This window comes from Ricinus communis, chromosome 4, assembly GCF_019578655.1.
Source record: "Ricinus communis isolate WT05 ecotype wild-type chromosome 4, ASM1957865v1, whole genome shotgun sequence".
In the NCBI taxonomy this organism is placed as follows: Eukaryota; Viridiplantae; Streptophyta; class Magnoliopsida; order Malpighiales; family Euphorbiaceae; genus Ricinus; species Ricinus communis.
Genome location: NC_063259.1, coordinates 31550047 through 31794099, shown reverse-complemented (window position 1 = coordinate 31794099; position 244053 = coordinate 31550047). Strand labels below are relative to the sequence as shown.

General features: G+C 34.7%; 38 protein-coding genes, 2 long non-coding RNA genes, 4 other non-coding genes and 1 pseudogene across 78 annotated transcripts; 23 read left to right on the top strand and 22 right to left on the bottom strand.

The window, feature by feature from the left end:
- The first annotated feature begins 890 nt into the window (after positions 1 to 890).
- LOC8272637 (protein PAT1 homolog) lies at positions 891 to 7603 on the top strand. Its single transcript, XM_002513372.4, has 5 exons — positions 891 to 1667; positions 1966 to 2117; positions 3489 to 3545; positions 4045 to 4108; positions 4855 to 7603. Exons 1-5 carry the CDS (start codon positions 1583 to 1585, stop codon positions 6924 to 6926), a joined length of 2430 nt encoding a protein of 809 aa, XP_002513418.2. The 5' UTR covers positions 891 to 1582; the 3' UTR covers positions 6927 to 7603.
- Positions 7604 to 8675: 1072 nt separating this feature from the next.
- Positions 8676 to 10379, bottom strand: LOC8272639 (pumilio homolog 18). The gene has a single exon (XM_002513374.2). It carries the CDS (start codon positions 10277 to 10279, stop codon positions 8828 to 8830), a length of 1452 nt encoding a protein of 483 aa, XP_002513420.2. The 5' UTR covers positions 10280 to 10379; the 3' UTR covers positions 8676 to 8827.
- A 10819-nt stretch (positions 10380 to 21198) lies between these two features.
- On the top strand, positions 21199 to 25424 carry LOC8272640 (protein PAT1 homolog). Of its 4 annotated transcripts, none has more exons than XR_001534848.3 (5): positions 21203 to 21459; positions 21536 to 21684; positions 22010 to 22073; positions 22601 to 24732; positions 24911 to 25424. XR_001534848.3 is itself a non-coding variant. In XM_048373055.1 (4 exons), exons 1-4 carry the CDS (start codon positions 21384 to 21386, stop codon positions 24643 to 24645), a joined length of 2325 nt encoding a protein of 774 aa, XP_048229012.1. In that variant the 5' UTR covers positions 21199 to 21383; the 3' UTR covers positions 24646 to 25424. The 4 variants fall into 4 exon arrangements, 2 of the variants coding, with proteins under 2 accessions (XP_048229012.1, XP_002513421.1); XR_001534847.3 differs by having other exon boundaries at positions 24803 to 25424; XM_048373055.1 differs by having other exon boundaries at positions 21199 to 21459; positions 21545 to 21684; positions 22601 to 25424.
- Positions 25425 to 25646: 222 nt separating this feature from the next.
- LOC8272641 (galactomannan galactosyltransferase 1) lies at positions 25647 to 27702 on the bottom strand. The gene has a single exon (XM_002513376.4). It carries the CDS (start codon positions 27313 to 27315, stop codon positions 26023 to 26025), a length of 1293 nt encoding a protein of 430 aa, XP_002513422.2. The 5' UTR covers positions 27316 to 27702; the 3' UTR covers positions 25647 to 26022.
- Positions 27703 to 27772: 70 nt separating this feature from the next.
- Positions 27773 to 29768, bottom strand: LOC8272642 (xyloglucan O-acetyltransferase 3). The gene is made up of 3 exons (XM_002513377.4): positions 29238 to 29768; positions 28845 to 29125; positions 27773 to 28729 (listed from the first exon to the last, which is right to left on the bottom strand). The coding sequence occupies exons 1-3, from the start codon at positions 29359 to 29361 to the stop codon at positions 27938 to 27940; spliced, it is 1197 nt and encodes a 398-aa protein (XP_002513423.2). The 5' UTR covers positions 29362 to 29768; the 3' UTR covers positions 27773 to 27937.
- A 314-nt stretch (positions 29769 to 30082) lies between these two features.
- On the bottom strand, positions 30083 to 35245 carry LOC8272643 (BTB/POZ domain-containing protein At1g04390). Its single transcript, XM_002513378.4, is given in 9 exon segments — positions 30083 to 30705; positions 30819 to 30971; positions 31618 to 31678; positions 31681 to 32762; positions 32904 to 33346; positions 33434 to 33567; positions 33669 to 34176; positions 34754 to 34880; positions 35011 to 35245. Coding segments are annotated over 9 exon segments (3051 nt in total). The 5' UTR covers positions 35124 to 35245; the 3' UTR covers positions 30083 to 30275.
- Positions 35246 to 38507: 3262 nt separating this feature from the next.
- LOC8272645 (SEED MATURATION PROTEIN 1) lies at positions 38508 to 39118 on the bottom strand. The gene has a single exon (XM_002513380.4). The coding sequence runs from the start codon at positions 39040 to 39042 to the stop codon at positions 38761 to 38763; it is 282 nt and encodes a 93-aa protein (XP_002513426.1). The 5' UTR covers positions 39043 to 39118; the 3' UTR covers positions 38508 to 38760.
- Positions 39119 to 39725: 607 nt separating this feature from the next.
- LOC8272646 (pentatricopeptide repeat-containing protein At1g79080, chloroplastic) lies at positions 39726 to 42276 on the top strand. Its single transcript, XM_002513381.4, has one exon. The coding sequence runs from the start codon at positions 40237 to 40239 to the stop codon at positions 41938 to 41940; it is 1704 nt and encodes a 567-aa protein (XP_002513427.2). The 5' UTR covers positions 39726 to 40236; the 3' UTR covers positions 41941 to 42276.
- Positions 42277 to 42822: 546 nt separating this feature from the next.
- On the bottom strand, positions 42823 to 43801 carry LOC112533878. Its single transcript, XR_003078230.2, has 2 exons — positions 43577 to 43801; positions 42823 to 43120 (listed from the first exon to the last, which is right to left on the bottom strand). It is a non-coding gene; the product is annotated as an uncharacterized LOC112533878 (long non-coding RNA).
- Positions 43802 to 43886: 85 nt separating this feature from the next.
- LOC8272647 lies at positions 43887 to 45713 on the top strand. Its single transcript, XM_015715809.3, has 3 exons — positions 43887 to 44211; positions 44465 to 44629; positions 45095 to 45713. The coding sequence occupies exons 1-3, from the start codon at positions 43959 to 43961 to the stop codon at positions 45142 to 45144; spliced, it is 468 nt and encodes a 155-aa protein (XP_015571295.1). The 5' UTR covers positions 43887 to 43958; the 3' UTR covers positions 45145 to 45713.
- Positions 45714 to 46971: 1258 nt separating this feature from the next.
- Positions 46972 to 47058, bottom strand: LOC112533901. The gene has a single exon (XR_003078243.1). It is a non-coding gene; the product is annotated as a small nucleolar RNA Z196/R39/R59 family (small nucleolar RNA).
- An 80-nt stretch (positions 47059 to 47138) lies between these two features.
- On the bottom strand, positions 47139 to 47219 carry LOC112533900. The gene has a single exon (XR_003078242.1). It is a non-coding gene; the product is annotated as a small nucleolar RNA Z195/SNORD33/SNORD32 family (small nucleolar RNA).
- An 82-nt stretch (positions 47220 to 47301) lies between these two features.
- Positions 47302 to 47378, bottom strand: LOC112533898. The gene has a single exon (XR_003078240.1). It is a non-coding gene; the product is annotated as a small nucleolar RNA U31b (small nucleolar RNA).
- Positions 47379 to 47975: 597 nt separating this feature from the next.
- Positions 47976 to 49867, top strand: LOC8272648 (homeobox protein 9). Its single transcript, XM_002513383.4, has one exon. The coding sequence runs from the start codon at positions 48259 to 48261 to the stop codon at positions 49498 to 49500; it is 1242 nt and encodes a 413-aa protein (XP_002513429.1). The 5' UTR covers positions 47976 to 48258; the 3' UTR covers positions 49501 to 49867.
- Positions 49868 to 50011: 144 nt separating this feature from the next.
- Positions 50012 to 50097, top strand: LOC112533896. Its single transcript, XR_003078238.1, has one exon. It is a non-coding gene; the product is annotated as a small nucleolar RNA Z122 (small nucleolar RNA).
- Positions 50098 to 59737: 9640 nt separating this feature from the next.
- Positions 59738 to 61333, bottom strand: LOC125369903. The gene is made up of 2 exons (XR_007215586.1): positions 61103 to 61333; positions 59738 to 60438 (listed from the first exon to the last, which is right to left on the bottom strand). It is a non-coding gene; the product is annotated as an uncharacterized LOC125369903 (long non-coding RNA).
- LOC8272649 (glutamic acid-rich protein) lies at positions 59851 to 64148 on the top strand. The gene is made up of 3 exons (XM_002513384.4): positions 59851 to 60179; positions 60272 to 60971; positions 62893 to 64148. Exons 1-3 carry the CDS (start codon positions 59851 to 59853, stop codon positions 63886 to 63888), a joined length of 2025 nt encoding a protein of 674 aa, XP_002513430.1. The 3' UTR covers positions 63889 to 64148.
- Positions 64149 to 65154: 1006 nt separating this feature from the next.
- On the top strand, positions 65155 to 67532 carry LOC8272650. Of its 2 annotated transcripts, none has more exons than XM_015715810.3 (2): positions 65155 to 65752; positions 67098 to 67532. In XM_015715810.3, exons 1-2 carry the CDS (start codon positions 65404 to 65406, stop codon positions 67403 to 67405), a joined length of 657 nt encoding a protein of 218 aa, XP_015571296.1. In that variant the 5' UTR covers positions 65155 to 65403; the 3' UTR covers positions 67406 to 67532. The 2 variants fall into 2 exon arrangements, with proteins under 2 accessions (XP_015571296.1, XP_002513431.1); XM_002513385.4 differs by having other exon boundaries at positions 65164 to 65752; positions 67083 to 67532.
- Positions 67533 to 67550: 18 nt separating this feature from the next.
- Positions 67551 to 71735, bottom strand: LOC8272651 (protein EMSY-LIKE 3). The gene is given in 11 exon segments (XM_025156359.2): positions 67551 to 67831; positions 67833 to 67878; positions 68349 to 68412; positions 68503 to 68571; positions 68644 to 68889; positions 69521 to 69589; positions 69677 to 69859; positions 69994 to 70228; positions 70331 to 70440; positions 70535 to 70740; positions 71597 to 71735. Coding segments are annotated over 11 exon segments (1350 nt in total). The 5' UTR covers positions 71625 to 71735; the 3' UTR covers positions 67551 to 67737.
- A 2678-nt stretch (positions 71736 to 74413) lies between these two features.
- LOC8272652 (protein adenylyltransferase SelO) lies at positions 74414 to 78192 on the top strand. The gene is made up of 8 exons (XM_002513387.4): positions 74414 to 74851; positions 75105 to 75214; positions 75362 to 75418; positions 75553 to 75852; positions 76089 to 76336; positions 76733 to 77039; positions 77120 to 77393; positions 77782 to 78192. The coding sequence occupies exons 1-8, from the start codon at positions 74438 to 74440 to the stop codon at positions 78034 to 78036; spliced, it is 1965 nt and encodes a 654-aa protein (XP_002513433.1). The 5' UTR covers positions 74414 to 74437; the 3' UTR covers positions 78037 to 78192.
- A 748-nt stretch (positions 78193 to 78940) lies between these two features.
- Positions 78941 to 82871, top strand: LOC8272653 (G-type lectin S-receptor-like serine/threonine-protein kinase RLK1). The gene has a single exon (XM_002513388.4). The coding sequence runs from the start codon at positions 80356 to 80358 to the stop codon at positions 82756 to 82758; it is 2403 nt and encodes an 800-aa protein (XP_002513434.1). The 5' UTR covers positions 78941 to 80355; the 3' UTR covers positions 82759 to 82871.
- A 752-nt stretch (positions 82872 to 83623) lies between these two features.
- LOC8272654 (G-type lectin S-receptor-like serine/threonine-protein kinase LECRK3) lies at positions 83624 to 86640 on the top strand. The gene has a single exon (XM_002513389.4). It carries the CDS (start codon positions 83943 to 83945, stop codon positions 86520 to 86522), a length of 2580 nt encoding a protein of 859 aa, XP_002513435.3. The 5' UTR covers positions 83624 to 83942; the 3' UTR covers positions 86523 to 86640.
- Positions 86641 to 94538: 7898 nt separating this feature from the next.
- LOC8272657 lies at positions 94539 to 96877 on the top strand. 3 transcript variants are annotated; one of them, XM_015715891.3, is made up of 3 exons: positions 94539 to 94713; positions 94901 to 94955; positions 96178 to 96877. In XM_015715891.3, exon 3 carries the CDS (start codon positions 96226 to 96228, stop codon positions 96637 to 96639), a length of 414 nt encoding a protein of 137 aa, XP_015571377.1. In that variant the 5' UTR covers positions 94539 to 94713; positions 94901 to 94955; positions 96178 to 96225; the 3' UTR covers positions 96640 to 96877. The 3 variants fall into 3 exon arrangements, with proteins under 3 accessions (XP_015571377.1, XP_015571376.1, XP_002513438.1); XM_015715890.3 differs by having other exon boundaries at positions 94540 to 94745; XM_002513392.4 differs by having other exon boundaries at positions 94541 to 94955.
- Positions 96878 to 100609: 3732 nt separating this feature from the next.
- LOC8272658 (beta-glucosidase 12) lies at positions 100610 to 107264 on the top strand. Of its 7 annotated transcripts, none has more exons than XM_048373365.1 (13): positions 100838 to 100979; positions 101073 to 101129; positions 101996 to 102054; positions 102176 to 102247; positions 102384 to 102461; positions 102564 to 102651; positions 102829 to 103084; positions 103195 to 103310; positions 106083 to 106300; positions 106388 to 106419; positions 106563 to 106665; positions 106736 to 106844; positions 106962 to 107264. In XM_048373365.1, exons 4-13 carry the CDS (start codon positions 102187 to 102189, stop codon positions 107128 to 107130), a joined length of 1230 nt encoding a protein of 409 aa, XP_048229322.1. In that variant the 5' UTR covers positions 100838 to 100979; positions 101073 to 101129; positions 101996 to 102054; positions 102176 to 102186; the 3' UTR covers positions 107131 to 107264. The 7 variants fall into 7 exon arrangements, with proteins under 7 accessions (XP_048229317.1, XP_048229322.1, XP_048229319.1 ...); XM_048373362.1 differs by having other exon boundaries at positions 102172 to 102247; XM_048373363.1 differs by having other exon boundaries at positions 101067 to 101129.
- Positions 107265 to 109086: 1822 nt separating this feature from the next.
- On the top strand, positions 109087 to 112549 carry LOC8278007 (beta-glucosidase 12). Of its 2 annotated transcripts, XM_002513394.4 has the most exons (13): positions 109089 to 109399; positions 109524 to 109593; positions 109828 to 109886; positions 110018 to 110093; positions 110203 to 110280; positions 110368 to 110455; positions 110559 to 110814; positions 110925 to 111040; positions 111442 to 111659; positions 111744 to 111775; positions 111859 to 111961; positions 112069 to 112177; positions 112282 to 112549. In XM_002513394.4, the coding sequence occupies exons 1-13, from the start codon at positions 109238 to 109240 to the stop codon at positions 112460 to 112462; spliced, it is 1548 nt and encodes a 515-aa protein (XP_002513440.2). In that variant the 5' UTR covers positions 109089 to 109237; the 3' UTR covers positions 112463 to 112549. The 2 variants fall into 2 exon arrangements, with proteins under 2 accessions (XP_048229196.1, XP_002513440.2); XM_048373239.1 differs by having other exon boundaries at positions 109087 to 109399; positions 110203 to 110455.
- On the bottom strand, positions 112538 to 122117 carry LOC8274392 (linoleate 13S-lipoxygenase 2-1, chloroplastic). 2 transcript variants are annotated; one of them, XM_015715808.2, is made up of 9 exons: positions 121664 to 122117; positions 120138 to 120406; positions 115097 to 115334; positions 114703 to 115020; positions 114510 to 114595; positions 114297 to 114407; positions 113910 to 114211; positions 113514 to 113780; positions 112538 to 113391 (listed from the first exon to the last, which is right to left on the bottom strand). In XM_015715808.2, exons 1-9 carry the CDS (start codon positions 122055 to 122057, stop codon positions 112632 to 112634), a joined length of 2745 nt encoding a protein of 914 aa, XP_015571294.1. In that variant the 5' UTR covers positions 122058 to 122117; the 3' UTR covers positions 112538 to 112631. The 2 variants fall into 2 exon arrangements, with proteins under 2 accessions (XP_015571294.1, XP_048229195.1); XM_048373238.1 differs by having other exon boundaries at positions 121648 to 121786.
- Positions 122118 to 122472: 355 nt separating this feature from the next.
- On the bottom strand, positions 122473 to 126999 carry LOC125369878 (annotated as a pseudogene).
- A 3307-nt stretch (positions 127000 to 130306) lies between these two features.
- Positions 130307 to 134732, bottom strand: LOC8274394 (linoleate 13S-lipoxygenase 2-1, chloroplastic). Its single transcript, XM_002513397.4, has 9 exons — positions 134285 to 134732; positions 133710 to 133978; positions 132904 to 133141; positions 132497 to 132814; positions 132302 to 132387; positions 132085 to 132195; positions 131676 to 131977; positions 131303 to 131569; positions 130307 to 131219 (listed from the first exon to the last, which is right to left on the bottom strand). Exons 1-9 carry the CDS (start codon positions 134634 to 134636, stop codon positions 130460 to 130462), a joined length of 2703 nt encoding a protein of 900 aa, XP_002513443.1. The 5' UTR covers positions 134637 to 134732; the 3' UTR covers positions 130307 to 130459.
- A 4871-nt stretch (positions 134733 to 139603) lies between these two features.
- On the top strand, positions 139604 to 146364 carry LOC8274395 (DNA topoisomerase 6 subunit B). Of its 4 annotated transcripts, none has more exons than XR_007215508.1 (19): positions 139604 to 140597; positions 140693 to 140745; positions 140878 to 140975; positions 141097 to 141202; positions 141479 to 141616; positions 141746 to 141797; positions 141935 to 141999; positions 142383 to 142489; positions 142807 to 142909; positions 143060 to 143145; positions 143295 to 143491; positions 143657 to 143772; positions 143922 to 144007; positions 144223 to 144295; positions 144690 to 144781; positions 144890 to 145028; positions 145110 to 145200; positions 145284 to 145458; positions 145983 to 146072. XR_007215508.1 is itself a non-coding variant. In XM_048372946.1 (19 exons), exons 1-19 carry the CDS (start codon positions 140504 to 140506, stop codon positions 146127 to 146129), a joined length of 2010 nt encoding a protein of 669 aa, XP_048228903.1. In that variant the 5' UTR covers positions 139621 to 140503; the 3' UTR covers positions 146130 to 146364. The 4 variants fall into 4 exon arrangements, 3 of the variants coding, with proteins under 3 accessions (XP_048228903.1, XP_015571083.2, XP_048228904.1); XM_048372946.1 differs by having other exon boundaries at positions 139621 to 140597; positions 144218 to 144295; positions 144707 to 144781; positions 145110 to 145204; positions 145983 to 146364; XM_015715597.3 differs by having other exon boundaries at positions 139628 to 140597; positions 145110 to 145204; positions 145983 to 146364.
- Positions 146365 to 146504: 140 nt separating this feature from the next.
- LOC8274396 (uncharacterized protein YMR315W) lies at positions 146505 to 150614 on the top strand. Of its 2 annotated transcripts, none has more exons than XM_015715682.3 (12): positions 146505 to 146891; positions 146991 to 147131; positions 147222 to 147270; positions 147487 to 147504; positions 147828 to 147943; positions 148017 to 148130; positions 148476 to 148526; positions 149040 to 149128; positions 149203 to 149263; positions 149344 to 149421; positions 149625 to 149735; positions 150058 to 150614. In XM_015715682.3, exons 1-12 carry the CDS (start codon positions 146769 to 146771, stop codon positions 150181 to 150183), a joined length of 1077 nt encoding a protein of 358 aa, XP_015571168.1. In that variant the 5' UTR covers positions 146505 to 146768; the 3' UTR covers positions 150184 to 150614. The 2 variants fall into 2 exon arrangements, with proteins under 2 accessions (XP_015571168.1, XP_002513445.1); XM_002513399.4 differs by having other exon boundaries at positions 150055 to 150614.
- Positions 150615 to 153568: 2954 nt separating this feature from the next.
- Positions 153569 to 157311, top strand: LOC8274397 (FT-interacting protein 3). 3 transcript variants are annotated; one of them, XM_002513400.4, is made up of 2 exons: positions 153569 to 153826; positions 154375 to 157311. In XM_002513400.4, exon 2 carries the CDS (start codon positions 154823 to 154825, stop codon positions 157139 to 157141), a length of 2319 nt encoding a protein of 772 aa, XP_002513446.1. In that variant the 5' UTR covers positions 153569 to 153826; positions 154375 to 154822; the 3' UTR covers positions 157142 to 157311. The 3 variants fall into 3 exon arrangements, with proteins under 3 accessions (XP_002513446.1, XP_025012135.1, XP_025012134.1); XM_025156367.2 differs by lacking the exon at positions 153569 to 153826 and adding an exon at positions 153889 to 154119; XM_025156366.2 differs by lacking the exon at positions 153569 to 153826 and adding an exon at positions 154149 to 154260.
- A 2733-nt stretch (positions 157312 to 160044) lies between these two features.
- On the top strand, positions 160045 to 168035 carry LOC8274398. Its single transcript, XM_025156382.2, has 7 exons — positions 160045 to 160246; positions 160324 to 160526; positions 160619 to 161066; positions 161156 to 161515; positions 161604 to 161782; positions 161894 to 164860; positions 165241 to 168035. Exons 1-7 carry the CDS (start codon positions 160045 to 160047, stop codon positions 167833 to 167835), a joined length of 6954 nt encoding a protein of 2317 aa, XP_025012150.2. The 3' UTR covers positions 167836 to 168035.
- A 3810-nt stretch (positions 168036 to 171845) lies between these two features.
- On the top strand, positions 171846 to 177362 carry LOC8274400 (ETHYLENE INSENSITIVE 3-like 3 protein). 5 transcript variants are annotated; one of them, XR_007215517.1, is made up of 6 exons: positions 171846 to 172243; positions 172716 to 174472; positions 174565 to 174633; positions 176508 to 176572; positions 176662 to 176708; positions 176969 to 177362. XR_007215517.1 is itself a non-coding variant. In XM_015715846.3 (3 exons), exons 1-2 carry the CDS (start codon positions 172209 to 172211, stop codon positions 174436 to 174438), a joined length of 1758 nt encoding a protein of 585 aa, XP_015571332.1. In that variant the 5' UTR covers positions 171848 to 172208; the 3' UTR covers positions 174439 to 174472; positions 174565 to 174862. The 5 variants fall into 5 exon arrangements, 1 of the variants encoding a protein (XP_015571332.1); XR_007215518.1 differs by lacking the exon at positions 176508 to 176572; XR_003078231.2 differs by lacking the exons at positions 176508 to 176572; positions 176662 to 176708; positions 176969 to 177362 and adding an exon at positions 175021 to 175275.
- Positions 177363 to 180055: 2693 nt separating this feature from the next.
- On the top strand, positions 180056 to 183521 carry LOC8274402 (lysine-specific demethylase JMJ30). Of its 3 annotated transcripts, XM_048372941.1 has the most exons (7): positions 180056 to 180436; positions 180518 to 180627; positions 180738 to 180947; positions 181427 to 181561; positions 181666 to 181809; positions 182845 to 182937; positions 183136 to 183521. In XM_048372941.1, the coding sequence occupies exons 1-7, from the start codon at positions 180163 to 180165 to the stop codon at positions 183322 to 183324; spliced, it is 1155 nt and encodes a 384-aa protein (XP_048228898.1). In that variant the 5' UTR covers positions 180056 to 180162; the 3' UTR covers positions 183325 to 183521. The 3 variants fall into 3 exon arrangements, with proteins under 3 accessions (XP_048228898.1, XP_015571245.1, XP_048228899.1); XM_015715759.3 differs by having other exon boundaries at positions 180057 to 180627; XM_048372942.1 differs by lacking the exon at positions 180738 to 180947 and having other exon boundaries at positions 180058 to 180627.
- A 336-nt stretch (positions 183522 to 183857) lies between these two features.
- Positions 183858 to 185986, bottom strand: LOC8274403 (UDP-glycosyltransferase 92A1). Its single transcript, XM_002513406.4, has one exon. It carries the CDS (start codon positions 185783 to 185785, stop codon positions 184307 to 184309), a length of 1479 nt encoding a protein of 492 aa, XP_002513452.1. The 5' UTR covers positions 185786 to 185986; the 3' UTR covers positions 183858 to 184306.
- Positions 185987 to 187596: 1610 nt separating this feature from the next.
- Positions 187597 to 191017, bottom strand: LOC8274404 (IRK-interacting protein). The gene is made up of 2 exons (XM_002513407.4): positions 190084 to 191017; positions 187597 to 189386 (listed from the first exon to the last, which is right to left on the bottom strand). Exons 1-2 carry the CDS (start codon positions 190327 to 190329, stop codon positions 187836 to 187838), a joined length of 1797 nt encoding a protein of 598 aa, XP_002513453.2. The 5' UTR covers positions 190330 to 191017; the 3' UTR covers positions 187597 to 187835.
- Positions 191018 to 194834: 3817 nt separating this feature from the next.
- On the bottom strand, positions 194835 to 201441 carry LOC8274405. 5 transcript variants are annotated; one of them, XR_007215475.1, is made up of 19 exons: positions 201074 to 201441; positions 200883 to 200982; positions 200747 to 200800; positions 200609 to 200661; positions 200466 to 200499; positions 200279 to 200369; positions 199951 to 200045; positions 199746 to 199820; positions 199532 to 199623; positions 199200 to 199329; positions 198898 to 198987; positions 198523 to 198588; positions 198264 to 198355; positions 197497 to 197562; positions 197338 to 197404; positions 196803 to 196891; positions 196514 to 196640; positions 195478 to 196169; positions 194835 to 195020 (listed from the first exon to the last, which is right to left on the bottom strand). XR_007215475.1 is itself a non-coding variant. In XM_015715625.3 (18 exons), the coding sequence occupies exons 1-18, from the start codon at positions 201121 to 201123 to the stop codon at positions 196125 to 196127; spliced, it is 1416 nt and encodes a 471-aa protein (XP_015571111.2). In that variant the 5' UTR covers positions 201124 to 201441; the 3' UTR covers positions 194835 to 196124. The 5 variants fall into 5 exon arrangements, 4 of the variants coding, with proteins under 4 accessions (XP_015571111.2, XP_015571112.2, XP_015571113.2 ...); XM_015715625.3 differs by having other exon boundaries at positions 194835 to 196169; XM_015715626.3 differs by having other exon boundaries at positions 194835 to 196169; positions 199951 to 200042.
- Positions 201442 to 201529: 88 nt separating this feature from the next.
- Positions 201530 to 204981, bottom strand: LOC8274406. The gene is made up of 4 exons (XM_002513409.4): positions 204050 to 204981; positions 202910 to 203193; positions 202479 to 202706; positions 201530 to 202380 (listed from the first exon to the last, which is right to left on the bottom strand). The coding sequence occupies exons 1-4, from the start codon at positions 204489 to 204491 to the stop codon at positions 201817 to 201819; spliced, it is 1518 nt and encodes a 505-aa protein (XP_002513455.2). The 5' UTR covers positions 204492 to 204981; the 3' UTR covers positions 201530 to 201816.
- Positions 204982 to 205351: 370 nt separating this feature from the next.
- On the bottom strand, positions 205352 to 209347 carry LOC8274407. 2 transcript variants are annotated; one of them, XM_002513410.4, is made up of 7 exons: positions 208902 to 209344; positions 208232 to 208444; positions 207965 to 208111; positions 207433 to 207552; positions 207046 to 207132; positions 206404 to 206945; positions 205352 to 206075 (listed from the first exon to the last, which is right to left on the bottom strand). In XM_002513410.4, coding segments are annotated over exons 1-7 (1473 nt in total). In that variant the 5' UTR covers positions 209265 to 209344; the 3' UTR covers positions 205352 to 206074. The 2 variants fall into 2 exon arrangements, with proteins under 2 accessions (XP_002513456.1, XP_015571372.1); XM_015715886.3 differs by having other exon boundaries at positions 205352 to 206945; positions 207965 to 208108; positions 208902 to 209347.
- Positions 209348 to 212521: 3174 nt separating this feature from the next.
- Positions 212522 to 215613, bottom strand: LOC8274408 (transcription factor bHLH122). Of its 2 annotated transcripts, XM_015715876.3 has the most exons (6): positions 214365 to 215607; positions 213557 to 213855; positions 213310 to 213480; positions 213155 to 213220; positions 212999 to 213067; positions 212522 to 212875 (listed from the first exon to the last, which is right to left on the bottom strand). In XM_015715876.3, exons 1-6 carry the CDS (start codon positions 214957 to 214959, stop codon positions 212819 to 212821), a joined length of 1257 nt encoding a protein of 418 aa, XP_015571362.1. In that variant the 5' UTR covers positions 214960 to 215607; the 3' UTR covers positions 212522 to 212818. The 2 variants fall into 2 exon arrangements, with proteins under 2 accessions (XP_015571362.1, XP_015571361.1); XM_015715875.3 differs by lacking the exon at positions 212522 to 212875 and having other exon boundaries at positions 212882 to 213067; positions 214365 to 215613.
- Positions 215614 to 224583: 8970 nt separating this feature from the next.
- On the top strand, positions 224584 to 226018 carry LOC8274409 (DNA damage-repair/toleration protein DRT100). The gene has a single exon (XM_002513412.4). The coding sequence runs from the start codon at positions 224740 to 224742 to the stop codon at positions 225838 to 225840; it is 1101 nt and encodes a 366-aa protein (XP_002513458.2). The 5' UTR covers positions 224584 to 224739; the 3' UTR covers positions 225841 to 226018.
- Positions 226019 to 234015: 7997 nt separating this feature from the next.
- On the bottom strand, positions 234016 to 235321 carry LOC8274410. The gene is made up of 2 exons (XM_002513413.2): positions 235260 to 235321; positions 234016 to 235138 (listed from the first exon to the last, which is right to left on the bottom strand). Exons 1-2 carry the CDS (start codon positions 235319 to 235321, stop codon positions 234016 to 234018), a joined length of 1185 nt encoding a protein of 394 aa, XP_002513459.1.
- A 923-nt stretch (positions 235322 to 236244) lies between these two features.
- LOC112533885 (UPF0481 protein At3g47200) lies at positions 236245 to 238118 on the top strand. The gene has a single exon (XM_025156342.2). The coding sequence runs from the start codon at positions 236638 to 236640 to the stop codon at positions 237916 to 237918; it is 1281 nt and encodes a 426-aa protein (XP_025012110.2). The 5' UTR covers positions 236245 to 236637; the 3' UTR covers positions 237919 to 238118.
- Positions 238119 to 238632: 514 nt separating this feature from the next.
- LOC8274412 (UPF0481 protein At3g47200) lies at positions 238633 to 240239 on the top strand. The gene has a single exon (XM_002513415.2). It carries the CDS (start codon positions 238920 to 238922, stop codon positions 240237 to 240239), a length of 1320 nt encoding a protein of 439 aa, XP_002513461.2. The 5' UTR covers positions 238633 to 238919.
- A 241-nt stretch (positions 240240 to 240480) lies between these two features.
- On the bottom strand, positions 240481 to 243370 carry LOC8274413 (protein ACCELERATED CELL DEATH 6). 3 transcript variants are annotated; one of them, XM_015715772.3, is made up of 5 exons: positions 243121 to 243370; positions 242515 to 243013; positions 241956 to 242105; positions 241346 to 241866; positions 240481 to 241204 (listed from the first exon to the last, which is right to left on the bottom strand). In XM_015715772.3, exons 2-5 carry the CDS (start codon positions 242999 to 243001, stop codon positions 240590 to 240592), a joined length of 1773 nt encoding a protein of 590 aa, XP_015571258.2. In that variant the 5' UTR covers positions 243002 to 243013; positions 243121 to 243370; the 3' UTR covers positions 240481 to 240589. The 3 variants fall into 3 exon arrangements, with proteins under 3 accessions (XP_015571258.2, XP_048228829.1, XP_002513462.3); XM_048372872.1 differs by lacking the exon at positions 243121 to 243370 and having other exon boundaries at positions 242515 to 242778; positions 242880 to 243114; XM_002513416.3 differs by lacking the exon at positions 243121 to 243370 and having other exon boundaries at positions 242515 to 243114.
- Between the last annotated feature and the right edge of the window lie 683 nt (positions 243371 to 244053).

Here is a 244053-nt window from a genome sequence, read left to right as displayed (position 1 = left end):
CTCCTAATAATAAATATTATTACAATTCAAGCTAAATTTCAATTATTATTATTTTACATATAATAAATTTTTAATTACATTTATTTTAACCTCGTAACTAAAATAACTGCTGAGAATTTTAAAGATAATTTATTTTTTAATTTTTTCAAAAAAAGTAATTTACAGAATCAATGATCTAGTATTTTCTAGTTAACACAGAAAGAAGCTAGTTTAATATTTTTACTAGCACACGATATATTTGCGCACTGTCTCATTTTGCTACCCTTTCAATATAAAAGTTCTAATTTTTGGATAAAATTTTTCTTTTGTTTTGTGAAGAAAAACTTTCCCAACTTGACAAGAATTTTGAAAATATGAATGAAAGGTTTTATGTTATATATGATGCTAAATTTATTTATTTATTGACTTTAACCATTATGATTTAAAATTTCTTAATAATCTTAAAGAAATAATTAATAAAATAAATATATATAAATTTATGAATTTTGCTAGAGTACGTGGCACTCTACTATATACGTTTTTTTTTATTAATATAAGTTGTTAATAAATATATATATAATTTTTAATTATTTAAATTATATACTTAAATTTTATAATTATCAAATATTACTAATTAAATTATAAAAATAAATAAATAAATAATTTTAATAAATAAAATAATATATATAATTATTTAATAATTAAATACTATATATAATTAATTAATTAATTTAATATTACCTTATGATACAATTATAGAATTGAAAATGCAGCTTGGGTTTTCTAAAACTGCACATAGGATTGTATTTGGAAGAATGATTTTTCATTTGAACGAAGTACAAAAAATGATTTGGAAACAGAAAATTCGAACACAAAAAAAATTTAAAATCCCAAAATACCAAAAGCATATTCCTAAATCCATACTATTTTAAAATATAATTATAATCATAATAACTAATTATTAATAATATTTTAAAATATAGTTTTTAATTATTATTATGTGTAATATTCTAATATTCATTTTATATAATCACTTGGGTGGATAAATAAGCTGACGATGACACCTGGCGGTCCAAGAAAAATAAAAAAGAAAATCAACTATAAAAGGTGAAACATAAAATAAAAGAAAAATAAGCTGTGGCAAGATCAAAAACCAAATAAATGTTTGAATATTTTAATCGTAAAGATTCCATCTCTGTATCATTTGCTTAAACTCAGTAAAAAAGAAAAGAAAAAAGAAAAAAGAAGAATAAATAGGAAAAGAACCCATTTGACAACACTCACTGACCCCTCCCATCTATCTCTTCTCTCTCCCTCTATACGCTGCAATAATAATAAATCGCAATCGTTATCGCCTTTCTCTATAGGGTTTCTTTTTCGTTATTTTTATTTTTTTAAAATTCTTTTTGTCAATCCGAAAACTTTTAGTAACTATGAATTATATCTGTATCCTTTTTCACTTGTACAGATCTTCTCAATACAAACCCTAGAACTTCCGAGATTATTATGGGTTTTTATAACTCAGCGTCTTTTTTGTTTTTCGAGATTTAGATTTTAGGGAGTTCATGTTTAGTGGGAATAAGAAAAATAAACATTTGTAAATATGGAAAGGTTTGGAAGTGGGGGTGGTGGTATTCAAGAGGCTCTCAAAGCTGATGATCTTAAACAATTTGGTGATAATTCCTCAGGTTTTAATTCTTTTTTAATCTCATTTATTTATTATTTTTTCCAATCTGTGTTATTAGGATCTAGTTTTGGGGAATTTGTATTAATATTCGGAGAATACTTGAAATCTATTAATTGAACTGTATTACTTTTGGTGGTCAACGTTAAATGGTGTATTAAGTTTCATTTCTTGCAAACTTTCTCTGTTTTTAAGATCCATATTACTAATTTATCGTATTTTCCTGTGAGCTCACTTTAGCTCTTTAAGTATGTATGCAATGTCTTGACAGATATGGTGTCTTGAATTGTTGCATTTTGCAGAAGGTGCTGTGTTTGATGCATCTCAATATGCATTCTTTGGTAATGATCTTGTTGAGGACGTTGAGTTAGGAGGTTTGGAAGATGAAGAAGAAGACTTGCCTGCGGTTGGTGGCAGGTTTGATGAGGAGGAGTTTATCTTCGGTAGACAAGAGGTTTACACTTTATTCTCTATTTATGAATTTTACTTCATGTTTTGTTTGATTATGGGATTTCGTGATAAAATAGGATTATCCTGACTTAATTGGTTGTTAAAACTTTGCATTTCTGTTGTAAATCTAAATCTGTATTTTATGATTGAATTTTTTGGTTAATAACTAAGTAGCATGAAAATGGAAATACAAATGGAAAAATGTGGAAATGATCATGGTGAAATAGCATCCTCTAAAAATATAGGAGCCGGGAACATGTAGAAGAAAATATAGTGCCATATACCCCATATATAAATATAAACAAATAGGTATAATTTCAATTATTAAAATTTGCTCTAGAAATAGCGCCACCATAAAACTGTAGCAGGATAACTTGTCTATAAAGTCTAATTTGGGTAAACTTGGTTAAAATTTCAATTCAAATTGATAAAATGCTTCCTTTTTTCTTTTAACCAATAACTTGCAGCTGTCTTTAGGCACTAAGAAAGAAATGCGTACACATACTTACATAAGACCTTTTATCGAAAGATATTGCTTTTTGTTTAGGAGTTTGATGAGTCTTTTATTCCTATTGCACATTCCCTTGTTTTCCTTCTCTTCTTTAATTTTTTTTTTTGAAGTTGAGGAAATGCATTTCCAAATAAAAAATGGTATTATAGGTTTAATAAATTATGTAAACGGGCCCGAAATTTTTGGTAGATGTTTGTTGGAGTTTCCATTTCCCAAACATTTCTAGAACACGGAAATGTCGAGCCAATGGAGTTTCCTTGTATCATGGGTTAATAATTATAATGCTCAGTTTGATATTATTATTATAAATAAGTTAAAAAGTTTTTCAACTTTCAAGACTTAAATCCCTCATTAATTTTTTAGAATATTATATGATCAAAATAACCGCAACGATATGCAGTCTGGTTGCTTGTAAGTTGTATCCTTTGTATCTGTAAGATTGCTACATGAGTTGAAGCATTTCTTTCCACCCCTGTCTATATAATTATAAAGTAGTCCTGTGAGCTTGTGACCTCTAGATTAATGGATCTATTTGCTGAGTTTGCATTTATTATCCAATGACTTTAATCCTGAATTCCTGATTTATATGTAATAATGATTTTTGAATCTGTAAGTTTTTTTGTTAACAATATTCAATTGGTAGGAACTTTAAATGCACTTCTTTCCACCCCTGTTTGTATAATCGTAATATGCAGACCTGTGAGCTTGTGACCTCTATTATTAATGGATCTATTTGTTGAGTTTGCAATTATTGTCCAATGACTCTAAACTCCTGATTGATATATAATAATTATTGTTGAAACTATGATATTCAATTGGTAGGAACTTTAAATGGTGCAACTAACAATTCTTTCTTATTTGTAGGGTGAGCTTGCAAGATCTTTTTCTGATATTGATGATCTTGCTAGTACATTTTCAAAGGTCAGTTTACTATCTTCAAGTATGCTGCTATTTTCTTAGAAGGAACAGGTATCTTTTACAAATTACAATTAATCAATCATTAAAATTCTTATGTTACTAGTCATTGGGTCTTGAACTCTCAATTTCATTGTTCTGTTGTTAGCTTTCATTTGGGAGGGATACATGGTTATTTTTTATATTGTTGTACTCCTTTTAATTGAGATCTTGAAAGGTGATTTTGTGATATTTCATTTGTAGGACGGAAAGGAGAGTAGTTGATTATACTCTTTCCTATCTCATACTAAATTGATGATTGCTCTATATGTTCTGATAATTCTAGGCTAGAAGTGATGTGAACAGTTTTTTGCTTTTCAGAAGAATATTCAAATTTGAAAGTGTAGAATATTCTTGCATTTGCTGTCAATCATAGTTTAGTATCCTTGTGTCAAGCATTTGAAAATGATAGATTATGACAGGTCTGCTTACTTGTGTTCTTTCTTTTCTTCTCTCTTCTTTCCAGTTGAACAAGGTTGTTAGTGGACCAAGAACTGCAGGTGTAATTGGTGACAGAGGATCCAGAGAAAGTGAGTATATAAATCGCATAATGTACTGCAGTAATATGAAACTTGAGTTTGAAAATTAAACTAATCTTTAGAAATGTAATTCTAGTCTTTGATCGCTGTATTATGTCACTGTTTCTGCAATTTTCCTAGAGTAGGCATTTTTGCGGGTTTAAGGTTTCACATTAGTGACGATTTTTTGTTCAACATCCATATAATTGTATGTGTAGCTAATGCTATCCTGGGCAATTTATTGTGCATCTGCTCTATTGCCTGGGATAAATATCTAAACATGAGCAAGGCAGCCTTGCCTTCTCGGTCAGGGTACATGTTGCATTTAGCATCAAAGATACACGCTGTGTTATTGCATTGAACCTTGTAATGAAAAGGGGTTTTGAACCTTTGATCATTTATTGATTGTTTCTGTTTTAAGAAATAAATTGTCAGTGGGATATTTGATGCCATTTAATGCTGTTAAATGTGATGAAGGCAGTTTACTTCAACATATATTGCAGACCTCTTGATTTATACTGCATTATCTTTCTTCTACATCAAATTTCATCCAATGTTTTAGACCATCTAATGCAATGAAGACAGGCATGAAAAATAGGCACTGAAAATTGTACTTGGGAAATCTATGTTTGATTTATCTTGCTCATTTTCCATTTAATATTTTGGCAAACTTATTCTTCTATCCTTCAGAGAAATAACTCTCAATCTTTTTAATTTTAAAAAAACAAGAGAAGTCTAAGTGTCACATTTCCTTCCAGGTTCATCAGCTACTGAATGGGCCCAGGGGGAGGAGTTTCAGAACTGGCTTGATCAGCAGCAGCTATTTGACCCTGACGGCATTCAGGACGGCAAGAGATGGTCCTCGCAGCCATATTCTTCTTCTTCTCGCCTTTCAGAATTAAAGCCATTATACAGAACATCTTCATACCCGGAGCAACAACAACACCATCAACACTTCTCCAGTGAACCTATCCTTGTGCCAAAGTCTTCTTACACTTCATATCCTCCACCTGGTGGACAATCTCCACAGGCTTCACCAAATCACAGTCATATGAATATGCATTATCTTGGTGGTGGACCCCAAATGGCAATATCTTTGCCAAACCTCTCTCCCTTCTCCAGTCCTCAGCTTCAGTTGACCGGCTTACATCATGGATCACAACATTTTGGTAGGAATTTGTCACAGCTTTCTTCTGGTCTATCTGGAAATAATCGGCCACCAAACCAGTGGGCTAACCATGCGGGCTTATATCTTGGAGATCACCCAAATCGTTTGAACAATATGCTGCAGCAGCAACTACCGCATCAGAATGGTTTAATGCCTCCACAGTTGATGGCGCAACTGCAGACGCAGCAACATCGACTGCACCATCTGGTTCAGCCATCACTGGGCCATTTATCAGGCATGCAGTCTCAACTTTTTAATCCACATCATTCTCCATCCCCAGCCTTGATGGGCAAGTTTGACCCAGTGCTTGGTCTGGGTGATATTAGAGATCAAAGACCAAGATCAGCTCAAAAAGCTAGACCAAATATGCGTTATTCTCAACAGGGATTTGATTTGAACAGCCAGAAGATTGATGGTATCTGGCCACAATTCAGATCCAAGCACATGACAGCTGATGAAATTGAGAGTATTCTTAGAATGCAGCTTGCTGCAATGCACAGTAACGACCCATATGTGGATGATTACTATCACCAGGCTTGTCTTGCAAAAAAATCTGTTGGGGCGAAACTCAAACATCATTTCTGCCCAACTCACTTGAGGGATCTACCTCCTCGGGCACGTGCTAATGCAGAACCACATGCTTTTCTCCAGGTTGATGCACTTGGGAGGGCTGCCTTTTCTTCAATTCGCAGACCCCGTCCACTGCTTGAGGTTGACCCTCCAAACTCATCTGTTAGTGGTGGTACTGATCAGAAAGTTTCTGAGAAGCCCCTGGAACAGGAGCCAATGCTTGCAGCAAGAGTGGCAATTGAAGATGGTCTTTGCCTTCTTCTTGATGTAGATGATATTGATCGTTTTTTAGAATTCAATCAGTTTCAAGATGGTGGAGCCCAATTAAGGCGCAGGAGGCAGGTCTTGATGGAAGGGCTGGCAACATCCATGCAGTTGGTTGACCCACTTGGCAAGAATGGGCATACAGTTGGACTTGCTCCGAAAGATGATCTTGTGTTCTTGCGACTAGTATCTCTTCCCAAGGGCCGGAAGTTGCTTGCAAAGTATCTTCAGCTTCTTTCTCCAGGTAGTGACCTCATGCGAATTGTCTGCATGGCTATTTTTCGTCATTTGAGGTTCTTGTTTGGAGGTCTCCCCTCTGATCTTGGAGCAGCAGAGACTACAAATAACCTTGCAAGGGTTGTATCACTATGTGCGTGCCGCATGGATCTTGGTTCTCTTAGTGCTTGTCTTGCAGCAGTGGTTTGTTCCTCAGAGCAGCCTCCACTCCGCCCCCTAGGAAGCTCTGCTGGAAATGGAGCTTCTCTTATTTTAATGTCTGTTCTAGAGAGGGCAGCTGAACTGTTGGGTGAGCTTCAAGATGCTAGCAACTATAACGTGACAAATCGGGCACTTTGGAAGGCCTCGTTTGATGAGTTCTTTGTCCTACTTGTTAAGTATTGTATAAATAAATATGATAGCATTATGCAGTCTCCTATACAAGATCCAGCTGAAGCTATTAAAAGGGAATTACCTATGGAGCTTTTGCGTGTGAGTGTTCCCCACACAAATGACTACCAGAAAAAGATGTTATATGATCTTTCCCAGCGTTCCTTAGTTGGTCAAAACAGTAATGGTGGTCGCATGAATTCTGAGGCTGTGCTAAGTTGATACTAAGCAGCATGGAAATATGATAGCACTTAGAAACCATGAGCCTCCCAGTTGGTGCCGAGTTCTAAGAGAGTTAATTGAAAAGAGACTGTTGGACCAGCAGTGTGGTCGGGGTATTTGTTTTACCTTTTGCTCGCATACACCATTGCCAATTAGGAATGCACACGTAACTGAAGCAGAAGCTTTGGAGGAACCTACTGCAAGTCAGTGCTATAAGATTTTAGATGTATACTTCTAGTCATTCTCACTAAATTCCATGCAACTGCCTTGCTTGCTAAAACATGTAAAAGGCTTGTCTTGTACTGTGATAGAAATCTGTTCTTGTTCTTTCTTTTTTTTTTTTTTTTTTTTTTTTTACTACTATGGGTCAGTTTATTCCCCTTTATCTGAAGGGCATATTTGATGCTCTGTTGTGGAATTCTCAATATGGAGGTGTAGGGTTGGGCTGGGTAGTGTGTACAGGGTTGGGTACATAGGTTTCCTACTTCCCTGCAGTATTTGTTATCAAGGAGGTGGGATAGGTGTTACATTCATGTTTTTCAGGAATGGACTATGTTTCGCAATTGCTTAGTAAATGGCAATAAAGCCATGCTAATGCTGGTGATTTGTGTTTCCAGTGATAAGGGAAACTGTTGAAGCTTGAATTCTCAAGTAATTACCAAGTGAAGCTTGTTCTAGTGATGCCTGGTAGATACTCGTTCATGTTGTATCAGCATTGGTATTGCTTTCCTTCCGACATGAACTCTCTCTCTCTCTCTCTCTCTCTCTCTTTAATGATTCTCTTTTAAAGGCTAATTATGTAATTAGATATTTCATCAAATGCGAGTTTTATGCACCCTTCCGATTGATGAGCGCTAGACATTGTGACTTTGTTCGTTTCTGTTTGTCATCTAACAACCTGATTAAATAAATTGTATGGATGCCATGCAATAATAAGGTTGTCAAGCAATAGCTGTTATTTCTCGAGTTTATTTATATCTCTCAAATGCCACGAAATTAGTTATATATATATATATATATATATATATATATATATATATATATATATATATATATATATATATATATATATTTTAAACAAATCTTATGGAAAAAGAATTTCTCCAAACCAATTAAATAGATAATGTACCGAGTTTGGTGTTGTGATAAATAAGAGTATGTATGGATATTTTATATTTTAGTATTGGATAATTGATATATATTTTATTATTAAAATTAATAAATATATATTAATTATCAATAAAATTAATAAATATGAATTAATTATTATCTATGAGTTGATATATAGAAAATGACGGAATGTTAAAAAGCAAGAAAATTTCTGAAAATTAATAATTAAAAGAAATTATATCTTATACAAAAATGTCTTAAAATAAAGAAATTTTTTATTTCTTTTTAAAAAATAGAGTATTTGAATAATATATGGATATGCGTTCAAAATTAGGTATGATATGACTTATAATATCAAGGTTGTGGTGCCATTTATTACAAAAGGGGCTTGATGATGGTGTGGTATCACTTATGACAAAAGGGGTTTGTCAATGAGCCAATTTACTTTATGAGTTTTGGATTGTGCTGTTGGCCCTCTTTTTCCAAACTAATAACAATCCAACACTTGGACAAGTATTAAACTATTGTTATCTCACATGGAGCAAGAACAATTAGCTGATATACTTGTTCCTTTCAAAAAGTCAATCAGGAAATTCATTAGCACTTTACCTCCTAGCTAGAATAAGCAATTACAACCAGCCCAAAGCAAAAAACCAAACCAAGTTCTAAACTTTAACAACAAAACTGAAGTGTTAACACCCACTTATACATACGACACGTGGAAGCCATTAAACAAAATAGCGCACTAAAACTAGAACATATTGACAGCAAATATACTCTTGCATTGCACATTATCCTTCATTAACTTGTTCATCAACTGGAATCCCATCCATGATCAACCTGTAAACTTTCTTCCCGTATCCATTCTGGAGAGCATTGAGGTTTGGCTTGAGGCTGTTCAAAAGTATAAGATGGAGTGTAATATTCTTCTTCTTAGTAACTTTCAATGCTTTCTGGATCACATAATTACCAAACTGATCTCTGGCAATCTGCGATAGTTGGCTACTGCCGCAAGTTAGAAGATCCTGAACTACGTAAACTATCGGTTGTGATACCAAGCATTTCTCGACCACATGACTGCCCCATTTTTGAAATGATAGCCTGGCGTAGTGACCCTTTAGCTGAGCGCCTATTTTTGCATTAATGATTGGGTTTTCAAGTTCTAGGACTTTCTGCACAACATGGTTTCCTGAAGGGTCCTGTGAGAGGAACACCGCATTATCCGAGATTAATTCAAGGAGGGTTTGCCTGTGCGAACCTTGGATTCTGTCAATGAAGTTGTTTATTGATACACATCCAGTTGCATCTGTTGCCAAGATAAGACAATGTGAAATAGCAGCTTCATACAGTAACGCACTCTGCTTAACATCAAGGCAGTCCATGCAGAAAACCACAACATATGATCCTATTTGATTGATCGCCAGCTGGTAGAATCCCTTGTATAGACTAACTGTCATATAACATATCAAGCATGATCTCTTCACCTTCTTTATCAACTTCTTAATCATCTTTGAACCATTTATGTTGCAGCATATTTGAACAAACTGTTCGTCGTTTCTGGTTATCCTCTCTAAAATCAGGGCCAACTGTTTGTCATTACATGAATCAATCAGCTTTGAACAGACATGACACCCATATTGATCAACCATTAGATAGTTGATTACAGGGATTTCAACCACTGATGCTGTAACCGTTTCTAGAAGTTTACTTGCAAAATCAGAGTTACTATATGCCAATAAATCCTGAAGGTGCTTCGAGCCTTGTTGAGTACTAGCGAACATGATAAAGCTCTCCTGGTTCTGCATACTTGGGATAAAATCTTGACTAACCATACAAGAGTTTTCGTTACTTTCTTGAATTGCAGAGGGGCTTGCACCATCATAATTGTTTGATTGAAAATTCATGTCATGATAACCATGAAAAGAGCTCAGATGGATTCCTGCATTGACTGTTGAATAATTGACTGCCCAGATGCCATCTGGATACAACGGTGTTAGAACTGGTGTTCTTGACATCTCTAACCCAGTTTCTTGAATGTCAGGAGTAGTTTCTTGGGTTCTTGATGCAGAAAATTCACCATTAAAAGCCAAAGAATTGTTGCTTCCAATAGAAGAATAACCGTCGCCATTGATCAACGAAAGATTCTCAACCGAAAAAGAAAGGCTATCAATGGCAGAATCAACAAACAAATTTGATTTGGGTGTTTCGAAATCACCAGCAGCATTAGAATTTTCTTTCTCCATGGCTAGGAAGAGTTGCGGAATAAAGAAACAAGATTTCCAAGAAACTAATGTGAACAAGAAGCAATGGAGAAAGACTCAAATGGAATTAATGTATAAATAGACTGAGAAATCAAATTGTTATTTCTAATTGAATCGCACTTCCTTGTTTATAATGGCAAAGCATTAGGGAGTAATTGAGGTGTGACCATCTTAGGAGTCCTAATTGCCAAAGGAGAAAATATAAAAGAACGCTGGGTGTCTTCCTAGTTCCTATTCAATGCTCTTAACTAAATTCAAATTTTCAGTTATTTATTGCTCAAACACAAAAGTTATTATCGGATATAATCCGGAAGCATTGTAGCAATCCAATTAAAACAATCTAATGCTTTCTAACTCTCTTAGCATTACCCTTTAGCTTAATGATAATTAAATCAAAATTAAGAGAATAACTAACTTCTTCTTTTTTGAAAAAAAAGATGTGTTTTCCATGGATTAAGAAAATAGATTTTTGATGTTTAGTAGCACTTCTAAAAAGAAAAGTTTTATATTTTAATTCTATCTGGAAACAATTGGAAAAATCCATCCATTATAAAGTTGTTGGATTTTTCATTTTTATTCAACTTTTATTTTGTTTTATTAAATTTAACTATTAAAATAAAGAAAATTAATATCAATAAAAAAATTGAAATTTAGAAATTTAATAAAATAAAGTAAAAATTTTAGAAGGTTAAAAACATATTTAATCAAATTAATTTTTATATTTTCTCATAAAATGATCAAAACTAATAATTTAAAGAGATCAATATTTAATTTCAATTGCTATCTGTTTATAAGTTAAAATTGTACTTTAAATATTAATTAGTTTTTGGTACTTGGAAGAAATATAAACATTATTTCCAGAAGACTACCACAATAGTATTAAGGAAAATAATAATTATTTAATTAAAAAATTAATTTATTATAAATATATTATTTTTTAAAATTAGAATTAGTACTTAATTAAAAATATCATTTATTTATTAATAATTAATAAAATAAAATTATAAAATTTGTACATAAATTTACATTCTATTTGTTTAAAAATATATTGAAAAGATTAAATATACGTATCAAATGCATATTAAAAAAATTTTAAGTCTCAAAAATTTTTATATATTAATTTCTGAGACTTAAACATTTTGGAGTTATGTACATTTTTTACCTATAAGATTTTTATTTTGACACATGTATTTACTTTTAACACATATGCTTGAAACTTATGCGTAATTTTATAATCTTTTTATTATAATTTATTGATTTATAAATTAGATTCCTAATTAAATACTAACTCTAATCCTAAAAGATAATATATTAATTATATTTTAATATTATATTAATTAATAAATAATTTTCTAATAAGATAATATATTAATTATATCCTAAAAATAGCATATTAATTATTTTTAATATTACATTAATTAATAAATTAGTTTTGTAATAACATAAAAATTTCATTTTTAGAAAATAACATCTTAAATTATATTTTTAGTATTATATTCAATACTAAATTAATTTTTAATTATAAAATAAAATTTAAATTCTAAAAAATAATAATACCAATTATATTGATAATTTATATAATATTAAAGTTAATTAATAAATATTGTTATATTAATAAACTTTTTAAAATATAAAAAGATTAAAAATATTTAAAAATAGTTAGTTTACTATTATTTATAAAATTATAAATCAATAAATTTATATATATATATATATATATATATATATTAATTTCTAAGACTTAAATTTTTCTTGACATATATGTTTACTTCTTGATATATAGGATTATTATCTTAACATGTGTATTTACATTTTAGTACATAGAATTTAAATTTATGTGTAATTTTACAGTTTTATTTATTGATTAATAAGTTACACTTCTAATTAAATACTCACTAGTATGGTTTATCCATGCGTTCTTGTGACCGTTATTATTATTTTGATTACAAAATTAAATTGATAGATACAATTTGATAATATTCTTAATATTAATATTAATTTATAAAATAATTAAAAAATAACAAATTAACTATTTTAAATGTCTTCAATTTTTTAAAATTTTAAAATTTTATTAGTATAATATATAAAAATTATTTTAAAAATATTTATTAATAATTATAGTGATTATATAACTTAATAGTACAATTGATATTACTATTTTTAAAATTAAAAATTTATTATATAATTATAAAATTAATTTATTATTAAATATAATATTAAAAATATAATTTAAGATGTTATCTTTTAGAATTAGAATTGTTATCTAATTAAAAAATAATTTATTAATTAATATAATATTAAAATATATTTAGTATATATGCTATTTTTTAGAATAGAAGTAGTAACATTACCTAATTAGAATATTACTTATTAGTTAATATAAAATTAAAATATAGCCAATATGCTTTTTTTAATAATTAGAGTCCGTATTTAGTTAGAAATATAACTTATTAATTAATAAATTAATAAAAAATTGTAAAATTACACATAAACTTGAAGCTTATATGTCAAAAATAGTACACATGTTAAAATAAAAGTTATACGTGTAAAAGATTAAATATATGTATAAAGAAATTTTAAATTTTAAAAATTAATATATATATATATATATATATATATTGAAAAATAACATATTAATATAAATTAATTTTTCAATTAAATAATAATTAACTTTTAATTATATAATAATTATTTTAAAAATAATATATTAATTATAAACAATTGTAGCCGAGAGCTGTTCATGGCATAACACTCATGCTGTAAACTCAAAGCATGGACAGATCCTCAAGTTAAGACACAAGCGGCCTCTTGCCATGGGGGTCTTTCTACTCTTTTGGATCTTTAAATTTGCTGAGTTAGCTCTTTTGGATTACACCAGAAACAAATCGTAGCAACTATTAGAACATTGCCATTGGATAAAGAGAAGAGAAAGGAGAAAGTTAGAAAGCCATAAGAGAGTATATAAGAGAGAGAGGTTTTCTTAGAGAAACTTGCTTGAGATTTTATTACCAAGGACCTCTCCTTATATAGAATGGAGAGTCGGTACAAACCCACAAAAGATAGTGGATATCCCACTAATTCTAATAATTCAGCAAAAGTTAGTGGATATCCCACTAATTCTAATAATATAGCAAAAGTTAGTGGATATCCCACTAAGGCTAACAAACAAAAGTACACCACAACTATAGCGGCCTACCACTATCACGCGGCCTATCACTATCACCCATAATACACTCCACTTACTGAGTGGATAATTATTCATAATAAAGACACACACAATAATACAAAAGAGTGGCCGACAGTTGCATGTGAAACACAATTATACAGGAGAGTGACCGACAGTTGCATGTGATCAGAAGACGTCATCATATGAGTCATCATCCATTGGCTGGGAGTCTTGCATGAGAGCTTCTTGCTGTGCCCTGGTTAAGGTAGGGTCATCCAGAGGAGTTGGAAGATCAGAGAAACAGAAATGTTCAATGGATTGTCCAGTTGATTGATGTCCATTAAAAGTGCAGACTAATGGTGCAGAGACATTAGCTGTCCTTAATTCATTCCTGTATTGCAGGGCCCGCTTTAGTTCTTCTGTGATTGCTGGAGGAGCAAGATGTAAAGGGCTATCAAGTGTTCTCCAATATTGACAAATATTTTGAGTTGCATATGTGTCTTCTGATAGTCGGAGATAAGGCCTGTGCAATATGAAAATAGCATGGTATTCCGAAGCTCTGGAATTGTTGTCTGAGAATAACTGTTGCTCATGAATAAGTTTAAGGAGATCTCCTGTCCATTGATATGGAGTTTTGAACCAGGTAAGGAATCTCCATGGATAAGACTCCGAGTTAGCTTCATTGTTGAAGAAGTGTAAGAGATTCATAATAGGCACCTCTATAGCATGATGACAGACTGTAGATAGGCACCATAGAAACCATAACTCACTTTCATGCTTTGGATGTTCAGGGGATAAGTGGTAAATCAAACACCAAGGGTAGTCTGAAAAGAAGAAGTTGGGTTGTATTGGGAGTGAGAAGGTTTGTTGAAAAGTTGCCAGATAATGGAACATCATGTTTCGGGCAAAGTCTGTGACTTGTTTGGTTGTAAGGTTGTTGGAAAGATCTGGTGGTGAAGGAGGTTGCAGGTTGGATCTGGAGGATGAGGAAGCCATAAAGATTATGGGAAGATTTATTGTAGAGGTGAGAAGAACTATAGGCTGATTCTGAGGCTTGGAAAGTCTGGATAAGAAATCCGGGATTAGGTTTCTTATCCCTTTTATATGCTCAACCTTAAAGTCATACCTGCTGAACCATGATTTTAATCGCAATAGTTGGGGCTCAGGTAAGGTCTTCTGGTTGGATTCAAGAATCTTTGGGAAGGAAGAGTTGTCCATTCGAACCAGGAAGTGCTGTCCAATCAGGAAGAATTCAAACTTTTTTATCCCTTACTTGACCGCCAAAATTTCCTTGTAGGTCGTGTGATAATGTTTTTCTGAAGAGGAAAACTGACCCGATGCATATCCACACAATTGTTCCTTGTCGTGGAGCTTTTCTAGGAGGATGGCCCCCCATGCATAGTCAGATGCATCTGTTTGGAGAATAAGTTCTCCTGCTGACGGGATTGTAAGAGGTGGCGGATTGTGGGCCAGCTCTTTTAATTTTTTGACAGCTGTTGTTTGTTCCGCTCCCCATGGAGGAGGGTTCTTCTTGAGCATCTTTGAGAGGTGGCACGTGTAACTAGACAGGTGTGGAATGGCCTCTCGAACATAATTCAGGATTCCAAGGAACTGTTGAATTTGTTTTACTGATAAATTCTCTTCCGGAAAATTATCAAGTTCCTTTGTCAGGTGGGGACCATATGTGTACTGGCCATTCTTGAAATGCATTCCGAGAAATTCAATTTCTCGTTGGCCAATAAAACTCTTCTTTTCAGATAGCATAATGCCATATTTTTGGATGATGGCAAGGAACTGTTGTAACAGTTGGTGATGGTCCTCTGCTGTTTCTGAGAATAGAAGGATGTCGTCGATGTAGATCAAAGAAGAGTAAAGGATGGGCCCAAAAATCTCAATCATTGTCTTCTGGAATTGAGATGGGGCCGTCTTGAGCCCAAAAGGCATCACAGTCCACTAGTATTGGGCATTAGGGATACAAAATGCAGTTTTGTATCTCTCTGTGGGCTGGATACCGAGTTGCCAAAAGCCCGCTTTTAGGTCAAATTTGGAATAGTACTGGGCCTTTTGGATATGGACCTTGAGATTTGAGATTCGAGGGAGAGGGAATTTGTTGTCTTGAAGGAAATGGTTTAAGAGTTTGTAGTCTATGACAAGCCTCTTCTTTCCTCGGATTCTTTCAGACCTTTTTTCCACATAAAAGGCTTGACAAGCCCATTGTGAAGTAGTGGGCTCAATTAGACCTTGCTGTAATAGTGTCAGGCATTCTGATCAGGCAAGGGCTAGGTCTGTGGGAGACATTCCCATGTGTGTGGCTTTAGTAGGGTTAATGTCTTCATTAAGTTTGAATGGGAGGCTGATATAGAACTGTGGATTTTTCCACAGAGGAAGAGGATGTTGGAAATGTGAATGAGATTCCGGACAGAACTGAAGGAATTTTTCTGTGTATGGAAGGAATGGAGGAATAGTATCCGTCACAGAAAAGAGATTTGAAGTTTCAGTGTATGACCGAAACTGTCTCTTCAACTTTATACCATTTAGAAGGATTTGGAGCTTTTGAGCTTGGTGATAAACATCAAATCCTATCAGGATATCCTTGTTTGGAAGATCTGAACCAATGATGTGCGTCCATACAACGCAATCAGGAAAGAACTGAATTCCGATCTTCTGTCTTGTGATCAGAGTGGTTTTGAAGGTTTGACCGTTGGCTGCCCTAAAGAACTGATCATGGGGCTTCCAATACTCTGATGGGAGAACCATTGGGTTCATCATGCTTCTTTGAGCTCCAGTGTCAAAGAAAGCTATTACTGGTACAGGCTTGGAGTATTTTGAGAACAGTATCTGTATGGAAATATATGGGACTGGAGGAGGTTTTGTAGTAGATTGAAAAGTTTCAGGAGGTGGAGAAGAAACAAAGAAGGAAGATAATAGGGTTGGAGAGAGAGGATATTGCATTACATCTTCCAGAATATTCTTCTAACTTTCTTCATGCAGACCAATCATCAAGATTGGTATTTCACTATCATCTGAATCTGAAGAAGATTCTTGTGAAGACTCTGTGGAGTCTGAGAACTCCATTTCTAACCCAAATAAGCTTTATGGGGTAAGATCCTCTTGCTCTGAAAGTAGAGATTCTATTTCCTCTTCAAAAGAGTCTGCAAGAGATAAAGACATGCTGACTTGTTGAATCATCTTTGCTGACTTTTCTGGATTCCTAGGACAATTTTTTGCATAGTGTCCCTTCCTTTTACAGATGAAACATCTGTCAGACTTGTACCCCTGGTTCCATTTTTTACGGAAGTATTTGAATTTCTTTGGGTTCTTTTCCTGAACTTCTTGTTCTTTGCTTGTGTATTTCCCGGAAATGATGTCCAGATTTCTTCTTGTGATTTGTACAGACGCAGTTGGCGGTTTTGCACTTAATCTTGAGGTGGTTTTTGTTGCAAGCCTTTTGGACTATCAAGTCCCTTTGAGACAAACTTTTGAATAACTCTTGTTGATCACACAGTCTCTTAATGGAAGAGAGTGTGAATTGCCAGATTTCTCCAAGTGTAATAGAGGTGACTGGTCTCTTTGTAGCCATGAATCATATTGTTAACCTCAGTTGTATCTCATCCCAGGAGAGGTGATGAAGGTATACTTTAGTGTATCATCACCATCATGTCCTCCAATGACATAGTAGAGCTTAGACATAGCCGAATAGTGCTTTTCCAGATCCTTTATCTTGAACGAACAGCATTTTCGATCAAAGAACTCTTGTTTCTGCTGTCTTATGACAAGGTCATAACTTCCAAGGAACTGGTTATGGAGGATCGTTACTGCTGCTGATGAAGTCGGCAGAGTGATAAATTGAAGCCTAGTGTATTCAGGCTGTGACTGAAACCAATCTCTTAAGCTTCCGGTAAACCTTGTGACAAATTCGGCAAGGACTTTTTTGAGTGTGGCCCCTTCAAGGGTCATCTGAAGATCAATCCATGCCAAGAATTCAGAAGCTTATCCTTCCATTTTGATGGTGGCAAGTCATCAAAAGTGAACCAAGGTCCCGCTGTGGTTTTGACCTTGGGTTTGGAGCTCCGTGAGGGGGCAAAGAATGACTGAGCATCATCGTCTTCAGGTTCCACTACTTCTGGACTGGGATCAGTAGCAGAAGTGTTCATAAGAATCTCAGTGATATCCGCCATCTCGAGTTGTCAAGAGGATTCGAATCATACGGACTGATGAGATTGCTCTGGAAGTTTGTCTTTAGAGGCTAGAGGAGGAGAGGATTTCTTTTGCTGGGTTTCTGAGCTTTTTGGGTAAAGGTGAGAAAATGTGCCAAAGGGCTGATAAAGGGTTTCTTGTGGTTGTTCTGGTTGTGAAAGAAAAGGGAAAGAAGAAAAGTATGAAGGAGTAATAGCCGATGAGGTTGAAGCTGCCGATATGAATGTTGGAATTGCAGTGGTAGGGTCTTCCGGAGATCATTTTCAATTTGATCTATTTGCTTCTTCAGCCGGGAAATCTCCTTTTGCTTTTGCATAAAAGAGGGGGTGATCGGCTGAGGTATCCGGAGTTCTTTGTCCAGAGCTTGATATTTTGTTGTCAGAGATGAGTACAGTTGTAGGACTTCTTGTGAAAAAGTATCCAGCTTGTGATCTATGTTTTGAACCAAGTGCAGTGCTTGATATAGTTTGCCATCTATCTTCTTCAAATAAGTGTTTTGGACAATAGAATTAGATGTTTTCCGGTTGAGTACTTCTTCGGGGGGTGTCGAGCTCTAAGTTTCCAGAGGGAGAAATCCGTGTAGGAAGGATTTCAGATCTTTTGTTCTCTGTTTTTCCCAAGGGAGGGAAATCCTCTGGTTGTAACATGAAACATTCTTGAACCAAGGGTTGTACCGTTGATATAGGTGACAGAGATGAAGTAGGTCCAAAAGTTCGTGGCATTGTTATACCTGGCCCAGCGTTTTGTACCTCCCTGTATAAACCTTTGGATCCGATGATCTCCGCTCATTAAGGGGTTTGCCATATTCAATGTTGAGTTGTGCCATAATTTCCTTGAACTCATCATAAGAAACGCCAATGACTTTTTTCCTTCTTTGGCAAGAAACTCAATTGCCTCATCGAACATTGGCAGTGGTTTTTTATTCTTTCTCTGGGAACCATCTGGATCCCGATCATCTGGCTTAGGATGGATCACTGAACAAGAAGTATCCAGAGACATCTTCTTTGGATTCTTCTGTTGATGCTGAAAACAGGGTTCAGCATAATCCATATCATCATGACATAGGCATTCTGGCTTGCACATTTCTGGGGCTACATCCCAGACAAAGTGTCCCCTGACTTGTGCAGCATAGATCTGGTTGCCAGATGCTTGAAAGGAGTGAATAGGGATCTTCTCCCTAGGCCGTGATACAGGTTGTATCATTGATGCTTGAAAAATTGACGGTGCTGAGGAAGATTCCTCAGTTCTTGTAAAGATCGTCCCATACCCCATCCTTTCTTTGAATAAAGAGGGATCATGTGGCTTGTATCTTGGTTTTGATTAAGATGCCTGAGTTTCTCATAATTTGTTACCCATTCAATAGGAATTAGTTTCCCGTAGATCTTCCCTTGTCAGCCGAGGGGCTTGAACTATTGTAGGGGTTTGACCCGAATCGGCCATGATGTACAAAGCATCTGATGAGGCTTGGAAGCCTGGGATCTGCAAGTTAAGTGCATGATCCTGCAATCGATAAACGATCTGATGGTGAAGAGTCGCTGAGAGAGCATTTTCAACTTGACTAGCTCCCGTGATTTGGACTTGTACTTTTAAGGCAGTGGATAGATAAGGATCACTCAAAGAGAGGTTATAGTTTGGGAAGAAAGTCAAAACAACACTACCAGTGTTGAGTGTTGTGACTATTGTCCCAATCAACGCATGCTCGTACTTGAGATAACGAGTGTCCAAAAGCGACATTCGTGCTGTAACAGGCAATCCCATCCTTCCATGATAGGAAAGGACAAGTCTCACAGCTCCGAGATGGAGATGAGAATAGCCTTGTTTCCGCCATTGTTCTATGAAAGAGGTGAGAATTTCTAAAGTAACATACTGCTCTTGAGAAGTAGCAGTAAGTGAACACTGAGAAAGTGAGGAGGATTGAACATATTCTTTTATGGTGAGGGGTTTTTTGTGGATGATTTGGTTAAAGGTTTTTCTGACAAAATTTTGTTTCTTGAATATGTTGTAAGGGTTGATGATAGGTACTAAAGTATCTTCTATCTGTACGTTATCAGGAATATGGGAGATTTCAACAAGATGATCTATCTTGTTAGATATGGTTTTCTTACAAGAGGGAGATAATTGAAGGGTGGAAGTATGAGAGGTAATTTCAGTTGACATGGTGTTTAGGGTTTTTCTGACATGGGCTCTGATACCAATTGTAGCCGAGAGCTGTTCATGGCATAACCCTCATGCTGTAAACTCAAAGCATGGACAGATCCTCAAGTTAAGACACAAGCGGCCTCTTGCCATGGGGGTCTTTCTACTCTTTTGGATCTTTAAATTTGCTGAGTTAGCTCTTTTGGATTACACCGTGATCGTAGCAACTATTAGAACATTGCCATTGGATAAAGAGAAGAGAAAGGAGAAAGTTAGAAAGCCATAAGAGAGTTATGGGTGATAGTGGTAGGCCGCGTGATAGTGGTAGGCCGCTATAGTTGTGGTGTACTTTTGTTTGTTAGCCTTAGTGGGATATCCACTAACTTTTGCTGTATTATTAGAATTAGTGGGATATCCACTAACTTTTGCTGAATTATTAGGATTAGTGGGATATCCACTATTTTTTGTGGGTTGGTACCGACTCTCCATTCTATATAAGGAGAGGTCCTTGGTAATAAAATCTCAAGCAAGTTTCTCTAAGAAAACCTCTGTCTCTTATATACTCTCTTATGGCTTTCTAACTTTCTCCTTTCTCTTCTCTTTATCCAATGGCAATGTTCTAATAGTTGCTACGATCATTTCGGTGTAATCCAAAGAGCTAACTCAAAGAAATTTAAAGATCCAAAGAGTAGAAAGGCCAGGTCTTAACTGAAGATTTGTCCATGTTTTGAGTTTACGTGAGGGTTATCTGTGAAATTTCTACAATTTTAATTTTATAATTAGATAATAATTTTAATTATAAAAATAATATTACTAAATATTGTATTCACTAATAAATTAATTTTTATTATATAATACTATTTTAAAAAATAGTAATATTAATTATATTAGTATTATTTATTTATATAATATTAAAATTAATAAATAAATATTTTAGAATAAATAAATATTCTAAAATTATTTTTATATCATTGTTTTAATAAAATTTATAAGAGATTAAAAATTTTTAAAAATAATTATTTTAAAAATATTATAAATTAATATTAAAATTTATAAATTTATAAATATTTATAAATGTAATTTTAATAATCAAAATAATAATAACGGTAGTATAATATATGAATAAATTATTAATTTTATTAAATTATATTTATCAATTTAATTTTATAATTAAAATAATAATAATAAATACTAAAATGTAGAAACACTAGTATAAATATACTAGATATAGATTAGTGAAATTGCATAACATATATTTAATTGCATAAGAATGAAATAACAACCTATGATTAGGATGATAAGAAAAAAAGATTTGCATTAATGTTTTTCTTGTCAATAATAATGATTTTACACTGGAAATTTCAGCTAATTAAGAAAAAACCATTTAAGAATCTCCCTTTTAACAATAGTCACCGACACGTTTCTCTCTCCGCCTCAATAAATTTTTTTATTAAAAATAGAAAAACCGTTAAGCAATTTCACTGTATTATTATCCTCAACAGAAACCCTAGAGATTTCAGTATTAAGGGTTTTTAGTGCCTTTGTTAGATATTCTTACTTTTTTAGATTTTGCGATAAATTGTAGATATGGAAAGTGGAGTTGCTATTCAAGAGCCTCAAAAAGTCATCGATCTTAAGCAAATTGAAGATAACTCTACTACTGGTTGGTGTTTTTATTTTGAATTTTCTATGTCTTTTTGGGTTTTTCTTTTTACGACTTTAGTTATTACATGTTGCAGAAAAAGCAGTGTTTGATGCATCTCAATATGCATTTTTTGGTAAAGAACTTGTTGAGGAAGTTGAGTTGGGCGGATTAGATGACGAGGAAGAAGAAGAGGATTTGCCTGCTGAATATGATGAGGAAGTGTTTCTCTTTGATAAACAAGAGGTTTGCACTTTTATTTCCATTTGTGAATCTTTATTTTTTGGTTAATTCTAGAACACTATATTTTTCAAATTTGAAGTTGATTTATTCAAGTAAGAACATTTCAATTTTGCAACTAATGTTTTTTTTTTCTTGTTTTGTTTTTAGGGTGAGGTTGTAAGATCTCTATCTGATATTGATGATTTGCGAGTTTAGTTTAGTTTACTACTTGCTGATAATTATTTAAATCAACAGTTTTCTTTTATCTCCAATATGTTATTGACTGCTAATAATGTTTCAGTATCAGTATATTAGTATAATTGTTTTCTTTCTTCTTTTTTCCTTGCAGTTGAATAAGGTTGACAGTGGAGCAAGGAGCACAAGAGTATTTGATGACAGAGGATCCAGAGAAAGTGAGTTTGTAACTTACATAATGTACTTTAATAGCTTAAGATTTGTTTTCTAAAATTTAGTGATAGAAAAACTCATTATTCCGTTTCATTAGTTTTCAATATGCTTGTTTTATTTTTGGGCAGTTTTATTATGCCATTTTCGTTATAATAATCCATTAGCAGACACTTTTTGGGTTTAAGTTTGCACATGCAATTTTATCAATTATTTCTATTTTTACCATCTAATAGAATGAGGTGGTATAAGTAATTAAGATGGAAAGTTTCCTATCTCTGGATGTAGACATTCTCATGAAAGTGGTGGGAGGGTGGGAATTGGGAAGACAATAGGCAGGTCCGAGTACATTTTTAACATCAATTCTACATTGTGAAATTCTGTTATCATTACCCTTGTATCTTTCTTCTGCTTTCATTTTTAATATGTATTTGACGTTATCTTCTATTCTGTAAAAGTCTCTTAATCCACTTTGTTTTCAACTTATCCTCAAAGAGGGGGAAATAAAAGTTTGAGTGCGGTACTTTACTTCCAGATTCGTCAGCTGCTGAATGGACAAAGGGGGAGGATCTTCCTATTAACTGCTTTGATCAGCGGCAGCTACTTGACCCTGAAAGCAACCAGGGCAGCCAAAGATGGTCCTCACAGTATTCCTCTTATCACCTTTCAGAACTGAACCCTCTGCGCAGAACATCTACATACCCTGAGCAGCAGCAAAACCAGCAAAACTTCTCCAGTGAACCAATTCTCGTGCCAAGGATTTCTAACCCTTCATATTCTTCTCACGGTGGACAATCTCCTCAGGTTTCACCAAATCATAGTCATTTAAATATTCCATACCTTGGTGGTAGTCCCCAAATGGCAATACCTTCACCAAACATGTCTGCCTTTTCTAGTCATCTTCAATTTGCAGGCTTGCAGCATGGATCACCGCATTATGGTGGAAACTTGTCACAATTTTCTACTGGTCTATCTGCAATTAGTAAGCCACCAAACCAATGGGTTACCCCTATGGGCATTTATCCTGGAGGTCATCCCAACAACTTGAATGATATGTTGCAGCCACAGCTACCTCATCAAAATGGTTTAGTGCCTCCAAAGTTGATGTCACAGCAGAATAGGCGGCAGCATATGGTTCAGCCATCATCGAGCAATTTATCAAGCATGCAGTCGCAGCTATTTAATCCTCAACTTTCTGCATCCCCACCTGTGATAAGCAAGTATGAGTATGGCCCAGTGCTTGGTCTGGGTGATATTAGAGATCAGAGAACGAAACCATCCCCAAGAGTAGGACAAAATCTGCATTATTCTCAACAGGGTTATGATACCAATAAAATTGACTTTGTCTGGCCTTGGTTCAAATCCAAGTACATGACAACTGATGAAATTGAGGGTATTATCAGAATGCAGCTAGCTGCAACCCACAGTGACGACCCCTACGTGGATGATTATTATAACCAGGGCTGTCTTGCAAAAAAATCAGCTGGTGCAAAGCTAAAACATCATTTCTGCCCCACTCACTTGAGGGATCTTCCTTCTCGAGCTCGTGCTAACATAGAACCGCATGCTTTTCTCCAGGTTGATGCTCTTGGGAGGGTTCCCTTTTCTTCAATTCGTAGACCTCGTCCGCTTCTTGAGGTTGACCCTCCAAACTCATCCGTTAGTGGTGCCGCTGACCAGAAAGTTCCTGTGAAACCCCTAGACCAGGAGCCAATGCTTGCTGCTAGAGTGACAATTGAAGATGGTCTTTGCCTTCTCCTTGATGTGGATGATATTGACCGTTTTCTAGAATTCAATCAGCTTCAAGATGGTGGAGACCAATTGAGACGCAGGAGGCAGGTCCTGTTGGAAGAACTGGGAGCATCTCTACAGTTGGTTAACCCACTCGGCAAGAATGGACATAAAGTTGGACTTGCTCCAAAGCACGAACTTGTGTTCTTACGATTAGTATCTCTTCCCAAGGGTCAGAAGCTCCTTGCAAGGTACCTTCAGCTTCTTTTTACAGCTGGTGACCTAATGCTGATTGTCTGCATGGCTATTTTTCGTCATTTGCGGTTTTTGTTTGGAAGTGTTCCCTCTGATCTTCGAGCAGCAGAAGCTACAAATGACCTTGCAAGGGCTGTATCATTATGTGTCCATCGCATGGATCTTGGTTCTCTCAGTGCTTGTCTTGCAGCTGTGGTTTGTTCCTTGGAGCAGCCCCCACTCCGTCCCCTGGGAAGCTCTGATGGAAATGAGGCTTCCCTCATCTTAATATCCGTTCTTGATAGAGCAACTGAACTGTTGAAGAGGTTTCAAGATGGTAGCAACCATAATGTGACGAATAAGGCGCCATGGAAGGCCTCCTTTGATGAGTTCTTTGGCCTAGTCTTAAACTATTGCATTAATAAGTATGATGAAATTATGCAATCTTCTCCGCTAGATCCAGCTGAAGCAACCAAGCGGGAATTACCTATAGAGCTCTTGCGTGCTAGTGTCCCCCACACAAATGACTACCAGAAAAAGATGTTATTTGATCTTTCCCAGCGTTCTTTAGTTGGTCATGGTAAAGGTAATGCAGATCGCATGCATATTGAGTAGTAGCTCTCTCTGACTTGTAAGCTCTGGCGCAATAACAACATGTCTCAAAGTTTCCCCGAGCCATTCTTGATTCATATCAAATGTCATGTAAGTACATCCTGCTGCAACCTTATCCTTTCACGGTAAAAGTTAAGGCTTTCTTGCTTCAACATTTCAGATAAAGAATCTGGACGCAATACCATTTCTCTGCTTTCTTGAGGCTTGGAGTTGCTTGTACCACCAGAGTCATTTAACTGATGATTGATATAATAACCGTCTATTCTAGGAAGCAGGTAGAAAACTTGTTCCAAGTTGCAGGTCTGAACCCAGAGCGCTCCATTGAATTCCCAGGTGCTTCATGAATACATCGGGCTGGTTACTACCTTTGAATTTCTTGGTCCATGTTCTTGAATATTGGCCACAACTTTGTGGATGTTGTTGAACCACTGCTGCAAAAAGCAGAAGAATTACTATGTAACTTCACAGAGGGGGAGAACCCTCATGGTAGCTGTCAATTCTCCCGTTGCTTAGGGAAAAAATTCCAGTTAAAAGAGAGTGCTTTTGATGGAAGAATGGCGTGAAATTGATTTGGGAGTTTCGGTACTCTGCTATTGATTTCCTCTCCATGTGTGAAAGTTGCATTGCAAAGACGTAGTTAACTCTTCTTAGTAGTAAAAGAACTTCGAGCCTAGTTTCTTTTCTTAATATGTAAATTTCTAATTCAAGTATTTTCTTTTCTTTTTGGGTTAATTAGTAATTATTGCTAATATACCATTAGATATAAATTCTCTGTGCCTCTAGTTTAATTGTCCTTCCCTTAATATCTGTGTGCTTGATAATTTATCATTTGAGGGAACCAGCGCAAATATTAATGACAGAATGAACTTTGATTCAAGAATTGCACCTTAAGAAACCATTACATTCATCACAGTAGTCAGCAGTATTACTTTCTATTATCAAAGTGGATAGATATTCCACTCCCGAAGAACGAAAAAGCTGATATTGGAATCTTTCATTGATGGCCTCAATAAGCAAAGATGGGGAAGTGGATTCTTATATAAAACCAACAGCCAGCCAAAGGAAAAAAAGTGAAAGAGAAACGATGTTCAAAGAATCAACTAACTAAATATAAAATTCACAACTGGCAATAAAATTTATGTCCCAAGAGCATAGCATGCTTTATTCTTGGTCATGTGAAAAAATAAAGCTGTTTCCTGATGCGTTACACACTAGAGATAGCAGCTGTTTAAACAGAACAATTTACGGCAAGTAAAAAAGTATTGCAGCAACCCATTGTCTAAATTTTGGTCATTACATTATCGAGGGTATGGTGATAAAGTAAAAGAATGGCTTCTCTTCCATTTCCTTCTTTACAGTGATGATTATTAAGCTGGTAAATCAAATGTTAAGAGGAGACACCGAGGAAGAATCCACCAAATTCTGATGCAGAAAACCATAGTTGAGAAGTACCTGATTATCTGCAAAGTTCAATGCTTTTCGCATCCCATTAAAACAAGAATCCCAAGAATACGCAGGATTGTGATTACCACTACATGGTTCACACCCAGTAAAGTGTGTAATAAGAGGCCGCCTCTGGAAGCTGCTCTTGGCCTTGAGATATTGCTCCCAAGAAGCACCATACTTCTCACTCACCTTCTCCGCATGTCTTCTCCTTAAAGAAGGCACCTCCCTCTTTATTTCCAGATACCCTCGAGTAATATTGTCATAAGCATCTACTACATCTAACCAGTACTTTTGCAAGTCATACTCCTCTTCTATGTAAATCTTGTCACCCCATTTTTCCTTTTCTTTTAAAAGGAGGTAAATAAGAGCTGCTTGATCATCTGCCTCTGGTATCATCTTATCTTTGAATTTTGATCTTTGAATTTGGCCCCAGCTTTCGTAGTTAGGTGTTTGAGGACCCATGCTAACCCAAACATCCATGAAATCCATAGACCATTGACAGTTCCTGATCAAGAACACACCCGCATTGATACTAGTCCAGCTTTGTTTCTCATAAACAAGAGATGACCAACCATGAACCACAAGGTTGTAATCTTTATACTTATCAAATGGAATCTGAAACTCCATGTCAGTGAACACTGCATCAGAGTCAATCCACCATATCCACTCGGCCTCCGGATGAGCCAACATGGCTGCTCGAATGATCGGATACTTGGCCCAGAACCCTGTCATTTTGGGATGTAATAAAAGATTATTGTAGAAAATGTCATAGCCATGTATTCTACAGTAATCAACCTTGTTCTTGAAAAATCTTAGCAACAAATTATCCCCAACAGTGTTTTTGCAAGCCAGCGGTTGTGATCCTGAAACAAGGAGAATCTGATTGCTTGCAAATGAAGGATGATGCTTAAGCCACTCCATTCTCTTTGCATCCCAATCCTTGATGGAGCTCTCAATTGAGTAGCTTAGATTTGGATCATCATAGAAAGTAGGATCAGGTGGATCATAGCTAAGGTTAATGCCGTGATCAACAGAGGGGGCTAATGGGGGTTGGAAACTTGGTTCAGAGTTGAGCAGAAACAAGAGAGACCATAATAGAGAAATAGCCACTACAGCCCCTCCGACAAATAGAAATCCATCGGCTACTAGTGAAATGGCTTTGTTTGGGATTATAGAATTTGTTGTGGGATTTAGCTCTGGAAATGCCATTTTCTTCTTAGCAGACATGGCAAACTATCTATAATGGCTGTGGCTATATATAAGGTGGAATCTATTCGCCCATGTAAAGTTTATAATTTTACGATCATTTTACTTCTTCGAATACTTGATAGCTTCTTCAAGTAGTGAAGCCCTGTCTCTCTTCAGCAACTATCAATAAAGCCTTTCTCAGGCCTTCTGCCTGCCGTATCCTCGTGTGGTTCATACTTGGGCTTCATCTACTATCTTGCTTCTGTAAAGTTTGCTGATGGTTGGATGGTGAGGGATATTGATTGCAGACAAGGGTAATTTTAAATTTTGTTTCCTGATTTAGAATATCATTCACAAGTTCTTTTTATTACTTAGTAAAAATGTGCAATTTTAAAAGAATATATTGTTCTATGAATTTTCCTTTCATTATGCAGTTTCTTATTCCGTCAAAGATTAAATGAATCATTAGGAGGGTACTGAAGGACTCTTAAAGATATAGAAGAAACAAATAAGACATGATTAATAAAACAACTCAATTTGTCAACAATTAAAGGCAGTGCTGCATTCTTTTTTTTTTTTTTGAAAAGAAAAATAAACAACACTTCTCCAATATTTCAGACCACAAATGTCAGCAATCTATTCTTTTAAACTGTAAATGTTGTCATTGATTTATCTCCTTAAGTCTGGAGGAATCTATATATCTCTTAAGCAATGCCATCAACAAATCATTCCATACATCAATCGGGCCTGGCATGCACCAGTGTACACAGTCGCTATATCCTTTCATCCATTTGTTACCCCAATAAGCATCAGGATGTCCATCGTGTCTCATTAACATAGCCATGGTGACATCAAAAACCTCAAATCTTTTTCCTCTCTTTTCTGCTTTTCTTGCCTTTTCTACCTCTCCTACTTGAACGCTTCTAAGCTTCCAATCTGAACTTTCCAAGTTGATCTCCTCTTCTCGGAGGGGCGCTGTCTTGTTGCAATTTCCTCCTGTGTTCCACGACCCATTCTCGAAATGTGCTGGTGAGTATGTCCTTATCAATGTCAATAACCCTGCCTTACATTCCTTGCAGTTGCTGACGTAAGTAAGTACAAGTCTCACTATCCTCTCAATCGCAAACTCAAGATTATAGCTCTTCAGGTTTGGCTCGCTGCAATATATGCATCCTATCAAATTCCCATTTTCATATAGAAAGTTTTTCCTAAAGAACCAATGTACGTCTGAGATGATCGCATAGTCCATTTCAGGAAGTTTACTTGTCCAATTCCTGTCAATCTTGTCTAGGTGCAAGTCAAAAGTACCTGAATTTGTCCCATTGATCACTCTCTCCTCTTCTATCACTAAAAACTTAGTCCACAGGACCATCAGAATAAAATTGTTATTAGGAAAATGCCAAGTTAGAGATCGATTTTCAGCATCTCTGAAAGTGCTTACTGGGATTTCCTCCTGCAAAATTTGTCAGCTTTTGTCTAAATATATTGAAATTCTAAAAATGTAGTATCAGAATGTGATTGATATATTAACATCTTCATTCACAAGAGTAAACATGCAAGGAACAAACCAATGACAAGAGACATAGAAGCGATTCCACATGGTTCCGAGCAACTGAATCTCCTATAAAAGCCATTGTCTTTCCTCGAACAATTGCGAAAAAAATCCTGGGATCGAATCTCGGAAGCTCACAGCCATCAGGTTTCCATCTCCAGTTTAAAAAATCTGTGTCTTTCCTTCCATGCTTGAAACAATTCTTCGAGTCAGGAATCGACTTGCAGCTCACATTTGTATACTGAGACCTTCTCAGATCAGGGACCCAATGACCCTTAAACAAGTCACAATTTTCTTCTGAAGATTAAAAAAACCAATTGCAAGAACATATCAACAAAAGAAACTCCTTATTCATATTCTAACAGCAGCAAAAGATTAAAGGAAAAAAGATTGATGTTAATATGGTTACCCTTTTGCATCGGAAACCATTGATGTAGACCCAGATCGTTCGAAAGTTTACATGTGTCAGGAGAAAAGAGAATCAAAAAACTGAAAAGGAATGTTAATCCTGCTAAATAATAAACAGAGTTCATGTTTTGGAGAGAAGACAGAATCCAGGACTGTGTAAAATCTGTGGAAACTCTTGTTCAAGACAATATACATTGTGATTAATTTTGAGGAAAAAGAAATGGAGAAAGAATTGTTTTCTAGAGTGTGTAACATCCCACTAACTAAGCTAAAAAAGACGAGCTTTTACCAGTTCTTCCTATTTTTAAGCTATGCAAGAATTTATTCAGATAATTAGTTAAAATAGTACTTAGATTTACATAAATTTAAACCTAAACTTCATCTGGTAACGTCATCTGTAATAATTTTTATCCATTAATAGTCCAACTTTGTTTCTTACTCGGAAAATTTTGCATCAAATTTTGGTACATCTATTAATTTTCCCTTACAATGGAAAACTCTTAAATAAGAAAAAAAATCGTAATAAACTCTAGCTGTTACCTATTGATGAAGGCATCGGGAGACGAACGGCCTGGCGCCTAGAAAGTCAAAAAATGGATCAGGGCCCTGTAGTTTACTCTCACAAGGAAACGCTGTTTCAGTGATGGATGAACTCTGATGATAACCAAGTTTTGCTAACTATAAGCGGGCCAAACTGCACTCGGGCTAAGGCTTAAAAAATGCAAATCCGATTAACCCGGCCAGACTCTTGAACAGGACTATGCAAGTGTATACGGTGGGCCTTATAAGCTTGGATTAGAAATTGACATAGATATTGTCATTCTTGCAGGTAGGAGCAAGCTACAATTAGCAAAACAACTGTCAGAAACCTGTGTATGAATAAGAGACCCCTTTCTCCTTAGTGCATAGTACACGAAAGAACACAAATAGATGAAAACATTGCCACCTTTACAAACATTTACAATTAATTTTTACTGCTCCTATCATATCAAAACTTACATTAACTTGATAACAATACAGCACTATATTGAATTGTTCACTACCCTTCTTGTGAAAGTCGAACAGACGCTGCACGAATCATATCAATAACTTCTTCATCCAGCCCTTCAAGGTCACCAGAGTTGCAAAGCTGACGATACTGAGGGGCCAGGTAATTTGCAGCCACCTCAACCAATTTCCAAAGAGAGAAATCAATAGCAGTTTTAATCATTTTGATAGACAAATGTCTGGCAGATTCCAGACAAGATACAATTATTCTATAGCTGACATCCTGAACATACTCTAAAAACCAGAATTCAGCAAGCCAGCAAAGCTCTACATATGGTTGCAGCACATTTAGCCTTTCCTCGGTGTCCATATTATCCCATAAACATCCAGATGGAGGACTAGGGAATTCATCAGTATACCACCAGTTAACTAGCTTAACCATTGCCTCCCAGCTAACTGGCACCTTTATGGTCTGAGAATTACTGTGACCATGAATGAAATAAGAAATACAATAGATGACCATAACAAAGGAGAAATGAATAAAGCCAATTACATAAATATCACAGCTCGCATCTAAAGTATAATACTTATGTACCTCTCCGCCATGCCCGACTGAAACATAGCCCGCAGATGATCACAGCTTGACCATAATACAACCTTGTGAGCATGCATATGTGGCACTGGTTGGGAGCATATACTACATACCCAAGAAACTGATCCAATGGCTTTAGCCTCCAGGATAATGTCCCTGAAGCCATAAACAAGTAAAATAAAAGCTATTTTCTGCAAAGTTAACATTCTAGAACTACAATATAAATCGAGCAACGCATTTATAAACAAACTTCAATAGACAACATTGCCTTCTGAATAAAGTACCAGAATTCTCAAACTACACAGTTCAAAAAATACAATAACTTTTTCGATAAGAATATGCGTCTTTGCAGCTAAATATGACAAACAACAGCGAGCATTTCCTGTTGGCTTGTCACCAATTCATAGTTGAATTGTTAAAGTACAAACAGATTTCTCATTATACAAAGTAGGAGCACACAACTTCCAAGGAGAGGGTGGGTTATGCTGGAATTGTCCCCTATTTGTTATTGGCTACATAAAATAATTGAGAGTTCTGAGGGATTAGCTACTGTGATTCACGACGCCTCCCCCCACCATCATCCACGGATAAGAAGAGTAGGGAAAAAAAGTTCATAGGGTTTTTCTGTGGCTGTAAAAAGGCAAGCCAGTTAAAAACAGAAAGAGCAGGTGCAGTTTCAAGAAACCTTAGGGAGGTTGAATTACTTCACCCACAAAAAGATAAAAATATAAAAAGGAACATAAGAAAAGCTTTGATACAATATAAAGATTTTCTCATGTGGAAAATCAAGAGCAAACCGTACGAAAAGCATTGCTTGGCTGGATCAAGAGCAAGAGAGAGATCATATTTTGGGAAAAGGGTGCCCACTTGGGATGTCTTCTACCAAGCATTTTAAGCAGAGGCTGTAAACTACAGCGTTTGGCGAGGAATTTCACTTTCTTTACATGTTCTTCTCCTGCAATTAGATAACCCAAATAAACAAATTCCAACAGTTTGGCCAATGCCTGGCCATCAACATGCGAAGATAGATGAATTTCTTTTTGAAACCTTCCATCCCTCCTCTCTACATCGAATCCTAAGGAAGAATTATCAAATGTTTTCTCATAACAAGGGAACTCATCAGGAGGCAGCAATGATGGACATCGAACAGCAAGGACGACACCATGGACACTCACAGAGACCCTATTTGAGAGAATGAGCTGCATATCTGCATATTCACTAGCATTAAGTGCATTCCCAATACGCCTCCCAAGTTTACATGGAAAACCATATAACCCAAAGTAACTCAGAATAAATGCAGCATACCATTTTATTCCAGGAGAAGTAGTGTCACTACAGATCTCCTGGAGTGTGCTAAAAAATTGAGCTTCAGTGTAATCCACTTGACCAACAAAAATTTCTGCTTTATTTCTTACATATCCAGAGTGTATCAATTCAGCTAGCCCCCATAAACCATAAAATAAAAGAATATCATTGCCTTCCCAGTCATCGTTGCATATCCAGCAACAAGTCCTTTCAGTGAACCTATTATGCAAATGAGGAGCAAGGCTCGGCCTGCCTATATGGATACCATTGCTTAAGCACCACCTTATCAAACCCAGAAGTGTCTTTATTCCTCCATTTTTAACAATATAACATTGATACTGTGGTAAACCAGAATAGCACATCAACCCCACTAAGTTCATGCTAGTTCGAAGTACGTAAGGGATTCCTAGGTTATCCTTGGATGGTCTAATATTTAGAGTACGCAATAGGTAGTTCACATACTCGTTGCTGGTTGGCTTTAGAATTTCATGCAGTATATCTCTTACTTTTGATGCAATATATTTGCAGGGAGAATAAAGCATCATCAACATTGCCCTTGATGCTGATTCCCCTCCGGATGTATCAGTTAAATCATATACACATATTTGCCGCCCTTGGCGAATTGAATCCACAAAAGATATGCTGCCAACAAAATTCATAATAATTGGACAGAAAATCAGTGGATAAAAACAAAACACCCAAAAGGCAGATTGAATGCCAAAGAAAACAATAGAGACAACATAAATGATATAAGTAGTATTGAACACATAATCAATATATTACCATGCACACATAATCAGGATGTCAACTTTAAGTTCACGGCCAAACATGCTTGGGCTGAAATCTTCATTACAATGTGCTGCGAGCCAGCCAAGAAGGTCCCAAATATATGGCCTCAAGCCAAGAAGAAAATTGGCCTTGAGACCTTCCTGTGCTAAAGATATCTGTTCTTGCAGTGACAGGGCAAGTTTAAGTGGCCCATTATGAAAATCAAAAAGAAGATCAAGGAGGACTTGGTCAATCCCTAGCTTCCACAAGTAAGCATGATGCTTCCCTGCCCATCGATTTATCATAAGAGCCAGATGACAAGCTTCCACCAGCAATGACATCTCATCATTGCCAATCTTCCCTGAATTTGAGGTCCATCCACTCATTCCATCAATTATAGCACTAACAATAGGCTCACAACACAAGCTCATTACTTTTAAACATCCCTGTTCATTTATCTAAACAAAAGATGATATATATAAATCCATACAAAGTTTAATGTACCGCAAAAAGATGTCTTAAGAAACAAGAAGTTATAATATTACCATTAAGCATTGGGCAAGCCTAAATCCTTCAATCCGAATGAAAAGGGAGTAGGATCTGTCCATGCAAAGAGCCATCATATGTAGAATAGCTTCTCCATTTTCTAGAAGCTTCTTTGCCCCATTACCACATAGTGCTGCATGCACAAACAAAAGTAATTTAATTTCCAGTTTAGGGTTGAAAGTCAATCGAAAGCATTAAAAAGATGAAAAAGAAAAAGAACTCGATAAATTATACCTAATGCAGAATAAAGCTTCAAAACTGAAACCTTAACAGAAAAATCAGGTTTTACACGCATAATCTCCAAAACTTCTAATAGTTTAGCATCATTCCAAACAGAATACCGAGATGGCGGCCAGCGATGTAGAATTGTGCCCAAAAGAGAAGACATCTCTTGGAAACATTCAATGGACATAGCACAATCAGAGAATTCCTTTATGCAACCAACAATACGAGAAACAGTTTCTGTTTCAATCAAAATATCCCAAACCTGTTTCTCCTTTTTCGCACTCAGATTTAAAAAGATCATATTCAGTGCAGTAGTACATGACCTAGATACTTCTACTTGATGAGACGATAAGAGGGATGGCAACAGACGAATAAAATCCAGATAATACGACTGCAGCAGTGTATTTGGCAAGATGTTGATCAACTTTTCTACCAAATTAGCTGTGATGGTTAATACAGCCTTACTTTTGTTTTGAAGAATCCACACCAATGCCCCAACTATATCCATTATTGAGTCCTGAAGATTGAAGACAAAAAGAAAAAAAAAAGAAAAAAGAATTAACAGAAATTTTTTATCCATGCATGTCAGTTGAGTTGAGTTAAATCTAAAAGCGTCATCTTTTACCTGATCCTCAATTTTCAGGTTGTGAGTCAGTTCAGGACGGATAAAAATATTACCACCTTTACAAACATTATACTATTTGTTCCTACCATTCATATCATAACAAAATTTACATGATCTTATAACAATAAAGCATTATGTAACTGTTCATTACCCTTCTTGTGAAAGTAAAACAGAAGCTGCAAAAATCATATCAATTACTTTTCATCCAGCCCTTCAAGAGCACCAGATTGGCAAAGTTGATAGCAATGGAGGCCAAGTAATTGAAGGCCAAATATAAAAGAACTAAGCATTCCATTAAATTATTAACTACTTTTCAAAAGGTAAAGCAAGAAAGAACTAACGTATTAATGATTATCACCAAAACAAATGCAATGCACAATGACATAGCATGTAGTACCAGAACCTAAATGTATTTCAAAGAAAACAATCAAACTTGTGAATCTTAATTATTCTTAATGTCATTACATACCTTTACTAGAGGATGGTGTACATTGTCTCCTGAAATACAATCAAGAAATGAAGCAATTGACCGAACTACGTGTCTTTGTATCTCAATATCAGTACACTGCCACTTCGATTCCTTTCCATCATAAACTCTGCTTCAAACAAACATAAAGTCCGATGAGTTTGAAAGGAAGAGATTCAGAATTGAGTTAGTATGTAATAAAAGGAAACTTCGACAATAAAAAATCAAATTGAAAGCATTGAAATTTCAAAAATAGTAACCTGGTGCCAAGGCTGAGAGCATGGTGGAGACGCCGGTGGAGGATGGACATGTGCCCGCTTATTCCTCCTGATTGTTTTAACGATCTCATTTTAGTTTCCTTAGTAGCCATCATTTCAAAATCAAATTCATATGGGAATTTTGTATTAGGGTTTTGAAAGAGAGAGGATTTAATCGCGGGAACACCGACTAACCGCTATTATTCGGTCGATCAGGTGCAGGCACGTGATCTCCCCTTTCATTTTTATTGATCTTTATATTAACAAAATAATTTATCTCTATAAAATAAGCTTTATTTTGCATGTAACAATTATTAGTAGCCTGAGAGAAATTGTACCTCCCAGCAAGACTAAAATATGAATAAGATTCAACTATAAAAATGGACCAACAATATATTAGATATTATTAATTCCAAAGTATATTGGATATTTTTAATTTATTTGAGCGGTTTCTAAAATAGTTTACTTATTATAAGTTCAATTAATTTGGTTCCAAAAGATAAATAAAATAACATACTGATCCACTGAACTAATAATCTCATTTTATTTTTTTAAAATAGTTCAATTGCATTCTTTTAAAAAAAAATCTTTAATTACAAATTTGATTTCACCCCCCTGTTTTCCCTCCTATATTCCCACAAATCAAATGAAGAAATAAATTGTTATATGGTACCTATATTTCTTGTACATCTTTAAGACACTTTTTATGTTAATTTTATTCTTAATAAAATAATTTATATGTTGTCTTATTAGATAAATCTTATATTAAAAAAATACACAGTGAAAACAAACTATTAAAGAAAATTTGCACTATCTTCAATTATAGTAGAATGACATAATAAAGTTTCAATTTTACTATCATCTCAATTGAACCAACCAAACAGAAATAAAGAATTTATGACATGCATATACAATAATTATTAATAATACTGATCTGAGAACAACATGTAATTTTTATGCTGCATTTTTCTGACCACAAGCTATAAATTCATCCTTTTTACTTCCTATTTATGAAACAAATCTACTAAATTAAAGGGAAGTTTTATATGTATTTATTATTTTGAGGATCGCATGGACACTAATAAAATATAAATTATGAACTTTTCTTTTCTTTTTTGAACAACTAATCACGTGATGAAAATCTATCAGGCATTTATATAAATTGAGCAGAGTTTCTTGCTAAAGCATCACCAAACCACTCCCAAAACTAAATCACTTATTTACTTTCCTGTTTCTCATGGTGATCATTACTTACGGCCTTTTCAAATTCATTTCTCCCTGTCTTCAATCCTGTTCCGGTAAAACAATTCCCGCAGATTGGTGTGACGAATGCCAACCCTTTTCAGACTGCTAAAAGATGGAGCAATATTCTCGAGAAATGAAACCTTGGTACAGCCATAACATAATAATGAATATTTTTGTTTTTTCTTTTCCTTTCTTTTGGGGTGAGAAGATGAATAAGTTTGTGTTGTTGCAGGATAAAACATGCAATAGACGTCAAAAGAAGTTGAAGGAAGCTAGAACTGTGTTGAGCAAAATGAGAGAGAATGATTTATCAGAAAGTCTTAGCATGATCTATGCCCTTCAATGTTTAGGCATTGACTACCACTTTCAGGACGATATTAAAGCAGTCCTTGAGAACATTATCATACACCTGCTGCTACTTCTACCAATCAATACCATAACCTTTCTCAGGTCGCTCTTAGCTTTCGGTTGCTTAGACAAGAAGGTTACTATGTGCTTCCAGGTGAGAAATCAGTACATACTTATAATCAATATGCAAACATTTTCTTTTTACAGGTCTGGTATAATTAGTGATCCAATCGTTTGAGTATTGTTACTGCTGTAGCCTTGATCCAGGTTGATTATATTGCTGGTATGTAATAAAACCAATGTCAGATGTGTTCAACAACTTTAAGAGAAAGGATGGGAATTCAAAGAAGAATTAACAAAGGACATCAAGGGATTAATGGAATTGTATGAGGCATCCCAGTTAAGTGTTGACGGAGAAAATATACTTGATGAAGCTGCAATTTTCAGTGGCACTCTTCTTAATGCATCGACAACGTATCTTGATAATCAGCAAGCTCAAATTGTTGCAGATGCATTAAACCATCCATACAACAGGACATTACCAAAGATCCAAGGTTAAAAACTATTTGCATAATTGCCAAGCCACCAACGAATTTAAAGAGATCTTCGTGCCACTTGCCAAGTTTGATTTCAATATGCTTCAACTTTTTCATCGAGAAGAACTTGCTCAGTTTTCCAAGTACGTTAATCCTTTTTATTCTTTGCATTGTAGTTTTGCAGCTATCATCAAATCCCTCTAGCTAATTCCACTGATTATTTTGTTACGGAAGATGGTGGAATGACCTTCGCTTAGCAGCAAAACTGAAGTTTCGCGGCAGTAAACCACTTGAATGGCTCATGTGGCCCTTGGCAGGCCTTACAGATCCAAGCTTATCAAGACAGAGTTGAGCTTGCAGAAGTTGTTTCCCTTCTTCACCTTATACATGATGTGTTTGATTTTGGTGGCAGGATCGATCAATTCACGCTTTTCGTTGAAGCAGTCGATAGATACACACACTTATCAAACATATAGCCTCCAGCTTTTCATCAAAGATTTGGTGATAAAGTATTGCTATCCTCAGATGGAAGACTGATGCTGCAAAGGCCTTACCAGACCATACGAAGACATGTTTCACAGTTCTTTATTACATCACAAATGAAACTGCTTACAACATTTATCAAGAGCTTGGATATAACCCCACCTACTCACTCCAGAAAGCAGTATATAAATAGATATCCATCACTGGAAGGAAAGATTCTTATTAGCTGAATTCAAGAACTAACAAATTTTCTGTGATTTGCTGAACAGTGAGCAAGATTCTGCAATTCATTGGCAGCAGAAGCAAAATTGACAACTGTTGGAAAGTTGCCAAAAGCAGAAGAGCTAACACGAGATGGGAAGTGCCAAGATAATTAACACGATTAGTTATTAATAACTTACTATAACTGAGATTTGAAGAAGAATTCGTTTGGTTTAACTTTAAATTAATAATGCAGGATGAGGATACGGATGGCAACTGTGGATCGTACACGAAGTGCTACAGGGAGGAAAATCCAGGGATTTCAGAGGAAGATGCAAGAAAGCATGTGATGAATAGGATTTCAGACACATGGAAGCAACTAACAGGCAGTGTCTATTTCCAAATCCATTCAATTAAGCTTGAAAAGATAATATAAAGCTGAAATTTAGAGTCTGTTGCAGCAATATTTCAAAAGAATTGGTCAAATTCAAGTTTATTTAAATCAATTAATTTCATTTTTAATTCTTCATTTTAGTTTTCTATAGAAACAATACTATCGGATTCTAATTTTTATATGTCCCAAAATTTCTTCCAATTATTATTACTATTTTACTATTCTTTCTATAAAATTATGTAATGCTAATAATGGTGCTTCCTAGTAAAAATTGAAAAAGCTTCGCCACGAAATTATTCTGAAAGACGGTGCTTTTGCAAGCCTCGTTCTATTAGTTTTCTTATCAATATCGGTATCTTATTGAGCAATACAATCTATTCTGGTCGATTTACCCAAAAGAGAACGAACACAGCAACATGCTGCTTACTTTGGAAGGCTACATAAAAACCAACACTTTCATTAATGACTAGGAGTAGTAATCTCTCTGTCAAAGATGTTTGATTACAACATGAACTACATAAGCTCAAAGTGCAAGACTCTTAATACTCAGCCAGTGGTGGTGGTGGTGGTGGTGGAAGCGGGATTAGAAGTATTTCCTCCGAAGTCATTTTGGTTGTTGTTCAACTGAGATTGATGGGTGGAGGTGGAGTCGTCAGAAGGATTACTGGAAATATTATGAGCACTTGAAAAGAGATCAACAGGCTCAGAGTCAGCAATCTTCCCACCTTCAAGTGGGGTGCCATGCTTGTATCTAACCCTTACAGCTTCATCGTCTGATAGCTTTGCCTGTGCAGTTCCGTACTTAATATCATCCTTACTTTTTGCCATTCTCTCCTTGTCTGAAACTTTGTATCCCTGGGATGGGACTTTAATCAAATCAAACGTGAAATGAAATCAATATTATCTACTCTTCCAATTTATATGCTGCATGCGACATTACGTGCCAACTTCTCAGAGCATGAGATCGACAACTGTCCTCTTAATAGAGCCACGTCGCTTCTCCTTTATCATTTCATCTTCCTAAATCTTTTTCCCTCCGATGATGAAGAAATTATCCTGTAAAAATTACAACTTCACGTAAGAATTTCTTACCGGAGTTAAAAGTCAAATTTAAATAGATATTACTGCACATTAAAATATCAAACAATTTGTAAGTAAAATTAGGGTTCATAAGTCATTATAAAAATTAATATTTTTAGAATTTAAATCTGTTTTCTATGCTCAATTTGTTATACTTTTTTTTATTATTATTGTATTTTACATAAAATATCTGATTTAAAGTTACAGTTTGGAATATAATTTCTCTCTTGCTGGAAATTCCCCATGCCAATGTAGGCCTCATGCATGCACGATTAAGATGTCCTACTATACGGCCCATATTGGGTTAGTAATGGGCCAATGACTAGGCTTGCATGTCCTGAACTTTCATCAGAAGTCCGATTAAGAAAAAGCTGGCACGCGTTCAAACGACAAGCGTACTTGGCGTGAAACAAATCCACAACTTATTGGTCTTTGGATAAGTAGAAAAGCAATTACCGATTGGACGCGACTGCACTGGCCTAAAAGGAATCCGACTACATTACATCTCCTGCTCAAAAATTACAGGTATGAATGTGTTAGTGCAGTACAACGCTGTTTGTTAGCTCGGGGTCTCAAATTTTTCTACTCCAACTCTTCCTATTCGAGAAAAGAATCGACTTTTGGTTGATAAAAGCAAGCAGGCCATACTCGCTGTATGTTATCTATTCTGTCTCCTTCTAGATACAATCTATATATTGAACGTGTAATATCAGATGCCACTCTTGTTTTTTCACATTTCTCTATCCTCTTTATCATCAGTAGCACTTGGGTAGCACTCCATTCTCTTATTTATGCTCATCCCGGAAATTTCAAGTGTTAGGGAAACCTAGCTTTTCTGAATTCTTCTCCTTTGTCAATGCTTGGGATTAAAAGGTGAAATCTTTCTTTGTTTTTGGTCTGAAAGAGATTAGGATTCTGTGGGTCTATAATTGTGCTAGGCCAATGGCAAGTTTGGTGCATTCAGTATCTCCTTTAACAAACCCATTTACAGAGGCAGCAAGGATTGCTTGTGGTTTCTTTTCCCATATACCAAATCTTCATTCTTTCTCGCTCAATAAGGATTTCACTAGAGTTTTGGCTTCTACCCAGATCACAATTTCTCCCAAGGATTCTGTTATTACATTACCTAATTGGAGGTCTGGTAAGAATGACCAGAGAAATAGGGATATGAGGATCAGTGATGCATTTTTCCATCTAGAGCATATTGTAAAAAATGGTCACAAGCCTGATGTTGTTCAGGCAACTCAGCTATTGTATGATTTGTGCAAATCGAATAAGATGAAGAAAGCAATAAGAGTGATGGAAATGATGATTAGTTGTGGTATTATTCCTGATGCTGCTTCATATACTTTTTTGGTGAACCATTTGTGCAAGAGAGGGAATGTGGGGTATGCTATGCAGTTAGTGGAAAAAATGGAAGATTCTGGCTATCCAGCCAACACTGTTACCTATAATACCCTGGTCAAAGGCCTCTGCATGCATGGAAACTTGAATAAAAGCTTACAGTTTCTGGACAGGTTGATGCAGAAGGGACTGGTCCCGAATGCATTTACTTATTCATCTTTGCTTGAAGCAGCTTATAAGGAGAGGGGAGTCAATGAAGCAATGAGGCTTCTAGATGAGATAATTGCAAAGGGTGGACAGCCTAACTTGGTTAGTTACAATGTTCTGTTAACTGGACTGTGCAAAGAAGGAAGGATTGAAGAGGCGATTCGACTCTTTAAGAATTTGCCTTCAAAGGGCTTCAGTCCAAATGTGGTAAGCTATAATATTCTGCTAAGGAGCCTATGCTATGAAGGGCGATGGGAGGAAGCAAATGAGCTTCTAGCTGAGATGAATGGTAGGGAGCGCTCCCCATCCATCGTTACCTATAATATACTAATCGGTTCACTGGCTTTCCATGGAAAGATAGAGCAAGCTCTTCAGGTTATTGATGAAATGATGATGGGACCATTTAAGCCTACTGCTACGAGCTACAACCCTATAATTGCTCGGCTTTGCAAAGAGGGGAAGGTGGAAGCTGTAGTTAATTGTCTAGACCAAATGATTTTTGGTCGCTGTAGTCCCAATGAGGGAACATTCAATGCCATCGCAGTGCTGTGCTATGAGGGTAAGGTACAAGAAGCATTCTCCTTAATTCAAAGCTTGGGAAATAAGCAAAATTCCTCCATCCATGACTATTACAAAGGTGTGGTCTCATGCTTGTGTAAAAAAGGGAACACATATCCAGCATTTCTACTGTTGTATGAGATGACGAAGTATGGATTTACTCCTGATTCTTACACATATTCATCTCTGATTAGAGGGTTGTGTATTGAGGGCATGCTGTATGAGGCAGCGGAGATTTTCAAGTTATTGGAAGAAGATCATTATAGGCCTGATATTGACAATTTCAATGCTCTAATACTAGGATTTTGCAAATCTCACAGAACGGATTTATCGTTGGAGGTTTTCGAAATGATGATTGAGAAGGGGTACACGCCTAGCGAGACGACTTATACTATTTTAGTAGAAGGCATAATTCACGAAGAGGAAAAGGAGTTGGCAGCGGAAGTTCTGCGAGAGTTACATCTGAGACAAGTCATGAGTCAGAGTACAGTTGAAAGGCTTATTATGCAATATGACCTGGAGGGTGCACCAGTTTAAAACAATGCCAGAGCTCGAAGAGTAAGAAATACGGATTGATAATCCCAGTGCGAACGCTCTCAAAGAAAAATTGAAATTGTCACTCTTCAGATTGAGAGCCACCCTAACTCATAAAGTTATCCAGAGGTCTGAAAGGGGTAGTTTTCTCTATTTGCCTCACCTGGTTACTGTGCCAAGATGTGCATATAATTGATTGTCTATGCCTTCAGATGATATGTAATACATATTATTCATTTTGGTTACGAAGTTTAGCAATCTCGAAGATTCTTGAAAATACTTGTACTAGAGTTTCTTTCTCACAGAATCCACTTTATAAATAATCCTTGTTCTCCTTTCTCTGGGTTTCCTTGGAAAATTTCCTATCCTTCCTTTTGGACTGGGCGAAATTTTGTCTTATTTTTGCATTCTAAACCGTCATTTGAACACCAATGCGGCTGAAATGATCAAAGATTCCGAGCTAGTTTAATAAAAAGATGATGTGAAAGAGATTTTACTTAATTGGAAATACAAAACTAAAAGAATTAACAACGGATGATAACCAACTATATACTTGTACACGTTGGAGACAGTATTAGCTCATTCCCATCCCGTCCCAGAGTTTCAATACAGATAAAATTAAAAGCCACCGAAGCCTATTAGCTAGTTCCAAGCATCATAGAAATGAGGAGAAAAACAAAATGAATCTACCATCAGAATGAAAACAAAAAAGGAACAGCAACAAAGGAGTTGTAAAGGCTTCCTCTTCAAGGAGAGGTTGATAAAACTTAATGGTTATGGAGGGAAAGAATCATGGCCATAAAGATAAAATTCAATGCCACAAAACTACTAATAACCTATAATAATATAATCAAGTTTGCATAAGCCAAAAGAAAGCAACACTACTTAGGGAATACGATATACTGTGGTGCAGAAATCCATTAAACAGCAAAACAAAATATAAGTCAAAACACAACTCAAAAAATCCAAAGTCGGAGAACATTAGTCTCAAAAGCACCAGTAGGTAGCTAAAACTAAAACTAAAAGACTGTTAATAAATGACGCTTTCCCCTAAAATCCATCAGTCTACCAACTGAAGGTAGATGGAGAGAACACCATCTGGTCCCAGTCTACTTGCCTACTTGGATCTTTGCCTCATCTTTCGGCGCTTCCTCTTCAATCTCCTCATGCGCTTCTTCTTCCACTAAATATACAAATAATAACGCATTAAGCTCTCTTCACAATTAATTGCACAAACTGAAACAATTACCTCAAAAACAAAATAAAATAAAAAAATTCAGCAACATTTTCAGTGTAAAGAAAAACTTGAAAACAGATTACCGTATAATCTAGAATACGACAATTTCCATCCGACTATAATTTATTACTTGGATTTGAATGATTATCTTTCAGTTCGACATGCAAATTAATTTCTTATGCGTAACAAATACTGTTTACTAAAATAAAATCAAACAAAACTTGAACTTTCATACGTTCATAGGGATCAAGTTAAAGGACAGAATTCACAACCTATTATGATTCAATAAGACCCTAAAAATCGAATTTAACAGCAAATACATAAGTAATCCAATGCTAGCAAAGACAGATTCTAGATCATCGAATAAATCAGAAAATCAATAAAATCTAAATCAACACATACCTTAGCTCTCATCTTGGTTCAAGCTTTCAAAATCAACGTCCGTCTCTCAATTCGCCGATCTCTCTTGACCAACCAGCTTTTCTACTACAAGTTTATGGCCAAAGACCGCCCTCTCCTTCTTATTTATAGGCCCCAGGGTTTTCCCTATTGAAAACCCTAATCCGTGCCAACTCACACTCACGCTTAAGGGGTATTTTCGTCTTTGCGACCTTTTCTAAAGGCTGTTTTTTTGAACCATTTACTAAAGGCTGTTCGGTCCACTAAAAAACCATATGGGCCTACAAAAAGCTACATATCTGATTTTCATGTAAATAGGCCTCCAAGAAATATCTTGGCCCGTCACTGCATAAGCTTCATCTTCTTCCTCACTCCAACGGTGAAAATGGAAACCCCAAGAGTGCGCTGCAATTCCACCGACGGAATGGACTCTGCAGTTTCAGATAACGATGCTACTGAAGATAACCCTAAAGGCGAGCAATCTATACCCAAAAACGATATCAAAAAAAGCAGCGATGCATTAGCAAAGGCGTTATCTACGATGTTAGGCAGTATTATTAGAGATTTCGATTCTAAAGCTGAAGACACTTTCAAAAGCCAAGACCTCCTTAATTCCTCTATCGATCGTCTTACTGCAGGTAACCGAGTTCAATTCTTGTATAATCATGTCATGTATGCCCTTACTTTATTTCTTTCAAAATGCCTTGTTACTATTTTTAAGCTGAAAGAATTGAATTCTAGCAAGCAGCAAATATAGTCAATCCAAACACGAGAATTGAATTCTTGCAATTTTTTAGCTTCCCCCCACACTATGTTTGGGTATACTATTTCTTATGAAATGTTATAAAGATTGATTTTTATTTTTTGATTGTGTGTTGAATGGTGGGGTAGAGCTTGACAAATTGTTAGAAGATGCGCCTTTTCCGTTCATTATGCAACATGCTGCGAAGATTTCAGCAGTTAGAAAGAGAGTTTCGTCGTTGAATTTTCTTCTAAAATCTATGCAGAAACGTATTGATAATATAGATCGAGTGCTTTCGTTGGGTCTTCCACAAGGTACCTGTGTTTCTTCTTCTGCAATTGTAATTTTATGTCCTTGTATTGCATTATATTCTTTGAACATCTTAAATCTTGGATGTAATCTGATGAGATTACTATTATGGAGAGTTCCTTACAACACTAGCACTAGTTTTGGATGGCTTGCTACTCATCCTTTGTTTGTTATAGATTCTTTCGGCTTATTCAATGAATAATTGTCCAGTTTTAATAGAGAATTGTTGGTGAAACCAGATATCTCAAGGGAAATTTTGCTAAACCTTTCCTAATATATTATTATTTTACTAACGTCTTTGGATGAACAAAGACTTGAACATGTTGGAGAAATATTTATACCTAAACCAACTGTTGTGGACAGCTTCTCACATTGTTTCATCTACTTTCTTAGCTTTTATGAACAAGATATTGTTTCATAGTCATTGGAGTTGAACTGTGTCTTTTTCTTTTTCTTACTCTTGTGCTTAGGGAGAGCAGCAGCAACATCTAACCCTGGCAATATATCCACCGCGAATTGAAATTTGTGAGAACTCCTATCATAATCAAAAAGAGGCTGGAGAGTGTACTGAGCTACTAAAATCGCTCACCGCAGCAAACAAAGATTTTTGAAGTTAACTTGTTGCTTTTCTTTTATTGATTAAGAAGCTAATTTTGCAAGTCAAGGAGTGTGCAAACTTTTTGTAAAGTCCAATCTACCACTGTGGCAGCAGAGCTTGCTATTAATGGTACAACGAGTGATTAGTTTCTGAGTGTATGCTTATTATAAGATTAAATTGGGGAAGTATTTTTCAGCTTGGTTCTTCAGCCTACATCTGATCATTGGAATTGTTACTCGGGAGGTTTCATATGCTTGAAGGAAATAAATGTTATCTAGATATGCTCTGTTAGGTCAAATCTAATCTTAGGCGATTGTGCTCCAGGCGGGCGCTCTCACAGGGGAACGTTTTGGAAGTGTACTCCATTGCTCGCTCAAGCCTTCAGGTGCTGGGAAGTATATTGTGGACAGCTGATGCATGTAATGAGGGAACTCCAGAGACTTGTAGTCAATTTAATAGCAATCAAAACTCAAAACCGTTTTACCAGTCAACTAGGCCTTTTTTTTGTGCGTTGAAAATCTGTGTTTTGGCGTTTTTATGCTTTTTCTTTCCTTGGTTGAATCCAAAATAGAAATTAATTGAAAACGAAAACATCTGTACAACCCACAGAAGTAAATATGCAAAACAAGTAGACAAATTAAGTTTTTCCACCTGTTTAGAACTGAATCCCTGCTCATACATTATTTGTACTATTAAACCTACAAAATGTATTCTCTAATTCTGTTATATGCAGCCAGCATTCACCTCAGCATTACTTTTTTGAAAAATCAAAACATTCTTTGCGTTTTCAAGACGAAAGAAGAGAAAGCACATTGAAAGAAGAAATTTAGCATCTTTATTATGGGTAGACGAGGGTCATTTATCTTATGAACTCATTTTGATGATTATTGAATATTTGGACTTGTATCTAGAGCAGAACACTTGCAAATTTGGACTTTCTATCCGTCATTCATCTGAGTAATCATTTTCTTTCTTGAATATATAATATTAAAAATATGTATTACATATTTAGAATCAACTCTGCAATTGGTGTTAATCCCCCCAATACCAGAATTTGCATTCCCACCTTCACCCTTCATTCCTAAAATCCAAGCAATTCCTATTAATTCCATAAATACTTTATCATCTCCACGCCTTTAGATTAACTAAGCAAAGTATACTTCTTATTTTACCAATTGATTAATAATTATGCAAAGTATACTTCTTATCTTACCAAGTCTTAATGTCCGGTCTGGCAAGTCATTATTTGAGAACTGATATGTATCGAGCATAGTTTGCAATGTTTGTTCTTGTTATACTTATTTTCTGTTGATTTGACTATTTTTCATAGGCAAAGTGACCTCGAATCGAATTGCATGATGGTCCTGTTAATTAATAGTTTGGTATTCTCTAATTCTCAAGCGTTGCCTCAAACATGTCGAAACTCCGAACGAATAAAACAAAAACGCCAAATAACAATGGCCGAGAAGACACTGGCAATCTTTAACAAAGCAAAATAACTCCGGCATTAATCAATTGAGTCAATGTAAACAGGTTTAAAGTAACAGCAAGCTCATGAGAAAAAACCAATTAAAGCAAGCTGTGTCGCAATTACCCGAAAGTATTTACTTTTTGCCCTTCTAACGAAACGCCTAGCTACTTGATAAATGCTTAGGCGTCAGATACCACGGGCAAAACTCAAATTGCAAGATGTTTATAAAACCAAAAAGAAAATATTCTTTTTCTTTTAAATTAAGTATAATATAACAACGCAATCTCAGTCGAAAGATGGTGAATATATAACAAATTAATCACATCAATATCAGCAACTGAGTGAGGATTGCATCATAGATTGCACAATTTAGGAGATGGTATCAGATTAAATGATTTTTTAAAAAAGAACAAATTGAAGTTAAAATTATGAGATTAAACAGCAAGAGAAATCAGATGGTAGTGCATGTATTAGTGATCATCATTTTGACGACAGAATTATATGGATAAACATCATCACGCTTCACCTTGCGTTAATATATTTTGAAATCTTAAAAAAAAATATAAAAGAAAAATTCAAAGAAGAAAGAAAATAGAGAAAGAAGAAGAGAATCAGACATGAGAGTGTCGATCACCACCAAGCACATGCTTGTAAGACTGGGGCGACAGATACTATCATCACCTTCCCCATTTCATCCTCAAAATCAAACAAAATCACAAAACGAGTAGAACAAGGATAAAGAAAACTAAAGATAGAAGTTCAGTAGAGAATATGGCGTATATAAAGAGGGAAATTAGGGTTTAGCTTCGGAGTTGGAAGAGGTTTAAGATTTTCCGGCCTTGATGGAAATCAAATTTAGTTAGGCCCAATAAATAAACTTCTGTTGGATCGAAGCCATAAGGCCTGATGGACTTTAACAATGACACCATTGATGTGGCTAAAACCGGATAAAAAATGGGGGCACAGTTTTCTTTTGTTATTCTTTTTCTATGCGGCCATGTTTGATAATTGATATAAAGTTGTTTCTTCTATTCCATGATATGGATGAATTGAAGTCAAATCTAACCCGCTTTATATGAAAATGTATTAGAGTGGATGTAGATGATTGACTAATTATAGTTTTGCCTTGCCCAAATTACACTTTGTATAACTGATAATTGATATCATTTTTGGTAAAGGAGATGACCCCAGTTTTCTTCATTGCTTATCCATTAAACTTGTTATATATATTAAAAAAGAAGAGAGAAGGAAACCGAAATGAAGCCGTAGTGGGAGCGAGAAGGAAATAATGGAGTTGTTATATAAAAAGAGAGTACCCTTTTGGACATATGTCACTTGCTGTAAAACAAAAGTGCAATGCAGAGGCACAAACCCACTTGGACTTAGCCCTCTCACAACTTGCAAAAATTTCCAAACCCTAAACTAAAACTAAAAAACAACAAAAGCGCCAACAAAACCTTTCCCTCCCTCTCTATAGATCTCGCCTCGCCTGACCTCTCAGTTAATGCATTTTCACACCTCCACAAACATTGCTCCCTCTTGACTTTGCATGATCCTACTCCACAATGGCCTCCGCCTGCGTAAACAACATCACCATGTCCCCGGACAAATTCCCTCCGGCCACTTATCCGTCTTACGGCTGGCTAAGTCCTCGAATCTCTTTCAGCCGTGAAGAGGATACTTCTTCAAAGCAACCTGGATCTTCTAAGATCGATCCTCAAGCTGAAGATCCGTTAGATCCTGTTGACTTCGAGTTCCGTCTTGACGATCCTGTTACTATGCTTCCTGCGGACGAGTTATTCTCCGACGGGAAGCTTGTGCCGTTGCAAGTGAACAATATTAAGGCTGCTGTTAATAGTGGCTTAAGTGAGATGAGGTCGCCCGAAACGACGACGGCTAAATCATGTCGTAGTAGAATAATGGAGATGGAAATATCTGGTACTGATCCTTACTTGTTTTCTCCTAAAGCTCCTAGGTGTTCGAGTCGCTGGAAAGAGTTGCTAGGTTTGAAAAAGCTTTACCAAAATGCTAATTCTTCTAAAGCTGAAAACCATAAAACGGCGTCGTTGTCTTCCTCTAACCCCAACCCTAACCCAAAATCGTTGAAGCATTTCTTGCATAGGAGTTCTAAATCTTGCAGTTGTAACTCTTCTTCAACTTCAGATCACTCCCTGAGTCTACCATTGTTAAAAGACTCAGACTGCGAGTCTGTTTCCATTTCATCTTCGCGATTATCACTTTCTTCCTCATCTTCTGGCCACGACCACGAGGATCTCCCTAGACTCTCTCTTGATTCAGAGAAACCAAACCCGAACACCAACCCAAACCCAAACCCGTTTGTTCTCAATCGAAATCCGAACCAGAATCCTCCACGAATGAGAATGGTGAAGCCCAGGTCGGAGATTAATAATGCTAATGGGAATAGCAGCAATAATCCAGCGGCTGGGAATCGAGTGGGGAGGAGCCCGATGCGGAGGTCAGCAGAGGATCAATCGAGCAGAGGTGTATCGGTGGACAGCCCAAGAATGAATTCTTCAGGGAAGATAGTGTTTCAGAGTTTGGAAAGGAGTTCTAGCAGTCCGAGTAGCTTTAACGGAGGTCCAAGATTTAAACATAGAGGAATGGAGAGGTCGTATTCAGCTAACGTTAGAGTCACTCCCGTTCTCAATGTCCCAGTCTGTTCACTTAGAGGAACTTCCAAGTCTTTTGGCTTTGGTCAGCTGTTTTCTTCGTCGCCCCAAAAAAGAGAATCTAGTAACAAAGCGCAGTTACAGCAGCAGCACAGTAATAGCAGGAATCGAACATGAAAGGGTAACTACTACTGGTACAACAACAACAACAGTAACATTTATCAATTTTAGCGGTTGGTTATTGTGCTATTCTTAGATTTTCTGTTCTGGGCTTTTGTTCAAAATTTTCTGTTCTTCAAGATGAGGGGAAAAAAAGAGAAGAAGAAAAGAAATTAATGGCGACATGGACATTTAGGGATGTATGTATATAAGCAGTAGAGAGTCTTTTCATTCTATTGTTATGGTTGCTTATGTCGTTCCGTTTTCTTTCTTTCTTTCTATTGTAGCTTTTTCATTGTTCTTCTGATCTAACCAGCTAATTCTGTAGTTTTTTCTTTCTCGACTGAAAGATATGGAATCTCTCTGGTTTTTGTTTGATTGGTAATGGTAGCCAGCATTTGATATGCACGCGCTCCAAGGAGTTCGTGACACCAGATTTTAAGCTGATATAATCTAATCTTTTTCTTCTAATATATTTGATAAAACAAAGTATTATAATGGGAATGACTTTTGTTGTTTAGTGGTGGAGTTTGGGAAATGATGCCCAGATTCAAATAGATTAACAGAGGCGCCAGCTCTGCTGATTAATCTTTTGCACGTCAGTCTGATCCCAAACTCTTGCCCCCCTTTCTTTAAAACAAAATATATTAGCAGACTAATTTATAGATTTTTGTAATGGCTGATTGATATCTGGGTAAAGATTACATGGTCGGTGGACCATGAGTGGATCAAACATGCTGGTCAATTTCCAATATTACATGCTGACTTGGCCAGATTCCTTGGCAGATTCTTGGACTTTTACTTAGAATTACCAAGTGAGTGTGTATATAGCACCACGGAAAAGAAGAAATCTTTATGTAGATAATAGATGAAATAAAAATTGAGGAGCTGGATGCATCAATATTTAAGAGTGTAGCCAATTAATTAGTACAACGGCTGAGTAATTAAAAATATTCTTTACACTGTAATTTAAGAGGTTTATTAAAAATTCATTAAAAGAAGTTGTATATATATTTGTTTATCAAAAATTAGTGAGTGATGATGTCTTCTTTGTTCTGCTCGCACTTGATGCTGTGGCACCTGCCTTCTAAATTTGGTGCTGACATTACAATGTCATGAGCTTATATGGTTGTACTCAGTGGGTCCTTATTTGATATGAGTTTGAAAAAGAAAATTGAAGGAAATAAATACTTTTTGGAATTCAACTTTCGTTTTAGACAAAGAATGTCACGTAAGTAAATATTCAGGCAGAAATTTCATAATAATACAAACTACAAACTGGATAAAGGTTTCTTTTGATGGGCTAATTGGAGAACAACTCACTTATAATAGGAAAAGCAAAAAAGAAAAAATAAACATATAATTGTTTTGCAAAAGATGCAAGGTGGCCTACAAGATTGCATGATTTTAGCATGCTTAATTCGCAGCTATCCATTTCTTCATTATAATGTTTATATGATTTTTAAATCAGCAATTAAAATAATTTGTATAATTTTCATATAACACTTTTATACAAATAAATGTAGTTATCCATTTTTTGTTATTCACATAAAAATGTGTAAATAAAGCTTCCTTTCAATTTGATGCAACTTGGACGGTGATGCCAACTTTTTCCGTAATAATAGTTTAATTATAAAAGCCTTTGATCTTAAAAGTGGAAGTTTTATATTTTTTATAATAAATAATTATCATATGTTGCATAGCCAAGATTACATGTGACAAAATAATAATAATTTTTAAAAAATAATTACTTAAAAACATTTTTTAAAAATCAGTTTTGGAGTGTTCTCCCCTACTCTATTGTCCATAGAGCAGCCAATTACCGACCCTAGTAACTAGCCGTTGGATCTATCTATTGTTTTTGGGTTTTATTTTTGGTAATAATAAATGTGTGTTTTGACTAGTCTTTTTGGACCAGCGATTTTGTCGTGTAGCGTTCTGAGCATGCGAGAGGGGGACACCGTGTATTGTAATCTGTAAAAAGAAAACCAACTGGTTTTTCTAATAAATTTTAACAACTTGCCATTGCACTTACTGTTAAAATTTACTAAAATATTAAAACCCTGACCCGAACACATCCATTCATTTCCACTGCCAATCAATTGATTCTGAAATGTAAGAAACCTCTGCGTTTTCACTGGTTGTAGTAAATAAGGGTAAAATTAATTAAGTGAAAAGTAAGTCATAACTGCAAGGAGGCATAATTGAATTAATTTTACTCATACTGACAATATAAATAATAAGCATAGATATAGAATGCAATAAAGGTAAAGAGTGTGTGTGTGTAAAATAAGGAGCAAAGGAGTGGGAAATAAAGTTTTGTAAAATGTAATCTGTGGAAGAGCATGAATGAATGAAAGAACGTGGTGATGGACAGTCCCAGTAGTAGTAGTAGTAGTAGTCTCTGATTAGATTCCTCTTTCTCCAATCTCTGCCATGCCATCTGCTTTCTCTCTTTTTTAGATTTTTCTTTCTTTTATCTTTCCCTCCATCTATGTTCTTCTTGCCCTTCTTTCCTTAGACCATGTTTTCTTTGGTTTCTTGCTCGATTAGAGATACAAATGTTAAGGGATTGTCTCAAAAAATAATACCAATTCACTTTTAACGTAAATAAATAAAATAGATTTAATATGATATATGGTTAAAAATTAATTTTAAAACCATTTAATGTGAAGGGAAAGGAATGATACAATACAGATGACATTCTGGTGTACTAAATAAATGGGCAGATCAAAATATTTAACTTGAGGATGGGCACAGTAAGCAAGTGATAGTAACAATGTACTTCCTTCTAAATTTCCAAAGTAGACTAAAGCAATCACATCTTGGGATGGGATGAGCAGTTTTCACATAATAAAAATGATGACCATGGATGTTAGGTGGAATTGGCAAATATTCCAGTCACACCCATATTTTATTTTCTTGTTTTCTCCATATAAAATAATAATAAAAATGAAATTCTAGAACTAATTCAAGGTACTAGACAGGGAAATATGTTGAATTTGGTGGTACTACTGGGGGTACATGCAGTGTGGTGGTAGGGCATATGAAATGAGCAAAGCTATTTTATGAGTCACATCACCATATCTTGTGTCATGGTTGAGCTGTATGTTTTGTTATTTCATCAAAAATATCTCCTTACATTTACATTCTCACTTTATTCCTTTTTCACTCTCATTTCCCAAAATCTCTCTTCTTTTTTGGTAGATGTGGATCCATCAATTTGATATGTGCATTCTCTCCTGTTATGACTTATAAAAGTACAATTATTTCAAAATCATCAATTCAAATTATAATCCCATTGAAATAAAAATCATACCAGCCTTATATATGCCAGCAGTCTGTAAACTACCAAAAGGGACAAAGATAAAGTCATGACATTACTAATTTCCTATCTGCAATATCATTTTCTTTACAATCCTTCAATTCAATTTCTTTTTCCCTTTTTTAAAAAAAAAAAAAATAGTGCATTATTTGGTAATTGGAATTAGCTAGAGAAAATTGATGTGCCCCCACACTTTGAATTTGTTTTTTTTTTTTTTTTAAATAAAGAAAAACAGCACATTACATTATTGAAAGGATTATAATGATTGTGCTAGGCCATGTGACAATTTGCTAAGGCAGCAGAGGTAGAGTTCCAAATTTACATAACATGCATGCAAATATGCAAATATCCTCCATTATTGGAATAGTGGGTGCAAAACACGCCAAACTCTAGCTATAGGAACTTTATTCCATCACTTATTTAACCAACCCACGTGACTCCTCAACAAACAAAATCATTACTAAAGTACGTTCTAACTCCACACTTTACATCTTTTTAAGCTTTTTACTCCCTTAATTGCATACTTAACCAATATATGCATTTCTTATGCATCGTCATCTCCTTTTGCTCTTGCTTTTGCTTTTCTCTCTACTCTTTCACCAACTTTTTCAGTTATTTTTTCAATGTTTCAATTCATTATTTACAATTACCTCTGATTTCCATGTCCCAATCTTGATCGCTCATCATTATTTTACTCTTATAATTAAATTAGAAGGCATTTAAATAACTTACCAAGGTCTAGGAGGCGGTTCCAAGAGTGATCCTCCATAACAACCATCGTCATATTTACTCTCTATGGTTGCATCCTCTATCACCTATTATGATATTATATTCTTGGATTTAAGAGAAGTTAAATATCAATTTCATGAAGAATCGGATGCTAACTTAAGAGATATTTTAGTAAATTAAGAAATCATATTAATATCGATGTCTTATCTGATACGTATCTGGAATACATACTCCATTTTATTAGAAGCGTCGATGATTCTTAGAATTTAGAGACATACTTAATCTTATTATTCTTAAGATTCATAGATATACTTCGTTTTATTAAAAGTGCCGATGATTAGAATTAAAATCAAAGACGAAGAATGATTAAACATAATGGGATTATTCCGTTGCAGACACTTGAGAGTAACACATTCATTATTGGCAAAACTCTCTGGACAAGCTAGTAGACTTTGCTAGCTACTACCCAGTTGAAAATTTCACCACGAGAGAAAATTCGTCATCTTCTTAGTTCTTATTCTGTTGCAGAGACAAGTGGTCCTGGGGCGTCTGGAAAATGAACTTGGCAAAGTTGGCATTTATAGGTTCATAGCGTTGGTATTTTGCACATTAATTATTAAAACTTCTCAAGACAACTAGCAATGTGGCATTCAAGTGGCTAGTTTGATGAAGAAACAAATGGTTATAAGGATTTGTCAGGAAATCACATGTGAGATTAGGACGTACTTAAAAATGAAAATCATGCCAAAAAGTTCATGAACCAGAGAGATTGTACATAATATTGGGTCAGAATGATCACTATAGCAAACGTCATGGCCTAAGCTGAACAGAAATTTTCTGTGATATAGAAATGCACCCGGCTAGCTGCAATGCAAATGTAATTCAGGACTGTCCTTGGCGGAGGGTAATGTTAAAGCATGGAAAATAACAATGTAAAAATTTCAGTATGTTAATAGGCTTTGTATAGTTGCAGCTGATGATCAAATTTCAAACTCAGATCATTGCATTTTGGAGTTTACTTAGAAAGCTATAATTAATGTAAGAATGTGCAAGTGTTTTGTTTTCTGGTTCTTTGGTAGGGCATACGAGTTTGTAGCAGAAGCCTCTAGCTACTGTTTCTGGCAGATAAAGTAGCTTTGGTGGTGTTAACAGATGAACGAAGAAATTTATAAAGGAAGGAAAGTTTCTTAAACTCTTAAAAGAGTGGGTCATACCTGAATACGCAACGGACAAAGTGCCAGCTTGCTCCATATACTTGTATCAATGGGTTAAATGGTCCAAATTTAAACTTTTTCTCCAAATAGAGTTAAAAAGCTCTGTACCAAATAAATCTGTCTATATATACAATTAAATTTAATAAATAAAAAGAATTACAAGACTGATATACAATTTAGTTCTAATAAAAAGTGACTTGACCCAAAACCAAAATTTATTTATTTAACCCTTTAATAGAAAATTCGCATGATAAATTAATCAGTTATTCAATATACAACGACGTTATCAAGTAGATGACTGCGAGTTTATATTTATAATTCAAAAATTCAGCAAAAAATTAAAATTTTATCTATTGCGTTCCTTATTTATTTTGTGAATACAAACAAGAAGATAGAGAGAATGAAATTAAACATGTCAGGGACATGTTTAAGGCCACAGCAAAACATAAACTGTTGACTCTGAATGGACAGATTTACCCATTCTTGTGATGATCCATTTTTCTATGTTTCAGAATTATTTCTGTGATGCGCCATGGGATCTTTACATTTTCGTTTTTCTTAATTACATATATTCGGGACTCAAATGACCTTTTTCTGTTCTAATTTTTAGTTAATTAAGTCTGCTCTTAAGTCTTAATGAGCTAAAATCAAATAAAATAAGAATCGCTTTTCTATATATACAAATAAAATTGTAAATTATAATTTAATATTCATTAAAATATTGGGTGGCCAAAATGCTGTAAATTCTCTCTCATCCTCGGCTGCATCAAGTGGCAGGGATGAATACTGTTATCCTTGCAAAAGCTACAATGCCGCTCTTCGTCTATATCAACTCACAGGCATTTAGTTATGTGTTCTGTAACTTTATGAATTCTTTTTTCTTTTCATTTATCAAACTTTTTCCTATTGGCCAGAGAAAACTGCAGTACTTGTTTTGACCACATTTGGAGGTGTGGAGGGGTTTCATTCTACAGAGGATTGATCTGATTTCTTGTTTTTAAGTGATCTATTTTAATTATTATTTTTTTTTGGAAAATGAAAATGAAAAATATATTATTATTTATCAGCATTATTACGTCAGAAAAAATAAAGATATATAAGTAGAGAGTAGAGTACCGTACGTTATGTCCTGTTTTTGTTTTTGTCATGTCTCTTGCAACTATCACGTGACCATCTCTTGCCAAAATGAGGCATTTCTTTGTCTTTTTATTCTCCCTCTCTCTTTATCTTTTGCTTATCTTTATTTATTTATTTTTTTCCAATCCCTACTAAAATACAATATTAGGATTCAACATGTGAATCTTTTAAGAGAAAAATATAAAAAAAATTTGTATGATTTAATCTTTTCATATAAAAAATAATGTTTAGTATATACTAAAAATTATATTGTTAGCAATTATTATTTAGATTCATTAACACCAATAATAGTTTTAAAAATTAAATCTTAAATGAAATTTGATTGGTATAAAGTCGATTTTATTGAATAAATAACGAAATATATAGTTCTCTATTAGATCTTTTAAAATTCGTTGAAATTTACTAGAATTAAAAAAAAAATTGAATTATGAAAAGACTATTTTCTCACTCTTTAATTTTTTAATTTTTTTCTTCAAACTCTATAAAAATTGATATGACTAGTAGGGTTAAATGAAAACTAAGTTGATAAAAAAGTGAAATTGTAGTAAAATTACAACAATTAACAGTGTATTGATAAATTATAATAATTTTAATTTTAATTCTCTAAAATATTACAGAATTTCTCATGTCAAAAAATTAAACTAAAATTTGGTCATTTTCCTATCTTTCAATTAAACTTTGATTATATAATTAAAGAAAAATAGTCTTTTAGGAGGGGGGCTTCCACTTTGAAAGAGAATTACAAGTGTGGTAGACCAGGCCCAAGACCTCCTGAAGCAAAGCAAGCGTCCACTCTATTCGGCTAACAATGGCCCTGACCTGAGAGCCTATTAAATGAGGAGAAGGAGGTTGTGTTGTGACCAGTCACATCTCCACACCCACTAAGAAACAAACTTATCAGCGACGTGATTGATCATCTGTTTTACCATCAATCTCTTGAAATTTGAGTCTCCAAATTTCACTGTGTGTAATATTCTCAAGTACTTTACGCACTCATCTTTGCAATCGGCATGTAAAGGCGAGTAGATTCTGATTTTCCACCAGAAAAACAACTTCTATTTGGACACCAAAAGGTAACACCGAATAGAGAGTTGGGCTCTACTGACCCGGAATTGATTGGGTTAGAAAAGAAGCGAGAGCATTTGTTACTTCAATGTTTCTTTCTATTGGGCGAATGGGTTTGGTGGCCTTTTCCATACATTTCCTTGCTAACATTAGCAAAAGGCTTTAGGAGGGAGAAAATTATGCACCGCTTTCTTTATTAAAATAATGGCTTAGAATCCTCTAACATACATCATATTTAGATAATTTTATCCATTGAATTTAGAGGTGTAAGAGATCAAAATTAGAAACACTGCCCTCTGTAAATCTCTCATATTAAAAATAACGTACGGTTATAATAAATAACTTATATTATTTAGTCAGATATTTTCCAGGAACCTCATATTGAATATCATTGGCAGGGCATGAGCCATAAATGGTTCCAATATCCCAATATGTGGAAAATTGGGTAATGGGCCGAATGCAGATATGCTGCGTCTGGGCTCAGAATGCCCAACAAAAGAACATGTGGAGTTAAGACTAAAACTCGCTTAAATTTTAGGTTGGGGTAAAAACTATTAATTTCATGAAACATTTCATATGAACTATTAATTAGGGTTTTTTCTAGAGTGTCCTTGTATACTATACTATATCAATTTTATTTTTAAATTATTAATAATTAATTATATGGACTAATTTATTACTTTTATATTTTTTTTTGTTAATTTAAATTATTAATACATTTATATAAAATTTCAATTATTTATATAAACAAATATTACATATAAATTTAATAATTTTCAATTATTATTAATTAAACTTTAAAAAATATAGAAACTTGTAAAAAGAGTGATGATATATTTTATTGCCCAATAACTACATACTATATGTTATTGGTTGATTTTGTATCTAATTACATTAAAAAAAATTATTAAAATTATTTATGTAAATTATCATACACCCCATAACATATTAGAATTACTCTATTAATTATATTATAATATTATTAACTTTAAGAATATCTTATGTTTAATTATAATATGATAAATTTAAATAAAAAGTTGATTATCCAATACATTACTATCTATTTTATAAATGTAAGATTCTCATCAAAAATTACAAATATACACTATTATGTCCATATGGAGCACGAGAGATTAATCCATATTATTAAAGTGTCAGCAGCCCAACCACCATTAACAATTCAAACATCTATATATCTATATATATTAATTTATAAAATTTAATTTTTAATATTATGTATTAAAATTTTTGTATAAAATTTTAGTATTGATATGTGTATTTATTATTAATGCGTAAAATCTAAACTTATATGTAATTTTATAATTTTTTTATTAATTTATTAATCGATAAGTTATATTTTTAATTAAATACTTACTTTGGTTCTAAAAAATTATATGTTAATTATATTTTAATATCATATTTATTAATAAATAATTTTCTAATTAGATAATTATACTAATTTTATTATAAAAAATAGCATACTAATTATATTTTATTTTTATATTTCTTAATAAATTAGTTTTATAATTAAATAATAATTTAGATTCTAAAAAAAAATCTTAAGAATCTTATTTATTATATTATATTTAATAATAAATAATTTTTTAATCATAAAAGAAATAATATAAATTATATTGATAGTATGGATTTATAAAATACTGAAATTAGTAAATAATATATATATATATATATATATATATATATATATATATATATAATTCTTATAAGTTGTATCTATCAACTTGATTTTATAATTCAAATAATAATAACAACTATGCAACATACGAATAAACATCAATATATATTAATTTTGTGACCTAATTTTTTTAATATGTGTCCTGTTTTTTAACATATAATTTTTATTTTGACATGTATATTTTATTTTTATTTTGATATATGTACTTACTTTTACACATGAAATTAAAGTTTATGTATAATTTTATAAATTAAATAACAATTAGTAATATTTAGACATTGATTATATTAAAAACAGCATATTAATTTTATTTTAATATTATATTAATTAATAAACTAATTTTATAATTAAATAATAATTTTAGATATTATATTTACTATCAAAATTAACTATTTAATTATATAATAATTTTTAATTTTAAAAATACAGATTATATTAATAGTAGTAATTTATATAATATTAAAATTAGTTAATAAATATTTTTATAATAATTTAAATGTCAATATACTATAAACTTTTAAAATATAAGAATTAAAAAGTTAAAAATATATAATTTAATTTATTTTTAGAATATAAATAAATATATAATAATATTTAATTTTATATATTTAATTTTATAATTAAAGTAATAACGTCCTTGCAATCTCTGCATAAGCGACTAGAATCAATTTCAAAACCATAATCAGGGGCAGCATTTGTTTTGAACGAGGTTTGTGGGTGCCCATTTTCTAAGCCCTTTACAATGCTGCCACCAACCCTTTTTCTCTTAAAACCACGTGTAATTGTAAAAATATTCTCTGCAAAGGACATTTTCGGAAAACCACATTCTATTATATATTCTTCTGCTCATAGAATCCAAAGGAGAGGGAAAATAATAAACCCAACAATCGAAACCAAATCGTTAGTTAAAAATCAATCGAAAAGCCCAAAACTCTCAAAGCACTCAGAGGAAACCAAACCCAAACCCGCCAAGAAACACTAAAACACACACAGAAATGAAAAGTTAAAAACTTAAAACCATCGTCGTCGTCCATCACAGAACAGAATAAATATATAAAAGCAAGAAGGAAGAAAACCCAAACAAATCAATACGGCAAACTCAAACCCTAATTTTCCTTTTCTTATATTTCATAGTACACAAAAAATTGAACTTTAAGCTTTAAACGAAACATAATAATAATAATAACAATAATCATGATGACATGAGACGAGATGAGAAAAGATTTCATATGGCTAGGCAACATCACCACCAAGAAACGAGCGTGCAACCATGGGGTACGTTAGAGGAGTTATTACTAGCCTGCGCCGTTAACCGTCACGGCACCAAGAGTTGGGACTCAATCGCCATGGAAGTACAGAACAGAACTTCTACTCTCCCTTCTCTTACTTCTCAAAACTGTAAAGATAAGTACAATGATCTTAAACGACGCTTCATGTCTCAAAACGACACATCCTCTATCATCGATCAACTCCGCAAGATTCGTGTTGAAGAGCTTAGACGTGAGGTTCAACGACGTGATGTATCGATCGTGTAATCCTCAAAGCTTCTTTCTAAAGATCCGATTATTCGTAAATTGCTGGCAGCTCTTTTGAGATCTGATAACTCTTTTGTTATTATGGCAGGTCGCTTGAATTGAAGGTTAAGAGATTAGAGGAAGAGAGAGAGCGAAGTTTCAAGGAGGAGGCAGATCTGATCAGTGAGAGAAAATTTTCCATTGCCGGAAACTCCACCGCCGGCGGTGATGACTCCGTCGACGAGCGCGACAGTCGATCATTCAACGAGTCCAATTCTACAGGTCAACAAAAAGCAGAAACGACAATGGTAAGGCAGCAAAACGACGATGTAGATAGGCAGCAGAAAATTAAAGTAAAACCAAACGACTCGGAAAATAAAAATGAACAAGATCCGGTTCCTTCAGGATCCGACCCGGGAGGGTCCCACAAAAACGGTAATGATAAAAAGCCATTGGCAATGGTTAAAAAGGAAAGTGAAATAAAGACGAGTCAGACTACTGGTGGATTCGGTGGCGAGTCAAATGAGGTGGGCGAGTCGGTCGGGGAGTCTAAGCGGGAAGAGAGAGACAAAGAGAAGGAGAAGCAAAATAACAGTGACGTGCAAAGCTCAATAAGTTTATCACAGAATAAAAAGAAACGGCGTGGTAGCAGTGGGGGTGGCGACAGAGTTGGGAGTAGCAGTGGAGAAGAGCCTGAAGGTGGTGATGAAGTTTCTCCCGCCGTCAAATCTGAACCGTTGGTTAAGCTCCTTGGGATTATTCGGTCTCATCGGCTTGGCTCGACGTTTGAGCGGCGGCTTCGAAGCCAGGTATTTGTTTACTTTTATGGAATGTCGTTTTAGTTAAGAAATTAAAATTAAAGAAAAAGCCATAAAAGTCATATAAAATAACGGGAAGCGGCAATATCGATCTTCGTCTCAGAGAGAAGAAAAACTCTTACAGGAGAGAAGGGTATATTAGTAATTTGTTAGGAAAGCTCGCTGCCGTGGTCCTTTGTGAATGAATATACGTTAGCTTTTGAGCTGCTATGCATTTTATCTAATTTTGGCAGAAATGAATATGAAGGGGGCTTTGTGGGGTCTAAGTTAGAGTTTAGAAAACAACATGATCATTTCGCGTACGGTTAAAGATAAAACCCTATACACTCCTTAGCCGTTTCTTTATTTTTATTTAAAAAAAAAGAATTCTTTCTATTCCTAAGGCTAGAATGTTTGCTGCACTTGTTGGGCTCTGGGTTTATCTATTTCTGAGGAAAAATAAACAATTAATATTCGATCATCCACTTGGGCCAACATACACAAAATATTGACTGATATCTCTATTTAAACATGCCACGCTAACATACGCTTCCCGGACTTTTGTTTTCTTTTTCGTTGGAAGATAAAAAAAAAATAAAAAAAAAATGAAACTCTGATTCGAAATTTCTTGCGCCTTTGGCGTGGCTTTTCGGTGAAGCGTTTCTCAAACCGTTGGCCAACTAACAAGAAGCTGGCAATAACTAGTCTCTATGTTTTGAAAAAGAACTTGCTATGAGATGATATTTTTATTCGTTTCTCTCTTTCTTTAGTAATTATTTTTTTAATCACTTCACTGCTCTTCGAAGACTAGCCCATCATTGAGGACCATGCACCCAATTAGTGGCCATTTCCGTAAAATGAGTCGCCATTTTATCAATATGTAGTTGCGCCCTTTACAGATTTGGTTGCTATATTTTGATCGTAGTTGATTTTTCTCCTATTATTGTTGTTTGTCATAATTAATCTAGTGCTAATTAATGGTTTAGTAGAATTCCTGAATGGTCTGTCACCAAAAGAAGAAACAAGAATTTCTAAATGGGTGTCATAGAGAACATTTACCTTATGGAAGTATATGTGGAAATGGAATTCCTTTGGACCGTCTAAATTAAATTACTCTCTGTATTTTATATTAATTAATCTTTTTCCAAATAAAAGTAATAATTCTTTATCATATTCATTTATCCATTTTATTGTTAAAATTTTATAAGTCTATAAAAGATTATAATAAATTTTAGAAATATTTATAAAAAGATAGTTTAATTCTTTCCAATGATTTTTTTTTTAAAAGTAATTTTGATTATAAATTTAATCAAATAAAATTTTAAAAATTCAGTTAATATAGAAGGAAGGAAGAAATAGGAACTCTAGCTGTGTGGTGTATACGTGTAGCTTCCTGAAAAATGGAAAATGGCTTTGACGGCCAATATTTATATGTCATGACTCGTGGCAGTGAGCGATTGACAGAGAATGTGGCTTTTTTTATTTGTTTCGGGAACATGCTTAAACACATTTAAGAAAAAGAAAAAATTAATTGCCTAACGCGGCAATTCTCTCACGGTCAGGCGGATGCGAAACGACACGTCCACACTATGGTTATTAATTATTCAACGGCATGAATTGCTTCTAAATATTTTTATTTTAATATTTTTGATTGGGAATTCGCTAAAACGTAATTCACTAAATGGTTCAAGACCACGTGTATTAACTACTATTTTCCACTGAAATGGTGTTGGCATTTGATTTTAACACCAAATTCCGTGCAATTACGGCCCAAGTCCATTTGGTGGGTGGTGCCCTGGGGGTGTGTCCGAACAGTATCTTGGCAGGAAGATTTATTGACGTGCGCACATCGGGAGAGCAGCAAGTAAACAGTAGAAGTGCTGTTTTTAGATAGCTTGCATACTATTTATCAACCATTCTATTTGTCTTGCAGGAATCAGAAAGGTACAAAAACTTGATCAGACAGCACATTGATCTCCAAACGATTCAATCTAGACTTGATAAGGGGGTTTATTCTTCTTGCATCCAAAAGTTCTTCAGGGATCTCCTCCTTTTATTCAACAATGCAATCATTTTCTTCAGGAAAAACTCACCAGAAAATCTTGCTGCTTGTGAACTCCGAGCAGTAGTTCAGAAGGAAATGACAGAGAAGCTTCGAAAACTTAAAACTGAACCTGTCACTGCAAAACCTGAACCAAAACAAACTGCAGTTTCATTTTCAAAGCCCAACAAATCTTCTTCCACCATAGTTGTATGTGGCAAGGGCAATTCAAAGAAAGCAATACCCGAAAATGATATCAAAAAAGGTGATAAGAAAGAAAGAGAGGTTGAAGAGAAAATAAAGTTGAATGAGAGACAGATTGATTCATTTGTTAAGATTGAAGAGAAAAGTATAAGGAAGAAAAGGACAAAAGATAGATCGATTTCCAATCATAGAAGCAGTAATACAAGCAACAAGAATGGCGAGGTAAAGCACCAATATGGTGGTAATGAGCTTAGTTCCCATGACGCTTTGGAGATGAAGGTGGAAAGGAAAGGGAAAGGAAGCACCGCAAGGAAAAAGCAAGGAGCAGCTAGCTTCTTGAAAAGGATGAAGCAAAATTCACCGAGTGAAGTCCCGGAGAATGATGACGAGGACTACGACGATGATAATGATAATGATTCTTCGGAGGAAGACGAGAAAAAAGATAGCAAAGGAAAAGAGGAGAAAGGAAGAAGGAGAGGAAAGATTATAGATGGAATGACAGAAAGGGTAACGAGGAGTTCGAGGGGAAGAGGTGCAAGAGAGAATGGAAGAGGAAAGAGAGGAGTTGGAAGGCCACCAAGAAAACAAGCGGAGAGAGGGGAATCGGGTGGTGGGACAGGGAAGAGGGGAAGAGAGAATGGAGGTTCTGAGGTGGGGAGGACAAGGAAGAGGTCAAAGAGGTGATTGTTGTATGATGTATATTATTGTTAAAAAGGTTTTTTCTTTTTTTGTTATTTTATTTCTTCACTAAAAATTTAGAGTATCACTACCCAGTAGTATAGGAGAGAAAGAAAGAAAGAAAGAAAGAAAGAAAGAGATATCGAGATTGCACTTGTAGAAGAATGTTTGAGGTGGGGATTGCATATACATAACAGATTTTGGTTCATCACTTCACTTTGCTGTGAAAAAGATAATAATAATAAAAAGCAATGGTTTCATTTCTACTTTCCATTGGCAGGCTGATTAAAATAGGAATTGGTTTAAATAGTTAAAATCGAAATTGTTGCTTGTAATGGAATCAACAAGACTTGCAAAAATCGGATTTTGAATGTCAGAAATTGGAAAATAAATTTGTTCATCTAATCTAACCATTCCTCAGTATTTATTTGCCACTCAATCTCTGGGTCAATGGGCCTCTGATGGGTTCCATCCCAAGGATGAGGATAGCTGTTTGGGCTAGGGTAGTTGGGCCCAATGCTAGCTTAACCTAAAGACAGATGAAGAATAGGTATCTGTTGATTTCTGGTGGAGAAAAAGAGAAATCAAAAGGATAACCCAAGATTACAAATTGCAATTGTGTAAATAAGACAGTAGAGATAGAGATAGAGAAGGTGCAATTAGTGTTCCATTAGAGAACTTTATGGTTTTAATATTTTATTGATTTAGGGAACTTTTTCTTTTCTCTCTTAATTAAGCATTCTACTTATATTGTCTACCTAAATGCTTTACCTCCATTAGATCAATTCATATGTACTTCTCTAGTTAATTTCTAAATTTTATAAAATAAAAAACAGAAAACTCAAATGAAAATAAAATCAAATGAAACCATTTCTGTACAAACTGAAAATAATAATAACAATAAATGAAAATTAATCAACTTCTAAAAATATAATAATATTTTAGAGATTTTATTTCCACTGAAATCTGTCTATCTTATAGGTGCGATCATAGTCATATTAATTATATAATTTTTCTATTGTCTCTGAATTCTCATTTTAGTTTCAGTCAAATAAATATGCTAGATTTTTTATATAGATTTTACTTGTCACATGGCAAAAAAATGAACCAATAAAATAATAAGTATATATTTAGTAGGATTTAATTTAGCAGGGAAGCTCTAAAACATTTTCTTTGGCATGTTTTATGTAAATATAATAAATACTAGATTAAGAATTTGAACTATTTCAGTGTCTAATATTGGATTTAATATTAGATGATAAGTTCTCCACTGCAAAGCGGTGGATTAAGTAAGATAAAAGCACAAAAAAGGATCTCCCCATCTTCTTTTTTGACAGGAGAACATCCCCATTATCCTCAGGGAATAGGCAACTAAAAATTGTATGACCCCAGGCCTTTAATAAAACTTGTCTTAGACTTGTCCATCCACAATTAACAAATCTTTCTCATCCATCAATCTTTGCCATTGCTTGAGAGCTCTATTTCTTTTCATCCCTTCTTGTGAAAGAGGGAAAAAGAAAAATGTCAAACTGTACAGTCGAGTCTACCACTGTAGAGACTAGTGATGGAGTGAAGCTCCATACAAGACTATTCAAGCCTAAAGAAGATGAGATCAGAAACAATTTGGTGATTGTTCTTGTCCATCCTTATTCAATTTTGGGTGGTTGTCAAGCTCTTTTGAGAGGAATAGCAGCTAGGTTAGCTGAGAAAGGTTATAGAGCAGTGACCTTTGATATGAGAGGTGCTGGTAGGTCCAATGGAAGGGCTTCTCTCACTGGTTTTGCAGAAATTAAAGATGTTTTTGCTGTCTGCAGATGGGTTTCTGATCATTTGACTTCTGACAGGATTTTGTTGGTGGGTTCTTCTGCAGGTGTGTTTTTCTTCATGAATTGCAATTATTTTCATTTTTTAGGAAAATTTTATTGATCTATGATTATTTTAAACACCTGTTTGATGGCTTTTAATTGATGATTTATTAGATCTGTCAAATTGGTATTCCATTTATGAATATGTTACTGTTAAGTTTTATTAATTAATTTATTTGTATCTTGCTCATCATGTTATTTGTATCAAAAAAAGGTGAAACCTTTAACTGCTTCTCAACTAATCTGGGGTGACAATGGTTTCATGCTTTTGATGTCAAAGAAGGCTGATTAGGTGCAGTGAATAGGACCTTATATTTCCACTGATATATGATTGCAAAGTTGTTGATAGTTTTTGTGAAGAAGAAGATGAAATTGAATGTTTGTGCCTTTACGTCAGGTTGATCCAATGAGTTTAACAACTAGTTTTTTAAATGCATCCAACTCTTGGAATTCTGATTGTTTGAGATGCTTGAATGATTTTACATTTTCGGTATCTTTTGACTTCTTTGATTCATGTATTCTATATGTTCTGAGTTAGATATTCTTGATGGAGTTTAGGTGATGGTACAGTTTGTTTGAACAGAGAGACGTGTTTAATTCTTGGACATGAATTTTCTTGAATATCATACTGTTTTTCTGAATAAAACTTATCTTTTAGATGTGTCGTTTACATAGCTGAGATTTTTCCAGAATAAAGAAGAAAATCTTCTATATATTGCATTCTTTCCTGTTTTGCTTTTCATGTAAAATTTCCTTTTCTCCTTTTCCGTTTAAAAAGGTTAAGTTCATTATATAACAAAAGGAGTTTATAAAAGATTACCTGATCTTATGGATTGGATCAAAGAAATGCATATCATTTTGATGACAAGCAGGTATAAAACATCTGATGGCTTTCGCATGGATTAGCAAAACTAAAGAAGAATAGAAAGCTATGTTGTGTGCAGTGTTTGTTATAAAATCTATGTCTGTCCAACTATGTCTTAATCCTAAACTAGTTGGAGTTGGCTATGTGGATCAGTTTTCCATTCTTCAAAAGGATCTACTAAATCCTTTTTTGCCATTCCTGTCTAAATTTATCACTCCTCTTAGGTTACTTATGTTGCCAAGATTCAGATATATATTTTTTCTCATAGGTACCTAACTCGAATGCATATAGCAAATGGTGTTCTCTATATACTGTTTGGTAGGTGTTTTAGGTGCTACAATCAAGTTGTTCCCTAGCAACATTCTATAAATTTATATGACAATAATTGATGTTACAATGATACTACGATATGAAAATAGCTTGAAGGAGCGTGCATCCTGTGGTTAAGAACTTTTGGATATGTTACACAGGTGCACCAATTGCAGGTTCTGCTGTAGATGAGATTGAGGAAGTTGTTGGATACGTAAGTCTGGGTTACCCTTTTGGCATGACGGCATCGATCCTTTTTGGGCGACATCACAAAGCCATCTTACGATCACAAAAACCGAAACTCTTTGTGATGGGAACTCGAGATGGGTTTACCAGTGTGAAGCAGCTAAAGAACAAGCTGAGTTCTGCTGCAGAGCGAGTTGAACTACATCTAATTGAAGGAGCAGGGCACTTCCAAATGGAAGGCCCTGCTTATGATACGCAGATGGCAAACCTTATCCTCACGTTTATTGCATCTTTATAGGACTTTTCAAGTAGTCTGAGTTTGCCTGATGGTGTGGATTTGCTGATTTTTCACGTTTGCTTAATATGCAGGATGTAATTGAAACGAGAATGCCAGCAGTGAAAAAAAGAGAAACCATTCAAAGAAAGCAAGGGATAGAGAGATCTTTAGACAGTATAAAGGTTATTCACTCTAGATGAATATAATTTACATCATAAGCATTTTCCAACACTCGAATGAAACTAAAATTACAGTAATGCCCAACTATATCTTTCACTAATTATAATCTAGAAGCCTTGGATCAATCAAGTCCTATGATACAATCACAATCAGGATAATTGTCAGCGATAAGCTTAAAGGTCATGTCTCACTGCCGCCATCATCTTGATGTTCATGAGATCCAACTCTCGTTGCCATCTTTCATCATATGGTAGCTTTCTCCATGAGATTTTGGTCCATTGATTGTCCATGGGAAAATGGATGTTCTCCCTCATCTGCTTTTGATCCAAAATAAGTGAATAAAAAACACAATCGTACCCTTCCGAAAATCAATAAAGCAACCAGAAGCTGAAGCTGGGGCTGGGGGTTATGGGCCCGGGAGACACTCTATAGCCCGACATGGCAGCAAGATTTGTATGGTTTAACTAATTGCATCCCACTCATGCTTAGTATGAAGAATATCTATTTACTTGTGTTTTAGAAAGAGGTTTTAGTAATAAAATAGAAGAAAAAAAAAAAAAGAGAGAAGCAACTGTATGATTGGATAACCATTTTAAGCCCATGCTCTTGCACTCTATTGAAACAATACTTGGTAAAATTGTACACAACTATTACAGGTTAAATCTGAAAATCCAAAAAAAGAAAAAAAAGAAAAACTACAATTAGATGATACAACAGAAGGGGCGGTGTGTCTTTTATTGAAGACTGTATAATATAAACATGGTTATGTGCAATTAGTTATTACCGCTTTCACCATCAGAGGCATCCTCAAGCCTAGCAATTGCATCAACCAGGGCTTGTTCATGTTCCTGCGTCACAGACAATATATAAATCCTGAAAGTAAAGGGTTGTATACAGCATACCCATAGAATATAAGAAACAAGATAACTGGGTCTTACTTGCAGCACTTTTTTTGCTTTCTCAATTTCCATTGGATCTGCATGGTTGGCACTAAATACTTTTTCCACCTGTTCAAATTTACAAAATTAGGCAGAATTTTGCTTTATCTACAGTTTCAACTAGTGCTCCAGCATCCTTACCTCCTTGATGAGAGTATCCGTATGAAGTATCTCAATATCATCCAAAGCCTTCCTTCCTATACCGTTTTGTGCCAACGGGAATTCTTTTCTAGACTGCCCCTTCATGGTTCCTCTACCTCTTCCTGCACCACCAAGTCCTCCACCATGTGCCATAGACTTCTTGTTCCCACGGCCTGGTCCAGGCCGGCCACCTCTACGAAAAACTCCTTGATCCTCATCCTTCCACCTAATATCTTCTGGGGAAATCTGCCAATTACCATGTATAAGATCAATAGCAAGTACACGTATGCTTTGCCATGGAAATACATTTTGGAGATGAACTGTAAATCAGGATCCAAGGGCAAGAAAGCAGTGGCTATTGGCATAAAAGATAAATAGGGTAATAAAACATTTGTCAGAGACTAAATAGTAGAGTTCTTAGGCCGCCAAGCAAGAAACAGTGATTTAACTGTGTGAATTTTTTTTTTTTCCTGAAAATGCTAAATTCAGTGTTTACTACATTGTCAAAGCCATTACATGCCTAAAACATGTTTGCATATCAAATTTTTCAACACGGGGACCGGGAGAGGATGTTTCAATTCAACGAATATCTTGGTCCAAATTTTGTATGACATGATGACAACCATGGATAGGTAGAAATAAGTTTTAGCACATTCTTGCTCTGCTGACAAGAAGAATTTGGCATTAGTGCTTCAAATGGCATCACACTAAGCATTTGGCAAAAGAAATGCATAATCAAAGAGAACGTATAAATTCCACCACCAACAGAACTGAAAGAAAACTTTATATAAAGTCACCTAAGACTGGCATAAGAAAAATAAAGGTAAAATGAACCATGTAAAGTTACTATCCAATAGGAACATGGTATAAATTTTACCTCTTTGAGATTAACCCATTCCCAAGTTTCATCAGCTGTATTGATATCATAAACCAAAGCATGCCTTCCCTGTCAATATGTGGAAAATGATAATATCAAGAAGAAAACTCAACAATAATTGGAGTACTGAATGGTCAACAGGCAAATAAAATGTACCTCTGCTGGTTTGTAGTCAGTTATGACAGCCTCGTAGAAGTGATTATCTTCAGGCCAACGTGTCCAAACTTTCCTCCCAATCAGATCGTAACTGGTAGCCTCTGCAGGTTCATTTGCTGCAAATGCACCTGAAGAACTCCGATTAGCAGCTTGGGCTCTTCCAGTCAAACCTGCAGAAGGGTACTGCATGGACTTCATTGCAGGTGCAGCAGAAAATACATCAAATTAATTTTATTTTTTTAAAACTAAAGTTAAAGAAGGAAGAAGTAAGGAATATGGATTAATTCATCATCTCCACCATGAACTATCTGACTTACTGATTTGGGCTTCTTGCTCCTAGGTCCTGGCGGAGGACCCCGTCTAAAGGCTGACGAAGATGGTTGCATAGATGGCAATGCAGGAGAAGGTGCCCCCATAGACAATGAAGCGACTGACTGTGATGTCTTCTGCTTCTTGTGTGATGCTGAAACAGTGGGACTAGGAGAGGGATCGTGAGCAGGTTGGGCTGTGCTTGGCATGCCAGGTTGGAGCCCATTTGTCTTTCTCCATTCCCTAGCATTATAAATAATTATATTTACCCATTAAAAACCAAAACTACAAGTTGTTAGATTTTGAAAAAAGCTGCTCAGCAAAACGCGCCATAAATATTTAGACCTTATCCTGCGGATGATGTCATCAGAATTAACCCTGGATAGGAGCTCCCTGTGCTCCTCATCTGATACCCTTAGCTCTTTCCTGAGTTCTGTAATTAGACTCTCCTTTTCCTGGAATAGAAAAATAATGAGCACATTCAAGTTTATGAATATTAACTACAGAAAGCAAAATATAACATATGATTTGAATTATGCAATCAGATACCCAAGTGATGGCATCAGATTGGGCTTTAAATGCCCGCAAAACTGAAGTGTATGCTTCTTGCTCGATGTTGTGTATTTGAGTTTCCATATCACTATGCAACCTAGGTATTGACGTAGAACCAACCGCTGTAGATCTTCCATTCCCAGCAGGGCGTACCCCACTCTGGAATCTATTTCGATGTGATGGTGGAAGGTCATCGTCAGTTCCTGCCATTACAAAAATGGAGAACGCAACATCTTAAACTGTTAATTTAACGTAAATGAAGGTGGCAATCGTCAGCCTTGCAATTGTAAACATGACACCAAATACTGACAAAATGAAACAAACTTAGCAGAATTAATTAATTGTGTAAAAATAAGCCTCGTGATCTTGATGCACTCCTTCAACATCCATTATCTACTTAAAGGGATACCAGAGTTGTGTCATTTGCACTTTCATATTGCTGGTACATATACAAATATTGCAAAAAGTAATGCAACTATCTCAACATTGTTGACTACATGAAATTTCTAGCTTTTTAACAGCTTTAAGATGTTATTGGCCTCCTTTGTGCTCATCTTATAAGTTTCCCATTTTAGTTTTCCACATGAGATCCCTCCAAGAAAAACACTTCTCCACAGTGGTTTGTAAGAATTGAAACCACAAACTACCTCAACTACATCCATTGCTTATAGTCTGAGCTCAATTTCCTATATAAAAACAAGCCCAAAGTATAATGGTAAACAGTAAGATTCACAACTCTCCTCCCTATCTTACATACCATCAAAATATTAGCACATGAGTAAGTCATAGAATTTATGAAACTATCTTTTGAGCGCATATATGTAAGAGTTTTATAGAAGAGTAATCCAGAGAAATTTATACAAGCCCCAAAAGTTCACCAGTATCAAGGAAAAACGGGCAATGAAGTGCACAATGTAATAATATTGCAACATACATCCAGTTTAAAAGCTCGAACATGAAACAAACACCATACAACAGTATACTAGAATTCATGAAATTACATACCCAAAAACACAAGAAAACTAAACAGAGGAGAAAAAGAACCTTAAAATAGCTCACCACTGCTATCAGAAAGTTCATAATCCATTGCAGCTCTTCCAAATCAAGCTGTTAAATACTGACAACCACTATGAAATACGACGAACCCAACAAAAAATCTAGACCAACCAACTTCTTCAAAAACCCGAGCAAAAAACACCTGAGAAAAAAGAATTTCCCAGTTGAACTACAATAGTAAATCCAAACCCTAATTCAAAAAATCAAGCTCCTGAAGAGACTATAAAAACCATATCATTTATTCAGAGAGAACAATCTCAAAATAAGTTCCACTGTCAACTGCAACTAGCTTTTAAATACCAACAAAAACTTACTACAGCAATACTAGACGTATAATTGAAGAAATTAAAGCTTATACCCAACATAAATCCCTGAAATCGCAAGACTTTAGACAAAAACAAAATCTTTTTCTTTTAAGGAAAAGAAAACTCAACTCACCGCTACTATCCATTGAAGCTTCTCCAAAGCGTAACAGTTGAGATTCACCAATTTCTTTAAACAAAAAGCACGAACTGCTAGCACTTTATGGCAGCAAAAGAAAAGACCGGAGATTTTCCCGGAAATTCCTCGAATTTCACGCTTATACCAAACCCTAAATTGTCCAAACTAGCAGAGTCTTGTTTTTCAAATTCTTTTCAACAAGATTCCAAGTTAAAGCCCTCTTTATGGTATCAAGAATCAATAAATTGTGCAATTCTGCGATATTCAAGCAAGAGATTCAATCTTTAAAGCTCCATAAAAGAAAGGTCAATACAGTGCATATAGATGTAATTGCGCTTGTTCTTAATTTAGTGCCTTCGACAGCGATTTGGAAGCTTGGTATTGCACTTCAAAACCTGATGCAATAATTGTGGGTTTGAGAGATCTGGACAGTGAATTCCGATAGGAAATTAGGGTTTACAGGATGAATTCAAGCGTGAATTTGAGGAATTGAAATTTGATTGAGCCAACAGGAAGACGAGTGTGGGTTGAATGGGAGAGAGGGAACGCGGACGTGAATTTTTTTTATTTTTTTAATAGTTTTTTTTTTTGTTTCCAGTTAATTGTTCAGCTTGAATTCCGAGATGGCAGATGCCGAACGATGTCGTTTCAGGAACACCGAAAGGCCGGTTGCGTGCGGTAGGAGGTGGCTATTGCAACATTCATTGCATGAATATTATAATATCTATCCGGAGAAATCATTGATGATATTATTCCGGAACAAACTAACTTAGTACAATTTTGTCAATTAAATTTATATAAATAAGGCATCATTTGGATAGTTTTGACTCCATTAGACACTTACTTCCTCAATACATCAAAGACAAATTACTTAATTTAGCATAGCTTGTAATACTATCAATATTATAAACACTAATAATCTTATACCACTCATTTAATTATGAATAAAAAATGTAATTGAAACTAAGCAAATGAAATATATAAGGTTTTGATATTTATTTTTATTTATTGGAGAGTCAACATACCGTAAACAACATAATAGGAGTAGCCATTTTTTTACACTCGTTATAAAAAAACTTACCTAGTGTAAAAAAATGACTTGCTCCTAAAAGTATTTGCTCTTACTCAATATTTATAAATATAATACTTTAATCTAATTGAATTCGGATGCACCTATTAAATTTATAGCTATCGGATAATGTGTGCTAATTTGTCAATGAATAATAATAAGAAAAACCTTAGGGTTTTAATTATGATGGTTGCAAAATGTATTTATGGAAAGCCATTTGACAATTCATACAAGACAAACTAGTTTAGAAAAAAGTAACTAGTATCTTCATCAGTGATTTGTAACTAAGGTATTTTAGTGATTTGTTAGTATGTTTTATTATATAATATGTAATAATATGTGATTTTTATCTCATTTTAGTCTTTTTGTCTAATTTCAAGTGATAATAGCAAAAAAAAAAAAAAAAAGAATATGAGTCAAAAATGCATAAATGAGCTTTAATTGGACTGTGGCTATAAAAGATTTGAAATAAAAACACGTGGACTACCAAAATCACAGGCCTAGTCGAATTTATCAAGACCCATGAAAAAAAATTTAATTAGTTATGATATAATTAAGGATAGTTATTTTTTAAGTTGTTTATTTTACTATGATAGTTAAGAAAATAACTATAGCGGTGTTATGCTGAGAGAAAAACTCTAAAAAAATATATCTATAAGAAGTAAAGTTCAGTTAAACGAAAAGAGGGATTTATTATTATTCTCTATTGCGAATTCTCTACAACGAATCTTCTACAATATTTAGCTAGTTTTTGCCTTATTCTTTCAAGAATTAGAGAAGTTTTTTAAAATGTGTATAATGAGGATTAATCTTCTTCATTCCTCGAAAACTTCTGGATTTTGAAAGTTTTAAATTTTTATTTTATATATCTTATGTCTTTTTATTTAATTACAATGACTATTCATTTACAATAAAATTTATTTACATTCGACATATTTAAATTCAGAACTTTTTACTTTTAAAAATATTATTACTATTTAAGTTAAATTTTAATTTTTTTCTTTTTTATTTGATGTTAGGATAAAACGTAACTAGTTAGAAATGCTTAATGTGGTTGTGTTGATGTAATTGGCCGGTCTATTCTATGAACAATTCTATACAATTTATTGAAACAAAAAACAACGGTTGCAATTTATCCATGGCAGCCTACTCATTTTCTTGACATTTCAGCAGGCTGATGTACTTACCGCCATATAAACCAACCGACACCGTTTTTCAAATTAGCAATATATTTTCACATTTTCCGGACAAACTTTAAATCCACCGTTTCTTTTTCTTATACTAATAAATATTATTTATAATTATTATTATTATTATCAGTCAAAGCAAAAGCTATGCTGCTTTCACATTTCTCTCCAAAATCTTCTTCACTCTCTTTCTCACTCCGCCCTCTCCTCTTTTCTTCTCCTCGTCACTTCAAATCCCGCTTTTACCCTTCATCATCTTTCCTCAGTTCTCATTTCTATTCCCGCTCCCCACATCCCTACCTCGTATGCGGAGTCAATACCAGCTCTTCTAGCGGCAGCGTTTCCATGGACTCATCGGGCTCGCCGGAAGCCGCTTCCACCATGTCCGTCGTCGACTCCGTCACCAATGATTTTAAAAATCAGAGTTTACGCGACGATGATAATAACAATAAAAATAACACTACTAGTAAGGTTAAATCGAGTCTTGATGATCTGAATTGGGACCATTCTTTTGTCAGAGAATTGCCTGGTGACTCAAGAACAGACACTATTCCACGTCAGGTATTGGCTTCTTGCTTTGTGTATAGATTTACGTTTCAATTCCTGTCATTTGGATGTTTTATTTTTCTTAGTTTATAGTAATTCCAAGTTTATTAATTTGATTTTGAATTTTTGTATGATTGCAATGTTCAATCCAGGTATTGATTTCACTGAATGTTCGTATGATACGATTTTTAGGGTTTGCATGAGGTTCGTTAAAATCGTCTGTTCTTTTTTAATTGTTTTATGAGTAACATCTTCAATACTCATCCAGGTGTTGCATGCTTGTTTTTCAAAAGTTTTCCCATCGGCTGAAGTGGAGAATCCTCAACTGGTCGCATGGTCGGAATCAGTAGCTGTATTGCTTGATTTGGATCTAAAAGAGTGAGTTTTTCGCTTCGTTTTCTGCCAAATGTGACTAAGTTTTTAAAAATATAGATATAGGTTCAATTGGAGACATCAATTGAGAAAAATGACCTAACTTAATCAATTTCACATCTTTTACCCTTCATTTCTGTTGATTATTTGCAGGTTTGAAAGACCAGATTTTGCCCTCAAATTTTCTGGCGCTTCTACTTTGGTTGGGTCGTAAGTGTTATGCCTTACTACTGCAATTTGCATAGCACCTCAAAAAAAAAAAAAAAAAGACGCCAAATGGAAATCTTAGCTTTTATATATCTGTTTTAATCTTTCTTTCTTGATCTTATTTTATTTTCTTGCAGGTTGCCCTATGCTCAGTGCTATGGTGGACATCAGTTTGGCATGTGGGCTGGTCAGCTAGGTGATGGCCGAGCTATTACACTAGGGGAGATTCTAAATTCTAAGTCTGAAAGGTGGGAACTGCAGCTGAAAGGTGCTGGAAAGACTCCATACAGTCGTTTTGCAGATGGCCTTGCAGTGCTGCGTAGCAGCATTAGAGAATTCTTGTGCAGTGAAGCCATGCATCATTTAGGAATCCCGACAACTCGTGCACTTTGTCTTGTGACAACTGGAAAATATGTCACAAGAGACATGTTTTATGAGTGAGTTGGCAGTATCTTGATCACTATGTATGTAGATTTTTGTTTAGTTAACATGAAAATGATGTAACAACTAAGAACTACTTTGAGTTTGTCAGGGGGCTATAAGAGGTGGAAAATGGAAACTCATGAAAAATCCTAATTTATGGAAATAATAATTTTGATTAGTGATTTCAGACATTGTTCTAAAGATGTTTTACAGTGATAGCTGATGACCAGTTTTATGTGTGCTTGTTCAGTGGCAATCCAAAGGAAGAACCCGGTGCAATTGTTTGCAGAGTTGCACAATCCTTTCTTCGATTTGGTTCCTTTCAAATACATGCCTCTAGAGGGAAAGAAGACTTTGGAATTGTCCGGGCTTTAGCAGACTATGCAATTAGACATCATTTTCCTCATATTGACAATATGACTAAAAGTGAGAGCCTATCTTTTAGTATGGGTGCTGAAGATGATTCAATTGTGGATCTAACCTCAAACAAGTATGCAGGTAGTGATGTTAACTTTCAACTGACCTTAGAAAAGTATATCTAGTCTATAATTCTAGTTTATCACTGTGTACATCTGATCGTCTTCCTGGATTTGATTAAACGGTTAAGTGTATAGGACAAAGGTGATGCCCTATGCGGATGCCCTCAAGCCCTATTTTTTACATGTAGTTTTTTGTTATTTTTGCAATGGACCTGTAGGCTGTATCTACACAGCTTATATAATGTTGGAACATATTAAGTTTTTATCCTTCACCACTATGTCTTGTAATTAGTCTTTCTCTGCCCCATCTCTACAATGCCTTTTGTCTGATATCTAGTTTTTCCAAGTTATGTAGGTACTAGGTAGCATTGATTATCCTGTGACCTTTCTAACTTTTAAATCTTGGGATGTTTAGCTTGGACAGTGGAGGTTGCTGAAAGAACTGCTTCCTTGATTGCAAGCTGGCAAGGGGTTGGTTTTACTCATGGTGTGCTAAACACTGACAACATGAGCATACTGGGTCTCACTATTGATTATGGTCCCTTTGGATTCTTGGACGCTTTTGATCCAAGTTATACTCCTAATACCACAGATCTTCCTGGCAGAAGATACTGTTTTGCAAATCAGCCTGACATTGGCTTATGGAATATTGCACAGTTCACAGCTACTCTATCGGAAGCCCAGTTGATTAATGATAAGGAGGCGAACTATGCCATGGAAAGGTATTTGTGAACTCCTAATTGCTAAATCTTTTACTAGTAAATGGCAGGTAGTTAAAATTCTTTCTTGTTTCTTGTTACAGATATGGAAACAAATTCATGGATGAGTATCAAGCTATAATGACTAGAAAATTAGGTCTTCCAAAGTACAATAAACAGTTAATCAGTAAGCTGCTCAACAATATGGCTGTAGATAAAGTTGATTACACCAATTTTTTCCGGTTACTTTCCAATATCAAAGCTGATCCAAACATTCCAGAAGAAGAGTTGTTAGTTCCCCTGAAGGCTGCTCTGTTAGATATTGGCAAGGAGCGGAAAGAGGCATGGATCAGCTGGGTGCAATCTTATGTTCAGGAGGTACCATATGTCTGCTCTTTCTTTCTTTCTTTTTCATAATTCTTTTTGTTGACCATGATAATGTCTCCTATTTTATTTTATTTTTTGTTTGTGACGGCTGATTTTAAATGTAAAATTCCGACCTTTTACAAGATAAATACTTTTGAGGAAAACCAACACACTTCCCCCCCCCCCCCCCCCCCCAGTCATGAAATTGGTATGCTATGAGCTTACCATGTAATAATGGGTTATTAGTTTTGTAATACTAACTATTGATATTGAGCACAACTGATTATTTAACTGTTTCTCAGCCCTATATTCTTTTCCCTCCTGAAACAGTTAAATGATGAGGTGTTTCACGATTTACACGACTCTCAGATCTCTTGTGATACCCTTTTTGCTTTTGCAGCTGGCTGCTAGTGACATTTCGGATGATGAGAGGAAGGCCCAAATGGATGCTGTGAACCCCAAATACATTCTTCGGAACTACTTGTGCCAGACTGCCATTGATGCTGCCGAACAAGGTGATATGGGGGAAGTGAGGAGGTTGCTTAAATTAATGGAACGGCCATTTGATGAGCAACCGGGGATGGAAAAATATGCTCGCCTGCCACCAGCCTGGGCTTATCGGCCAGGTGTTTGCATGCTTTCTTGTTCTTCTTGAGGTAGTTGCATTGCATGTATTACGAGGTACCAAAAGAGCTTTTGATTTGTATATAATAGTTGAAGGACAATAAATTGTAGAATTTGTATACCTTTCTTTCGATATGATGTTGTAACAGTTGGAAATATTTTTATTTATTGATTTTATTTATTATTATTGTTTTCCAACTTCGTTTGGTTCATACAAGGGTTATGACCAATTATAAATTCTCTGTTTTCCAACTTCGTTTTGGTTTTCAACTTATCCCTGTTTATTTGAATAGAAAATAAGCAATTGGAGAGCTTTTGTTGGTGATTTATCAACAAAAGATCATAGAGGAAGAAGGGCAAGGAAATTGGCTGTGAAGGCTTTGGATGATCCTAGTTATTATTATATGGAAATTCTGTTCAGCCCCTTGTCCCTGTTGCCCTTTTTCATATAAATTATGCGATTTGCGCTGGTGAGGTCTACTTAGATGAAATATGGTATGGTCTGATATTGTGAAATTATTAATGGTCTCCAATTGACCATGGTTCTGTGAAACTATATATGCTTTCATAACTGTGTTAAAGAGTTTAGAATTTATAATTTGTCAGCAATAATTTAAAATTATATCATTTATTATACAACTCTTTAAGTGTTTTTAACTAATTAAAAATTTTAAACAGATTCGTATCTCGATTTAATTGATAATTAATATTATCAAACGGAATTTAATATTTTGATCCCATTATTCGGATTTAATCTAACTTTTTAAATTTTTTCATAAACTAGTTTAACTTTTTCAAAATAAAGTTACCACTGAAGTTTTATGTAGAAGATTTACTGTAAATTAGGATGCTTCTTTTTTAATAATATGTTCGTGTTTTTTTATGGGAAATGTTTAAAAAAGGAAAATAATGAAATATGATACAATTAAAAAATAATTTAATATTAATGTGTAATTTGATTCAGGGGTAGAACTGAAGATAGAAGTGGTTAGAGTAAAGTAGTTGCACAGTCTTGCACAGAGGCCAGGCCATGGCTCAGACTTACCACAGTACCCTTGGAATTGAATTTTCTTACACACGTTAGCACTCTTCATATTACAAATTACAACACGACAGCGCACAGGGCGTACAGACTCGCAAAGGCCAATCAGCAAATATCTCTTCGAGCTGCGCTTATCGGAGCCAAACATTCGCCGTCATTAGAGGAATCAAAGGATATGTAGCTTCAGAGGGGTTACGAACATGCCAATCACAGTGAAGGTGGACATGTACACTTTCAGAGTCTTCTCGTTAGAGATTATTTGTAAATGCAGAAAATGGGTGAAGCAAGAGGAAATCCAACTGACTGGGCTTATGATTGCTATAGAAAGGCAGCATAGATGTTTTTGTTGAGGATGATGAGCAAGCACCGAACGACGTCATAAAGGTAGAGAGGTTTTTTATGGGCACTTGGTGCATTCAAAAAGACCCCACTTTAAGCCCTGTTGTAAAGATGGTAATCTTGATGCTTGGCGGTATTCTTCAAGTTACTATTCCACCGTGTTCATGTTCTTTCTCCGGCCATTATTTCTATTTTCTTTGGCTTCTCTTGCTTTCCTTGATTCATAGACGCAGTTAGATGGAAAAGCATGCCGTGTTGCAGAGCGGGATGATTTTTCCAACTTGTGTGGAATTGAATTGCAAGTTGAAGTTTCTTTCCTACATATTCGAAGACGCAGAGTTTCGGATTATATCTTGGGCCCCACTTAAGCAACGGGACCACCATTTAAGAAATGAAATAGAAGTTGGATCTACACTGTTTCTCTTCCATTCTCGTTTCCATTTTCTTGATTAGCTCTTCTACGCTGACCGACTTCAATACTGATTAATTGGGATTGCATTCTTGACCTGGTCTTGACGCGCAGTGTTAGGTTTTTAGCTTTCAAATGATAAATTAGCGGGTCCCGTTTGCAGTTAGTTCTCTGCTTCTTGGCATCCTTTTGAGTTGTTAGTGGTCATTCAAAACCTTTCCCCATGTCTACGTTTTGAAAACTTTAGGCTTTCAGTCTCTGCATACAGTACATACGTGTTCCAATTATGTCTAACAGAGTAGCCAACACTTGCCTGGACCGGGTCGTTCATAACCAAACCCACCTCATGTCTCCTACAAAGCAAGTTTTTTCCAGTTAGCCTATGATAGTCCTTTTCTCTTTCCAAGAATTTTCTGCATGTTTGACTCTTGGATTTTGGAGAACCACAGTTTGCTTTTCTTTTTGGATTCTCTTCTTATAGTTGCCATTGAGCATTCTTTGTTCATGGTATAGCTTATCCAATTTTAGGAACAAAACCAAACTGTTTAATTTAAGCAGTAATGGCTTCTCCTCTTTCTCGTCCTCTTCTCCTCATCTTGCTTTGTTGTCTGCCATGTTTATTGCTTGCTCAAAATGGAGATACCATAATCGTAGGTGACTTTCTTGCTGCAGCTGACCCAGCAGAATCATGGCTTTCTCCTTCTGGGGATTTTGCTTTTGGGTTTCGCCAGCTTGAGAATAAGAATCTTTACTTGCTTGCCATATGTTATAACAAAATTTCAGACAAAACCATAGTCTGGTATGCAAATGGAGATGACCCCGCACCAACCGGATCCAAGGTGGAGCTAACGGCTGACCGCGGGCTAGTGCTTACTAGTCCTCAAGGCAAAGAGATTTGGAAATCTGGTATCAACATAGGAGATGCCGCTCGAGGTATGATGAATGATACAGGCAACTTTAGGATAGTGAATACAGGCGGTGAAAAGTTATGGCAGACCTTTGATGATCCTAAAGATACATTGCTGCCCGGACAAGCACTAGAGAGAGGTGGGAAAATACTTTCTTCTAGACTAAGGGAGACCAACTTCTCTCGAGGAAGGTTTCAGTTCCGTTTGATTCCAGACGGGAATGGTGTGCTTAATGCCAACAATTTGCGCACTGGGGATGCATATGATGCATATTACTGGACTAATACTGTGGATGCTAACTTATCAAATGCTGGGTTGCGAATAGTATTCAATGAGTCAGGTTACTTGTACACCTTGAGAGCAAGCAATAAAAGAGAGCTCATAACTCCAGAAAGAGTAGTCCCAACTACAGAATATTATCACAGAGTAACTCTCAATTTTGATGGAGTTTTAACCCAATATTCACACCCCAAAAATTCTACTGATAACGGAAATTGGTCAATCATTTTTTCCGCGCCAGAAAATATTTGCTTTCTTATTACCGATATAGGAACTGGGCCTTGTGGCTTTAACAGTGTCTGCCAACTCAATGCAGATCAACGGGCAATCTGTAGATGCCCACCAAGGTTTTCTTCAGTCGATCCAGGTGATGACTATGCAGGCTGCAAACCCGACTTTTCTACTCAGTTTTGTGAAGATGCGCCTAGTACTTCCCCAGAAGATTATGATTTCTTGGAGTTGACGAATACTGATTGGCCAACATCTGATTATGAGAGGTATGATAGTTATAACATAGAAGAGTGTCAAAAAGCTTGCATCCAAGATTGCTTCTGTAATGTAGTCGTGTTCAGAGGAAGTTGCTGGAAGAAAAAGCTGCCACTCTCAAATGGAAGGCAAAGTGAGAAAGTTAATGGTAGGGCATTTATAAAAGTAAGAAAAGATGATTACATGGGAAGAGGTCTACCTCCTCGTCCATTTCCTAATGCAAAGGAAGACCAGGACAGTTTGGTCCTTGTAATTTCTGTGCTCTTAGGCAGCTCTGTGTTTATCAACTTCATATTAATTGGGCTCGTGACCTTTTGCTTTTTATTCTTCTACCACAAGAAATCCACTGGGATTCCTCAAGGTGAAAAATCCAATTTGCGGTGCTTCAGCTACAAGGAGCTTGTGGAAGCAACAAAAGGCTTCAAGGAAGAGCTAGGAAGGGGATCTTTCGGCATTGTTTATAAAGGGCTAATAGAAATGGGTACTACAGTTCCTGTTGCTGTGAAGAAATTGGATAGAGTAGTTGAATATGGTGAGAAAGAATACAAGGCAGAAGTTAAAGCGATCGGCCAAACACACCACAAGAATCTGGTCCAGCTTCTAGGATTTTGCGATGAGGGACAACAAAAACTATTGGTATATGAGCTCCTGAGCAATGGAACATTAGCAAACTTCCTTTTTGGGGATACAAAACTCAGCTGGAAACAGAGAACTCAAATTGCATTTGGGATAGCAAGAGGACTTGTGTACCTACATGAAGAGTGCAACACGCAGATCATCCATTGTGATATAAAGCCTCAAAACATTCTGGTTGACGAGTATTATGATGCCAAGATTTCGGATTTCGGATTAGCAAAGCTCCTGTTGCTGGATCAGAGCCAAACATTTACCACCATTAGAGGAACCAAAGGGTATGTAGCACCAGAGTGGTTTAGGAACGTACCAATCACAGTGAAGGTGGATGCGTATAGTTTCGGTGTCTTGTTGCTAGAGATCATCTGCTCTCGAAGAAGTGTTGACACAGAAATAAGTGGAGAGAGGGCAATTTTAACTGATTGGGCATATGATTGTTATATGGAAGGGAGAATAGATGATCTTGTTGAAAATGATGAGGAAGCCTTGAGTGATTTGAAGAAGGTCGAGAGGTTTTTGATGGTTGCAATTTGGTGCATTCAAGAAGATCCAACTCTAAGACCAACTATGAAGACCGTAATCTTGATGCTTGAAGGTATTATTCAAGTGGCTGTTCCACCATGTCCATGTCCATGTCCATTTAGCGTTGTTAGTTGAAACTGGCTCTCCAAGCTCACTGCATACAGTTGTTATGCCTTTTGTATCCTATGTAATAATAATACATGATTCACAATCATGCCTGTTTTATCAAGTTGAAAAAATTCCTGTTAGCAGTGTCTGTTTTGCTTAAAATTTGCCTGAAATTCCTTTGAAAAATTTACTATTTGATATTATCGGACTATAATCTTAAGAAGGAGAATCTCTTGCATTTGCTCTCCCCAAAAGCTAACAGTGTTTTACATTCACCACAGAAGTGCCTCCATTTTTTTGAGTAACCTCTTTTTCTCTGGTTCACTTTAATTCTAACTGGTATGCATTCTTGACCTGGTCTAGACACTTCAGAAGAAATTTCAACTATTTCACCGTAGAGACCGGATTTAGCATTTAATGCAAGGAAAGCTGCCTCTGTAGCAATTTCTTTTTCTTTTCTTTGCAACATTGGAATCTTTTACTTGTTTGTCCTTTTCCCTATTTCCACATCTTGAATCTCTGACTTGCGTATTATGCGTTCCAGTTACGTTATATAAGCGGCCAAGACTTCTCCAACTGGGAAATTACGCTTAATTGAGTTCTTCACCTCTCTTGGCATCTTTTTACTTTTAATTGGTACTTTCCTTTCTCCATGTCTACATTTTGAATTCTCTGTCTTGCATTAACACGTTCATTTGCGTGTCCGAGATTTCTGCAACTGACCAAAACTCACAAAAGCCAATTGACACATTGTTGTAATGCTGAAAATTGTATGTAAGATGCATATATTCTTCATAAATTTTTTATCTCATTATATGGAACATGTAATTTGCATATGTGACATTCGATTTCAGAAGCATGAAAGCAGTTTATTTTAATATACTGATGCCAAGTTGAAGGTTGTGGCATTACCTTTCAGGAATCTGTTTAACCTTCTGAAATAAAATAAATAAATGAAGGCCATATTTCCTATCATGACTTAAAACTCCTAATAGAATAATTTGCCAGCACGCTTGTGGACTAGTATATGGCTGAAGAAGTCAAAAATCAGTATTTGACTTTGAAAGGGCTCTGTTGGCCCTAGTCTGTATTTTACTTGACTTCCTATGGTTAGATTGACTGGCGCTTCTCTTAATGCTGCATAGGATTAATATTTTTTTTCTTGCAATAATAGTATTTCTTTACAATGGCCGGCAGAAGATGAACCTGTTATGTATCTTTTCTCAATAAGCAATATAGATGGAGACTCAGTAATCACCTGCCAGGGAACTCCACAAATACAAATGAATCCGAAAGTCTTTATGGTCTTCATATGTTATATTTATAAGACTATCAATCATTATGATCCAACCTTACCTTTAGCTTCTGTGCTTCCTGCATATGACCATCTTCTTAATATGGCTCTCTTCTTTCTGCTTCTTGCTTCTTTTGCGGCTGTAATTTCTACTAATGCTCAAACCCACACTAATATATCTTTGGGTTCATCCCTCACTGCTCAGAAAGATGACTCTTTCTGGGTTTCTCCATCTGGTGATTTTGCTTTTGGATTCCAACTAGTTGATAAGAATGGCTACTTGCTAGCAATATGGTTCAACGAGGTCCCTGAAAAAACCATTGTCTGGTCAGCTAATAGAAACAATCTAGTTGGAAGAGGATCCAAAGTTCAACTTACCACAGATGGTCGACTGGTCCTCAATGATCAATCAAACAGACAATTATGGAGTGCCAATTCAGCTGCAGATGGAGTTTCCTATGCAGCCATGCTTGATACTGGAAACTTTGTGCTGGCAGATAAAGATTCTATCACCTTGTGGGAAAGTTTTGATGAACCAACTGACACAATTTTACCAACACAGACCATGGATCAAGGAGGCGAACTTATTGCTCGCTACTCAGAAACAAATTATTCAGATGGAAGATTCAAGTTTATGCTACAAACTGATGGGAATCTTCTACTATACACCAGAAAATATCCATTGGATACTTCTAATGCGGCTTATTGGTCTACACAGACTTCTATAGGCAGTGGTTTTCAAGTGATCTTCAACCAGTCTGGATATATTATCCTCATCGCAAGAAATGGAAGCATTCTTAATGATGTATTTTCTAATGAAGCATCAACGAGAGACTTCTATCAGAGGGCAACCATAGACCATGATGGAGTTTTTAGGCATTATGTCTACCCAAAGAATGCCACTTCAAGTGCTGGAAAGTGGCCATTGGCTTGGACGGTTTTGTCTTTTATTCCAGGAAATATTTGCATGAGAATTGGGGGGGAGACAGGTAGTGGGGCTTGTGGCTTCAACAGCTATTGCAGATTAGGAGACGATCAAAGACCAAATTGCCAGTGCCCGCCTGGTCACACTTTGTTGGATCCAAATGATGAGAGTAAGGGGTGCAAGCAGAACTTTGTAGCGCAAAATTGTGATGCAGAATCACAGGAAACAGATTCTTTTGATCTCATGGAGATGCCTAACACGGATTGGCCACTTTCTGATTATGAATATTTTGATACAGTGACTGAAGATTGGTGCAGACAGGCTTGCTTGAGCGATTGTTACTGTTCGGTTGCCATTTATAGAAATCAAGGATGTTGGAAGAAGAAAATCCCTCTCTCAAATGGGAGGATGGATCCAAGCGTAGGAGGAAAGGCCCTAATAAAAGTGAGGAGAGATAACTCCACTTCAGGGGCAACTTCATGTTACAAGAAGAAAGATCAATCAACATTGATCCTCATCGGATCAGTATTTTTGGGCAGCTCTGTCTTTCTAAATGTTCTCTTGCTCGTAGCAACCCTTGTGTTCTTTTATCGCTGGAGTCGACAAAAATCAAAAATTGTTCAGCCACACACGCAAGTCATGCTAGCCATGAACCCGCGAAGTTTTACTTACAACGAGCTAGAAGTAGCCACAGGAGGCTTCAAGGAAGAACTGGGCAGCGGTGCTTTTGGAACTGTTTACAAAGGGGTTGTTATAGAATCTAACAGTACAAAATTTATTGCAGTCAAGAAGTTAAAGAAAGTGGTGGCAGAAGGTGAGAAGGAATTCGAAACAGAAGTGGATATAATAGGCGGAACAAATCACAAGAATCTGGCAAAACTTCTAGGATTCTGCAACGAGGGGCAACATCGCATGCTGGTGTACGAATACATGAGCAACGGCTGTTTGGCAGACTTTTTATTTGGTGATTCAAGACCTAACTGGTATAAAAGAATGCAAATTGCTTTTGGAATAGCAAGAGGGTTGTCTTACCTCCACGAAGAATGTAGCTCGCAGATCATACATTGCGATATCAAGCCACAAAACGTCCTTCTAGACGAAAGTCTAACAGCAAGAATTTCTGACTTTGGACTAGCCAAGCTTTTGAAGACAGACCAGTCTCAAACTATGACTGCAATCAGAGGAACCAAAGGGTATGTAGCCCCTGAATGGTTCAGAAATATGCCTATTACATCCAAAGTAGATGTATATAGCTTTGGGATTTTGCTGCTAGAGCTAATTTGCTGCAAAAGAAGTGTTGAGAAGGATACTAAAGAAAGATATCCGATAATACTTGCTGACAGGGCATACGATCGCTATAAAGAAGGGAGTGTGAATTTATTGGTGGAAGACGATGAGGAGGCGACGGATGATGTCAAAAGAGTAGAAAGGTTTGTAATGGTGGCAATGTGGTGCATTCAGGATGATCCATCCTTACGTCCTGCAATGAAGAAAGTGATTCATATGCTTGAAGGAGCTGTTCAGGTCGCTATTCCTCCAGACCCAGACTCATTTATCAGTACTAATTTGTAGTGTGAGGGCCTATGAAATAAAATAGTAGATAACAACAACCAACCAATGGTTTGCTTGAAATTATGTAGTAACTAGTATATGATCTCCGAAAACTCTAATAAAATACTATTTACTTCAATTTGGAGGATATTAATTTATTGATATTGGGATTGGAGTTCAGCTCATCAATATAGCTGGTTGCTGATAACTGATAAATTAAACTGTTTGGTAAAATTTATTAGTGGTTACTATTAGTACGTTAGATGAAGATATAATTTATTGTTAAAATATAATTTATCTTAATTTATTATATTCAATGTTGCAATTAATAAAAATAACTTATAATAATAAAAATATTATAGTTAATTTTTTTTAACTCAATTGTATTTATTATTAAAAATATTTATCAAATTATCTTAAGAATTTAAATTTAAATTTAAATTCTACTACTATAATTTTTAATTTTAAATACAATAATTATAAATATTATAATTATTTAACTATTTAAAATAATTTTAAAATAATAATTATTTATTATAAAATATAGAAATTTAGTTATATAAATCAATTTAAAATATATTATTATTAATAAATTTTAATAAAAATAATAATATCCAGATAAATAAAAAAATCAAATCAATCAAAGTTGATTTTAGCACAATTTGTGTATTTTAGTTACTGAAAAGAAATAAATTTGAAATAAAGTACCAATTTATTTTTAGAACACTGATAACGGCGTCGTCTGACACGTATTGAAAGGAAACTTTATTTGTTTGTTTTCTGTAACGAAGATTATTTCACAGAAACGACATTTTGTATGGAAGATGATGTCGTTTAATCACTATATTCCCTCTCTTTTTATCTCTCAATTCAATAAGACTACCAAATTTTATCAGGATTTAAGCTCTTCTGATGAAGTAAAACTTTTTCAAGAAAAAATCCGTCCACTTTGCTAAATAGATAAGTGGGTCTAGATTTATGTGAGCGTTAATGGAAATTCTTTCTTGATATTGAGAAGGCAGTTTTTGTTGCCAAAAACAACGCTCTAGCAAACGACATTACTGTTTACTTCAGATATGTTCAAAAATAAAATCAAAAAGAGTAGAAAAAGAAGTAAATGCTTGGTACTGGCAGTAATTAATTAAAACTATTTCACTTGTTGCTATGTATAGTTGTAGTGATCTAAAATCAGCAAGTTTAGTCTTTCAAAGAATCCAAAATCCAAGGATGATTTTGACCTCTGCATTTAATGGGGAATATAAAAAGCGAGATTCTTGATATATTTTTCTTCTGTTGAAAACTTCCGTTAATTTACTGGAATTGAATAAGGGGAAAGATGTGTCTTTTGTTGGTTAAACAATTGCCCCTTGAAAATGATGTGTTTGTAGCCAATGCTTTGATTGACATGTAAGGATGCGTCTGTTATGCAGTAAGGTGTTTGATAAAATGTTTAAGAGAGATGTGGGCTCTTGGACTTCAGTAACTTGTGGTTACCGTAGTATAGGAGAGTTGAGAAAGCGGTAATTATGCTGGAGAGAATATAGTTGAAGGCATTTGAACCAAATGATTTCACTGAAATGCTATGATAGTTTGTTATACTAGGAGAGAGAATAGTCATGGAGCATTTGCATTTTATGTCTAAAATGAAAAGAAAATGGTTGTTTCCTGATTAATGGATGATTTCGGGTTTTACTCTGAACGAGTTGGAGAGGCTTTGAAGTTTGTGACATGTCAATTTCAGTGGCTAAACCTAACCTTGTGATTATCATTGGATTATTAGCAACATGTTGGATGATTGGATCTCTACAAAGAGGTAGAGAAATCCATAGATTGATAAATACAGTGAGGCTTGATATTGATGTTTTTTTCTATGCTCTTATTGATATGTATTTGGAATGCAGGCAGCACGAAAGATGCCAGGACTGTGTTTGAAAAGATTCATGACAAAAATGTTGGATCTGTTAGGATTGAAAAAAGGTTTATTGCATTATGAAAAATGAAAAGTATCAAACCCTAATATAAAAGAGAGCTATATATACTCCTATACTAAGAATATATAAAAGACTAAACTACCCTTATAATATACAAAGAATTACATTATTTAACATCCCCCCTCAAACTCACGAGGCGATGGCAACAAGCATCGAGAGTTTGTCAGGTAGAAAACGAAACCGTGAAGCAGTTAAACATTTTGTAAACAAGTCTGCAAGGAAGAAGAAACAAAAGGCAATGTTAAGGTGCCATTCTGAAGGTGATGATGGGTAATATGACAGTCGATTTTGATATGTTTGGTCTGTTTGTGAAAAACCGAATTGTGAGCAATCTGAATAGCACTCTTATTATCACAATGTAAAGGAGTCAGTTGCAGCAGAAAGACACCCATATTAGTAAGCAACCATCGCAACCAAACTATTTCACAAGTAGTGGAAGCCATAGCGCGATATTCAGCCTCCGTTGAGGATCGAGAAATGACGTACTGCTTTTTACTTTTCCAAGAGATAAGGGAATCACCTAGAAAAATACAAAATCCAGTAGTCGATTTGTGGTCAGTAGGATCACCGGCCCAATCAGCATCAGAGTAAGCACATAACTCTAATGATGAAGTAGATGAAAGTGAAGAGGTATCTCAAAATGTGAAGAACAGAAGTAGTAGAAGAATGACTATATGAACAACATATGCGATATCGGGACGAGTGATAGTGAGATAAACCGGACTTCAAACAACAACCGATCTGAGACTCGGATCCGGTAGAGAACCATCGAAGCGAATAACGGCGTTGAGCTCAATCGGAGTATCAGCAGGTCTTATTATCGTAAATCCGAGCACGCTCAAAAATATCGGAAATATACTTAGATTGAGAAAGAAGATACCCTTTTGGAGAGGAAGCAACTTCAATACCCAAGAAGTAACGAAGGGAACCCAAGTCCTTCATAGCAAAACAACGAGTCAGTTCGGATTTTAATAGACTAATCCCGTATCTGTAATAATCATATCATCAACATATAGAGAAAGCAAAATTCGACCAGCCGAAGTACATTTGACAAATAGAGCAGAGTCATGGTTGCTAGGATGAAAACCAAGTGAAGTAATCACAGTAGAAAACTTTTCAAACCAGACACGAGGAGCCTGTTTGAGACCATAGAGAGCCTTCCTGAGTTTGCAAACTTTACCAAGTTGATGATCAAGACCAGGAGGAGGAACCATATAAACTTCTTCGCGAAGATCGCCATTCAAAAAGGCATTTTTAACATCCATTTGAGTTATACCCGGTGTTGTGGTCATTTTAGCAATGGGAGCAAAAGTCTCCTCATAATCCAGGCCATATTCCTGAGAATAACCCTTAGCCACTAGACGAGCTTTATACCTTTCAATAGACCCATCAGACTTAGTTTTAATCTTATAAATTCAACGAGAGCCAATAGAACGTTTACCTGCAGGAAGGGACACTAAATAGAAGCAGATGCTGCATTATGAGAAGTTTTGAGCTGATCCAATACATAAAGTCCTCATTCTCTATGGCCGATCCCAATCACCTCCTGAGAATGTGGATCCTGAATTGAACAAGTAGAGGAAGAAAAAGAGACTGAGCATCCAATATCACAAATCTAACCAACATAAGCTAGATTCAAAGCAAAACTAGGAATGTGATAAACATTAAATAAGGATAGAGAAGGCATAATAACTGAACCAACACCTTGCAATGGCATAGGTGTACCACTAGCATTCATAATAGGAACAGAAACTTTAGGGGTTAGAAAAGTAAATGATGATAAATTAGGTGACATATGGTTTGAAGCACCAGAATCTAAAATCCAGGAGGAAGGGGATATACCTGAAGAACTAGATGACAAACCTATTTAAGAGGAAGCAGACATAGCATGAGGCTGAGAAGCAAGGAACTGTTGAAACTGCTCGATCAATGATGGGTCCAAGGAGGAGGTTGATAGAGCATTGTGAGGCATATGTTGCGTAGATTGAAATCCCAATTATGAGCAAACGCACTTGTTTTAAGCCAACTAGAGTCAGGTCTCTTCTGGACTTTCTTCTTCTTCATCACCTTTCTTATGTCCTCAGCCTTGTTTCACTTTCCACCGGCAGCATAAACACTCGACAGCTTTGCGAAACCTCCGTGCTTTCTTAAATCCCATCTCATAATATCGTCAACCATCATATCAGCCAGATCTCTTTTTCCATGGATCATACACCAGTTAAAGAAAGCTCCTGCAATTGAGTCTATGACTCCTATTGGCATTTTTCTTTACCAATTCACATGCTTCAATCATCCTCCCAGAATGACATAACATGTCAACAACACATGGATAATGTTCTTTTTTAGGCTCAACGTGAAATTTTTCTTTTGTACAACTAAAAATCTTCAAACCTTTGGTCAATGGAACCACTCATAGAAACCAAAGTCAACTTCATTTGTCTGAATTCCTTCTTGCATTCTCTCAAACAGCAGCATCGAAGAATTCATCGTGCCATGCTTTTCATAGCGTATTAGCATCCAATCATAGCATTCCATGATGCTGTTAAATAATGTAATTCTTTGTATATTGTAAGGGTAGTTTAGTCTTTTCTATATTCTTAGTATAGAAGTATATATAGCTCTCTTTTATATTAAGGTTTGATACTTTTTATTTTTCATAATGCAATAAACCTTTCTTCAATCCTAACATGGTGTCAGAGCCTCTGGCTCTTGGAAAACAAATTGTTCTTCCTCTTCCTCTTTACTGGTCTCGCTAGTTCCGCTTCTTCTTCTTGCTTATCGTTGGTTCTGCTGCAGAGCCGATCATTCTTCTTCGCTAAGTCTCCGATTCTTCACGCTAAGTTTACGTCGTCATTCTTGATTCTTTTTCTTCTTATTGCGTTCATCGACTGCTGGGTCTGCTAAAAACACGTCGACTATGCATCTGTTGTGTTGTGCATCTGCTGCGTGCGTCTGTTGTTTGACTGTTGTGAATTTGTTGCTCGACTATTGTACACTTATTCTTGCTGTTGTAGAGCTGCTGTGAAACAGTGTCATTTCATATGAGCTAAAAGAAGGTATTCAGACTGAAATTGGTTTTGGAAATTGGTTTCGCTTCCGTTTGTTAGTGTCTTAGACTGTGTGTTATTTTGTCGATTGTTGTTGATTTTTTGATTTTCTGTATAAAAGGGGTGGGCATTTTCTCTTTGTGCTAATCACCTGGCTTGTTGGTACTATCTGCTAAACATTTTTTTCTGTAGCAAGTTGACTATTATACTTTAGGTAATTGATTATTGTTAATCTGTTGGCATGATGGCTGAAGTTAGGGATGACTCACTCCAAGCAATTAGTGTTCAATTAGATGGTAAAAACTATGCCTATTGGAGTTATGTGATGAAATTTTTTTTAAAGGTAAACAAAAGTGGGGATATATTTCGGGTGCCTCCATTAAGCCCCAAGATAGTGCGGTAAGCATGGACTATGTGGCACTACTGGATAAATGAGAGGTCGATAATTAAAAAATTATCACCTGGATCAATAATTCTGTTAAACATTCCATAGGCACTCAGCTAGCAAAATTTGAGACAGCTAAGGATGTTTGGGATCATCTGGCCAGACTGTACACACAGTCTAATTTTGTAAAACAATACTAGTTGGAGTCTGACATTCATGCTCTTCAGCAGAGAAATATAAGCACTCAGGAATTTTATGAATCTATGACAGATTTGTGGGATCAATTGGCTCTCACAGAATCTGCTGAATTGCGAGCCTTTGGGGCTTATGTTGCACGAAGAGAGGAGCAGAGGTTGGTACAGTTTTTAATGGCCCTTCGTGATGAGTTTGAGGGACTTCGCGGGTCTATTCTGCATCGTCATCCACTGCCTTCTGTTGACTCTGTTGTTAGTGAGCTTTTGGCCGAAGAAATTCGTCTGAATCTGAAGCACTCGGTTGTAAAAGAGGTTTCTTCAACTTCTACTCCATCAATTTTTGCCATGCCTCCTCGAAACTCTAAGTCTCACTTCAGACCATCTGGATCTATTGCTCGGGATGAATGCGGGTTCTGCAAGCAAAAAGGTCATTGGAAATCTCAGTGTCCGAAATTGGGCAAAGGAAAACAGCAGCAACAGCAGCAGTCTCAACAGTGGTCTTATCGACCAGCGCCTCTCCACAATGGACCTCCCCTTCTACCTCAAGAATTGCATAAATTTTTCTCCTGATTCTTATTATATGTTCTTTACATGCAGGCAACTGGGAGCATGTGTTTTCACAGTGAAAAGCTCGGCAGAAATAGTAATTTGCTCTTAGCCTTATGTAAAACTTAAAAACTTCCTACATTTTGCTTATTTGCTTTGGGATTTTGGAGTCCGTCCATCTAATACCAGTAGTTCTTTTAGATCATAGAATTTGCATATGGGGGGGAGGGAAATGTCAAATAATTTCATTAAGTTTGGCATGAATTTATTATTATTTTGTCTTAAACTGTAAACAAGTTGTCAAGGAAATGACTTTTTGTTAGATTTATCTTTATTTTGGACAGATTTGGCTGTCATCCATTAAATAATACTGCATGTGAAGCTATGTTAATTAAGACTTGTGTCAGCCATATAAAGTAAAAGACATGTCTTAAGTTCGTGTATCAAATTAGACACGTTCTGTTATTTCAACAACATATGGTTTGTTCATATATTATATATAATATATATAAATTACTCTTTATTTTATTCATTATATAAACAATTTTGATGGGAGATGCATTGTCACTGTTCAGCAATTACTTGTACATTATCAATAAACCACTGCACTGATTTTTCCCTGACCTAACTTCTTTAAATATATCTTTATTGGGTTGTCTCATTTCTGCTTAATTTGTTTTTCTTGTTTATGATTGTTGGATTCAGAATTATGAAATTGAATATTTAAATTAGGGAAATAAATTTCCCAAAACACTTAAACGACAGTGACAGTAGAGGAGTAAGGACCAAGTCAAAATAAAAGCATAAAAGACTGACCTCATTAGGGATAAGATTTATGACTTAAGAGGGTATCTTTAGTTTGGTAGATAGGAGTAGTTACATTACCGCCTTTCACTATCTCTTCTTCACTCTATTATATAATCATTATTTTTATTTTATTTTATTTTTTTAACAATATTTTCTATTTATTTATTAATATGAAATTTATATAAATAAATTTTATATTCTTAAATAAAAACAATTAAAATGTAGATTTTTTTTAAAATTCATTGAGAGTCCAATAACTATAGATTATACAAATCTTTTTACACCTTTCCCGGTAAAATTAGAAATTTATATTAATATAAATATAATAATAATTATTATTATTATAGTTTTACCTTTGACTTATACACAGCTCATATTATAAAGCAATTAAAGATGTTTGTTTAACATGCTCATCACTTATGTGACTTCAAGCTATGCGAATAAAATTATAGAGAGCTTAATTAATAATCATTCTTGTTGCTTAATTTATGAAAAGCGTGCATATATTCTCATTTCAGGCTTAGCAATTATGACAAATACAAATTTCATTTTCTTTCTCTCCCTTTTTTTCTTGAATAAAAATGGGACAAAGATGCAAACTTCATTTTCAAGTAACAATAAAATGTATTTTGTTTTAATATATTAATATATCACATGAAATAAACTTATAGATTAGGCAGCAATAAAAGAATATAACTAGAAAAGGGGAAAGCAAAACCCTTATAAACATCATAATAATTGAAACTTAAACCCTTCTGTGATCTATCTATTGTCAGCTTATAATACTTTTATCATCCAATTTTTTATTTTTTTTTCAGATAATATGTTCTTGATTTTTATGGGAAATGTTTAAAAAAGGAAAATATTGAAATGATACAGTTAAAAAATCATTTAATATTAATGTGTAATTTGATTCAGGGGTAGAAGTGAAGATAGAAGTGGTTAGAGTAAAGTAGTTGCACAGTTACAGTGTTACACAGAGGCCAAGCAATGGCTCAGACTTCCCACAGTACCCTTGAAATTGAATTTTCTTACAAACATTAGCACTCTTTATATTACAAATTACACCACTACAGCGCACTGGGCGTACAGACTCACAAAGGCCAATCAACAAATATCTCTTCATCGCTTCTCTTTGCTCCCTTTCTTTCTTTCTTTCTCTTTCTCTTTCTGTGTTTGTAGGTTTCATTTGGCCATGTTTTTATGAGGGGGCCGCTCTTCAAGTACTTATGCAATTCCTTGGTATCTTTGAATCTCAATGTTTCTTGATCTGGGTATCAAGTTCGAGTGTCCCTTTCTTAGATCATTCTTTTAGTCTTTAAATTTTTATACTTTTATTCATTAGCTGAAAAAATATAACCAAGAAAGAAAAAGAGGAAAACCCAACTGGGTTTGGTCTTTTTGAAGTTTTGTTTGCTTTCTTTAACAGATTCAGAGTAATGGGTCTCTGGCTAAGGATGGATATGAGCTTTTACCAAAACCAGGTTAGTCTTATATTTCTTTAAGTTTATGTGCATATTTTTTTATAAGAGCATGTGTTCTTTACGATTTAATTGGGTTTGTTTTGATTGGTAGTTCAGTTCTACTCAACTCTTTTATTGTGAAAGTGAGAATTTTGATGCTTTTGTTGGATCTTTCTTTGGATGGACTGAAGAAGTTTGTTGTGGTTTCGAGAGTACATGATTTTGGTTTGAGTTCTTTATTCATTGATTTGCGTGATGTCAAATTAGTGATGCCTAATTGGAGTTGCTATAAGGATGCATCTTTTCTTCTTGATTCTCACTTTTCTTTTGATTAAAGATGCAGTCTTTCTAGGTATTGTTAGCAAGTTTATAAACAAATCTTCAAGTTTTGGTCTAAAATATCCACAGTTTACTTCTTGTTTGTTCTTCGATTGGGGTTTAAACTTCTTCAATGTTTAGGTATATTAGAAGGAGAAATTATTAATTCTTAAACCAAAGAATTCATCGATTGGGTTCTCTAAATGGAACCTTCAGCCAACTGATCTGGACATACTAATTTAGCCTTTCGAATCGAGTAATTCATCTTTTCAGCTCGTAATCGAACGAAAATCAAAATAAAGATCTGAACTTTTTTGTTTTCCGTCTGTTTTCTCTTGGCAATAAATAGGTTTGAGTCAATGTGCTTATCTACAATTGAATTTACAGATACCAATATATAGTTCATCTGCCTTTTTAATTATGTTATATATATATTGGTATTGTGAGAATGCGATTTTGCGTCTCTTTGTAAACTGTTTTCTAACAATGAGGCCTTGAACTGAAATTGGCCATCATCTTAAGTTATGCATGCAATGAAAGAAGCAAAACATTCCATCTGTTAGATTCACAAAAATGATGCATCTGTCATTTACATGTACAAGGTTTGAATGATAGTATGGACTTGTTTTGTAAAATATCTGGAAGCTCCTTCTTCATATAGAAAAAGTGTCCGTGTGCTGCTTAATGTGCTTGTTATGTGTTGCTGAATCTGCAAATGCTTATCTGTCTTCTTCTTTTTCTTTTTCTGTCTTTTTTAGGTGTAGTGTTTGTCTTTCTAGTGGCATGACGTATAAGATGGTTATAGTTGTGGGATTTCCAAATTCACGATGCATTTTGCTGGCTTTCTAGTATTTCCAATTGGAACTCTTGGATTTTGTATAACCAACACCTTAACATTTTCTTTTCTTCCATTTTGATTTTGCAGGAACATTCTTTGTGCGTATGAGTTTTCCTTTCACGGGATTATAAAGTTATGGGTAGAGGTAGAGGAAAGGGGAAAAAGTTGACTGCTGGCAACAATGATGATCCTGGAAGTGGCGAGGAAGAAAAGATTCCAGCACAGAAGAGAAGGGGAAGGCCTCAAAAACCATTGAAAGATGATATTGATGAAGAAGAAGTTGAAAAACTAGAGGAGGAGGATGGAGAGAATGGAAAAGCATGCCTTACAAGCAAAGAGACAAAAAGTCCAATAGCAGTAGAAAATGGAAAGAAAAGGAAGCGGTATTCACAGTCAAAGGAGAAATCTGATTCAATGAAGGAAGAAAATGGTGTTTCTACCAGATCAAGTACTGATGACTCAACTAAATCTAATGGATTTCGGCATAATGGAAGTAGGCGGAAAAGCAAACCTCGTCGAGCTGCTGAGGCAGGTGTTGAGTGCAAGTGAGGTTGTGGTTGGCTGTTATTTTGGGTCTCTTCTTTTGACTTACGGATAAGTTACAAGATAGGAAGTGAGCCCTAGTAAATCTCTTTATCGTGTTTTTTGGTTTATTATTTTGATGATCTTTTTGGCAATTTTCCATTTTTAATTCCTTTTCATTTTCATCTGGAGTTTCGATACTGATTTGCTGCCTGTAATTTTTTGATAATACTATTATGCTTTATACGATTACTGATCTCCTCTACTATGTGATTTTGTCCCACATTTCTAGAGTTACATCTATTTTGATCATTTTCCATGAAAATCTGTTATGCAACTAATTTTTTTTTTTTTTTTTTTTTATCTGAAAGGCGTTGTGCAAGTAATAGTTTCCATGAGATCTTCATCTTTGTTCTTACTGCTCCCTGTCCAAAATCTTATGGAGCATAATGGTAGTTGAGCTTCTTCTATCAAAACTTATGCTGCTTTCTAATTTTTTTTAGTTACACAAGTCATGTGAACAATTATCGAAATTAAAAGTTGTATTCACATATGTTTTGGCACGCGGCTGCTTGGAATTGATGGGGCTGCTAATATCTGTATGCTGTAGGAAATTGTGATTAATAGTAACAACTTGCATCTGCCTTTTGCTTAGTATTGACGGATGTTTTCGACTGTGCCCTACATTGTTGTTCTACTGACGGGCAGGGCAATACTATCACGTTAGTTTTACATTCTTTATCCTTGTAATTCTTGATATCTTGTAGCTTCAGAGATGTTTCTTCTTTTTCTTTTTCTGAACAAGTAGCTTCAGAAGTGTTTATCTTCTATCTATATAGCTTCTTAATTAGGTAAGATATATACTTTTCAACTTTCAGCAGGAGACGACATAATGAGGTGGTGTGGCCGTAAATTGTTTAAGAATCTCAGTATTTTGCCCGCACTTAATACCTTATATTACTTTGTTATGGTGTAGTAGTTGAAAAAAAAGGTTAGAATTGGAAAGAAATATCTATCAGAAGCTTCAATGTGAAGTTTGTTATTAGGACAAATGAAGCTGAGGAGCTTGTAGCAGGTCTATAAAAACCATAGCATCTAACTGAAGGTTCTGAACTTCTTGATATTGTTGCCAAGTGTTGGAGAGAAGCATGGTGGATATTCCTTTAAAGTGGTTCTTTGAGACTGGGTAAGAACTGCTGAAATTATGATCAAGCAGTCTCTTATTACAGCACTTGGTAAGGTGTCTGTGCCATCATTAAAGAAGGCAAACATTTCCCTCGTTGCCTTTGGTATTCGCCTGTTATACGACATGCATAGCTAGCAGCTATTGCCTTTCTGCTTCAATGTTACTGTTGTTTTGGGTGGGATGTAAGTTTGGGGCTTTTCCATGCTAGAACTCTAAATGCATAGCATGCTGGTTGGACCAATGTTGTTAAGAACTTTAACTCCTCACTTTAGGTTTTCTCGAGCCATTGGTGCTATAACATTCATAACTGATATAATAATTGCAAGAAACCCTAGGCATGAAATTGAAATGGCTTCAAAGGGTGGACAACCCAACCCTTCTTTGACTTGTTAATGGTTGTAGTTCATTTCCACCAGCATTTAGTATATCTTTCCTCTTTAATGGATGAATAATCTTTCTTTCTTTTTTCTAACGAGGACTTGAGGTCCAAAGCCTAAAAGGGATACAGATGAGTTGAAACTTCTTTAAAATGAGGCCAGCTAATGACCATCTGCCATTGAGTTTGACTGAATGCTGATAGTTTACTAGTAAAATGGCAAAATATTTAATTGGCCACTGTACTTATCTATTTCTTTGCAATTGACCCTATAAATTCAATTTTAGTTCAATTGGGTTTGTGAACTTCATAGTTCGTAATATTTTTATAAACGCTATTAAGTAAGTTGATAAAATATTTTGATTATGGAATATCAACAACTAGAATAATGATCCTGCTCGTAACCAACCACTGATAATGAATCTGAATCACTCTAAGCCCCATCACCGCCGCCGTTGTACCAAGCTAGACATATATTTTCTTACTCTGACCACAGATCTCAACGGTGTAATAACCCCACGGACGCTTCCTAACACCTCCGTAACGAATCTCTTTAGCGTTAGAATTCATATTTGTGATTAGAGTTGTTGTTATTAGTGTTAGAACTATTAGATCTATCTTCTAAAATTATTTTTTTCTCTTTTAGTTTTCTATTTGAATAGAGGGAAAAAGAAAAGGAAAAATAGATTGAATTAGGAAGAAGTAAAAAGATAGCGTGCTCCTTATTATTTTTTTATAAATAATACACAAGTGACAGTGGAACACACTTTTAGAAGAGAGTGGACCATACTCATTTAACTTTTGTCTCATAAAAGTTTAAAAGACATAACTCGTGAAGTTTGTAAACCCAATTGAACTAAAATTAAATTTAGGAGGTCAATTGTAAAAAAAATGGATAAGTTGAGGGGCCAATTATGTATTCTGCCTAGTAAAATCACATTTTCAATATGATATGATGCTGTAGAATGACGTGGCAGTTTTTCATTCAAATTTTAGATTAGTAAGTTTCAAATTGTTATTATTATTATATTCATCAAATCAGTTCTATGTAAGGGTTCCATTATTGGGTCACACTATTTTTTAATAGTATATATTTTGTTTTGAATAAATTGGGTTCCAGCTAATCTTACTTAGCCCAATACTTACCTTTCTTTTTCAACCTTCAACCAAACCAAAAAGTCCCTTCATTGTCTCTCTCCCAAATTTTTATTTTACTACTATATTAATCAATTCTTCATTTTCTTTTATTTCTTTTTTTTTTTGAATTATTTTGATATTTTTGTTGGTCATTTTGTTGATATTGGGTACTTTATTAATGTTTAATTAATTAAATTATTCAGAAATATTTTAATTCTCTTAGCCAAAAGCATTTCATTATTACAATTTTAATATTTTATTTTTTAATATAAATTAATAGTTCTTTCAATTTATATATTTTATAATATTTAAATATTTTTCATATATAATTTCATTTAATACTTCCACATGTATTCTATAAAAATATACTAATATTAAAAATATAACGTTTATTAAATTAAATAAATATTTAAAATATACATAGGTTAAATTAAAAATTAGGATGTTAAAATAATTAAATAATTAAAATTTAAATGTCTAAATATATAGTATATCTAATTTCTTAGTAAAAATTTATAAAATAATATATATATAAAAATAATATTAGTATATTACTTTATTAAAATACAAACACGCATTGTATAAAAATACAGTAAAATGATAATCTGTTTATACGTTTCATAGTTATTTTTGTATATTTATTTCTAAAATTTGAGAAATTCCTGCGTCATAGTGATTCCTAAAATGAGGCAAAAAAGCATTTTGCCACCCCTAAATGAATCTGACGGTAAAGACAAATTAAGCATTTAATTAGGTCACGTGATCAGTGGATCCCATGGGGTTAGGCTATTGTATACTTCAGGTTAATAGAGTATTTTGTTTCTTGTCAAAACTTGTTTCGGATAAATATTTAATCCAAATTAAATCTCAAGTTTTATGTTCATAGATTCTTATTAATTTCCAACAATGTGGGTCTCAAAACCAGTATGCAGGCAATGCTATTCTATATAACAACCACTTTTTTCCCTAATGTTTTTATTATTTTTTAATAAATTCCATATTATATAGTTTTAACTTTTTTATTTTAAATAACAATCGTGTTAGATGGAGATAAAGAAAAAAAAAAAAAAAACATAAAAGGATTGTCTACATTCATACATCTTTTTCACCATTAATAGTGCCAAAAACTGGTGACTGCTAATTATGCATGCGACTGCATACTAGTCAAATAATGTAAGAATAAATTAAAATTCACGAATTTTCATGCCAATTTCATACATATTTTATTTTTGAATTATTTTGTTTGATTAACCACAAGAAATTGTTATTAAAGATGGGAGAAAAGTAGAGAATCCATGAGCACTCAGAAGCCATAACGGTCCTTTTTGAAATGTTCTTATGCTTGATAGGTAAGGTTCGAATAAATAAAATCATTTGTTACAAAAAAAATAAAATAAAAGTATGACCTCTGGCATGCTATCTACAGTCACTCTCTTGTCTCTAGTCTGTCTATAAATATAGAGGTAGAGAGGCTGCTCTTAGCCAGCAAAATCAAACATGGCAATTCAAAGCTATTGTCTGTTGAGCTTTCTGCTGCTTGTTCTTGGCCTAGTAGAAAGTAGTGCTAGTACACATGCAGCTTTTCCACCCAATTACGACCCTGTTCCACTTAACCGGAGCAGTTTTCCGGCAGGTTTTCTTTTCGGGACAGCATCAGCAGCTTACCAGGTTTAGTTCCTCAGTTACATTGAGTACATGCATGTATGTTCTTCAGCAAATTCTAAAACATATGTCACTTTTGTCATTATTATGAAGGTGCAGCAAATATAGGTGGTAAAGGACCAAGTATTTGGGATACTTACACTCACAAATATCCAGGTAACTCTCTCTAAAATGTATCTTCTACTTCTTGTATGGTTAATAATTCTAGTTTTAATTGTTTTCAAGTTGGGGTTTGACACAAGTTAATTACTTTCAGATGTTGATATTAAAATTAATATTCTCGAAAGCTTGGAGCCCCTTCTCCTACAAGCTTAATTTGACAGCCACAATTTTTCTTTCATATTTTATAGTACCAAATTAATATAAATAGAAAAATTATATAGAAATTTATAGATTTAAGATAAATATGAAACTAACTCAAAAGAACTATTAAATTAAATGCTGTGTTATTTTTTTCTTCAATTAATGTCTTAATAGTGGTAAGCTAAGATTATTTTAGAAGTGAATACTTCAATTATCTCACCAATATTACAATTTCCACTAAAAGAAAGGCAACTGGTGTGATATATACTATCTCTTCCAATAATCCGCATTCAGGTATATAAGAGAATTTCTTTATTATTCATGAAATTGTTATTTTAAAGATATTTCATGACATTATTGACTTAATGAAATAAAAATTCTAATGGAATGCTATGGTCAAACACGTTGAAGGTCTGGCCTAGAAATTGAAAGGCCAAACAAAGAAAATTTATATTGTGTTTTGTCCTTTGTGATTGGAATGCTCAAATTCTGAAAATTCTCCAAGTTAAAGAAATATAAGAGCATCAATCCTTTTCTTCTTCTTTTGTTTTTTTTCCTGAAAAGTATATAAAACATCAGTATTCATATTCACTCATTTTATTTAACCGTGGTAATATGTAAAGGTGTGGATTTAATTTCCTCAGTCACACCTTCTGTCTGTTTATATAGAAAAACCTGTGTGATTTTGTTTTAAACAAATACACATGCTTAAATGTCAGGTAAAATACAGGATCACAGTACTGGAGATGTGGCTAACGATGCATATCATCGATACAAGGTAATCACGATGTGGGATATCGAGAATGAAAACGTTTAATTAAAGGGTCACCTTTTTATATTTATGGTAATTGCCAATTACTTGTATATTTTACAAATATCCATATATATGTTATAGGAAGATGTTGGCATTATGACAGAGATGGGCTTAGATGCGTACAGGTTTTCGATCTCATGGTCTAGAATATTGCCAAGTAAGATCAAGTGATCAACCGAATTCATTCCTGTCACTTGCATTTGTGTAATGTAATGTAATGTAATATCAGTGGAATGAAATTAAACTGTTTTAATTCCCAACTCTTGGGAGCTAACAAATTTTAATTGAAACAGAGGGGAAGGTAGAAAGAGGTGTAAATAGAGATGGAATCAACTACTACAACAACCTTATAAATGAGCTTCTGGCCAATGGTTATTATCCAATCTAATAATTTCATATCATTATTGATTTCTCAAAATATCATGTTCAATTAAGTAATTGGTTTTGTTCCTTTTTCTATGTATTATGTGCAGGCATTCAGCCCTTTATTACTCTCTTCCACTGGGATCTTCCCCAAGCTCTGGAAGATGAATATGGTGGTTTTCTTAGTCCTAAGATTGTGTAAGTTTTTACCTATATTTACAAGTAAGATTTTCAAAAAATAATTTATCAATTCTGTCAAATTTCTTGAAAGAATGTTGTTAGTGCGATGCTTAATCGTAATTCTCAATGCTTTATCGATTATTATGTTCGAAATATTATTATTTTAAAAGAAGAATATGTGAGTGTGATGTGTAGAGATGATTTTCGAAACTATGTGGAGATATGCTTCAAGAATTTCGGAGACAGAGTAAAACACTGGAACACATTGAATGAACCATGGAGCTATAGTATGGGTGGTTATGCAATGGGAACGCTTGCACCAGGTCGCTGTTTGGACTGGCAGCAAATAAACTGTACAGGTGGTGATTCAGGAACCGAGCCATATGTCGTAGCTCACAACCAGCTTCTTGCTCATGCAGCTGCCGTAAAATTGTACAGGACAAAGTATCAGGTTCTGCTAAAAACACTTCTCTGCATCATCGTCAATGAATTCCTCCGAAAAGAAGACAAATAACTTGAGGGCTAAAAAGAAATTAACCTTGAGGTTGAATTATTTTGCAGGCGAAGCAGAAGGGAGTGATAGGGATTACATTAGTGTCGCATTGGTTCGTGCCCTGCACAAATGCCAAGCATCACCAGAATGCTGCAAAACGAGCAGTGGATTTCATGTTCGGATGGTACGTATATATACAAGTAGACAACTTAATTGGTATATATGGCACAAATTTCAAGAATTTTATAATTATTTCAAAGATAATAATCTGTGATAGAATATTTTGGTACACACTTTTTGGAAATATGTGAATTATTTTATATAATCTAAAACAGAAAAGAAAAAAGCAAAATCTTAAAAAGCAGTGGATGCAATGCACAAAGTAGCCAAGTGGACAAGAGAATAGACAAGGACTGACAAACATGTATTCAGAAAATTCCGTTTAATTTGGGTCCATTCTTTCACTTTCATTGAAAATTATGAATCTTGAGTGGACACAGAAGAGTGAAATGAACATGTGAAAGTTTTCTGTATCGTCCAATAACTGCGAGTCCTCTGCTTTGCTTTTTTCCTTTTAACTCTTTTTCGAACTTTCAACTGTAGATAATGTCTGCCACTGTGCAAATTTGGTGCTTGATCTGTATTCAATCATGTGCAACCAAAACGCTGGTAGGAAGAGAAAGGGAAATTTTTCCTTTTCTTGTGCAGCACGGGGTACCCGCTATTTGCAGCCTCCTGCTGGGTGTTTATTTGGTTTAAGGCTGCAAATTAGCCGAGCTACTCGCAAGCTATTAAGAGTTCGGTTCGATAAAAACTCGTTTGAATTTGTTCGTCGAGATAAACGAACCGAATTTAATTTTTATTTTCAAGCTCGTCTAGTAAATGAGCTGAGCTCGAGTTTCATTTTTGAGCTCGTCTAGTAAACGAGCCGAGCTCGAACTTAGTAGTGCTCGGCTCGTCTGAGTGACCTGGCTCATGAAGGAATTCGAGAGTTGGCTCGTTAAAGAGCTCGCGAGCTGACTAGTGAATTAGCTCAATAAATAAATAAATAAATAATATATTTTAATTAAATAAATAAATAAACCATTAAAATTCAACTTTTATTGTATTAAAATAATAATATATACCAACAAATTAGATTTGTAAATTCTCTAATTGAATAATTTTAGTGTTATTTAATCAAGTGTTAATTTAATAATATTATTAATTAAATTGACATTTGATTATGTACATTTAATTATTATTAATATCTTACCAATTTATTTTTTATATTAAATTAATTGAAGTAAAACAATAAAATAAAAACTATGTATAAAAACAATATAATTTGGTATAGATATAGGTAATTTAAATTAATTTAAACTACATTATCTTACTATTAAATGATGTAATTTTAGTGTTGAATGAACAATCATATATTATTTAAATGCTTAAAGATATTTAAAAAATTATAGTTTATGCATTTGTAGATTAACGAGGCATGAGTAAATATTTTTACAATTTACTTAATGTGAAGCTTATAGATAGAGTAAAAATTATTATAAATGATCATTATCTTTAGCACTTTTTACGATTTGTATTATCTTTACCGCTTTTTACAAAAATGATATTACATTAGCTTTAGCGTTTTTAGAAATTTCATATCACTTCAGGTTGTATTATATCACTTGTGTCGTGACATGCTGTTGTATTATAATTTTATTTCAGGTTGTATTATATCACTTGTGTCGTGACATGCTGTTGTATTATAATTTTATTTGTTATATTCATAGAGTTTGTTGAACTGTTTATTTTTATTAAAAATTTGATTTAATTATTTTAGTTTTTAAATTTATATGTATACTTTACTTTTTTGTATAATTATTTATAATTATAAAATTATAAACTACATTTTTAATAAAATCGAGCTTGCTTAACGAGCTTGGAATCGAGCTTAAAATCGAGCTTGAAATTGAGTTGAGCTCGAGCTTGAAATTGAGTCGAACTCGAACTTTATTAGCTTATATAAGTACCGAGATAATAGCGAGCGGAACTCGAGTTTAACTTGTTTATATGTAGTATCGAGCTAATTACGAACTGAACTCGAGCATATACAAATTATAAAGCTCTGATTAGCTCGGCTCGCTTGCTCTCCTTTGGTTCTCACGTACAATTACACATGAGAACCGGAATCTTTTGCACATGATATTCTATCACATCTCGCGACGCATCTATTAGACAACAAGAATGGAGTCTCAGTTCAACAAGCTTTTCTTAGCACATACTGTCAAAACAAATTGTCAGAGACTGAGAGAGTTTGTCTTCAACTTTATATTCAATTCACACCTAAAGCCGAATTCAATTTTTCGCAGTATTTCAAGAAACCCACCTGACATTGAGTTCAGTGAAGCATTAGCAACAAAACAAACCCATCTTGCCAAATCATAAAATTACATATAACCACCAAAATTCTTCTACACGTGTTGCAAGCAGTAGAAGCGGACCGGAGACTGCGAATAGCGGCTCCAGCAACATAAGCATAAAGGGTTCAACAGCAAATGATCAATCAGTGACCTCTCAAAATACTAAAACTTATGTTGCTACAGTTCATTTTACGAAACCTCACAACAATTTAGCAACAGAATTTGAGGGAGCATTTTTTTTTTTCTTCTTTCGGGTTAGAGAAGGCACGGATTTTATCCGCGGTTGAATTCGCGACCAATAGGTTTGTAGCGACAATAGCCGACGTCGCTATGATAATAACAACTGACGTCGCTATGGTAATACATATTGTCAGTTTCACTTCAAAACCTAATTTTTTATAGTACTAATTGCCTATTTTTGTTTATATTCATGGTTTCATGCGTTAATTAATCCTCAGTTATTCATCTTACCTACATTTTCTTTTTATTTAGTCATAATAAATCATATCTAGATTCACTGGTGCCAATTTCTTTTATTTCTATTTTTCTTTCAGGTTTATGGACCCAGTGACAAATGGTGATTATCCACACACACTGCGTTCACTTGTTGGGAACCGATTACCCAAATTTTCAGAGGAGCAATCTGAAATGCTAAAAGGGTCAATTGATTTTCTTGGGTTGAACTATTATACTGCTAATTATGCAGCATATGCACATTACTCTAGTGCTGGTAAACCTAGTATCTTAACAGATGCCCGTGCTACTCTTTCAAGTAAGCGCAAATTCTCCTCCACATATAATTAAAAGTTTCTACTGTGACTCATCCTTAACAGTCCCATGAATATCATTGTGCATGCAGCTGAGCGAAATGGAATTCTTATTGGTCCTAAGGTATGCGAAACAAATTAAATATTAAAAAGGGTGATTATTGGGAATAACGAATCAAAGTAACTTTGTGAACTGGCCTTGTTCTTCATAAAAACATACAGTTAATTTATTCTTTTCTTTTTTGCCTGAAATGTAAAAATTTGCAGGCAGCTTCAGATTGGCTCTATGTTTATCCCAGAGGCTTTCGAGATGTTTTGCTATACACCAAAAAGAAATACAATAACCCACTTATTTACATCACTGAGAATGGTAAAACTGATTCTTTTCAAGGAAAAATGTGAATTAAATAAATAACCATCTGACATGACATATTATATAGGTATTGATGAGTTCAATAATGCTACACTACCACTCAAGGAACAACTGGTTGACAATATGAGGATCGATTACTACTACCGCCATCTTTCTTTCCTTAAAAGAGCAATCGAGTAAGTACTTGAAATTAATTACAACAAGTATCCATTTGTTTGTCCAGCTAGTTCATAAGAAGATTATTGGTGAAGCATAACCATAAAGAGAATTGTTTTGTTTCTTGATTTTTATAGGGATGGGGCCAACGTGAAAGGGTACTTTGCATGGTCGTTGTTGGATAACTTTGAATGGAGTTCAGGTTACACTGTACGCTTCGGTATCAACTATGTTGATTATAAAAATGGAATGAAGAGATATCCCAAACTTTCAGCCCGCTGGTTCAAGAAATTTCTCAAGAAATAGACATTTGTGAAGCGCACTGTTAGTCAGTTATGAAATATTATCTGCAGACAATCATAAATAAAATGTAGGATGGATGTTCTTCGAGTGAATAAAGTAGCAGTTACATGGAGGAATAAAATGACTACATTAATTAATTTCGAGTTCCATATTAAATAATTAGCTTAATAAACTTAGACAAATAATAAAAATGCTTATGATCAACATATAATTAGACATATATTATGGCTCTTTTAACACTTTGGTTTACCAGCTCATGCAACTTATTATATAAGCATCTATAGAGAATATTGTTTGTCTCTAATTCAATTCATTTAACTTCTTAGGTAAAATAATAATAAAAGTTCTGCAGATGGGACTTATTATGACATATTAATTGATAGTGAGTGTTACTGCAAGAGGTGAATACAAACTACTGTTTATAGAAATGCACCAACTACTGTATCATTATAGCTGGGGGCACTAGAGTTGTCGGTGTATGTCGGCTGTACTGATCTGCTAAAGCTAATCTGGGTAGTTGATTCTCAGCACTTTGCCTTGCCTAAACTTAGCCTTGTTTCTTCCTAAGATACAGTCGCGGAAGTAGCAAGCTTAAGTATCAAGAATCATGTAGCAACTATGTTTTGTGCATTGACTGCTGTTGTGTATTTGAGGTCCTGGCCCTGGGTTTTTTTCGTAACGGAGGTATGTTGCATATATATTAAATCAAATGCATGGTGTAAAAGGTACGCCTGTTGGATTTAGATAGCTAACAACAATTTTCATGCTTTTACCATCAGAAAATTAATTAAAAAGTTACCTTGTTATCAAGAGAGAAAAAAATCTTTCAGTTATATATTAACCTTGAAATTGCACTATTTATATACATATAAATATAGAAAAATTCTTATTTAGACTCAGTATATTTTCCTGTTTATACACCTAAACCAATAGATAATTAATATGTGTCAATTAATTATGCACAAGTTAAATGATAGTTATTTAAGCACTTCCTTGCCATTTTACTAAACTCCTCTTTTTAAGTCCTTGTTTTGTGAAGTTCCTCGAACAATATTTTTTGCATTTTTGCATCTCCAGGTCATGATTCCATAAGCAAAAAATATTAATGGATAGTATATAATTTAGAAAGCCTTACAATTAGGAGGACTTAGACGGTTGCCTTATGATAAGGACAACAACTATTTTTCCATAATTTTATCTATCTATATCTAATGCAAAAATTACAATAAATATCAGGGTTTTTGCGACGCTATTTAACATTCCTAGGAATGATGTTTAACATTTTTAGCGACGAGTTGTCGTGGAATGCTCGCTGGCAATTTCAAAACATCGCTACTTCTGTCGGTAAATGCACGGCCGAGAAAACGCAAAAGGATGAAAATCTATTGGCCTGTATGTTACTTTAACGAAGAATACTAAGCTATAAGTAAGGACGCATGCTGGACGTTGCTATAAATTACAGCGACGTTGTTCTTGTCTCTTAAACTGAAATTTCCGTCCCTAAAGATAAAGGGTATATTTGTATCGCTATCACCAAATCGCAAAGCTAACCAACAGATTTTCTTTAAGCTACAACTATTGAGAAGCTAACTACAGATTAATACCCATGTATGGCAGGTTTATGGGCCCCTTGGCAAATGGTGATTACCCACACGTAATGAGATCTTAATTAAGTGGGAAACCCATTACCCAAGTTTCCAAAAGAGCAATATCAAAAATGGTAAAAGGGTCCTATGATTTCATCGGATTAAACTATTATACTGCTTATTATTATCGGTTTGATTCAGTCATTTTATTACTTACATCGGCAATTGGAACCAAAACTAATTGCAGTATAAAAATAATTTAGAATTTGAATAAATTAAGTAATACCGTCAGTTCTGCAATGCAAGAAACTTGAAATAGTCATATTAAAGAATTGCTAGCATAAGAAGTTAAAAAGATCCACAAAATACATATGCTTCCAGTTCCAGGAGATATGTCCAATTTTATTTTGTCATTTAATTTTTTTCTAATCTTTTATTCTCAAACATAAGCCTGCGTGCCCCCTATTTAAAGAAGACTAAATAAGGTTTGGCTTAATTAATAGTACTAATCGAAGTCATCTTTAATGGCTACACAGTACCCTTTGTTCTTTCTATTGGGAGTTCTTGTTTTCCATGGAAACTTGCACACCCTTGCAGCCTTTGAATCTACCTATAACATTGCCTCGTTCAACCGGAGCAATTTTCCAACAGGGTTCATTTTCGGGACAGCATCATCAGCTTACCAGGTGATCATTTCCAATTTTATATTGCCTTTTTGTGCCAAATCTAATTGTAATGTAGGAATTCTTTTTGCTTTTCACTTTCTTGAGTTTGTAATAATGAATCATAATAAAATTTATTTGCCTTCAGTATGAAGGTGCATCAAAGGAAGGGGGTAAAGGACCAAGCATTTGGGATACTTTTACTCATACAAATCCAGGTACCTGTAGTCAACCATGCATGCACTGATTAATTTTCTGAACCTTCTTTCATTAATTAAATATGAGTATATTTTGTTTTTACCTAGTGTATTAAGGACGGCTTCAGAAATAATCTTATTAATTATATAATCTTCAGAATACACGTTTCTTATGTTGAAGAAAAACTACAAACAAAGTGTTAAAGATGACCTCTTTTTCTCTTTTCTTTTCTTTGTTTTTTTCGAAAATGGCAGGTAAGATTAAAGACGGCAGCAATGGGGATGTGGCTGTTGATCAATATCACCGCTACAAGGTATCGCAGGAAAAGTAATCGTTGTCATTATTATTATTTTTTTTTTTAGTTCATCTCATGCGTCAGTGGCACAACTTTGACATTAATTCCACATATTCCTAATTTCTTAATTTGTTAACTTTACATTGCAGGAAGACGTTAAGATAATGAAAGAAATGGGTTTGGATGCTTACAGATTCTCAATCTCATGGTCCCGGATTCTGCCAAGTACAATAATATACTCATTTAATTATTTTGCAGTTCAGAAAAACCCATTTGAATTGTATGTATATAATTCTCGTTTTCTAACAATAACACTCAATTATGTGATGTTTAGATGGAAAGCTGTCCGGAGGTGTAAATAAAGTAGGAGTGGAATACTATAACAATCTCATCAATGAGCTCCTAGCAAACGGTCAGGATACACCCATTTTTATTTTTTTTATTTTTCTTTTCTTAAACGTCCATATTTTAGAATTTCATTCCAACTTTTTATTAACAGATATACAACCTTTTGTCACATTGTTCCATTGGGATCTACCTCAAGCCTTATCAGATGAATATCGTGGTTTTTTGAGTCTTCGCATTGTGTAAGTGTACTTAATCAACTATAGATTAGATGTCATTAGGATGGTATTTAGCGGTTGGATACTTATTTCATATGCGCAATGTGATTGTGTAAATTAACTGCAGGGATGATTTTCAGAATTATGCAGAAGTTTGTTTCAAAGAATTTGGAGATCGGGTGAAACATTGGATAACATTCAATGAGCCATGGGCCTTTAGCGCAGGTGGTTATTCATTAGGCTTCTTTGCGCCAGGTCGATGCTCACCTGTCCAAAATATGAACTGCAGTGGTGGAGATTCAGCGACCGAGCCATATTTGGTGTCCCATTATCAGATTCTTGCTCATGCTGCAGCTGTGAACCTGTATAAAAACAAATATCAGGTTCCCCTTTTGTTTTGTTTTTTTAATATACAAAACTTATTCAAAGGAAACAATGATGTCAGAGTTCATTGTTTATGTTATTCAATGTTCAAGCTTTGCAACATGAGCAGGCAATCCAGAAGGGCGTTATTGGGATTACCTTGGTGACTCCATGGATGGCGCCATATTCCAATGCAAGGCATAATACAAATGCTGCACAGAGGGCACTTGACTTCTGGTTGGGATGGTAAGGGCTACGGCTAATTCTGCCATAAAATTTTCTATCTAAACTTAATGCAAGAATTACTAAAATCAGGATTTTGGGGACGCTATTTAACAGTTTTAGCGATGAAAGTTTTTATGGAAATTTTAGTGCGTCTCCAATTCTGTCTGTCATTACATAGTCGAGAAAATACAAAATACTAAGGATGACTAAGTCATTATTTTGACGATGAATTCTAACTTATAGCAACGTGTACTGAGCGTCGCTAATAATGTATGGCATCCTTTTCCTTTTTCTCTCTCAAGTTAGTCGCTAAAGATGAAGGGTGTATTTTTATCACTATCATTAAATAGCACGGGTGCATAACACATTTTCTTCTACAGTTAATTAGAAGCTATATAAAGCTCAACACCCATGTTTGGCAGGTTTATGGAACCATTGGCAAATGGTGACTATCCACACGTAATGAAATCTTATGTGGGAAACCGGTTGCCCAAGTTCTCGAAAGAGCAATCAAAAATGATAAAAGGGTCTTATGATTTCATCGGATTAAACTACTATACTGCTTATTATGCACTCTATGCCCCTCAATTTAGGAATGGAAACAAAAGCTTCTTGACTGATCATCTAGTTAACATGACAAGTAAGCAGGAAATTTTCAAGAGTTTTCTTTTTCTTTGTATACTACAATTGTGTATATAGAAGTAATTCCAGTCATATGTTGTAGGTGAGCGTAATGGAATTCCAATTGGTCCAAAGGTATTTATATTAGCCTAACAAATTCAATTCTTGACATGTATTAGTCCAACAAGTACCAAAACAATATAATTGGTATTTTGCAGGATGCTGCAGGTTTTATCAATGTTTATCCAAGAGGGATTCGAGATCTTTTGCTATACGTAAAGGGGAAGTACAATGATCCGCTGATATACATTACAGAAAATGGTAATTATGAACTATTTATTCAGTTCTTTCCAATGGTTAGCTTGCATCTCATTGGATATTAGTCATAGGTAATGAGTGAAAAACTAAAATTTTAAACATGCATGTAGGGATCGATGAGTACAATAACGCCACATTGTCGCTGGAGGAAGCCCTGTCTGACAAAATGAGGATCGATTACCACTATCAACATTTACATTTCCTTGACAAAGCAATTAAGTAAGCTCTTAAAAGAAATCTCTCTCTTTGATTATTTGCTACTTCACATTAAGATGGATACATGTAATCTTTTCTAAATCCTGTCATCTTGTTTTTCTTTGCAGAGAGGGAGTTAATGTGAAGGGATATTTTGCATGGTCATTGCTGGACAACTTTGAATGGAACTCCGGTTTCACTGTGCGATTTGGCATCAATTTTGTCGATTACAAAAATGGATTAAAACGATATCCAAAACTCTCAGCCCACTGGTTCAAAAACTTTCTCACTTCAACAAATCAGGGATAAGTTATAATTCTTGCTTTCCTCGATATTCATGACTTGGAGGCTCTATTCCATGCATAAAAGGAAATAAAACTGGTGTTGACTATTTAATTTTGTGAGCATTGCATTTATCATTGTTTCTCCAGAATGCCTTATTTAACACAAAGATCATAGTAATAGATTTCTGTGGATTTCAAATGGATATGCTGTATGGAACTCCCTGTCCTGTAACTCCTGGATTAGAAAATGGTTTCAAAAGCTGATATGGCAAAATACCAGCACCATTTCGGTTCTTCAACTCCCTGTTACAATTTCTTTCATCAATAATTCCTTCTAACTCCTTCAGCCTGCAATTGAACTTCTCAAAAGCTGCTTTTATAATCGGTTCATCAGCCCATGCTTGTTCCTTTTGCTCCCCAATATACTCCTCATCAGGAGAATGATTGGATAACACATTGAGAACAGCCACTACTGTTGTTGCCTGAAGCTTTGTAGGGAAAGTTGCTAATAGTACTGCCTCGGGTTTATGCAAGAAGAAATTCCAGTCTTCTTCTGTTGGATCCTCATTTGGCATTTTTTTTCTAGCAATGGTTGGCCTGTTAGGAAAGTAACCTCCAAATGCATATTGTCCAAAGTTCACTGCAGCATGATGACCTGAAGCTGTCCATGCTATAATAGTGACTATTTCAATTAGGTCTTGTGGTGTTTTTAGCTCAGGCCACCATGGTTCATCCTTCTTGTCGCCGTGTCCCACTGTTCGAATTTCTGTCCACCATGCTTGGAGCTCTTGATCAGACTCTACAAGGCTTGGATCTGGATAGTAGTGATTTACATAATCTGTAACCCAACTTTTGATAATGTCCCACAAAATTAGACCATCATTAGCAAAAGGGTAGTCTTCAATTGTAAGTTTTAGGCCATGTGGAGAAGTTGGATCTTCAACTGCAATGCCCCTAATGAATTGCCACGAAGCCAAATTCAAAGAATTAGAATAAGATTTTCGTATATACACCTGCAGTCTGAACATTGAAAAGATAAAAATCACAAATTTGAAACAGAAAGCCAATAATGATACCTGCTAATCAGGTCTTTGGGTAGTGACTGATGGTCAAACCGCCAAAACTTATCATAGACAAAAGAACTAAGCTCCATAGCATATTTGCCTGGGGAGAATGAGGACTCAATTATGCCTTCTGCATTGATCAGTGATTCTCGAGCAAGAGCATTGATCTCCATTGTATATCTGAAATGAGGGTGTAACAATCTGTAGATTGGATGCATTACACTGAGTTGCCGATTAGTTGCAATTATAAAAGGTTCTGTCACACAATGTGTTCTGAGCCTGAAAAAGTTGAACGAAGAAGCATTGGTGCTAATGCAATTAAAAAGCTCCTGCCTCCTGTGTAGAAGACTCCAAAAAGAATTTCAGCAAGAAAATACATGGATACAATATGGAGAAAATAGTGCATACCAATGACTAACGAGCTGGTGATAACCAGAGTCGTGAGCAAGAACATGTGCTTTGGCTAGCCTCCAGAGCCAGCAACCTGTGGAATCCCAGGTGTGTGTGAACACTTGCTTCCACTGAGGCTTTCCATCCATGGGTGGGCGAGTGAGCTCAATGGCCACTGGTTTTAATGTGCCATTGGGTGTTAGAAAGAATAGTGTCCTTGACCCATATAATGTTGTGCCTTTAAGTTCTCTTACTTTGCTCACAAATGGTAACAAAACATCATGATAATCTAGGATGAACAGCTTCTTTTGTTGTATGGCCTGAGGATGTTAAAGAATGATAAGGACAGCACTTTCCAATTACACATATAAATGGAAGGTTTTGTTGTATTTTATAATTTGTTACCTCCCGAACGCTAACAATTCCTCCAATTTCTGCCTCAACTATTTCTGTTGTAATTGTCGACTCTGGCGGTCCATATATCTCAGGGTCAAGTTTACTCGTTATTGGCCATTCCTGCATGAATTAGATCCAAAGAATTGCTTGCTTGAATAAAGCAAGGGCAAGGGCAATATGTATTGGAGAAAATATTAAATTGGCGAGTGACTGGATTCATACTTTGACCAACTGTATACTGTACGGGTTGAGACCAGCAAGAGTCTGCCTGGCAAATTCTTCATCCCTTAGCCAAAAGAATTTGTCTCCTGAAAGTGCGAAAAATTCTTATGAGATATAAAACTTTCAAAATATCGGAAAATTCACTTCCAAAAGAAATTTCAGATATCAGAAAAAAAGAAAAGCAGAATCTTACTCTCTGTGGTCTTAGGGGTCTCAAAGCGCAGAACATCTTTGCCATCAGTGATAGACTTGAAAAGGCGAGGGAGCGTTTTTTGCCAAAAACCTTCGCTTTCAAGGGGAGGCATGGAAATCCCTTCAGTGAACAGTGAATCAATGGCTGTGAAGTATGGGAATCCAAGTTCATGATCAACTATCACACTTCCAATTGATGGTACCAAAGCATTAAATAGTAGGTACAAAGTCTTGGCTGAGAATGTTAAATGCTTCACTTCTGAGAATGCCTCATCTCTAGGCACATAAAAGCCACTTTTCCTTATCTCCGATGATGAATCTACACAATATTCATTCCGATTATTTCACATTTCAAATTTCAATCTCATAAGCATTCACAAAAAATTACAGATTACCTGCTTTGCATCGGGGCCGTCCTGTTCGACATCGTCTAGGATAAGGATGATCTTCGCCACCAAGTACTGGTCTTTCAAGCTTTAAGTGACCGTCGGGATTACCAAGATCATTATAAACATCATAATCATATACTCTCTCACCCACCTTGCGTTCTCCTTGCCCATTTCCTCGCAAAAGAGCAAGCTCTTCTTCTCGCAACCTCCTTATTCCGATTGGTGTCTGTGATGGCAAGTATGACTATGCCCGGATAACAGAAACAATTAGCAGCGATGATTATAGACTTCCTTAATGTTTTCCAAGGAAATATCGGTTAATTATATATGTGATATAAAGTATAATTCTTACAGGATTACAATTAGCAATTCTGAACGAAACAATTATCAATTATGCTTGCTGAAATTTAGGCTCTGCTTACTAGAAAATGTTGTTGGCAAGACTTAAATGATTAAACCATTTCTAATTCTTAATTGATGTCAAAGAAGAATATAATATTGCACCCTTATTCTTTTATGTGCACATAATTTTGTAACGTTAACTTGATAGGAAAAGTTATAAGTTTGGTGTTTTACCTTTTCAATTTTCATTGTTTTGCTGTCCAAAATATTTTTGCTAAAATTGTTCAACATAATATCAATAACCAATTTTATTTGTTAAGTGTTTATTTAGTTTATCTTGAATAATAAACTGACTTAAACACCCTCTTTTTAACCAATTTATGGCTATATTTTTTTTCAAATTCAATTGATTCATTGCTAATAACTGATTTGATATAATTTATAAAATAAAATTTTGATATTGAAATCCTAAAAATTAATAAAATTATATAAGAAAATATATTTTAAATAAAAATAAAATAGTATAAATGTATAATTTATAAAAGAATAATGTGACAATAAAATTTAGAGGGATTAAAAGAACAAATACTTGTAAATATAATATTTATCTTTTATATTTTCTTAGAATTAAAATACTTAACTTTAAGGTTTAAATTCAATCATGTAGTCAGTATTTTTTTTCTACTTGAAGAGTTGAAAATTAAAAATCACTTTTTAATAAAAATTTGTAATGAATAGAAAATATTTGATAATATCGAATTTATCAATATATACTTAATATAGTATAAAATAATATAAAATAAGACTCTCATTGTTGAATTGTAAAAATTGATAGAAAAAATAAAATATAAATTTTTTAATTATATAAATAATTAAAGTTGATATTTATCTATTAAATCTTGTAATATATACTTAACTAGATAATTGTCCGCCCTATGGACAGTTTAATTTTAATGTCAATAAAATTTATAAAATTACTAAAATTAGAATTGAATAATATCAATACCACAAAGATTTAGCAAAAATATTGAAAATTTATTAACTAATTAACTAACTAACTAACTAACTAACTATATATATATATATATAATATTATGTTGAGTCTTTTATTAGATATATAAAACATGTTATATTTTATAAAAAAATTAAGTACTTATTAGTTTTTATAATGATGAATTCATTCACTAAGAAAAAATTATTGTCTCTTTTTATATGATTTAATAATTTTTAATATCTTTAACTCTTTAATTTTTTTTCTATATTCATAACATCTATATAAAATTAAATAAGTAAGAGTATCTCATAAAATTAAATAAACTAAATATTTTAGTAATATAAATCGAATCAAATTATATTATTATGTTAAAATTTGATTTAATATTATATTATTTCATTTATTTTTTAATATCTCTTTTGTTGATTTAGTATTCTATATATTTTAAGTATATAATTTAGTAATATTTCTCTTACTTTACATATAAAAAATAAAAATATTTTATGTTATTTCTTAATTTACTAAATTGTAAGAAATCTAACATGAAAACTCATTTTTAATTAACTAAATTATTTACTTAAAATTGAACCATATTAAAATAATCTCATTGGAATATATTTAAGATAAAATGCAATGGGAGATGAAAAGTATAAATTAATATAAGTATTATAATTAAAATTTAATTGATAAAATAATTATTCAATTATGAAAATAAAAAATTTATAATTAAAGTATTGTATATTGTAATACAATATTTGAAAATAAAATTATTTAAAGTGAAAATTATAAATAAGAATCCAAAAGGGTTTAGGAATAAGAAATGATTAAATATTCTAATTAAAATATACCGTTCTTGGGATGAAATTCATTTTATATAAATAAAATATTTATATAAATTAAAATTAATATGAAAATTTGTAGTATTATTAAAAATATGAAACTAAACTTTTTAATATATAAAAGAATATTAAATTTCTAATCAAAATAAGTAAATAAGTATGAATTATTTTAGAAATTGAAAGTTTCATTATTTGAGAATTATAAATTTTGAAATATAATTTTAAAAATATTTTTTTAAAACTTTTTTACTTACTTGTACTTTAATTATATTTGAAAGTGAAAGTAGAATAGTATGAATAAGAAATAGATATTAATAAATTGATTATAGTAATAAAATAGTCTATGACCGTTTTTTGGGTGGAAGTCATTTTATACGAATAAAATATAGCTAAATACATAAATGGTCCATTGAACTTGTCTTTTTTTTTTTTACAATTTTTCCTGTGATCGCAACTTTTAATTCAATTATACTTCTCAATTATGAGTTATTAGTTTTAAATTCTTCAATTACAGATATTATGCACGTATATTTATGCTATCTAATAACATCTAAGTTTGAATAAAAGAATAATATCTTTAAGTATATAATAATGGCTAATATATAAATGGCCCGCTGAAATTGACTCATTTTACAATTGGCCTCCTAAACTCAGTTTTGATTCAATTGAACCTCTCAACTTTACTGATTATTGTTTTTAAAACCTTCAATCACAAACATTAAATGACGTGTATTTTACGTCATCTAAAAAACACATAAGTTCCAATAAAATAATAATAATATATTTAAAATATAAAATAAAAAACATAAAACATTGAATTTTAGTTTTCAAACAAAACTTGTCATTTTTTAATATCTATTAAATATTTTATTGCTATGGTTACTGATGTGGGCATAATCTATGAGAATAAAAAGAAAAATTTGATGACAGAAAAGTTAAAGGATTGCAATAGTTTATTTAGTTCTTTGAAAATATATTTTTATTTTATTTAATAAATTAATAAAATAATTTTAATGTACAATAAAAAATATATTAGAATTAAGAAAACACACTTTTTACAAGAGGTTAATCCAAAGCATTTAACTTTCGTTTATAAAGGATTTAAATATAACAACTCGTGAAGTTCGTATGTACAATTGAATTAAAGTTGAGTTTAGAGGGTCAATTACGAAAATAAGACAAATGTAATAGTTTAATTATATATTTAGCCTATTATAAGTAACATCGTTACTGAGAATATTATTTTATTATTACCGTTAGTGGAGGGGTTAAAAATAACAATCCGTAAAGTTAAGAAGTCTAATTGAATCAAGATTGAGTTCAGAAAATTCAATGATCTATCTATGTATTTAGACATAAAGTATTTATGTGAATTAGATATTAACATGAATGTAATGGTTTATTAATTATAAGTTATTTAAATACGTACAAATCTTTACATTAAAAAATAAAATTATAATTCTTTTTAATCGGACAAAAAATATAATAATTATTTTAAAAATATTAGTATAATTCTTATAAAATATAGTAAGGTAAAAGTTTCAAAGTAATTAAATAAATGAGAGAAAGACTATAAAGACTTTTTATAAAATTTATGTTAAATTTATAATTCTAAAAAGTGGATTAAAAATTTTAAAATAATCCTTATAATGATAGAGTAAAAACAATAATTTAAAGAAATTAAATGATTAAGTATAAAATTATAGCACTTTAATACTAATTAATGATATATTTTTAGAATAGTTAATGCATTTTTTAGTACTCCTATAATTATCAATTTTTAATAGTTTTGTTATTATAAAATTTTAAACTCATCACAATTCAAATAAATAATTTAAAAAGTATAAAAAATTTCTTGTAATGAGAGAAATTTTTTCTAATATATATATATATATATATATATATATATATATATATTGTTTGAACCCGTTGTTAAAGTTATTCGTTGTTTAAAAAAGTAAATTAAAAAATAAAATAAAATAATTGAAATTTAAAAAGACAAAACTAATAAGGTGTGATATGGCACCAAATAATGGCTCCTTTTCTCCAATAGATTTGGAAAGACCGTTAATGAAAGAAGGGAAAGAGAGGAGGATCGATGATTGGGTTTAAAAGAAAGCGACAGACAGGTATCATACGACAGAGTCACAGTAGTGATGATGTCTGTGATGACGTAGTTAACTGTGGCTGTCATAATAGCCTTGCAAACAATGAAAAAAGACATTTCCTATGGCTCGTGATTTAGGACTAGCAGTTGGGAAACCAATCTGTTTTTGCCACGTAAGTATACAGATTAGGCAGGTTTTTGTCTTCTAGGCTTTATTGCTTCGGTGTATGGGATTATTTGTAGGGAATCAAAGGCAAGGACCACAATCAGTGATATACATCTTTCCTAGGGTTTTGGGTGAGGCCCTAGACAACGAGAAATCATATAATAAAACAGCCATCCTATGTAAGCATCTACATCTAACTTTAAATAAACAACTAAAAACATAATAAAAATGAGAAATTTCTTCATTATTATTTTTACCAAATTAGTTTTCTAAATTTGCTATTTTTAGATATCTTTTCGGACTGTATGTCTGGAAAAAATTTCAAATTTCAAATTAAAAATCTAATGGTTAAAAAAGTTGTCCATTAAAAATATCGACTTCATTTTTGTTTGAATTATATTATTCTCTTCCTTCGTATATGCATGAAGACGGTAACAGTAACACAAATTGCAATTTCAAGATGCAATTTTTTTTGAAAGAAATCAAATAATGATAATACATATATAGAGCTATATGTTTAAAAGAAATGCACATAAAGCAGCTGGTCGTAGAGAGAGAGAAATGTAAGTAAATTCCATTGATGCAGTGCAGAAACTGACCTTGGTGGTGAAGAAGACTCTTTTCTGGTTATTGGTGAACTTGGAGTGAACCCAAGAAGCACAGGTGACATTAAGAGGGCCTTGAGGGAAACCATCAAGGACTATATCCTGAAGGAACATCTCCTTATGATGTTCATTTTCCACAAATACGGCACCAACTTCTCCAAAATCATATGGAACTTCGAACTCTGCTTCATATTTCACATCCCCATTCGTTTTCCCTGTTCTGTGTGCAAACGCTTCAATTGTGGGCTTCTCTAGTTCCGTTTCTTTAACAAGGAAAAAGAAAAGATAGAAATAAACAAAGTTAAGAACCTAAACAAATAACCAACATAATGATTTGGGTAAAATGTTTCTATACTGTTATTGGATATTCTATTTATCCTAGAAAACAAAACGAATTGATATCTGGAAAATTTCATCGTAAGTTATTTTCTTTACGTTCGTTTTTTCTACTTGTTTTGTTTGTGGGGTTCACTGGACTTTTGGAAGGGACTGAGATACAATAATGTATGCAGGTTCTCTACTCTCTCTTTTCCTTCCCACTTCTATTAATGGAGACAATAGGATAAAACTATTCAGCTCTCTGTAAGATATTATAGTCTGTAAACACCAGGATTTGCAGATTATACATAGAGCGTGACAAGAAGCTATTTAGGAGGAAGTTTCAAGAGTATCCTCATGATAGGATATTGATCTAAAAACTTATTAAAATTTTCACAGATACTTCATCAGTTCTAGCAGTTCATTTTAACACAGTCCTCACCGTTCAAAATATGAAGAAGGACAGACACAAAGTTGGACACTTGAGAGCATGAGCTATTAAAAAAAATAAAAATAAACGCTTACATGATATTTTGTTTTATTTTTTTAAAAAAGAGAGAACTCTTAAAAACAGTAAAGTTAGTCCCGAATTATTAAAAGTCTTTATTTCTTTAAATTTTAAAATTAATAATAAGTAAATAAATAAGTAATTATTATTATTCAATAAAAATTTCCACCACCTGAACATCTCATTGTTTTTCTTTCGGAATGTTGGCATCTGACAATTTTCTTTTCAAGCGACTTTAAAAATACACTTCTTTGTGTTATTATGGTACATTCAAAAATAAACTTTCAGATACTTCTTAAGAAGATTCAACCTTAAATAGTAAACGGATAAGAGTACATTCCTTTACGACTAGATAATTCTCTTAATGAAAGATAAGTAAGTGAGCTAATTAAAGGCATAGATTATAATAATTTCTTTCATTTAAAATCTTAGTGGAGTTAAGTAATTATTAACTTTTGGTCAAGAAGCTAACTTCTTTTTTAATATCTAAACAATTCTTAAACACTCTTCATGAATATAAACAGCTTAAATATATTTCTTTCCATGATTCTATTTAATTAACATATTTATGAACAACAATAAAACTAAATCCAGAACTGAATCTACACTGATATCTTAGAAAAAGGGAATGCTTTCCGGTTAATATCTTAAAAAAAGCCATCTGGTAGAAAAACTTACTGAAACCGGTACTCACTCAGATCAAGTTCAGTACTAACAAGCTCCAAAAGTAGTGTTTTGCCAAGAAGGTCTTGTATATCATCCAGTCCTCTCTCTATCCCTAAGCTTGTAAGCATCCCCCCAATAGTTTGCTTCACAGTAGCTATAGCTTTCACTTTAAAAAACTGGTGCTCGCGGACAGTACTGTCATCTATGGCTTCAATATTAATGCTGCTAGGTGTAGCTCTAGGTTTAGAGCTAGCAGCTCTAACAATACACCTTCTTGCTTTATTAAATTGGTTTACAGGTAATAACTTGACAAGAAGAGTTGCATGTTCACTTCCGCCATTGATGAACGGTTTAGATAGCAAGAAGTGAGCTCTAGTTGTTGTAGAGTTTGATTGGTACTGGTGAAGCTGTGGTTTCAACATTGTTTTTCTGATGTGTGGTTATAGAAGGGTGCTTTTTGTTTATTTTGCTAGACGAAAAGCAATAGTGCAATATATAGTCCTATGGTTTATGTAGACGTTGATAAAAGAAATTCTGATGTGTGGTTATAGAAGGGTGCTTTTTGTTTCTTAATAAATTTATTAGTAAGTCCATATAGCTGTAAAGGACCTTATAATTTGAGGCTCGAGTGATTATGTCAAATTAGGTTTATTAAATTGGGATCCACATGACTTACTGTTTGACTTTAATTTGGAGTTCATACAATATGTTTATATCAAGAAAAGTAAATGATGAATTTCTGTGATCAATGAAGAGTGTGTTTTTTATTTATAAATTCTGAGATTACATTGTTTGATGATTGTGAGTATATATACATGAAGTGCAACGATAGCCTAATCTATACTGGTTGCCTTGTAAACTCTGTCCAACGTTCCTTTCTGTTTAGGAAAGGTTGAAGTGACCATTCCCTGCCACAGGGATGGTTGCTCCCTTTTTTTCCTGCAGCCTGTGATGAGTAGCCCTGCACAGGCTTTTCTGCCTGTGCAGTGTCTGAGGCTCTCTTTCCAGCTGTCTTCTGGTTACAGTCTTCAACACTCCCCCTCAAGATGGGTTCGTAGAGGTTAATCGAACCCATTTTGCTGAGAATGATTTTGTGACTATTTTTGTTGAGGCCTTTTGTAAAGATATCGGCTAGCTGATCTTGGCTTCTGACGAATGGTGTTTCAATTTCCCTTGATTGTACTTTTTCTCTGATGAAGTGACAATCCACTTCAATGTGCTTTGTACGTTCATGAAACACTGGATTGGATGCAATGTGACGTGCTGCCTGATTGTCGCAGTACATCTTCATAGATCCTTTACATTCAATCTTTAAGTCCTGGAGTACTTGCTTGATCCAGATAAGCTCACTGGCTGTAGAGGCCATGGCTCGATACTCAGCTTCTGCACTTGACCTTGCCACAACATTTTATTTCTTGCTTTTCCAAGTCACCAAGTTTCCTCCTACGAAGGTGCAAAAACCTGTGGTTGATTTCCTATCACAGCTTCCTACCCAATCTGCATCAGAGAAGCCAACTATGGTGTTAGTGTTGTTTTTCTTCATCCAGATTCCTTGTCCTGGGGTGCCCTTGAGATATCTAAGTATCCTGTCGATAGCTTCTGAGTGACTAGTACGAGGTGCGTGCATGAATTGGCTTACCATACTCACAGCGTATGCAATATCAGGCCTTGTGACAGTTAGATAAATTAACTTTCCTACCAGATGCTGATATTGGCCTATGTCTGAGACAGGCTCACCATCTTCTAAATTAAGTCTGACATTGGTTTCCATTGGAGTGTTGGCTGGCTTGACTCCCAGTTTCCCTGTCTCCTTTAGTAGGTCAAGGACATACTTCCTTTGAGATAGGAACAGTCCTTTGTCTGACTTGGCCATTTCTATTCCGAGAAAATATGACAGTTGACCTAAGTCTTTGATATCAAATTCTCTTTTTAGACTTTGCTTGACCTTTTCAATTTCTTGGTCATCATTTCCTGTTATTATGATGTCATCAACATATACAAGGACAATAATAATATGTGAGTGTGTATGCTTGACAAACATAGAGGAATCAGAGGTGCTTTTACTGAAATTAATATTCAAAAGAAAGAGGCTCAGTTTGACATACCATGCTCGTGGAGACTGTTTTAATCCGTAAATTGCCTTTCTTAGTTTACATACCAGAGAGGAATCAGATGAAGATTTATGGCCGGGGGAAAGAGTCATGTAAACTTCTTCTTCTAGGTTTCCTTGAAGGAATGCATTCTTTACGTCCATTTGAAAAAAGTTCCACCCTAGGTTAGTAGCAACAGATAATAAAATTCGAATGGTGTTCATTTTGGCAACGGGGGCAAAGGTTTCTTAGTAATCAACTCCATATGTTTGAGTGAATCCCCTGGCTACTAACCTAGCTTTGTGCCTCTCAATTGTCCCATCACACTTATATTTTATCTTGTATATCCATTTGCACCCTACGGTTTTTTTTTTTTGGTGGTAGAGGCACTATGTCCCATGTGTTATTTTTTTTCTAGGGCTTGAAGTTCTTCTTTCATGGCCTGACATCATTTTGGATCGGTGTTGGCTTCATAAAAGGATGTGGGTTCGGTGTGAGCTGTATTATTGCTTAGGTAGGCCCGGTATGTGTTTGAGATGTGATCATATGTGATGAAGTGTTGGATTGGATACGATACCTGGTGAGACACATAGTCTCGAAGTTTTGCTAGAGGGCGAGTCTGTCGAGTAGATCGTCTCAAGGCAATTTCTTCTTGAGTAGCTTCAGATCCATCTTCTAAATTTTCGGTGTTGTCACTTTCTCCCCCTGAAGGAATTGCACTTGAGGGAATATTTGGTTCTGAGTCCCCTTCGGGGGGAGCATCCTGAGTCGGTTGGCTGTAATCAGAAGAAACAAAGTTGTGCGGAAATAAAAGAGTGTGTGTGAAAGGAATCTGAGGATAGTAGGAGTCATTTTCTTTAAAGGAGATATCGCGAGATACATAAGTCTTGTGAGTGGAGGGGTCGTAGCATTTGTACCCCTTTTTTTGTGAGGAATACCCTAAGAAAATAGTTTTAACGAAACTTTTGTCAAACTTATGGTGGCGTTTGACCTGGACATAACAAACGCAGCCAAAGACTCGGATGTGCCCTAATTCTATTTTGCGTCCTTTCAGAATTTCTAATGGACTTAGATTTTGTAAGGTGACGCTTGGTAAACGATTAATTAGGTAAGTAGCAGTGAGAATGGCATCGGACCATTAGATATTAGGGACATGATTGTGAAAGAGCAGAGTCCTAGTAACTTCAAGAAGATGGCGATTTTTTCTTTCAGAAACTCCATTTTGCTCAGGGGTGTTAATGCACGTGGTTTGATGCAAAATACCCTTTTATTTAAAAAAAATCAGAAAAGTGTTTGTTGACATACTCAGTACCATTATCTGACCGAAAGATTTTAATGTTGGTATCATACTGATTTTGAATAAAATGAAAAAATTCTTGAAAGTAAATGAAAACCTCATTTTTTCCTTTAAGTAAGAAAACCCAAGTAGTGCGGGAATAGTCATCAATGAATGTGATAAAATATCTGTAGTGATCATAAGATTCAACAGGGGCAGGTCCACAAACATCAGAATGGATTAATTCAAACGGTTTGGTAGAGACAGAGGAAGATAAAGGAAAAGGTAAGCGAGTATGTTTTGAAAATTTGCACACATCACAGCAACTAGAATTCAATTTATAACAAAATAATTTATTTAAGACAGAATCAGATGGATGCCCAAACCGCTAATGCATCAACATGCCTTGATTGATAGTGGGAGAGGCTGTGAGGCATTGGCTGGTTGGGTTGATAAGATAATATAGCCCTTTTTTTTGTCGCCCTTCACCAATCGTCTTCCCTGTTACTCGATCCTGAAATTGCACTGACGATGATGAGAAAATAACATTGCAATTTAAATCACGAGTTAATTTGGCAACAGATAATAAATTGGATTTAAAATCAGGTAATAATAATACATTATGCAATTGTTTATTAAGTAGCGTGGTGGTGCCTTAGCCATAAATAGTGGCCTTATTTCCATTGGCGACCGTCACATGTTGGGAATCAGCAATGGGTGCAAGATTTTGCAGATTCATTGGATTCCAGGACATGTGATCGGTGGCTCCGAAATCAATTATCCATTGATCATTTTGATAAAAATTTGTAATTTTTAAAGAAAAGTGAGATACCGAACCTGACCCATTTGACTGCTGTTGGACCAAGGCTTGGATTTAGGACAGCAAATGGGTGAGATGTATGTTGGAAACTGCTGGGTCGGGTTGTTGGGCCGGAGTAGATGGACCGGTTCGGCCGAGGCGTAACCGGGTCGGGTTATTGGCGGAACTGGTCGGGTCAAGAAAGAAAAATCGGATCCCATATAACAATCTTCACATATACCCTTTCCATTAGGGTTTTTTCTTCCTTCTCCTTCTTCTTCTCTCCTTGCCGCTCCCCCTAGCCGAACCTCTTCTCTCACTGCAGCTCCCCCTAGCTGACCGCCACTTCCTCTTCGCCTTGCTGCTCCTCTCTCCCATCCCCGAAGATTTGGTTTTAGCTCGGGATGAAGAAACCAACAGGCATCGCGGTGATGACCCTGTTTTTTACAGTGGTCACACCGTTCTACGCTGCTTGGTTCTCTCTTTGGCCGAGCCACGTCGTGGGTAGGGAGGCGTCGAGTGGAGCAAGCGCGGTTGTCGGCAGTTTCGAGTGAGAGAGAGGTGTTCATAAGGCTTCGGCGAGTTTCTTCTCGCTGGATGATTGCAATTGCGGCATCTATTTTCGGAAGCTCGATCGATAGGAGGATTTGCGATCTCAAGCTTTCGTAGCTCGAGTCCAATCCTCCCAGGTAAGTATAAACTAGATCTTGCTCAGTCCTTCTTTGAATTTCTTGTGAATTTGTTGTCGGGGGAAGATAATTTTGAAGCTCTTCCCATCTGGTAAGAATTTCTGTGGTATATTCTGAGCCACTTTTCGTCCCTTGAGTGATTTGTGCGAGTTCTTGTTTAAGGTTGAATATGTGTGCGAAGTTTTATTGATGCCCGTATAATCCTTTTACTTTTGTCCATATTGCCTCTGATGACTCTAACAGCATGCATAATCTTGATATTTGAGGTTCCATGGTGTTGGTTAACATTGACATTACCATGTGATCGTTGGTTTGCCATTCTTCAATTTTTTCTGCTTCTTCTTCAGTCGGGGCCTCTAGTCTTACTGGTTTGGGTCTGGGTTTTGTTCCTGTGACAAACCCAAGTTTCCTCCTGCCACTGAGGCCGATGTAGGCAGATTTTGACCATTCAAAGTAATTTTGATTTCCTTTCAAAATTACACTGGTTAGTTTGCTGTCGTTTTGAGACATGATGAACTTTTTAGTTCTTAGTAGAAACGAAAGGTTGGTTTATGTTTGATTGATTCTTCACAGGTTTGAAACCTGCTCTGATACCATGATGAATTTCTGTGATCAATGAAGAGTGTGTTTTTTATTTATAAATTCTGAGATTACATTGTTTGATGATTGTGAGTATATATACATGAAGTGCAACGATAGCCTAATCTATACGGGTTGCCTTGTAAACTCTGTCCAACGTTCGCTTTAGGGAAGGTTGAAGTGACCACTCCCGCCAGGGATGGTTGCTCCCTTTTTCCCTGCGACTGTGATGAGTAGCCCCGCATGTGCTTTTCCGTCTGCAAAGGTCCGAGGCTCTCTTTTCAGCTGTCTTCTTGTTACAGTCTTCAACAGTAAATAAGATACAAATGCTATGAGAGTGAATATCTAAGATGCTTCTCGAACTCATCATAATATGCTAACTCCACCTAAATCTTTAATAACTCCAAATATGATTTGACAAACTAAATTATATACCCTTACTTACTAATTTTCTTTTTTACCTTTTACTTGCTAAGGAAATAAAAAGAATTATTACTTTTTTTAATTGTCAATTGAAAGTACAAATTAAACTTATCAGACTACTGCAGACTTCAAGTTAATTAATTTGATTTATAACAAAATATGTTCCGTGAACAGTACAGTATTTTAATATCACTATTCTGAAAATAATAATATGATATTAATTAACAATGTCCACTCCACCTATAACCTGGAGTGCTATGTATGATAATACAATTAAAAAAAATTGTCTACTTTAAGTATGAGAAATTATTAAGAAACTTAGTCTGTCATGTCATCCGTAAATAAAATTAATAGCATAATAATATATGACATTATCTATTAAATTGTTATATTTGTATTAGTTGGTTTTTAATTATATATTCTCCTCTAAGTATGTATAATTATTTACATATAAAATTTATTAATTTTAAATAATTAAAATATACATTAATTATTTAATATTAAATATAAAAATTTGCGAATCCTACATCATACGGTAAAAAAAAAGGACAATTTCTATTAATTCGTTAAATACCATAGATAACCTTTATTTGTTTTTTTCTCCTACAAATATTTTCGTCCCAGTGTGGATTATACACTTGGAAAGATAAATCCAATAAGGCATATAGATACCACCATCAAACAATCTTAAAATTGTGAATAGCAATAGGAAAAGAGAAAGAAAATAGCCGTATTTAAGATGAGATTCATACAAACATAAGATTTGAAGAAAGGATGTCCCGTTGAAATCTTTGAGGCAGATAAACCCTAAACAACGAAGGGGTGTACATCACAATCTTGCAAAAGCTAACAAAGAAACTAAGGAACAATCAGCAAGGATAAGATCGTGAAGCAAATTAATTTGGCAAGCTCATGAGCGACAACGTTGCCTTGCCTCTTAATATGCAAGAAATGATGCATATCAGCAAGAGAATGAATGTCAGCAGTAATAATACCAGCTTCAAACATAGCAGAATTCGAGTTGATGAGACTAAGAGTCCCTAAACGTGTATATCAGACTCAAGAACAAAATTATTAATACCAGTCAGCTGCTAAAATCATTCCCTCACGAACAGCAAGAAGCTCAGTCATCTCCATGGAAGCACAATAGTCATATATGTAGTTTCCTGACTTTTAGTTTAGTTAGTAGTTGATAGCCAAATTCAGATATTAATTGCTGGTTTTAATAATGTGATTGAGTGGAGCCAATTTGCAAGTTATTTGAAATTGATTTGAAGCAAATTATTGAATCCAAATTTTTCAAATAGTTTGACGAGTTGAATTTGAACTCTATAATATTCAGTTGAATCAGTTCAACAACTGAATCAAAATTTTAAATTCTTTTATTTTATTTGTTAATATATTATTAGAGTAGAGTAGAGCAGAGTGGAATTAGAATTTTAAAAAAAAAATAATTAAACAATCGAGCCAGGTTATTTAATAGAACTTAAATTTAAACGTGATTCAAACGACGAATTTAGTAAGATTTGAAAATTTTACATCAAATTGCTTAAGTAGGATAATATTTTGATTCAGCTGCTATTTTGGCATGAGAAGACCCCTGATTGAATAATTATATCTTCACGGGAGGGGCACGATCGCCTTTGGTTGAGCCAAACTATATTCATCTTTCTATGCAAGGACACCATGATAGATACATATCTCGATATAACAAAGCAAAAAAAACAATCAAAATCACATGCATCACAGTTGAACCAAAATCGAAGCATATTATACAATTTATAAATCAACTTTTACGTTTTTCGTTTCCCATCCATCACAAGAAGCTAATCTGGTACTTCTGTTTCAGTTTCCATTTTGTTGCAGATTGTCCACATTTATGTGGGGAATCACCATTAGTGACGATGGACAAAGCAGGATACGGGACCAGTTTCTCTCGAACTGGTCCATATATATAGTTTGGACCAGTCACCATTGTCCTGCAATTCGTATAATTTGCAAGTGAAACGTGGCGACTTCATTTCAAACCATTGTCTCTACAATTGATTGTTAAATAATGGTGAATTTCATTACAATTTACTTTTCTTTTTATAAGATGTACGAAAATCCAATCTTATGAGAATAATAGACATAATAAAATTTTTATCAAGTAATATATTAGGTGTTGGTGTATTTCTGATCTCTTTCTTAATATTCTACGGATAAAAAGAGAAACTATTTAGACAAGTGATGATTACAGAAAATACTAATAGAGATATAGGTGGCAGTATTTCAGATATTACTGACGATTTGTACTGATTTACGTCCCTATATATCCTTTGGTAGATGAAACAGTATATCTAGGATGTCGATTTATAGGAGACGATAGTGGATAAGGCGACCATCTCGTTATCGACTTTCTCTGGTCCGCCTGAAAGAGTTTTAGTGACCAGTAATTTTGTAACCTGTTATCTAACTTGTTCTACATGCTTATTCAGTACATTTACAATGATATTTCACCCACTTCTTCTCTGCTTGCATGATAGAACTAAACAAGAAATAACGGATATATTTTAATTCTGATTGCTCTTCAAACTTGTTGATTGGTTTTGACGGCCTTTAAGAAACCCACTTATTTTATTCTTTTACTGTATAATCTGATCTTTAATTTTATCTTATTTCATAAGAAATTCAATGTTAATAATTATATTTAATAATATTAATTCATCCACACGTATTTTATTATTTAAAATTAATAAATAGATATCAATTATTTGTCGGTTTGATATACACACCACCATGCAAGATGATTATGAAAAAGAAGAGAAAAACAACATAAAAATAGGTGGTAATATATTTTGTTTAGTTGCAGGATTCTACAAATTCCAGTACGACAGACCGTTGGGGAAACATTTCATCCTTTCTCTCTTTCTTTAATTTCTTTTCCCGATTATTGTCTCTTATGTCAGGATAACAAAAATTTAGAGCATCAGATTGAGATACTGTATGGAACTCCTCGAGCTGTAACTCCAGGCTCAGAGAATGGCTTCAAAAGCTCATAAGGCACAATTCCAGCTCCATTCCTATTCTTCAAACTTGGATTAGCATTCCTTTCATCGATAATCCCTTCCAGTTCCTTCAACCTTCCAGCGAACTTTTCAAATGCTGCTTTTATGTTAGGATCCTCAGCCCAGGCTGGCTCTATTTTCTCTCCTATATATTCTTCATCAGGAGAATGGTTTGATAACACATCTAAAACAGCCATCACTTTTGTTGCCTGGACCTGTGAAGGGAACGTTGTCAAAAGTACAACTTCAGGTTTTTCCGCAAACATTTTCCAACCTTCATCAGTCGGATCTTCACTTGGCATTTTCAATCTAGCAGTTGTAGGTCTATTAGGGAAATAGCCCGCATACGCATATTGTCCAAAGTTCACTGCAGCATGGTGACCTGAGGTTACCCATGCAATTGTTGAGACGATTTCTATCAGGTCTTTAGGTGTTTTCAACTCAGGCCACCAGGGTTCATCCTTTTTATCACCATGACCAACTGTTCGAACTTCGGTCCAAAATGCCTGGAGTTCCTTATCGGATAATATCAGGCTTGGGTCTGGATAGTAGTGATTGACATAGTCACTTACCCAAGCTTTAATCGCATCCCATAGAAGTAGTCCATCACTGGCAAATGGGTAGTCTTCAATTCTTAGTTTTACACCATGTGGAGCCGATGGATCTTGAACAGCCATTCCCCTGCCGATTGACAAGATTTTCATTATAACTTATTATGTTCAAGTTCGATTAAATCGAACGGAAAGGTTATCACTTGGATTTACCTGCTGATAAGTTCCTGAGGCATTGCCTGTTGGTCAAACCTCCATAGCTTGTCGTAAATAACAGAGCTCATCTCCAGACAATACTTTCCAGGAGAAAATGAAGACTCAATAATCCCGCCTGCATTGATTAGTGCTTGTCGAGCCAAAGCATTGATCTCCATTGTATATCGGAAATGAGGGTGCAAGAGCCTATAAATCGGATGCATTACACTAAGTTGACGGTTGGCTGCAATTATGTATGGTTCTGTGCAAGCATGTGTTTTCAACCTGGAAACCGTAACAGGGAGAAAAATAAAAGGCACCAATATGTTAGTTCACTTCAAAAGCTGCTTCAAGGTCCACTTTAAAATATATTGGCTAGGAGGTATTATACCAATGGCTAATAAGTTGGTGATAGCCAGATTCATGTGCAAGGACATGAGCTTTGGCAAGCCTCCAAAGCCAAACACCCGTAGAATGCCAAGTTGGTACGTAAGCATCCTTCCACTGTGGCTTTCCGTCCATCGGCGGGCGAGTGAGCTCAATAGCTAGTGGCCGCAATGTGCCATCAGGGGTTAAGAAGAAAATTGTCCGAGACCCGTATAATGTGGTGTTTTCAAGCTGTCTTACCTTGCTCACAAATGGTAAGAACAAATCGTGGTAGTCAAGCATGAACAGCTTCTTTTGTTTTATAGCCTACATGTATATATAGATATAGAAATACATTTAAAAGTATAAAATTTAGAGGATGATGATTAAATATTAATGCATTTTATTTTTTATTATAGTATATTCTCTGCTACCTCTTCAACTGTCATAAACCCTCGGATTTGCTGCTCAATCATTTCTGTGGTGATTGCTGATTCCGGCGGCCCATAGATTTCAGGATCCAATTCACTCTTTAAAGGCCATTCCTGCATCATTTATCCCATATATTTCAGCAATGTTTTGCAATAACTTGTTTCTCGCATTTTCGTATGCTTCAATATACTGCTACAATTTAAATCTTTTTTTAGTTACCGTGACCAATTGTAAGCTCATCGGGTTTAGACCAGCTAGAGTTTGGCGACCAAATTCCTCATCCCTAAACCAAAAAAATCTGTCCCCTGAAAATGCAAAACAAACTCATAATTTTTTATTAGTGACTTAAAGAATAAATTTAAGAATGATAAAGAGAAAGAAAAAGAAAAAGAAAAAAAAAAGAATATTTCTTACTTTCCATTGTGTCCGGGGTGTCAAATGCCAAAACTTCTTTAGCTTCATCTGTAATAGTCTTGATAAGGTTAGGCAGAATATCTTTCCAACCTTGTTCTTTAAGTGGAGGCAAGTTGACTCCTTCATTGAATAGAGAATCTATGGCTGTGAAGTATGGAAATGCAAGGTCAGGGTCTACCAGTGCAGTCTCTAACTGCGGGACCAATGCATGCAATACTGAGTAGACTGTCTTCGCCGAAAACGTGTGCTCCTTCACTTCTGAGAATTCTTCATCACGAGGAACATAGACGCTGCTGCTTATTGATTCAGAAAGTGTATCTGTTCAAGGGAATCTGTCCATGTTATTAAACTAGTCAAATGGATCGAGAGAGTTATTAACTGTGTAGACCAATTTCCTGATTTCTTACCTGTGTTGCATCTTGCCCTTCCTGTTCTGCAACGTCTAGGGTAAGGGTTCTCTTTGCCGCCGAGCACGGGTCTTTTGAGGTCTGGGTCACTGTCTGGATTGCCGAGATCATTATAGAAATCGTATTCATATATCCTCTCGCCTTTCTTGCGCTCCCCTTTGCCATTGCCTCGTAGAAGTTCAAGCTCTGCCTCTCTCAACCTCCTCAATCCATTCGGCGTCTCTGATGGTAAGTATGACTGTTCCAAATTACACAACACTTGCATTCAATACTAAACATTTTCTTTTAAGCTTATTCTCTACCTAGGTTTTGTAAATCAAAGATTTTGTCATCTTTCTCTTTCTTTTCTTTTTTTATCAATATTTAGATTGCGTTAACAGAAAATGCCAAACAAATGTCAGTCTCACAGACACATACATATATAGTTCTATTCGAATTTAATGGTCTGCAAATAGGAAAATAATTTGCAACCAAATGACAGTATAATCAACAGTATTCAAGATATTACTCAATTAATTGAAAAATTAGAAATATCAGCTCTGAAAATATTTGTTTTGTAAAATAGAAACATTCATTACTAACCAATATAATACAACTTATAAATATGTAAAATAATTCTTACCTGTGGTGTAGATAGCATATTTAATAAAAAAAGTGACAAATATTATTAGTATTTTATATTTTAGTACTGAATGATCGACATATATTTATTTATTTAAAATTGAAAAATATATGTCAGTTATCTATTCTAAAGATAAACATATATTAGCTAGTGAGATGAGAATTATTGATTTGATAGAGCAGACCTTATTAGCGAAGAAGACTCTTTTACGCTTGTTGTCATTCTTGGCATGAACCCACGAATTACAAGAAATATTGACAGTGCCTGTAATGAAACCTTCGAGGGCAATATCCTTGACAAACATCTCCTTGTGATGCTCATTTTCAACAAGAATGGCACCCACTTGTCCGAAACTACCTTCAACCTCCAAGTCTGCTTCATATATGATTTCTGATCCTTTTTCATCCTTCTTGTGCGCATACCCTTTAATCGTTGGCTTCTCCGACCCAGTCCCTTCACAATTTACAAATATTTATAATTAGTAAAAATGGTTTCCACATTTTCATATCTCAACATCTTAGGTCTACCTTTAAAACTGTCTTTTCTTTCTTTTTTAGTTCTTTATTCTTGTTACAGTAATCACATGGTTCCCAGAACATAAAATTTTAGTGTCCGAAATGTGATTTCATTATAACCTAGTTTAAAACTCAGGAGTTCAATAAAAGAAGGCTATGAAATTGTCTTAAATATGCACTTTAGAAAGGCAGGCTATTGGGCGATAGTCCCCAAACATTTTGCTAAGTAAAAATCAGAACTCACTGGAATCAAGCTCAGCACTGACAAGCTCGAGTAGGAGAGTTTTGCCAAGCAAATCAGTAACATCATCAAGTCCTCTATTTATCCCTAGGTTTGACAAGAACCCTCCAACAGTTCTGTTCACAGTCACTATAGCTTTCACTTTTGTAGACTTGAGCTGCTTCTCTGTAATTTCTGATATGGCTTGTACGTTCCCTGGTTTATACCCGACTCTAATCTTTCTCTGCGTTTTAAGTAATGAGGGCCTTGAAAGGACAGAAAGATGGGTTTGGCCTCCATTTTCATGGATGAAGGGTTTAGGCAATAAGAACAGGGTTTTTGGAGACCGAGATTGGTAGACCTGTGGCTTCAACATTGTTATATTTGATTTGAAGGAAAGGAGATATTATTTTGGTAGTGACTAGGAAAGATTGCGTTGCGGGTTTATATAGAAGTAGAGATGTGGTAAATAAAGATAATATAGAGAAGGGTAAGCCTCACAAAGAGAATCGCGATACTAAAGATTACATTAGATATGTGTATATATATCTATCCTTTTGTATTAGTCGACATCGCACGTGCAAAATGGGGAAAAGAATGTTACCTTAGACTGGAAAAATGGCAAATTACTGCAGGTTAATATTAACGTATAATAAAAAATAAAAATATTTAATTTATATAAATTAATATTATGATAAAGTTATTATAATATAAAAATATATATTATTCTTTATTAACAAATCTACTAATGGTTTCAAGAAATATTAAGATTAAAATGAATTAGCTGAAGGATAAATTCATGAGCTTATAGATATATTATTAAACTATTGACAAGTCTGGACTTGATTTGTTAATATGAATAGATTTCTATCTTTTTCAAAAAAAAAAGAAAAACAGATTTTTGAGATAAATTTAAATAAATTTTTATTAAATCAAACTTTGAATTTAGAAATTTCTTTTTATAACATACTCTTATTGTCAAAATTAAGGTGTGACAAATATTTATAAATATTTATTTCAATAAGAAAAATATCAGTTCTATTGAATGATAATTGGATCCTACTATATCAATATCAATCTAGATATCCAAATAGGAGCTCTGATATTGTGTATGTAAGGACTACCTTCTACCATATAAGTTTTCTCTTCTCATCCTTTAAATGACACCGCATACATATAGAAAATTTTATGGTTATTTTATTTTAAAATAAATAGTCATATTTTATTTTAATCTATCAATAAAATAATAATAATTTGTATATAATTTTTTAAAAATTTATTAATTTGTAATTACAATTATTAATTAAAATTAAGTTTGTTAAAGTAACATAAGGGTTTTAAAAATCCATGTACCATTAAAATACATAACAAAATTAGCTTAATTTGTGAAAAAAATCTGAAGATGATTTTTATTTTTCGAAATTTAATAATAAATTTTGTAATTACAAGAAAAATTATATTTTTCATAAATTTATCAATTTTTTCATAAATCATAAATTTTATAAAAGTTATCATTTTTTGTAATATTATTCAATTTTTTCGCAACTAGTTTCACTTACAAAAAGATTAGTATAATTTACAAAAAAATATAAAGATGATTTTTATTTTTTATAAGTTAGCAATATATTTTGCGATTACAAAAAATTTAACATATTTTGTAAATTTATCAATTTTTTTTTCTAAATCACTAAATTTCATAAAAGTAATCATTTTTTTGTAATATTAATAATTTTAATTGGTAATTTTTATAATTCAACAATATCTTTTTTAATTACGAAAAAGTTTAATATTTTTTGCAAATATGTTATTTTTTCGTAAATTATGAAATTTCATAAAAATAACTACTTTTTCATAATATCAATCATTTTTTCACAGCTAGTAACACTTACGAAAATTAATATAATTTATAAAAAAATATAAGAAGATTGTCATTTTATAATTTGAAAATATATTTTGTGATTACGAAAAAATTAATATTTTTTCATAATTTTTTTGTAAATCATTAAATTTTATAAAAGTAATTATTTTTTTATAATATCATTCATTTTTCACAATTAATAACACTTATAAAAAATATAAAGAAGATTGTAAGTTTTCATAATTTAATAATATATTTCATGATTACAAAAAAAAAATTAGTATTTCTCATAATTTTATCATTTTTTCATAAATCATTATATTTCACTAAAATAATTATTTTTTTGTAATATTATTTATTTTTTTACAATTATAACACTTACAAAAAATTAGTTTAATTTGTGAAAAATTATGAAAATGATTGTCATTTTTCATAGTTTAACATTATGTTTCGCGATTAGAAAAAAAATAATATCTCATAAATTTGTTAATCTCTTTGTAAATTATTAAATTTTATAAAAAATAATTATTTTTTTCATAATATCAATCATTTTTTTTAACTAGTAATACCTATGAAAAACTAATATAATTTGTAAAAAAATATAATTTTTTTTATATTTTCATAATATATTAATTTTTTTTATATTTATAAAACTATAGAGGATTCGTGAGGTTGCAAATTATAGAGAGAGAGAGAGAGAGAGAGAGAGAGAGAGCTTACCATTTTTAGTTAGCTTCCGCTTCCGGTGAACTTGAGCGTCATTATTCTTAATGTATTCGCAAGCATCCTAAGTAATATCATCAAACAGATCTGGCATAACCCAGCTACCTCTCCTTCGTTATTCTGCTACCATTGCATTTCTGGGAATAGCTGCATCCTGGGCAGATATATATTTCTATCTATCAACAATAGATTGACATTCTTCCCAAGGATTATACCAAAATGTTCCTTGTCCTAAGATAGGAATTTAGAAGACCAGTTGAGAATCCTTGTCCAAGCAAAGGCTTTGGCACTAAGCTTGCCCGAAATAAGAGGAACTCCAAGATTACGGACGAGAAGCTTTCCTTCAGTGAATCCGACAGCCTGCAAAATAGCACTTCTCTCTATCTTTGATCGTAAACTCCACTAAGTAAATACTGTTCTTTGCATTATTAACCTGAAGCCCAGATACCTGATTTTTCTTTTTATCGCAAATTAACTCCAAATTATTGTGTTTTGACTATGCAATCATAATTATGTATTGTATGAAAAATAAAAATAAAAATCTCCACAAGCAATTAGAATTTTATATTATATTTCATATATTTGACCATAAAAACTTAAAAATAGTTAAACAAAAGCAATTATATACTTTAAAAGTTGCGTAATCAAGCTTAAACAGCCATATAACTCGTGGATGAATCAACACATCTGTTTGTATTTTAGTATAAATGAATTCCATAACTTCTGATAAATGGTCTGGTTTTTTTCTTTCCAGTAATAGGATCATAAGATAAGAGCATCCTTTCACAAACAACCCCCCCCCCCCCCCCCCCCCACCACAGACTAATGATGTGAGCTTCTCACCTTCCATGAAGTTGCTTCTGGTGTGAGATATTTTAGGTGTTGTAATGGTCAGTCTCTTACGTGGTCCAATTAATTACAAGAGAGAAAGAGAGCAACACGTCCTTCTAAAACCATCCAGTATCAGTTCACAATTCATTTTCACACTTGCGATGACAAAGATCATGGGGACCATCGCCGGATGCATGCAGTGCAGGGACCAGCTTTGCTAACACATTATCCAGTCACGCCTGTACATTTATATTTGCAGGGACCAAGAAAAACAAAAACAGCCAATTCACTGTTAAATTTTAAGCACCTGTATAGTATGCTGATTTAGAAATTTTTGCAGAATAATATTTACATTTTATTCAAAGACAAAAAGAAAATCATATCTAGATTTTTTAATTGATTGCTCCGAACTGGAGAACTCAAAAAGGTCCAAGGGCTACTGCAGCACCCACTTAGATTTGGATTTTTGACATGCAGCGGAGGGGCAACAAACTTTTGGCTGTGTCCCTTCAACCTGCGACTCAGAGCGGAGGTCTTCGACAGTACGTCCCATCCCAAAAAACGCGCATGGGACTTGCCCGTCTTCTGTAATAATTGATGAAGCTAATCTGCTAACTAGTATCTGTAATCTGAAAAGAAAAAGGAAATTGCAAAATATTAGTTCGATATAATATAATTTGGTGACTGAATTTTATTTTATTCATAAAATTTAATTTTTGTCAATTTTAATTATAATTTATTCATTTTGTCAATTTTTTTTATACTTAATTATATTTTTTATTAATTATTTTTAACACATGTCAATTTTTATTTATAAAATTATTAAATAAAATAAATAAAAATTTGATAAGAGTAAATATAAAATTCAACTTTGAAACTAATTGAGAGTGGCCCCATGTCCATTACCTAGGAAGGTCGCCAAGAGTAAATTTGGTTTTGGATACATTCGATGAAGTTTTTGATGCCACCAGATGACAGATGACAGATGGCTGGGTAGCACAATGATTTAGTTAAAGATTTTTTTTTCTTTTCTTGCGAACCATGATTTTGTAGAAGATTTTATATGTTAAAATGGATGATTAATGGGACTCTGATCTTTCTCTCCTTCCAGTACATATGCCTCAATTGTTCCACGTTTTCAATTTTAACAATTTTCAAATTCAAAGGAAAACATTTTGGGAAGAACTGAAATTAAGTGCGACGCTTGCTTTCTTCTTTCTTTTTCTTTTATTTTCCTCTCCATATCGAATTTTTGTCCCTGAACTTTTCTTATTTACCATTTAGTCCCTCAACTTCTTCAATTACTAACAATTTTGTCCATAAAAATTTCTGATTAATCCTTCAACTTTTTTTCAGCTTTTCAATTAAGCCCGTAACTATTTAATTTGGGCCAAACTAGAATTATTAAAAATAAAGAATTACTTATTTACTCTTACTTTTAAATATAAAATTATAAAAAAGTCCCTACCGACATATTTAATTACAAAAATACCAAACATACAAATTTTCATTAGAACCCTATATTAATAAAATTATATTTTTAATCCTTATTCCAAAATAAATTTTCAATTTAATCCTAACACAATTAATTTAATTAATCAATTTGCTAAATATTTTCCAATTAAAATTAACACCATTAGCTAATTAAAATGCCATTTCTCCAATAATTATTTTATAAAATATCCTTTACTAATTCTTTCATAACTTTCAATATAAAAATTAATTTATATATTCATATTGGGAAAAATTGAATGACCGAAAATATAATTCATTTTTCAAAGAATTTATTTAATTAACTTCTTAAAAAAATTAAACAAATTAGATATACAAAGTAATTCTCTTATTTTGTCTATCATTAAAATTCTTTTTAAATCATTCCAATTAAATCAAATAAAAATAAAAATAAAATAAAATAAATTTAAGTAAGAACTGATTTATTAATTATTACTAATATTATTATTATTAAAGAAAAATTCCGGGTATTACAATAGCAATCGGTAGAGACTTTATATAGTTATGACATTCGTATCTCCACCATCTCATTTTATACGTCCAAGCAGATATTGTATTATAACGATAACGATAACCAAAAAAAAAAATCTCAAGAAAACGATAATAAAAAATAAATCACTACTATTTGCCAAATTCTGCTATTTTCCATTCGTAAGAAATTTCTTTCATCTGTGGAGCATGCCAAAACAATTATAATGCTCAAGTAAAATAATTTATTTCTTCTTTCAAAAAAAAAAAAAGGTTCTTTCTAAAACCGGAAAGAATGTTTTTTCATTTAAGAAACATCTATTTCGTAGAAACCTTATGGAAGGGGGCCGGGCTGAAGCAAAAGACTATATAAGAGACCATCAGGCAAAAAAGAACCCATGGGCTTAAGCTTTCAGAAAAAACCCTAGCTCCCGCATCCAAACCCAAGAAAACTGTGAAACGTGCAGAAGAAAAAATTGCCAAGCCAACTCTGATAAGTGCTAAGTTCAATGCCGAGAATTTTATTTAACAAACCTAAGCTTGATATTAATTTGCCTTGTACATTAAATTCTATTTCTAATTTCGCCTCTGCAATCTACGACTCTTTAATAATGGCGGGAATTTTTAATTATCGCATTTCTAACATTACATATCGCACAAAATTCATTGGCCAAAGGTTCCATTAAGTTTAACAAATGTCCAAACTCAGAACTAGTTAGCTAGCTAAAGGTTACCATTGTGTATCGAAGTTTCTGGTAGCTATCTGCAACAAACCAGCCCTAAAATCTCAAAAACCCTAGTTGAGTTACTTGTTTTTTTGAGTTAGATTGCCGAAGTGAGGGATTATTTCAATGGAAACAGGTGGTAGCAGTGAAAGTCCAAATGAACCGAAGAAAAGCAAATCTAAGACTCCAAGAAAGCCCAAAGAAAGCACTCTCAAGCAGAGTCTGTTTCTCTCTCTCTCTCTTGCTAATAACTGTCTTATCGATCTATCTTTCTCTCTGTATTTTATTAATAATTATGTACATGTATAATTGCAGAATCTCCTGCTGAGTTCTTCGCGGAGAACAAGAACATTGCTGGATTTGATAATGTAAGTTCTCAATTATATGTATGCATATACTCTTTTATCGATAGATTAATTTCTGAATCAGATTTTAGTCTGGTGAATTATGCTATTTACTATACTAGTGGTATTTTTGATGAGTTGCTATGTTGAATTCAGCCAGGGAAATGTCTATACACCACAGTGAGAGAACTTGTGGAGAATTCGCTTGATTCCGCAGAGTCCATATCTGAGCTTCCATTTGTGGAAATTACCATGTAAGTCATATTTTTGGTATTGGCAAATTTATAAATGTTATTAGCATTTATTAGGCGTATGTATCTTATGCAGTATATGAGCTACAGGCATTTTCATTTTATATTTAATTGACTGTTACAGTGAAGAGATGGGGAAAAGCAAGTTCAATTCCTTGATTGGTCTTGTTGATCGGGAACGTGTAGATGAGGAACTTTATGATGATTATGAGACTACTAAGGCTCGCGAGGTATGTTGATTTCTACTCCATTAATTTCTTGTTTGTTTGTTTTATCTATACATTTACAGTTCTGTAACATAAGGGTGGATTGAACTTTCTGCTAGTTGTGGAACTTGATAAGCTTCCTTATCACATGTTTGATTAGTAAAGTTGCTTCAACTTCATTCTCAGTGAGCTTTTGTGCACACGTGTTGACAACTCATGGATCTATGCTGTCAACTTTTGATTGATGATTTTTTCAGTTCACTGAGCCTGATTTCTTGCATTGTGTTTCATGCCTTACAGAAAAGATTAGCAAAGGAAGCTCGTGCTCAAGAAATTCAAGCAAAGAATGCTGCACTTGGGAGGAAAGTCAAAGAACAGCCAGCTGCAAAGGGTATGAAGGGCCGAGGTGAGGCTTCATTTTACAAAGTCACATGCAAGGTTTGATTTTCATGCTCAAACTTCTTCAAACATTTATCAATTTTCTAGATCTATTGATATTTTGTAAATCAACTCAAGAATTTACTCTAAAGGTGGGAAGACTCATGGTGCTATTGATTCTAAATGCAGGATAATGGAAGAGGAATGCCACATGATGACATCCCAAATATGTTTGGAAGGGGTCAGTTACTTTTCATCCGATATTTCTACATATTACGAAATTCTCTAGATTTATATGAATGGTTATTTTATTGTATATTAGCTAGTATGGTAATACCATAATACTATCAGCTTGAGATTGTGAATTTGTGCATGCAGTGCTGTCTGGTACAAAATATGGTCTGAAGCAAACACGTGGGAAGTTTGGTCTTGGTGCAAAAATGGTAATACTTTTTACTGAATCTTGATACATGATGCATGGGTTTCGATCACTGCAATGGCAATTGCAAAAACACAAAACTAGTATATTATTATTGTAACATAATGTCTTTTCCCTATCAGTGTTGAATCTAAGGTTCCCTCTCTTATGTGAAGTACGCTTTTCATCATGTTTGTCATCCTGTGAAAATTAGATGAGAATATTTCAAACAATTCATGTGGCATCTTCCGGTCGTAAGTAGATCATTTGGATGTTTCTTTAGACAAATTGTGGCTTAATTAAGATTCAAGATTAGTAATTTAGTTAGGCGATTTGGCTTCTGTTATTTTCTCTTGGTACTTTTGGCTAAGAATATCTGTTATTTTTTTCTTAATTTTACTTATATAGGCATTGATATGGTCCAAAATGAGTACTGGGCTTCCTATAGATATCTCATCATCAATGAAGGGCCAAAACTATATTTCATTCTGCAGGCTGGATATAGATATTCATCGGTATGGCTCAATTTTGATTTTCATTTTTAAGACATCCATTAATTTTTTATGTGGCATTACTTCTGTATCCATTTATTTTATTCCTCTAGTGTATATCAAAATATAAAAATACATATTGACTTAGTGTTAGGAACTTTTATTTGATATTTATATTTCAAATGTATGTGGTTGCACTACAGATTCCTTTAACAATACAGCACAGTCACTTCCATTTGTTAGAACAGCTTTGATTGAGTATATGTACTTATTCTGTCTTTATGAATTTTTGGGTTATGTTCTTCATGATATGAGTAACTGGTGATTCTTTGAATAATTAGGAATGTCCCTCATGTTCATTTACATGAAAAACGGAAAAACGATGATAGGTGGCATGGAGCTGAAATTCAAGTGGTCATTGAGGGGAATTGGACAACTTACCGGGTACGAAAACTGTACTTTGTGGACATTCTACGTTCTGAAATCACATGATTAATTAATCATTTGGGTTTGTGTTGGCTGAGGGCTTTGACTTTTGAGCCAGTGATGATATTTTATTTGATTAAAGCTATTCTCCCTTGTTGCTACATGCAGTCCAAGATATTGCATTACATGCGGCAAATGGCTGTTATCACACCTTATGCCCAATTTCTTTTCAAATTTATATCAGATACATCTGAGTATGTTCTCTCTCCCTCTCTCTCTCTCTCCATGCCTCCCAACCATCAACCCTAATTTATACACTGACAGTACCAATATATTTGATATTCCTGATTTATGATTAAGCTGTTTTCCTTTATTTTTCTTATTTCTCTTTTCTTTTCTACAGCAAAAATGTCACAGTTAAGTTTGCAAGGAGAACAGATGTAATGCCCCCGGTTCCCCTTGAGACAAAGCATCATCCATCATCTGTTGATTTACTATTGATCAAACGCCTGATTGCAGAAACTTCAAAGCAAAATCTTTTGCATTTTCTTCAGCATGAATTTGTGAATATAGGAAAGGCACATGCTGAACGATTAATTGGTAATAATTTGTACTTGAATGAGACCTGTTAGTTGGTTATCTAATTCAGAAATAAATTCATTGGGATGTAAAATTAGTATGCATGTCGATTAGATCAAGTCCAAGCTACATATCTTTTCTATTTTCTGATTCTTGGATGCTTAAGTTGCCACTTTAATGTCTTAGGGGAAATGGGTCCTGAATTTAGCCCAAAAATGGCCGTTAAGTCTCTAACTGATCAGCAGATTGTTCGGATCCATCAGTTGTTTCGTCAAGCCAAGTTTGATGACCCTGCTGGTGATGTGAGCTGCTCCTGAACTATTTATTCAACCTAATTGCAGTATACTGTTAATATGAAAGTTAAAATGTTTTGATCCTAACATTTACAATTTATGTTCATGTGTTTTTGTGCAACTTCCATAGTTTTCAATGTTACTTAAATTACTTTCAGTGTCTTAGTCCTGCTGGGGAGTACAATCTTCGTCTTGGAATTATAAAGGAGCTGCATCCGGACATGGTTGCCACTTATTCTGGCAGGTTGTGTTAACATCTTTGTTTACAAAATCTATTTCTCGCCTCCTGTTCCAGAAAGCTGTATATCAAATCTGTTTTAGGCTAATCTGCATGTAATTGGGTAGCAGTGATAACTGCTATATGTAGTGATATGCATATATTAAAGGAGATTTTTTTTTCCCCTGCTATGGGTAAACATTATATTCTAAACTACAACCTTTCGTCCTTCCATAGCGCAGTGCTCAAGTTTTTGAGGGACACCCCTTTATTGTTGAAGCTGGTGTCAGTGTGGGTGGAAAAGATGTTAAGCAAGTAAGTGTTCTTAACATGGTGATGAATAAATGATAGAATCACCATATGAGTTAGAAAAGGCTTTCCAGTCGTGAAAAATGTACTCTAAATGCTTAGCTGGTATCTGCTTAAGACCAATAACATGCTAAAGGCAGCTGCCATCTGTATTAGGCCAAAGTAAGCATAAGTTGGTGTGGCAGGAAAAAGAACATCTGTATACATGCATCTGCGTATATGCTTGGTCATAGATTGTGAAGGTGGCTTATGCAAATTTAGGATCCAGTGCTTGTAGCTCCCATTCTCTTATGCATTCTGTGCTCTTTGATATTCAACTGGTTAATGAAGAAAGCTAGTGCAAGTATGATTTTTCATTCTATTTAATATTCCTCCAGTGATATACCTGTCTAAATTGCAGGGTTTGAATATTTTTAGGTTTGCAAACCGCATACCACTTCTTTTTGAGCAAGGTGCTGATGTAGTTACCAGGACTGCCCTTAAGAGAATCAAGTAAGATATACAAGTACAATAAGTTTTGATGGGGGTGGGAGGTGAGAGGTTAGTCAGCTTATCAGAGTTGAACACAATCAGAATATTTAACTGAATGCTCTTTTTCAGTTGGGCCAGTTACAAGATCAACCAGATGCAAGACAAGATAGGTGTCTTTGTAAGCATTGTGAGCACCAAAATCCCCTTTAAAGGGACTGGTAAGGAGTATATTGGAGATGATATCACTGAGATAGCTACTGCCGTCAAGGTAGATTTTTTTTTAACTTTTAGAAAATAATGTTGTCCCATATATTTATAGATGACTAAGCTAATAATATTTTTCTTCCAGTATGCCATTCAGCAGTGCTGCATCCAGCTAAAATCCAAAATTATGAAGAAAATACAAGCTCGTGAGCAGCAGGAGCGTAAACGAAACTTAAGCAAGTAATTCCAGCAATCTTTGTAGACCCAAATTAGGTTTCTAATCTGCATGTACTGAAATAAAAATTTGGTTAAATGGCAGGTATATCCCTGATGCTGCAGGTGCTGTATATGATGTTTTGAGAGAAATGGCACAGTCACAAACGTCAAAGAGGAAACGTTATGAGGACGAGGATGCAGAAATACTTAAGAAAGTATCAGCACGATTGATTACAAAAGATACACTCACGGAGAAGCTTGCAGAGCATGTTGAAAAGGTGGGTTATATCTTTTTATTTCTCCATCATGAACCATTTTCCTAGAGACATTCTAGTGAAGAAGTGTCACTTGGGAGGTTGTTGCAGTAGTGGCTATTGATGTTGCAATTCGAAGGTTCCCCTTATTTAACAAACCTGGATTTACTGTCTGGCAAGATACATCAAACATATATATTGACATAGTAGTCCAGTAAAGATTTGGCCAGGGTTCCATGTTGAATCCTTCTGAAAATTATTACTGGTTGTATTATCTTCTTCAAGAACTTTGAAGAAGAATCACTATCTTCTTCAGATTAACAAGCCTTTTGGACCCAGCATATTATAGTCATAAAAGAAGAATCGCACACACACACACTTGTATCTGTGCTATAATAAAAAAAAAAAAAAAAGAGAAGAAGAAAGGGCTTTAGGTGGATAGAGTTTATGAACAAACTTGATGCGGGAGAGGCATGAGTGCGTTTTGATCTTGTGGTGTATTCTATTGCTGGTGGAGATGTTGATACATGTATTGCTTTTATCTGCAGGTGGACTATGAGATGGCATTGGAGTACGCCACACAAAGTGGAGTGAGTGAGGAACCTAGAGAAGATATATACATCCAAGAACTTGAAATTGAAAACAGATTCATTGATTTTCAAAGTCCCTTCTTCATTTTCAGACTCATCTCTTAAGAATTATTGGATATTCTTTCATTACCTTCTGCAATTGTGTGGTTCACTATAGATTTTAAAATTGTTGTTATACATACAGGCTGTTACATTATTTAACTTGTATCAGATAAAGCAAACTAGGACACTCTTGTCAATGTCAACAAGGTGTTTGTACGAACTATTCTTTTAGCCTTTGGTGCTGTAATATGTTCATTCACATTCACAGGATAATGAAAATGAATCTGATTGAAGACTCTTTTATTGGGATAATGGCATGTCATTTTTAATCACCCAATAAACAATTCTCTTCCATTCAACAAGTCTTGTAACTTAAATCTTGTTGGAAAAGATAACTTACTCCGTCAATTAAGACGTCGCATATATAAATGTCCTAACCTTTATTTGTCTTTTGAAAAAAAGAAAAGGCAATTGCCAGTTGCCCAGTGTCAAGAAATTGTTAAGGCCAAGAGATATCAAGGAAAGGAAGTGGAATTTAATAGTCCAAAAAATTCGAAATTTCGCAGAAATTGAAGGCTCGCACTCTACAGACAGTACTCGATCCAGCAACGGCCTAAAAACTATCTGAGCTGACATAGCCACTAATACATCATTGTCTCTCAAATTTCATTCTTTGAAAGATCCAAATAGCAGGATCGCGACATGGCGAATTCACCACAAATTGCAATTCTCGGAGCTGGAATCTTCGTTAGAACGCAATATATTCCAAGATTAGCAGAGATCTCTAATCTGTTCGTTCTTAAGGCCGTTTGGAGTCGCAGTGAGGTGCCATTTAGTACCATCCTACACCCCCTTTTTTTTTTTTCTTTCCACTTCCTTTCTCTTTGCTTCATTAGTATACGCTCTTTTCTTTATTATATGCAGGAATCAGCGCAAGGAGCAGTGGAGATAGCCCGTAAGCATTTCCCAGGAGTTGAATGTAAGTGGGGAGATGAAGGACTTGATGAGATCATCCACGATCACTCCATTCTTGCTGTTGCTGTTGTTCTTGCTGGCCAAACTCAGGTTCTTCTACACCCATTTTGAAATGTTATAGTATTGCATTTTAATTTGTCATTCTTTAAGGTTACAAGCTATGTAAACCAACTTATGCAGGTTGATATGTCATTAAAGCTACTAAAGGCAGGGAAGCATGTCCTTCAAGGTTAGACTAAGTTCTAAATAAATTTAACTTAGACTTGGTGCCAAATTCAGTTCATTGTTTTACAAAAAATCAACAAATCATAAATATGGATGCCTTTTATGCCTTTTACACCATACCTGAACTCGTGTTTATTGATATCTGTCTATATATTTTTGTACATTTTACTAAATTCTTCCTCTTGTTTTGGCATGCTTTGCTTGGCTAACTTGGGTGCAGAGAAACCGGCAGCAGCTTGTAAGTAGGATTTATTATTATTATTTTTTTCCCATTTACTCTCTTTCTCTCCCTGTAATGAAAAACACCATTGAATGTGAAAACTTTGTCATCTGAACTTTATAGACAGACTGATTTCCCTCTAAATGCCCTAGTATATTATGAATAGCAATTTCTTACCAATTTTACCCCAGTTTTTCTGGTGCACAAGCTAAGGCCTACTTAACTCTTGAAAGGAATGCCAAAATGTTGTCTCCCGGTCATAAATAAATATGGGTATTTTCTTTTGGTTTGGGTTAGAAACTCAAATTCTTTTTTACAATGAGCCTGGTTCCACAATGCAGCTATAAGCGAACTAGAAATTGCGCTGTCTAGCTACAAATCTCTTTGTGCCAATTCCCCCGGTCAACCAATTTGGGCTGTGGCGGAGAATTATAGATTTGAACCTGCTTTTGTAGAGGTACCCTTTTTACATGTATCATTTGCTTCCAAGTACTCCAGGTTTTAATTTATACTCGTAATTGCATCCGCAGTGCAGGAAACTATTGGCTGAAATTGGGGACATGATGACAGTTCAAGTTATTGTTGAAGGATCAATGAATAGTTCAAATCCTTATTTCTCTAGCTCATGGCGGCGAAACTTTACTGTATGTAGTTTTGTTTTATAGTTTATTTCTTTGATTTATAAAAGAGATTATCAAACATGTGCATACTGTTGCTTCATTTCCAGTTACCTGTCTAACGTTACAGCATTTGCTCTACCACATGAGATTCTCTGTTTTGAATAAGAAATGATTTTTAGTGCCAGTTCTTTTACTGGCATGAGTAACAGTATCATCCTACTGTTCCTCGCACTGTTTATGTTGATGATTCAAAGATTTCCATGGTTCTTTTTGTGATTGTTAGTACAAGTAACTCGTTTACCATTTCTGTCACACTTTAGTTAGTTCTTTGTTGCCTATTTACTAACTGGCTTATCCTCCATTTGGCAGGGGGGTTTCATTCTAGATATGGGAGTGCATTTCATTGCCGGATTAAGAATGGTAATCTCACATTTACAAAATATCTTGCTGGAAATCAGTAGTAAAGGTTTTTAACTACCTTGTTCAACTTTTCTTATGAACTATCTTGCACTGTTTTTAACATAACATCACTGTTGGAAAATGAGAAGAAAAGAAAGAGATAACCCAAAAACTACACTTCACTACACTACACTACTTTAACTTTAAGCCAACCTTTAAATACACCAAAAATATCAAATGAAGGCCTAAACTCAAGGCACAATCAAAACTAATAGAAATATCTTCCTGTGAAATAGAAACGAAATCAAGAAAGCTAAAGACTAGCACTCATGAAACCTACTAATTATTGACCAGTCAAAAATAAATTTTTGCATTATCTTTAACAATCACATACTTCTATTTGATCTTCCAAACTCTAGTAATGTAGTCATGCTAGAATTTTGTGTTAATGGAAATTGATCAGTACTTCTTATTCTTCTCACTATTATTTCCAGTTCTTAATTTTCTAAGTTTACTCTTCTGTTGGTTGAACAGCTTGTTGGATGTGAAGTGATTTCAGTATCAGCTATGACATCTCATATGGACAAAACCTTACCTCCTCCTGATAACATATCCTCAGTCTTGTAAGTTTCTTAACAATGGACTTGATTTTCCAAGTAATTATATATTTTTAACATGTTTGATTTTTCTTTCTCAGTCATCTGGAGAACGGATGCTCTGGAGTTTTTGTAATGGTTGTATCCTCAAGATCACCGAAGGCATGTAGTAAAGTAATAGTTTAATTCAAGTAGAATATGAATATTATTTATTTTTTTCTCATAGTTTCTATGTCTTTTAGATATTTTGGCGAGTTGTTGGCTTAAAGGGAACACTGCAAATTGAGCGGGGAAGCCATGATGGAAAACATGGTTACCTGGTATGTCAAAAATCTTTGTTGAAGTATCAAGACCTTATATAGCTTTACAAGTAATGAGTTAATTTTCCTGAAATGCCTGATTTCTTTAAAGCTCCAAACAATTGACTATTTTCATGCATTGGTTGTGACAGTTGCGTTTTAGAATAGCTCATAAAAAATGGCAAATGGCAACCTACAATTGATATCATACTTTATTGTCTCAGGTTTCAGTTTGCGGTACTGATGGACAAAGCAGAAGTTCTTTCTATCCATTCAGTGGAGTGACTGAAGAATTAAAAACTTTCATACATGACATTTCACAGGCAAACCTTAAGGTAGTCTGATATTCTCCTGCATACTTCATTTCCATGTGTAACCAAATTCATGGTATTTGTTCTGTTTCTAGTTTCTAGTTTTAGTTGGTTCATCTATTTGCCAATTTTAATGAGACTATGCAACTTTACTATTGTTAGAAATTTTGACATGTGTCCATACCTATTCACCTTTCTTTTCCTCTCTTCCCCAACATCAGTCTTTACCTCTTTTGAGTAATTTCTTTTATAGATAAAGTTTCCACTTTAACATAAGATATACTATAAGTAAAACTTGCTTTTAACTGCTGATAATGTGTTACTCCCTACTTGTTTGTTACAGAAGGGAAGTAGCTATGAAGTGGAGCCCCGCATTTCTTTTATGGAAGGTGCTAGAGATGTTGCTATTCTAGATGCAATGCTTGAATCCGGAACGAAAGCCGGAGCCCTAGTTCAGGTGAAAAAGTTCTAGTCCGAGAACCATCCCAAAATTATTTGAGTCAGCTAGTCGAGGTCCATTCAAGGGGAGGGAGAGAGTGAAGGAAAGAATAGGTTTTGCGTGGAACTATTAGATCCCAATTCTTTAGTAAAATTAATCATGCAACAGTTTAAGGAAGTCTACACTTGGTTCTTGGTTTTGGGGGCTGGGCGTGGCGATTGTTTCTTTAACATAATGTAATTGAATTTTCTAATAAATTCTGGAGCTTGATCTTATGATGTCGGGCCGGGCCGGGCCTGCGGGACCTTTTCTTGTTGTAACTTGTTAACCCTCCAATATTTTCAGATACTAAGATATGCTTGATGCTTGAATTGATTGTACAGTAGTTGACGTTAGGGTTAATTACTAAAACACCTCTTAAGATTTGTTGTAAGATACACTTTAGTCCCTGCTGTTTAAGATTAGTAAGTTTAATCCTTGTGGCTGGTTAAAATTTGACCTGATAAGATTGCACATTGGTCTTTAACATTTTATGTTGCTAAACACTCTTCTCTTCCTGTCATACATTTTTCATTAAACAATAAAAAGAAGTGTTAAACCTCGGTCATAACCAATAAATTCAACCACCCACTGGAGAACAATTCTAGAATAGCCATGTCCTTTTCAGACTGATCTGATTTAACACATTGATTATACTCTTTTATCAACTTAGTCAACTAACATCTCCAGATTCATACTCCATATTCAAGGAAAGGAGAAAAATGAAACTCTCCAAAAGCACGATTCTTTTGTAATTGTTTATGTTAGCTCAATGTCTTGCTTCTTTTCTTAATTTCTTAATTTCTTTCTCTTGCTTTTACTAATTTAATGATCGGATACATCACAGTTATTTTAAATCATCATCATTTCAGGTCCTTAATGATTTGGCTCATCATCAACCGAAGAACTCCTTTCTAATCAAATTAATAACATGAACGATCTTATGGTGACATGTTTGACGATAAGTTACGAGCTTGCCTTCAATGGACGATGACATGACATACTGGCCACGTCCATGACCTATCAGGCATTGCAACATTGAATGGCGTCTCAGCTCAGGGAAGTTAGTAATCCATAATTTATTGTAATTCCGCCATGTGCAAGTTGCCAGACAGCAATTAAGATATATGTTTTGCATGGAATGAAGTGGATATATATATATATATATATAAACATAGCATGCACCGATGCTTCAAATTTCCATGAAAATATATTATGGGTTCGTGTAAGACAAAATTTACTGTCCATTTAGAAGAGTAGCTAGGTTTGGTTATAAAATAGCACGTACATGGTATACTATTTCAAAACCAACTACACCTAACACCAATTCCCTCCCATTATTTTTCTCAACTACTAAATGGAAAAAGAAATGGACGTAACGTTCATATGTTCCTGTCAAACCCATGAAGAAGGGGGTAATTGATGATGTTTGGATGCAAGAAGTTACCTGTTGTTTTCAAGTTTTCAATATACTTGGCCCCAGCTAATCATATAAATCTTGAATATTTTTGGTTATGGACCTTGATTCAAAACCAACTTGGTGAAAAAACTAAATCATTTTTACTTCCCATTACTTACATGTCCATTGGATTGGATTATTCTTTCTTGCAGATCTCTCGGTTTCATGCTGTTTTTTTCCCCTATTTGATTTTGAAGTTATGCTTTTATGGGGGATTGGTTGCTTAAGTTCTCGTAATGTAATTCAAAAACCAAGATAACATTTTCTTAATTATTATCTTAATATATTGTCACTAGCATTTCCCCAATGCATAGGAGCTTATTTTATGCTTTTATTAGCTTTATGTGCATCTCCATTTATACATAATAAGAATTAAATTTATAATAATAAGTTAATTAGAGCATATTTAATTGAGATGGCTATTATATGTTTAAAAATTAGATTTTAAAATATTTTATTTTAATAGACTGATTTGTCTTTTATAAACCCTTTTTGCCTCCCTTCTTTTAAAATTAGTTCTAAACAATTTCTCAATAACGTCAACAACCATCTAATGATTTTGTATTTAACTAAAATTTTCAACCAATGTTCCTCTAAAAACAAAGAAAAAATAAAATTATAATTTATGTATAAAATAGTTGAAATGAAAAAAATAATAGACATTTGATTATCACTAAAATAATTAAACTTAAAATTTATTGCTTTTAAATAAAATCAGTAAAAAGATTTCGTATAATTTTCCGCAGAACTTCCTTTGTAGTTAAAGAAAGATTAACTACGAAATCCAACGGCACAGCGAAGTGTGTTGCACGTAATCCATGAGCGCGTGGCTTTGGGTGAAAAGTGAGAAACAATAACTGGAACGTACAGCATAAACCTCAGTAAGAGGTTCAAGATTCTACGACGCATTTCATTAACCTATGTTACGACAGCCACTTGTCAATATTCGATAGGATTCTGTATCAAACAAGATGACCAGAATACTCCTCAAGTCCAACAACTGGCGATCTCTACCAATGGAACATTTGAGAAAATTTCTAGTAACTGTTACACAGTATCATTACCTCTCTCTCTCTATCTCTTTTTCTGTCTTTTACAGTAGTAAATAGGTTTGCCATAGTTAATAGTTAAAAGCTGAGCTGGTCGGCATTATGATGGTCCTTTTTCTGTATTCATTTCTAAATTAAATCTTTGTAAAAGAAAATAGTATTTCATTTGATTAATTTGGCTGTGAAATAGACAGGTGAAGAAAAATAATTATTATAAGAAAAGAATTAATTGTCATTGATACCGACATTGGTGATTAATTAATTGCATTATTTCTACTGAATGATATTAATTTTAGATAAGATATTGCTTGCAAGAATAAGCATGAAGTCTGATGAGAAGGACATGTCACTTTATACAGAGAGGAGAAGTGTTTTAAAGAAATAAATGCAAGGGATAACTCCTCTATTACTCCCCCAAACCAAAAAAGAAAGAGTTGACTTAGACTTGATGTTCTATTCTATTTATAAAAGTGACATTTTCTTTACATTGATTGCACTTAAATCACAGTTAACCCATATTTCTGGAGAAGCTAAGTAAATATGCAACGCCCAATGGAGTAAATTTCTCAAACACAATTCACTTTCTCAAGAACCAAACAACTCAAAATTGCAAAAAAAAGAAAACCATCAAATCTCATGATAAAACCCAACAATATTTAAATTAAAAAAGAAAGGGAATATTTTACTCTCCATCTCCGACTCCAACTCCAACTCCAAAGTCCAAGAAATAAAGACCCAACAACAAAACCAAAGTCCTAAACCGAACCTGCTCATCGCACGTGTGCTTCAGTTCCCCAAGTAATGAAGCAATAATCTAATGGTATAACCAAGAAGAACCAGTAAATAGCTAATAAATAAAGCAAGATCAAAAAACAAACAAACAAACAAACAAATAATAAAACGTAGGCTAAAGAAAGCTGGTAGTCAGTAGGTTCTGTGTTTCTTTAAAGTGGGGAGATTGTTAGATCTCACTCCACATGTTGTTTTCTATATTAGTTCGCTCTGCAACTCTATTTCTCGCCTACATTGTCTTTTTCTTTCTCATTTACCCTTTTACGAAAAATTCAAGAACCTTTATTCATTGTTGCACTTTTGAAGAGTTCTGTTCCCGTTGTTAGCAGTAGTGACTGTAAGCCTCTTCTTTTTTTTTTTTTTTTTCTTTTCTCTTAAGAGTGCGAGTAAAGATTAGAGGGTAATGTTATTTGAAGTTAGTTTGAGTAGTTGTTGAAACTTGAAACTTCGTTTGTTCACTCTTTCAAGCAAATGGAAAATAGTATTTCTTGTGGTTTTGTAAAGTTGAACTTGCTTGTTATGCTGTACTTGTCTGTTTTTCTCTATTTAATGGGCGCAGTAGATCTGTTGCTTCAGTGTTGGAAATATACTAACGATCATTACCATAGAGTCCCATACATGCTCTCAAATGTGCGTTTAAATTTCTTTTTCAAGCTGTTTAACGGCTGTGAAAATGTATACAGAAATAAACCTTTTGTTTTCAAAGTGTTTTATACCTTCAAGAATTATTTATTTTGGTCCTTAAAATTAAGCTTCTAAGAACTTCCTCCGGTATTATATAGTTGCAGTGTCATTTTCCTTCACTTTCCTACATTGTCTCAGCAACTAAACAGTCACAGTGAATATTAATGTTAATCCTATGGTTTTCTTCTTTTGCTTTTGTAGGTACTTGTGCTTCTTGGTCAAGAGCTTTCACTGAAGTGCCAGGAATTGCTCTGCGCCTTTGTTCAAAAAGATGTTCTGTGGAGGTTTTCTAATCGTCTGTTTCCAGTTTTAGCCCTTTTAAATGTTAATCTTGTATTGGAGATCTGAGACTTCAAGATTAGAACCTGTGTTTTCAGTTCCAAGTTCCTTGCTTTGAACTGTTACAGTCACAATAGCCCTTTGCTTCCTTTTTAATTGTCAAATTTGATTGCTTAAATTTATCCAAATTTCCTGCAATTCTGAAGGACTAAAGTTTTCAAGTCTTTTTTTGGTATCCTGAGGTTGCATTAACATCTGTCAGACGCTTAGCTTACCCTTTTTCGAAATCCTAATTTCGGACTGTTTCTTTCAGCATAGTCTTTTAGTGGTGTTTGTCATCTCTGGTTTTGTTAGTATAAATTAGGCAAAAATGCAGAAGCCTCCACAAGCTGTTGATTTTGCTCTAAAGGAGACCTCACCAAACATTGGTGCGGCAGCTGTCACAGGGGATAAGCTTTCCTGCACCTACGACCTTGTTGAACAGATGCAATATCTATATGTTCGAGTGGTGAAAGCAAGGGATTTGCCTGGGAAAGATGTTACTGGTAGTTGTGATCCTTATATCGAGGTAAAAATGGGAAACTATAAGGGAGTTACTAAACATTTTGAGAAGAAGACAAACCCTGAGTGGAATCAGGTTTTTGCTTTCTCAAAAGAGAGAATTCAAGCTTCAATATTGGAGGTTTCCGTGAAAGATAAGGACGTAGTATTAGATGATTTAATTGGAAGGATTATATTTGAACTCAATGAAATCCCAAAACGCGTTCCACCTGATAGTCCTTTAGCACCACAGTGGTATAGATTGGAAGACCGAAAGGGGGATAAAATCAAGCATGGTGAGCTGATGCTGGCTGTTTGGATGGGAACTCAAGCTGACGAGGCATTTCCTGATGCGTGGCATTCAGATGCAGCGGCTGTTGGTCCTGATGGGGTTGCAAACATCAGGTCGAAGGTATATCTTTCACCTAAGCTTTGGTACGTTAGGGTCAATGTGATTGAAGCTCAGGACTTGTTGCCTGGTGACAAAAGCAGGTTTCCTGAAGCCTTTGTGAAGGTCACCTTCGGCAATCAAGCATTGAGAACTAGAGTATCACAAAGTAGAAGCATTCATCCATTGTGGAATGAGGACTTGATATTTGTAGCTGCTGAACCTTTTGAGGAGCCTTTGATTTTGACAGTGGAAGATAGAGTAGGACCAAACAAAGATGAAATTTTGGGGAAATGTGTGATCCCTTTACAACTTGTGCAGAGGAGGTTAGACCATAAGCCGGTTAACACAAGGTGGTATAATCTTGAAAAGCATGTGATTGGAGAAGTGGATCAGAAGAAGGAGATCAAATTTGCCAGTAGGGTCCATTTGAGGATCTGTTTGGAAGGTGGTTATCATGTTTTGGATGAATCAACGCACTATAGCAGTGACCTCAGGCCAACAGCAAAGCAGCTGTGGAGGCCAAGCATTGGAATTTTGGAACTGGGGATTCTCAGTGCTGTAGGGCTGATCCCTGTGAAGACGAAGGATGGACGAGGAACCACTGATGCTTATTGTGTAGCTAAATATGGGCAGAAATGGATCCGATCTAGGACAATAGTTGACAGCTTTACTCCGAGGTGGAATGAACAGTACACTTGGGAAGTTTTTGATCCGTGTACTGTCATTACCATAGGGGTATATGACAATGGCCATGTCCATGGGGGAAGCGGAGGAAAGGATTCAAGAATTGGGAAAGTGAGGATTCGGCTATCAACACTTGAAACTGATAGAGTTTACACACATTCATATCCTCTAATAGTATTGCAATCATCTGGAGTAAAGAAGATGGGCGAACTTCAATTAGCTGTGCGGTTCACATGCTCGTCTTTGATCAATATGTTACATATGTATTCACATCCACTGCTGCCCAAAATGCATTACATTCATCCATTATCTGTGATTCAGCTCGATAGCTTGAGGCACCAAGCTATGCAAATTGTCTCGATGAGGTTGAGCCGAGCTGAGCCACCTCTGAGGAAAGAAGTTGTGGAACACATGCTAGATGTGGATTCACATATGTGGAGTATGAGGAGGAGCAAAGCCAATTTTTTCAGAATTATGGGTGTTCTAAGGGGCTTAATTGCTGTTGGGAAATGGTTTGATCAAATCTGCAATTGGAAAAATCCCCTTACAACCATTTTAATTCACATCCTTTTCATAATTTTGGTTCTTTATCCTGAGTTACTACTTCCGACAATTTTTCTCTACCTTTTTTTGATTGGTATATGGAACTTCAGGTGGAGGCCAAGGCACCCTCCTCACATGGACACGCGGCTTTCTCATGCTGATGCAGCCCATCCTGATGAACTCGATGAAGAATTTGACACATTCCCAACTACCAAGTCATCAGATATGGTCAGAATGAGATATGATCGTCTCAGAAGTATAGCGGGGAGGGTTCAAACTGTAGTAGGCGACTTGGCAACTCAAGGGGAAAGATTCCAATCTCTGTTAAGTTGGAGAGACCCTAGAGCAACAACTCTATTTGTAATATTTTGTCTGATTGCTGCTCTAGTTCTATATGTTACTCCCTTCCAAGTTGTGGCTCTTCTCGTTGGCATTTATATGTTAAGGCATCCCAGGTTCCGCCACAAGCTCCCTTCAGTTCCTCTCAATTTCTTCAGGAGATTGCCTGCAAGGTCTGATAGCATGATATGATTACAGTTGGCAAGTTGACGCAAGGCGGAGGCAGCATAAACTGAGGTTCTCAGATGCTTATATTGAAAATTCTGTAATATTGCATTGTAGCTTCGTGATGTTTCAATACATTGCAATCATTTATGTGGATATGCTATGACTTAACCTGAATATGATTTATATTGTTTTGATGCTGCGATTTATGTTCTATATTTTTAGAAAATTTCGTATCTCCGTTGTACCATATTTTTCATTTCCGTTTCCGTTGTAAGATACATTAGGCAACCCAATATAAGATGATTATTAGTATGAGCCCATTTGAACTCAGCATTTGAACATAGCCTCATTCCTTGCCTGTAGGAGCAGCTTCATAAGCCACCTGCAGTAAATTACGAGGAAGAAGCTTAATCAAAGGCTTGTTGAACTTTTCGTGGATAACCTCAAAATCAAGTTTCTTTGTTATAGTTCCTGGACTGTGCATGATGTTCTTAGTTAATAAATTTCATAAGATGTTATTTAACTGAATGTATAACTGCCAAAAAGCAACGAACGGAATCAATCCAATATTCAATTCTTGGCATATAAACTAGACGAAATTCTAAGAGAAAATATTATAATGCTTTTTTCTTTTTCAATCTTCTATATTCATTAAAATGTCAATGGAATATAATAAAGTCAGAAAAATTTATATTAATTTTAAATATTTTAAAATAAGAGTATTTTAGCCATATCAAGTTAGATTTTAGTACAATTAAAACTATTTAATATGTCACTTATTTTTTGGATAAAAAAGAATATGTCACTACAATTACTTTAAATTGTACTTATTTTAGGATGGAGGGAGTATAGTTAGCTGCTGCCGACAGTAATGGTGTTTCTTGCTCTTGCATCTCAATAAAAAAAATGGAAGAATTAATTAAGTCATTGCATTTCTTTTATGTTTCTTCTTTTTTCTCTTTTTAATGTGACAAGGTTTTGATATATGCCCAAAAGCAACAAGTTGTTGAGATAGAATTATAATTTTTCAAATTTTTTTTAATATACATATATTTAGAATTAATTAAAATACATTGGATAGAATTTTTATAGATGGGCAAAATACTCTCTCAAAAGTTTTAAATTAAAAGAATATTTTAAACACTAATTTATTCGGTGACGTATTTTTCATATATGCTATAAGATATTCCATTTATAAATATATTTATTGAATTTTTCAACTTTTTTCATTTTATTTCAAATTTTATTTATTTTTAAATATAAAAATAATAAATTTTTCATTCATTAGAAAAATAAAAATATAACTTAATAATAAGAACAATAAACAACACTGTCAATTTTCCCCAAATCAATACCAATGATTCTTATATATTCTACAGATGATTGTCTTCTTTTTCTTTAACTGTGGCTAATATTTATTCACCTACCTTATGAGGTTCAAATTAAATATTCTTTTAATTTGTAATCCATTATGTAATATGGAATGATTATTATTATCATATATTATAAAATAAATGATAACATTTTGATATTTATGGAGAAATCTAAACTCGAAGATTAAAAGTAAAGTGTTGTTCGCTACTTGGTTTAGATCAATTGCACCATTAAATTAATTAATTAATTAATTATTAGTATTGGCAATGTTTAGTAGAAAAGAAAAATAAAAAAACTCTTGCCCATAATTAAAAATTCTATTTGGCCTTTTACTTTTACATTATCTGGAATATATATAAACAAACGATTTTATTTGAAAATTATATAATATAAAAAAAAAAAAAAACATTTAGTCGATATAAAAATATAATCAACTCCATAATTGCGAACAATGTAGTGGTTATGTATAACCTTTTAACTGTTTTCCGATTTTTAAAAGATTGAAGGAAAAAAGGAAACTGTATTTAACGGTCACTGTTTCTTTCCCGCGCGCATCTTAATGGTCAAACATGGCCTTAACGAACATAAATTATATATATAAACCATACCCTAATCTTGCTTAATCCGCCTTGGAAATGAATTTAAACAATCGATTCCTCACAAGATAATCACTCAAAATAAATATTTACATTGGCTGCATCGCTGTTTTACGTCCAGGGACCATAGATCCCAGCAGATCTTAAATGCACTAATTAATAAACAATTATGCCTTGTAAACACAAACATTAGTATAATCAATTTCGTAATTCTTACTGTACACATATCCTGTAGTATATGTTGTTGTCATCATTATTTAAGACGGAGTTATCAGGAAAAGGTATACTCGGGCATCATCTGTGGAATATCTCACAATCTTTAAAGAATTGATAAGAATTTCGGAAAACTCGAAGATAATTGAACAGTGAGATTTTGTCATGTACTTACTGGAGTTTTAAAGAATCTATTTTGCTATAAATTCGGCTATGAGATCATCAATCTTTATTATGGTGAATCGGCTTCTTCTTTTACTAATTCTTCTTTGCCATTTGGCATGCACTAAGTTTAACTCTTTGTTTGATCCATACCCTTTTCCCTGTTTCAACTCCAAGGTGTGTTACTCTCTTTGAACTAATTAATTATATATACTTTCAATCTTTTCTTAGAAAAATGCTTGTCTCCTGTTCTCTTAACATAATAAGAGAAATGTGTTACTGATGTTATCGTTGGTAGAAATAAAAATGTTCCTATTCAGTTATCGGTTTGTTTGGTTTCTTTACTTATGGAGACAATGGCATCGCAGGAAGTGATCGTGCAAAAAATTTCCCAAGCTGGCTTAGGATTGTTTTCTGCATTCTCTGTGACCCTAAGGTCTGTTCTTCTTCAGCTCTTTGTATGCTGTTTTCAGTATATTTTCTTTAGTTTCTGATACAAGTCTATCTCTTGTTAGGAAAGTTATGCTCAACACATTACCTGTTTCCAACAGTCACTGTCAGTTGAAGGCTTAATTGCAAAAGATGGACACAGCAGTATCAATAGAAGATCAATTATCCAAGCTACATCCATGTCTGCCTGTAAATACAAAAATTGGAATAGTAGGAGGAGGTCCAAGTGGCATATCAGCCGCTTATGCTCTAACTAGACTTGGCTACACTAATGTGACAGTATTAGAGAAGCATCATACTGTAGGTGGCATGTGCGAATCAGTTGTGATTGAAGGTACAGAATTAACAAAAATATCTTCGTCAGCTTTGAAAATACCAGCAAGTTTTGAGTATATGTTCTAACATCTGCAGGAAAGATATATGATCTCGGTGGTCAAGTTCTTGCTAAAAACAGCGCACCGGTCATATTTCACCTGGCAAAAGAGGCTGAACTAGAATTAGAAGAAATGGACTCCCACAAGCTTGCTCTCATTGACAGCTCTACAGGGAAATATGAGGACATCAATGTGAAAGATGATTATGTATCTGTCATGTCTCTGACCTTAGAACTTCAGGTCAGCTATACTTGTCCCACGCATTCCTGGATTTTCGCCCGATTGCTAAAGCCTTGTCTATCCAATTTACCTTTCACTATTGTTTTTGTCAGGATAAGGCAAAGGATTCAGGTCAAATTGGGATCCATGCTATTAGCAAATTTGCGTCAGATTTAACTCCAACGTATCTTGAGTGTCGTGGATTGAAATCTGTTCCTAAATCTGTAGCTTATGGATACACTGCATCCGGCTATGGACTTCCTCAAGACATGCCTTATGCTTATATTCATGAATTCACTCGGACTTCTATGGCTGGAAAGCTAAGACGTTTCAAGGGCGGATACACTAGTCTATGGCAGAAGGTTGCTGAAGCACTTCCAATTGAAGTTCATTGCAATACTGAAGTATTGGCAGTCAGACGCAAATCTGATGGTGCAAGTGTTGATATAAAAAATAGCAGAGGAGAAGTCAAAGAGATGGAGTTTGACAAGATTATCATTTCTGGTGCCTTTCCTTTCAAAGATGGAAAAACTTACAGATCAGCAACTGCGGAGTCAAAAGGTTCTTGAGTGCTTTACCTCTGGATTTCTACTCTTTTTCCTACTTTTCTGTCATTTCTCAAGTGTCTAATTGACAAATTATTCTTGCAGAACCTGAGAATGAAATAATGGATCTCGGTGACCTTGAAGGAGAGTTATTCAGCAAAGTCCGGACAATTGACTATTACACCACTGTTTTAAAGACTAAAGGGCTAGAAGATATGCCAATGGGCTTTTATTACTTCGGTGAATATATGGATGATCCTGCAACAACAGGACGTCCAGTTGCAATGCAGAAATTTTATGCTGATACTGACATTTTCTTGTTCTGGTCTTATGGAAACGCTGTTGATATTACGGGACCAACTGTAACTGACCTTGCCATCAAAGTAGTTAAGAACATGGGAGCAGAAGTTGAGAAGGTGATCCTACAACGAAGATTTAGGTACTTCCCTCATGTTAGTAGCCAAGGTACTCCTCAATGAACTACCTGTGTGACTGAACTCGAGTGCAAGAGAGATATTAATATGCATATGTTCTTACAATAATCTAAAAACAGATGTGAAAGATGGGTTTTATGAGAGACTGGAGTCTGAACTTCAAGGTCTGAGGAACACTTACTATGTAGGTGGGCTTATGGCATTTGAGCTCACAGAGAGAAACGCGTCCTATGCAATGGCTCTAATGTGCAAGCACTTTGCCAATTACAATTCTTTGCCAATGTTTCCATATGTTAAGGTAATTGATATTCTATGATTTGAACTTGATGTAATAAAAACAGTATGTAAATGGCTGTATTTGAACATTTACGGTCTGGAACTGACAAAACTGTCGTCTATGTTATTGCAGAGTTTGTTCCCACTGCAATCAGTTTTCTGTGACTTAAAATCTAAGGAACTAGGAGAGCTTCCAGGAGTGGAGTTCCCTGATCTATCCAACCTTGCCGCTTATTTGAAACACTGGGCAATGCACAAAGTCACACAAAATAAAACATTGTATACCTGGATTAATGAAGAAGGGGCAGCGGTGTGTCAGAGGACTTACGCAGAGGTTCTAGCCAACGCTTCTTGCATTTCTCACAAGCTCTTGACCAGCCAAAAACCAGCTGTCAAGCCTGGAGACAGGGTCCTATTAATCCACGTACCAGGCCTGGACTTCGTCGATGCCTTCTTTGGGTGCTTAATAGCTAAAGTCATACCAGTCCCAGTTCTACCTCCAGACCCTCTGCAAAGAGGTGGACAAGCACTTCTGAAGATCGAAAACATTGCTAAATGTTGTAATGCAGTGGCCATCCTGTCTACCACTCGTTATCACTCAGCAGTTCGAGCAGGTTTTGTGAAGAATCTGATCTCATTGACAGGAAAAAATGGCAAATCTTCTGCTCGCTGGCCTGATCTGCCATGGATACACACAGATTCTTGGATAAAAAACTCAACTGACGTGCTTCCAAGAAAAATGGATTATCAATCTGAGCCTCAACCGGATGATTTGTGTTTTCTTCAATTTACGTCAGGGTCCACTGGTGATGCTAAAGGCGTCATAATAAGCCATAGTGGGCTCATTCACAATGTGAAGTTGATGCGAAGGAGGTACAAGAGCACCTCGAAGACAGTACTAGTAAGCTGGCTTCCCCAGTATCATGACATGGGGCTGGTTGGTGGACTTTTTACAGCTCTAGTTAGTGGTGGATCAGCAATTCTATTTTCGCCATTGACCTTCATTAAAAACCCACTCTTATGGCTTCAGACTATGAGCAAATACAGGGCTACTCACAGTGCTGGCCCCAACTTTGCTTTTGAGCTAGTGATTCGAAGATTAGAGTCTGACAGGGAAAAAGTCCGCAACTATGACCTCTCTTCCATGGTTTTCCTTATGGTTGCTGCTGAACCAGTGCGGCAAAAAACGTTGAAAAGATTTATCGAGCTTACTCGCCCTTTCGGCCTTTATCAAGAGGTGATGGCTCCTGGTTATGGGTTGGCTGAGAATTGTGTCTTTGTCAGCTGTGCATTTGGGGAAGGTAAACCCATCTTGATTGATTGGCAGGGAAGAGTCTGCTGTGGATACGCTAATCCAGCTGATGCAGATGTTGACATCAGGATAGTTGATCCTGAGAATGGTGAAGAATTTGAAGAGCCTGGCAAGGAAGGAGAGATATGGATTAGTAGTGCAAGTGCTGGAGTTGGGTATTGGGGCAGGGAAGAACATAGCCAAAAAACTTTCAGAAATGTTCTCCAAAATCACCCTGGAAGAATATATACTAGAACTGGAGATTTAGGAAGAATTATTGATGAAAAATTGTTCATCACTGGAAGAATCAAGGATCTAATCATTGTAGCAGGACGAAACATTTACTCAGCGGATGTGGAGAAGACAGTTGAGAGTGCATCTGAACTTCTGCGTCCCGGTTGCTGTGCAGTAGTTGGCGCTCCAGAGGAAGTTTTATCATCAAAAGGGATTTTAGTTCCAGATGGTTCAGACCAGGTTGGCTTGGTTGTAATTGCTGAGGTCCGAGATGGTAAGCCAGTTGATAAGGATGTTGTTGAAAACATTAAAAACCGTGTTACAGAAGAACATGGTGTCCCTGTGGCTTGTGTCAAACTTATCAAGCCAAGGACCATCAGTAAAACAACCTCAGGTAAAATTAAGAGATTTGAATGCCTCAAACAGTTTACTGAAGGAACTCTAAATGTTGTGCCGGACCCAATTTTTTCAAAAAGAACATTTGTCCGGTCCTTCTCCTCTGGTACATGCAAGGAGGGAAGAACACCACGACCTCAACTACTGAGCTCTCCGATACAGAAATCTAAACTGGGTAACAGAGAAATTATAGAGTTCTTAAAGGGGATTGTTTCTGAGCAGACAGGAATTCCTGCTGGTAACATCTCTACCATAGAGTCTCTAACATCTTATGGAATCGACTCGATAGGTGTGGTCAGAGCAGCTCAAAAACTTTCAGATTTTCTTGGTGTGCCAATTGGAGCAGTAGATATCTTCACTGCTACTTGCATTGCAGACTTGGCAAGCTTCTCTGAGAATCTCGTGATGAAGTCTCAACCTCATCTGATAGACTCTGAATCTCATCTTCCGCAACTAGATATGGACTCCGCTGATCTAATGACTGAAATTTCTAGGGCTCACCAAATCTATATATGGATTTTCCAACTTCTTGCCCTCATTTACATTTCCATCATGCTAAGCTTACCTGCTTATTTATCAGTTTCTGCTTTTACAAGCTTGATCTCAGCCAGCCATACATCAGCAGATAAAGTTCACTGGTCAGCCTACTTGATTTCCTTGGCCTCAGCTCCTCTTGCTTGGGTCTTATGCATAGTGTCTACCTGTATTTCAATTGCTTTCCTTGGAAATTCTTTTTTAAGACCAAACTATGCCCTGACGCCTAAAACCTCAATCTGGTCAACAGACTTTGTTAAGTGGTGGGCACTTTATAAGGCCCAAGAAATATCTTCCAAAGTTTTTGCAGAGCATTTGAGAGGGACACCGTTCCTTAATTATTGGTTTGAGGTTCTTGGAGCCAGGATTGGGTCATCAGTTTTGCTCGACACTGTTGCTATAACGGACCCATCACTAGTTTCAATTGGAGATGGAGTTGTCATTGCAGAAGGGGCATTGATTCAAGGCCATGAGGTGAAGAATGGAATTTTGAGCTTCAACCCCATTAAGATTGCCAGAAATTCCTCGGTTGGTCCGTATGCTGTAGTCCAGAAAGGAAGTGTAATAGGAGAAGGAGTTCATGTTCCACCACTGCAAAAGTATGAAGCAGACAAAATCACATTCAAATCTAGCAAGGTCCAAAAGGTCAGTCCTTTCAGATTATACGTTTTATAGAAACCATCAGTACAGTAAATTATGTATGTTACTACTGATGGCTTTTTCGAAAGAACTAGCTGCACCTCGTTTTCTCAAGAAAAGGATTAAAAAAACTAATGTAGATACCTTGAATCTCAATTTAGCCATGATATATTTCATTTTTGGTGGCTAAAATCCGATTAGGTGGAAAGATGAAAAGAGACAATGTATCAAATGTTTGGTTTTTTGTTAACTGTATAAAAATGGTTGAAACAAGCACTTCATACCTAATTTCATGTAAAAGAAGAATACTTACTGCCAGAAAATTATAGTCCTCATATTATATATCCTTAAATGTTGAAGGATGGTTTTACTTTTATGAATTTCAGGGTGCAGTGCATCAGAATCCGGATATGTCTCAGAATGGAGCAATTTACCATTTCATGGGCATCTACATGGTCGGTTTGCTCAGCACTGTCTCAGCAGCCATCATCTACCTCTTTTTCATTTGGCTTTCTCAAAGGCCTGCATCCCTTCAATACTTCTCATTTCTTTGCATCTCTGGAGCCTTTCACTGGGTTCCATTAACCATTATTGCCTATGCCACAATGTTTGTTACCGTTGCATTGAACCCAATTGACTTTGCAATCTCAGTCGCTATTGCCTATTTAGCTCATGGCGTGATACTTAGCTTCCTTACATGCACTTTGACCCATTTTCTTTCTGAAAAACAAGAGAAAAAGCAATTCCACTTAAAGACTTGGCTTCGCCATCGAATTACCATAGCATGCCATATTAGATTTGCTAAACTCCTATCTGGAACAGAAGCCTTCTGCATTTATTTACGCCTGCTCGGTGCAAAAGTAGGAAAACATTGTTCTATCCGGGCCATCAACCCTGTTTCAGACCCTGAATCGATTACAATTGGTGCTGGTGTCCATCTCGGTGACTTTAGCAGGATCATTGCTGGGTTCTATTCATCTAGTGGGTTCACCCGAGGGAAAATTGAGGTGCAGAATAATTCAGTAGTTGGGAGTCAAAGTTTGGTCCTCCCTGGTTCTGTTCTTCAGAAAGATGTAATTCTTGGTGCTCTTTCTGTTGCTCCAATGAATTCAGTTCTTCAAAGCGGTGGCGTATATATTGGTTCTCAAACACCAGTCATGATTAAGAACACCATGCATGCTTTGGATGACAGGATAGAAGAGATGGACGTTAAATATAGAAAGATAGTTGGTAATCTTGCTGCGAATTTGGCTGCCACAACATTGAAGGTTAAATCCAGGTACTTCCATCGCATTGGTGTTAGTGGAAAGGGACACTTGCAGATGTATAACAATATCAAAGGATTGCCTGAACATAATATTTTCAAGGCTGGTAAGAGGTATCCAATTGTAGTCCGCCACAGCAATAGCTTGAGTGCTGATGATGATGCAAGGATAGATGCACGTGGTGCAGCAATAAGACTACTTTCAGATGAAAAAGAAATTGGTGCTAGCTTTTCACTTCTTGACATTACACTAAAAACAGGCAAGGCTTTCTATGCCCGAACAGTTGGTGATTTTGCGACGTGGCTAGTGTGTGGCCTTCCTGCAAGGGAGGAGTTTGTGAAGCGAGTCCCTCATATCCGTGATGCAGTGTGGATGTCTCTTCGCAATTCTGACTCATATGCTGAGCTACATTATTATTCCAACATTTGCAGGCTTTTCAGGTTCACAGATGGACAGGAAATGTATGTGAAATTCAAGCTGCGGCCTTATGATGCAAACATCAGTGAGGATTCAGGTAAAGTGGAGCCTACTGCAATTCTCCCACCAGAAACAGGTGCAATTCCAAGGGATGATAAAGACACTCGCCCCTTACTTTTCCTTGCTGAAGACTTCCAACGCCGAGTAAGTTCCCCTGGCGGGGTTTGCTACATTTTCCAATTGCAAATCCGAGCTGTTCCTGATGATGAAGCCATCCGTGATATTGCACTTGACTGCACTAAACCATGGGATGAGACTGAATTCCCATATATTGATGTTGGCGAAATTACTATTGATCAAAATCTTACTGGTGAAGAGTCAGAAAGATTGGAATTTAATCCTTATCTGCGCTGTCCTGAGATAGATGTTATTAGAGCTACATCTTGTTCACAAAGTGCTTCAATTGATCATGGTCGTTCATTGATCTACGAAATCTGTCAGCATTTGCGAAATGGTGAGCCACTTCCAGAAGCCTGGAAAATGTTCATAGAGCAATCTGATGTTGAAGTGGACCTGTCAGGCTGTCCAATGGCTGCAGTATTGGAGAAAAAGGACTCAGGAAAAGTAACACTAGCAAGAACTTGGTATCAGACTTCATGGGCTATTCTTGGTCAACCATTGCTACAAACAGTGTTTCCATATTTCCTAATGGGATTGGTAATCTTTGCGCCACTAAATTTGGTCCTTTTCTTGAAGGAAAGTAAGAAGATTTCACTGCATTGGTTGCTTCCTTTGTTTTGGTTTTCATCTGGGATTCTAGCTGCATTAGTTTGTGTTGTGGCTAAATGGATTCTTGTTGGGAAAAAGAAAGAGGGTGAAACAACACTAATTTGGAGCAAAGGGGTTTTCATGGACACTATATGGCAAGCTTTTAGAACCATAGTTGGGGAGTATTTCATAGAAATGACTAGTGGATCAGTCTTGTTTAATTTATGGTTAAAGTTGATGGGTTCAGATATTAACTTGCACCAAGGTGCATATATTGATAGTATGGGAGCTGCACTGAATCCTGAAATGGTGGAAATAGAGAGAGGTGGTTGTGTAGGAAAAGAAGCTATACTATTTGGACACATATATGAAGGTGAAGGAGGAAAAGTTAAATTTGGTAAAATAAGAGTAGGAGAATGTGGGTTTGTAGGAAGTAGAGCGATTGCTATGCCTGGAGTAAGAGTGGAAAGTGGTGGGAATCTTAGTGCTCTATCACTTGCCATGAAAGAAGAAATAGTTAGGTTAAGGTAAGTGGTTTGTCCATCCAAGTAATTGTCATTACTACTGTGACATAATAGATATATGTAATACCCATTGGCTAGTTTTCTCAAATAAATTGCCAGCATTATAGAAATTGAAAAGAAAATTTGTGGAAACTTTCAATATTTCCTTTTAATTTTGCCCTTAATGTATTATTCTAAGGTTTTAAATTGAATAAATATTTTCTTTCGCAAACATCCAAGAGTTCAATAAATATAATTTTTTTTTTCAATTCCAAATGAAGAAATTTAGCTTTTGAGATTTTGTTACTTCCCTGCATCTTCAAGTAGCACTCATCCTCATAAAGCAAGATAGACCTGCTAAGAAAGAAACAAAAAGAATTGCCAAGCATAGGTTGTAATTAATTGCATGAGCATCTGTTTCTATCTCAAGATTTTCCTCTATGTACTTAAATATAACTATGGTTCCCATATTGTATTAGTTATATGTTCACATGCAACTTGATGAAATAAGTGAACAGACAATAATTAGAAATTAGAAATGCCTGAATCATTTTGCTTTATCTAACACATGACATGAAAAAATACAATAACATACAAGCACAAATGTATATCATCTAACTCCACAGATCCCGTCAAAATACCAAAAATCAGAAGCTGCGGATGATTTGCTTCTTTCCTTTGATTGTTTGTAGCTCTTTCTGTAAGCTATTACACAATCGCTTCTAAAGCTATGTTCAAAACACATGAGGAGTACTTGTTCCTCTTCTCCACTGAGATTCTGCCAGTAAAGACTTAATACGTATGAATAAAAGCAGAAGTTTATGGAGCAAATTATTGCCATTACTGTGTAATATTTATCTAGGTGACTGAGATTTAAGGTATGGCGAAACCAGGTTCCTGCTGCATGAACACACATGACGCCAATGAAATTTCCAACCCCGATGATAAATTCTTTGAATACTGATCCATAGTTCTCTAATGGTTTTTCTGGAACTTGTTCACTAAAGAAATCATCCAAGCCATCTACAGCAAGCCTTTCCATAACACCGAATATGCAGAACTGAGGAGCTAGCCACCAAGTACTCATAGGTATTGTTTCTTCGGGTTTGTGTAGCAAACCATTATCTCTAACCACTTCCAATCTGTGTACTTCAACCTACAACCTACAACGAAGCAAATTATAGAGAACAACATTCCAAGCCAGATTTTGACTAATAGATAACATTTCATTCTAGTACTGGGTGCCCATTCTAAAATTACAGAATCAAAGAGACCGGAAATCACGCTGCCAGACAAGCCTTTCAGTACAAGAAGTAGAACTACAGAAATGCCTGATTCCATCTTATTTCCTTGCTCAGGAAAGAATGTGTCTGCTGTTGTTAGTGCCAGACAAACCCGAGGAAGGCAACATGGTTAAAAGAAGTTTTGAGTCTTTTATTTGTGCGAATGTGAACAGCATGCTGTCTTTTCTTGTTCATTTGGACTAATAGAGCAGGATTAGTCAATAACAGCGGCCTTATCTAGCCACCTCCATCAATAATTCCACCAAGTCACTCATTTCATTCAGTTCTTGGTTGCAGAGTAATCAAAACCAAAAGAAAATGAAAGAAAGAAATGGACCTTAGAAATTTAACTCGAGGCAGACAGCAAGGTTGATCTTCATCCTTGCGGAAGAGTTGATTCTGAGAGTCTGGATACTTGAGATGCCTTTTCAGGAAAGCGGCCTTGACAACAAAGAAAACATGAGTAAGGGGGCTGCCTGATCCCGTTGGAAGGAACGAAGTAGCTCGACTCCTCGGAGACGTTCATTCTATAGTGTGGAAGGTTAGGCAATTGAGATCCAGATAGCCTTTTCTCGGTACTCAACTGCTGGTTCTTTGCAATGGTAAAAGCGGGTGCCATACAAGAACAACGAGAAAGCTACCACCAATATAGATGTTGAATAAATATAAGTTGCAGACAGTGAACTAAGTCTATCGAATACTAGGAATATAGGAGCTGCAGTTAGTAACTGGGCAGCAAGGCACCACACTTTTGTTCGAGCCTCTAATCTATTCTCACCTATGTCATGTTTCGGTTCATGGGCTCTTAACTGATCAGACATAAATATTTTTGCGGGCTGCACTATTGCCTTGCCTGCTGCTAAGAAGACTACTGCAATGATGTGCCCTATCCCAAATTCAACTTGTGGAATTAAACTAACAACTGTTAAGACTGCCAATCCCTGCGACCAAAATACAAAACTTACATGTTCAGACACAATAGTGTGTGATCCTAAAAGATAATTACTTGTTCAATTCCATATTCAAAACTTACAAAAATATAGATGGTGCTCAAATAATTAATGTGCTTAAGACCTATCTTTGTATCAGAAAGGAAAGCCATTATGATCACAAGAGTGGCCGATAAACCTTTCTGGTAATTCACAAGTGTTGCAGATTTTAACAGGATGTTGTCTGTCTTCCATGTATCTGTTAAGTATGTTTTCAAGACACGTACCACGACAACATCTACCAACTCGCCTCCAAACTGCAAACCTAGTTATAAAGGAAACAGAGATTGTCCTGTTAATTGTCTAAAGACAGGTAAAACAGGCAATTGGAGAAGTTAATTGGTACCTGAGATAACAACTGCAGACTTGCAAACGCAAATGCTATAGCGTCTCCAGACTTCACAACGAGAGGCCAAGCGGAAAGAAATGCTACTGAACAACTCATGGAGAGCAATTAACTGGTATAGTGCGAACCTTACTAAAGATGGTATGAGCTGAAAACTCTGCATTTCCGTTCGTTAATGGAAGTTGAAAGATTATGATGATGAACCTTATTATTAAATGTTGGTTTAGATAGAATCCAGGAAGTTGGGAGGCAAGGTACGTGCAGGAGGCGTAAAACCGTGTTCAAAGTGTTGAACACGTATGCAGGAGACATAGTGTTGTAATTTCATTTGCAATATCAAGAAATCTTTTTTTTCTTTCTTACAAACAGTTCAGGAATAAATGGTGTAATGCCTGGTTCTATACTTCAAAACTTGAGTATGTTATGACATTTAGAAACCATAAGTTATGACAATCTGTTGAAGACTCTATACAATAAATATTTATGAATATGTGGTGATATTTCTTTTTCCCTTAAATTTACAAACAAACATGCTCCTACCTTATATACTTTTATGTCCAAATTTTTAAAACAATATTTTTCATACATCATATTTATATATTATTCAACAAAATAATCTTAATATTGCAAAATTTGTTAAAAAGCTGAAGTACGATATTGTCAAAAATTAAAAGAAGTTTTTTAAAAATATCCTAAAATCAACAAAAGAATATTATTTTCATTGTGTAAATACTATCTTTTAACTTAAAAAATAAAAACGGTTATTAGTTATTTTAATAAAAAATAATCAATACTGTATTTTAAAAAAAAATAAAAAAAAATCATATTTTAATATTTTCATGCAATCAAAATGAAAAAGAAAATTATACCGTATTTTAATAAAAATAAAAAATATATAAATATTTTGTAATTTTTCCAAAACTAAAATTCGAAGGTCAGATTGGGAATTGGCCCATAGAGAACTCTAATTACATCTGGTCATGTCATGGGCCACAAATCCAGGCCTCGCACAGCGGTACTACGTCTAGTAGTGAGCTGAGCTGAGTCGAGCATAGTCCATAACTGGGTGAGCCTATGATAATACTACAATTTTAATAGCTTCTTTTTCTTTTTTTATGGATCAAAGTAAAGAAAAATAAGAGTCAAATAGTAAATTCTTAACAGCTTTCTGCTTAATGAATGGATCTGATCTCATCATGACTTGTCAAAAAACTCTAAATTTCAATAAATGTGATTGTATTTTAACAAGTTTATTCTTTAGAAAGAAAAAAGAAAAAAAAGAAACCTGAGTTTCGATTCTGGTAAATCGCCTTTCAAGTTTGAACAAGTCCAAGCAAAATAGGCAATGAGAGAGAGCCTCGTAAGAGATACAACATAGACGTGTATGCAGGAGATTACGCCTCCAAAAATGGCAGACTTTGAAATTTTTGTCCACTTTGGACTATTTTTGGCCGCCCCTTCTCATCCACCACCACCACTCCCCCTCGCTCTCGCTTCTTTCCTTTTTTTTCTTTTTGTTATTATTTTTTCTCTCTTAAATAAATCTCAAAAATTGCGTGCATTGAATTTGGCGACACTATTTTGTTTGTCAAATAACAAATATAACAATAATAGTCTCCCATTTTTACCTTTCCTGGCTTCTTCTCTTATCTCTCTTTATACAATTTTTAGTACATAATTGATATTGCTGTCAGCCTCTGCGAAAACGCCGAGATATTAAAAACCCCCAATTTGTAGGGTTTTCTTATTTCACATTCAAGTCCCCGGGTATTTATGAACTTTGATGGGTGAGTTCGAAGATCTCGGAGCTGAGATCAGGTAAAGTGTTCTTTTCCCTTTTCCTTCCTTCTTCTTCTAATTCGCTTTTATACATGTCTACTTCAATCCGTCTATTGTTTGTTTTTTAACTCTTGGCCATTTTTAAGAGCTGGGTAATTTTATCAATGCAAAATATAACAATGGGTATTTGGTTTCGTTTGCATATGAATCATTTTGCGGACTATTGTTTATATGGAAAAAAAAAAAATTGACTTATATAAATTGTTACGAGTGTGTGGAAAAGATTGGTTTTTGTTTTAGTACAGACACAAAGTTATACAATTAAAAAAATAGGAGAAGAAATTGAATTCAAATATTTGGAAATTGAAACATTCTAAATTCTCTACACTGGGTCAGTATAGGTATTTGGCTTAGTGAGAATGTGAGTTGTCTTGATAGCTAGATTGTGGAATATTGTGATCGTTAGGGGCTTAAAGCAATATCTGATGTTTGCATATTTATTGGCTGACAGTTCGGATATTGAAGTTGATGACATAAGGTGTGACAATATCACGGAGAAAGATGTCAGTGATGAAGAAATTGAATCTGAGGAATTAGAGAGGCGGATGTGGAAGGACCGAATCAAGCTCAAAAGGATTAAGGAAAGACAGAAGCTTGCGGCTCAACAAGCTGCCGAGAAGCAAAAGCCCAAGCAGACATCTGATCAGGCACGAAGGAAGAAAATGTCAAGAGCCCAGGATGGAATTCTCAAATACATGTTGAAACTAATGGAGGTTTGCAAAGCACGGGGATTTGTGTATGGGATTATTCCTGAGAAGGGTAAGCCAGTAAGTGGTGCTTCTGATAACATACGAGCTTGGTGGAAAGAAAAGGTGAAGTTTGATAAGAATGGGCCAGCAGCCATAGCAAAGTATGAAGCTGAGTGTCTAGCCATGGATGAGGCAGAAAAAGGTAGAAATGGAAATTCCCAAAGTGTTCTTCAAGACCTACAAGATGCAACATTAGGATCTCTTCTGTCTTCTTTGATGCAGCACTGTGACCCCCCTCAAAGGAAGTACCCTTTGGAGAAAGGTGTCCCGCCGCCTTGGTGGCCAACTGGGAATGAGGAGTGGTGGGTAAAGTTGGGACTACCGCAAGGTCAGAGTCCTCTTTATAAGAAACCACATGATTTAAAAAAAATGTGGAAAGTCGGGGTATTAACTGCTGTGATAAAGCACATGTCCCCTGATACTGCAAAAATCAGGAGGCATGTCCGCCAGTCAAAATGCTTACAGGATAAGATGACCGCAAAGGAGAGTGCAATTTGGTTGAGTGTATTGAATCGAGAGGAATCCCTCATTCAGCAGCCTAGCAGTGATAATGGCACTTCTGGCATAACTGAAATGCCTCAAGGTAGGTGTGTTGGAAAGAAGCGACCTGCCATTAGTAGTGATAGTGATTACGATGTTGATGCTGTTGATGATGGTATGGGTTCGGTCTCATCTAAGGATAACCGGAGAAACACACCAGTGGAGGTGGAGCCATTAAGAAGTGTTCAAAATGACATCCCTCGCGCTATCCAAGATAAAGAGCCACAGGGAAAGCAACCCAGGAGAAAAAGGCCTCGTGGGAGAAGCACTGCTGATCAACAGTCTGGACCACTTCTCAATGAGCATTCACTTGCAGAGCAGAGAAACACTCTGCCTGATATAAACCATGACAATTTATCACTAGGGGAATATCAGATAAATGGCAGTGAAAGGGAAAATGATACAGCTACTGGTGTGAGGGCTTTGGAAAATGGTCTTGAAGGTAGAACTGATTTAGTGCCATCAGAATTTGACTACTTTAATGCAATTCCCTCTGCCAATGATGGTGCTGTGGGGAACATGCATGTGGATGGAAGGTCCATGATGTATCCGGACTTACAAAATTCTGAGTTGCATCATGAAAATCCGTATAATATCTATAATCAATCAGTTGAGTACCAACCTTCTCATGATGGACGGATGTCTCAAACAACAATTGCTGCTCCACAGATCGGAACACAGAATGACAGGGGCCATATACAAGCACTACATAGTGATGGAAATGAGATTGTTGGGGGAGACTTGCATCATCCGTTTTCAAGTGAACTACCTTTTGGGTCTCCACTAAATAATCTGTCATTAGATTATGGAGCAATCTCCAGTCCGTATATGGACATTGACTTCTTACTTAGTGAAGAGGATATGATCCAATGCTTTGGTGCATAACTCTTCAACAATTTAACCCTTCAGATTATAGATGGTAAGTGATATCTGTCTAATCTGTAATCCAGGTTTCATGTCCATGTATAAATTTGGTCAACTTAACTTTATTTTTATTTTTTTATGATTCAGGGATGGCTAGAAATGCAGCTAGTTTATATGTTGCCATTCCAGATGTCATCATATGTGCATATCCAGACTGTAAGTTATAAACCTAATTTGTTTCCTTTTTCTTATAAATTTTATGGCTCATTCGTGTTACAAGGAAAATGAAGGGACATATGAATGTTTTTATTTTTTATAGTTGGTCAGAGTTTTCCTCAAAGAGACAATTGAGGAAGTGATCTAAATGAATAATTGTGCTGGAATTGTCAATTTACGAAATTATGATAAATTTTTTGTTGCACTTGGACAAGATGTTCAGTGCATATGTTGGTTGCGTCTTCCCTTCCATGCCAATATACTTTTTTATCTCTGTCAAATTTATTCCTTCATTTTATGTGCTGCTTTGCTGCCTGATGCATCAGCAAATTGCTTATGCTGAACTTCAGAGGTTTGTAGTGAGATTGAGAAGTTTGTCTGAAACAGGTTGATGTTTTCTATTGTTGATATTGAGCATTAATGACGATTGAGAATTTAAAAGTTACAATCGATTGGTGTCCTTGAAATATGAAAGCGCAGCTAAAGATGATGCTGATGATGAGTAGATCAAAAGCAATTATTCACTAAACTTGTTATTATGTGCTGTAGAATTCCTTGTACTTTAATTTTTAACTCTATACGTTGATGAAACTAGTTGTCAATGTTCTTGTACATTTGATTAGTAAACCCTTTTGGGAAGCATCTAGGGATCTCTGTTTTTTATGATTTTACAATTGTTAAAAAGAAATAATTAATTTAAGATTGAAGACTAAATTTGAACAATAAACGTTGCACTTCAAAGAAAACTAATAGTTTAAATAATATAATATTTGATATTTATATAAATATGTAAGCATAATGTAAAAAATATTATATAATTTGGGCATCCCTGCCCCGTCACCGCTATTAAGCTTAGTTGTTCTTTCAGATTGATATGAGATGAGAGGTCTTTCGAGTTTGCCTGGAATCTTAATGCCTACTGAATTTGTTATGTATTATACAATACGCTTCCTTCATTCATCTCCATCGTAGACTTTCACCTGCGCTCTTCAGAAAGAGCAGTGGACTTGGAACGTTTTCTTTCATGTGGTTTGCAGGAATTTGAAAGAAAATTAAAATGAAACAAATAAATATTTGTTGGCTTGATTTTGAAGACGAAATTTGGATTTATAAGTTCATCTCTTTTTATTTATTTTAACTTAAAAATAATAATTAATAAATTACATAAAACTTATAATAATATAAAATTAAAATCAGAATAGAGCGTGCTGCCGCTTTATTATATGTTGAGGAAAAATTAAACCAATAGAAAAATAGGAAGAAAAACTTTTCCATTTAGTTCTGTTTTATTTTCAGACTTCTATTACTTGAGAGGGAAATTGCTGTCAAATGTTAAAATGCCTAAATTGCCCTTCAGAAACCCCTCACAGAAGTTATCAATTTAATGGGCACAGGAGTAACCGCCCTATCAGAAAAAATGATTTGAGGTCACATGTCAAACCACAACCAACGCCGCCAACTTCCGTACGAGGATGTTTGTCACGACACGTACCAACTGTAAACATACAAACGGTCCTAATTCTCCTGACCCAGATGATTATTACACCGATGCAGCTATTTTTTTCCGCGGTTCAAGTAGTAATTTAAGAATTTTTACGAGGATGTAACTGTCTTTTAAAGATGAAACCCAAGCTTCCATTTATCGACATTAGGTCATGTCTTTTTACTGGGGTAATTTAGGTATTCATTCAGAAAACACCCAGCTAGCAAGCAGCTACTTCCTCAGTCACTCAGCTGTAAACCCGAATCAGAATCACCATTGCTTATCTTTATCGGGCGCTTATACATTTTGCTTATCCTTCTCTCGCTTTTTCGAAATACCCTCTCTTTGTTTTCTGATTGGCTTACATGGGGTTTGGAAATGCTCTGTATAGGTTTCTAACGTTCATGGTTATTTTTATGGCGGTGTTTCTATCTTTTGTCTATTCTTCTCGTACACGTAAGCTTCACCCTCTTTTTCTTATCAAGTTTGGAGTTTTGCTCAACTTTGTCTTTTAAGTCTTTAACTATGGTGTGTTTATTCCTCAGGTTTACAGATTCGAGTAGCAGAAGATCATACAGCTAATGTCACACAGGTATCGTAAAAAGGCTCGTACCTTTTTTGAATCCTCATAAAATAGAAACCGCAAATAGAAAAAAAAAAAAAAGATTCCGCCTTTTCTTTTCTTCCTTTGTTGATTAAATATTCGTTCTTGAAATTGAAATGGGTCCACTTTTCTCTTTCTTTTGATCTCTGATGAATTTTTCTTCTTTTCTTTTCTTTTCTTTTTTTAACTTTCTTTTCATTAAAAGAAAAGCTTAATGGGTTCTCGATTCTTTTTTACTTTGAATATAGGATCTTGATAGCCATCTGGTTAAGAGTCTGGGAAAGGGAGCTTCAGCTATATATGTAGAGGATTCGGCAAGAGAAGTGCCAACTGGACCAGATCCTCTTCATCACAACAGAAACCCTACAAGGCCATGAGCTCTTTCAAGGAAAAGAAAAAGAAACCTCTTTTGTTGGATCTTTTGGGTTTTTAGTGACCTCTGCTATTCACTCTCATTGTTTATAGTTTGCTTCAGGATAGCTTTATCTATGACTATAGCTGGTGTTTTCTAACTTCTGTTATTGATCATATTCCAGAAAGGGCCAGACCAGTATATGGGTTTATTTGTTTATTGATACTAGTTTAACATGTAAAGTCTTATCATATCATGTTCATATGCCATTCAGCTCTGCCTTTCTTTCATTGTGTTTTGTACTGTACGAAATGTTGCGAGTTGTTGCTGGACCAAAAGCAGAAAGTAATTTATCAATCTCATCTCTCTTTCTTAATTATAAAGTCATTAGTCTTTATACAAAAATTCAAATTGGGTATAAAATACTTTTGGTCTTTCATAGAATCCAAGTGTATATATATACACGCAGAGTGGGATATTTCTTGTAGAGTATATTGATATCGAGACTAGAACATAGAGAGATATGGCCTAGCTTGCAAGAGCTTCACAACATCCGGCTTTTGACAAAGCCAAGTACTTTTATGGGTAAATATAGTAAATGATTAATGGGTGTTTCTTGATATGAATGTTAGAATAATGGTATAAATACATATAAAATAGATATTACTTATTTAATAATAAAGTACAGCCGGTCATTTCATTGCCTGTTAAACGATTGTTTTTATTATTTTAATTATAATTTTCTTGATTAGATTATATAATGTTAACTCTAGACCTCTTATTAAACCATTTTAATATAAAATAAGTTTAAGAAATATTAATAGATTTCAAGATATTGTATAATTATTTATCACATTTTAAAAATAATAAAAATTTATATATTTAAATTTTTTAATTATATATAATCAATATTAAAAATATAATCAATATACGATTTTTAAAATAAAAATGATTATATAATTGAAAAATTAATATATTAGTTAATATAATATTAAAATATTATTAGAATCAATGATTTAATTAGAAAGATAATTTATTACTTAATAAAATAAATATACGATAAATATTGTCATAATATTTATGTATTAACAATAGATATATATATATTAAAAGTCTTTTGTGCATCTGAATTTCTATATAAATAGTGATTGGATAGGATAACCAACTATATCAAATTACAGACTTTGATCTAACAATCAATATTATACATGACTTTGCGACCAAGCGCTTATATTCGAGTTATCGGTAAAAGTCGACTTAAAACTTAAATGGTTTGGAAAGTTAAAGAAGTAACGTAAAGTCCTATCATGATGTCACCAAACACATAGACTAGCCACGCGTCCTATCTATAATAGAATTATTGAGTTGAAAACTTTTTTTTTTTTTTTTTGTTTTTCAAGTCATGATATTTTAAAAAAAATTCTTAAATAAACTCAGTCTACTACATTATTCGTAGTATAAATCAATTACAATCGCATTATGACATGTGATTTTATTTATTAATTGTTGGATCTTTATTGGTTAGCTTATATATTACCATTAACTATTCGTGATTAAAAAAATTAATAAAAATATAACAATTAATAATCACTATACAATTAATTTAGTCTATAAATAGATTGAATTTGTCTAAGAATTTTTATATGTTGGAGGGTCAGGTATATATACTATACCTTGTATGTATAATTTAAATTTTTTAAAAATCAATAGCTATTCGGACAAAATCACCTCATATCACTTATTTAATCGCGGGAAAGTGCAGTGACCACCGATCCTTTTCTTTGGGCGATTTGAGAGGGAACCCAAAAGAATATGCCACAAGCTCTAGATAAATCCATTAGATGAGAGTAGGAACTCAGCTTTATAAATAATAATAGTAATGGCAGTAGCATGGCCAATTTTTAAATTCTCTTATAATTGAGAATGAGTTTGTGTTTAGGATAAATATTAAGAAGTGCTTCAATCAACTAACAATCGCAGCCTCCAATTTTTCTGTCGGATGCCATTTGTAAAATCCGCAAATGATGCGTCTCTGTTCATCACATTACATTGCCATCCATGCGTACGGAGTGCGGACCATATCCCAATTCCTCTGAGACCTTGTCCAAATTTCACTACTTAGTTCAGATTTTTTATTTTCTTCTATTCCAGAACTCCAACTTGGCAATTTATTTGAATTAAAATGATACGTGTCTTTAGTCTTTTCAAATCATTTGGACCCAGAAGAAAAGAAAATATCTTCGAGACAGTGCCCCTTTTTCTCAGTAAAAAAGATCCAAGTATATGAAAAGGAATTTATATAGCTCAATGTGCATACATATTTAAAATAATTGAGGGTAACTATTCCTTTGATATTCATGTTAATCATTGAATGTACTAACTAAATTGATGTGGACATCAAATCATTTTCATAACTGAAAGCAAACACAAGAAAAAAAGAAAAGAAGCCATGCGTGTTAGCAGCTCTTTCTTGCCCTTCGTTTTTACAGTTAGTTAGTCCTTATCTTAATCTTAGTTTTTCGTCTTTTCTTTTTCTGTGCCACTCCCTCAATGTCTTCGTTCGACATTGTGAAGTGGAAGATCCAACGATGTGGCACAGATTCAAACCAGAAATAGAAAATGATTATGCTCTTCGAATATACTTTCTCCAATGCTATATTTGTTATTTATTTATTTATTTTATATTGAAATAATATTCAAGGACAGTTTAGTCTAATTCAATTGATTTTATTTTATAATTAAATTTTAAATTTTTATTTTTAATTTAAGTGATCTATTAATAGATTAACATTATTTCATTTGAATTCCAAAGATGTTTAATTTGATGAAATATTTGAAGAACGGAAGCAGTTTATGTTATTGGGCAAGTCACACCAGCCATTGTATTTTTATCTCTAATAAAAATATCATTAGTAATAAAATAAATATCTGATTAAATATCTGCCTGCTCCGCACTTTATTAATATCTCAACCGAAGCTCCCAATGATTATATAAAGCCACCTAATCATTCAGTAACTCCCCAAAATATCCTTCGCTTTTCTCTCTCTCTCTCTCTCTCTCTCTGTAACTACCACCAACAACCGCCACTCATGTCCGGCGCCGTCAGTATCACCGATCACCTCTCCACTCCACTTCTCGACGCCGAATCCCCGAATCTCCTCCAATCAATCTCCTCTCATGGCGGCTACGCTTATGTCAGAATGGCAACTCTAGCCGCCTCCGGCAACTTCCGAGCAGCTGAGGCGGCGCGTGAGATGGCTTGGGAGCAGCTTCATTGCGGTCCCTGGCATTCCGTTTCACCCGTCTGGCGAGACGCATACTCAATGGCGTGTCTCCACGTGGCAAAGTTCCATTATCAAAATGGTGAGTTTAAAGATGCGCTTAGGGTTTTAGATATGGGAGTAATCATGGGAGGAATGTTATTAAGGAAAGATTTGGATTCAGCTATTGAAATCATCACATCAAAAGCACGAGAGGAAAACGACAGCAAAAGTGATCGTTTTGATAATTCCAATTCTAAGTTGGTTCAAGAAACGGAATTTGATAAGGCGGAGGTGAGGTTTGTTTCTGATTCTCTAATCTTTCTTTATTCCTATTACTATTATTATTACTAAAACCCATATCTTTTCACTGATGAATTGTTTAATGATTTTAAATCTTGCAGGTGCTTCGTGTATTACCAGCAAAGTCATTGTCTTGTAACAATGTGGTTAAAAAATGTGGTTTATCACTGGAGGCATTTCTACGTGAACATATATTATGTGGTTCTCCAGTTATAATTAGTGATTGCATGGCTCATTGGCCTGCCAGGACTAAGTGGAATGATTTGGGTTATTTAACAAGAGTTGCTGGTGATAGAACTGTTCCTGTTGAGGTCATATACTTTTCTACTCCTTGCAATGAATGTTTTAGCAATTGCTTGTCTTTAGCATGACATAGAATGATCCTTTAATAAAAACTAATAATGTCCTTTAGATTTTCCTGCTTTTGCATATAACAAATAGATATGAAAACTCAGTCTATTTGAATTTGCTCTTGTTGGGCTTGTCTAGTGTTCTGGATGCGACATGATAAACCAAATAGGCAAATTTATTACCTAGTAGTTTAATTAATTGGATGTATGTGATAGTTTTACCCTGTTCTCCCAGGTAAGCTGGACATCATGAATGCTAATTGAAACGAGGAGGACAGATCATGTGTAGTTTATTGTGATTTTGTACTAAACTTGCATAGATACTTAAATGGTGGACATAAGTACATGTGTGCATGTGAGAAGGGGAGTGATGGTGGTGGGTTTGCTATGTGTATAAACAAGAACAAGAAGAGACTTGGGAATTTCCAATTGCCTTGCAGGTTGGAAAAAACTATTTATGCAATGATTGGAAGCAAGAGCTTATAACTTTCGCCCAGTTTCTTGAGAAGCTTCAGTCAAATGACTCTTCTTCTGATGTCCCCACTTATCTTGCTCAGCATCCATTGTTTGATCAGGTGTGCTTTATTCTTTTTATCCTTATTTACTATGTCCCTACTGTGTAGATTAAGACATGAAAGTCTTCCAGCTAGTCATGTTGGGTTATATATTTGAGTGGCAGGTAAATGAACTGCGGAATGACATTTGTATTCCTGATTACTGTTTTGCTGGTGGTGGGGAGCTTAGGTCCCTCAATGCTTGGTTCGGTCCAGCTGCAACAGTGACACCATTGCACCATGATCCGCACCATAATATACTTGCTCAGGTATTAGATATGTGCTTGTGCATCAAATAATGTAACATGATACTGAATTCCAGATGCATCTTTTTCTTTGGACCTTGTGCTGGACTATGTCCCTGTCTCTTATTATTACTTTTGCTCGTAGAATGTAATTCTTTTCCTCTCGTATCTTTTGCTTTTGTTTCCATGTTTACGGGTGTTGAACTTCTGCTAAGCAGTCTCTTCAATGCATCTATATAAACATGAAATTGCTTTCATAAGCAACAATTTTATTTCAGTGAAGGAAATATGCTATCATAGGTGACACTACGGAAAGTACTCACATTAATCAATTGATTATGCTAGATGATTATATTTTATTAATAGCATGGGTAAGTGAATTGGAAATATTGTGCATCTGTATCTGTTGTCAAATAAGAAGTTGCCTCTTGTTGTGTTGCTATGCATTGACAATACTTTATTTAGGTATTAATTGTGTTTTCAAATGATCTAAAAACCCAATTTGTTGTTGTTTCGGATTTACTAGGCCTAGTAATTAGCAAAATTGTGTTTGTGCTTCTGGGTTTATATGTGGGAGTGATGGTTTATCTTTCCATGTTGATGAATTTCATCTATTTGGATACTATGAGTGAAGTGCATAAGTAGCCTATCAGACTAATCTCCTAGTTTACATAGCAGCTGAAGGTTTTCAGTGCTATGAGGGAGTTTTAGTGACTCTCGGCTTTCCCCTGTTTTAAGTTGCAGTTATCTTCTCCTTTGAAACTTCTCACTGGAAACTGGAGGGCCTTAATAATATGTATTACTCTTTTCAACATTTGATGTCAGACCTGCTCTTGGTTGCAGATACGAAACTGAATATCACTTAAATACTTTAACAGGAATCCCAGACCTTGAGGAATGATGAATTGATTGAGCTTAGCTTCTTGTGACTACGCATGCTTCTGCGAGTTGTATAACAATACAATTTTATGTTTGCATGTGTAGATAGTAGGCTTTATGATGCTGTGTTCTCAATATTAGGCTTTATGATGCTTCATTATTAGGCTTTATGATTCTCAGGTTGTTGGCAAAAAGTATATTAGGCTTTATGATGCTTCATTATCAGATGAACTTCATCCATACAGTGAAACTATGCTCTGCAATTCCAGCCAGGTAACTGCTTTGTTGATTTTCCCTTTTACTTGTGGGAACTGTATGAGTGGATTCTTCCTTTGTGGGTAATAGATCTGTTTTGACTAATTTATGCATACAAAATCTATTGCTGGTACCTCTTTCTAACTAGAGATATCCATTATATAATAGATAAGTGGTTAGACTCTGTTTTTCAACATTCAGAACTTCTTTTTGAAGGTTGATCTAGACAATATAGATGAGAGCAAATACCCAAAAGTGCATGACTTGGAATTTATGGACTGCATTTTAGAGGAAGGGGAAATGCTTTACATCCCGCCAAAATGGTGGCACTATGTCCGTTCTCTGACGACAAGTTTATCAGTTAGCTTCTGGTGGAGCGAGTCTGGAAGTTCAGCTGTGTCTTAATGTTGTAGTGTTCTCAATTTCGATTCTTTTTTATATGACGAGCAGAGTGTGCTAAGATATTAAGTGGATGCAATGCCAGCATATTAACCCTTGCATTACTTATACAGAGATCAAATGAAACAATGTAGGCGTTATGCCAAAGGATGGATTGATGATGCTGTAATCATTGGAAGTCCCTAATGGAAAACTATTTAACATTTTGGTTTTGGATGATAATTTAAGTCGGCTGTGATTGTGGCGCTAACTGGTATAAATATAGCAAGCAATATGTGCTGGAGGGGACTTAGCTTGAACCAAAAAAAAACAAAACTAAGCAAAATACAATGTGGCAGTTATTTATCAGTTTTGCTTTGAACACTCGCTACCTTTTCGTTAAATTAATTGGAGGACACGGCCGCAAAAACTTGTCTTGTTTCTCTTTTTCCCCGCCCTAATTTTCAAACAAGGGCCGCATGGCACCCACTACTTTCTAAGAACTATCTAAAAATCAAGTAAACAATGGGTGCTGAATCAGCACCTCAAAGAAAGGAAAAAAAGTAAAAGAATATCTTCTATTTTTCTAAATGCTCCCACTTCTCAAATGTAAAGAAGCAATTCTTTTTGTTTTGTTTTTTGAAAGAAAGAAAAAAGGAAAAGCATACTCGGGACAAACTTGATTGCCGCCACAACGTGCGTTAGGTGGATCCCTGTCTTGGCCTTTTTGTCAACGACAAAGCTATACATACAAATTGTAGGACACAACCAGAGCACATTTACAAACAACAGAGTTACCAATTCTCATACAAAAGGAGGAAAACAATTTCAAACAAAATGTGAAATCATAAAAAGGAATAGCCAATATCTACGGAACATCCTTATTTGCTTGCTTTGCTTTCAAATCCTCCAAAAGGACTAATTCTACCCTGATATTGTATTTTCTTAAGTAATTAGAACTAACGTCAAAAGAGAAGGCTGAGAATAGAGAGATAATAAAATGATACCATTAATAAGTAAAATTCTTATCCGTCTTCTCTCCTATTGACATCGCAGCTTGGAAAAAATCTTCCAATGCTTTTAAAGAAGAACCCTTGATTCCATTCTCTTCTTTCATGGCATTTTTTATCATTTCCTTAACTTCAAGAGCCTTCCTCTTTATTTCCTCTCCTTTCCCTGTCTCACTCATAACCAATTCAATTTTGTCCTTTATGTCTTCATACCTAACTTCACAAGTCTTCCCTCTAGCTACTTCCACACATACCCCTAATTCTTCTTCCAGAAATTTGACATTGAAAAATTGCTCGCCTGCCATTGCCCATCCAATCAATGGTACTCCATTGTTCAATGATTCTAGCACAGAATTCCATCCACAATGACTCAAGAATGCACATGTAGACTTATGAGACAAAATTTCAACCTGTGATGCCCATTTATGCACTAATAACCCTTTTCCTGATTCTTTGATTCTTTCTTCAAATCCTTCAGGCAACCATTCTTTGACTCTGAATTCTGAGTTTATGTCAAATCCTATTGGTGGCCTAACAACCCAGATAAAGTTTCTGCCACTGGCTTCTAATCCCAAAGCTAATTGCATCATTTGTGACGGAGAGATTGTATTGTGTGACCCAAATGAAACATATAGAACTGAACTTACAGGCTTATTATCTAGCCATTCCTTGCAAAGATCTGGTGAAATTCCGGCTTCTTTCCCACCACGATTTCTGTTTTCCATCGATAGCAGAACTGGACCTACTGCCCATGCTGGCCGACCTAATTTTCGCCTAAAATACGATAAACCAACATGATCAAACTCCTGTACTGTATTAAACAAAATGCCATTAGAATCAAACCATGCCGATAGATTCTTTCTTTGAAAAACTGACCAAGAATCCGTCCCATCTGCCTCTAAAATACTCAAAGGCAATTGGGTTAAATGAAGTTTTGAAACTTCTTGAAAATCTTGCAACTCAAACTCATCAGATTTTGCATTCCTGTGAGGAAGACTTGACCATACAGAGTAATAAACGGCCAGACCAAACCCACCAGCACCACTAAAAATAGCATGAAAAACACCAAGTTCCTTAGCAACAGTAGCTGTCCATCCAAAGAATATATCAGCAATGATACAAAGTGGAGGCTCACCTTCTTGCTCATTTGTGATATCAAGAATGAGTTTCTTGAATGCGGGCTCAAGAGAAGTGGAGGCATGGAGAAGTTGAATGATGCGAGGGTAAGAAAGGACATCTGTGTTTTCAGTGTTTGGAGGGAGACCATGATCGCAGCTATCGAAAGGAATCTCAAGAAGACGAATTGAAGAATTGGGAGGGAGAGATGATTTCAGTTTCTTGATGTTAAGAGGTGTGTTAACAAAGGTTATCTTGTACTTTTTTGTTTGCTCGATATGAAAGGCTAATGCCAGGAAAGGGATGATATGCCCTTGTGCCATGAACGGAAACATCACTATATTTTCTCTTCTTGGAGCCATTTCTTGACGATGCGTGTGTTGCAGGGGAGAAAAGAGAGAGAGAGAGAGAGAGAGCAGAAAGACAAGATTTCTTTCTTTCTTTTGTGTTCTTGACGAGAAACTTATGTATGTATGCAAGCAAATAATCTCTAAAATTAAGGTATCAAGACAATTATAGGAGACTGATCCATCGTTGGTTCATGATACTCCACCATTGGTTCATTTTACTATTTTCTTTTTCTTTTATCCTTTTTTGGTCCAAGTTACTATTTTAAAAGAATCAACAGTCAGAAACATCATCCACTCTTGTAGTCTTCTTTAGGCAACTTCCTGTTTGTTTCTCCATTGCATATTAATATTCCTCATCTTTTCATATCCTTTTTCTTTATTAAGTTCTACCAAAATTGGCTTTCACTAAAAAAAGAAGATAAATGACCGGATTTCTTTTTAAAATTCCCATGGGTTCAAGTGATTTCCATTGTATGAACAATGAAGTTAATTGCTAAAGAAAAGGAACAACAATAGTATCCTATCAGTTAATTTGGAATTTCAATTAAAGAAGAAGGGTTGACTTGGGATTTGGTGAGTTGAAATTCAAAATAAAAGGTTTCATTAAGTTGATAATGTTTAAGTAAGTGGGAGGTCACACCTTAACCCAAATCTCTGATTAGGAAATTAGTGAATTCTAAGGTGCCGTAATCATTTCAGCCAAATTTATTTCCATGTATATTATAGAATAAAAGCACTAAGGGCAATCTTCACTTCACTCTCTAAAAAAGAATAAAGAAAAAAAATAAACTCATTGGTTGTCTACAACAAAAAGAAATATTATCCCAAATTGAATAAAAAGAAATTAGAGTCGTGAAAAGGAATATTGAAGAATGGCAGCAAGTAAAATGTGTCAATTATTAGTTGAAAAAGATAAATGTCGTCCTACTGTAGTTAAGTTATAAGCTTTTAATTTGCGAATATTGATTGGTTGAGGAATATTGGAGGTGCTTTTAGGAGATTGCTAAGGTTTATTTTGGTGAGAGTATTTGTAAAATAAAAACTTTAAGAGAAAAAGATAAGTAGAGAAGACGGTCAGTGAATGTTGTATTCAAGCCATCACCTTTCAATATCTAAGTCATACTCTCCTATGAAAACAGTCTGATTTAGAATTTTATCTTGCTAAGATATTAGGGTTTTGGCTTTTTATAGGCTACTCCTTCAGATGTATTCGAGCGTAATAAATTGAGATGGGATTAGGGAAAGTAGAAAATCCTTTATGTAATTGTTTCGAACTCAAAAATGGAGTCTTGTTAAGCTTCATCTTTACCAAGTGATACAGGAACAAATACAGCAGCGCCCTTGATGTGCTACAGTTTAATGGGCAACTTTTGTTTAGCAAATATCGCATAGCAGATAGCATCAACATGCCATTTACTATAATTTGTTCACTGTTATCTGCCCCCAAATACTCACTCATGCTGCTCTGTTTAGTTCAACCGTCTTTTTGTCCTCAATGCACCTACTCCTCTCCTCTTATTTGCAGTGAGCTAGAGATTGCACTTGATCTTTGATTAAAAGCCAAGAACCCACACCCGACCTCATATATTTACAAACCTAAGAAAACAGTTGATTCAACTGAAAAGCCCAGTATCAATCAGGACAAAAGCTTGCAAGTCGGTTCCAAGTTTTAGTTGATTCACGAAAGTCGGTCAAGTGACGGTAAAAAATATTGGAGACAACAGAGAGCAAATTTTGTACTTCGTTGAATTGGCAATTGACAAGAACCATCAAATGCTAGTTGAGAAGAGACCATCCTTTTAGCTGTAATGTAAGTCACGAAATTAAAGAATAACTGATTTGTATAACATAGATAGATAGTTGGCGGCACAAGAATATTATCACTTCATAAGTACAATCATTAAGGTGAGATCAATTACATCACTAAACCTTTCAAAAGTTCACCTAATCCCCAACCCAAGTTTTTGTTAGCATTAGAACTTTCAACAAGCCCTTTTGGACATTTATTAAGACATTCAGATTTAATAAACCCACTAATTGACAAGAAATCCGCATATCTCAATTAAGCTGCAGAAGACTTGTATCTACAAATGACCTTACACGTTAAAACTCTATCCTGAACATAAAACCCTGGCATTACCATGATCTTAACCCGGCTTGGGCCGTGTGACCTTTGCCTATCCATGAACATATCTTCCATGTAATGTGGATCAAAGCTCCTATTCTCTTCAATCCTTAAAATTCCCAAGGATGGATTGAATGAAAAAGCAAGCAAATGAAGCAACCATATGCATTTAGCAGAAACAAAGAATGCCTGAAGAAGCGCTTCAGGCCATGGTCTCGTCCAATTCATTGTTGTTATAATGCAACTCATCTTCTGATCACAAAATTTGCTAAACTCTTCACTGTAATACTTAGTGCCTTTCCTTAAAACTTCATTCCAGCTTAGATTCCTCAGCCCAACAAATGATGCAAAGTGTGCTTGGCGATCTTGTTGAGGGTCTAAATGCTTTGGCGAGCCATTCTTTTGGAATACAGAATTCTCAAAATCTTGATAAAGGGATTGGTTTATGATGGCCTCTAGATGATACAGTACTGCCTTGGAATATCTTGAATTAAGAGACAGTTTATATGGTTCAAGAAGCAAATTCAAGTTATCCATAAGAGTACCATCTGTTTCTTCAATCTGCCCTACAAGGGTCTTGCAAAATTGTTTTACTGACAGTCTTGCTTCAGATACTATCTGCAAAAATCCTTCCACCATTACCTCTTCGCTTACTGGCATCAAGTTTTCTCCATTTCCATCATTTGATTTCCCTCTCTTCGGGAAATTTCCTAGCTTTTCAGGTGCTTGTTGTGAACCTTTTGCTAGTGTTGCTTGCCTTAAGGCTTTCTTTAACTCTTCACAATAACTCTCCAAGTACTCAAGCTTCTGTCTTAAATCCCCAAGTGAAGATTTCATCTCAGCAACTTCCATAAGGGCTGCATCTCTATTTTCATTGGCTTCTGCCAATTCTCTTTTCAATGTTTCAATTGATATTATCCCCAAGTCCTTGAAAACCTGAGAGACTTCCTCAGATTCTGTTTGATTTGGCGAATTCTCAGTTTTATGTTTCTTCTTTAGCTTTGGAAACAACCATGACATCACTCCTCCTCGATTTCTTGGCTGTGATTGAACTGATGAGTGTGAATCTGTCCATGGCACAACAATGTTTGAATTCTTGCTGTTCTTGCTTGCATATTCGGACTCGGAAGCAATAGTAGCCGGCTTGCACCTATTGCAAGAAGATGCAGATTTGAAGTCAGCCAAGCTATTTCTTCTAGAAGATCTGTAGAATTCTGTTCCGGGGGATGATGTGTGAAGCACAGTAATGTTATTTGCAGAAGACCCAGTAACAGATTTCTGATCTTCCGCAGGACAAATGTGGGGTTCCAAACTTGCCAAACCAGAAGGAATCCCTTTTCCTGATATTAAACTATCCTTCTTATAATCTGATAAAACAGTTTCATAGGTACTTCCTGCTTCTATCCCATATTCATCCCAACTTTCTGATAATGTTCTTGATTTTGGTAATAATTGATGATCTCCGGGCAATATTTCATCTTCATAACTCTATCAAACAATTAACAGTTAAAAACGTACTTGTCTGTAATACAGCTTCAGCAATAACATGCAAATCTATTAATAACAGTAAATAGAGAAGGGAACGGTATCGCACAAACAGTGGAGAGAGAAGTAACTAAAAATAAGATAATATTATTAGACTACAAGAGTACTTCAATCAGAACATATTAAACAAAATTCGTGCTAATAACGAAATCCGATTTTAGAAATAGGGGTTACAAAATTCAGGATTCACAATTGAAACTCTAGTTAACAAACACTTGAGTGATGCCGAAGCGTTGAGAACAATAATCCTCGTAAAATGGAAGATTAAAGACTTTGGATTTATTCTGGATATGATAATGAACCCAAAATATCCTGTGACAGCAACTACTAAGAATTTATTGAGTGATTCAATGAATTTATAGCTAATTAATGTTCAAAATAACTTGGTAATACACATGTCATAACCATAACGGTTCTTGAAATTAGATTCCATTTCTTTTATTAAGTCTGTTATAAACCTTAAAAGCCTCAATTTTTTTGCATCTGGAAGCAAAGTATATAGGGAGCAGCAAAATGGAATAAGAACTATGAAAGAAACCATATTTCTATAATAAACAAAAACCCAGTTCAAAGTGTAGATAAAATAGCAATAAAACTGAAAAAAAGAAACAAATGGATAGAGAAAGAGGCTAAAACTTACAGGAGTGAAGACAGGGTAATCTTGAGCAGAGAACTGAGAAACAGGGCGTGAAACAGGGGAAGAAGAAGGGTAACTGAGATTGGCAGGGCTATTTCCATGCATCAAAGCAGCATGGAGAGCTCTAAGCTCAACAGCTTTAGCAATGGCAGCTTGTATTTCTTGTCTACTAACTTCATGGTTATTGTTATCGTTTTTATTTTCAAGATTCTGAAAGAAATGATGAGAAGCAGTAAAAGCAGCAGCCATGAAAAACAGAGCAAGAAACAGAGTGAAGCATATACTGCACCTAGAGAATGAAACAAATCAAAAACAAAAACAAGAAAATTTTTTTATGGCTGAGGATTTCTTTTACAAGATAGAAAAAGAACAAAAATGGAATTCACAACTGGGTATCCCAATGGTTGGATTTGATTTGCAGATATAAAGATGATAACTTTGTCCAAAATTATAGAAAGAGAGAACGAAAGAGAATGAGGTGTCTTAATATCCAATGAGAGCTTTTGTCTCTGTTCAGTATTGGATTAATGGAATGTGAGCTTGTGAAGCTCTGAGATAGAGAGAGAGAGAGAGAGAGAGAGAGAGAGGATAGACAGTAGATGTTTTTTTTACTCTATGTAGGCAAAGCCTGAGGTAGTTTAATAGTTTACTAAAATACCCACAATTAAATAAACCCAAAAGAAAAGAAAAAAGAAAAAAGAAAAAAAGGAGAAGGAGAAGGAGAAGGAGAAGAAGAAGAAAAGAACTACCTGAAAATGGCGATACCACTATCAGCATGCATGATTACTTTGGTGCTACCATTAATGGTTGTGTGTGGAGTAGACCACTAGTACTGCTATATACCAGATTGTGATCAAAATTGTGGTTATTTCTCCATGCTAATACTGAGTTCAATTATAACAACTAATCATTTAAGTGAGTTGTCTGCTAAGGGTGGACTTAGACCCACTTTGATTAGATATGCTTCTTAATTGTGTAGTGATGTGAATAAAATTTTAACATTTGTTGCTCAAGAATGTCATTTTTTAAAAGATAAAAGAAAGAATTAGGTAATTTATTTCTATTATTATGGAAGAAATGCCTTTTCAAGTATCTTTTTTTATGGAGAAAAGGAATTATTCAAGCACCACTTCTATAACATAACGTCCTTTAAATCATTGATGTAGTTTGACATTAAAAAAGAAAAGAAAAGGAAGCCCTTACAATTGAGTGCTACCAAAGAAAGTTGAGGAAATCATTTGCCATTGGAATATTTTACTCCTTCAACCTTACCTCTCTTTCTTAATTACACAAATTAAAGATGAAACTACCTAATTGTGCATAAAAACCATCCACCCACTATTATTATATAATATATATATATGTATGTAGTTTCTTCAAAAAGAAAACAATGATGTCCTCATTGTGGCGAATTCTTACAGTTGATCTGAAATTGCTTAGAATGCATGGTTTCTTGTATATGTAGATTTTTCAATTGTGCAAATTTTCTAAAACCACATAGATTCTGTAATTCTACTAATGGCAATTGGTTCTCTATCAATGTTAAAAAAAAAAAAAAAATTAATTACTGAGTTGCCCCAATACAATTTTTAGCTTAAAAGGAGGTGTTGATGTGGGGGACAGAAGTATCCAATACGTTCCACACACTCTTTGTCATTCTCTTTGATTTAAACAGTGAATCTTGTGAGTCTTGGTGCCATTGTGGGGACCAAATTGTGACCTCTCTCCACAAATTAGATGATAAATGTAATTTCTCAATTTCCATAAAGATTCTAATTGAGTTCCTTAATTTAAAAGTCCATGGTTTGTATTAATTCTGAGATATTACAAAGCCTGCTTTTATTGGAATAAAAAAAAAAAAAATTGTATAAACATTTTGGTAATAATATCACCAGATGACTAAAAATAAAACCCATTAGTGGGCTAATTGGAGTATTTGATAGAAAAGATATTAGTTTGAGTTACATTTTATTTTATACATTTTTAGTTAGCAAATGGAATTCCATGTAGGACTGTGGACATTTTAAATAATAAAAAAAGGGGGTTTTGTTCTTTCCCATAACTACTTTGATTAGAAAATCAATTAGTTTAATGAAAAATTAACTTTTGTGAGCCAACCACCCTCCTTCCAAAAGTATGTATGGTTTGTCAACCTCCACATGCAAAAAGTGGTCTTCTTGCATTCAATTACTGCCACCATAACAGTGTTTAGTTCCTTGTTTAATCAGAAACACTACTCTGCATATTTAATTAACTTTGAAATTTATGCATTTCTTAAGATCCCATGCATAAGTAAGTCCTTAAACTACTGTTAACCAACTCATGACACAGAGATAGAAAATAAATATCTTTAACCTAAGTAGCACCTAACATAGGAATTAGGTTTCATTTGTTTTGACGATTAAAAGGTGAAGGATAAGGAGACAAGTAATTTTCTAACAACAGTAGAAACTTGAATTTCGAAAAATCTTTGCACCAATGATAAGATTATGGAAAAGGGTTCCTTTATAGCTTGACAGGAATTAAATTCTGAAAATTGGTTTGAACGAATTTCATACTTTATTGTTTGCGAAATAATTATTTTTCTCATCTTATAAAGCAACCAGTAGTTTGGTCACTCTTATCTGGAATTGAAGTTGTTCTTAAGGCAATTACTATATACTCGAACGCTAAAACATCAGTTGTTTGACAGAATTCTATCAAGGGCTTAAGTACAAATTCAATTCATTAATTATCATCTTAAGCACTAATCTTTTATAGCCCAGAAGAAGAACATATATTAATAAACTAATAAACTGGCGCCACTAATTAGATGGCATGTGAGAATCACATAAAAAATGGACCCAACAAATGCATATGATAAGATGTTAATATGGTGCTTTCAATGGAAAGAACCCATTCTCTCATCAATTGCTTGTACAATGGATACCACGACTGCCAATGCTTTATGCTTTACTAAGATATATCCAGGCACATGGGCTTCATTACCAAACCATGGTGTAAAGCTTATTTAAGAATGGAAACTCATTATGAACAGGGTATTTATATTAACCATACCAAAATGTTCTTGGATAAAGGTGTGATGAAAACACTTGAAAAGTTGTAATGATCAAAGCCACCTCATCCCTCTAATTTCTTCTGTACCCCATTATCACTTCCATAGACACACAAGTGTTTTAAGCAATTATATTATATTTAGGCCCACATGATCATATATTAACCATCAAATTCTTTAAGTAATTTTGGCAAGGTCAGGTCATTTATCCCATTATACAAAACTCTTAATTTATCACTACAAAAGTTCAAAAGAAAAATGGCTGAATATGATATCATTTGTTTATGCTTGTAGGTTTGATTGACAAGGGTCTCTTTCATTTGGCTGCAGACTTGGCTGAAAGAAACAAGAGAGATGGCCTTGCTGTGTCTCTTTCTTTGGACTGACAAGAATACAACAGCAACTAGTAAAGGGTAGAATCGAAGTCCGAGAAGTAGCATGAGCAGATACAGCAAGCACAAGCACAAAGCACGCCTATCTTTTTCTTCATTATCAGTTATGACCACAATTAAAAATCTTTCTTTCACTGTTTTTAGTACAAAATTCTGCCATTTTAAGTAAATTGTATTCACATTCAAAGAGAAAGTAGAAAGGTCGTGTATTCTTGGTGGCTTTTTCCTCGTATATTGTCTGTTTTTTGTCCTGTTTTCTTTGTTTCTATCCTGGTAAAAAGTGATTCCAATTTCGTCATAAAATCAATCAACTAATCAAGAATATGTTTTAACCATATTATGAGGTAATGTTTGTAATCATGTACAATTTGATAACACCTTCAGCTCAGTCTAAAGCTAATTTATACATATTTCTCTAGTGAAGGTAAGCTAAGCTAGGTAGCTTCTTTTTATATATTCTTGGTCATTGTCGTATTGAATTGTTCTCTTTGGAGTACCCTTATCTTCGTGCACAAATGCCAAGTGGATACATTTTGTTTTTATTTATAATTTCTTGAGATTGCAATCAACTTCTACAAATTAGGTGCATGTGATAGAACTCAAAATTCCCCTTGGAACTTGAAAGAATGAACACCATGGATTTTTTCACATGGTTTTTCTAAAAATGATAATCAATACCTCAATAACAATTAATATTCTTTTATAATCTATACAATCCGAATTTTAAAGTCTAATTTTTAAATAAATAGAGAGAAGTGACATTTACATATTTTATTTTATTATTTTTAAGTTTAATATAAAAATTACACATATTCATTAGTTTGAAATAATGAAACATGTATTAATCATTCAATACAAAAGTGTAAAATACTTAGACATATAAATCACTCTTCTATTAGTTATAGTGTATACACGAAGTCTAAATAAGAATTTTTCTTTATTTAAACAAGTTGTCTTAAGAGCCTAATTAACTTGAACATACTTCTTATTTAGATTTAACTAATTTATTGAAAGAGCCTCGATATTAGACTTGAAGATGAGTCTATCTATATGGCTTAAAAATCAATCTTTACCTGCTAGCAGTAATTCATTTAGACTGTTATAAGTATATCAAATTCATAGTTACTTATCAATATAAGATGAAATGTTGACCCGCTGGAAGGGGTGGAAGGGAAAAGAAGAAAAAAAAGCATGCGTATGGAAATAGGCAGAGGATGAAGCGAGTTGGCATGTGGGGTGAGGTATAGGGAACAAAAATTAGTTGGTGAAAATGAAGTTTGGTCGGAGACAAACTAATAGAATAGGTATATCAACAAAATAAATTTCACAAACTATGCTTAGAATTAGATAACCTTATTACACAATGACCAATCTTTATACTCATGTTTTTCAAACAGTACAAATGCTCCCTTCAATTGCTAAGATCATATACTTAATCCTCTTGGATGCTTCCCAAAATCCATATTCTTTTCTGTGATGCTGATTTGACTCTTCTGCAAAAACAAATAATTTAAGTTTGAATATTTTGTTGTTGCAATGAAATATTTGTTCACTTAGTAGAGTAGGCAAACTATTAGTGTAAAGGAGATGCTGGAATTGGTGCCGGAAATGGTAATTGTCATCCGCCTCTCTCACTCGTTATTTGAAAATTCTAATCAGTTTGAATTTGAAACCATCCTTGGTGCCAGGTTGACTACGTAATACCATGAGTATGAGTGACTAGCTTTGAGTCCGTTCTTTCTTCCTTCTTATCAAATTTTAGTTTAGAGGGCATTAATTATTTGAATGATTGTGGAATTGACTACCTTACTCCAGTACTCCGTCATCCCCTGTCACTGATCATTTTTCTTTTCGTCTTCCTTTTAATGATTTTAGACATATTACTAACGCCTGAAAGAAAATTTGTAGTGATGAAATCAATTTGTAAAAGACAAGACTAATGAAACATACCTCATAATAACTATTGTAAGATTCTAATCGAAACTCCTGGTATAAGGAATGAATGATGCAGGTGCGAGGAAGTTTCACATGGGTTAGCTAAGGTATGGATAATGGATATAACAGAGACGGACCTCATAATTATAACCTCATATGACAATGTTCGTATTACCCCTGATTTTTTCACTTGCACTCAAACATCACCCATTTTTTACTTGACCAACTGCAGCAATCCTCCTATCCTATCCTTCCTCTCTGTCAGAAAACCATACGCGACATCCATCCAAGCACCAGTTATTTTCCCAAGCTTTTATGAGTTCGAAATAAAATGAACTGCTACATGTCTGCTTAGTTTGTTCCACCTTGTGCAAATATTTCTTTCTATTGCCCCCTTTTTTCTTTCTTTTTACAATGCATCACAAATGCACATAATTAGGCAACACATCCTAATTGATAATTTATTCAGCATGTACAGCACAAATGGGGTTATAGGATCGTCCTCAACTGATGTTTATAATTCAAGGATGTTCCTCCTCTAAAGTTGCTGCGCTCCTTGTACTCAGACCATCTGATCAGTATCTGAAGTAAGAGCGACATGGTAAATATGCTCAAAAACTGGATCTGTCATCTCTCTACGAATCATTGATGCTGATTTTGCTTCAGGTTGACTGCTTATGTTGGGATGCAACCAGCAAAGATGAATTCTGAAACCAATCATCCTTCAAAACTTAGCTTCCGACATTAACAGCTCTAGCAGTCCATTGAATAAGGCTAACAGATGCACAACATATGATGCTAATAACAGTTCATAATTGCAACTGAAGTAATGCACGGGTAAGCAACCAAGCAGATGCAGTAATTTTTCGTCACTTCAAAATCTAAAAATCATATAAATAGATTAATATGTTTTGATTCTTAATTTCTTTGATGAGGGAAACAAACATAATCCGCAGATGATTATGACAGGCTACAGGTACGGAAGTCACAAAAAAGAGCTCTCAAAAAGATATATTAATCATCTAATATTTACAAGTCCAGAACCACAAACCTTAGTTCCAGCTATGATAGCACCATTGATGGGATGTGCAGCACAAGCAGTAACAGCTTCAGACAATGGAACAAACTTATTTTGTTTCTCTTGGTTGTTTGCTGAAGAATGCCTCTCTATATCCATGCTAAGACAACAAAACTTAGATCTATCAACAATTTTATTATTCGAGTATCTTTGGAAATATAAGAGACAGAAAGAATAGCAAAGAAAAATTAAAACTCTTGCCAAAATTGAACCTCCAAGTTCCCGGATGTCCATGAAAAAAAATATTACATCGGCTACTTACCTGTAGTCCACGTGGCAGGGAGAGCTAGGGTCAGGATAAAAATCTAAAAGATGAATGCCATTGGCAGATGACGAGCCAACTGCATAGATCTGCATTGGAGCATATGACAGTCAACTTCAGTTTCATAAAACAATGAAATGGCAAGCTCAAACCTTTACTTTCTTGAAAACCAGATTCGAGTGAGCATGTAGATAGGTTTGTGAGAAGATGAGGCAAGCATACAGAGATAATGACATTTTATCTCTTACGACAAGTTCATGATAACTACATTAGCAGTGAGATAAGTTAGAGTTGTGAAAAAATTCAAGTCAGACAAACTAAACATGAACAAGCGTGGGGTAAGCGCAATCAAGGAGATCCTGTATGAACTAAACTCAATTTGGTGAGTGATCACATACACACGTCATAGAAAAAATGCAGTTTGTGCCACATAAAAATTAATATCAAGGTGACAATTACATAAATATAACAAGTTATATAATAATTTTATTGAAACCAAGCATAACCAGATAAAACCATTGCTGAGATATCTTACAGAATATGTTGGTAGCCATGATGGTTTTCTCAAGTATAACAGATCGGCTGAAATGTTGGAATCATTCCTAATCCAAAAAGTACATTCACAATTAGAAAATGCAATTCATAAAGCTACCTATTAAAGTATTTCAACTTTACATGTATCAAATTTACATACAGCCAAGCTGGAGGAGGGCAATGGACGTGCGTAACTTGACAGTTATAAATGTCCAGAACTCCAGACCTGTATATCATGATGAACTGAAAAATCAGAACCAAACAAGAATAAGCAATCCAAATTGAATCTACACAGGTTTATTAGTTTAAAAGATAGTACTAAATACTTCAATATCCAAATACACAGAATTCATCCTCATTGAATTTGTGACAAATATTTTAATGCGTCAACAGGATTGATAATTTTCCTCCAGAGCTTCTAATCTCCAGCCTTCGAAAAATCCATCTTAAGAATCTGTTTCAGTCAACAGTCATCCTATGGATGAAACATCCTTTTTCTCCAAAAATATTGCTGCATCCAATTAATTGGCTGCTAACTCCATTATTTTAAAAAGAGAATATGCAAGAAAAGTACCTAACATGTCAGATAGAAGATGCTATAATGCAAGAGTGATACCTAACCCGACTAAGATGGCTTACAAGTTATATCAGTCAAATTACTAAAACGTGAGAATCTTTAAGAACCCTCCCTCATTGTCACCCCTCCGACCTGGCATATCCAAAACAATAATGAAAAACTAAAGTAATAAAAAGCAAAATTTCAATCCTCAACTCTTGAAAGATGACATTAGGTGAAGAAATTCTCTTTGGATAACAAGAAAATGTGAGCAATGAAAGTAAGCAAAATTGGAGATATATCTACCACAGAGAAGAATTTAACAACTATTGATATGGCAAAGCAGTAAATGCTTTCATTTCCTGACCTACCAACCATCATCAAGATGGAATGCCAACTGATATGGACAAGATGGATCAAAATCAATAGAGTGCACTTCTTTGGGGACAATAGCTGATTGTGCCTGCACGATGAAAAGGATTAAAATAGGAATAAATGACCTTTGATCATAAGTTGCATATGGTGCAGGAAATGAAGTTAAATTAACAATCTACTGAATTTGGGTTTTGATTCCATAAGTTTCAGTTGGATGAACATTGTAAAAAAGAAAATTAAAAGAATCTAACTTACCTTTAAAGTCCCAATTTTTTCTAACATCGATGCTACCTTCCAACTTGTTATGGGTGGGTGGCATACCTGTTTGTACAAAACCCAGAAAATTGCAAATGAAGATAAATGAGCAATGCAATAATGGTATCAAAAATCACAATTAAATCTATGTATACTATAAAATCTATCAGGCTGCCTGATGACAGTCTCCAGAGGTGGCAATCTTTGCCATCTCAATCAAAATTGATGCATCAAAGTGCTGCACATACAATCGGAATGAAGCCAACACAGCATAAAATCGTAATAAGATATTTTATTTACTACTTTTCAAGCTATTACACAGTCAGCTTGCCTATTCCAGTATCATATATAAATGACAAGAGCTCATCAGTACACCTCTTTATGACTTTGAAAACCAGAAGATGATCTTCCTCCTCGGAGATCCCACATGTATATTGTTCCATGCCGACCAGCCCCAAAAACTATCTGCATTAAACATAATGCATCATGTAAATTCATTCGGAAGATAGAACGAAAGAATTACAAACAATAGGAAATGCTTTCGGCTTTTGGTGAGTCTACTACTTAATAAGTAAAGAAAAATAATTGCAGATTACAATGAGAAAAGATTCACCTCATTCGAAGTACATATCGAAGTTCACAACAAAATCAGCAAAGATGCAGCATTAAGTATTCACCTGATTTTCTACATTTACTTGGATACTGTTGATTGTGCTACGGCAATTAGATGTAAGCTCAAGATATGGAAGAACACCCATTCTTCTATCCCATAGATTCACCATGCCATTGGTATCAGAAGCAATTAACCTACCATCAAAAGGAAAAGAAAGAGAGCCAAGTCATGTCTACATAAAAGACAAACAAGCTGTTAAGAATGAAATAGATAAAGTCACAGAACAACAGAACACCAAACCCATACGGAATAGTTTATTAATTATCAAGACCACACCATTACAGATTGACAAAAAAGAATTGAGCTCCCAAACCAGAAGCTATACTATTTACACACCTTGATTTGTCGAATATAGTAAAAGCTATATCCGTTAGACCTTTATGAACATCAGACCCATGAAGAGTGACAGTACGCCTAGTTCTTAGAACCTGCATCCGACAAACAAAATTCATCTTATGAACAAATAGAGTCTATTGCAGCAAACTGTTAAGAAAAACGTATAAAATTATCAGTAAAATAAGTTAGAATAAATGAAATGTGAAATATTTACTTCAACTGGTTCAGAAGAAATATAGCCAATGTCAAAAATGAGTACTTCATTTTTCTTCATAGATGTGCAAGCAACCTGGAAAAATGACAAAATTGGAACATCATGAACTGATATCAAATGAAGCTCATGTTTCAGAGAAAAACATTTAGAAATTGCATATTATTGTCAAAATGAATAAAACCAAGTACAAGTTAGTGTTCCAAACCTCATCTTGGTTAGCAATATTCCAACGAACAACATCAAGTTGTCGATTCAGAGATAGGTGCAATACATGCTTGCTTTCATCTTCTTTTAAGCCTACTAGGAAATGGAAACTAGAAATAATGCAATGGCCAGAAAAAATTATTACTGACACATGCATGTATGGCTGAGAGAATGAAAAGACACAGATAGATGTGACTGTGATAGTTAGATATAATCTTTTTATATAATTGAAAGAATAGTAGGAGCGCCAAAATCCCCCAATTACTTTTGCATATAAATATCTATTGAAACATCACAAAAATTCCTTACAAGATGAAAGAAAAACTTACACGGGACCAAGCCACTAGTGTGGCAATAAAGAGTTTCAAAGTCATGCACAGTTAAGCACCCTGATTTAGTCACAGATACTAGGTAAATTCCCTGGTATATATATATTTTAAAATGTCAATACAGGGGGGAATAAGAGAACAAAAAAAAAAAATTAACACAAAAATTTCAAAAATAGATGTCGTTTACCTTGGTGTCAAATTCCAATGCAGAGATGCCTTGACTGCAAAAATATCATGAAAATTATCCCTTAAATATCTATTAGAAACGGGAGAATTTATATTTTTAATCTGACAATAAACTGCGTAAGCTGAGAAAGCAAAAAGACTGACCTTGTAATTGGAAATGGTGGATCCATATTCACAGCACGAGCAAGGCGATTCAGCTGTGCAATATTAATCAAGACCTCAAGCTCAGAATAATTATAATTTAGGAAAACAGAAAAGGAAAGAAGTGGTGAGGTCGCATACATGAGTTTGGCATGGAACTCCATCAACATGATAAAAATGTGGAAATGCCCCAATCTATTCAGATTCAAAAGAATTAGCAATTCGGTGAATGAAAAAGAGCGAGGCAAGAAAAGTTGAAAACGAAAATAGGAAGGACCTCGGTGTAGGATTGAATGAGCAAAGCAGAAAGATGGTGACGGTACTTAGGTTCAAACCTCCCTTGCAATTCGATTAGGCTCCTCTTCCATTCATGTCTTCTTTTCAATTGCAAACACAGTTTTATGAAAAACTACACGAATCATAAAAATCAACGCAGTAAGAACTACCAAATGACGAATATGGTTTTACCTCTGAACGCGCTTAGGTGAAGGCTTCTGAGGAAGCAAGTATTTCTCCATAACAAGAACAATACTTTTTCTGCAGTCACTTCCTTAGCATCAAAAGTTTGGGAATTAAGGGTTAAAAGTATCTGTCCAAAGCCTTTCTTTTTCTTTTTTAATTTCCCGCCATCAAGTCTTGTGCTAACTTATGCCGGTTGCTAAAACGCGCACAAGCCCGTGATCTTATTATAATTAAAAGGCAATATTTTCTTTTAGAAAAAAAAAAAAAAAAAAAGAAGAAGAAAGGTTTATAAAATGACCAGTGTGAATGATTATTGTTGTTTCAAGAAAAAAGGAAATTACTTTTTTTCCTCCAAAATACCAGTCGCGTGGAAAATACGATAGGAGACGCCAATGAATTTTACTGTCAATAAATTGTTACTACGCTAAGTTTTTTGGTGTACAATTCAATAATTCTTGAAGATCAGGAAAGAATATTTTATTGCCAAGCTTAATTCTTTTTTTTTAACAAAAGAAAATAAACAATCTCAATTTGCAAACTGAAGATTGTCCGGATACAATAAGATAGAACAGGTACAAGAAGGGGAATGCCAAGCTGACAGTATTCATGTAGCATATAAGGGACGCGTAATTAGTGATATATGCACTGTAAGGTATGAATATATAGGTCTAGAACCTTATTCCCAAGTATCTAGACTGAGCTATCTCTGAATGGCCTCAGTATGTACACAGTGTCTACTGAAGAAAATGTTATACCCAGTTGTTCGGAATTGAAAAATCACGGAATCTAAAGGACGCTTCCCCGGCTGTGTCTCGCTCAAGCATAATCTGTCCCTCATCCCTAACAACTCTACTTTCATTTGGAATATCAGGTGGCAAAGGTACTACTTGATTCTCATTAGGATGGCGTGCCAACTGAATCCCAGGTGGCGAATGAAGCACTTCATTTTCATTAGTTTGTCTTCCCAGTGGAATTTCAGGTGGCAATGGCATAACAGGATATGAGATAGACCTATGCCGTGCACCGCCTGTACTCGGAGAAGCCAGTGCTCCGTCCCATGAGAATACATGGATAAGGATAGGCATCTTAGCATGCCGATGCAGTGAAAGTTTTTGGCTGAGTGAAACAGTGTCATAGCATCGTATTGCTCCTGTTGAAGAAACCATCCAAGGAAGCACCTTCTGGTTTGCTACTCGCGAGACAACCAGCAATCTAGAAGCACTTGTTGCTTCTTTGTATAGGTTATTGAGCCCTGACCTCATTGAGGGAGTGCTTTCATCACTATCAATAACTGATGAGACGTAAACAAATCCCTGTGGAAACAAATGAATGCTAAGAAAACACCACTCTGAAAGGCACAACATAAACCTAAAACAAATCACAGTCAACACCTGGAGGCGCTACCAGTTACCTCTTCTGTGCGGCTAATGGCAAAACCAAGCTTTGTATCACTTTCTCTTATTTTCATTTCTACTGCAAATTCTCCGGATAGAGGCGCATACCAGAGACGGACTGCTCTAACAACACCAATGTCAACCCCATGGTAATCCTCAAATCCATACAGACTTACATGCGCTAGATTAGATAAATCAGATAATGATCCAGCATTCACAGTAGCAGAGGCTATCTCTCCAGATATCTGCCCAAAAGGTAGGGGGGGAAAGCAGATCAACCGCCAAAAACAAATACTGGAAACACATTTTACAGGCAGTCTTATCATACATGGACATATAGAATCTGACCAAAATATTTTCCAAATTTTGTGAGCTAGATTGCTATAGGGTTGCACTTAAGAGTACCCATGCAAACCACTGTATTGTAGTTTGAGGCTAGGGTGGTTACCTTTGTAAGCAGGGACTCAGTTTGAATATTCATGAAAACAATAGGGACCCCGGAGGCCTGAGAAGCATACAGCCATGTATTTGCCCTGGCCAAAGTGTCCTCCAAGTCATTGTAGCGAGAAGCAACTCGATCTGAAACTTTGGGAAGGAGAAGTAGAGAAAGGAAACTGCTTGAATTAGGAACAGAAAGCACCTCCTGCATCTTCTTCATCCATGGATAGGCGACATACCCATCTTGAAGTGTAGCCCTGGATAGTGCATTGACTATTCTAGAGCTTCTTGAAGCTGTCAAATACTAGTAACTATTAAATTGCTGGATGAAGTTGAAGATTTAAAAAATAAATTTTTTTTAAAAAAAGCGTGTACAATTTACTGTAATGGCTATACATGTACTGTAATATTGAAGATCAAGCATTATGGTCGCGATGCAAAATCAAGTTTTGAAGGGTTTTTCCTTTTGCAGTAGGGTGTGAAAAGAAAAATGTATATGTGAACAAACAAGGCTTGCTATTGACAATGCCATCTCAATTATGTCAACTGTTCCAAAAAGCTGCCATGCCAATCACGCACTTTGTAGAAAACACGGAATTACAAAACTTTTTCACATGAGATTGAAGAATAATTAATTTTTCTTAAAGAGATTGGTACAGCACTTTGCTAATGCTAGATATCTACTCATTGGCTAACTGGATAAAATAATTCTACAAGTCATAATAACTCCAGAAAAAACGTTAATACAATTTTCACCAACCTTACAAGCAGACAAAAAAAGAAATTATCAGTTTATGTATGCTGATTAGAATTACTAATTAATAAAACAATATTAAGGACAAGCTTGATATTCCTAAATTAGCCAGTGATTATAATATTACTGATTAATTCGTTTTTTAAATTATTTTTTTGGTTAGAATAAACTTAATAATAAGTTTTTATACTACAGTTGCAAAATGTGACATTAAAATATAAATAAATATAAGGACAATTAAAATATAAATAAACAAATAAACAATCCTCGCGCGTGTGTTGTAATGTAATCTTATTAGTAACTCCTGCAAAAGAACAAAAAGAAAAACGAGAATCCAACATAGTAGATGATAGAATCCAAAAGTCAAAGTCAACATAAACATTCCCAGATTCTGACCTTGCAATTCAAAGCAGTCGGCCTCAGAGCGATCAACAAAGCCGACAGTGTAATTGGGATCAGAAATAGATCTCAAAATGTACTGCCTTCTAGACCCGGACTCAGGCACGATACACGCATGCAACTCCGCTAACTCGTCTCGGCCGCGCCTGACTCGAATAAGAATCGAAGTCTCTTTATTTTTAGACGAAGTATGAAGAATCTTTTGGACCCCAGTCTTTCCGTTTTTGAACGGAGCTTTAAAGGACTGAAAAGACGAACCGGATCCTGACGACGAACCGGATCCGATCCTGATTTCTTCAACTATATCTCCCGTCTGGAGCATGTCTCCAGTCCATTCATCGGCTTTTGAACTGCCCTTGAGACACTCGATGGAAAGTACTATGAAGGACTTGGGGTCTCGGGCCGGAGATTCGGGTGGTGAAGTTCGGTCCATGGTCATTTTCTGTTTTGTAAAGGCTCAAGTTTAATTAGTTAGCATGTTAGCGGTACTGGCAGTGGTGTTTAGCTCATCCCGTAACCAAACAGGAACAGGAGGAGCAGACAGAATCAAAATTCAAAAATAATAAAGATTCTATAGAGAGAGAAAACAAAAGGAGAGAGAGAGATGATTATTTTCTGACACAGGATTTTAGGAGAAGAGAATTCGATGATAAAGAAGGAGATAGCAAGTAGCTAAAGTCAACATTTATATTGAGATTTTTATTTTTGTTTGATAAAAATGTGAGAGGGTAATTGGTCTGGTTTCGTGTGAATCTCAAATTTCGATATTATGAATTAAATGGAGGAAATAAGGAATTGGAGGGAGAGGATACTGTAAGAAACCTTGTTTTGTCAACGTTGATGCAGTGCTTATTCGTTCTTTCTTTCTATAATTTTCTTATTAGTAATTACTAAATAACTTGATAGGACATTTTCTCAAAAACAAAAAGGGGTTTGAATAGGAAAGTTTTATTACAGTAATGAATTTGGTTTCATAGATGCCAAGGGATACTCAGAAGATTAATATTGTTGGCATATGTAATTTTGCACTAGTAAGCTAATATCTAGATATTTGATTTATTATGTTTCACTTTTTAGATACTAATTTGTCGAATCACTTTCTCTTTCTAATAAAACAGAAGACGAATTTAAAAAAAAAAAAAAAAAAAACATTAGCTTTGTGGTAACAAATATGACGTGTGCAAGGGAAAAGTAGATGACAAGAGGTTGGCGATACATTAATTGATTTTCATTTAATTTATGACCCATCTGTTTAACCGGAAAACCATTAAAATTAATGATTGTTATTGTTGATTCATGTGGGCAGAGTCGCAGAATTCAGTCCTTTTGTTTGTGTTACAAATACAAATACAAATACAACAATTATAAATAAAGTTAAATTTCCAAAGAAAATTCAAAGGCAGAAATTGTAAATAGACCAGACTATTAAACAACGCACACCTACTGCTGCTGCCGAGTTTTCTTAAAACGCGGCAACGAATGAGACCTGAAACCGCAAAACTACAAAATCATATTGCAACTTGTAATCGTTTTCACTGATATCGTTTACCAGTTTTCAGTTTTGACTAAAGACCGCACACCCCATCATCATCTTCATCTTCAGCAAACCCTAACCTTTTCACTGATATCATTCTACAAGTTTTCATTCTAGACTGGCAGGACTAGGTCAAATTTCTATGCTAATTCACCAATACCCCCATTCCCTAATTCAAACAAGCAATTATCACAATCAGAACTCTATCCTGCAAAAATTATTAATATAGCTACAACTATATGATATATAACACGATTATGGCTGACTACATCACTTTAAAATAACAACGGCCATTCATCCTGAAGTTTCCGCATCTACACTACATATATACTTGGACATGTATAAATATATATAAACAAAAAGAAGGGAAGGATTAAATTCCCTTCTGTCTAAATTTCAGCATGAGCACGTGCGGAACCTTAACCCACAAGCATGATGATTATCTCATTCACCCCGACAATTTGTTGGGGGCAAATTCAGCAGTCACTCCTGCAATGAGATTTCAATGGTCAAGCCTTGACTATCAGAAGTGAGGTTTCTAATCCAGGAGCAAGTCAAAATTTCCAGCTATTCCCACAGTATTGATTGATTTCATATCATTCAGTTTTGACTTAAACAATTTCGGAGAGTTTCAAGATGCCAAACTCCATGCCACTTTCTACTCGTTGCAATGCAGCTTAAAATTTCATAGTGAAAAACGCTTAAAACGCCAGAGACCGTTTTGAAGTTCCTTTTCAACTAGGTGACTTAATTTCAATATGAAACATATTTTGATGGCACCTTAAATATTGCATTGCCAGAGGTTTGGGTTACTTACTAGACCCATTTCTTCTTAGGAGCTGCATTATTAGAGGCAGTTTGGGTTCGCCTTCTAATTTTCTTGAATTCCCCACTAGCTGACACCTGCTTGGACCTTAAAGAAGAAACTCTACCGGAATTTTGATTTGTTGATTCTTTGAGAGGACTTACTGGTCCAGACTGTATTTTCTGTTCAGTTAATTTTGCAAAAGAAACCAAGGCCTTTGCTGGGGCTGATTTCCGGTGTGTTGTAGGAGCAATGTAACCACCGTGAAGAGGTGTCTCCGGAATTCGATCAATATGACACAGTTGTTGGTTCAATTGGGGGGCATCTGTATCTGAAGAGAAAGAGCTATTAGTACTGTTTTGAACAGGGGCGGCCTGGTTTTTAACAACTGGAGCTAGTGATCTATTCACTGGAGAAGAATCTGAATCGGAAGAAGAAGGGCTAGTAGTACTGTCCATATCATAAACGATATTTTCCATCATAAGCGGAAGTTGCCAACTTTCTGGGATATATTCAGAGGAAGATGGTCTCCGAAGCCTTGTAAGGTGCACCAACTGCAGGGAATTTCATTCATCATATTAATCTTCTAAAAGAAAATTCATTGCTTCCAACTTATAACCCTGATGCAACAGAAACAATGCTGTAAATTCTCACCTTTTGTTCCAATACTAGTATATCTCTCTTAAGTTTTGCAATCGTCGAGTTCTTCCTGTGTATAATGTCTTCCAGCTCTGCAGTTCTCTATATGATTAAAGGTAAAAGGTATGCAAGTAAATCAAATAGAAGATTTGGTTCAACCTTTTGCTTTTCCATTTTTCCAAGAAGACATGGTTGATAACTACAAACATTTCGCCTCATGAGGAAAGAAAAAAGAAATCAAAAATAGAATTTATGTCTTTTCTTCTGTAAAAAGAAAGAACATTCTGGCATTTACAGTATTGCCTTTTGCTGTCCAACCAAATGTGAAGCAATAAAAGCAAGCTAAGCAATCGGAGCATAAGGCAGTTCTAAAATGCACAAGGAAAATAACTTGAATAATACCTTTGAACCTGCCATATTCTTTGATTGAAGAACAGTAGTCAGCTCCTTTATGGTGGCATCTTTTTCTTCACACTCCTTCTTGAGATTGTAGATATCATGATCTACTGCAGACATGTTCATCTGCAATAGATGAACCGTATAAGTTAGAGATTCAAAATTGATGTCATACAACAGAAGGTTCAGCACTCCTAACATAATGAGACGACATCTAATTTAAACTAATCACCCTTAGCCAGGATGCCACCATCTAGATTGTAGCAGGTTAACTTTGTTTTGATGTCAGTACAGAAAAGGATTGCTGGTTGATAGATATTATTTGAGAGAGGGAGGAGAATAGACATCTAGACATTCCAAAATGAGTAACTGCCGGCTTTACAAGAGTTACTGACATTGATTATGACAGACAGACTTGCTAATTAAAACTATTCCACAGCAAAACAAGTTCCGCTTTGATTGCTGTCTAATGTATGTGAACTATATGAATACCAAAAGAACCATTAATGGGAAGTGGTGCATCTTTGTGTTTCGGCACCTGGATATCTGCTGTAGAGGAAACACTAGAAGCCCAATCTGACAAATCTGACATGCGCCGCTCTTCTTGTTCTACCTCATTCACTAAAGGAGTTTTGTACTGCAACACCTCATCTCCTCTAGACGTTTTCATAACAGCGTTTCCATGCTACAAAATGATTTCCAAAAATAAAATACAACGACAAAGTTTTAGCTTTTGAACCCAGAGTCCAGATATTAAGTCCAATTAAGATCCAAACTTACAATTTAAAAACAGTATGAGGCTCACCATTGGATCAGCAAAAAGGTTGTAGTGATGATCACAATGCCAACAACCACAATCGACAAATTTAATTTTATCGCCGCCAAAAGCATCACTAGATAGTGATTCTGTGTTCTTGTTGAATGATGCATTGGCCTCAGGTCTTGAATGGTTCTTGATGCTGTTCACCTGCTCACATAGATCATCTAGCTTTTGTTGCATATTTGATAGCACCTGATCCTGAAAACAAGAAATGCGAAAATGAGTCACATTGCATCCAACGTATCTTATAGCAAAAATGAAAATGCGTAGAAATACTCTAACAGAATCTGTAAATATGTAATTGAGGAATTCATCATACATAAAATTTAGCATTAAAAGAAAGTCTAATTACTAAACAAGCCGTTTAATTGCAACAGTTTTTATTAATTTTTCTTGTCCGTTGTGCAAAATTGTAAATAAAATCTATGAACTTAATGCCATTAGTAAAGCAACTCCAAACAGTAAGTTAACATGTAAATGAATATCACTACCTATTACCGATTTAAACAGGGCAAGTATCATCTAGGGAATCAAATAAACTATTAACCCAGAAATAATAGAATCAGAAACAAACAATTAGTCTTTAGACAAAATCAACAAGAACCCATTCATTTACTTAGTGACCAAATTAAAATGCAACGAAAAAAACACACACCCTAAGGTCCACCGATTTCTTAAGCTGAGAAATGAGCAGATTCTTTTTCGATTCCGCAACAGCAACGCCAATCACTGCAACAATGAGAAACCTTTGAATGGGGCTAAATAGTTCCCAAGCTACAGTTTCTTCTCGGCTCAAGCCAATGGCTTTAGCAGAGCTGGCTTCCTCTGCATTTACAAGCCGACCGCGTAAAGACACCCATGCCAGCCGTCGAGCCGAGGGGACAGGGCGGCTTGGAATGAAGTGACTCGAAAGTCGGCGAGAGGATGGTACCGGAATGGGAGAAAATGGAGAGAGAGTGACTACAGAAGGAGGAGCCGTGCCGGGGCTGAAGCCGAATAGGGGATCGGCTTCTTCCATGGCTAGAAGAGAGTGATTATAGGGATTTCCTTGTTGTATTGGATTATTTTGATGGCATTGAAATTATTTGCGAGTTTTTATTTTTGAACGGTAAAGTTCAAAATTTTAGGTTTGAGAGGGAAAAGAGAAGAACGTTGGAAACAGTGAGGGTTCTTGACACGTGGCATTCTCTGTGTTTTCTTTTAGTATTTTCTCTGGCTCCTTTATTGTCTGTTTCTTTCTTTCTTTCTTAAATTTGAATTTGAATTTGAATGTGAGAAATATATGGTAAAATGTGTGAATTTGTGTATCTGATGATGCAAAATAACGTATATGTATGATTGTGATTGAAATTCAAGGATGCTAATAAGGGCAAGTCCAAGTGTGAAGATATGCATTTGGGATTTTATACTTATTGTATTCAGTCTTTTCAAAAATTCCTCATGATTGGTTCCTAATTTTATAGATTTTATTTCATTTCTAGGAAAGGAAAAATGATAATGTGTTGCATATTTATATACAAAAGCATATTCAATACAAAACATCTTTACCATATTAAACGATGAATTCAAATCATTCTCACAATATTGTTTTTTATTTTATTGCTTAGAAAATAAAATATAAATACGGTTATAGTTTAAATGATAAGAGCGTTTATAAAATTTTTATTTTTATAACAAATTAATATAAAAGATTATCATCTCATTACATATAATTTATACCATTTTTTGGGTATTTTTATGAATAAACAAAATAAATATGAGTTTAATAAAAATAAATTTTAGTTATAATTATTTGAATTAATCGTTTATTTATACGTTGCGCGACTATTATTATTATTTTGACTGTAAAATTTAATTAATTTTTAATATTTAACATTAATTTATAATATTTTAGAAGATAATAGTAAACTAACTATTTTCTGTTCTTATTTTTTAAAAATTTATTTGTGTAATAATATAAAAATTTAAGATATTTATTAATTAATTTTAATATTATAAAATTATGAATATAATTGATATTACTATTTTTTAAGATTAAAAAATTTATAAAATTATATTTAAATTTAAATTTTATGTGTAAAAAATATATATATATATATATGCTAAAGTTTAAATTTTATATTTTAAAAATTAAACACATATATTAAAAATATTTAAGACGAATAGATAGATTGTTTGGATTTTTTTTAAAGTGTATTTATTTATTAGGAAAAAAAGGTGTAGCCCTAGAGCCCATGTCGGATTTGAGGTGCAGCCATGTCCAATCTAACGGCAAGCCTCCTCTTTAATAAGTATAACCCAAAAAATGATTGTTGCTGAGGATACTCTTTTATCTTTTGTTTATTTGCCAGAATGGAAGTCGAGTTTGGATCAACTTTCCTTTAAAGATTGTCATCAATATTCACATAATTATGTATACAAACAATGTAATTCTCTTCGTCTATGTTTTTTTCAATGAACTCTTCATTCGTGTTAATGATAACTTTTAATTCATTAAAAGTTACTGTTAGTTAAAATTTAATTAAATGTGAATACAGTTCATTAACTGAATTAATTGAGTGATCCTAATCTTTTACACCAGTTAATCCATCGTTTAATTTCTTAATTTAAATGTAAAACCATTTATATATATATATATAGTTATACTGTTATATTTATAGTAAAATTTTAAATTTTCAATCACATTTTTATAGTTAAATGTAGTTAAAAAATATTAAGCGATTGAGTCAGCTAATCATTTAGCTTTTAATTTTAGAATTTAATTTAATTCATTCAAAAAATAGACAAATTAAATGATTTTTCAATTTAATTTTTATTTTAATATTTTAATTATAATCGGACTGATCAAAACTTATATAAACATTAAAACTATTATATATTTTATTTTTAAAAAAAATCAATATAATATATATATATATATATATATGTATATATAATTATAAAAATATGTGAATATATCTTTTGTCATTATTGATGTTGATAAAAGATATTATTATATATATATTTAAATATAAATATTTAAAGTCTAGATTGCAAAAATATTTAAAAAATTCTAAATTGATTAATTGAACCGAACCGAATCTAATTATTTTGGCTGGGATTAATAAAATCATAAAATTCCATTTAATTATCGGTCAAAATCGTAAAACCATCGGTACCCTCCTGAGCACGTAAACTGGACAAAAAAGCAAATTGCCTCTGGAGTGCGATAAAGGGGCAGGCAGAGCCGCGGAGTGAGGCAGTGTTATGAGACTCCGCCCGACCCGGTGGGGTGACCCAGTGAAGTCAGCAATGACACGGCATTCACCTTCTTAATGGATTGGGGCCCAACTAGATAGTCACTCATTCATTGGATCCAGCTATGACCACCACTCACCCCCACACACCTATCTACTCCTACCTAATTTAGTAAATTATCAGTTTACCCTTTTCAAATATTCCTTTTTTTTGCTTCTTTAACATGATAAGAACAAATGCGCAATATAAATTCATTAATATTAAGTAATAAAACACATATATTCTCTAATAAATAGTATAGTAGGTATACATGTACTGTATCTCCCTAGTTTATGATAATCTACGTAACAGATAGCAGCCTGAAGTGTTAAATCTGTAATGATGTAGCTAAAGTAGCAATCCCTTGACACTGAACATAGATTCACTTTCTCCAAATGGTGCACAAAACAGAAAACATATAAAATCAAAGACCCAATGGGGAAACAAAAGCTATACCTCTCTACTGATGTTCTTTGACATTGACTCTATGGCACAAGACAAAAGAAAACAAAAACAAAAAAACAGATAATAATTGCAGGATTCAATCAGATAAAAAGAGGTACAGGATGATTTGCATCACTAATTATTCTATCAACTAATGTCGAAGAAGGAAAGTAGTCCCCACATGTTGCTATAATAAAGAGGGGCAGCCATTGAAAGCACCTTTCTTTCTTTCTTTACTTCAAGATAGATACATGTAAAGTGCTAAACTTTACTTTTGAGGATTTAGAGAGAGAGAGAGAGAGAGAGAGAGAGAAGTAAAGCAGAGAAACGGATGAAAAGAAAAAGGTTTAAGGTAAGATGAGTTATTGATTAATTTAGTGTGAGGTGGAAGATAGATTGGATTGGCCAAACTATGGCACTATTGCCACACAGCGATGCTCAAGAAAAGAAGGAAAGAAACGTGCAAAATGCAAGCAAAGCAGACCACGATTTCTCTCGTTTCTTGAGCACTCGAGTTAATTTGGTTATAAAGAAAACCACATGGTACAACATACATGCAATAAGCTAGTACTATACAGCTATGTTCTTTTCTATTTCTGCAACCAGTTTGGACAATTGAATTGGATCTTACAGTTAGCTTTTAGTAGCCCCTTTTCTTTTTTTTTCTTTTTTTTTCCATCACACTCGCATTAAATAGGTCACTTCTTTACTAGTATCTTCTTCTTTTTCAGTGCAAAAGATAACCCTGCTTAATTTGCTTTTATGTAATATGCCTACTACTGCAAATTCTTATTAATTATCTAGCTACTCGATCTATACATACAAACACGTCATACTTGGGCATATTCTCTGCTAAGACTGTTGCTGCTTGCTTGCGCACGTACACTTCGAACGATTCTCTGATAGTGTCTGTGCAACAACCCAAAATCAAAAGAGTGTAGGTGATACTGTAACAAACGAAAAAGAACTCGAAGAAAACTTGTTCGTAGGGTCTAATTTTTGGGTGCTGATCAGAGAACCTTTCCAGCTTACCTCGACCTGTCTCTGAAGGTCTTTAATGTAGTCAACAGCCAAATCCAACATGTCTGATGTGTTTGTTTGCTGAAAAGAAAATGGGGGGAAAATACTAAGTGAAAGTTTGAGTTACACGTAAACTACAAATGGTAAATCTTCATTTCAAGATTCTACCTTATCCATGTTCGGTACAAGATCTTGTAGTTTCCTCATGCGTTCGCTAATTCGAGTTCTTCTTACCTATACATAATTAATCCGCATGGATATGAACAACTAGGTGATGTAAATGTAATTTCAAGAAATGATACACCAAAGGAAATAAGACTTGCCCTCTCGGCAATGCTCCTTGGATGAGTGGCACATCCACGCTTAGCTCGAATCTTGCAAGGCACAGAATCTTGCAATTGCAGATACTTCTCGATTGCAGACAATTCAGCTGAAGTTTTTGGCAAACTCAAGTGATGAGCCAACATAGGAGGATGATTTCCCACTTCTCCACTCTATTCAATAACGAGATTACAACAAAATCTTTTAAAATAAATAAAGAAAATGACATTATGATGGACAATGTGCTACCTCATTTTCAGATGCATTCAGGCCAGAAAGTGTTCTATCATCATCTGTCAGTCTTTTTAAACCAGCAGACATCACAGCTGTATCATCCCAAGATCCAATGGGGAAACCTGTGACATAATTATTGCTGCGAGTTTCACCAAAACCAGCACTGTCAGGGTTATTCTTCCCTCTGTTTTTGTTCCCAATTTCAGCAATTGGACTCATTCTCCCTGACGAAGGAAGTGGCCTACCGGCTGTTGAATAAGATGTTTCTCCACTACCTGTTCCAAAATCTCCCATGCCCCTTATTACAGCATAGCCTGCAGCCAGGTTGCCAAAACTGATGTTTCTAAGTGCAAGTTTTATAACTGTACTTAATAAGTTTCTGAAATAGGAAACTGTATAAGACATCCAAGCAAATAATTAGAAAGTCCAGTCCATGACAACTTGGTCTATTTTATAATAAAATGCTTTTTTAAGCTCCACTTGCAAGTTCAAATGATTGGTTATATCAGAAGAACACAAAGAATTTAACCAAAGTTCTAATATATCAAGTATAAATTTATAACAAGCTGTTCAGGAAACAAAATCTTGGTTCACTTTTTCTTTTGTTTCTTTGTTGGTTGGTTAACTCAGATTAACTTATTTGTCAAAAGCATAAGGGAAACCTCAAAAGAAAACCATAAAACCTATCGTATGTGGCCTCATCAACTAATCGAACCTTTCTTTTGCCCCTTTATTTTTCTTAATCTCACTCTTTTCCTAAGAAGTCAAACAAAAGGGTAGAAGAACGCAGAAGAAAACTTGGAGAAAAAAATTAGAAACATACCATTTTCCACTTCAATGTTTATGTTGGAGAAAAGACCAGCAGGTGAGCTACTGTGTCGAACAAGATTAGAATTATTTCCAGCACTAGGCTTCATCTGAGACAACCTCTCCATTGCCATTGAAGTCATTATTCTATAATCCATAGAAGAACCTGAACCATGATCTGGTAACGGCGGTTTTGATTGGCTTTGATAAAAACCTGAGGAATAATTGCTCTGCTGCTGTTGCTGATGCCGATGCAATCTTGTTTGATCACTATCATTCATTGAAGCCATAATATGCGCTTGTTGGCTAACTTGCGTTACTGCTTCTTTGACAGGAGATTCTTGCTTAATTACTGCTCCAAGGTTTTGATTTGAGATGTTATCTGTGCTGCTGCCGCCAGAATTGGCCAAAAATCTAGCGAAGATTCTTTCAGTCTCAGGGCTCGTTGGTCTATTGAGGAAATCATCAACGAAATCTTTGTCTTGGAAGCTAGAAAAGTATGAGCTCGGTGCAGATTGGTACCTCTGTAAACCAGAGTTCATTTGTTTCTGGTGGTGATTCTGCTGATGACCCTGAAAGAAATGATGGTGGTGTTCAAGATCCGACTCCATTTTCTTTCTCTGTTTCTTGATAAAGACTTCAAATTTCAAGAAGAAAGAAATTCCTTGTTTGTTTTTCTCTTCTCTTTCAATTAGATCAAGAAGCTAGAAAGCAGCCAAATCCATGAAAGTTCCAGTTGAGGTTGAAACAGAGCAAAAACAGAGATCAAGGCAGGCAATCTTGCTTGATTTATAATACAAAACAAACAGCAAATTAACCATCAAATCCAGTAACAACCCACTTTACTATGCTTGAATCAGAAACCACTCAAACTTAAAAAGAAGATAATATTAACAAAAAAGAAACCACTGATAAAAGCAGAGTATTATATATACATCAGATTATAGCAACACAACAAGATTAGAACAGGCACAAATAGCGACAAAAAACAATCTCTTTCTTTCTCTCTCTCTCTCTCTCTCTCTCTAATAAATCTTCTAAAGATGCTAGAAAAGGGCAGTGTTCTTGATGCCAGTCAGTATGGCAAGAATGGAAATGGAATTTCCTTTGAAAAAATAATCAAAATTAAATCATTTTCTTTCCTCTTCAATGAGTTAAGCCAATGAGAATAGTATCAGTGGCCAGAAATGCGACCATTAAATTTGGCATAGCAGTATCTACCAAATTTCTTGACAGTCATGCCCTTGAAATCTGACAATTTATTGCAAGATTGCCATTAGTTTTGGGAAAGAAATGACATAGTTATATGTATAATATCCATATGAGCTAACATGTCTCTGAGCTGTTGTTATTACATCAGGAAAGAAACACGCATATTTTCTAATTTTGGAACTAGGCTAAGGATTTTGATGAATGGGGCACTTATGTCAATAAAATTACTGCATTGTCCCCCCCCCGGGGTCCACCTTACATACCGGGTACTGTTAATAATAATAGACAATTCTCACCTTTAGCGATATAACAGGTTTTTATTTTATTTTATTTTCTTTTAGAGGTAACATAAGGGTCTAATTTCAGATAAATTTAGAAAAAAGTAGATTAATTCGAAGATAGAATACAAATCCAAACAAGATTAAATCAAAACTCGATTAATGATAGCTCCACTTTTTACTTTTTTCTCTTTCCGTAAACAATATTTTCGTTTGACTTCATTTATGAGAAATTTTAACATTGTCTTCAAATATATTTATGATAATATCCGATGAAAATTGTCCCTAAATAAATACTATTAATTAATTTTTATCATATTAATAAATAAAAGTGGAATTGCGTTCGTGAATCATGATGACATTATTTGAGACAAAAGAATTGGGTCGATGACGTCACCGTACCAGGACAAAAATAAAAAGTGCATAATAGACATTTCAAAATAAATTGGACTGCCCATTTACACTGGTTATAGATCGGATTTAATTATAGTTGCCCATATAAAGCAAGTGCGATGAGACAATACAAATTTGTTCTGGTGCCGGTAAAATATTAATATTGTTGCCTCCTCCGTAAATTTGGAAACTATTAATATTAATATTGTTGCTGATTCCCAGGTCTCTTTTTCTCACCATTTTTGTTCCCACACAGCTACTCGGTGCACCATGTTTATTTTCCAGATTTTACAATCTAAATGCAATGTTTTTTCTTTCATTTCCTACCAACGTATTCCTGTTCTTATGTAATATGTACCAATCATAATTTGAGCAAATTATGGTCCGATCCTTTTTTTTTTTTTTAACTCTTATTTCTATTGATTTATTACAATTTCATCTCGAGTGTAATTATATTTTTATTTTTAATTCATGAGCTGAATATAATTATTATATTATTATTTCGATTTTTCTATAAAGAATTTCCTTTTTCGATGTTTTGTAAATAAAAGTGGGGGGACCATTTCTCTATTCAGATTTTATTTTTCTTTACCATTTGGGTGTTGTTTCTGATGAGTGGGGATCGCTAGCTTTTTGATGCAAAGCCAAATTACCCATCTTTAGACATATAAATAATAATGGGATTAAGGCTAATGTTGTCTTAACCGCTTTTATATTAATTATTGATTGCTGGTCTTTAATCTAATTAATTTAAGATTAGTCCTTGATCTGTACCCGACAAAATCTTCCTAATTTCCCAGCGAATCTGATCAACAATCTTTTTTAATTCTTGTAACATAAGTACTTCAAAGAAAAAGTTAATTTTTTCTTTACTTACCCTTTTTTTTTTTTTTAATAATAATCCACTATAATTTTATCATCTTAACTGAACTGACATCCACTAATTTTAAAGCATACGAATATAAATACATAATTAAAAATTATTATTTTAATGTGTAATAAAACACAAAGAAATATAGTAGTAATTTTCAACTAAATTACTCTATAAATTAAATAAACCCGTATAGATTTTTATATATTTTTTATTAGAAAATAAAATGAAATGCCCTCTGAGAACATATTAAATATAAGTATGGATGGAGGTGGAAAGTCAGTGATTAAACTATGGAAAAAGAGAAAAGAAAGAGAAGTTAAAAGCCAAAGAAGGGGTCATTAGTCTAATTAGTTTGTGTCCTATTGGAACCATTAAACGTGATTGCAACCATTATTAGTAGGTTTTAGATCTTGATTTTAAATAATTAGAAAATGTCACTAAACGTCAAATCTAAGCTCAAATAGAGTGGAGTATAATAATAATAATAATAATATAAGCACCATTTTCCAATTTCTTTTTTGTAAGCCATTCTGTATTTACCCAAACGAGACTTTGTCCCATTTAATGACATGTGATAGAGTTAGGCCCACTAAAAAGGCATAAAGTCAGTGCATTGATGTGAACGATGTCGTTCTCTTACGTGTTATGTTGCTTTATCATTGGCTCCTCTCCATCACTTTGGGAGGTAGCTACCACATAAATTATTAAGTAACAGATCTCTCAAATTTGTGTTCGTCCACCTCACGAAATCTGAGCCGTCCGTGGTTGTGGATGGTAACCGCTATCCATCTATTTTTTAAGTATTATATTTTTTCAAACCCTATAATATAAATTACCAAATAACTTAATAAAAAAAACCCAATAATGAGTCAATAAAAAAAATATAATATTCTTATAAAAATTGTTGAAAATAACTATAATGACGGTATATACCTTTGTTGGGCCTAATGAATAGGGAAACAAAGAGTTTTTGAGGTATTAAAATGGCATAAACAAAGATGCTATAAGAGTACTCAAAATTAGAATGGTAAACACTCATCTTTTTAAGATCGAAAGAAAGAAGTGTAAGAAGAATAGTAAAGATGGAGAAGAATCAAGCACGAAGGCATTGGATATGGGACACGAGGGGAAGGATTCCCACAATAACAGTGGAGGTGGAGGGTGATGTGGAATGCAAAAGAGAATAATGTATCACATATGTGGGTGGGTACTTTCTTTGCACACTTGGGGGGGCCAACACAGGAATAGATTCTCTCCTCAATTGCTAAACCCAACAAACTCAGAATGTTTTCCTCTTCAGGGTCTCAAATGATTCAATTCTTCATAAATTTCATTTTGACGTTAAGAAGACAGACCTTTTGCCTCTTTCGTTTTGTAGCTGCTTTGCTATAAGAAAATGAATATTCATTTTCTTCTTTATACTTATAGCGAAAAAGTAGAATGTTATTTAATTTGTGATTTTTTTTTATGACATTTTAGTCCTTTGAGAATTAAAACGTTAACAATTTACATTTAAATTTAATAACATCGTTCATCAAATAGTTATGGTTCATTCATTTAGTATTATTTGGTTAAGATTTCACCATTATTTCATTTCTTACTAATTGAGCTTTCATCCAAAACTATTCATATTAGTTTTTATAAAATTTGGAGAGAAAAAGAAATATTCTTATAATTTAATTTTTTTAAATTCTAGTCAATTCCGATATATTTTGAAAGATATGATAAGATTAAAGAATTTTATATTTTTTTATCTATTCGACAATTCCGATTTTATAGGGATCGAACTTCGTTTGAGATTCAAATTCCAAAATTATTAACGCTGTTAATGAATTTGGACACAAATTGCTAGCAATATAATTTTCATCATATTAAAATGTCATAAAAATACAAAACCTCTTATATCAAAAAGTTAAACCACATAGTCAATAGTCAAATTTTTATAATTTTTCTAAATTTATATTAATATTAGGAGGGCGTATTCAATTAATAATTTTAAAACTTTGATGGAGTTTAAAGTTAAGGTTTATTCAATAATGACTTTGAAACTTTTTTGTTTAAATCATATGATTTATTCAATATGGACTTTTAAATTTTTTTAAAAAAATCTATAAAAATTAGGAAGTATTCAATTACAACTTTCATAAAATTTAAAAGTAAGCTAGTATGTAAAAAAATCATTGACTCTTATAAATATGAACTTTCATATACTTTTAATGACTTTTTATCCTTGTTATTAATAAAAATTTTCAAGATTTCTTTTTCACTTTTCATCAAGATTTCAATAGATTTTTTTTTGAAAACTCATATTTCTTTTTTTCAAATTTTCCTACATTATCGTTTTCATTTCTTTCTATTATATTTTTCATTTTAAAAAAAGATATAAAAAATTAGATTAAACTTTAAAAATTAAAAAATATTTACTAATAATATTTTCTTGTACTCATATATATAAAAATTAATTAAAAGTTCTTAATTTAATTTTAAAAAGTTCCTTATAAAAAATATGAATTTAAAATGAAATATTTAATGAATTATTTTGAATAAACAACCCCATAATATATACACTTATAAATTTTATTAGGAAGATTATTTTTTATTAATTTCTCATTTATTATTAAGACCAACTTGCACTCACCACCGTTAAGTCATAGTGGTAGAGAGAGGCCCATGAAAGATATTTAATGCTTTTGACATAAAGCCCAGTTGATCAGAGAACTCATTAAATCATTATTGACTAATCAATCAAGACTTTCCCAATTTTCTTCAAGAAAATAAATCTCTGAAGTGAGATTCGGGGATTCACATTTAGATTGTGTTTTCTTCTTTCTTTCTGACACAAATCAGATTTAGAAATTGCTGTTTAAATAGCACATACACTTAGAAGTCCAATTCAAACAGTAATAATGTATATCTTTGATAGTATTAGATAAAAGCTGGACCAACCAAAAGAACTTGTCGTTGAAGCAAACGACAACTGTTCTGCTGACATATAATGATAGAGTTGGGTTATATTACTATAGTTTAATGTCTTCGATGAAAATAAGGCCCATAAAACAATTCTTTGAAACACGTCAAGTATTTATTTATTTATTTATTTTTTGTTTATTTAATGTTTTGCATTGTATCTCAGCCCATGGCCTGTGGCAAATGTAGCGAGTATACAATGAGCTAACATAAGATTGTGGTTCTTCGTATATTCCGAGACTCTTCCAAAGATCTTTTAACATATTTCACTCTTTTGCAAATTATAACATTATATTATTGAAAAGATAATAATGATAAAAAAAACTTCTAAAAGGATGAGATGCCTTTATATATTTGTTCCATGGGTGAATTGTGTTAATGTGATAATTTTCATCTAGCTCCCATGTTCTACATTCAATCATAGAAGGGTGGATTTAGTCTGGAAAACTCACTATAACTAGAAGTCCATCTTGTTTCAAGCTTGGTTAACTCATTGGGTTGTATTAATATGGTTGACTGTCTCAAAATTTGATTGAATGACATGAATTCCTATGGGGAAAGACTGGTAGATATATGTGATGTTATATAATCCATTAGGGGCTTCATAGGATTGGGATCATATCAGCTGTTTTACCTTGTAAACAAAGACACATGCATCCCATGTAGTTCTTCTGCTATAATTTAGGGATACGGTCCTATCAGAACATACCGGAAGTTTCCTTAGCTCCTTCACAACTCATAATTAATTATGGTTCTTTTTCTTTGACCAAATGATATAATACCATTGACATTTGGATAAGGTGTCGTATAATTAAGTTGCTGAATTAATTTTTATTACCTAACTTCGTACATGTGTCAATCAGCACCAAAGCTTTACATTTGGGTGACCTAAGGTGCAATTCATGAAGCAGAAAAAGGGCTCTCCTCAGCGCCATATTTTAAGCAAATGGTCATGTGCATATATAAAATCGCAAGCCAAGTATTTGGCTTAACATGGCGGAGTGAATTGGTCTTGGTCTGCTCCAGAAATCCTGTTGTTGACTCCCCTGGATAGCACCTACATTTTGACAACCAGGATTGTAATGGTTGACGATATTTGGGATACTCGAATTAAATGTACAAGGCAACACCACATTCCGGTTGGCCTTACTGATAATGGCATGTTGCTTTAACAAGTTAGTTTACAGTCAAAAGGACACTGACTATAAGTAAAAAGATAATTAATTTGCATATGGGTTGCTGATTTAATTAACTTAATTTTCAACTAGATTAAATTAAGAGGAAACATATATGATTGGAGACAACTGCAAATGGCAAAAATCCTTCCATCGTAGCATTACCTGGTTAATCAATCGATGCAGTTAGTGCAGGAACTGTGATAGTAATTAATGGTGACGATATGCAAGCTGGATGATGTGATTGCCATATATTATTCCTTTTGATGTCAACAAGTAGTAATAATAATAATGATAATTAATCATTTACAATAGCGACATGTAAGTGAATAATCACAAGGTAAAACCTTTGGAGTTTTGAGTTCTTTCATGGAAATGATTAATTTGCAGCGTTCATATGAGAATTATTTGGTTTAATGTTCTTGAATAAAATATTTAAAATTATGAGATGAGGTTGTTCAGATTTTCATGTTTGCTGTCGGCAGTATAAAAGGAGTAATGCCATGATTCAAAAGCTCAAAATTCCTGGATTTCTTGTCTTATTAAATGTCAGGTAAGAATCACTAATAACGCAAAAAACCCTTTTCTTTTTTTCTTTCTTTCATCTGCTGGACCCCCTCGCACATGTACCACATGCATACCTTCTAATCACATAAATAAACTATAAAAATAGATCGACGCAATCAAATTTGGTTGATTATATCAGATAAAAATGATTTTTCTGTATTTCCAAAACTTTGGATATACGCCAAAGCTATGCTCAATCCTAGGTGGGAACTTAACCAATTTAGCTGTTGTTTATTCATTAATTATAATACAAATACGTATACATCCCTTGATTTTTGCAACTCCGGACTCCTGACTCTCAGACCAAATTTTCAGGCATCCATTATTATTAATTTACAGGACAGCTTGTGATTGTTTATTATTGACATTATTTTAGTTTTTCTTTCTCATTTAGAAGAATCTTGTGGATAAGGTCCTTTCCAATGTCGTCACTGTCACTTGTCTTCTGAAAACCAGAACAGATCAATTGGCTTGTCGGGTTGTTTATTGCAAAATTAATGTATTAAATAAGATTCAAAATTGCTCCTAAAATTGGCATATCTGCTGTTGTTAATTCATTGCAATTGCTAAGACTTGAAACAATTTAAACTTGATTCTATGCAGTAAGAGGCAAAAAAATAAATAGTGGAGGAGGCGCTTTTGCAGATCAAAACAAAGACTATCTTTTTAAACTTTCTTCAAAGTAGTAACCATGTTTGGGGAAAAAAGAAAAACCATTATTGAGACTTGAGAGTGAGGCGGAGTTTTGAGGATATGCTTGAAATCTATCCTGAGAACATGGACAAAAGCGTTTTGATTTTTTTCCTTTGGTTGCATCCTCTCTTTTGATTTACTTCCAAGATCGTAATGCCCCACATGCATAATCTTTAACTTCAGTGGACCAGTTCCATTTCCAGCAGTGTAAAGATAAGAGCAGACGATCACTCACCCTGGCACTTTGTTTAGTAATTAATGAGCAAGATTATTTTGAAATTTGCATTAATTATAATAGACTAGTTCCTGAAGTGACTCCAACTCGGGGAGACAAAGATTCAGTTATGACACACTTCATGGATCCAAACTATCGACAGGACTTTGTCCTAACCTTGGATGATTACTCTGAATTAGTACAGCTTCCTTTAGGTTGGTTGATGTTAACAATTAGTCAGATTTGGGCACCCAAAAGTTGCGCAAATTAGGTATATTATACAAATAAACAAACGCAATCAGATCTCACTCAGTTATTCAAAATCCTGATTATAGACTAAGTGCGGAGAGCCCATTGTTTATAACTCAAAAGATATTAGAAACTAATATTCCAGAAAGGGTATGCGAAATTAGAACTCAGTGATCCAAACTAAATTCAAATGAGATATTGGTTAAAGAAGAACATTGTTTTAGGAGATTAATGGGAGCAACCGCCACACTCTCCGACTAGGAAGATCGATAAAAACAAAATCATGGACCTAAAAACGCCACGTAGCGCTCATCTCACCATACTACACAGCTGGCATAGCTTATCCGTCCCCACCCTTCATGTTCATATGCTCAATTATTAGGTCAGTGCTCCCTTTCTTTCTATTTTCATGTGTTTTCCCTTCTTTCACAAAGCTACATGTCCTGCTGAGAGACTCGTTCTTTACTTGTAATTTTTGTTTGCTGCTTCTTCTAGTGTATTCAACTCTATGTTTGGATGATTAATAAGTATAAAAAACGATTAAAAGATCTAAATTATGTATCACTTTTCATCGTTCAAATTACAATATTTTAAATATTTATCACTTATAATATATTAAAAGTAACCAACTACCAATTTAAGGATATCATGTAACCTGGATATAAAATTTCAAGGACATAGATATCATTTTGGGGAAAGGGGAGATTACTTGAATGTTTGGTACACTGTCAATTATAAATCTAGACCGACAATCTTTTGGATATACTTATTATCATCCTGTGTTGACATATGAGTGTTCATGCACACTTATGCACCAATCTATTAATTAAATTCTCTACTCTTTCATTCATTTTATTTTTTACTTTTATTCATTTAAATTTCACTTTAATCGATTTGATTTCAATTTTTAATATAGTATCGATGCAAGTCTAATTTTATTTTTTTTAACTTTCGACTTTAATTATAGCAGTATAGTTTAATGTGGCTGCTGCCTTTCAATTTAATCTCAAATTTAAAAAAAAATTAATTTTAAGTAATAATTAAATGTTAAAGTCAAATTCTAATTATACTCAAAGGAAGTGTTATAGATCTGAAATCACCAAAAAATACGAGATACAAATAATTTTTAAGAATTAAAATCCAATCAACCATATGGATAATTCTAGTCATTTTGATATTATTCAAACCCAATTCTAATAATTCTACACTCACACATTTATTTAACTCTTATTTTAATCAAATCGAATCAATTTTTATCATTCATTATTAATTGAGAACAAGAAAATCTATATAAAATATTTTCTTGATTTATATCTCCACTAGTGAAAGATTGTCTAAAACACTAAAGACATTTATTACATTTGATTACATGTATAAATAATTTTTCCTTTGTTCTCTATGATTTTATATGGGTTCCTATTTAGACTCTTAATTTCATGAAATTATCACAAGATCTATGGATAAATCTAGTACCCCTTTATACCAATAATTTTGATCGGCAACCCCCGCAGCATGTCACTTAATTATCTAGGAACCAAAAGAGCCTTGAAGCCTATTTAAGGGCAAAACCGTCACTAAAATATTTTCAACGGATATATATACCACAACGACGATGTCAGTTCCTGCCATGCTTACTTCCCAGTTCCCAGTCCCAACGTAAACCATAGAAGAAAAAAAAAGAAAAAAAGAAAAAACTCAAGAGTCAGTTAACATTTCATCACTCAACATAAACAAATATACAAAGAGAAACTAACCTGAAAAACAAAACCATGGCCATGGCCACCTTCTTACACATTACATTGATAACATTAATGTTAACTGCTACTACAGTCACAAGCTGTCTACCCTCTGACCGAGCGGCACTGCTTGCTTTCAAGGCAGCACTCCACGAGCCATACTTGGGCATCTTCAATTCTTGGGCCGGACCTGACTGCTGTCATAAATGGTACGGCATCAGTTGCGACCAGGAAACCGGCCGCGTCGCTGATATAACCCTTCGAGGTGAATCCGAAGACCCCATCTTTCAGAAGGCTCGCCGGTCCGGTTACATGACGGGTACAATCTCATCTTCTATCTGTAAACTAGAGCGTCTATCTAGTCTCACAATCGCAGACTGGAAAGGTATCTCTGGTGAGATCCCGCGTTGCATCACTTCGCTTCCATTTCTACGTATTCTTGATTTAATCGGAAACAAGATTTCCGGTGATATTCCCGCAGATATTGGACGGTTACATAGACTAACGGTTCTGAATGTCGCTGATAATCTTATCTCCGGTGAGATCCCACGTTCTTTAACCAATCTTTCCAGTTTGATGCATCTTGACTTGCGTAACAACCGTATTTCCGGTCCTCTGCCCCGAGATTTCCATCATCTCACGATGTTGAGCCGCGCTTTGCTTAGCCAAAATTATATTAGCGGTACAATCCCGAGTGCCATTTCAAAAATTTACCGTCTCGCAGATTTGGATCTTTCTTCGAATAGATTATCGGGTCCGATACCAGACTCTTTGGGTAGAATGCCGGTTCTAGGAACACTCAATCTCGATGCTAATAAGCTGTCAGGAAAAATACCAGCAAGTTTGTTTAATTCAGGTATTAGCAATTTAAATCTAAGCAAGAACTCATTTGCAGGGTATTTACCAGATGTTTTCAGTCAAGGTTCTTATTTTACGGTTCTTGATTTATCGTACAACAATTTTCGGGGCCCGATACCGAAATCTTTATCTTCTGCATCATATATCGGACACTTGGATCTGAGTCATAATCATCTTTGCGGGAAAATTCCTGCGGGTGATCCCTTTGATCATCTCGAAGCGTCGTCGTTTGCTTATAATGATTGTCTCTGCGGGAAGCCGCTTAGAGCTTGCTAGATATCGTATCGAGTGCTGGGTTTGTTAGTAAAATGTGTAATGTAACAGTAAATTGTATTTTCTTTTTGGCTTATTTAGAATTTGATAAAACTCGTGTTTATTAAGTTACGTAATTACATGGGGAATTAAAGGATTCATGCGCGTTAATTTTGCATGAGTCGGAGATCTTGAAGTCGAATTTGATGTCAATTTTCATGATTTGATAATACCTGGACCTAACTGTCAATAATTGAAAGTTAGGTAAAATAAATTAATTAATGCCAATAAGGCAACAGTTCTTTGGTTGTAACTCCAGAATTTTAAGTTGTAATTTAATTAATTAGGTAAAATCTATATTTTGGTCTTTGCACTTTTAGTGTTTGTTTCACTTAATTTCCATACATCAATTATATAAGATGGAGACTAAATGAAATAAATTCGTAAAGTAGAGGAATTTAAATATAAATTTTACCTTAAAAGGAAAAGAAAGAAAGCAAACTGATGTGCAAAATGCATTGGTATTTCCTGATAAGTGTAAATTTTAATTTCTACCAAAATTTCACTATTATCTCATCTTTTTATATAATGTATAGATGTAAAGCAAACTAAGAAAGACACCTCTTATCTCTCATTCATTCTTGTCTTCAACAAAATAATTTTTTATTATTACAAATAAAATAACTCTGTTGTTCAGTTTTGATATGTTTTTGCCCTAAAAACCTTGTAATTCTCTTCAATTATTGAAGATGTAGATGGATCGTGGATCTTTATATTGTTTTTCATTTTTATTTTATTGACCATTTCGGGTAATAAATTCTTTTATGCTTTTTTTTTTTTGTCAAGTGTACTAATTCTCAATTATGTTCTATCTCATGTTAGTTTGTGTGACAATGCTCTTTTAGTGTTCTCTCCATGTGAAAATGAGCAAAAATTCTAAAGATAAAAGAAACAAATCCAATAGAGAGCTGTGAATTTAAAGTGAACCTAGAAGCTTAAAGAGAAAAAGAGAGAGTTGTGAATTTGAAGTTAACTCAAATAGCGATACAAATCAGAAATTTTGCAAAACAACAAGTTATGATTCTCCAAACGTGGTATCTGAAAAACTACTCTAATAGTCAAGTTAGTATTTTTGGTGAAGGTTTGGTTATTAGTGTTTAAGAAGGGTGAAAAGGCATTACCCCTTGCAAATGACTTCACTTATATATTTATAGTGATATCTTTGTGGTAGTTTATTCACTTATTGATAGTGAGTAGTGGAGTAGTTGTGGCCCTATTTTAACAGCAGTAACGGAGAACGTGAGATTGTGGTGCCATTATGCTTCATTTTATTCCGATTCTGGAGGTTGATCTCTTCGCGTAGTATGATCATCCCCATTGGGCGCGCTATAGCTCGTCTACGGGTGGTCCCGTTAGGCTGAGTTGTATCAAACAGGAATATATTTTTGAAATTTAATTATAAAAAAGCACCGTTTAGAAATAAAAATAAAAGTATGAATTAGTACAATTGTATTTATGGATGTCTGCAACTGAACAAAATTAAATAAGGTGGCGATTTTAATTGTTCACTTGTACTATTAGTAGTAGTAAGTAACAAGACAGTGCACGTGTAGCATTTGTGAGATAAAGACCGGACCTTGGTTTGCATTAAATAAGATGGCCCAACGGTGCCAAAAATATACCGTAAATGATTCTGACGACACAGAAACTTATCTGTAGAATCACAAGTCATAGCCGACTAATAAGTATCACTAATTCTTCTCCTCTAAGTTTATTAATGGATAATATCAGACCCAATAAATATTTCGATTAAGGGATGATAATGGCAGAAAGCTGAACCCCGTTATATGGTAATGGCAGAACAGAGCCAAAGATTTGGACCCAAAAGTTGGAAAGGTACAAGAATAAAGAAAAAGAGAAAGAGAATTCCTTTCTGGCCATCGCTCAAAGGATGATCCCTTCTTACCATGAGTGCAATGCAAGTATATATTAAGAAAAAGATATGCCATTGCACGTAGCTCAGAAAATTAATTAACCATATTTATTATTTAGAGATAATTGGAAAGAGAGAGTAAAGAATTGAGGAAATCAAAACATGACCAGAAACGGAACAGAGAACATGATTGATAAGCACAGGAAGCATTGAATATAAATTGATGTGGAGTTTAAGGGATCTGCTTCTACTAACTGAAAAATTGGTATTTCTGCTTGCTAGCATGCGAGTCCCTTCCTCCTTTCTGTTGGCCTGAGACGGTGTCTGATTAATTAGATGGATTTTCCAGACTTTGTTGTTGTTGTTAATTGGGATTTTTCCGTCTTTCTTGTTACAGTCTAGTATCGAACAGAGTTTGTTTGATCCATAGTACAACTGAGGTCCTAAGCCTGTGCAGAAGTGGTATCAAGGTTGAGAGAACAGCCCATCTAGATGGAGAGCCTCTTGGATTTGGAGGTTCATTTCTTAGAGCTTTGGAGGTTAACTCTCCAATGTCTATAACCCAGATAAAGAAATTCGCAACCTGCTTGGCTTCTTTTTTCCTGCAAGTATGGAGTAGCTTCGCTAAGTCATTATTATGGAGCAAGTGGATAACTTATTAACTTATCAGTATATGATGTTTTACAATTGCGTGCTTGACAATTGGTATGTAACATTTTACAGTAAAAGAAAAAAAAAAAAAAGTAAAACTGAAGGGTTTGTTAGGAACATGGAAGTGGGTTTAAGAATAACTTCTATTGATGCTTTTCAATCGTGTTTGTTTTGAGTGTCGATTATTCCACTTCTCACTAAGGAAAAGTATTGATATTCATTCTTTGAAAAATGAATAAGGTAGCAAGTTATGACTAGCACACACTAGAAACAAGTAAAATAAGCAAACAGATAGCTAAAAATTGCCTAAATTTGAAAAGTCTCCAACATAAGAAAAACCAACATCAAGATTGGTAATGTTTATTTATTAATTTTTGATATTGAAAAAGCAACACAACCGCAGGAAAAGAATACCGGCAATGCTTACACAATTATTTAGGATAAGTGCATTCACAACTTGTAATTGGAATGCAATAAGGGTGTTAAACTCATAGCACTAATTTCAGGGCTTTTTTTTTTTTTTTTTTCCTTTAGAGCTATAACTTTGTGTTGAAGGAAAAAAAAAAGGAAGGCTGCACAAGTTAAGGTGTCAGAGTAGGTTGCTTGTGCAGGCTTCTCATCACTGACCTCGGATAAAAAAAGCAACATTTCCTGCAAACACTTCTACCTTTACCTCTTACAGAAAGATCCGTTGTAACTACCGTTAGAATAAGAAATTCAGAATGTATATATAACCATCAACATAATGTAAAGAACTCAGAATTCAATATACAGTAAATACACACATTTGTTCTTCTTTCATTCTTTATTGTTCTTGTTCACATGATATCAGAGCAGGTTTAATCTGTGCTCATCATCTACCAAATTCTTTTCTCACTCAACCATGTCTCAAAATGAAAAATTAACCAACATCACACTTAAAGGAAATTTCAATTATTTTGAATTGTCAAAAACCGTGTATATTGCCCTCAACAGCAGAAAAAAGCCGGGGTTTATCATTAGGACAAAGCAAAAGCTAAAACCAGAAAGGCCAGAGGCCCCAACAGATGAAGAGATTGAAAGAATGGAGGAGTGACAAACGACTGACCATTTGGTCATGTCGATGCTCACCAACACCATGGAAACAAAGAGTCTATACGGCTATCAACATAATTTTGCCCATATATTCAGACTAAAGCAAGAGTTATCACAAATCAAACAAGAAATAAAAATTTCCTCTCAATACGCAACAAAAATACTCACAAGATGGGAAGAGTTGCAGAATTACCTTCCACCGTCAAACAACCTAGACGAGATATAGAGAAGAGCAGAACATGATCTAGTATATACTTACCTTGGAGGACTGGACTCAAGCTACGAAAGCTTGAGATCACAGATCCTCCTCGCGTCTGAACTTCCAAAATCGACGTAGTAATAGCAAGTGTACAACGTGAGGAAATGCGAAAAAACACCATGAACTCCATCCCTGAACTCACAGACAACCAAGCCTACAACACTCGACGAGACCCAGCCCATCAGCGGGGAGGACCGAGTGCCATCGCGCGCTGTGACCACTGTCAAAAGCAGGATCACTCCCACGATGGTTGCTGGCACCTTTACCCGCATCTGCGGCCATCTCGGGGGTGGGAAAGATCTGGAGGTGTGAAAAGAGGAAGGAGAGGAGAGAAAAGGGGTGGCGACAGAAGAGAAGGGTTAAATGTTGAGAGAAGTGGGGGAGAATATGACGGGGTAGGGTTGAGAGAAGGGAGGTCTGGTGTATATACGGGTGTATATATCGAGTCCCTAAATTATAAGCAAACCCGACCTAACTCCGAGTGTCACACAACGATCCGACCCGAATACTTGACTCTAATTGGGTATAATCCAGACTCGGCCCACTCTACTAAGCCCGACCCAACTCAACCTCAGGCCCACTCTACTAGGTCCGACCCAGCTCATCCTCAGGTCCATCCGGCCCATTCAACTCAGCAGGCCCGCTAGGCCCAGGCCTAATAGATTAATCAGGCCCACATAATAAAAATTCTGGCCTAACTTCAAACCTTGGTTCAGCAACCCCATGGGTTCGGGTCTTCCCAACCCGATGGGTCAGGTTCGATTCAAACCACCTTAAATTCATTTCAAAAAAATATAAAATCCTGTCAAAATGCTTAGATTATTGACTCTGGAGCAACAAATCACATGACTTGGGATCCCACAAAATTATAAAAAATTCATTCTATCAGGGATTCCCATCATATGACAGTTGCAAATGGAAGCAAAGTCAAAATTCATGGATATGGCACTGCAAATTTATTTAATTCCAACCTTGAAATTATTCTATTTCTGCCTGATTTTAAATCTAATCTTTTATCTGTTGGCAAAATTACGCATGATTTAAACTGTAATGTTATTTTCTCACCATCTTTAGTCATATTTCGGGATCAAATTTCCGGAAAGATGATTAGTGAAGAACAACTAGAAAATGGCCTATATTATCTCCATAATCCTCCCAAATAATGTTTTGTGTCAACCAATCCCACCCAAGGCATGTTAATGCACCGGCGATTTGGGCATCCCTCCGACACTGTTTTAAACAAATTATTTTATTACAACTTAAACTCTAGTAATTGTGATGTGTGTAAATTTTCTAAACACACTCGGTTGCCTTTTTCCTTATCTCCTAGTATGTCAGAAAAAGCTTTTGATTTAATACATTCAAATATTTGGGGACTTGGCCCCGTTACCTCCTATAATCACTTTAGATATTTTATTACATTTATTGATGATTACTCTCGCACTACCTAGGTGTATTTACTAAAAGGAAAAAAATGAGGTTTTTCTCATTTCCAAGAATTCTTTAATTTCATAAAAAACTAGTATAATGCCGATTTAAAAATTCTTCGCTCCGACAACAGCACGGAATACATAAACCAACATTTTTCCTTATTCTTTAAACAACATGGAATTATGCATCAAACCATATGTGTTAACACCCCTGAACAAAATGGTGTTTCAGAACGTAAAAATCGACATCTTCTCAATGTCACTCGCACTCTACTTTTCCAAAATAACGTCCCTTCTATGCTTTGGTTGGATGCCCTCTTAACCACTACATACCTCATCAATAGGCTACCCACTGTCAACTTAAAAAATATGAGCCCTCTAGAAGTCCTCAAAAGCCGGAAAATAGAATTAGGGCACCTTAGGGTCTTTGGCTGTGTCTGCTTCGTGCATATTAAACATCCGCATAAGCTTGACAAAAGCTGTGTCAAAACCCTTTTCCTAGGATACTCCTCCACTCAAAAAGGGTATAAGTATTATGATCCCTCGACCCACAAAACCTATATCTCTCGAGATGTTAATTTTATCGAGACTGATCCCTACTACACCAACCCCACCTGTGTTGACTTCCCTAATGGACCATGCAAGTCGTTATTTTCGCTTAACTCTGATTTCTCTCTTAGCAGTTCTGAATAGGATTATTCGCTCCAGGGGGAGTCACCTCCCGCCTTAAGGCTAATTCTTTCAAGGGGAGACGATCCAACACCAGAAGCTCAATCTCAAGAAGAAGAAGCAATTGCCTTGAGAAGATCTACCCGTCAAACTAGACCACCTGTGAAATTTAGAGACTATGTGTCTCATAAGGTAACATATCCAATCTAGAATTTCATTTTCTATAATGCCCTATCCAACCAATACTGCAACTATTTGTGTCAGATCTCAAACCACTCTGAATCCACGAACTTCTATGAAGCCAATATCAACCCCAAAAGGTGTGAGGCCATGAAAAAAGAACTTCACGCCCTAGAAAAAAATGATACATGGAGTATTATTTCTCTTCCACCAAATAAAAAACTCGTAGGATGTAAGTGGATATACAAGATAAAGTACAACAGTGATGGAACCATTGAAAGATATAAGGCTAGACTTGTAGCCCGAGGCTTCACTCAGACTTATGGAGTTGACTACCAAGAGACTTTTGCTCCAGTGGCCAAAATAAATACTGTCAGAATCCTCCTCTCAATAGCAACCAATCAGGGATGGAACCTATTCCAAATGGATGTCAATAACGCCTTTTTACAAGGAAATTTAGAAGAGGAAGTCTACATGACTCTACCTCCCAAGCATGAATCAACCTCAGATACTTCCCTGGTATGTAAGCTAAGAAGGCAATTTATGGCCTGAAACAATCCCCGAGAGCATAGTATGCCAAACTCAACTACTTTCTATTAAACATTAATTTCGATAGGTGTGAATCTGATTCTTCTATGTTTGTTAAACATACTCACATACACACTATTATCATTTTAGTATATGTCGATGATATCATAATAATAGGGAACGATGATAAAGGGATAGAGAATGTCAAACAAAGTCTAAAAAGAGAATTTGACATTAAAGACCTAGGCCAGCTTTCATATTTTCTAGGCATAGAAATGACAAAGTCTAACAAGAGTTTATTCCTATCTCAAAGGAAATATACTCTTGATCTATTAAAGAAAACTGGAAAAATGGGAGCTAAACCTGCCAACACTCCAATAGAAACTAAAATCAAACTTAATCTAGAAGATGGAGAACCATTAACCAACATAAGGCATTATCAACGCTTGGTAGGAAAACTGATCTATTTAACTGTCACTAGGCCTGACATTTCATTTGCAGTGAGTATGGTGAGCCAGTTCATGCATGCCCCTCGTACCAGTCACCTAGAAGCTATAGACCGGATTCTCAGATACCTCAAGGGAATCCCTGGGCAAGGAATCTAGATGAAAAAAAATAATTCTAATAATATAGTTAGTTTTTCTGATGCAGATTGGACTGGAAGCTGTGACAGAAAGTCAACCATTGGTTTTTGTGTCTTTGTAGGAGGAAACTTGGTAATATGGAAAAGCAAAAAGCAAAGTGTAGTTGTAAGATCAAGCGCTGAAGCCGAATACCGTGTAATGGCATCCACAGCTAGCGAACTCACTTGGATCAAGCAAGTCCTCAAAAATATGAAAATTGAAAGTAAATGGCCTATGAAAATGTATTGCGATAACCAAGTTGCTCGCCACATCGCATCAAACCCGGTGTTCCATGAACGAACCAAGCACATTGAAGTTGATTGCCACTTCATTAAGGAAAAAGTTCAAAATGTGGAAATTGAAACGCCTTATATCAAGAGTCAAGATCAATTAGCAGATATATTTACAAAAGCTCTTGACAATTAGAATCATCATTTGATTTTTAACAAGATGGGTTCAATAAACTTATACGAACCCACCTTGAGGGGGAGTGTTGAAGAAAAAAGAAAGAAGGCTGCACAAGCTAAGGTCTCAGAGGTTGCACAAGCTAGGTTGCTTGTGCAGGCTTCTCATCACGACCTGGGATAAAAGGAGCAACCTTTCTTACAAAGCAGGAAATGTCACTTCTACTTTTACCCCTTACAGAAAGATTCGTTTTAACTACTGTTAGAATAAGAAATTCAGAATGCATCAACATAATGTAAACAACTCAGAATTCAATATACAGTAAATACACAGATTTGTTCTTCTTTCATTGTTCATTGTTCTTTTTCACACTTTCCGTCGTGGTTTCGGTACGGAATTTGAAGCAATTGGCACCCCTATAAAGACCGTCATTTTTCGCTGAAACATCTAATTCGCCGTCAGTAAGAGTGTCTTGCTGAGTGTAAGAGAACGAACATCACATGATCCAAGTGTTGCAAGAAGACTAACTGTCGTCTCAGTCATTGGTGGCACACTAACAGGGCCTGTTTTTGTCAAATTTATGGATCCATCAATCGCAGTTCCCCACTCGTATTGTTCTTCCTTTGTGTTCTTCACTTCAATGGAAGTATCCAAAATCGCTGGAATACCAGCTGATAATTGAAAACTAGAAAAAGGTGACGTTGAAGTACCATTAGTCCATTCGTACTTCCAGGCCTCTGTGTAAGACATTCTCACCTCTATACTTTCGGTTCGTTGTGTCATGTTAGAGACGCAGGAACGAGCCAATGTCAGGATTGATTCATCACAGACCCTGGCATCCTCCAACCGGTACTCTGCATCGTAAACTTTCATCAGTTTGATAAGCACTTGTACCGCCAGGTGGCTCTGTTTGTCAATAGTCGTGATCCAAAATGCCGCAGCGAGACAATCCACTGTGCCACCGTAATCAGTTCTATGCAAAAATCTGTCATTGCCCATGCTGCGGAGAGCGATAGCATTACCCTGAAGTTTAACTGGCCAAAATAATGTTGCTGGATCGGAATTGGAAGCATCAGTTGTATCTGGATATATCCAATTTGGGGTAGCCCGCCAGAATCTTCCATTGGAATCGTGCTTCACACAGATGCTTTGGTCTGGATTGGAGACGATTTTCTCCCCAACTCTATTATCACCAATATCAGTAGCTCCAAAGTCCATGTGCTGGTCACCGCCTTCGCTGCGGTAACGTAGATATTTCCCATTGTCGCCCTTGAAAGCCACATGTTTGGGGAATATCACTAGTGATTCCCAGTCAGTGATTGTGAAGAGATCACCTCCATGTTTTTCTTCGTTTGAATATCTGACAGTTAAGCAACCCCGACTTGCGTTATCCGATCGCAAATACCACACATTGTTTCCACTTTGGACGTGCTGAAAACGAAAAGTTTTTTCGTCTTCCGCAAGGGGCTTGAACAACGTGCATGACCATTTAGACTGGTCCTCGTCCGCTGCATCAGCTGTTGCAGCGATATAATCCTCTTCTTCGCTAGTACGCCTCCAATATTTGTTGCTGTATGTGGACTAATTCTTTGTTGTTCTTTGCTTTATCCACTTTGAACTTGGATAATAGATCCAAAATGCTTTCTCCATCGCATCGAATGTATCTGGGTAGGTTTTCATCCTGGACGTACCGCAAACACTTTTCACCGAAGTTTGATTTAAAAACACAAAATCTTGAAAGCACTGGTGCCATTTCTTTTTTCTTTCTCTCCTCTACAATTGGTAAATACTTTGCTTCAATTGCTTGTGTGTATCTGCAACCCACTTCGGCAGGGCTATATATAGGCAAAATAATAGATTTTTTATGGGGTTGGTTGGCAGCCCTCATCTTTTTTTCTTTTTCTTCGTTTCCTTAATTATCTTTTTTAGAATCACAATAGAAATCTAGAAGAATTAATTGCTGATAGCCGCATGTTTTAAAACGGGTCCAAGTTTTATTAAGATTTTGCTCAAATTCACCTCATCTCAAAGTGTTTTTCTTTTGTTTAATAGTTGGGGAGTTTTGTCCATTAAGGATGCTAGAGTAGATGAATGATCTATTGTTCAGATTGGATGCTTCCTATTAGCTTGAGTAAGCTTGAGTAAGCTTGAGTAATTTAGATTCTAACAGTCACTATATTTAGGCATACACTGTACTTCTCTTAAAATGGTCTATGGCTTCTTAGATTCGAAATGCTCACCAAATTTAGACATACACTGTACTCAATAAAATGTAATGTAATGTCAAGCCTGTATCTAAATATTATTTACCTGAATAATATTTGCAAAATTATGTTAATATTATCTCATTTGTTTATGAACATGAATAAATAGAATCAAGACGACGCTCACGATAAACCCATGTCTCGAAGTTTCCATCAAGTAGATAGATGACATTTCTTTAATTTTCTTTTCCACAAATTGTGTGCGACCACTGTGTTGAAACCACAAAAAGAAAACAAAGCTATACCATGCCAGCCGGCCTCAATTTGAGTTGGATATAAAATGGAAACGATTTCAGTAGCTAGCGTACAATGTCCATCATGTCGTTTGTTTGAACAAGAAGTCCAGAGCCAAAACTTGTCTAGAAAGTATTTGCACCGAGTTTGTTGATTGGGCATGTTTACACCACGTCTTGACAAAAGGAAAGCATTGCATAGACTAGGCACATTAACATCAATTTCTTGTGTTTTCCAACAACGGGACAAATACTAGAAATCGTTACATAGACAAAAGCGCTTGTGTGCTTCCTAACAATTTCTTGAAATAAATATACAGGGTTCTTGCAGAGCTCATGTTTCCAGGTTATATAAAACTGGATGCAAGAATGCATATGCTTGTCTCCTTAAATTAAGTGTTGAAATCTGTAAGTTATCAGGTTTTTACCCTGTCCTGTTCATCTGCCTTCGTTTCACTATAAAGGTTGTTTATCATTTTCTAATTAGTTTGAATAAGAAATTCATATTTACTGATTTTTAACATTCTTATTTCAGTTGCGGAAGGTTGACTAGTAAAGCGCCAACTGAGGAGATGATGACGAGAAGTGTCGAAATTGTACTTGATATTGAAAAATTAGCAATGTCTGTGAGAAATGAATTGGAAGTCTTGCATAGTTTATCCGATGATTGTTGCATTCATAGAGTACCTAAAAGACTACGCCAACTGAATGAAAAAGCCTACACACCTCGAGCAGTCTCCATTGGAGCACTTCACCATGGCAAACAGGAATTAAAAGCAATGGAAGAGCATAAGAGAAGGTACTTGCGGGATTTTCTTGAATGGAGTAAGGCAAGTGTAGAGGATTGCATTAAACTAATTAAAGATAATGAGATCAGATTGCGGAACTGTTATTCAGAAACAATTGGACTTAATAGTGAGAACTTTGTGAAAATGATATTGTTAGATGCTGCCTTCATCATTATGGTCTTACTAAAACAATGTCTGAAGGAATTTCGAAGTAAGAAAGATCGTATATTCAGCAAGCCAGGGATGATAGGCGATGTGCGTTTTGATATATTATTGCTTGAAAATCAGATCCCATTCTTCATTCTTGATGACTTGTTCAAGCTATCTACTAACTCTGAGGGACATGAAGAACTATCCATGATTGTGCTTACTCATAAGTTCTTTACAGATACATTTGATTCTTGGGTGGCTAAGCACATTTTGGATGAACATGATTTTTCTAAAATAGAGCATATGGTCGACTTTCTTAGAGTTTGTCAACAACCTCCAAAGCTGCAAAATAGAAAGAAACTGAAGAAGTTAATCATACCTAGTGTGACAGAGCTCCATCAAGCTGGAGTCAAGTTTGAATTGGGTTCAAGCAGAAAATTGCTCAACATAAAATTCAATCGGGGGATTTTGAAAGTCCCATCTTTGCAGATAGATGACAACACAGAAATTTTACTGAGAAATCTGCAGGCATTTGAGCAATGTCTTTGCGACCGAGGCAACTATGTAAGCGACTACATTTCTCTAGTTTCTTTGCTTGTCAAGGCTCCTAAGGATGTGGACTTGCTTGCCCAAAATGGAATCATAGAGAATTGGCTTGTGAACAGTGAAGGTGTATCCACTCTTTTTCAGAAACTTGAGCAGGAGAATCTTCTCATTCCTGATGATTTTTACTTTTCATCTCTAGTGGAGGAGCTGAATTCATATTGCAAAAACCCTTGGAACAAATGGAAAGCAACTCTGAAACAAGATTATTTTAATACTCCATGGGCAGTCATCTCTGTTATTGCTGCTGCTATTTTGCTCATACTTACCGTCATACAATCAGTTTGTTCCATCCTTCAAGTACTAATTTAGGTCTCTACCAAATGCTGACTCCTTCAAGTATTGTGAATCAAAACTTGCCAGTACGATAATAACTTGAGAGCTTACTAGTAGTGAAATGAGGCGGCTTATATTTTCTTCATTTTTTATTGTGTCTTGATAATATTTCATTGTCATAATGGTTTCCTGATTGACAATTTATCCTCATTTTCCCAAAAGTTTGGAAGTGTTGCTTTTATGTATGTCCCCTTGCCTTCTCTGTGTAACCGCGTAACAATTTTCTGGAAGTTGGCTCTAACTAGAAATTTGAGCTACCAAAATGTTTCATTCTACTTAAGTCCATAGTCAAGCCAAATGCACAAAGACAGTTTACATTACAATTGCTTAGAAACTTAATTAACTTCAGCTAAATTGGAAACATCGCAGTTTATATTTGTAGAGCTGGTTGTTATAAAACTGGATTATATTATAAAAACCTTAGATATGAAATTCATGGAACACATCATAAACTATACAGAATAACTTACAGTTTAATTTACAATTCTATGGAAATGAAAAGTGGACGTGGATTTCGAGAGAGAGTAGACCAGGTCACATATAGTAACAAGCTGGGGTCCTTGGGATATTATTGTTACTCTATTATTATTATCATCATTAATCTAATATTTTCATAATCTTCATTATCATCTTCAATTTCAGTATTCACTAATTAACATGTTATCTCATGTAAACTAAACATACGGGGAGCCCAGTTAGTTATTAGAAATTGAAGACTTGGCAAAGTCTGTCCTCAGAATACCTTCAAATCTTCCTTGCCATACCTCAGGTTTTTTTGTTTTTTCGTTTTTGAGTATAGTACTACCCTTTCATTTATATTTTGGTTCTGATGGTTCCACTATTAGTTCTCTGATTGGTTTGATCAAAGAATCATTAGCCACACTGTATGTTTGATCTGTTTCAGTTCCATGTAAGCCACAAAGTAATGAAATAAGAGTTTGTTAATTTACTTATATGCTTCAGATTGGCTTGGCAGCATGAATATGGTACAGGAGGGGGAGGAGAGATCAAGGGAACTAGAGACGAGAAGCTATGAAGTTTCAATTGATATTAACGAGTTAGTGGAATCTATAAAAAGGGAGATTGAAATCTTGGATCCTTTATCTGATGAGTGCTGTATTTATAGAGTTCCCCAACAACTTCGTGAAATAAATGAAAAAGCTTACACACCTCGAGTAGTCTCCATCGGCCCCTATCACCATGGCAAGAACGAGCTGAAAGCAATGGAAGAATATAAAAGGAGGTATTTGGTTGATTTTCTTGAACGGAGTGAGATAATGTTCGATATCTTTATTACAGGCATTCAAGAAATGGAGAAAAGATTGCGTAATAGCTATGCGGAGACGATTCGGCATAGTAGAAAGGACTTCGTGAAAATGATGGCAGTAGATGGTGCTTTCCTTATCGAGTACTTGCTGAAATGGTATTTGAGAGATTGGTCGAGTAGTGATCGCATATTCAATAAGCAGCAGTTGGGACATATGTTGTGCTTTGACCTAATAATGCTTGAGAACCAGCTTCCGTTCTTCTTTCTAGAGCACTTGTTTAAGCTTACAAATGCATCTAAGTTTGTGGAAGGACTTTCCATTGTCAAGCTGGTCAACATCTTTTTAATAAACATGACAGAACAGAACTGGTTGAGCAGCCATTACCTTGTGCACGGAAACATTGCAGTACAACATCTTGTTGACTTTGTAGCAATTTGTTTTCTACAGCCATCAAAACCTAATGCAAAAAGGAAATGCAGGAGTTTAACTACACCAACAATTTCGAAGCTCCATCGAGCAGGGGCAAAATTTAAATCGAGTACAAGCAGATGCTTGCTTGATATAAAGTTCGACAAGAAAAGGGGGGTCCTGGAAATTCCACAATTTAAAGTGACCGACTACACTGAAATTTTCTCAAGAAACATCCAGGCTTTTGAGCAGTGCCATAACCGTGTCAATTATGCCAATGACTATTTTTCCATCATGGATCTCCTTGTCGATGTTCCAGAGGATGTTGATCTCCTTGTTCAAAGTGGAATTATAGAAAATTGGCTAGAGGATAACCAAGCTGGCGCAACCTTTTTTAACAGCATGGGCAAACATAATCTTATATACGATGATTTCTACTTTTCTGGTTTGGTTGGCGATCTTAATGCATACTGCAGAACTCCTTGGCACAACTGGAAGGCAAGCTTGAAGCAAAAGTATTTCAATAATCCATGGACTATGATCTCTGTTGCTGCAGCTGGTTTTCTCCTTCTACTCACTATCATACAAATCGTATGTTCTATCCTTCAGGTTGTTTGGTGAGCTTTGCTACAACATTCATGCTTAACAAGTTTCAATAGAGGACAGGATTGATGCCTGCAGTGATTTTTTTTGTCGAATGATAATTTTTCCTTTTATTGCTTCTAGGATTATCAGTTCATATTTAACTGTATCTTTTTTCCTTAACTAGTGCATATTTGATCTTCATATATAGCTTCCCTAGACTTATGGCTGCCCAACAAAGAAATTTCGTTCTCTCATTCTTCCTTCTCCAAAAGAAGACTTTATCTTTATAAAAAATTTATTCATGAGAAGCTGAAAACTAATAAAGTTCTATACATCTCACACGAAATATAACTGTATCTGAAGATAAAGTAAATATCAATGCCTAACTAAAAGATTATTTCCTCGCTGTGTTTGCGGAATACGCTCCGTCCAAATGTTGAAGAGATCATTTCACTCAGGAGAGGAAACTGCAGAAGTGCAAACAAGGTAACTGGCGCACAGGCCACTAGGCCGATAGGAACTGCTATCCATTTCACTCTATGAAACAAAACCAAGTGAAAGGCAGCGCTAAAGGCTGCCAGCATTGAGGCTATTGAAAAGAATAAGGTGATTAGACCAATACTCAACCTCATTGGCAAGGCCTTGAGAAAATCGCCTTCGGAATAGCGTGATGTGAGTATGCCAAGAAACATTAACAGCGAGGTGGACGAAGAAAAAAGTCCCAGGGCATCTGATATTGCAAAAATCACGAAGGCTGTTTCGTTCAGATAAATTGGAATCCCTTGGTCACTGTTGTTGCCACCTGGTACTGTAAAAGCGGCTGCAAATACAACAGTGATCACAAGTGCAGCAACTGTTGCACAAGACGTAGCTGTATCCTTCATCCATTTCTCGCCTTGCTCAACCAAACTCTTATGCCCCTCGGTAAACACCTGTCGTGGAGTTCTCCCATTCTTATCTTTCCGTTCCTTGTATGATGGTTGGATAACCTTTTCCACTTCCTACATAAAAAATACAATGATAAATTAGGATATATGCTTGGCAAAGTTTATGACACTTCTCTTGCAATCTGCCAAGAAAAAAAAGTAAGAAAATAAAAAAGCCCGTGATAAGATACTGAAACTGGAGGACTTTAATTATACCTTGAACCATTGCAACTCCCGTTGCATTTGCAGAGCAGCACCAGAAATTTTGCTTGAAGGCTGCAACGTCCCTGCTAAATGCAACATGGTGTTGCCCAATGAATCGGCTAATGATGTGATAATATGTTTATGATTACCGATTTGATATAGGAGATTGAAAATTTTCTCTTGTCGGTGTTTTATTGCAAGATGAAAAATCGTACAGCCATCCCCATCTCTGAACCAAACTGAGTATGGGTAGGACTTGATAGCTTCAGCAACAAACTCCTGAATACCAAATTTAGTAGCAGTTTGTGTTGAGGATCCTAGCAGAGAATGCAATTGTGATTCATTGGCTTTTAGAGCTTCAGAAATCAAGTTTCTAAGTAGCTCCACTGCTTGCTTATGCATCAGCAGCGTTTTGTCTATGTCTCGCAGAAATGAAAATCGCTTTTGGCAGTATTTTTCTGAACCCCCAACTTGATTTTCAACATCCCCGCCTTGATGGAAGGTTTCTGTGTCTACAGAATTAGCTGCACAATCTGCATAAATAATACGCATTTAACCAATGATAGAGAAATTAGCAATGGAGCTCAACTTGGCATGTAAGCAGGAGAATCTAACGACTAACAATGATACAAAAAGGAGTGGCGAAATCCAAGTCGGCTTCCACTCGGAAATGCCTGAGGCTTTCTAGCCAACATGTCCAAAGAAGTGAATCCGTATTGGTCTGTTCCACGTGCTAATGCTGGATAGCGTTTCAATAGATGGAGCGCAAGCCCTGCGCATGACCAATGTGTTGAGAATTAGTTGGTCATCTAATTTGATATTTTATAGGCATTAAATATTTGGTGACTCAAGTTTAACTTAATTGATATTCTTAGCATGTGTGACATCAATTATAATGTTTAAATAATAAAAAGAAAGTTAATATTACAATTATTTAATATTAATGGATCAAGTATTAAATTAATATATTATATTTTAATTTAATTTCAATTTAGTCTTAAAACTTTAATTATTAAAATTTCAAGAAATTAACACGTTATAAAAATAATCAATCAAATCTTAAATGACTGAAATGTGATGTGTCGACGAAGAAGATTAAATTGAAAAGCAACTGACTGAAATAAAAGAAATCGAACTCGATCGGGTAAAGAATAATGATGGTATGCAAGAGTTGCGCTAACCATAAAAATCAGCAGTGATTAGTGAATTGAGAAGTCTGACGCCATCTTTGTCGGTGAAAGGACTTGGATACTCATCCCGAGTCACAGGTAGAAGGAAGCGAACAGTTTCCTGATGGGCATACGAAGCAGCATAATGAAGTGGTGTAGCATTAAGAACGTTCCTTCCTTGTGTTAATGTTGGATTCTTTTTCACCAATATTTTTGCAGCTTCTAGGTTTCCAACCATAGCAGCCGCGTGAAGAGCGTTGTTACCATCTCTGTTCACTGTTCCAATTAAATCTTCCGACATTAAGTTTACAATATTCTGGACAAATTCAATGGAGTGACCAGCAGTAATTGCGACATAGAGAGCAATTTCTTCAAACCCTGATATTTTAGCAGTTAATGCACTAGGATCTTCATCAAAAATTCTCTTTGCGGTAATCCACTGCCCATGTACGGCAGCTTTGTACAAAGCCAGGTGACGGCTTCCATTTCCATGCTCCATTCTCTTACGGGCCTGAAAAAAGGAAAAAGGAAAAAAGAAAACACCATGAATGTAAGAAGGGAAAAAGAAAATTTTGAAACCTTGATAAACTAACTGCATAATCTGAGGAAGGAAGAAACCTGAATCAATTTGTGGCTGAAGACAGACTTTGATCTTCTTTAAATATACGAAGAGAACATGTGAAAAAGATGTCTGAGACTGTTAATTCCTCTCTGTAACTTTAACTTTAGACATGGTAAGCTTGAGCTTCCACTTCAAGTCACCCTTGTAATAGTAGGTCAATTCATTAAGGAGAATGGAGTATCCAATGTATAAAGAAGAAAGAGCAGCGCATGAAAAACCAAAGAAAAAGGATTTGTTTTCGTAATTTTGTTTTGAAAAGTAAATTGCAACGTCGATGGGAATTTGAAAGATAAATTAAAAATTAATTAACGAACCGTCAGCTTGTTTTTAATCATTTCAATAAATTCGGTTTTTCAGTTAGTTAATATTGTCTTAGTTAACAAAATTAATTAACTACACCAGTTTCATTGATTTGTTTTTAGGCACAGTTCCATGTCATCCTAATAAGATGATAACGACATATGAACAAATAGTCTTTTCTATGCAATTCCAAGTGTGAAGTAAGTCTTTTCGTATCTTATTAGTGAAACTTACATTTCAAATTCAACAGATCCTTTGTTTTCGTCTTTTTTTTTTTTATGAAATAACTGAAATGAATAAATTTTTTATTATAAAATAATCTATATTTTTTAATTAAAATTAAAATATTTTTATTTTTATTAATTAGTAATAATAATAAAATAAATATTATATTAATAAATAATAATAAATGTATTAATAAATAATAATGTCACTTCATTTTAATTTGATATACACAAATATCTTTACTTTGTTAGTAATTCAAGTTACTAATTCAAAATTTTGTCAAATAAAATTGCAAATTTCTCATTAATCAATCCAATTTTTTATTTTTTTAATTTTTTAATAATTTTTTTATTTGGTTGTCCTTAGAAATCTTTATTATAGTTCTATTTAGTATAATTTCATTG

What these genes read in the sequence shown, in the direction of transcription:
- LOC8272637 (XM_002513372.4), top strand. Translation starts at nt 1,583, where the DNA reads ATGGAAAGGTTTGGAAGTGGGGGTGGTGGTATTCAAGAGGCTCTCAAA. An exon ending in TTGCTAGTACATTTTCAAAG is followed by an intron (nt 3,546 to 4,044) that starts GTCAGTTTACTA and finishes TCTTCTTTCCAG; the next exon opens with TTGAACAAGGTTGTTAGTGG. An exon ending in TGACAGAGGATCCAGAGAAA is followed by an intron (nt 4,109 to 4,854) that starts GTGAGTATATAA and finishes ATTTCCTTCCAG; the next exon opens with GTTCATCAGCTACTGAATGG.
- LOC8272639 (XM_002513374.2), bottom strand. Translation starts at nt 10,279, where the DNA reads ATGGAGAAAGAAAATTCTAATGCTGCTGGTGATTTCGAAACACCCAAA.
- LOC8272640 (XM_002513375.4), top strand. Translation starts at nt 21,384, where the DNA reads ATGGAAAGTGGAGTTGCTATTCAAGAGCCTCAAAAAGTCATCGATCTT. An exon ending in TGAAGATAACTCTACTACTG is followed by an intron (nt 21,460 to 21,535) that starts GTTGGTGTTTTT and finishes TACATGTTGCAG; the next exon opens with AAAAAGCAGTGTTTGATGCA. An exon ending in TGACAGAGGATCCAGAGAAA is followed by an intron (nt 22,074 to 22,600) that starts GTGAGTTTGTAA and finishes CTTTACTTCCAG; the next exon opens with ATTCGTCAGCTGCTGAATGG.
- LOC8272641 (XM_002513376.4), bottom strand. Translation starts at nt 27,315, where the DNA reads ATGTCTGCTAAGAAGAAAATGGCATTTCCAGAGCTAAATCCCACAACA.
- LOC8272642 (XM_002513377.4), bottom strand. Translation starts at nt 29,361, where the DNA reads ATGAACTCTGTTTATTATTTAGCAGGATTAACATTCCTTTTCAGTTTT. An exon ending in ATGGTTTCCGATGCAAAAGG is followed by an intron (nt 29,126 to 29,237) that starts GTAACCATATTA and finishes TTTAATCTTCAG; the next exon opens with AAGAAAATTGTGACTTGTTT. An exon ending in TTCTATGTCTCTTGTCATTG is followed by an intron (nt 28,730 to 28,844) that starts GTTTGTTCCTTG and finishes CAAATTTTGCAG; the next exon opens with GAGGAAATCCCAGTAAGCAC.
- LOC8272645 (XM_002513380.4), bottom strand. Translation starts at nt 39,042, where the DNA reads ATGGCAAAAAGTAAGGATGATATTAAGTACGGAACTGCACAGGCAAAG.
- LOC8272646 (XM_002513381.4), top strand. Translation starts at nt 40,237, where the DNA reads ATGGCAAGTTTGGTGCATTCAGTATCTCCTTTAACAAACCCATTTACA.
- LOC8272647 (XM_015715809.3), top strand. Translation starts at nt 43,959, where the DNA reads ATGGAAACCCCAAGAGTGCGCTGCAATTCCACCGACGGAATGGACTCT. An exon ending in TATCGATCGTCTTACTGCAG is followed by an intron (nt 44,212 to 44,464) that starts GTAACCGAGTTC and finishes ATGGTGGGGTAG; the next exon opens with AGCTTGACAAATTGTTAGAA. An exon ending in TTCGTTGGGTCTTCCACAAG is followed by an intron (nt 44,630 to 45,094) that starts GTACCTGTGTTT and finishes TCTTGTGCTTAG; the next exon opens with GGAGAGCAGCAGCAACATCT.
- LOC8272648 (XM_002513383.4), top strand. Translation starts at nt 48,259, where the DNA reads ATGGCCTCCGCCTGCGTAAACAACATCACCATGTCCCCGGACAAATTC.
- LOC8272649 (XM_002513384.4), top strand. Translation starts at nt 59,851, where the DNA reads ATGAGACGAGATGAGAAAAGATTTCATATGGCTAGGCAACATCACCAC. An exon ending in CGACGTGATGTATCGATCGT is followed by an intron (nt 60,180 to 60,271) that starts GTAATCCTCAAA and finishes TTATTATGGCAG; the next exon opens with GTCGCTTGAATTGAAGGTTA. An exon ending in AGCGGCGGCTTCGAAGCCAG is followed by an intron (nt 60,972 to 62,892) that starts GTATTTGTTTAC and finishes TTTGTCTTGCAG; the next exon opens with GAATCAGAAAGGTACAAAAA.
- LOC8272650 (XM_002513385.4), top strand. Translation starts at nt 65,404, where the DNA reads ATGTCAAACTGTACAGTCGAGTCTACCACTGTAGAGACTAGTGATGGA. An exon ending in GTTGGTGGGTTCTTCTGCAG is followed by an intron (nt 65,753 to 67,082) that starts GTGTGTTTTTCT and finishes TATGTTACACAG; the next exon opens with GTGCACCAATTGCAGGTTCT.
- LOC8272652 (XM_002513387.4), top strand. Translation starts at nt 74,438, where the DNA reads ATGCTGCTTTCACATTTCTCTCCAAAATCTTCTTCACTCTCTTTCTCA. An exon ending in CTTGATTTGGATCTAAAAGA is followed by an intron (nt 75,215 to 75,361) that starts GTGAGTTTTTCG and finishes GATTATTTGCAG; the next exon opens with GTTTGAAAGACCAGATTTTG. An exon ending in TGCAATCTTATGTTCAGGAG is followed by an intron (nt 77,394 to 77,781) that starts GTACCATATGTC and finishes TTGCTTTTGCAG; the next exon opens with CTGGCTGCTAGTGACATTTC.
- LOC8272653 (XM_002513388.4), top strand. Translation starts at nt 80,356, where the DNA reads ATGGCTTCTCCTCTTTCTCGTCCTCTTCTCCTCATCTTGCTTTGTTGT.
- LOC8272654 (XM_002513389.4), top strand. Translation starts at nt 83,943, where the DNA reads ATGTATCTTTTCTCAATAAGCAATATAGATGGAGACTCAGTAATCACC.
- LOC8272657 (XM_015715891.3), top strand. Translation starts at nt 96,226, where the DNA reads ATGGGTAGAGGTAGAGGAAAGGGGAAAAAGTTGACTGCTGGCAACAAT.
- LOC8272658 (XM_048373360.1), top strand. Translation starts at nt 100,809, where the DNA reads ATGGCAATTCAAAGCTATTGTCTGTTGAGCTTTCTGCTGCTTGTTCTT. An exon ending in AAATGAGCTTCTGGCCAATG is followed by an intron (nt 102,462 to 102,563) that starts GTTATTATCCAA and finishes TATTATGTGCAG; the next exon opens with GCATTCAGCCCTTTATTACT. An exon ending in TTCCTTAAAAGAGCAATCGA is followed by an intron (nt 106,845 to 106,961) that starts GTAAGTACTTGA and finishes TGATTTTTATAG; the next exon opens with GGATGGGGCCAACGTGAAAG.
- LOC8278007 (XM_048373239.1), top strand. Translation starts at nt 109,238, where the DNA reads ATGGCTACACAGTACCCTTTGTTCTTTCTATTGGGAGTTCTTGTTTTC. An exon ending in CAGCATCATCAGCTTACCAG is followed by an intron (nt 109,400 to 109,523) that starts GTGATCATTTCC and finishes ATTTGCCTTCAG; the next exon opens with TATGAAGGTGCATCAAAGGA. An exon ending in GAATTCCAATTGGTCCAAAG is followed by an intron (nt 111,776 to 111,858) that starts GTATTTATATTA and finishes GGTATTTTGCAG; the next exon opens with GATGCTGCAGGTTTTATCAA.
- LOC8274392 (XM_015715808.2), bottom strand. Translation starts at nt 122,057, where the DNA reads ATGTTGAAACCACAGCTTCACCAGTACCAATCAAACTCTACAACAACT. An exon ending in GACCCCTAAGACCACAGAGA is followed by an intron (nt 114,596 to 114,702) that starts GTAAGATTCTGC and finishes TCGCACTTTCAG; the next exon opens with GAGACAAATTCTTTTGGCTA. An exon ending in ACAGTATACAGTTGGTCAAA is followed by an intron (nt 114,408 to 114,509) that starts GTATGAATCCAG and finishes TAATTCATGCAG; the next exon opens with GAATGGCCAATAACGAGTAA.
- LOC8274394 (XM_002513397.4), bottom strand. Translation starts at nt 134,636, where the DNA reads ATGTTGAAGCCACAGGTCTACCAATCTCGGTCTCCAAAAACCCTGTTC. An exon ending in GAGTCTTCTTCGCTAATAAG is followed by an intron (nt 133,142 to 133,709) that starts GTCTGCTCTATC and finishes AATTTGGAACAG; the next exon opens with TCATACTTACCATCAGAGAC. An exon ending in CCTCAGGAACTTATCAGCAG is followed by an intron (nt 131,220 to 131,302) that starts GTAAATCCAAGT and finishes GTCAATCGGCAG; the next exon opens with GGGAATGGCTGTTCAAGATC.
- LOC8274395 (XM_015715597.3), top strand. Translation starts at nt 140,504, where the DNA reads ATGGAAACAGGTGGTAGCAGTGAAAGTCCAAATGAACCGAAGAAAAGC. An exon ending in TTTACAAAGTCACATGCAAG is followed by an intron (nt 141,617 to 141,745) that starts GTTTGATTTTCA and finishes TTCTAAATGCAG; the next exon opens with GATAATGGAAGAGGAATGCC. An exon ending in ACATGCTGAACGATTAATTG is followed by an intron (nt 143,492 to 143,656) that starts GTAATAATTTGT and finishes TTAATGTCTTAG; the next exon opens with GGGAAATGGGTCCTGAATTT.
- LOC8274396 (XM_002513399.4), top strand. Translation starts at nt 146,769, where the DNA reads ATGGCGAATTCACCACAAATTGCAATTCTCGGAGCTGGAATCTTCGTT. An exon ending in CCGTTTGGAGTCGCAGTGAG is followed by an intron (nt 146,892 to 146,990) that starts GTGCCATTTAGT and finishes TATTATATGCAG; the next exon opens with GAATCAGCGCAAGGAGCAGT. An exon ending in TATCCTCAAGATCACCGAAG is followed by an intron (nt 149,264 to 149,343) that starts GCATGTAGTAAA and finishes TATGTCTTTTAG; the next exon opens with ATATTTTGGCGAGTTGTTGG.
- LOC8274397 (XM_002513400.4), top strand. Translation starts at nt 154,823, where the DNA reads ATGCAGAAGCCTCCACAAGCTGTTGATTTTGCTCTAAAGGAGACCTCA.
- LOC8274398 (XM_025156382.2), top strand. Translation starts at nt 160,045, where the DNA reads ATGGACACAGCAGTATCAATAGAAGATCAATTATCCAAGCTACATCCA. An exon ending in AGCAACTGCGGAGTCAAAAG is followed by an intron (nt 161,067 to 161,155) that starts GTTCTTGAGTGC and finishes TTATTCTTGCAG; the next exon opens with AACCTGAGAATGAAATAATG. An exon ending in AATCTAGCAAGGTCCAAAAG is followed by an intron (nt 164,861 to 165,240) that starts GTCAGTCCTTTC and finishes TATGAATTTCAG; the next exon opens with GGTGCAGTGCATCAGAATCC.
- LOC8274400 (XM_015715846.3), top strand. Translation starts at nt 172,209, where the DNA reads ATGGGTGAGTTCGAAGATCTCGGAGCTGAGATCAG. An exon ending in GATCTCGGAGCTGAGATCAG is followed by an intron (nt 172,244 to 172,715) that starts GTAAAGTGTTCT and finishes ATTGGCTGACAG; the next exon opens with TTCGGATATTGAAGTTGATG.
- LOC8274402 (XM_015715759.3), top strand. Translation starts at nt 180,163, where the DNA reads ATGTCCGGCGCCGTCAGTATCACCGATCACCTCTCCACTCCACTTCTC. An exon ending in CGGAATTTGATAAGGCGGAG is followed by an intron (nt 180,628 to 180,737) that starts GTGAGGTTTGTT and finishes TAAATCTTGCAG; the next exon opens with GTGCTTCGTGTATTACCAGC. An exon ending in TGCTCTGCAATTCCAGCCAG is followed by an intron (nt 182,938 to 183,135) that starts GTAACTGCTTTG and finishes TTCTTTTTGAAG; the next exon opens with GTTGATCTAGACAATATAGA.
- LOC8274403 (XM_002513406.4), bottom strand. Translation starts at nt 185,785, where the DNA reads ATGGCTCCAAGAAGAGAAAATATAGTGATGTTTCCGTTCATGGCACAA.
- LOC8274404 (XM_002513407.4), bottom strand. Translation starts at nt 190,329, where the DNA reads ATGGCTGCTGCTTTTACTGCTTCTCATCATTTCTTTCAGAATCTTGAA. An exon ending in ATTACCCTGTCTTCACTCCT is followed by an intron (nt 189,387 to 190,083) that starts GTAAGTTTTAGC and finishes ATTGTTTGATAG; the next exon opens with AGTTATGAAGATGAAATATT.
- LOC8274405 (XM_015715625.3), bottom strand. Translation starts at nt 201,123, where the DNA reads ATGGAGAAATACTTGCTTCCTCAGAAGCCTTCACCTAAGCGCGTTCAG. An exon ending in CATGGCTACCAACATATTCT is followed by an intron (nt 196,892 to 197,337) that starts GTAAGATATCTC and finishes GCTCCAATGCAG; the next exon opens with ATCTATGCAGTTGGCTCGTC. An exon ending in CCCTGCCACGTGGACTACAG is followed by an intron (nt 196,641 to 196,802) that starts GTAAGTAGCCGA and finishes TTGTTGTCTTAG; the next exon opens with CATGGATATAGAGAGGCATT.
- LOC8274406 (XM_002513409.4), bottom strand. Translation starts at nt 204,491, where the DNA reads ATGACCATGGACCGAACTTCACCACCCGAATCTCCGGCCCGAGACCCC. An exon ending in CGACTGCTTTGAATTGCAAG is followed by an intron (nt 203,194 to 204,049) that starts GTCAGAATCTGG and finishes AGTATTTGACAG; the next exon opens with CTTCAAGAAGCTCTAGAATA. An exon ending in CCATTAGCCGCACAGAAGAG is followed by an intron (nt 202,381 to 202,478) that starts GTAACTGGTAGC and finishes TTGTTTCCACAG; the next exon opens with GGATTTGTTTACGTCTCATC.
- LOC8274407 (XM_002513410.4), bottom strand. Translation starts at nt 209,264, where the DNA reads ATGGAAGAAGCCGATCCCCTATTCGGCTTCAGCCCCGGCACGGCTCCT. An exon ending in CCTCTACAGCAGATATCCAG is followed by an intron (nt 207,553 to 207,964) that starts GTGCCGAAACAC and finishes CATCTATTGCAG; the next exon opens with ATGAACATGTCTGCAGTAGA. An exon ending in TACTAGTATTGGAACAAAAG is followed by an intron (nt 206,946 to 207,045) that starts GTGAGAATTTAC and finishes AATTCCCTGCAG; the next exon opens with TTGGTGCACCTTACAAGGCT.
- LOC8274408 (XM_015715875.3), bottom strand. Translation starts at nt 214,959, where the DNA reads ATGGAGTCGGATCTTGAACACCACCATCATTTCTTTCAGGGTCATCAG. An exon ending in AAACATTGAAGTGGAAAATG is followed by an intron (nt 213,856 to 214,364) that starts GTATGTTTCTAA and finishes ACCTGGCTGCAG; the next exon opens with GCTATGCTGTAATAAGGGGC. An exon ending in TTGTACCGAACATGGATAAG is followed by an intron (nt 213,068 to 213,154) that starts GTAGAATCTTGA and finishes TTTTCTTTTCAG; the next exon opens with CAAACAAACACATCAGACAT.
- LOC8274409 (XM_002513412.4), top strand. Translation starts at nt 224,740, where the DNA reads ATGGCCATGGCCACCTTCTTACACATTACATTGATAACATTAATGTTA.
- LOC8274410 (XM_002513413.2), bottom strand. Translation starts at nt 235,321, where the DNA reads ATGGCACCAGTGCTTTCAAGATTTTGTGTTTTTAAATCAAACTTCGGT. An exon ending in TTCGGTGAAAAGTGTTTGCG is followed by an intron (nt 235,139 to 235,259) that starts GTACGTCCAGGA and finishes GTCCACATACAG; the next exon opens with CAACAAATATTGGAGGCGTA.
- LOC112533885 (XM_025156342.2), top strand. Translation starts at nt 236,638, where the DNA reads ATGATGACGAGAAGTGTCGAAATTGTACTTGATATTGAAAAATTAGCA.
- LOC8274412 (XM_002513415.2), top strand. Translation starts at nt 238,920, where the DNA reads ATGAATATGGTACAGGAGGGGGAGGAGAGATCAAGGGAACTAGAGACG.
- LOC8274413 (XM_002513416.3), bottom strand. Translation starts at nt 243,100, where the DNA reads ATGCAGTTAGTTTATCAAGGTTTCAAAATTTTCTTTTTCCCTTCTTAC. An exon ending in CCACTCCTTTTTGTATCATT is followed by an intron (nt 241,867 to 241,955) that starts GTTAGTCGTTAG and finishes TTATTTATGCAG; the next exon opens with ATTGTGCAGCTAATTCTGTA. An exon ending in GGGAGTTGCAATGGTTCAAG is followed by an intron (nt 241,205 to 241,345) that starts GTATAATTAAAG and finishes TTTTTTATGTAG; the next exon opens with GAAGTGGAAAAGGTTATCCA.